We start from the raw sequence: 217,253 nt of genomic DNA on the forward strand, positions 1-217,253 counted from the left end.
AGGGCGTGCACAGGGAAGGGCATATCCACAGGAACAAAGGGAATCCCTAAACGATGAGCAAATGAACAGTCGATAAAATTCCCAGCTGCGCCTGAATGTACTAGCGCCTTATGCTGGGAATGCGGGGAAAACTCAGGAAATTAAATAAACACATACATATGAGCAACAGGGGGCTCTGGGTGAGCCTGGTGCCGACTCACCTGGGGTGACACGATAGCGCCCTGCCTGCTGCCTTGACTCCCTGAGGAACCCCCCCAGCCCCGACCAGCAGTGTGCCCTCTGTGGCCACAGATGGTGCAGTGAATGGCCCCTCCTCCGGTCGCCCTAATTGCAGCACCTCCCAGCTCCATGGGCGTCGGAGCGGAGATGCTGGGGGATGGAACTGACAGGTCCTGATCCGGACATCCGCGGGCAGATCATACAATGTGATTTTCTGGATTTTTGTTTTAGATTCCGTCTTTCACAGTTGAAGTGTACCTATGATAAAAATTACAGACCTCTACATGCTTTGTAAGTAGGACAACCTGCAAAATTGGCAGTGTATCAAATACTTGTTCTCCCCACTGTATATACATACACATACCTATATAGACATAGATACTTTTTTAAAGAATATACCTTAATTATTATTCCCCGCAAACACTACCACCGATCCCCCAATTGGAGTAAACTAATAAACACTTCGGCTTTTACCTTCAATTTATACATCTTATACACATTTTACAGACACAGTCTATTTTACAATAGTTGTTTTTTGTTTGTTTTTGTGATGTCCATCCAGTTAGATTTCTATTTGTAACTGTGCTATTTCACAAAAGTTCTGAACCTATATACATTTGACAGACCCCGTAGGTTTTACATGTTTTATTTTGCTATTAGTCCCACCCTTCAGCTCCATTCAACCTCTCCCATCTATCTCTCAACATCATCCATTTTGGATTTCTATTTGCCATATATTTTTCAACTGTGCTGTGATGCTTCACAAACAAATTGAACCTTTCTATTCTCATAGCTTCTACAGATTGTAAATTAAAAATAAACATTTTTGCTAAAATAATTATTATATTATTGATTAATTGACTATGGCTTTTCAAATCACCCAGTATTGCTATCTGCAGCGTTAGTTCTAGGCAAATGTTGCAATTCTTCAGCCATTCCTGGACCTGTTACCAAAAACGAGCTACATATGGACAATACCAAAATAAATGATCTAATGACTCTGCCTCCTCACAGCAGAATCTGCAGAGCTGTGAAGATTGTATCCCCCATATATATAACATTCTATTAGTTGCAAGAATTTTGTATAGTAATTTAAATAGAAAAATGTGAAGTTTTGCATCCGGTGTTGTTTTGTGTATCAATTCATAAACCATGTGCCATGGAATGGGTACATCGAAAATCTCTTCCCAACTATTTTGCAATTTATATGGCACAGCTGTCAGTTTTTTGGTCCTTATATGAAATTGGTATATGTTTATATTTATCACACTTTTTTTTAACCATTTATGTTCTTTAATACAGGGCCGACATACAAGTTCCTTACTTTTTTTCCCCTCTACTTGCCTCTTCCATTTTTGTGGTAATGCTGTAATTAATTGGTTGTAATTTTGGGTAGAGCAGACATTTCCATATGTCTGTGTTAGCTGCATGTGTGACATAACTCCACCAGTCCTATTTATGATATCATTCACAAAAATAATACCTTTTAAAAAAATGTATTTGAAAAATAATTGTTTTTTAATCAATTAGTATATTTGAATTTAACCACAATATTTGTTGTATTATTTGTTCTGTCTTTTCAGGTGGATTAAACTGAAATTGCAACCAACTTTCTAATTATTGTTTAAAAAATAAATATATTTTCGAGATTATTTCCTTTTCAAACAATCGAAAGTGGGCCGGTGTAATCTGAATAAAGGGAAAAAGGCCCTTCTTGAACATGAGATGAGACATTCATATCAATTGACTAGAGAACCAGTTTGGATTTAATTATAACTTGTGTATGACTGATGCCTTTAGTGAGAGGTCTAATGCTTTAATATTTCATAATTTCTGCCCTGCGAATTCATAGTCGTTATATAAATAGACCCTTTTAATTTCATCTGGCTTGCCGATCCAAATAAAATTTAATATTTTATGTTCATATAATTTAAAAAGCAGGTCACTCACTAGGTGTAGGCAAAACCATAAGCAAATAGGTAAACTGTGATATGACTAAAGAGTTAATCAGGGTGATTTTTCCACAAATAGACAGTATTTCCTTTCCATGGTTGCCTGGCCTGGTGTCCCCGATATTTCATAGTATTCTATTGTTCCCAGTACTTGTCTTCTATTATCTCCAATGTATCGTCCATGTAAAAAACCTGTCTGATTAGGATGAATAATATCTGACAATACTTTTTAAATTCTATGCGCCAAGCATTTTGCTAGGATTTTTGCATCACAACACTGAAGTATAAGAGGTCTCCAATTTTTGTAAATGTACTGGATCTTTTTTATACCACTTGGGTCCTGTTTCAGTAATAATAATATCAGACCTTGTTGCGTGTCTGATAATCTACCATTTATATAGGAGTGGTTAAAACATGCTAATAATGGTTCTTTGAGTATATATAAAAAAAGTTTTGTATACTTCCACTGGTATGCCATCCAGCCCTGGAGTTTTCCCAGCCTTAAAGGCCCCAATTGCATCAAGCAGTTCCTCCTCTGTAATTTGGCCTTCACATGAGTCTTTCTGTACAGATGTTAATTTTACAATATTATTAGGAAAAAAAAAGTTGGATTTTGTCGACAGCTTCGCGTGGGATCTGAAGTGCTGTAAGGAGGAACTCTCTAACTACAGATTCAGGGGCCTGTCACCTAGGCCGGTGGTGGCTTTCCAGTCCTGTGGGTACACTCCACCTCTATCTTCCTGTGGTCCATCTTAAAATTCTCAGTGATCATTTCCCTCACTTTGTCCTCAGACTCAGTCCAGGTCTCATGTGGAGATTCTGCAATTCTATCCACATCCATGTTATTCCACCTTGGTTGTCCCTCGAGATGTTATCATTCACACACAGAACTGATGTCCTCTTTCAATGACTTACAGATTGCTGTCATCTTTCCGTTCTCCTGTTTCAACTCATAAAGCTGACCCTGGGAAAACTGCAAGCTGTTCTTCAGGTCCTGGACCTCTCTGGTCAGGTCGTCCATTATTTTATTAGTTGAATCCACCAGTTTTTGGACAAAACACTTGAAGATAATTTATTGTTGTAACAACTGCTTGTAGAACTCTTTTTGTTATTTTATAAGATCCTTCACCTGTGATAGGGTGACACCACTGTCCCCAACAATACTCCCGCCAGCTTTGGTCTTTGTCATGGTAGCTAGCAACGTTGGTTACGCTGTTACTCCTTGTAGTTCCAGACAGGGCAGATCAAAGGGAGGATTGAAAACAAACAGCAGAGATCCGGCCACAATGGCTAATCACATCACAGGCTGTGTACAGGCCATCAAGAAACCACGCTAGCTTGATAGGCAGCTAGCTAGAAGCTAGGCTAGCTGCTACACCAAATAGCTCCCCAGACCCGGCCTCGGTCGGCAGGATCACTGGACAGAGAGTAGCAGTCCCAGCAACTGATGCCAACTGTGTCGCGGGATCCAAACTAAAAAGTTAAGAAACTTTCTAATACACTTTTAAAACAACAACCCAAGCTCTCCCTCGTTCCGTGTTCAACAGGAAGTGATCAAGTTCTGCTGATGTTTACTGGAAGCGTTAGCTGACTGTTTAATCTAGAGCTGGTTGCTTTAGCATATCTCAATATCAAATCATTTCTGAGTAATGATTAGGTACCTTAATGTAATAGTTTCCTATTAAAACGGAAAGAAACAAAAGCAAAAAACTATTTATATGGCAAGACTTTTGCTAGGATTGTCTTTGGGTGGGGAAGGGAAGGGCACCACAGCAGTGCATTAACCAGTTTGGATCAATCCACCAGAGCGGAAGGGCCTAATGAGAGGGATATATAACCTGAAAACTAGCTGTTATTGGCAGGTTTGGAATTCTGTTGTTGGTCTGTCAACATATACCACCTGGCGATGTCACCTGGAAAGCCAAAACTCCACCCATACAAAACCTGCTGATGAGAGGGTTCTGTGTAGATTGAATGTTCAACCAGCAATAATACGTATCACATTGTTTCACACTTTTACAGTGTTAGTTTCATCAGCTGTTGTACAATATCAGAAAAAGGCACAGGAAAAAGAGGAAGAGAAAAAATCTGAGGAAAAATCTGTCAAATGCATGTGAAAGACGTACAGTGCCTTCAGGAAGTATTCAGACCGCTTGACGGTTTCCTTTTTACATACAGCCTTATTCTAAAATCTATTAAATTGTCCCCCCAACCCCCATCAATCTACACACAATGCCAAATAATGACAAAGCAAAAACCGTTTTTTAGAAAATGTTGCTAATTTATTAAAAATAAAAAACAGATATCACATTTACATAAGTATTCAGACCCTTTACTCAGTACTTTGTTGAAGCACCTTAGGCAGCAACTACAGCCATGAGTCTTCTTTGGTATGACGCTACAAGTTTGGCACACCTGTATTTCCCATTCTTCTCAACAGATCCTCTCAAGCTCTGTCAGGTTGGATGGGGAGCGTTGCTGCACAGCTATTTTCAGGTCTCTAAAGAGATGTTCGATCTGGTTCAAGTCCGAGTTCCCGGGAGGGCCACTCAAGGACATTCAGAGACTTACCACTCCTGCATGGTCTTGGCTGTGTGCTTAGGGTCATTGTCCTGTTGGAAGGTGAACCTTCACCACAGTCTGAGGTCCTGAGCACTCTGGAGCAGGTTTTCATCAAGGATCTCTCTGTACTTTGCTCCGTTCATCTTTACCTCGAACCTGACTAGTCTCCCAGTCCCTGATGCTAAAAACACCACCACAGCTTGATGCTGCCACCACCATGCTTCACTATAGGGATGTTGCCAGGTTTTCTCCAAACATGACGCTTGGCATTCAGGCCAAAGAGTTCAATCTTGGTTTCATCAAACCAGAGAATCTTGTTTCTCATGGTCTGAGAGTCTTTAGTTATCTGTTGGAAAACTCCAAGCGGGCTGTCATATGCCTTTTACTGAGGAGTGGCTTCTGTCTGGCCACTACCATAAAGGCCTGATTGGTGGAGTGCTGCAGAGATGGTTGTCCGTCTGGAAGATTCTCCCATTTACACAGGGGAACTCTAGAGCTCTGTCAGAGTGACCATCGGGTCCTTGTTCACCTCCCTGACCAAGGCCTTTCTACCCTGATTGCCCACTTTGGCCGGGCAGCCAGCTCTAGGAAGTCTTGGTGGCTCCAAACTTCTTCCACTTAAGAATGATGGAGGCCACTGTGTTCTTGGGGACCTTCAATGCTGCAGAAATGTGTTGGTATCCTTCCCCAGATCTGTGCCTCAACACAATCCTGTCTCGCAGCTCTATGGACAATTCCTTCGACCTCATGGCTTGGTTTTTGCTCTTACATGCACTGTCAACTGTGGGACCTTATATAGACAGGTGTGTGCCTTTCCAAATCATGTCCAATCAATAGAATTTTCCACAGGCGGACTCCTATTAAGTTGTAGAAACATCTGAAGGATGATCAATGGGAAGAGGATGTACCTGAGCTCAATTTCGAGTCTCATAGCAAAGGGTCTGAATACTTCTGTAAATAAGGTATTTCTATTTTTTTATGATGAATAAATGTGCAAAAAAAGTCTCTAAACCTGTTTTCGCCTTGTCATTATAGGCTATTGTGTGTAGATTGCTGATGATTTTTCATTAATTTAATTCATTTTAGAATAAGGCACTAACCTAACAAAATGTGGAAAAAGTTGAAAGGTCTGAATACTTCCCGAAGGCACAGTACATGGAGATATCTTTGGTTAAATTCTATGACATTCAATGGCTGAGCAACGACCCTCTAAAGTCAAGGACTCAAATCTAACAGAATGTGTGACTGTCACCATCAACCGAGCTACAGTATTCACCTTCTGTAAATTGTTGATGGTTTTTATAATATAATGAGCTATATTATATATTTGGTAAAATTGTTTACCAAATGTATTTACCCTATACATATTATGATGAAATACAGGGAATTAGACTTCAAAACAACAAACGTTTTTGTGGTGTATTTTACATCTCTCAATAAACAATAATTAAAATAGGCCCAAATGTAGGCTCCGGTCAGCATTTTATTTGCCTCCAATATGGACCAACTCACATTTCCAGTTGTTCACTCTGACATAGCCTACCAAGCTAGAACTGGCTCTGGAGACAATAAATAGACACAAAATTTGCGTAAGGTGTATTTAAGCTATGCCATTTTGTCTTTAGGAGATTTTATCTGCTTAATGTATTTGGTATTTCGCAATAGTTGATGTAAGTCAGTGGTTAAAGGGTAGTTAGTGTGCTTGTGTTAGCAATAATTATTCCCCATGTATTATTTCACTTTTCCCAATGTACATTTTTTTAGGGAAAAAATGCACATTTTCAAACACCCAGCATTTGGGAAACATCGATCGTGGCGATGAACCCTCATTGCTGGAGTCCTGAAACAAATTTTATCATGCATATTTTGTGGCCACCAGATGGCGGTAATATGGCTTAAAGCCATTTAGAAACCATAGGCAACCCAATTTGAAGACATTGCTCTGATAATTGGCTGATCAATAGGAATCCCCACCCAGTTGAGTAAGTTAAAATGGTGGAATCCCTTTGTGGCAATGTCCATGCTAAAACGGGTTTATAAACTGGGTGATATGAGTCCTGAATGCTGACTGGCTGGCTGACAGCAGTGGTATATCAGACCATATACCATGACAAAACATGTATTGTTAGTGCTCTAATTACGTTGGTAACCAGTTTATAATAGCAATAAGGCACCTCGGGAGTTTGTGGTATGTGGCCAATATACCACGGCAAAGGCCTGTGTCCAGGCGCATTGCGCTGTGCCTAACAACAGCCCTTAGCTGTGGTATATTGGCCATATACCAAACCCCCTCAGGCCTTGTTGCTTAAGTATCCATATAGTCCTCTATTTATCTCTATGGTGTTTCCTTACCTTGAAAGCAGTCTACGGACAGGGAGAAACTGCAATCCATGCTTTAGTTATGATCTAAATGTACTGTTGTAAATGTTAATATGAGCATGCCTGTGGACCCCCCTAACCCTCCTTCAGCGAACATAGCATTCCCCTTGTTAACTTTGATCAATTCGTCCCATCTATAGTAGTCCCTTTGGGGATGGCAGACTTCCATTCAACAAAATCACAACACTCTGTAGGAAGGTTAGATACTGCACTGTAATTGACAGAACACACAAAGCACGTGGGAGGATAGAGATAAATCTATTTATTAGTTTGTTCACTTCTTTAAATCTCCAGAAATATAAACTTCACCCTTATTCACATAAAATCAACTGTTGTTGAATAATTAAGTAAATATCAATAAAATCATTGTAATAATAATAATAATTACAAGAATCATCAAAATAATTACAATAATCAATACTATCATGGGACTATTAACAATCATATCTTCATAAAATGTTGATAAATATGTTTTTCATTGATCTACAGCACGTGTCAAACTCATTCCACGGAGCGTTGAGTGTCTGCTGGTTTTCGCTCCTCCCTTGTACTTGATTGATGAATTAAGGTCAATGATTAGTAAGGAACTCTCACCTGGTTACCTAGGTCTTAATTGAAAGGAAAAACCAAAAACCATCAGACACTAGGCACTCCATGGAATGAGTTTTACACCCCTGATCTACAGTATGCACACATATTAATGTCTGCGTACAAATGCCTGTGACGTTCCCTAATGTCCATTAAAAGTTTGACAATAGGAGGGGGTGTCGAGGGGTTATGGCTTGTCAAGGGGCATGGCTAACTTTAAGGGAAGTAAAAAGGGGAAAGCCCCCATCATAAGGATAGCATCAAAGGGAAGGCAAAACACAGAAATCGTTTACAGGAATAGCTATGAGAAAAGGCATTATATCATATGTCAGTCATTGTAATTAATAGATAGGTAGTTTCAATATGATAGGTTTAGGGTTCAGTTGATTGGTGTGACAATCTACTTGTGTCTAGGAGTCATACACACGAGATGTTGTAGCACAGCAGCTGAGAATGATTTACATTTGAAACTTGAAAACATTTCTATATTGGCTAAATCAAAATATGGCAATTCATTCCTCGTGGCTACAGCAAACATTTCCATGCTATTCACTTGTATGTTGACCACTTGGTTATAGACGTGAGAAGATGTTGATCTGAGGCTTTTGTAGGTGAAAAGAGAAATGACCCCAAAGGGGTTGTGGCATTGTTTTAAAAAAAATCTGATATCCGAACAGAGGCACAGAATCACATCTCAATATATTGCACCTGTATCTATGAAAAGCATAATCTTAAGTGCAGTCTACCTAAATCCCTAACTATCTCAAAAACATACTACAAAATCAACTTACCATAAGGTCTACTCATAAAACCAACAAAATTCTGAAAGTAAATATATATTCACCTTAATAGAACTACAGCATGAGAAAAGAAAAATTGAAAGAAAAAACAAACGTTTCAAGCAAGATTTTGTAATATCTACTGTCCCAATTTATATACAGAAATTACCAACACATACAAGTATTTCAAAGTGCCATACAGTTAGACTAGAAGGGAAAGATAAAACACTCATTTAGTTAGATTCGGCATGTGTGTCTGTGTGAAAGAGTGTTCTTTCGTGTGTGTGAGGATTTAATTTTTGTTTCGTTTTTTTGTGCACAACAGGGTGATGTAAACATGCATGGGGGAAGAAAAAAATGTAGATTTGTTTTTCCTCAAGTGGGGGGAACCAAGAAAGGACAATACACAGCTCAAATGAGAAGACATGGACATGGGATGTGCTCCTGTGTGTACCCATGCTTGTGTACCGTACCCCCTCTTGTCATTTGCTGTTTTGAGGTGTATTTTTTAAATCCCTTTTCTGTCTCAGGAACAATTCTTCACACACACACACACACACACACACACACACACACACACACACACACACACACACACACACACACACACACACACACACACACACACACACACACACACACACACACACAATATACATGGAACCCTTTTCTTGTATATACACATTCAACTCAGTATATACACTACTGTTCAAAAGTTTGGGGTCACTTAGAAATGTCCTTGTTTTTTAAAAATCACGTGTTTTGTCCATTAAAATAACATCAAATTGATCAGAAATACAGTGTAGACATTGTTAATGTTGTAAATGACTCTTGCAGCTGGAAACTGTAGATTTTTAATGGAATATCTACATAGGCATGGAGAGGCCCATTATCAGAAACCACCAGGCTCACGATTACAGGCTCAAAATGGCCGGAAACAAAGAACTTTCTTCTGAAACTAGTCAGCCTATTCTTGTTCTGAGAAATTAAGGCTATTCCATGCGAGAAATTGCCAAGAAACTGAAGATCTCATACAACACTGTGTACTACTCCCTTCACAGAACAGCGCAAACTGGCCCTAACCTGAATAGAAAGAGTGGGAGGCCCAGGTGCACAACTGAGCAAGAGGACAAGTACATTAGAGTGTCTAGTTAGAGAAACAGACGCCTCACAAGTCCTCAACTGGCAGCTTCATTAAATAGTACCCGCAAAACACCAGTCTCATCGTCAACAGTGAAGAGGCGACTCCGAGATGCTGGCCTTCTAGGCAGAGTTGCAAAGGAAAAGCCATATCTCAGACTGGCCAATAAAAGTAAAATATTATGATGGGCAAATGAACACAGACACTGGGCAGAGGAACTCTACCTAGAAGGCCAGCATCCCAGTCGCTTCGTCACTCTTCAATCTCTACACTGTATTTCTGATAAATTGTATGTTATTTTAATGGACAAAATGTTTTGCTTTTCTTTCAAAAACAAGGACATTTGAGTGACCCCTAACTTTTGAACGGTAGTGTGTATATATATATATATATATACACACACACACACACACACACACACACAAAGAACAGATACACCCATTTAATAACTGAGACATTAAGTAATACCATCTGACGATTGTTCTGCCACACCCCTCTGTGGTGATAAGGGGAGGTGAGTACGACCTGAAGGTTAGAGTCCAGGCATCTGCACGAGTCCAAGGTGAGAGAGTGGAGTCAATTCAACTGGGACAGGTCGCTCATGGCAATTGTATCATTCCCGATCCCCAGCCAGACATCAGCTCTGTAGCTGAGCACCATTTGAGGAAACATCCTTCCTCCCCTACCTAGTGCAGATTGATACTATGGCCACAAGAGGGCAGTGCGTCCCAGACTTTGATGGAGACAAAGCAGGTAAAAACCTCTTTCCATCTCGAAGAGGAGAACCCATACGTACAAAAGTAAAGTGGTCCAGGGGAATTGTCCACAATGTAAATAAATCTAACTGGGATATAATTTCAAAGAAACAAACACCACACATGTCCAAGTGAGTAATTCATGTCATTAAAACACTTACGTAGGAAAAGTAAAACAATGTCCATTTATCCCAGCTCCCTAGGTTGTAATTGTATCCAGATGACATAGAAATCGAGACCTGTTGTCCTTATGTTGTGAAACATAGGGCTGTGCATATTTACTATTTCCTCTTGTGTAGAGATAGAGAAGAATAGAATAAGGAAAAAGGAGGAAACAATTAGGCCGTAGAGAAATACGTTCATGGCATTACAGAGGTATACAGTACCAGTCAAAATTTTGCACACCTACTCATTCAAGGGTTTTTCTTTATTTTTACTATTTTCTACATTGCAGAATAATAGTGAAGACATCAAAACTGTGAAATAACACATGGAATCATGTAGTAAACAAAAAAGTGTTAAACAAATCTAAATATATTTTATACATGAGATTCTTTAAAGTAGCCTTCTTTAATGACAGCTTTGCACACTCTTGGCATTCTCTTAACCAGCTTCAGGAGGTAGTCACCTGGAATGCATTTAAATTAACAGGTGTGCCGTGTTAAAAGTTAATTTGTGGAATTTCTTTCCTTCTTAATGCGTTTGAGCCAACCAGTTGTGTTGTGACAAGGTAGAGGTGGTATACAGAAGATAGATCTTTTTGGTAAAAGACCAAGTCCATATTATGGCAAAAACAGCTCAAGTAAGCAAAGAGAAACGACAGTCCATCATTACTTTAAGACATAAAGTCAATGTGGAACATTTCAAGAACTTTGAAAGTTTCTTCAAGTACAGTCGCAAAAACCATCAAGCTCTATGATGAAACTGGCTCTCATGAGGATCGTCACAGGAAATTAAGCCCTAGAATCACCACTGCTACAGAGGATAAGTTCACAAGAATTACCAGCCTCAGAAATTTCAGCCCAAATAAATGCTTCACTGAGTTCAAGTAACAGACACATCTCAACATCAACTGTTCAGAGGAGACTGCGTGAATCAGGCCTTAATGGTGTTATTGCTGCAAAGAAACCACTACTAAAAGACACCAATAAGAATAAGAGACCTACTTGGGCCAAGAAACACGAGCAATGGACATTAGACCGGTGGAAATCTGTGCTTTGGTCTGATAAATACAAATGAGAGATTTTTAGTTCCAACCGCCGTGTCTTTGTGAGATGCAGAGTAGGTGAACGGATGACCTCCGCCTATCTGGTTCCCACCGTGAAGCATGAAGGAGGAGGTATGATGGTGTGATGGTGCTTTGCTGGTGACACTTGTCTGTGATTCATTTAGAATTTAAGGCACACTTAACTAGCATGGCTACCACAGCATTTTGCAGCAATACACCATCCCATCTGGTTTGCACTTAAGTGGCACTATCATTTGTTTTTCAAGAGGACAATGACCCAACACACCTCCAGACTGTGTAAGGGTTTTTTGTCCATGAAGGAGAGTGATGGAGTGCTGCATCAGATGACCTGACCTCCACAATCACCTGACCTCAACCCAATTGAAATGGTTTGGGATGAGTTGGACCGCAGAGTGAAGGAAAAGCAGCCAACAAGTGCTCAACATATGTGGGAACTCCATCAAGACTGTTGGAAAAGCATTCTTCATGAAGCTGGTTAAGAGAACGCCAAGAGCATGCAAAGCTATCACCAAGGCAAAGGCTGGCTACTTTGAAGAATCTCAAATATGAAATATATTTTGATTTGTTTGACACTTATGTTTACTACATGATTCCATATGTGTTATTTCATAGTTGTGATGTCTTCACTATTATTCTACAATGTAGAAAATAGTACAAATAAAGAAAAACCCTGGAATGAGTAGGTCTGTCCAAACTTTTGACTGGTACTGTATATAGTCTGAGAACAGGGGCAGTATTGTGCATTATGCTTTAATTTCATTCACCATCTGGAATGAGAGGGTATCAGTTTAATACTAAGAACATATAAAACATTGGAGCCATGGTGGTTGACAGGATAACAGGCCTGCTACACTGGACGCACAACTTTTACCGGGTATGAGATGCTCCCATTGTTTTCAATAAAGCCTGGGAGTAAGCAGCATGTTTCCACGACAGGCACGCAGGCACTAGCTCTGTAATCAAAAATTCTACCCACTGGGTTACGCGTTCAGTGTAGCAGGTGTGTCACAGGGGAATTAATTAAGTGAAGTGAATATTTGAGGTGGGGGGGGTCTTTGGATCCCCCAAAGTCTCTCTTTCTCTTTCTCAGTATTGTGCTTTGTCATACCTATTAAAATTGAAACAACAGGTTCGATATTGCAATGTTTCATCACTCGTGAATGGGTCACTGCAAACGCGTAGATACTGTAAACAGCACCACTAATACTGGACTGATTGTCACCAGGGTCAAGACTTAGAGTGGTATTGCAGAGAGAAAGAGAAAGAGCAAATGCATGAGGGACTGGAGAAGGTGTGTTAGCATGTAAAGAACCCTCCCCCCTTTGAATTTTCCTAAAGCTCAGCTTGTTGTGGGGGAATCAAGATCTGGAGTAGCCGTGTACTGCAGACCTCTTCTATGTTTCAGCCAATAGGATTAAGTCTGGACCCATATCAGCTTCGCCCGCATTTGATCTGCCAGTCAGGTTCCAGGGTGTCCGCCGTAAAATGGTTGGATTGGCTGCAGGAAGGGAGGGAAAGATGAAAATGGTGAAAGGGGAATGGATTAAATAATAATAAGAATCTTTGAGTTATTATAGGCCGCAATTTGTTGGTCAGAGTACATTTCAAAATACAGAGTTGAACATTTAGCACACACACACACACACACACACACACACACACACACACACACACACACACACACACACACACACACACACACACACACACACACACACACACACACACACACACACACACACAGAGCATGGAAGTCCTAGTTGGATTTCAAAAAATTAGGCAAATAAAGAGGTACAAATAAGCTTTTCCAATCCACGTGTCATTAACTGCGATTATCAATTAGTAAATTAGCAAACCTTAACTGATATAAGCCCATTTGATTAAAAACGACATAACCGCCATTATTGGATCACCTGTTAAACATCGGAGGATGGCTCCTTTAGTCTTTAAAACGAATACGTCACTTTATTATTATCCCTTTATTCAACAAGGTTTCTTAATTGAGAACCAATTCTTATTATTTCAAAGCCCATCTAGTGACTAATGCTGGAAATTAGCGCAAGCTAAAGCAAGACGGTGCAATGCATCTGCCATCTGGGAAATTGATGTGTCAATGTTGTCACTGAATCTGTCCCTATCAAGTAAATGAATGATTATTTTGAAAAAAGGCCAAAAGGATAAACATATAGCCAAGAGGATGTTCTGGGTGTGAAAACTCTTCTCTCAACTTGACTCGTTTTAGTAATCACATTTCGTTATTAGACTGCTCTCCTCCCGGTTAAGCTTGGATCTGATGTTGCTGTTGCCGAGGTCCAAGATGCCGTGCTCCTGGCTGGCGTAGCCATGGTAGTAGTCGAGGGGTAGGCTCGGTTGCCACGGAGCTCCCCGTTGTGGCTGACGTGTAGGCGGGGAGGTGGGACGGGAGGGAGGGCTCCGTTCCAAGGGGTGCTGGCACAGGAGACGCCCGAAAAGGAGACCCCGGGCCTGGCAGTGGCGGTGGCCGTCCCTCCCCCCCCTCCGGGGAGACCATGGGGGTCTGCTGAACCCAGAGAGGAAGAGTCCTCTTCCTATCGATAGCAAGACAGAGGGAGGGAGGAAAAAAGGCGGAATGGTGGGTGGGAGGGAGTCAGAAGAGAACGCGTGGGGAGAGAACGTCACACAGGAGGGGATAGAAGAGGGGGTTGGGGGGGAGTTTTGCAGAAAGGGAGAGAAGAAATATGTTATAAAGTAAAGGAATGTGAAGTTCCAACAGAGATGAAATAAAAGAAAGACCCCACAAGAAAGCACAGGACAGAGACAGGGGGGGTGGGGGTTTAGGGTTGAGAAACAGGGTCCTGTTCATTAGGTACCCAATGGAAGAAGACGGACTGATATACCTGGACTTATCCAATAAGAAAATATTTTTTTCATTTTCCATTGCAAAACATTTTCTGATGTATGCCCTAATGAACACAACCCAGGTGTAGTCCAACCATTTGTCTGAAGCAATACAGAGGGACTTTAGCCTAAGGTGGCAGTAGCGACCTTTCCCCTCATGTAATGGGATTGATAAGAGTCAGTGTTTGTCATTTCAATTTGAGAAAATGTAGTTGTCAATGGGCTTCATATCAGTGACACCCTAACAGTGTTGGCTGCCTTAATTCACTGCGGACTGCGGCCTCATACACACTGAACAAGTAAAGCTAGAAATAGCCAAGTTACGAAAAGTGTCACGTGGTCCCGGAGTCTGGTTGAGTGGGTAACGCTCTCACATTTTAATCCATATACGTTCCCCCACGGCGGGGATCCCGGTTCAATCATGAGCGCTTCACATTTGTACTCCCTTTACTCTCCCTGCTTCTGCTCCTATCCTTTCTCAAATAATACAATGAACGTGTCATGATTAACCTCTGTTTGGGAACAGCAAAAACTCATGCTCATGACCAATCAAAACCACTGTTTCAGGCATCTGGCAGATGCCCCAAACTCATCCTCTACACAGGGATGCACAGAAAACTACCATTAGTCATGTACTCTGTAAGACTTAAAAAAGACATGTATGTTCAATTCATAATTTCCCGCAAAGATGTATCAATACACTCTCAGAAAACAAGATGCTAATTAGTACCAAATAGGGTTGTTCATGTGTTCACCCCACCACCTCAAAAGAACTGATGAACATAAACACAATATGGCAACACAGTTAGAATAAAACAACAAACTAAATCACAGGTACAACGGTATGGGAAATCATGCTACATGGAAACATAACCCACAACCCTCTAACAAGAAGAAAACCCTCTTTGCAACCATTCAGACAGTAAAGAACCCAACCCTACTCTTCCCCCCCAACCCTGTTCACCGTAAGTGTTGGTCTGACACTATCAGTGCAAACCGCAGCTTCTTTCTGATTCACACATTGAGCCTCTCGCTTTTGAAAGATGAAAACATTTCAAATGATTAAATACACGTTAATACAGTTGTACCATGGTAAGCTACTTAAGGCATTTCGTTTTCAGAAATGTAGGGGGTATATTTCATTAATGGAGTGTTGCATACCTTTACAAATAAACATATAGATGCCAGGGCTCTACTTTCCCTGGCCATACACACTATATAGTGTGTAAGAAATACCATGTAGCTGGATCAAGGGAAAGCTAGCCTGGAATCCAAACTGAATATCTCTCTGTTTCAATATTATTTCACTACACTGGTTCAGTCTGGCCATGCTTTCATTGAAACTGGTTGTGTCTACAAATAAGGGGCATTTGGCAAAACAAACTGGTCAGGGATTGGATCACCTTCAGCCAATCGAAGGTTGCCCAGTTGATAAAACTCCATGTTCTAGGACTCGAATATGCTGCAATGCATAGCAACACCCCTATACTTACCACACCATTCAACCTTATACTGCCAGTCCACTCCATCATAGATGCCATTTACACCAGCTTTGAGAAAGAAATGCCTCAATATGCAGTGGTTGAAAGGGTCTTTTGTCAGTGGTGGTAAAAATTCTATAATGTAGAGAGACATTGTGCCCAGACACACATTCAACAGCTTACATACTGTAGGACGGAATAGACATGGTGCAATATAGTATGTTGTCAAGTAACCAAATTAATCAATGTAAACAGCGTTTTACTTGTTTCGCATTGTTTTCTCAAAGGGGAAGCTGGTGTTGAGAAACTTGGCTGGGTCCATGAGTTATCAAGGCCCCTTATGGGGTTAACTATGTCACCGTTTCTTTGCCACAGGTATGTCATATATGGTTAAGCCCGTCATATCTGGGTAAGCACATTGCAGGTTTCCAAATGCATTCCACTAGCCACATACTACCACTACTAATGTAAAAATGGCACATATGACAGACTAGTGAATCCATATTAAACCATGTCAATGTACACACCATAGACTCATAGAGACTAGAATACACTCTCAGCCATACAGACCAACGGACAAACAGATCTGACCGATCTGATCTCTGAACATTCTGGGCTTCATTTCAGGAATGGCACTCACTCTCAACTCATCCTCCACAGCCATCAGCCTGTAAAAGAAGCAGAACATGTATATTTTAGAAAAAGCTACAGAACCACGATTAAGTTTCTTTCTGCCATTTGGCCTCCCATCATTAGCCTTTCTGTTTATGGAAACAGATATGATGTTCGGGGAATTGAAATTCCCACAAAAGTAAATGCATTCAACGTAAATGATATCTAGGCAAGTGAGCAAGCAGGCATAACCTTCTGTCTTGTCTTGTTTTGGTCGAGCTCACCTGTTGATAATGCCTTTGATTTGGCTGTCCTTCTCCAGCTGCTGCTGCCTCAGCATGCGCTCGCTGTCGTCCAGCCGGTTCTGGTACTGCGATAGGATCTTGCTGGTCTGCTGTTCCTGTGAAAGCATCCTGCGCTCATACTCCTCCAGCTTCCGATGGGACATTATCAGGCGCTCCTTCAGGGAATGGATCTCCTCCTCGTATTCCTTTACCTGGCAGACAGACGGCAGGGGAGGGAGATCAATGCTCTGGAATTCTAGCATCTATTAGGCAGACCCTGGCGCAAGTATAACGTGATTAAGGGGGAAGTTGTAATCGACGAGGGGGCAAACATTTTGGGGTCTTGCACTGGAATTATATTGAATTCTGCTTATATCACGCTGCATCACAATAAACACTAAGTTCAAATGCAGAGATTCTGAGATCTGAGTGCTTTTTAAGTGACAGGTTTGCGCGCAATCTGTCGCCCATTTCCACTGCACTGTATCAGCATTAAATATGGGACTTCTAGCAGTCTTAAGGACAAAGACTCAGCAGGAGGCAGGCAGGTAAAGGTGCAAATTAGTGTTGGATTTATTTACATATCGCTGGTGTTTCAAAGATGACAGTGGTATTTACAAATACACTGAGTGAACAAAACACCTTCCTAATACTGAGTTAAACATCCTTATTTAACCTGTCTCCTCCCCTTCGTCTACACGAATTGAAGTGGATTTAACAAGTGCCATCAATAAAGAACATAGCTTTCACCTGGATTCACCTTTTCAGTCTATGTCATGGAAAGAGGTGTTCTTAATGTTTTGTACATAATGTTCTGACTTCAAAATGTCCGTTTTCAAAAGAAAAAGCCTCTCTTTAGGCAAAACCAGTCTTAACCAATAAAGCACAGGTAGGGTCTACCAGGCTCAGATACAGCCTCCCCTTGAGTTACCCAAAAGTTAACTAACTACAGGGTTGTCAGGTCAAACAAAAAATTATAGCCCAATGACCACGAGTCTTGCCCAAAAGTCTTGAAAACTAGCCCAAATTTAAAAAAAAATTCACAGCAAGAGAGGAGTTGCCATATTTATACAATAGCCCCTTTTCCATAACGTTATCGAGCCAATTAAGAAGGAATGATTTAACTTGTAACAACGTTAGAAGCAAAATTCGGGGTTCCTCAAAATAAATATTATTGCAAGCTATGACATGACGCAATAAAGCAATTTGAAAATGTGGGAAGAGAAAAGATAATTTCCCCTTATTCATCTCACCAGATCGTTTGCAAAAGGAGTATGGTGTACTGCCAATATACCACGACTAAGGGCTGTTCTTAAGCATGACGCAACACAGAGTGTCTGGATACAGCCGTTAGCCCTGGTATATTGGCCATATATCACAAACCCTGGGGATGCCTTATTGCTATTATAAACTGGTTACCAACGTAATTAGAACAGTACAAAGTACTGTTTTGTCATACCCATGGTATATGGTCTGATTTGCATAGTCTTTTAGCCAATCAGCATTCAGGGCTCAAACCAGGTTTATAGTTGTAAAACAATCCCTTTTGCACATGTGCATAACTATAGATAAATCCGACAGGTAAGTTTGAGTGATGAAAGTTGGACAGAGGATCTCTAAATCTGTAAACAAGAAAAACTTGGATGAACATAAAAAATGTATATTAAGCCTATTCTCTGGCAATTGTGCTATTATTACGTGCCAAATGTTAAGACGACAAATGGCCCATTTGCGATACTGACTTGTCATTTCAATAGGCATAGGCTAGAAACTAGAATTCGGGTTCATGATTCAATTTTGCCATGGTTTGCTTAGATAAAGGCAGGTTGCCTATAGCCCCTGATAGGCCTAACATCTAATTTCAGATAGTGTACAGTAGCCAAGACAAGATGTAGGCAAGATGTAAACTGAACGATTTAGCAGTTTGCTTCGTACAAATTAACTGACTAATTTATTTGACATGAATAGCGAGGCGATTAAGAGGTAAGAAGTGCTTGTGTTTCAATACTAAAGTGCCTGTAAGAACATCCAATAGTCAAAGGTTAATGAAATACAAATGGTATAGAGGAAAATAGTCCTATAATTCCTATAATAACTACAACCTAAAACTTCTCACCTGGGAATATTGAATACTCATGTTAAAAGGAACCACCAGCTTTCATATGTTCTCATGTTCTGAGCATGGAACTGAAACGTTAGCTTTCTTACATAGCACATATTGCACTTTTACTTTCTTCTCCAACACTTTGTTTTTGCATTTTTTAAACCAAATTGAACATGTTTCATTATTTACTTGAGGCTAAATTGATATTATTGATGTATTATATTAAGTTAAAATAAGTGTTCATTCAGTATTGTTGTAATTGTCATTAGACCCTAAGCACACAATCATGACAACGCAGGAGTGGCTATGGGACAAGTCTCTGAATGTCCTTGAGTGGGCTAGCCAGAGCCCAGACTTGAACCAGATCGAACATCTCTGGAGAGACCTGAAAATAGCTGTGCAGCAACGCTCCCCATCCAACCTGACAATGCTGGAGAGGATCTGCAGAGAAGAATGGGAGAAACTCCACAAAGACAGCTGTGCCAAGCTTGTAGCGTCATTCCCAAGAAGACTCGAGGCTGTAATCGCTGCCAAAGGTGCTTCAACAAAATACAGAGTAAAGGGTCTGAATACTTATGTAAATGTGACTTCAGTTTATTTTATTTGATCAATTAGCCAATTTTTTTTTACTGTTTTTGCTTCATCATTATGGGATAGTGTGTAGATTGATGAGGGAATAAGAAATATATATACAGTGCCTTGCGAAAGTATTTGGCCCCCTTGAACTTTGCGACCTTTTGCCACATTTCAGGCTTCAAACATAGAGATATAAAACTGTATTTTTTTGTGAAGAATCAACAACAATTGGGACACAATCATGAAGTGGAACGACATTTATTGGATATTTCAAACTTTTTTAACATATCAAAAACTGAAAAATTGGGCGTGCAAAATTATTCAGCCCTACTTTCAGTGCAGCAAACTCTCTCCAGAAGTTCAGTGAGGATCTCTGAATGATCCAATGTTGACCTAAATGACTAATGATGATAAATACAATCCACCTGTGTGTAATCAAGTCTCCGTATAAATGCACCTGCACTGTGATAGTCTCAGAGGTCCGTTAAATGCGCAGAGAGCATCATGAAGAACAAGGAACACACCAGGCAGGTCCGAGATACTGTTGTGAAGAAGTTTAAAGCCGGATTTGGATACAAAAATATTTCCCAAGCTTTAAACATCCCAAGGAGCACTGTGCAAGCGATAGTATTGAAATGGAAGGAGTATCAGACCACTGCAAATCTACCAAGACCTGGCCGTCCCTCTAAACTTTCAGCTCATACAAGGAGAAGACGGATCAGAGATGCAGCCAAGAGGCCCATGATCACTCTGGATGAACTGCAGAGATCTACAGCTGAGGTGGGAGACTCTGTCCATAGGACAACAATCAGTCGTATATTGCACAAATCTGGCCTTTATGGAAGAGTGGCAAGAAGAAAGCCATTTCTTAAAGATATCCATAAAAAGTGTTGTTTAAAGTTTGCCACACGCCACCTGGGAGACACACCAAACATGTGGAAGAAGGTGCTCTGGTAAGATGAAACCCAAATTGAACTTTTTGGCAACAATGCAAAACGTTATGTTTGGCGTAAAAGCAACACAGCTCATCACCCTGAACACACCATCCCCACTGTCAAACATGGTGGTGGCAGCATCATGGTTTGGGCCTGCTTTTCTTCAGCAGGGACAGGGAAGATGGTTAAAATTGATGAGAAGATGGATGGAGCCAAATACAGGACCATTCTGGAAGAAAACCTGCTGGAGTCTGCAAAAGACCTGAGACTGGGACGGAGATTTGTCTTCCAACAAGACAATGATCCAAAACATAAAGCAAAATCTACAATGGAATGGTTAAAAAATAAACATATCCAGGTGTTAGAATGGCCAAGTCAAAGTCCAGACCTGAATCCAATCGAGAATCTGTGGAAAGAACTGAAAACTGCTGTTCACAAATGCTCTCCATCCAACCTCACTGAGCTCGAGCTGTTTTGCAAGGAGGAATGGGAAAAAATGTCAGTCTCTCGATGTGCAAAACTGATAGAGACATACCCCAAGCAACTTACAGCTGTAATCGCAGCAAAAGGTGGCGCTACAAAGTATTAACTTAAGGGGGCTGAATAATTTTGCACGCCCAATTTTTCAGCTTTTGATTTGTTAAAAAATTTGAAATATCCAATAAATGTCGTTCCACTTCATGATTGTGTCCCAGTTGTTGTTGATTCTTCACAAACAAATACAGTTTTATATCTTTATGTTTGAAGCCTGAAATGTGGCAAAAGGTCGCAAAGTTCAAGGGGGCCGAATACTTTCGCAAGGCACTGTATATTTTTAGAATAAAGCTGTAACGTAACATCATGTGGAAAAAGTCAGTAACCTCATAAATATTGTCAGGATGTAGCAGTGGTCACTTTTCTTTTCCATATTTACCAACATGGTATGTCCATTTGGTGAATGTAGATTGGCGGAGGAAATAAAGGAACATTATAGCAGTTGCTCAGAGGCAGATGAACACTTTGCCCAGGCCCTAAATACTGTCCTCTAACCTTTTGGTGATGCGGGGGCACAAACTTCCCCGCATTGGCCTTTGTTGAAGTAGGTAAGGGAGCATTCTCTCCCGAACGATGCACAGTGGACACTGGGGTTATCTCCAGACACCCCAGCAGTGAAATAACTTCAGTGACACACCGAGGAACATTTTGTGGTGCAGTCATTTTCTCTCCAAGCCCGGGTCAGAGCACACCCTCTCCTCTCCAGGCTCCTGAGAGAGTTCGGTCATAATCAATTCAGTGTCAGTCAGTGTCAGGATGAAAACCTCACACACCCCAACATAGGGCAGACACTCGTGCAGAGCGCCTTCCATAGGTACAGCAGAAGAGCAAGAAGGAGATAGTTTGGCCTCCGACACGGCATCCTCACCATGGCCTAACTGGTAAACTTGACCCCGCACTTATAAATCATAATAAAATATTACAGGCAGAGGCGTATTATGTTATTCACGTAGCCTACCACAGAGATGAGAAGCGCCCTCGTTGCTTTCCATAGCCCCCCTACACACACCGTGGTGCACTCTGTCCATTGTGCTGACAGCGCAGCATAGATTTTTTTTTTTAGCCAACCTGTCACTCACTCATTTGAACTTTTTTGTGCTATTTTTATATAGGGACATAAAACTAACGCTGAGGGGGCACACGTTTGAACTGAGGGGGCTAAGCCCCCTTTAGCCCCCTCGTGGAGCTGGGTACAGCATTAGGACTGACCGCAATGTTTCAGAGCTCCTACAATACACTTTATTCCCCAACTGTAGCACCATAGTCCCCCCTTTTACACAGTGTTAAAAGTATGAACCATCTGTTAGGTGAGGAATTACATTAATTAAAGGGGATGCCTAGTCAGTTGCACAACTGAATGCATTCAACTGAAATGTGTCTTCCACATTTAACCCAACCCCTCTGAATCAGAGAGCAAGGCAGTTAACCCCCAACAGCGTCGATTAAGACAGCCCCCCGCAGTTGGTGGGGGTTAACTGCCTTGTTCAAGGGCAGAACAGCAGCTCTTTCTACCTTGCAGATTCAAACCAGCGTCCTTTCGGTTTACTGGCCCAACACTCTTATTGGCCTCCGCTAGGCTACCTGCATTCCTTTCTTCAAGGAACATTTAATTAAAGGAACAGTCTAGCAATATTTTCAGGTCCCAATCCTGGAACATCAAATTATGACATGGAGTGAAAATGTTCCCTTGACCTTGTCATAAAATTCTTGGAACATCATGCTGGGGGTTAAATGTTACCCTACAACCAAATGAAAATCAGATAAAGACATTCCCTTATAATCTAGGAAATGTATTTAATTTACTAGAGAGGCTCTCATCCCCCCAAAATGGGCTCACCCTATCCATGCGAGACTCGTCCATGCTCTTGGAGTACTCCTTCAGCTTGAGGTCCTCAAGGTTTGATGAGCTACGCAATATTTCGATGTCGGCAGAGAGGTGTGGCATGTTGGACACCCAGGCCACAGTGCGCTCGTTGGGTGTCAGGGTGGAGGGGGACTGAGAAACCTGAAAGAAAAGAGGCAAGATGATACAGGAAGAGGCTCAGTAATTGCATGATCATGCTATCAAAATTCTTAAGACTAAAAGGTTCTCCTATCTATTTAGGAAAGCTTGTGATGTGTTCTAACCTGTTAAGAGTTGACGGTGGCTGGATTAAATTACTAGATAAAACAGCAACACTTTTCTGTGCTTTTTAGGAAGCTGTCCATCTTCAAGATGTATCTCTTTGGACTTGCCTTTGGACAAGTCCTTAGATTTTGACAATAGACAATAATGTTCAAACAATAGCCTTCATTACATAATCAGGTTGTATTTGATGTTACATTACATAATTTTACATAATGTGCAACATGTATAGAACTGGGACCAAATATAGATTTGGTTAAAATTGAACACCAATAACATGTTCATGACACTGAAGATGTGACAAAAGCTAAGCTTCCTCAGTGACCCCTCCCTCCTAAATCAGCTGAGATTCTGAGAATCACAGAAGTGTGATTAATAAATGTAGCCAAGGTGGTTTGTGACGTGTAACCTTGGCTGAGACCTCTAGACTCATTTTAGCTTCCAGAGCTGGACTAACACAGTCTCAAGGCCTAGGTGTCCCAACACAGAGCCCATGATGTTCCAGCAATATACCTGTTTATTGACTGTGGGCTTGAGCAGGTGCTGCTGTGGAGGCTGCTGTTGCTGCTGCTGGGACTGCTGCTGAGGTTGCTTGGTGCTCTTAGTCGGGGTGTCTGTGGTCTGAGGCTGCTTGGAGCTCTTAGTCGGGGTGTCTGTGGTCTCTCCGTTGCCCCCTTGTGGCGCCCCCTGGCTGTCCCTGGCAGAGCTCGACTGGCGCGGGAGACCAGGGGCTGGGCTGTCAGACTGTTTGACGGACAACTGCTGCTGCTGTTGTTGCTGTGGCGAGGGCTGCCTGCCACCAAAGCTGGACTCGGGCGACTGGAGAAGGAGGTTCCTGCTCTGGGGGCGGGCTTTGGGAGGGGTGGAGGTGGCCCCGGGGCTGATGGACAGCTGGGATTTGAGGCGCTGCGGGGGAGGCGGTGCTACGGAGCCATGACGGACAGGGTGCACGGTGGAAGGGGGAGTGGCCAAGGAGGTGGGGGTGCCCATGCCTGTTGCCGTCTGAGGGGTCATGCCCATAAGAATTTGCTGCTGGAGATTCTCCTGAGAGCGAGAGGGTGGGCGGGAAAAGGAAGAGAGGGAGACAGAGGGAGGGAGGGCAGGAAATATTTAGAAAAAGAAGATACAGTATTTGAGATCAAATACTATAGGAGAGGGAGAGTGAGGGAGAGGGTATAAGAAGAGAAATGAGGAATGAGACAATCCCTCTTTCGTTCATGCCTGTCTAACTTGTTTTTCAAGCATCTTCTCATACGAACAATTAGGGATGCACGATAAATCAGTGAACATAACGGAATCGATTACGTCATGTTCACAAATGATGTGTTTACGAAACCGTGTTGGTAATAAAGCATAATTTGTTTGACCGCAACTTCTGAGGTAGCTAGCTTTAGCTTGGCACCTAGCTCTAACACCAATACAACCAGCCTGAAAACAATGACCAGTAGAAACTGCAGTCATTTTCATTATTATCAGCAATGATTTGGGAATCCTTGTGAGTAAGTATTAGCTAGGTTGCCACTTGTTGTTTGTCTATTGAAATTGAACTTCAGTTCATGAAAATAAATAGCTAGCCAGATAATTAACCCTGTTGCCCAAAGCCAACGTTATAAGCAGTCAGCTAGCTTCATCTGGCTAGTGAGGCTCAAATGGACCGGGCTATGTGTTGTGAAGCTAGCCACAATAAAGATTAGGCACAATAGTGGATTTTGCGGTTTGCCTTCAAAATAAAATGTAATTGACAGTGATGCAAATTAAAACAAATAGTACAATTATGCCATACTTTTATTTTGAAGGCTAACCGCAAAGTCCACTTTGTGGTTAATTCTTATTGTGGCTAGCTTCACATAGATGGGTTCAACCATCATTAATTAAATAAGAACTGCCATATAAATTAGGGTTATTTTAGATGATGACACCTAGCTATGTCATCCCTAAATCTTCCTCAGATTATTACCAATCCCACAAGGTATGACTCCAAACACCCAGGAAAGGCTACTCTACTTGATATTATCCTCACAAATAATCCTGATAGGTATCAGTCTGGTGTTTTCTGTAATGACCTAAGTGATCACTGTTTAACAGCCTGTGTTCGTAATGGCTGCTCAGTGAAACGATCTGTCCGGCTTTGTCATAGACGATTGCTAAAAAACGTTAATGAGCAAGCCTTACTTCATGACCTGGCCTCTGTAAAATGGTATAGAATCAGCTTGATCCCCTCTTTTGATGACACTTGGACCTTCTTTTTTGATATTTTCACTGGTATTGTTAACAAACACGCCCCCATAAAGAAAATTAGAATTAAAAACAGGTTCAGCTCCTGGTTCGACCGTGATCTTGCAGAGTTACTCCACCTCAAGAATTGCATTTGACAAAATGCTCGACACATGCATACTCAGGCTGACTGGCTCTTGTTCAGGCAAATGAGAAATAAGTGCACTCAGGCTATCCGGAAGGCCAAAGTTAGTTACTTTAAGGAGCAGTGCTCTCTCTGTGGGTCTAACTCCAAGAAGTTCTGGAAAACTACTCAGATTATGGATGTGTCACTTGAAACATTAAAGGTCCTCAATGATGTCACCATTGCCCTTGATTCTAAGCAATGTTGTGCTGCTATTTTTACTTACTTGGCCAAAGCTTTTGATACGGTAGACCATTCCATTCTTGTGGGCCGGCTAAGGAGTATTGGTGTCTCTGAAGGGGTCTTTGGCCTGGTTTGCTAAGTACCACTCTCAAAAGTATAAAGTCAGAAAATCTGCTGTCTCAGCCACTGCCTGTCACCAAGGGAGTACCCCAAGGCTCAATCCTGGGCCCCACACTCTTCTCAATTTACATCAACAACATAGCTCAGGCAGTAGGAAGCTCTCTCATCCATTTACAGTGGGGGAAAAAAGTATTTAGTCAGCCACCAATTGTGCAAGTTCTCCCACTTAAAAGTTGAGAGGTACACTTCATAGGTACTATGACAGACAAAATTAGAAAACAAAATCCAGAAAATCACATTGTAGGATTTTTAATGAATTTATTTGCAAATGATGGTGGAAAATAAGTATTTGGTCACCTACAAACAAGCAAGATTTTTGGCTCTCACAGTAAGCAGCTTGGTTTGAAGAAATCAACTGTGGGAGCAATTATTAGGAAAGGGAAGACATACAAGACCACTGATAATCTCCCTCGATCTGGGGCTCCACGCAAGATCTCACCCCGGGGGGTCAAAATGATCACAAGAACGGTGAGCAAAAATCCCAGAACCACACGGGGGGGACCTAGTGAATGACCTGCAGAGAGCTGGGACCAAAGTAACAAAGCCTACCATCAGTAACACACTACGCCACCAGGGACTCAAATCCTGCAGTGCCAGACGTGTCCCCCTGCTTAAGCCAGTACATGTCCAGGCCCGTCTGAAGTTTGCTAGAGAGCATTTGGATGATCCAGAAGAAGATTGGGAGAATGTCATATGGTCAGATGAAACCAAAATAGAACTTTTTGGTAAAAACTCAACTCGTCGTGTTTGGAGGACAAAGAATGCTGAGTTGCATCCAAAGAACACCATACCTACTGTGAAGCATGGGGGTGGAAACATCATGCTTTGGGGCTGTTTTTCTGAAATGGACCAGGACGACTGATCTGTGTAAAGGAAAGAATGAATGGGGCCATGTATCGTGAGATTTTGAGTGAAAACCTCCTTCCATTGGCAAGGGCATTGAAGATGAAACATGGCTGGGTCTTTCAGCATGACAATAATCCCAAACACACCCCCCCGGGCAACGAAGGAGTGGCTTCGTAAGAAGTATTTCAAGGTCCTGGAGTGGCCTAGCCAGTCTCCAGATCTCAACCCCATAGAAAATCTTTGGAGGGAGTTGAAAGTCCGTGTTGCCCAGCAACAGCCCCAAAACATCAATGCTCTAGAGGATATCTGCATGGCGGAATGGGCCAAAATACCAGCAACAGTGTGTGAAAACCTTGTGAAAACGTTTGACCTCTGTCATTGCCAACAAAGGGTATATAACAAAGCATTGAGATAAACTTTTGTTATTGACCAAATACTTATTTTCCACCATAATTCATTAAAAATCCTACAATGTGATTTTCTGGATTTTTTTTCTTTTTTAATTTTGTCTGTCATAGTTGAAGTGTACCTATGATGAAAATTACAGGCCTCTCATCTTTTTAAGTGGGAGCAATTGGTGGCTGACTAAATACTTTTTTGCCCCACTGTATATGCAGATGATACAGTCTTATACTCAGCTGGCCCCACCCCGGATGTTGTGTTAAATGCTCCACAACAAAGCTTTCTTAGTGCCCAACAAGCTTTCTTTACCCGTAACCTTGTTCTGAACACCTCCAAAACAAAGATAATGTGGTTTGCTAAGAAGAATGCCCCTCTCCCCACAGGTGTGAATACTACCTCTGAGGGTTTAGAGCTTGATGTAATCACCTTATACAAGTACTTGGGAGTATGGCTAGACAGTAGACTGTCCTTCTCTCAGCACATATCAAAGCTGCAGGCTAAAGTTAAATCTAGACTTGGTTTCCTCTATCGTAATCGCTCCTCTTTCACCCCAGCTGCCAAACTAACCCTGATTCAGATGACCATCCTACCCATGCTAGATTATACTAGACATAATGTATAGATCAGCATGTAAGGGTGCTCTCAAGCGGCTAGACGTTCTTTACCATTCGGCCATCAGATTTGCCACAATATTCCTTATAGGACATATCATTGCACTCTATACTCCTCTGTAAACTGGTCATCTCGGTACACCCATCGCAATTCCACTGGTTGATGCTTATTTATAAAACGTATTTATAAAACCCTCAGTCACATTCTGTTAAAGGTCCCCAAAGCACACACATCCCTGGGTCGCTTGTCTTTTCAGTTAGCTGCAGCTAGCAACTGGAACGAGCTGCAACAAACACTCAAACTGGACAATTTTATCTCAATCTCTTCATTCAAAGACTCAATCATGGTCACTCTTCATGACAGTTGTGGCTGCTTTGCGTGATGCATTGTTGTCTCTACCTTCTTGCCCTTTGTGCTGTTCTCTGTGCCCAATAATATTTGTACCATGTTTTGTGCTGCCACCATGTTGTTTTGCTACCGTGTTGTTGTCATGGTGTGTTGCTGCCTTGCTATGTTGTTGTCTTAGGTCTCTCTTTATGTAGTGTTGTCTCTCTTGTTGTGATGTGTGTTTTGTCCTATATTTATATGTTATTTATTTTTAAACCCAGCCCCCGTCCCCGCAGGAGGTCTTTTGCCTTTGGTAGGCCGTCAATGTAAATAAGAATGTCACGACTTCTGCCGAAGTCGATGCCTCTCCTTGTTTGGGTGGTGCTGGTGGTCGACGTCACCGGTCTTCTAGCCATCATTGATCCATTTTTCATTTTCCATTGGTTTTGTCTTGTCTTCCTACACACCTGGTTCCAATCCCATTCATTACCTGTTGTGTATTTAACACTCTGTTTCCCCTCATGTCCTCGTCAGAGATTGTTTGTTGTTCATTTATCGTGTTTGTATTGGTGCGTGACGGGTCCTCGTACCCACTTTGTTTTGATTATTGTCATGGTTTTGGAGCTATGTTTTTAAGTTATTAAACTACTCCATTTTACCAAGTTTGATTCTCCTGTGCCTGACTTCCCTGCCATCTATGCACACGTTTATGACAAAGAATTTGTTCTTAACTGACTTGCCTAGTTAAATAAAGGTTACACACACACCACACTGACCAAAAAGTTATTTTGTTGGCATTTACATAAGTCCCCATTACCAGTAAAACATCATTAAAACCTATTTCTTTCACTTACTTGCTGTGTTGTTTCATTGTTCATTTGTTCAGTCGTTTCATTCTCAACCAGGATTTCTATGGAACGCCGTTTGGGTCTTTGCATGTCAAATAACTCTATTTGACGTGTCAGATAAGCTCCTGACCAATCAGGACCTGAATATGACTGCACGTTCATACATTTTTTACGTAATTATCACTTGTATTTCATTAGTCACAACGATTCATCGATACGTATGCTATGATGCTGGTAAAGTTGTCTCGCGCATCTACAGTGCTGGTCATAAAAAAAAGCTAGCTAGCTCATGGATGCAAACAATGGACTTCCCCAAAAACATAGCAAAATGACAATCTGTTTCAGTAATTATTTTTTATTTAACCTTTAGTTAACTAGGCAAGACAGTTAAGAGCAAATTCTTATTTACAACGACGGCCTGGACGACGCTGTGCCAATTGTGCGCCGCCCTATGGGACTCCCAATCACGGCCGGATGTGATGCAGCCTGGATTCGAACCAGGGACTGTAGTGACGGCTCTTGCACTGAGATACAGTGCCTTAGACCGCTGCTTCCATGTGTGTGTTAACTATTTACCTGTACTAGAATGCTTAAAAGCCCGCAAACATTTTAAATATCGGGTATCGGTATCAGGGTTTTTTGGGCAAGGAAAATATCGGATACCGGTATCGGACAGAAAATGTAATATCGGTGCATCACTACAAACAATAGGCAGATAAATTTCACTATCAATGTCTCTAAAAAGTGACTGCTGGGTGAATTCATTATTGTACATTTATTTAGAAATTCAATGAAATATCAATGTAAATCCATGATGGAGTTTATCAATGCAACAGACCTTTTGCCAAATGTAATGTCTGCATAAGGTGTTACATGCATTGTGTGGCGTATGTTTAGTATGTATTCTTGTTATCGTGCACTGACAGTGTCATCTGAAATGCTGCGACAGGAATGAATGAAGTCATTTTGAAGTTAAATGACGGATATCTTCCTGGAATACAGACCTGCACTTGCAGTGAAAGCTGGCGCCGGGCGTATTCAGCGTTCTGGTTCTGCCGCGTGTAGTCGTCACTGTAGCTGTGCGAGTGGACAATACTGGGCTGCACCAGACTGCTCTGTGGCCGCAGGGCCGACAGATCCTCGCTGCGCGAGAAGCCGCTGTGGCCGAACGCCCGCACGTAGCCCTGTTGGTGGTGGGCATTGTCAAGCTCTGGGGCCAGCAAGAGCGGAGGGGGAGGCGGCTGGGCTTGAGGACGACTGTGAGGCTGGCCCCGAGGGCCGTCGGCAGCCAGATGGAAGAGGGGGTTCTGGAAGGAGAGGGGAAAGTGCATGGCGGCCGCCGCATGCTGCTGCTGCTGGGAGAGAGAGTCGGTGGGACCCCCCATTTGGTGGAGGGGTCCCCCCATCTGGCTCAGCCTCAAACCAGAGCCCCCCGAGCCACCGGCGGACATGTGGCCTCCCATGCGAAGCGGGCCTCCCAGGTTCCCGAAACTGTGACCCAGGCCTGCTATGGAGGCCTGGGAGGAGTTGAGCATATCACCCACCGAATGGAGGTTGGAGATGCTGTTCATGCGTGAGTCCTGCAGGTCCATCATGGACACGCTTTTGTTCACACTGAGGACCTAAGAGAGAGAACATAACCTGTCAACTGGAATAACCTATTATCCCTTATGACCCACAAATGTTCACTATTTAGTGATTGGGATAATTCATAACTAAATTGTGAGGTATATTAGGAGTTGTAATATACTGTATGTGTCCAACTCAAAGTTATTGGTAGTCAATTCATTGATGGCTGCTAGTGTCAAATCAATGCATCGGAGTTTACCTTTGGGTCTGGCTCAGTGATGTCAGAACTGCTGGTGCAGTACGCAGGGCTGGACCGAGCCAAGGGGGGACGGGTCACGTAGAAAACGTCCTTTGAACCGCGGGGGTCTCGTTCCGCAAAGCTTCCCATGCTGACATGAGACGAGAGGACCCCACCCCCAGATAATGCCGAGGTTGGGGAGGGGAGACGGGAGATGTCTATTGAGCTGGGGGAGGATATTCACCATTATCTATCATTATTACCATTGTCAGGGGCTGTATTTGAAAGCTATAGTGTATATTTTAGACTCACACCTCACTCCTCTTTGCATCAACAATGTTTTTTTACAAAGACTCAAATGACAACAATGAAATTGTACAATCATAGCTGTTGGATTATGATAAGTGTGAAACAGTACTAAATGAACGAAGCATCAATTGAAATGGTATCAATTGATGGTATCAATCAATGGTATCAATTCAAGTATCAATTGAAATGGCCATTGAACCTCAAGAAATCTTACACAGATTGTGCCTATAAGCTCGGAGCAGTTACCTGTTGAGATCCCGCATCATGAGGCTCTGGAAATCGGATGATACCATGCGATTGAAGGAGGGCCGTGTGATGAGCCTGTCCTGCTGTCTGTCTGGCTGGTGGCTGGCCTGCCGGTGGAGCTGGGGGTTCCTCAAGGCTACACTGATGTCATTCAGCAGACGTGGCAAGGGGCCAAGCTTCAGAATAGCATCCTGGGAGACAAAGTACAATGAAAAGATTGGACAGTTTATCCCCAATTGTGTCCTTTCTCACGAAGTGTGCACTCATTCACTTCCATTCGTGGATTTAAAAGAAAAATACTGTTATAAGAAATGTGGTGTAACCTCTATCTGGCTGTTCATTTCCGGTCTTGGAGGGCCAAAACACCTGGTTTTTATTCTTTCCTTCTAATTGGGGACTGATTCAGACTTGGGACACCAGGTAGGTGTAATTAACTACCAGCCCTCCATAAACCTGATCTAGCCCATGCCTCCACCAATTTCAATGCTTATAAATGAGTGGGGAGGAGTGCATAAATGCACATCTCTGGAGAAAGAACAGAGAATTGGGATACAGGGGTCATGGAGAGACTGGCTACATCTCAATAGTCTGGAGCAGCTTCTTTTCCTCTCATTCATCTACACTGAGGTAAAGGAACTGAGCATGCAAAATCAGATGTCAACCATATTGATATCACCTGTTTTGTGTTCTCAGACAATTAATAGTGATTTCCCCTTCTCCTCATTCACACCCCTTTCAGTTTCACTTAAATTATATTTACCAGTGCTCCACATCATTTGCATTCTCTCTCTAAAATGGATTCTACCATTTTAAAGTGAACAGAGAGGAGGGAGCCAAAATATAAATGGAATTCAGCCAAGTGAACAGCAGTAGTGGAGAGAGTGAAAATACAAATGGATTTCAGCCAAGAGGTGGTGAGAGAAGAGGCGTAAAAGGGGTGGCGGAGGGAAACCAGTAGCAGGAGGTATATCAGCAGAAGAAAAGCGTTTTATATCTGTATTACAGCCACTTGATATTTATTTGTATACTTCAAAGATGCAAAAACAGCAGAAAATAGCTAAAACATTTTTTTTTATGTTAAAAGGCCTGCCTTATGCCTTGCTGCTGCCATGCTCCTCCTCATGCTGCCAGTGTAGTGGGCAGCATTGACAACAGCAGGAGTGTAATCAGTTGTGGCTCAAGCTGTGACATTTTTGGGGACCAGGTGTAGCATTGCTGTTACCTTGATCAGCTGGAGAAGGGAAAATATTCAGCAACTCTTGGAGGACAATGAAGTTTGTCCTAAAAAACGTTTTGTAATTACCAAAACCAATGCATTTAGGATGCAATATCCCAAGGAAGGGTACAGTATATGCCAAAACATGTTGTTTTAAAAAATAAATACGTATTTTCAAATCAACTTCCTTTTTCCTAATGTTCCTTTTGCTCTTTGGTTCATGTGCGTTTTTTGAAAAGTGATGGAGCGACAGTATTTTCTTTATGTAATGGCATGGGTGATGACTAGAGATGCAACGGTACACACACAGTAGGTTATCGAACCATTCGGTATGCCCCCTACGGTTCAATACTCACATGTGAACCGCGGAATTACGGTATGCCTGTCATTTTCCTATAATTTCCTAAATGTATTTATTGCACTGCAGACTACACCCACGTTGTACATTCAGATCCACAGAACCAGACGCCCAGGTTGTGGCTGTTAGGGGGCTCCTGAGGGCTAACAAACTTTACTCCACTGCAATGCCTCAAAATGTTCAAAATGTAGCGACCACAGCCCCTTCCCCCTTAAACAACTAAAGGACGATTTTCAATGACACCTCAGTAGGAAACCTGCCTAAAGGGGCCTCATCAAGATAGGGGAAACTGAAAACAAATATTCGCTCAGCTCCAACGTGACAATGGCGAGCGCTAGCGCGACAGAGAAGCAAATTTGAAGAGGCACCGACGTCTTTCAAATCCGCTGTGTGGAAACATTTTGGATTCAGCGTTCAATACGATGAAGAGGGTAAGAAGACCATAAACAAAGTACAGTCTGCAAGCATTGCTTTGCCACTGTCGGCTACTCGAGTGGAAACACATCTAACATGATGTGTCATTTATGTCGCCATCACCCAGCCGTATCCCTTGCAGGTGGAGCTGGAGCAAGGAGAGTCCACTCGTTAGCGAAAACACAATAATCTCTCGCTGCTGCCTTCCAACAACAATTTGCGACAAATTCATAAAAACAAACAAATAACGAAAGCAGTGGGAGTATTCATAGCCAAAGATTTGAGCCATATTAGGTTGGTTACTGACTCGGGATTTCGTCACCTCGTGAACAAAATTGAACCGCGTTACAATGTCCCCTCCGGCACACATTTCAGCATCAAAGTAATTCCCAAACTCTATGAAACATCACAGAGAGAAATTGAAAACGAATTGACACAGACACCCTATCTAGCTCTCTACACTGATAGTTGGACCTCCAGAGCAACTCAAAGATACCTCACTGTGACGGTTCACTATGTACTGGATTGGGAGAAGAAGAGCTACAGGTTGTCAAAGTTAAGAAGCACTTTTCATTTTAATGCGTTTCTCCCCTTGATTTCATACAGTAGAGACAGAAACCAGGCCTGGATTGAAAGTTTTATTTTTGTCTATAGGCAAAATAAAGAGTTCATTGTATTTTTTTCTTAAATATAAAGATACCTTAAACGCACCACTACCGTTGCATCCCTAGTGATGACTAACCTTGCCTGAGACCTGAAAACTATGACCAGGCTTCAGATTAGCGGGTGTGCAAAAGACCAGGGTTCGAACCTAGACGGTCACATTCCAAATAATCTCGTTCCCAGACACTTACACCCAAATGCACGAAGAGTCTGGTCGACCAATGTGTTAAACTTGGCCTTCGTTATCAAATTATAAAGAAAGAACGGGAGAAATGTAGGCCTCAACTTAATCAACCAGCCAATCATCTACCACAACACCTTCCCCCTACATGTCTTGTGCGCACCGCAAGTTCTTGCCCGGGTCCTGCCTCCATTTTGAACCACACTTCACAGTCGTGTGATTCACTCAAATTAAATGATGACAAATACTATACTTATTAAGGTCAATCTCATTAAGGCCAACTTTGAATCAACTTTGAATCGTTGATGTCCCAGGCTTATATGCATTGTGCACAATAGCCTGGGGACAAGGTTACATTCCACATTACCTTGCTCAGTTGGGCCATGACTTCCCACAGCAAGCTGTGGAGCACTGACAGCTCCCTGCCCAGGTCGATGTAGCCCTCGAAGCCACCGGCGTTGCTCCCCGTGTCCATGTTGGAGATCTCGTACAGGAATTGCTGCATGGAGCCCCACTCCATCTCCAAAAACTCATTCATGAAACACATGTGATCCTCTTTGCCACTAAACCTGAGGGGAGAAAAGACAGCAGTGTGGAGGGAGCATATAGAGAGAGTAGGGGGAAGGAAGAGAGACACGGGGACAGAGAGAAAGAAGTCCCCACAGACAGTGAAAGATTGAGGGAGAAAGGGACAAGATACAGTGCCTTCGGAAAGTATTCAGACCCCTTTGTTTTTTCCACATTTTGTTAGGCTACAGCCTTATTCTAAAATGGATTAAATAGTTGTTTTTCTTCATCACTCTACACACAATACCCCATAATGACAAAGCAAAAATGGGTTTTTAGAAATGTTTGCTAATTTATGAAGAAAACCCCCCTGGAAGTATCACATTTACATAAGTATTCAGACCCTTACACAGTACTTTGTTGGAGCACCTTTGGCATCAATTACAGCCTCGATTACGGCATCGATTACAGCCTCAAGACTCCTATGTTGTCTTGGATGCATGCTTAGGGTTGCTGTCCTGTTGGAAGGCCCAGTCTGAGGTCCTGAGTGTTCTGGAGCAGGTTTTCATCAAGGATGTCTCTGTACTTTGCTCCGTTCATCTTTGCCTCGATTCTGAGTAGTCCACTAGTCCCTACCTCTGAAAAACATCCCCACAACATGATGCTGCGACCACCATGCTTCCCGTGACAGCAGACGTGACACTTGGCATACAGGCCAAAGGGTTCAAACTTGGTTTCATCAGACCAGAGAATCTTGTTTCTCATTGTGTCTGAGAGTCTTTAGGGGGCTTTTGGCAAACTCCATGTGGGCTGAGGAGTGGCTTCCGTCTAGCCACTCTACCATAAATGCCTGAGTGGTGGAGTGCTGCAGAGATGGTTGTCCTTCTGGAAGGTTCTCCCATCTCCACAGAGTAACTGAAGAGCTCTATCAGAGTGACCATCGGGTTCTTGGTCACCTGCCTGACAAGGTCCTTCTTCCCCGAATTGCAATTTGGCCGGGCAACCAGCTATAGGAAGAGTCTTTGTGTTTCCAAACTTCTTCCATTTAAGAATGATGTGTGTACTTGGAGATCTTCAATGCTGCAGAAATATTTTGGTTCCTTCCCCAGACCTGTACCTCGACACAATCCTGTCTCTGAGCTCTATTGACAATTCCTTCGACCTCATGGCTTGGCTTTTGCTCTGACATGCACTGTTAACTGTGGGACCTTATATAGACCAGGTGTGTGCCTTTCCAAATCATGTCCAATCAATTTAATATACCACAGGTTGTAGAAACATCTCAAGGATGATCAACGGAAACAGGATGCACCTGACCTCAATTATGTGTCTCATAGCTAAGGGTCTGAATACTTATGTAAATAAGGTATGTCTGTTTTTTACTTTCAATACATTTGCAATTTTTTTCTTTTCTTTTTTGCTTTGTCATTATGGGGTATTGTGTGTAGATTTGCTGCCTTTTTAAAATATATTTTAGAATATGGCTGTAACGTAACAAAATATGGAAAAAGTCAAGGGGTCTGAATACTTTCCGAAGGCACTGTATATAGTATCGAGTACAGAGAAATAGAGATAAGGGGGTATGGAGGGATAACAAGAGAGGGGAGAGAGACAGTGTGAAAATGCAAAGAATGAAAGAGCAGGTGAGGAGATGGAAGGATACAGTACAAAACACAGGTGATGGTGAGGGGGAGAATTGATTTATTCATACTTTAACCTTGTCTACAATGTGACAAGAACATCACAAAAACAAATCATTTCTGTGCAGACAGACTTCTCCACCCTCTGAACATTTGTGCGATTAAAACCTGTTTCTGTCACTTTTGTGCACAATCATCTTGTTTGTGGACAATCATGTTGGATGAATTCTTCATTCCCCATCCCCAAAGGAAAAAAATATTTGGTAAAACTTTACTTCATGCTGACTGATATAATGTGTTATGATGCAGTTATAATGCATAGTAAGATTTAAGCAAGGCATAAGCATGTATGACCCCATTGTAATGTTGTGGAAATGAATGTATTGGTTCCTGGAAGAGTAACTGGTCGAGGACATAGATAATGACTTATCAAGGCTTGATTGGTAGTGGACATACTGAATAAATTGTGGAAAGGCAGATTATTTTGTACAGTACAGGTGAGGGGTGGCTAAATGTGAGTGAAGGCTAAAATAAAGGTTATGTTACTGGTAAATGTTAACGGCTTAATATATTTTTTTCTTAAATATAAAGATACCTTAAACGCATCACTACCGTTGCATCCCTAGTGATGACTAACCTTGCCTGAGACCTGAAAACTATGACCAGGCTTCATATTAGCGGGTGTGCTAATGTGAGGGAAGGCTAAAATAAACACAATGAATAAAATAGAGGGAAGGCTGCATGGGAGGGAAGGTAGTGACTGACTTGGAGAAGCTGGCCAGGTTCTGCACCACCTTGGCGATGAGGGTAAGAGTGCGGGATGTCCGCTCTCCGGGGTACTCCTGGGTGAGGTTAAAGAGAGAGGGCGACATGATGGCGGGACACAGGAAGCGTAGAAAGAGGGAGGAGCTGATGAGGCGGTCTGCGATGTCCTCCCTTCCCCGTTCGGCACACCTGACCCTCCAAGAGGCAAAGACATCCTTCAGCTCCCGTGGAAACACACTAGAATGAAAGGGTAGGACAGAATTGTACTTTATTTTCCATTGCAAATGTTTTTTTTTGGGGGGGGACAAACACCCCACCACACTTGAAAGGATGCTATGTCACTGACACATTTGTACAATGACATAGTTCATGTGGAAGAAGTTCTGACCAATGAGAGTTGACAATCTTGCAGAGTGCCAGCTCGCAGCACATGCGAAGGTTGGCTTGGTGGTCGGCGAGGACAGACGGTGGAGTGCGCATGGGATCCACTTCACAATTCTCCTCTGACTCGTATAATGCTCGAATGAATTCCCCTGTCAACGAAACAACGGTTCATTAATCCCCATCAGTATCTTCTTCTTCATCATAGTCTTCTGATCAACATCATTGTCACTCATCATTTCAAATACTTTAGCTGTGCTTGAGTGTGCTTGCCTGTTCAAAAGTCTTAAAAGTGCAAACCCCACTCACTTGGCACTCGAGTCAAGGTCAAGCAAACACTCAAAGTATTTGATCGATTTCAAATAATATTTGAAACCATTTCTGGATTTGATCATTTCAGGTAATTTTCCACAGGTATTGGTATACAATGAAATAATCTTTACCTATGGCATCCTTGAGGTACCGGTGCCCTATCAATTTGAGGTACTCCTCTATGGCTTTAGTAGCAAGGGTGTTCTCTCGAAAGATCAGATGCTCTCTGTCCATGAATCTATCCACCTCGCACATCGCCATGTCTGAAAGGAAGTCCTGAAAAAAGAACATGCTCCTCAAACAAACAACACAAACACATTTGACAGCAGACACATTTACAAAACATTTAGAAAGGGGTTTCTCTCCAACAGGAGTGCTTGGCCACACCTGCTGTAGTGCCTTCCTTCCTACCTTGGCCTTGCCTGTGCTCTGGAGAATGTGCACCAGCGCGAACGCCACCTCCTCTTTGCTTTTGACACTGAGCAGAGGCTCCAGCACGGCACACAGCGTACGGTAGTTATTGGTGATGTACTCAGCGAACTCCTTGTACAGCTCCATGGGCAGGATACTCATGGTCTGGTAACGGGACTTGAGGCGGATTGAGGCATTGATGACCTTGCCACCGCCTACACCGCCACCCTTAGCCAAAGCACTGGGCTGGATCACTGGGTACCACTGCTCCACAAACTGCCTGCCTGTGATGCTCGATATGGGGATAGTGACCAGGCCGAGGTACGTGCTCTTCTCCTAGGTTAGAGAACAGAATGGAGAATAGAATAGAAAGGAATATTTGAGTAACTCTGCAAACACAAAGATAGACAAAGAGAAATACAACCACCATAGAGAGAAACGCACACACCTTGCGTCTCTTTTTGTCTGTCTCCTTGTAAAGGTGCAGGCGTAGGCTGCGAACGGCAGGCAAGTTGTTGAACTCAAAGTGCTCGCCCCAGAAGACAGTGTCCGTGCGGGGCTTGCTAGTGGTGCGAGCGTACAGCATGTCATCCAGACACAGCTCACAATAGTATCGCTTCTTAGGCGGAAGGTCCCTGGCCTCAATGATCCACAGCTTAAGCACATTGTCCACCCTTCGACTGTTGTCCTAAAATGGCAGCATTGGAGACAGAGCGAGAGAGGTGAAGACTGCTGAAACTAATGGAGATGATCTTACAATTTTTATGCCAAAAAGGCATTTTGAGTGTGGACTGCAAGCAGGGTCCTCTCTATTTGCTTACCTTGTTTGGCTTGATAGCTCTCTGTAGATTCTCAATCCATTTGTCTCTCTCAGCGGCCGAGCGGCAGGCAAAGCATTTCGTCCCTGAATTGGTGGTCACCTGCAGTCAAACAGACCCATAGAAGTGAATTCATCAATTATATTGCTTGTTAGTGTGTGACAGTTGATCAATTGTTATGACCTTGACCCATCAACTGGGAAGACACAGCTGTAATAACTGTTTCCGATGTAATATTAGGAGAGATACTATCCTCTATTCTTCTGGCAGCAGTGCACACACCTCAAAGCAGTACTCCTGGCCCAATATGCTGGAGTGGACAGGTTTGATGACAGCATCTTCATCCAGCGTGAGGTCCAGTGCCTCCGCTGCACTGCTAGGGGAGAGCAGGGACTCGTGAGAGTGGGACTCCTTGAAGCTCTGCATTAGACGGGTCCTAAAAAGAGATAGAGAGAGAAGGTGTGTTTAGGGTAACAGTGCTTTGAAACAAGCACTACTAAATATTTGCCACAAGAAGTAACCACTGTTACAATATATTGTACATATTGGAAAACACCAGGCAAAAAAAAAAACAGAAAAGAAAGGGAGTATAAAATAAAACATTACAGAGTATAGAATAAGGACCACAAGTGTACGTCACACATGCAAACTTTTGGGAAAGTGTTAGCTACCTCTCCTGATCAGCACTACGGAAACGGGGTAGAATCATGTGGCGGAAGCTGCTGGTTCGATCCAGTTTGGGCTGGCTCTTTGCCCTCTTGATGGAGCCCTTCAACTTTCGACTGAGGAAGCTCTATTAGGGACAGCAGACGAGACACAGGTAGGGATGTCCATTCCATAAATAATGGAGTCATTAAACCCTTCTTCAAAATAGATGCTATCTGCAAAATCAGTGCTAGCACCTGTCCATGTTATTGTTGGTGGTGATGATGGTTATTATTTTTTTTATTTCAACTTTATTTAACCAGGTAGGCTAGTTGAGAACAAGTTCTCATTTGCAACTGCGACCTGGCCAAGATAAAGCGTAGCAATTCGACACATACAACAACACAGAGTTACACATGGAATAAAGTTACGGTACTGATGGCCACTGGAGGAGGCTATTGGGCTACAGATAAAGCAACAATGTCCATTCAATAATGTTGTTTCAGTGGGCTATGCTGATTCAGTCACTAAGATGGATGGTGTAAGCCTTTTTGAAGACTCGAAAACTCAATTGGTAGGAGTACTGTTCTAAGGTTGAACTGGTGTACTTTTCATTTGGAATCTGTAAATTAGTACCATTACTGTTAGCAAAGGTGTAAAGTACTTAAGTAAAAATACTTTCAAGTACTACTTAAGTCGTTTTTTGAGGTATCTGTACTTTACTTTACAACTTGTATTTTTGACAACTTTTACTTCACTACATTCCTAAAAAAAATAATCAACTTTTTACTCCATACATTTTCTCTGAAACCCAAAAGTACTTCTTACATGTTGAATGTTCAGCAGGACTGGAAAATTGTCAAGAGACCATCCCTGGTCGTCCTTACTGCCTCTGATCTGGCAGACTCACGGAACACAAATGCTTTGTTTGTAAATTATGTCTGAGTGTTGGAGTGTGTCCCTGGTTCTCAGTCAATTTTTTTAAAACAAGAAAATGCTGCCATCTGGATTGCTTAATATAAGGAATTTGATTTCATTTCTACTTTTACTTTTGATACTTAAGTATATTTTAGCAATTAGATGTACTTTTGATACATAAGAATACTTCAAACCAAATACTTTCAGACTTTTACTTTTACTTGAGTCATTTTCCATTAAGGTATCTTTACTTTAACTCAAGTATGACAATTGGGTACTTGTTCCACCACTGACTGTTAGCCTATTACCTATTACTATTATTGATTCTACTCTGTACAAAAGAGAACAGGGAGATGAGGGAGAATAATGCTAGAGAGCAGGAAGTGAAGCTAATATGGATGGGTAGAACTTTACTGTAAGGCCTGGATTAAGTGGAAATGACAGGTAATGTAGCATGTTCCAGTACTTACTTGTTGTCTGAAGGGTTGTGGGGGGGCAGTGGGAGGGGTTTCCATGCTTGGCTGTCTCGCAGTGGCAATGCTCTTCCTGCGAGCTCGAGTGTGCTCTGTGAGAGAGAGAAGGAACCCAAGAACCTTAAGTCCAGTCTGAAACTGTAAACTTAATATCTACTCTGACCATGGGAAAAATTGCAAGAATAGTCTAAACCAAAAAAATACAAACACAAACAAAACTTTTTGTTCTGAGAAGTTGAAAATACTGTAGCATGATTTTCACTACCATTTTATATCTCCAGGTGAGCCAGTGCATGGTAGTGCCCGTTTCTTTTGCTCATCAGTTGGGTGCATGTTTTGTCTGGGCCATGTTCAGCAGGCAAATGTTGTGGAATGTTGCAGATTTAACAGTCAAGAATTGAGCTGATGTTGCTACTAATTCTAAATGTCAGAGAGGCATGTTTGTTCTATGTACTATCTGAACATTTTCTGTGCTTATTTCGCACACATCACGCCTGTGGCCTGGCCCTCTCCTTCATTCCCTAGTCGTGCCAACGGTTTGAAGGGATGCGGTCAAGAGAAACAATGAAGAAATCACAAGTACAGTCAGCTACACAATGAAGAAATGCTAGCCATATGTCCACATCATATATGTCTACATGCAGAAGCAGATACGAAAGTAGGCCACCAGCAAAATTACGTGAAAATGGAAAATAACCACCAACTGGAGGGCAGACTATATGAAAGTACTCCTTGGCGTATGGGCAGATGAGAATTATCCCCTGCGTCAACACTTTTGTGCCCCCCTCTCCATCGAGCCAAGCGACTGAGGGAGCTTCAGTTGGCTAGCCAACTGGGGGGGATACCTATATAATCATATGATCAATTATATATGAATAGCACTCCCTCTACTCGACTTCTATACAACCTATAACATAAGGTCATCGACTTTGTTGTTTAAAGCATTGGTAAATTAAATATCTCAAACCACCCCAACAAGATGGTTGCCAGACTGTAAACAAACAGGCTATTTTCTACCAATTCAATTCCTATGGTTACACCCACACCCTCTTTATTTCCCCTTAATATCGGACAGTCAATATCTGACATTTTCCTCAGTTTCCCAGTAGAGCAATGGCAACCTTCTGAATACTTAAGGCACTATAAATACTCACTCTCCTTCTCATCTGTTCTTCTCTCCCACGCACTCTTTTACATAATTCCAGTGGTGTACTCCCCTCTCGTCTTTTTCTCTCTGTCATCCTCCCCTCTCCTCTGTACCCTCTCCTTTCTCTTCTTTTTCTTTTCATCCTGCTGCCTAACAAATGTCCCCTGCTAGTCATTTCTCTAAGAAGGGCTACGCATTTTAATGTGAGTTGATACATAGCAATCAATTAAGTAATAATAACAGACCCTAAAAGCAATCCCTTATTTAGGTTGTATACATACATAGATACATGCACGAACACACACACACACACACCAATACGCAACTGTAATTTTCATCTAAAAAAGCCTATGCTGTATTGGAAACATTGTGCAATATGAGGTAGAGGTAGATTATCACAAAAATATTATTGTCTCTGCTGGAATTTGAATCTGGATTGGCTATCCCCGGCCTCAGATCAATTTAAGATGGATGCATTGATTTTAATCTGACTTAATTGATATCAAAACCCACACAGTTAAATGTGAAAAACATTATTTGATTTAATTCTTACTAATAACCCCCATAAATACTTGTCTAGTGGAGTATTCTCATATGATCTCAGTGATTATTGTCCCATAGTATGCATTAGAGATACGAACTAGCAAAATCCTGTTTTCTGCTCAAGATGACATGTTCTACTCTGATTTATCCACTGTCTCCTGTATACCTGACCCTAAGTTGGCTCTAGAAAATGTCTCCTCGATATTTATTCCTCTGGCAGACAAACACGCACCGTTTAAACAATTCAGAGTCAAAGATAGATCAGATTTCTTCTGAGTGATCAGAGCTCATTCAGATGAGCTATCAGGCTTGGGCCAAAGCATGGAAAACTGACTGTGTAGTAGACTGGCAATCTTTCAGACGTTTAATAGATGTATTATCTCGATTAAGAAAGCTAAATCAAGCTACTGTTTAAGCTCCAACTCTGACTCTGCTGGTGATCCTTCAAAATTTTGGAAAACAGCAATGAAATGCACTGAAGCGTATAAATTCCTCTTCTTCACTGCCTAAGCAAGTTCTGTCTGACTTTGGCATCATAACTGAGAAGAATGGGATAAGTGATTATTTTAATTGTCATTCTATCTCGGCAGGCTTTTTATTTGAGAGAAAAGGTGGTGTAGTTGACCCTGGTCAGTAAATCAACTGCTCTTCCCTCTGCCAGCCTCTAGCTGACTCGACAGTTAACCTGTCAACTTCTAGTTAATCTTTGTTTTCATTTCAACAATTAACTATTTGTGATGTGCTACATGCCTTGCTTTAGATTGAGGGGGAAAAAATCCACTACAGCTGATGAGCTTGATCAATTTTGATGCAGCTCTCTGTCCCCCTGGCTGCGAAACCATTAACCCATATTGTTTACCTGACAATTATTGGTACTATCCCAAGGTTTGGAAGGTGGCCCATGTACTCCCACTTCACAAAGTTGGTGACCCTTGTCACCCTTGACCCTTGTGATTGTGATCTTTCTCATCTTTGAAATGTATTCTAAATGTACATCAGTCAGGTTTAATACCAGGTCAGATCAACATCAAAGCACTATCTCCAGTGCATAGTTGTAAATTATGTGCTTAACTGTATGGATAAAAGGCATCATTGTGCTGCCCTCTTCATTGACCTGTCAAAGGCTTTCGATACTGTTGATCACTCACTGCTAATTCCGAGGCTTTCATCAATTGGCCTAGACCAGGCTGCATGCAACTGGTTTAAAAATTACTTGACAGATAGAACTCAATGTATTGGGAAAGTATTCAGACCCTTTTACTTTTTTCATATTTTGTTACGTTATAGCCTTATTCTAAAATGTATTACATCATTTTTTCCCTCATCAATCTACACACAATACCCCATAATGACAAAGCAAAACGTTTTTTAAAGACATTTTTGCTAATGTCTCATTTAAAAAAAAACTTAAATATCACATTTAGTATGCAGACCCTTTACTCAGCACTTTGTTGAAGCACCTTTAACAAGTCTTATTGGGTATGAAGCACACCTGTATTTGGGGAGTTTCTCCCATTCTTCTCTACAGATCCTCTCAAGCTCTGTCAGGTAGGATGGGGAGCGTCGCTGCACAGCTATTTTCAGGTCTCTCCAGAGATGTTTGATCGGGTTCAAGTCAGGGCTCTGGCTGGGTCACTCAAGGACATTCAGAGACTTGTCCCGAAGCCACTCATGCGTTGTCTTGGCTGTGTGCTTAGGGTAGTTGTCCTGTTGGAAGTTGAACCTTCACCCGAGTCTGAGGTCCTGAGTGCTCTGGGAGCAGGTTTTCATCAAGGATCTCTCTGTACTTTGCTCTGTTCATCTTTGCCTTGATTCTGAATAGTCCACTAGTCCCTGCCGCTGAAAAACATCCCCACAGCATGCTGCCACCACCATGCTTCACCGTAGGGATGGTGCCAGGTTTCCTCCAGATGTGACGCTTCTCATGGTCTGTCCTTTAGGTGCCATTTGGCAAACACCAATGGCAAACACCAAGAAAGCTGTCATGTGCATGTTAATGTGGAATGGCTTCCGTCTGGCCAATCGACCATATAGGCCACACTGGTGGAGTGCTGCAGAGATGGGAAAACCTTCCAGGAAAACAACCATCTCCAAAAAGGAACTCTGGAGCTCGGGTTCTTGGTCACTCTGACTGGAGCCCTTCTCCCTCGATAGCTCAGTTTGGCCGGGCAGACAGAAATAGGAAGAGTCTTGGTGGTTCCAAACTTCTTCCATTTTTGTTTTTGTAACAGTATTTTTTATTGGAATTTCACAATGTTCACCTATATTAAGAGATACAACAACGGAGACAAAGCAACAACAAAAAACAGCACTCACTTACACATACCTGCGTATATATACAGTGGGGCAAAAAAGTATTTAGTCAGCTACCAATTGTGCAAGTTCTCCCCCTTAAAAAGATGAGAGGCCTGTAATTTTCATCATAGGTACATTTCAACTATGACAGACAAATTGAGGGAAAAAAAATCCAGAAATCACATTGTAGGATTTTTAATGAATTTATTTGCAAATTATGGTGGAAAATAAGTATTTGTTCACCTACAAACAAGCAAGATTTCTGGCTCTCACAGACCTGTCACTTCTTCTTTAAGAGGCTCCTTTGTCCTCCACTCGTTACCTGTATTAATGGCACCTGTTTGAACTTGTTATCAGTATAAAAGACACCTGTCCACAACCTCAAACAGTCACACTCCAAACTCCACTATGGCCAAGACCAAAGAGCTGTCAAAGGACACCAGAAACAAAATTGTAGACCTGCACCAGGCTGGGAAGACTGAATCTGCAATAGGTAAGCAGCTTGGTTTGAAGAAATCAACTGTGGGAGCAATTATTAGGAAAGGGAAGACATACAAGACCACTGATAATCTCCCTCGATCTGGGGCTCCACGCAAGATCTCACGCCGTGGGGTCAAAATGATCACAAGAACGGTGAGCAAAAATCCCAGAACCACACGGGGGGACCTAGTGAATGACCTGCAGAGAGCTGGGACCAAAGTAACAAAGCCTACCATCAGTAACACACTACGCCGCCAGGGACTCAAATCCCGAAGTGCCAGACGTGTCCCCCTGCTTAAGCCAGTACATGTCCAGGCCCGTCTGAGGTTTGCTAGAGAGCATTTGGATGATCCATAAGAAGATTGGGAGAATGTCATATGTTCAGATGAAACCAAAATATAACTTTTTGGTAAAAACTCAACTCGTTGTGTTTGGAGGACAAAGAATGCTGAGTTGCATCCAAAGAACACCATACCTACTGTGAAACATGGGGGTGGAAACATCATGCTTTGAGGCTGTTTTTCTGCAAAGGGACCAGGACGACTGATCCGTGTAAAGGAAAGAATGAATGGGGCCATGTATCGTGAGATTTTGAGTGAAAACCTCCTTCCATCAGCAAGGACATTGAAGATGAAACGTGGCTGGGTCTTTCAGCATGACAATGATCCCAAACACACACCCCCGGGCAACGATTGAGTGGCTTCCTAAGAAGTATTTCAAGGTCCTGGAGTGGCCTAGCCAGTCTCCAGATCTCAACCCCATAGAAAATCTTTGGAGGGAGTTGAAAGTCAGTGTTGCCCAGCAACAACCCCAAAACATCACTGCTCTAGAAGAGATCTGCATGGAGGAATGGACCAAAATACCAGCAACAGTGTGTGAAAACCTTGTGAAGACTTACAGAAAACGTTTGACCTCTGTTGGCAATGACAAAGGGTATATAACAAAGTATTGAGATAAACTTTTGTTATCAACAGTGTGTGAAAACCTTGTGAAGACTTACAGAAAACGTTTGACCTCTGTTGGCAATGACAAAGGGTATATAACAAAGTATTGAGATAAACTTTTGTTATTGACCAAATACTTATTTTGGACCAAAATACCAGCAACAGTGTGTGAAAACCTTGTGAAGACTTACAGAAAACGTTTGACCTCTGTTGGCAATGACAAAGGGTATATAACAAAGTATTGAGATAAACTTTTGTTATCAACAGTGTGTGAAAACCTTGTGAAGACTTACAGAAAACGTTTGACCTCTGTTGGCAATGACAAAGGGTATATAACAAAGTATTGAGATAAACTTTTGTTATTGACCAAATACTTATTTTCCACCATAATTTGCAAATAAATGCATTACAAATCCTACAATGTGATTTTCTGGATTTGTTTTTCTAATTTTGTCTGTCATAGTTGAAGTGTACCTATGATGAAAACTACAGGCCTCTCTCATCTTTTTAAGTGGGAGAACTTGCACAATTGGTGGCTGACTAAATACTTTTTTGCCCCACTGTGTGTGTGTATATATATACACACACACACACACACACACACACACACACACACACACACACACACACACACACACACACACACACACACACACACACACACACACACACACACACACATACACACATACATACATACATACATACATACATACATACATACATACACAGCCATACATACGTACACAATTTTCCACTTCCCGCAACCCATCCCCACCCCATCCCCTTCCTCACCTCATCCCCATCATTGCGTCTGAAACAGAAACAGAAATTAAACAAAAAAGCTCAGTTTAAACCAAGAATTTAGGTCCCACACATGAAACGTACAGTGTAATTCTGAAATACATAGATCACCACCATTCTAAGAGAATCCTTGCAGCATAATAGCTGATACCTCAGGTTCTAGGTAATTTAGATAAGGTTCCCATACTTTGTAGAACTGATCTGTTTTAGAATGCAATGTACATGTCAGATATTCCAGAGGCACCCATTCAAATAGTATCTTATGCCAATCTTTAATAGAAGGAACCTTATCACTAATCCACTGTAAAATTATGTTTTTCCTCGCTGCGAAGGTAAGGATGTTGTAAAGCCTCCTCTTACCCACAGAAGTAACCTGCCTACTAGGGAGACCCAACAGTAAAGAAACTGGGTCCAATTCTAGATCAACCCCTAGGATCTTTTCAATTTCTCGCAGAACACCAGACCAGCATGTTTGTATTTTGGTACATGACCATAAACAATGTGTTAGGGTGCCTGTATCAGTTTTACATTTAAGACACTGAGGAGAAGAGGAAGAGGGGCTAAAAGCATGTCTGCGATTTGGGGATATATGCAATCGGTGTATTATTCTTAATTGGATTGCTCTAGTACATGTAGAATTTTTTTTGCATATCTCCAAATGTCCTCCCACATCTCTTCGTCAATAGTAAGAGACAATTCTTTCTCCCACACTTGTTTCACCCTCTGTGTGTTGACAGCAGAAAAGGACCTTAAAGCATCATAAAACAGACTTACAGACATTTTCCTTTGTGGGGAAAAAAACATTATTTCAATGACAGACATATCAGGGTTACCAATTAAGGTGGTGCTCTTCAGAATATAATGTCTTACTTGTAGGAAGTGGAAAAAGTCCTGCTTTGGGAGTTGGTATTTCTCGACCATCTGCTCAAATGACAATAAAATCTTATCAGCAAATAAGTCATTTAGTCTGCGTATCCCCTTATTAAGCCAAAAGTTAAAGCCAGCATCCATACAATCCTGGACTCAAATCTGGGTTGTTAAGAATTGGGGTAAGAGCAGAGGTTAGCTTGGACCTTCCCAGGAAGCGTTGAACTGACCTCCATACTTTGAGTGTGTTAAGTGTAATAGGATTATTGCAGTGATCTTCTACAGACTTGAAACTTCTGAAAAATAAAAGATCCTGTAAGGGGTATTTTGAAAGAGAAGTCTCATTGTCTAACCAAATAGAGGAGTCATTGTTTGTGATCCATTCAGAAATATAACATAGGTGGGCACACCACTGATAGAACCTGATATTAAGTCTTGGCTTGCGTTTACTCCATATAAAAGGAACTTAGCCATCCATTTACATCCTTTATTACCTTATTGGAGAGTAATACTGGGATCATTTGGATTGGGTAAAGTAGTCTAGGTAAAATGTTCATTTTCAAGAGGGATATTCTACCCAACCAAGAAATCGGGAGAGAGTTCCAGCGCTCCAGATCCTGTCTTATTGTATCAAACAAGGGAACAAAATTGGCTTTGTACATTTGCTGGAATTTAGGAGTTACAAATATACCCAGATACATAAAACCCGAGGGAGACCATTTAAAAGGGAAGGGGGGAGAAGTATTAGGTACAGAGTGAAGGTTACCAAGTGGCATAGCCTCTGATTTAGTTAAGTTAATCTTGTAGCCTGAGAATTCGCAGAATAATTCAATAATATTAATAAGAGATGTAATTGAAGTCTCGGGACTAGAGATGAATATCAGGACATCATCAGCATACAAGCTTATTTTATGGTGAACATCACCAATGAGCAGCCCCTGTATAGCAGGCGTTACCCTGATGGCCTCGGCTAGAGGTTCCATATCGAGTGCAAATAGGAGAGGGGACAAAGGACAGCCATGTCTGGTACCTCTGTATAAAGAGAAGCTATTTGACCTTAGCCCATTAGTAAGGACAGCAGCCTGAGGATCATCATATAAAACTTTCACCCATTTTATAAAGTTGTCCCCTAGACCAAAATTATTTAGAGCAAAGAATAGGTAAGACCACTCCACATGATCAAATGCTTTCTCAGCGTCTAGGGAGAGCACAAGACCATCCATAGCACTTTGTTGGTAGGCTTGAATTACATTAAGAAGCCGCCTGACATTGTTGCATGACTTACGGCCCTTAATGAAGCCAGTTTGGTCTCCTTTCACAATTAGTGGCAGTGAGTCCTCTAATCTTGTGGTTCGAATTTTAGAAAGCAATTTTCTATCCACATTCAGAAGGGAAATTGGTCTGTACGAGGAACAAGACTCTGGATATTTTCCATTTTTGAGAATAAGTGATATGTTGGCTTCTCTCAGCGTTTGAGGGAGCTGGTCATTTGAAAATGAGTAGTTAAACATATCACGCAATGGCTCAAGGATCAGGCCATGTAACTCTTTATAGAACTCACTACAAAACCCGTCTGGTCCTGGGGCCTTACCATTTTGCAGATTCTTAATTGTGAACATTATTTCTTCCTCTGTAATAGGGGCATTAAGGAGATACCTCTGTTCTTCGGAGATAGTAGGGAGCTCAATCTTAGAAAATAAGTTCTCCATTAATTTGGGTGCATCATTTGGCAGTTCTGAGGCATAAAGGTTTGCATAAAATTTCTTAAATTAGTCATTTATCAATTTATTTTCATATAAATGATTGCCATCAGAATCAGTAATAGTAGCAATTGACTGAGAGTCAGCTCTCTTTTTAGCTAGGTATGCCAAGTACTTTCCTGGCCATGTTCATATAGCTTTTGCCTGACAAATCTCATTTTCTTTTCAGCGTCCTGTGTTAGGATAGAGTCCAACGTTGATCTAAGGACTGATATTTCCTTTAATAGGGCAGGAGTGGGAGTTTTAATGTAGTCCTTCTCTTTAGTTCCTAATTCACCCTCTAATGTTTTTTGCTTTTCACGCTATTTCCGTCTCTTAGTGGCTGTGTATGACATAATCAGACCCCTGGCGTACGCTTTACATGTTTCCCAAAGGAGCGAGGGGTTATATGTTGATTGAGAGTTAGAGAAAAATGCTTTAAACTCTGTAATAAAATATGATGTGAATGTATGGTCTTTAAGAATGGTTGTCTTCAACCTCCAATGAACGATTGAAGTATTATGTCCAGGATCACCTCTGCATGATCAGATATGACTATGCTTCCTATCCTAGAGGATCAAACAGACTGCAAAGACGTCCTGTGCATAAAACAGTAATCTATTCTAGTCTGACATCCATGAGGTGCAGAGAAAAAAGTGAACTCTCTGTTGGATGGATGAAAAGTTCTCCAAACATCAGCATACCCCAGATCATCACAAATAGCTTTAAGTGACTTAGCTTGAGGAGAGAGTGAAGCTATACCGCTGGGAAACTTATCAATAAGGTTTTCAACAAACAATTAAAATCTCCTCCAACCACTGCAGTGTCTGAGTTAAATTCTGAAAAGTCTAGAAATACCTTAGTGAGGAAATCAGGGGGATGGGCAGGGGGGGGGGGGAGTAAATATTCATTATGGAAATGTTCTGCCCTTGTAAAGTACCATTAATTATAACAAAGCGACCAATTTTTTCTTTCACACAATTCAAGACCTTAAGTGTTAAGTTATTTCACAAGAATTGGCACACCTCTACTTCTGGATGTAAATGATGAGAAAAACACTTGACCAAACCCCCCTTGTTGTAATTTCATATGCTCCTTATCATCCAAATGAGTTTCTTGCAACAGGGCAATATCAATATTTTCTTTTTTCAAAAAAGACAGTACCTTCTTCCTTTTAATGGGGTTATGGCTCCCTCTAATGTTCCATGTACATAAATGCAGTCTGTTACCTGCCATTGTATCTTGACCATTCAATATCCAGACTGGATCCCACTGTAAAAGTGGGGTGGTACCTTCTTCCATGTGTTGAACTCTCCTCTATCTCACCGGGCATAAACAAACGATATGAACCCTGAACTCGAACTATACTAAACCCAAAAATTAAACATGTAAAGATCCAAAAGGGGGTTTTCCCACTAGCTAACATGCAGGGGATTTCAACTTTCCAATGTAGACTCTTAAGTCCGCATTGCCACTCAATAGCCTCATCCTTTATATATATATATGGAAATGAAAATCAATAGAAGAAGATTGAGGCTCTTCCACCTAAAACCAAGCCTGGGCACCAATACAGATTCACACATATCTCAGCCTGAGCTATAGCAGCAGTAACTTTAGCAAGAAAAATAATAAAGATACAAATATTACTGAGCCGGAGCATGTGAGAACTCACATCACTGTTTCATGATCAGATTCAAATAAAAATAAAAAAGTTATCCAATGCTGCGGAGGTGCAGCTTAAAGTTATTTACCCGAGAGAGTCAATAAACGCAGTTGCCTCTTCAGGTGTGTAGAGTTTTTTAGGCGATCCGTTGACCATAACCTTCAATGTGGCCGGGTACAGCAGTGCGTAGTCCATCTTCATTCTCTTGAGTCGAGCCTTCGCCTCATCAAACACTTTGCGTCTTCGTACAACCGCTGTGGAATAATCATTGAAGAATGAGACCTTTGGACCTTTACGTTGACTACCGTCAGAGCCGATGTTTCTAGCCGCATCCATGACGCGCTGCTTGTCGGTGAAGTTGTGGAACTTCATAACCACTGGCCGTGGGCGCTGGTTGGGACCGGGTATCGGTGCTTGAGAGCGATGGGCTCTGTCCAGCTTCACACGACCAGCCTTAGTGTCCATTTGTAGGTAGCCAGGGATCCATTCCTCAAAATGTGTACTGAATGTGTCTCTTCAAAATCCCAGAGTCCCACAACACGAATATTGAATCTGCGTCCTCGATTATCCAAGTCGTCAATGTGCTCCGCCATTTCGCGCACCTGTTTCTCGTCCTTTTATCTTAGTGTCCATAGATGTAGTTGAAGTTTCCACTGTAGCCATTCTTCCTTCCGCCTCATCAACATCGATCACTTTAGTAATGTTATCCGTCATCAGTCAGTCATATTTTGAATCACCAGGTCCATTGTGCTTCGGCTAACGTTAGCTAGCTCCTCCTGCACATCTACAGGGATGGTGGTTTTATTAGAGTTCTTAGTAGTTCTGTTGGGCATGTTGTCGGAGATTTTGAGAAATAGCCGTCAAGACTCATTGTAGGACAACTTATTTAGCCAATTCTACCACTTTTTCAAGCTAGGAGATTAATGTAAAAATATACATTTACGAATGCCACGGGAGCTCGCTGAAACACAGTGTTCTCTCTACGGCGCCATTTTGTCCCCTCCAAACCTCTTCCATTTAAGAATGATGAAGGCCACTTTGTTCTTGGGGACCTTTTTTGTTACTTTCCCCAGATCTGTGCCTCAACACAATCCTGTCTCGGAGCTCTACGGACAATTCCTTCGACCTCATGGCTTGATTTTTGCTCTGACATGCACTATCATCTAATATAGACAGGTGTGTGCCTTTCCAAATCATGTCCAATCAATTGAATATACCACAGGTGGACTCCAATCAAGTTGTAGAAACAACTCAAGGATGATCAATGGAAACAGGATGCAACTGAGCTATATTTGGGGTCTAATAGCAAAGAGTAGGAATACTTATGTAAATAAGTTATTACTGTTTTTATTTGTAATAAATTAGCAAAAATGTATAAAATAACTGTTTTCGCTTTTTCATAATTTGGTATTCTGTGTCGATTGATGAGGAAAAAACAATTTAATACATTTTAGAATAAGGCTGTAATGTAACAACATTTTGAAAAAGGGAAGGGTTCTGAATACTTTCCAAATGCACTCTATATATATTTTAAATATTTTTACCCCAAAAAATATATGGAGGATTGGAAATTATGTAAAGAATTACATTGGTGGAAGCCACAATCTATATGCAATAGTAAAGCTGATCAACCCCCAAAAACTAAACAAATAAGTATAATACATTATATACGCAAAAGAATGTGGACACCTTCAAATTAGTGGATTCAGCTATTTCAGCCACACCCGTTGCTGACAGGTGTATACATTTGAGCACACAGCCCTGCAATCTCCTTAGAAAAGCATTGGCAGAAGACTGGTCTTACTTAGGAGCTCAGCCACTTTCAACGTGGCACTGTCCAACAAGTCAGTTCATTACATTTCTGCCCTGCTAGAGCTGCCCCGGTCAACTGTAAGTGCTGTTATTGTGAAGGGGGAATGTCTGGGAGCAACAAAGGCTCAGCAGCGAAGTGGTAGGCCACAAAAGCTCACAGAATGGGACAGCCAAGCGCTGAAGCACATATCATGTAAAAGTCATCTGTCCTCGGTTGCAACACTCACTAATGAGTGCCTCTGGAAGCAACGTCAGCACAATAACTTTTTGTCGGGAGCTTCATGAAATGGGTTTCCATGGCCGAGCAGCCGCACACAAGCCAAATATCACCATGTGCTATGCCAAGCTTGGGCTGGAGTGATGTAAAGCTCGCCACCATTGGACTCTTGAGCAGTGGAAACGTGTTCTCTGGAGTGATGAATCAAGCTTCACCATCTGGCAGTCCGACGGACGAATCTGGGTTTGGCGGAGTCCAGGAGAACGTTACCTGCCCCAATGCATAGTGGCAACTGTAAAGTTTGGTGGAGGAGGAATAATGGTCTGGGGCTGTTTTTCATGGTTCGGGCTAGGCCCCTTAGTTCCAGTGAAGGGGAATGTTAAAGCTACAGCATACAATGACATTCTAGACAACTCTGTGCTTCCAACTTGCGGCAACGGGAAGGCCCTTTCCTGTTTTAGCATGACAATTCCCTCATGTACAAAGCAAGGTCCATACAGAAATGGTTTGTCGAGATCTTTGTGGAAGAACTTGACTGGCCTGCACAGAGCCCTGACTTCAACCCAATTGAATACCTTTGGGAATAATTGGAATACCGACTGCGAGCCAGACCTAATCGTCCAACATCAGTGCCCGACTTTACTAATGCTCTTGTGGCTGAATGGAAGCAAGTCCCCACAGCAAGGTTCCAACATCTAGTGGAAAGCCTTCCCAGATTAGTGGAGGCTGTTATAGCAGCAAAGAATGGACCAACTCCATATTAATGCCCATGATTTGGTAATGAGATGTTCGACTTGCAGGTGTCCACATGTATGTAGTGTATCAGACTTGATGAACGGATGCTAAACTACTAATCTGAGTTTGAAGTTAATTGTTCTCTTTAAAAAAAAAAACTATTACTGATGCCCTTATACAACATTATTAATTTGAAATAGGCAAATTAATTAATTCATTACGTCACCAATTATTAGACCACTAAAGTTCATACACATTCAGCATGCATAATTAATCTTGCCGAGGGCAATCAGGTGTTGTGAAACAAGTGCCTAAGATTCTAAACTATTATATGGATTTATGTGTCCTTCAATATGAGTTGATAATATAAAAGGCATTCATGAGCACATTCTATGAGGGAGAAGAAAAAATCACCACATCATCCTAGAACATGATTAAACATGGAAAGAAGAAAAGTGTCACTGCAATTGTCAGCACTAAAACATTCTCATTGGCTTGCAGGTTTTTGTGGCTGCGTTGCAAAACTATGTATGAAAAAAGACGAGAGGTATACTTTAATGCAATCCAAGGTCGTGTGCCAAAGCAGTCTTGTTTGAATGTATCAAACTACACAGGCCCCGTTTAGAACTACCTTGAACGTCCCTGCCACAGTGTGACTCAAAGCAGACAAAATCCTAAGTACCATAGAGCCATAGACCATTATTTCCATATTATATTTGGACAACATTAGATTAAATCAGCATCACCAAAGATCCACCTTGTTCTCCATACATTTGTATCTAAAAATGTTAAGCATTCTCCTCAATCTCAATCTAACACAGCTGGAACGGTGGAAAATATATTTTCTACACTAAACGGTTAGCTGTTACAGACACATTTTTGAGATCGGAGACAAAATCCCCATGTCGTTGTCTACTCAGGGCAGCGGCCGTCACCGACACCCGTTTAATGTGAGCTGGTCAGAGACTCTGGTTGGTCAGAGCTCGCCGGAGAAGAAGGTCAGTGAGATGATGAGGTTGTTTCGCATCACCCAGAATTTGTAGACTCTTGAGCAGGAGTGATGACTACATGGTATGCATTTGTAATTGCCATTAAACAAAGCCAAAGTGTCAAATCATTAATCAGTCATAACATATGTGTCCTAAAGACTCAAACAGGCCAAAATATTGCAGGAATGTAGAGACTGAGTCACATAAAGCCAGTTCACATAAGGATTTATATTGGGAGAATATGAGTCATTTCAGAGCAACTATTTTAGAACTTAGTGTCACCTGGCTCTCGTAAATGCTTCATAACAGCTCATTGCCCTGAGTAGCATATCTTGGACAAAAATAACAAATTTCCAAAACAAGGACAAAAGTGCTATCCAATGCAACCAGCCAGAAAGTTATTTCAGGCTTTAAGTGCTTACTTTTAGTACCAAGATCTTAAAAGTTGATTATAGAAGACCTGCTCACAGGAACAAGTTATGCACGCACAAGTGAGCTGACTGAACAGCCTTAACTACCCAAACGTACCTGCTAATATTGCAGGGGATGGAGAACCAGAGATTTTAGAATTCTGTTTTACTGTACAGTTTAAGACCACTTGAAACCCAGGTCCAAAAAACATGAAAACTGCATACCAAAAATCTGTGATTCAATGCACAAAATACTGTACGTCATACACACATTCTCAGAAGGTGACCACGTTCTGTCCTGTCTGTTTTAGTACATTAGGAACAGTGGTAACCCATCATTCAGGGCAGGTGGGGAAGAGCCCAACCTGTTTTGAGCCCCACATGTTTAGCAAAAAAAAATCTCTATATATTTTTTTGTATGCCTGTTTTCCATATTATTTTAGCATGAATACGTGTCACATATCAATTTCCAACCAATGTAAAAAATAATAATAATAAAATGTGCATACAAACATGGTCTCTTTTTTGCTTAGTTGAGTAAGGCAGCTCCAAAATGCAAGTGTTTCAGCCTAGCTCGGTGCTTTCTGTAATGGTGGGGCAGCCAGCGGAAAATACGGAGGTTTGGTGATGTTCTCTAGTTGCGCTGTGATTGGCTCAGTGTTCTGTCCCTCATGGGGACACTACGTCACCGCAAAAAAATCTACAGGGAGATCTAGAAAATTCAAGCCCCTTGGGTGCTGCCCTGATCTCAGACTTCAGTGAGATCAAGACAACTGGGAACTCAGGGACAAAACGAGCTCCGACAGTGAAAATACGTTTTGAACGGTCAACCAACTTGGAAGTTGGGAACTCGGGCCTCTTTCTAGAGCTCCGACCTGAAATCAAATAAAATGAAATTGTATTTGTCACATGCGTCGAATACAATAAGTGTAGACCTTACCGTGAAATGCTTACTTACAAGCCCTTAACCAACAGTGCAGTTCAAGATGAGTTAAGAAAATATTTACCAAATAAACTAAAGTAAAAAATAATAAAGAGTAACACAATAAAATAACAATAACGAGTCTATATACAGGGGGTACCGGTACCGAGTCAATGTGCAGGGGTACAGGTTAGTTGAGGTAATTTATACATGTAGGTCGGGGTGAAGTGACTATGCATAGATAATAAACAGCAACTAGCAGCAGTGTACAAAACAAATGGAGGGAGGGGGGTCAATGTAAATAGTCCGGTGGCCATTTGATGAATTGTTTAGCAGTCTTATGGCTTGGGGGTAGAAGCTGTTAAGGAGCCTTTTGGTCCTAGACTTGGAGCTCCGGTACCAGTTGCTGTGCTGTAGCAGGGAAAACAGTCTATAACTTGGGTGACTGGAGTCTCTGACAATTTTATGGGCTTTCCTCTGACACCACCTATTATATAGGTCCTGGATGGCAGGAAGCTTGGCCCCAGTGAAATATAATAATTGAATATTGTAAGAACTTTCCTTGTCTGCTTATATGCCCCCTTTATTCATCCTACGGTTCTATCTTGGTGTACAGGGAGAATACTGAAAGAATGGCCCATTATCTGAATTCTGTCGCTGTACATTTCAAAAGCGCTGAACAAATAGTTATAATGACTATGTCCATCCTAGCTTGCTAATTAATGTCGCTCATTAGCGCGCTCATTAATGTCTCATTAACGTCGTCCCCCTTATGCCATAGGTTGTACATCTCAATTGTCAGTAGAAACCACATTTGGTTAAGCAAGTCAGCCATATCAGCTATGCGTTTTTAAAAGGCAGTAAATGAGGCTGAATGAACTATTTCGCTACAGACAAGGCTCCACTCATAGCCAGGTGTAGCAGTGGTAAGGATTCACTCCATGGGGCTGAAAAGAAAGGTCTGCTGTTGGGACAGCTTTATCTAGTCCCTAACAGTTTGTGGGAACCATTTGTCACCGTTAAAGTGCAACTAATGTATTTTTTAGTGTTGTGTTGTGTAAAGGCTTTGCTGGCATGCATCAAAAAAATGTTTTGTTTGTTTGTCCCACCAAGATTTACATGATGAAATTGCCACTGATTAGGAACATTATGTGCTGTCAGCCCGTCACTCAGTTTTCATTAGACCTTTCATTAGAGTTTGTTTGCCTGCAGGCTACGGAATTTCAATTTATTTTCCATTGAGAGTTAACTCTTCTTTTTAATGCATTGTTTAATGAGCAACACTACTAGTAATTATCTAAACACCTTTATAAAATGGATTGTACTGCCTGCTAGACTAATCTAACTGAGGATATTATTTTAGATGTTTCTATGCATACCTAAATAATGTTTATGGAGTGAAACAAAGCCAAATATAAAACTCCAGCCCACGATGGCACCAGTAGCCCAGTCGATGAGGGGATTGTCTTGATGGAGCCAGTAGAATCCCAATACCACGGAAATCTGAGGAGACTTGATGAGCAGGAATTGAATAGTCTCGCTGTGATTCCCTGACATCCGTAGGTTGATGGGAGTGGTAATATGAATGACCCGGCCTATAGGGCGCCCGTCCAGCTCTCTAACCTCCATGGGAGTGGAGAGGGGATGTTCAGCTCGGAAGCCAGGGTAGCATCCAAAAAAACTCTCATAGGCCCCAGAATCATTGAGGACCCGGAAGATTTAGACTGGCTACCACACAGCAGAATGGCAGGAACAGGGCTCCTACCAGTGAGCCTGATCTCTTATAAAGGACAAGAGGACTAAAAATTACCAAGAATCTCGCAATACAGACAACTCTTCGTGTTGATCCTGTATTGCCATTCCGCTGGCAATAGCCCAGCTTTACCTATTTGCATAGGCTCGGGAAGCGGTGACTCAGCCGACTCCGGCGACTATCGGGGCAGGTCGGGAGGCCTCGGGTTCTCTTGGCAACGGGACTTCCGGGATGACTCAAAGCCACAGTGGAATCCTAGGACTTTTGAGCAAAGTCTAATTTCCTCTCCCTCTGTCATTCCCGTAGTCACCCATCGATACAGATGGTCAAAGCGATGAGGGAATCGAGATCCGTAGGTAACTCCCGAGCAGCAAGCTCGTCCTTGACTTCCTCCAAGACGCTGTGCTGGAACATATCAAACAGTGCTTCTTGGTTCCAAGCACTCTACGCTGGAAATGTGCCGAAAACCACCGCATAGTCAGCCACACTGCAGGAGTCACGCAGCTGGCCCGGGTCTGCTGGGTCAGTCATGGCCAGTTTGCACTATTAGGATAAGGTAAGACCCAGATGCAGACCGTGTCGAAGTAACAATGTTTATTGTAACACCAGGGGCAGGCAAATTACAGGTCAAGGCAGGCAGGCTCAGGGACAGGCAGAGTTTAGTAACATAGAGGTGGAGCAAAGGTGCAGGACAGCAGGCAGACTCAGGGTCAGGGACAGGCAGAGTTCAGTAACCCAGAGGTCGAGAAAAGGTGCAGGACGGCAGGCAGGCTCAGGGTCAGGGACAGGCAGAGTTCAGTAACCCAGAGGTCGAGAAAAGGTGCAGGACGGCAGGCAGGCTCAGGGTCAGGGACAGGCAGAGTTCAGTAACCCAGAGGTGGAGCAAAGGTGCAGGACAGCAGGCAGTCTCAGGGTCAGGGACAGGCAGAGTTCAGTAACCCAGAGGTCGAGAAAAGGTGCAGGACGGCAGGCAGTCTCAGGGTCAGGGACAGGCTGTCCCTGACCCTGACGAAGAGGAGTAGTATGAAGGATCAGAGGACCATGTGTTCATGTTTTTTAATGAATAACGAACACTGAACAAAACAATAACCGCGAAGTAAATCAAACCGAAACAGTCCCGTGTGGCACAGACACTAACACGGAAAATAAACACCCACAACTCAAAAGTGAAACCAGGCTACCTAAGTATGATTCTCAATCAGGGACAACAATTGACAGCTGCTCCTGATTGAGAACCATACTAGGCCTAACTCAAAAACCAACATAGAAAAACAAACATAGACTGCCCACCCAACTCACGCCCTGACCATACTAAAACAAAAATATAATAACAGAACTAAGGTCAGAGCGTGACACAGGCAAGAGTCAAAAACCAGGAGGACGAGAAAAAGAGGCAGGGAAAAAGACAGGACCTGACAGGACGAACACTGGTAAGCTTGACAAACCAGATGACCTGGCAACAGACAAACACAGGGGATAATGGGGAAAATGGGCGACACCTGGAGGGGGGTGGAGACAAGCACAAAGACAGGTGAAACAGATCAGTGCTTGACAAGCTAAAACCCACATGGTAGCAACTAACCAGCAGAAATTGCTAACAAGTTAGAAATGATTTAAACACACTTTGCTGAAGGCTATCATTTACTAGTTAAAAAAAAAATCATGTATATCATATAAAATATATTCACCCCACCCAGTATTGTAATCTAAATTTACCAGAAAGTATGTAGTCCTTGGCTCAGACAGTCTAGTAGTGTGGGCTCAATAGCATCTCATTAGTATGCAAGATCTTGAGAATCAGCTGTACATGTGATGGAAGAATGCACTGTGCATGCAGAGGGTTGCAATTCCATTGAATTGGGGATAGTTTAACCAGAATATGTCACAAGACCTAGAATCGCCTTGTGTATCCCACCAAAAAAGGTTCACAGTTATAAGCCAACTTTTTTGATGAATTTAAGCAAAATTCCCAAACTTAATTTCCCATGGAAAATATCCAGACAAATTCTGGAAATTTACCAGAAAGTTTCCAACCCTTTGCAACCCTAATTGTAACATTATAATCCCAAATATGGGCTTAAAACGTGGCCTGACATGTACATCAAAGAAAGAGAAAATATAGGTTGTATCCTGTATATTTGGCACGTTTTGCAATATTCAACTCTCTCTCTATGTTCTATTCTACATCCCAGCTCATTGTTTGGTATCCATGGTAACAACACCAATAAATTCCACTTGAACCACAAGACATTGGCACAACTTATACATTTGGAGCAAGAGACTTGAGAGTTACAAACATGTTCATTTTCCAGGACAAAACAGCAGTAAATTCGCACCAACATACCACACACACACACGCAGACACAAAATGTGCAAATGAGAGTGCATTTCTCACACTTGTGTGTGAGGAACAAATCAAATAGCTTTGCACAGGGCCTTGTACCAGAGGCATGGAACAATAATAAAACACACAACTGGTATCCTAGTGAAAACACATGCCTTATGACTCTGCTGTGGCATTATTACATATCACACAACAAAATATTCAAACGCTGAAATAACTTCTGTGTCTGTGTGTGATTGCATTGTTGTGAACATCTGTGTGTGTGTGTGTGTGTGTGTGTGTGTGCATGCGTGTGTGCGTGCTTATATTCTGAATGTACATTTTATGTCAGGCCGGAGTGTGTGTGGGTGGTAACAGCTTCCAGCCAACTGATACACAGAGAAAGAGAGAGGGAGAGAGAGGGAGAGCGAGAAAGGGACAGAGATAAAAAGAGAGATAGGGGGAGAGCAAGGAAGATTGAGAGTGGGTGTTTGGGAAGTACACAATAGCTCTTTCGCATGTGTTTCTCTGTGCATGAGTTTGAGATATTGGTAACACTTTACCTGACACCCAGCATCATTACACCTGATGACACAGTCATAACCATGTCATAATATGTCATAAACTCTCAAAACCTTCCACACAAGGCCAGACATTCCATTACACCATAGCCTAAGTTTCAATAGTATGTTTATGTTATATAACATTTTATGAAATTGACCATCTTAAATTATCATTGTAAGTTGCACACATGCACCTATCTACCCCAATGCTCTGTTGCTGAAGACTGGGCTGAATGCAGGAGCAGATTTCAGGAGCAGGACAAGACATTCTCTTTTTGACTGATGACTGACATAAGGGCATGTACATGATAGACCCAACAACAACAAAGGATCTAAGAAACAAGCCTACGAATGAAAGGCCATTTCTTGGCAGGGAAAATTACTCATTTAAATAAATGTGGGTTTTGACACTCCTATGTAGGTGTCATAACCAGCCATAAATAAACGCAATATATGTCACAACAGGTGTAAATATATATGGGTCATGACAGTGTTATGACCATATTATGACAGGTTATGGCACGTTATGTCAGCTGTTATGACATATTATGACACTGGGTTTCAAGTAAAGTGTACCGAGACTAAATCTTTATTTTTAAGAAGTAATCGGAATGCGTGGCCATCAAAAATATTTACGGCTTTTGCTGACTAGCTTTGGGCCAGTATATGAAAGGATCTCTGGTTCGAATACCCACGTCGACAAGGTGAAAATCTGTCAATGTGCCCTTCAGCAAGGTACTTAACCCTAATTTGCTCCAGGGGCGCCGTACTACTATGGCTGACTCTGTAAAACAACACATTTCACTGCACCTATCCAGTGTGTGACAATAAAAATATGTTTGTAAAAAAAAATATATGTACTGAACAGGGGTATTTCTTTCCTGCGCTGCTTTTTAGGGTTTTGAGATTCTCATAAGGCTAAAACATGCTATTGTTGTGTGACAGCGGTCCCATTTATTTTGCTTGATATATTTACCCACGGATGTTTTGTGACACGAGGAAATATGATTTTCTGGCTGTTGCGCAAGAAACAATGGATGAAGGAAGCTACATCGGTGTTTGTAAGACCAGAAGACATCCATAAAACAGATCTTCTCACGAAAATCTCTGTAAAGTCAGAAGGATTTGAGCATGAAACTATTATATAACTATAACCTATTCTGAAAAGCCAAGACTCACAAATAGAAACATGTAGTCCATTCTGCTCTACGACGCCCACAAGCTTCAAAGGACTTGTCTAAAGTCGGTCCCGTCGAGGTGCCAACTCTGCACAAGTCTTCTCACAAAAACGTCTGTAAAGTCTGAATGGTTTGAGCCCAGGATTTGGAACGAACATGTCGTCCGTTTTGCTATACAATGCTCACAAGCTTCACAGCTCATCTGTGACTGTGCGGTAAAAATGAATGGCGCTGAATAGGCTTTTTTTGGAACCAGGGTTGCACATGTAACCTTTTCCCCCGTCTCTGATGCTTTCCTCTATCTCTCAGATGCATTTCAGACACTTCAAATCGTACTTCCTGTTGATTAATTTTTGGACTACATTTTTTCCCCCTGTACGAATGTGCTATTCAATGCTAATACGGGCTAACAGCAGTAATACCAAATTCAATGTTTCATCAAATAATTGTTTTATATTTCTTTTGGATATCTACAGGAGTCCTACAATTCTAAATCAAATAGCTGAATGATCCATCTTATGAGCGTCTTAAAAAAAGTTCAAATGTTAGTAGCTTAGTTGATATTGCCAGAGGCTTAGACTCTGGGGTTAATTAGCATCATCTGTAGCTAACTACACTCAGACATTCTTGATTAGTGTTTAATGAACAATTTGATGTGTGTGAAAAACAAAAATGATACTGCAGGAGTTTGCCACAGCATCTACGGTAGGTTTCTGTCTGCTTCAATGTTGTTCCCTATGCACCCCCTTTTCTATTGTTACCATGACAACTGTCCATTTGAAGTTTTCACAGCACACACTAACTTCGGTGTCCAATCTGTTAGGTACAGTACAAAGCCAATGCTATATGAGGGAGTAAACTGAGTCAGATAAGAGGAGCTTTACATTTGGAAACACGGCATCAATAGACATCTTGATGGCAAAAGTTCAAAGCAATTATTTGACTAGCAGCCAATAAGATGTGGAACTCATGTATTTGCCAGGTAGACTGAGCACAGAACAAAGGCTGAAACGCTATCATTGAGGTTGGAGGACTTTCCACAACTATGCTATCAGGAGTGCCTTTGATTTGCACAGCAGCAGCACATCCCAGACCTAGTGAGCTTAGAAATTGTCTGTCCCATGTTGTGACCTATTCAGTGCGGATGGCAAACCTGGCTGGAAAGTCATCCGGCTCATGAAATGGGACTGCTTATTGCTAAATCAAGTGTCAACTCCCTCCAATCAGGACACACTGTTGTGCAAGTCAAACACTTCTGAAAACGAGTTGTGGAAAATCCACCATCTGTAATTATTTAATTCTGGCCAAAATATGGAAACGATAAGGCTAGCGTTTTAATAGGAACAAACTAAGGACCTAAGTATACTGTATGTGTGTAGAATTACAAGCAGGGATGTAGAGGTAAAAAGGTGGGTATATAAAGGTGGCTGAGAAACAAAAGGCTAACACTAACAATGATTATTTAGCATAATAAGTGCATAAGGCTATTCACCAAATGAATAAAAAGATTCCACTACATCATTGGTTACAATACATTAACCGGGAAGAGATACTGGTAATAACAACATTGTGCGCCTCAGGTCCTCCAACAACAACTCAAGATGTGATGTGACTGTTCAGGTAGCCTCTGAACGGTACAACATGGCATGCATGGCCAAGGCCAAAACTATTGTTACAATAAATCTTTAGAGCAATCAGTAACATACATTCCACGTCCAAATTTCCAAGGGGACCAGCCCCATCCCTGGCCCCTTATTAGCTTGTATTAATCCAGATTTCTGTTCTCTATCCTCACCATTTCACAACAGCTCACGGCCCGGTCCAGAAACAATCCCTGGGTACTTCATGTAGATCTGAAGGAATTGGACAGGTAAAACCATTTGGTAGTAGCTCCATCTAGCATACCAGAGGGTGAAGGAGCTACTACCATATAATGTATACCTATTAACTTAATTCAGATCAACATGGCCACAGGGGTAGGAGCTAGGTGTTGTTTCTGGACAGGGCACTTGTCGAGCAATTGGAACTTCAGAGTTGTTACGGTTTAAAGTTACAAGTCAGTCTCAGTTAGAATGGACATGACACTTCTGACGTTCAACATTGGAGAGGATTACAAAGACAAAATTATCAAAGACGCTGATAGATTTACAGGCCTTACCCAAACGTCAGGTTGCGAGTCGTTGATTTCCAAGTACTGCAGCTCGATAACTGGGTGAGTTGGAGTCAGCAGAGTTAAGGTTGGTTTCCAAGTTGCTTAGGCAGGGGGGTTAGTTTTCCAGGTCGCTTCCGGCTAAGGTTGACTATATTAAAGAGGTTCCAGGTTTTGTTGGTCCACAACACAGGTTGAGGGTGTGGGCTGAGATGCGTCCAGTAATAGGGTATAGGGTCCTCTCCTTTTTAAGATAGCTTGTGCTTTACAGCAATCTATGTGAACACATTTGAGACACTTAAAGGTGCCTGATATGCATACTCCTTTATCACTACCAAAGTGGTACTCTTCACATCACATTGGACAGGAAAAGGAGTGTGTGCATCTTATCGTTTTAAGCCAAATTAGTATGCATTTGAAAATGTTCACCTTTTCTGTAGATGTGTGTGCAATTGCATTTATGATAATATACTTTGAATCAATTCTGATAGCTCTCTGTGAAGAAAGCATATGTCTTTTGCCAACATGTTGTTGAGGACAAGGAGTCATAAGGCTGATCATCTTTCTGGCAGTTCGTATCAGTGTGCAGATGTTAGAGAATAACACTAACAGGATACTGTTTTAAGTGTGTTTGTGTTGTTTGTGACATGGATTTAGCTTGTGTCTGTAGTAATGTATTTCTAAACGTCCCATTATTACAATGCTATATCGTCAGTGCAACTGAGAATACAAATCGATTATTACAGAGACTGGATTATTCAAATATACCTGCACACAGTCTTTAAATGATAAATATTAGTTATACAACATACATATTATAAATAGCCTTTGTTAAAATATGTTAATTTAGAAATGGCTGCTTGCCACACACCTCTTAACAAAAATCCAAAATATGGTATTATTCAAAAGATATCGTGATGTGTTTTGTTTTAATGATTGTTATGACGTCTCACGATTATTCGATTCTTTCTTCCACCAACCCCAAGCCACGCTTTCCAGTGCTGGCAGCGGTAGCTCCTTGTCGTGCAGTCCCACAGAATGCTCCTTGGCCGCGGCCTCTCCTTGGTCTTTTCCCCCGGCTCCTTCTCTTCCGACTGTCTTACAACCCCAAAGCTGAAATGCGATCCCTTTGCAGTTTCCTCGGTAACCTACAGAATCTCTTCTGAGGCTGATTTTTTTCATCTTTTTGTTGTGATTATGTTTGCAGCCTATTACTCTTTAATACCATAACTGGCGTTCTATTTAAACATAGGCCTAGTTGTACTCTCTGATAGCCTAATTATCAATCTAATGATCAATGATCAGGTAGGTTCACCTGTCAATTGTTTGTCAAATGCATTCAGTATTTCTGTGAAAGACACTGAAGATTATTGCATGCCATCACACATATGATTGAAATTCACAGAACGATGTGTCAATATTAAATGTGTATCATACATCACCCCTACTTTCATCGATATGACAAGGCCAGAGTTATCATACAAGCAGAAACGTGTGTAGAAATGTAGGGTGTATGCCAACAACTAGACTACGAATGCATCATCGTGCTCAGGCTATGCGCGTTTACACACCACGTCAGTCTAGCAATAAAGAAAATATAGCCTATAGACGTATTATACCTTTCCAATGCGCGTATATGCCCCACATCCAGAAAATGCGTAAAATATGGAATATTTTCCAATTCGTAGGCTACACATTGTTTGCTGATAGCAGCGGGGAAGAGTTGAGGACACGTCCGTAGTCTGTCACCCCCTCACTGAAGTCCAATAAACCGAAATGTAAGTGCATCACATTCCAAATGATCTGGTTCATTCAAAGGAGTTGCAGCTTTGATGCTCCCTCCGTTCTTCCGTCAAATCTATTTCTCCATGGTGCTGCATCATACTTTATTTTTGTAGCTTGGAGGAGATGGATTGATCGATGGTGTCCGCATAGGTTATGTTGTGTACATTGTCGCCAATCTGTTTTCTCGCGCTTCATCTAGCTCTGTCACTTGCAACGAGAAGATTGAGATGCAAATTGTCAGAAAGAGGCGCAGGTGATTGGTGAAATCGTTTTTTCTCAATTATATTCTCTCTTTCCCGCGCGCGCTCTCTCTCCCTCTATCGCTTGCAACGACGACCGGTAGCGCGCGCACACACACGAAACATAACAAGAAGAGGTTACGAGGGAGGGGGAAGTGTGTAGGAAGCATGGGCGCAAATGCGCTATAGGCTTACAGGATGCACGGTAAACGGTGGTAGCCTAAATGGTCACAAACGAACCAGACAACAGCCTACCAACTACACATTCATTTTTAGTAGAGTAAAACAGCTCTCCCAAGACTAAAGCATTCAATTATGTTTCAAATTATGTGCATGTGCCCAACATTTGGGAACATTGGGAGCTTTCTGGGACCCTGGGAACCCACATACGGTGATCGTTTGGCAGCTATGGCATACTGTCAGTTGACCTTATTTTATTACTCCTCAGTCATTTATATGTATTACGTCCTCTAAAGAAGACTGACATTTGCATTGAGCTTAGGACACCAACTAACAGTGTTGATAAATCATATCTGAATACATAGGAAATCTCTATCTGTTCAGAAGACACTCCTCCAGCTGCAGAATGTGTACTTTTTTTTATTACCCACAGACGTGTGTTGTTCAACCCCAGGCCTGGAGATCAACTGGATTTGCAGCCATTTTTTGAAGACCAATAATAACAAACCTGATTTAACCAATCAAAGGCTTGATCAGTTGCTGGAGGGTCTCAAGGACCAGGATTGAAGACCACTGCCACACAAATGTTACCTCTCTGAACCTAGTAGCTCTGTAGCAGCAGCACTTCACCCCACATGGTGCCATACCATGAAAATATAAATGCTAAGCATTTTCAGAGATAGAATTTTCCTAAAGGCTGATACGATGAAGTATGGAGTTGGAATGGTGAATGAATTGAAAGCAAACTCTGTGCCTTACATTTCTATCAACAATGGGTAGAGTAAGTCGAAATGTACAGCTCTTCATTCAACCACTGATGCAGATGGCATTTTGTTAAACAAAATACTCACTAAACTGAAGGATTCTTATTCCATGCATCTTTGAATGAACACATAACTACACCATTTGTATTCTGACCACCTGTTCTGTGTTCTACAGCAGTTTATTAAAGATGAGACTGTACTAGCCAATCATGGTTCCTGGATCCAACCAAGCCAGCCATGGGGGGATAAATCAGTATTCCCAGTTTCCATGACAACCATACTGTATGCCATTGATTATTTCCCTTTTATCTGCAGGCAGCACAAAAGGAGATTTTTACTTGAAGAGGAGGAAAATATAGAGGAAAATGGAGAGAGTGAGCGATCTTGGTGTAAAAAAATACATCTGAACAGTTTGGTCCTTGGTATTTTATTAGGATCCCCATTAGCTGATGCAAAAGCAGCAGCTACTCTTCCTGGGATCCACACAAAACATGAAACATAATACAGAATGACATATTGCAGAACATCAATAGAAAAGAACAGCTCAAAGACAGAACTACATACATTTTTTAAAAACGCACACGTAGCTTACATATCAATGCATACACACAAACTATCTAGGTAAAATTGGGGAGAGGCGTTGTGCTGTGAGGTGTTACATTATCTGTTTTTTTTTAAACCAGGTTTGCTGTTTATTTTAGCAATATGAGATGGAAGGAAGTTCCATGCAATTAGGGCTCCATATAATTCTTCACGCTTTCTTGAACTTGTTCTGGATTTGGGGACTGTGAAAAGACCCCTGGTGGCATGTCTGGAGGGATAAGTGTGTGTGTCCGAGCTGTGTGTTTGTTGACTATGTAAACAATTTGGGATTTTCAACACATTAATGTTTCTTATAAAAAGAAGAAGTGATGCAGTCAGTCTTTCCTCAACTCTTAGCCAAGAGAGACTGGCATGCATAGTATTTATATCAGCCCTCTGATTACAATTAAGAGCAAAACGTGCCGCTCTGTTTTGGGCCAGCTGCAGCTTAACCCAGGTCTTTCCTTGCAGCACTGGACCATACGATTGGACAATAATCAAGATTAGAGAAAACTAGCCTCAGAACTTGCATTTTGGAATGTGGTGTCAAAAAAAGCTGAGCATTCTTTATTACGGCCAGACCTCTCCCATCTTTACAACCATTGTATCTACAGTGCCTTGCGAAAGTATTCGGCCCCCTTTTGCCACATTTCAGGCTTCAAACATAAAGATATAAAACTGTATTTTTTTGTGAAGAATCAACAACAAGTGGGACACAATCATGAAGTGGAACGACATTTATTGGATATTTCAAACTTTTTTAACAAATCAAAAACTGAAAAATTGGGCGTGCAAAATGATTCAGCCCCGTTAAGTTAATACTTTGTAGCTCCACCTTTTGCTGCGATTACAGCTGTAAGTCGCTTGGGGTATGTCTCTATCAGTTTTGCACATCGAGAGACTGAAATTTTTTCCCATTCCTCCTTGCAAAACAGCTCGAGCTCAGTGAGGTTGGATGGAGAGCATTTGTGAACAGCAGTTTTCAGTTCTTTCCACAGATTCTCGATTGGATTCAGGTCTGGACTTTGACCATTCTAACACCTGGATATGTTTATTTTTTAACCATTCCATTGTAGATTTTGCTTTATGTTTTGGATCATTGTCTTGTTGGAAGACAAATCTCCGTCCCAGTCTCAGGTCTTTTGCAGACTCCATCAGGTTTTCTTCCAGAATGGTCCTGTATTTGGCTCCATCCATCTTCCCATCAATTTTAACCATCTTCCCTGTCCCTGCTGAAGAAAAGCAGGCCCAAACCATGATGCTGCCACCACCATGTTTGACAGTGGGGATGGTGTGTTCAGCTGTGTTGCTTTTACGCCAAAATTAACGTTTTGCATTGTTGCCAAAAAGTTCAATTTTGGTTTCATCTGACCAGAGCACCTTCTTCCACATGTTTGGTGTGTCTCCCAGGTGGCTTGTGGCAAACTTTAAACGACACTTTTTATGGATATCTTTAAGAAATGGCTTTCTTCTTGCCACTCTTCCATAAAGGCCAGATTTGTGCAATATACGACTGATTGTTGTCCTATGGACAGAGTCTCCCACCTCAGCTGTAGATCTCTGCAGTTCATCCAGAGTGATCATGGGCCTCTTGGCTGCATCTCTGATCAGTCTTCTCCTTGTATGAGCTGAAAGTTTAGAGGGACGGCCAGGTCTTGGTAGATTTGCAGTGGTCTGATACTCCTTCCATTTCAATATTATCGCTTGCACAGTGCTCCTTGGGATGTTTAAAGCTTGGGAAATATTTTTGTATCCAAATCCGGCTTTAAACTTCTTCACAACAGTATCTCGGACCTGCCTGGTGTGTTCCTTGTTCTTCATGATGCTCTCTGCGCTTTTAACGGACCTCTGAGTGCAGGTGCATTTATACGGAGACTTGATTACACACAGGTGGATTGTATTTATCATCATTAGTCATTTAGGTCAACATTGGATCATTCAGAGATCCTCACTGAACTTCTGGAGAGAGTTTGCTGCGCTGAAAGTAAAGGGGCTGAATAATTTTGCACGCCCAATTTTTCAGTTTTGATTTGTTAAAAAAGTTTGAAATATCCAATAAATGTCGTTCCACTTCATGATTGTGTCCCACTTGTTGTTGATTCTTCACAAAAAATACAGTTTTATATCTTTATGTTTGAAGCCTGAAATGTGGCAAAAGGTCGCAAAGTTCAAGGGGGCCGAATACTTTCGCAAGGCACTGTATAAGTTTTGACCATGATAGTTTACAGTCTAAAGTAACGGCAAGTAATTTAGTCTCCTCAACAGCCATACCATTCATTACCAGATTCAGCTGAAGTCTAGAACTTAAGGAATGATTTGTACCAAATACAATGCTCTTATTTTTAGAGATGTTCAGGACCAGTTTATTACTGGCCACCCATTCCAAAACAGACTACAACTCTTTGTTAAGAGTTTCAGTGACTTCATTAGCTGTGGTTGCTGATGCGTATATTGTTATGGTGAGTGAATGAGGACCCAAAAGCGAACTAACTTAAACAGAGCTTCTTTAATAACAAAACATAGGTAGGCTCAGATAGACCGGCAGATTCCGACAGGACAGGACAAGGTTACAGCAAACATGACGATAGTCTGGCTCAGGCATGAAACACAAACAAACAAACAAGAATCCGACAAGGACAGGAGCAGAAACAGAGAGAGATATAGGGACCTAATCAGAGGGAAAAAGGGAACAGGTGGGGAACGGGGTGAATGGGTAATTAGGAGGAGACAAGGCACAGCTGGGGAAAAAGAGGGGGAGAAAAGGTAACATAACAACGACCAGCAGAGGGAGACAGGGTGAAGGGAAAGGACAGAGACAAGACAACATGACAGTACCCCCCCACTCACCGAGCGCCTCCTGGCGCACTCGAGGAGGAAACCTGGCGGCCACGGAGGAAATCATCAATCAGCGCACGGTCCAGCACGTCCCGAGAGGGAACCCAACTCCTCTCCTCAGGACCGTACCCCTCCCAGTCAACTAGGTACTGATGACCACGGCCCCGAGGACGCATGTCCAAGATCTTACGGACCCTGTAGATAGGTGCGCCCTCGACAAGGATGGGGGGGGGGGGGGGGAAGACGAGCGGGGGCGCGAAGAACGGGCTTAACACAGGAGACATGGAAGACAGGGTGGACGCGACGAAGATATCGCGGAAGAAGAAGTCGCACTGCGACAGGATTAATGACCTGAGAGATACGGAATGGACCAATGAACCGCGGGGTCAACTTGCGAGAAGCCGTCTTAAGGGGAAGGTTCTGAGTGGAGAGCCAAACTCTCTGACCGCGACAATACCTAGGGCTCTTAGTTCTACGCTTATTAGCAGCTCTCACAGTCTGCGCCCTATAACGGCAAAGTGCAGACCTGACCCTCTTCCAGGTGCGCTCGCAACGTTGGACAAAAGCCTGAGCGGAGGGGACGCTGGACTCGGCGAACTGAGATGAGAACAACGGAGGCTGGTACCCGAGGCTACTCTGAAAAGGAGATAGCCCGGTCGCAGACGAAGGAAGCGAGTTGTGGGCGTATTCTGCCCAGGGGAGCTGTTCTGACCAAGACGCAGGGTTGCGAAAAGAAAGACTGCGTAAGATGCGACCAATAGTCTGATTGGCCCGTTCTGCTTGACCGTTAGACTGGGGGTGAAAGCCGGAAGAGAGACTGACGGAAGCCCCAATCAAACGGCAAAACTCCCTCCAAAATTGAGACGTGAATTGCGGACCTCTGTCCGAAACGACGTCTGACGGAAGGCCATGAATTCTGAAAACATTCTCGATGATGATTTGTGCCGTCTCTTTAGCAGAAGGAAGCTTAGCAAGGGGAATGAAATGAGCCGCCTTAGAGAACCTATCGACAACCGTAAGAATAACAGTCTTCCCCGCTGACGAAGGCAGTCCGGTGACAAAATCTAAGGCGATGTGAGACCACGGTCGAGAGGGAATAGGAAGCGGCCTGAGACGGCCGGCAGGAGGAGAGTTACCGGACTTAGTCTGCGCGCAGACCGAACAAGCAGCCACGAAACGACGCGTGTCATGCTCCCGGGTGGGCCACCAGAAACGCTGGCGAATGGAAGCAAGCGTACCCCGAACGCCAGGGTGGCCGGCTAACTTGGCAGAGTGAGCCCACTGAAGAACGGCCAGACGAGTAGGAACGGGAACGAAAAGAAGGTTCCTAGGACAAGCGCGCGGCGACGGAGTTTGAGTGAGTGCTTGCTTTACCTGCCTCTCAATTCCCCAGACAGTCAACCCGACAACACGCCCCTCAGGGAGAATCCCCTCGGGGTCAGTGGAGGCTACTGAAGAACTGAAGAGACGAGACAAAGCATCAGGCTTGGTGTTCTTAGAGCCCGGACGATAAGAAATCACGAACTCGAAACGAGCGAAAAACAGCGCCCAACGCGCCTGACGCGCATTAAGTCGTTTGGCAGAACGGATGTACTCAAGGTTCCTATGGTCAGTCCAAACGACAAAAGGAACGGTCGCCCCCTCCAACCACTGTCGCCATTCGCCTAGGGCTAACCGGATGGCGAGCAGTTCGCGGTTACCCACATCATAGTTACGTTCCGACGGCGACAGGCGATGAGAAAAATACGCGCATGGGTGGACCTTGTCGTCAGAGAGGGAGCGCTGAGAAAGGATGGCTCCCACTCCCACCTCTGACGCGTCAACCTCGACAACGAACTGTCTAGAGACGTCAGGTGTAACAAGGATAGGAGCGGATGTAAAACGATTCTTGAGGAGATCAAAAGCTCCCTGGGCGGAAACGGACCACTTAAAGCACGTCTTGACAGAAGTAAGGGCTGTGAGAGGAGCTGCCACCTGACCGAAATTACGGATGAAACGACGATAGAAGTTCGCGAAGCCGAGAAAGCGCTGCAGCTCGACGCGTGACTTAGGGACGGGCCAATCAATGACAGCTTGGACCTTAGCGGGATCCATCTTAATGCCTTCAGCGGAAATAACAGAACCGAGAAATGTGACGGAGGAGGCATGAAAAGTGCACTTCTCAGCCTTCACAAAAAGACAATTCTCTAAAAGGCGCTGGAGGACACGTCGAACGTGCTGAACATGAATCTGGAGTGACGGTGAAAAAATCAGGATATCGTCAAGGTAAACGAAAACAAAGATGTTCAGCATGTCTCTCAGGACATCATTGACTAATGCCTGAAAGACAGCTGGAGCGTTAGCGAGGCCGAAAGGAAGAACCCGGTATTCAAAGTGCCCTAACGGAGTGTTAAACGCCGTCTTCCACTCGTCCCCCTCCCTGATGCGCACGAGATGGTAAGCGTTACGAAGGTCCAACTTAGTGAAAAACCTGGCTCCCTGCAGGATCTCGAAGGCTGAAGACATAAGAGGAAGCGGATAACGATTCTTCACTGTTATGTCATTCAGCCCTCGATAATCTATGCAGGGGCGCAGAGACCCGTCCTTCTTCTTGACAAAAAAAAACCCCGCTCCGGCGGGAGAGGAGGAGGGGACTATGGTACCGGCGTCAAGAGCTACAGACAAATAATCTTCGAGAGCCTTACGTTCGGGAGCCGACAGAGAGTATAGTCTACCCCGGGGGGGGGTGGTTCCCGGAAGGAGATCAATACTACAATCATACGACCGGTGTGGAGGAAGAGAGGTGGCCCTGGACCGACTGAACACCGTGCGCAGATCGTGATATTCCTCCGGCACCCCTGTCAAATCACCAGGCTCCTCCTGTGAAGAAGAGACAGAGGAAACAGGAGGGATAGCAGCCATTAAACATTTCACATGACAAGAGACGTTCCAGGAGAGGATAGAATTACTAGACCAATTAATGGAAGGATTATGACAAACTAGCCAGGGATGGCCCAAAACAACAGGTGTAAAAGGTGAACGAAAAATTAAAAAAGAAATGGTTTCACTATGATTACCAGAAACAGTGAGGGTTAAAGGTAGCGTCTCACGCTGAATCCTGGGGAGAGGACTACCATCCAGGGCGAACAAGGCCGTGGGCTCCTTTAACTGTCTGAGAGGAATGTCATGTTCCCGAGCCCAGGTCTCGTCCATAAAACAGCCCTCCGCCCCAGAGTCTATTAAGGCACTGCAGGAAGCTGACGAACCGGTCCAGCGTAGATGGACCGACAAGGTAGTGCAGGATCTTGAAGGAGAGACAGGAGTAGTAGCGCTCACCAGTAGCCCTCCGCTTACTGACGAGCTCTGGCCTTTTACTGGACATGAAGTGACAAAATGACCAGCGGAACCGCAATAGAGACAGAGGCGGTTGGTGATTCTCCGTTCCCTCTCCTCAGTCGAGATGCGGATACCTCCCAGCTGCATGGGCTCAGCACCCGAGCCGGCAGAGGAAGATGGTAGTGATGCGGAGAGGGAGGCGACGGAGAGCGCGAGCTCCTTTCCACGAGCTCGGTGACGAAGATCAACCCGTCGCTCAATGCGAATAGCGAGTTCAATCAAGGAATCCACGCTGGAAGGAACCTCCCGGGAGAGAATCTCATCCTTTACCTCTGCGCGGAAACCCTCCAGAAGACGAGCGAGCAAGGCCGGCTCGTTCCAGCCACTGGAGACAGCAAGAGTGCGAAACTCAATAGAGTAGTCTGTTATGGATCGATTGCCTTGACATAGGGAAGACAGGGCCCTGGAAGCCTCCTCCCCAAAAACAGATCGATCAAAAACCCGTATCATCTCCTCCTTAAAGTCTTGATACTGGTTAGTACACTCAGCCCTTGCCTCCCAGATTGCCGTGCCCCACTCACGAGCCCGTCCAATAAGGAGAGATATGACGTAGGCGACACGAGCAGTGCTCCTGGAGTAAGTGTTGGGCTGGAGAGAAAACACAATATCACACTGGGTGAGGAACGAGCGGCATTCAGTGGGCTCCCCAGAGTAACACGGCGGGTTATTGATTCTGGGCTCCGGAGATTCGAAAGCCCTGGAAGTGGCCGGTGGATCGAGGCGGAGATGGTGAACCTGTTCTGTGAGGTTGGAGACTTGGGTGGCCAGGGTCTCAACGGCATGTCGAGCAGCAGACAATTCCTGCTTGTGTCTGCCTAGCATCGCTCCCTGGATCTCGACGGCTGAGTGGAGAGGATCCGAAGTCGCTGGGTCCATTCTTGGTCGGATTCTTCTGTTATGGTGAGTGAATGAGGACCCAAAAGCGAACTAACTTAAACAGAGCTTCTTTAATAACAAAACATAGGTAGGCTCAGATAGACCGGCAGATTCCGACAGGACAGGACAAGGTTACAGCAAACATGACGATAGTCTGGCTCAGGCATGAAACACAAACAAACAAACAAGAATCCGACAAGGACAGGAGCAGAAACAGAGAGAGATATAGGGACCTAATCAGAGGGAAAAAGGGAACAGGTGGGGAACGGGGTGAATGGGTAATTAGGAGGAGACAAGGCACAGCTGGGGAAAAAGAGGGGGAGAAAAGGTAACATAACAACGACCAGCAGAGGGAGACAGGGTGAAGGGAAAGGACAGAGACAAGACAACATGACATATATGGTTGAATCATCAGCATACATGGACACACATGCTTTGTTTAATGCCAGTGGCAGGTCATTGGTAAAAATAGAAAAGAGTAGAGGGCCTAGAGAGCTGCCCTGCTGTAGACCACGCTTTACATGTTTGACATTAGAGAAGCTTATATTAAAGAAAACCCTTTGAGTTCTATTAGATAGATTGCCATATTGTGGATTCAGAGCTCAGGTTGAAAAGCCATAACACATATGATTCTTCAACAACAGGTTATGGTCAATAATATTAAACACTGCACTGAAATCTAACAGTACAGCTCCCACAATCTTCTTATTATCAATTTCTTTCAACCAATCATCAGTCATGTGTGTCAGTGCAGTACATGTTGAGTGCCCTTCTCTATAAGCATGCTGAAAGTCTGTTGTTAATTTGTTCACAGAGAAATAGCATTGTATTTGGTCAAACACAATTTTTTCCAACAGTTTGCTAAGAGTTGGCAGCAAGCTTATAGGTCTACTGTTAGAACCAGTAAAGGCCGCTTTACCACTCTTGGGTAGTGGAATTACTTTGGCTTCCCTCCAGTCCTGAGGACAAAGACTTTCCTCTATGCTCAGATTAAAGATATGACAGATAGGAGTGGCTATAGAGTCAGCTACCATCCTCAGTAGCTTTCCATCTAAGTTGTCAATGCCAGGAAGTTTGTGATCGATTGATCGATAACAATAATTTTCCCACCTCTCCCACACTAACTTTACAAAATTCAAACTTGCAATGCTTTTCTTTCATTATTAGTTTTTTATGCATGAATATAATTGCTCACTGTTCGTTGCTGACATTTTCTGCCTAAGTATGCCCACTTTTCCAATGAAATAATAATTACAATAATTGCCAACATCAAATAGTTTCATAATGAATAAGCCATCTGATTCGACGAAAGATGGAGTTGAATTTGTCTTTCTGCCCATAATTTCATTTAAAAGTACTACAAAGTTTTTTTCCATCAATCTTTTTATCATTGATCTTGACTTCATGATACAGTTTCTTCTTCTTTTTGTTAAGTTTAGTCACATAATTTCCCAATTTTCAGCAAGTAAGCCAGTCAGATGTGCAGCCAGACTTATTAGCCACTCCTTTTGCCCCATCTCTTTCAACCATACAGTTTTTCAATTCCTAATCAATCCATGGAGCCTTAACAGTTCTAACAGTCAGTTTCTTAATTAACAGGTGCATGTTTATCAATAATTGGAAGAAGCAATTACATAAATTCATCAAGTGCAGTGTCTGGATGCTCCTCATTAATCACATCAGACCAACAAATATTTTTAACAGCATCCACAAGAGTCATAGAAAAATCTATTACTATTTAACATACTTCAGTCTGGTTATTACTATGGTTACCATCAGGAGAGAGATGAGATCTGACCTCGGTGATGTTGCAGTATGATTTTACTTTCTTCGACTGAACTCTTTTCCCCACTATATTATAATTCATTATTTTAAATGTGTCTCGCGCACACCCACACACACACACACGCATTGCCTATTTTCATATCAAGGCTTATCGGTGCTCATCTCCTGGACTATTCAAAGTGCCTGATTACGTAATTGCTACTAAAACAAGGACTGCTCTGGGTAGTTTCTAAGCTCAGTGGGACACAAGGACACTTGTCAGTGGATTAAGACAAAAGTCAATCAAGACAAAAAAACTCACATTTGTTTCGTGCATTACCCTATTTCATCAAAACTTGATTTCAGTGTAAAAGTATAAAAGCATTCATGCATTACGAGACAGAGAGCATGTTTGAACTCATGTACAGTTAAGTTTTGATTTGTATGTATTTCATACAATCTAGTTTCAAACGGGCAGTGTAATACTTTGTTTGGCACAAGAGCTGCTTTTTTTCCCCACAAATGGGGTCCAATTCATTGTATAATATTGTTAAAGTACAGATTCAAACCGATCACGGTACACTGTTGATGTGTAAAACTTGTGATGGCGTTCTTCTGAATTCAACTCCCAGTGTCTGGTGAAGAGCAGACTGAACCAGGTTTTCCTCTAGGGATTTTGCCTGTGCTTAGCTCCATTCCATACATTTTTTTATCCTGAAAAACTCCCAAGTCAGAAAAATGATTGCAAGCATTCCCATAACATGATGCAGCCACCAGAATGCTTGATATATGGAGAGTGGTACTCAGTAATGTTGCATTGGATTTGCCACAAAACAAACATAACACTTTGTATTCAGGACAAAAATTTAATTGATTTGCCAACTTTTTTGCAGTATTACTTTAGTGCCTTGTTGCAAACAGCAAGTATGTTTTGGAATATTTTAATTATGTACAGGCTACCTTGTTTTCACTCTGTCAATTAGGTTAGTATTGTGGAGTAACTACAATGTTGTTGTTCCATCCTCCGTTTTCTCCTATCACAGCCAATGCGAGACATTGGAAAACCTCCCTGGTCTATGTGGTTGAATCTGTGTTTGAAATTCACTGCTCGACTGAGGGACCTTACAGATAATTGCATGTGTGGTGTACAGAGATAAGGTAGTCACTCAAAAGTCATGTTACGCTCTATTATTGCACACAGAGTGAATCCATGCAACTTATTAAGACTCAGGGCTTTCTCCTATAGAGCTCCATTTTTATGGAACGGTCTGCCTACCCATGTCAGAGACGCAAACTCGGTCTCAACCTTTAAGTCTCTACTGAAGACTCATCTCTTCAGTGGGTCATATGATTGAGTGTAGTCTGGCCCAGGAGTGGGAGGTTGAACGGAAAGGCTCTGGAGCAACGAACCACCCTTGCTGTCTCTGCCTGGCCGGTTCCCCTCTTTCCACTGGGATTCTCTGCCTCTAACCCTATTACAGGGGCTGAGTCACTGGCTTTACTGGGGCTCTCTCATGCCGTCCCTGGAGGAGGTGCGTCACCTGAGTGGGTTGAGTCACTGATGTGGTCATCCTGTCTGGGTTGGCGCTCCCCCCCCCCCTTAAGTTGTGCCGTGGCGGAGGTCTTTGTGGGCTATACTCAGCCTTGTCTCAGGATGGTAAGTTGGTGGTTGAAGATATCCCTCTAGTGGTGTGGGGGCTGTGCTTTGGCAAAGTGGGTGGGGTTATATCCTTCCTGTTTGGCCCTGTCCGGGGGTGTCCTCGGAGTGGGCCACAGTGTCTCCTGACCCCTCCTGTCTCAGCCTCCAGTATTTATGCTGCAGTAGTTTATGTGTCGGGGGGCTAGGGTCAGTTTGTTATATCTGGAGTACTTCTCCTGTCCTATTCGGTGTCCTGTGTGAATCTAAGTGTGCGTTCTCTAATTCTCTCCTTCTCTCTTTCTCTCTCTCGGAGGACCTGAGCCCTAGGACCATGCCCCAGGACTACCTGACATGATGACTCCTTGCTGTCCCCAGTCCACCTGGCTGTGCTGCTGCTCCAGTTTCAACTGTTCTGCCTTATTATTATTCGACCATGCTGATCATTTATGAACATTTGAACATCTTGGCCATGTTCTGTTATAATCTCCACCCGGCACAGCCAGAAGAGGACTGGCCATCCCACATATGCTCTCTCTAATTCTCTCTTTCTTTCTCTCTCTCGGAGGACCTGAGCCCTAGGACCATGCCCCAGGACTACCTGACATGATGACTCCTTGCTGTCCCCAGTCCACCTGGCTGTGCTGCTGCTCCAGTTTCAACTGTTCTGCCTTATTATTATTCGACCATGCTGATCATTTATGAACATTTGAACATCTTGGCCATGTTCTGTTATAATCTCCACCCGGCACAGCCAGAAGAGGACTGGCCATCCCACATATGCTCTCTCTAATTCTCTCTTTCTTTCTCTCTCTCGGAGGACCTGAGCCCTAGGACCATGCCCCAGGACTACCTGACATGATGACTCCTTGCTGTCCCCAGTCCACCTGACTGTGCTGCTGCTCCAGTTTCAACTATTCTGCCTTATTATTATTCGACCATGCTGGTCATTTATGAACATTTGAACATCTTGACCATGTTTTGTTATAATCTCCACCCGGCACAGCCAGAAGAGGACTGGCCACCCCACATAGCCTGGTTCCTCTCTAGGTTTCTTCCTAGGTTTTGGCCTTTCTAGGGAGTTTTTCCTAGCCACCGTGCTTCTTCACCTGCATTGCTTGCTGTTTGGGGTTTTAGGCTGGGTTTCTGTACAGCACTTTGAGATATCAGCTGATGTACGAAGGGCTATATAAATAAATTTGATTTTGATTTGAATTTGATTTGATTTGACTTGTTAAGCACATTTGTACTCCAAAAAGTATTAAGGATTGCCATAACATAAAGGGTTAACTCAAGACATTTCAGCTTTTGATTTGTAATTCATTTGTAAAGAATTTGACAATGTGTAGGCCAGTGACAAACAATCTACATTTAATCAGTTGTAAATGCTCAACAAGTGCTTAACAAGTGTTGATACAAACGGGAAACTGTTGAGCATGTATAACCCAGCAGCGTTGCAGTTCTTGACACAAAGCGGTGCGCCTGACACCTTGTACTATACCTCATTCAAAGACACTTAAATCTTTTGTCTTGCCCATTCACCCTCTGGCTGGCACACATACACAGTCCATGTCTCAATTGTCTCAAGGCTTAAAAATCATTCTTTAACCTGTCCCCTCCCCTTCATCTAAACTGATTGAAGTGGATTTAACAAGAGACAGTTGAATTAATAAGGGATCATAGCTTTCACCTGTATTCACCTGGTCACTCTGTCATGTCATGACATTCACCTGGTCACTCTGTCATGGCTCTTCTTAATATTTTTTAAGGCAGAACTGAATGCTCTCCCACTGGGCACAGACCTCCGTCCAATGTTTAGTTTGTTGTTGGCGGACATCAATTCAATGTGAAATCAGCAAAACTTTAAACCATGTAATTGCGTTTTGGTTTAAAGTTGGGTAAGAATGAGACAGACTGTTGTCAAGTTGCAATAAGATGCATGGACGTGGTTCCCATGTCACATCTTTGTTTGTTTTTGACTTTTTCCCTGAGTATTGGGACTCTGGATTCAGATCGTGTAATATAATTTCAGAAGCTGTGTTTTTAACCAAACCCATTTAGCTGACAAGCAAAAACATTTCATCTACATAGAATAACAGGACATTTAAAGGTGAAGAATTTGTGAACCAATTTGTGAACCACTAATAAAATAGCCAGCATTAATTGTTGATGGGGGAAAATAACTTATTCGCTCCATCATTAATTACATGATTACATATTGCAGTCCCACTGTGAAACCCACTCACAAATACTGTTGAATTAGAAAAGGTTAATGTTCATAATTGCACATTACCACCACCAGCCTATCCCATGGGGTACTAGATAAATCGGAATACTTTGTTTTCTACAAATACAGTGTATCTCTAATTCAGAATATACAAATGTACCAGGGTCGTTCTTCCAATAAAATGCGTGCCTTTTGGGTCCATTTGATATCTTAAGTAGAAATTGTGAAGCAATATTGAATTTTAAAAGTCTGTTATAGTCAATGAATATTGACCACATGGACAAAGTAAAATATATTTATATATGTTTTCCTAATTTTAAGGTCAGCTCTTTCATGTGAACTGAACTCTCATTTTAACATAGTGAAACTACTCCTTATTTATTTGTATATTTGTTTAAAGAAACATTGAACATCTAATAGTCAAATCATAGCGTAAAAGCAGGTGATCTGGTTCTACTATTTTTGGCCATTTTCTAGTGTTTTGTGGTGGAAAACTGTGTGAGTCAAGCATGACTCATCAACCCTGTTACCCATAGATAGACAGCATAGATAGACAACATGAAACTGTTAAAACATTTCTAGACTTTTTAAATCTTGCTTAAACTGCCCCACCCTGTGGAATACAACAAGCTTCTATTTCCCCTGTCAGGGCATTCATGGCTGATTTAAGATTCAATTATTCATATTGTTACTTTATTTGGTACTTAAAGCTGCAATATGTAACTTTTGAAGTTACAAAATTCAAGTTATACATCTGTCATTCTCATAGAAAGCAAGTCTAAGTAGCGGTAGACCTGTTCTATTTGCGCTATTTCTATGCTTCCGGTTTTGAAGTTTTGTTTTTGTCTTTTACTCTCGATTTTGCATACCAGCTTCAAACAGCTGAAAATACAATATTTTTGTTAATGGAAAATATATTTCACAGCGGTTTACATTGCATTCGGAAAGTATTCAGACCCCTTGACTTTTTCTACATTTTCTTACATTACAGCCCTATTCTAAAATATATATTTTTAATATTTCAATGTACACACAATACCCCATGATGACAAAGTGAAAACAGGTTTTCAGAAATGTTTGCAAATTTATTCAAAGTAAAAAACAGTAATAACTTATTTACATAACTATTCAGACCCTTTGCTATGAGACTCGAAATTGAAATCAGGTGCATCCTGTTGTCACGCCCTGACCTGAGTATTCTTTGTTTTCTTTACATATTCTGGTTAGGTCAGGGTGTGACGAGGGTGGTATGTGTGTTTTTGTCTCATCTAGGGTTTTTTACTGTCTAGGGGTTTTGTAGATTTATGGGTTGTTTTCCATCTAGGTGTTTATGTAGGTCTATGGTTGCCTAGATTGGTTCTCCATTAGAGGCAGGTGTTTATCGTTGTCTCTGATTGGGAACCATATTTAGGCAGCCAACTTCTTGGGTATTTCATGGGTTATTGTCTATGTGATGTTGCATGTTTGCACTCAGTTTTGATAGCGGTCACGTTCGTCTTGTTATTTTGTTTGTTTGTTTGTTTGTTTAGTGTACTTCGTGTTTTTTTGTCTTTCATTAAAAAGATGTATTCACATCACGCTGCGCTTTGGTCTCCTCCATACGACAATCGTGACACCTGTTTCCACTGATCATCCTTTTTACAACTTGATTGGAATCCACCTGTAGTAAATTTAATTGATTAGACATCATTTGGAAAGGCACATACCTGTCTATATACACAGTTGACAGTGCATGTCAGAGAAAAAACCAAGCCACGAGATTGAAGGAATTATCTGTAGAGCTCAGAGAAAGGATTGTGTCAAGGCACAGATCTGGGGAAGGGTATCAACATATTTCTGCCTGATTGAAGGTGCCCAAGAACACAGTGGCCTTCATCATTCTTAAATGGAAGATGTTTGGAACCACCAAGATTCTTAATAGAGCTGGCCTCCCGCCCAAACTGAGCAGTCAGGGGAAAGGGGCCTTTGTCAGAGAGGTGACCAAGAACCCAATGGTCACTCTGATAGCGCTCTTCAGCTTCTCTGTGGAGATTGGAGAATCTTCCAGAAGGACAACCATCTCTGCAGCACTCAACCAATTAGGCCTTTAAGGTAGAGTGACCAGACGGAAGCCACTCCTCAGTAAAAGGCACATGACAGGCCGCTTGGAGTTTGTGAAAAGGCACCTAAAGACTCTCAGACCATGTGAAACAAGTTTCTCTGGTCTGATGAAACCAATATTGAACTCTTTTGCCTGAATGCCAAGTGTCACTTCTGGAAGAAACCTGGCAACATCCATACAGTGAAGCATGGTGGTGGCAGCATCATGCTGTGAGGAGATTTTTCAGTGACAGGGACTGGGAGACTAGTTAGGAACGAGGGAAATATGAACGAAGCAAAGTACAGAGAGATCCTTAATGAAAACCTGCTCCAGAGCACTGGGCCGAAGGTTCACCTTCCTACAGGACAACGACCCTAAGCACACAGCCAAGACAACGCATGAGTGGCTTCAGGAAAATTCTCTGAAGGTCCTTGAGTGGCCCAGCCAGAGCCCGGACTTGAACCCGATCGAACATCTCTGGAGAGAAAATAGCTGTGCAGTGAAGCTTCCCATCTAAGTAGACAGAGCTTGAGAGGATATGCAGATATTAATGGGAGAAACTCCCCATATACAGGAGTGCCAAGCTTGTAGAGTCTTACCCAAGAAGACTTGAGGCTATAATCTCTGCCAAAGGCTCTTCAACCAAATACATAAGCAAACATTTCTAAAAATTGTTGAGGGGGAAAACACATTTAATACATTTTTGAATAAGGCTGTAATGTGGAAAAAGTGAAGGGATCTGAATACTTCCCGAAAGCACTGTATATACTGTAAACGTTTTCAACTGATACCGGGGGACATTCAGACATGTACGTGTTCATGAGAGCCTCACCTTTCCACAGAGGGATATTAGTTTGTAGCCCAAACTGTTCAGACGCTACAGAAGTAGCAGACAGAATTACGCAGACAGAAGTAAGCAGATTGGCTGTAAGACTCTTGTGGGGGTCGTGCAGCAAAACGGGGAACACCGTGATCATGAAAAGTCTCATCAGAGGAGTAATAGTTTGTTCGGACGCTACAGATGGTTTTTCTGAGAAGACCGAGTATTGGGATGTCTCATGATCTGAACAACACCACTCTAGCTCTGTCACATTTCACAGCAGATGCGGAAGTGCAACATCGGTGGATGCGGGGGATTGAGTTGTATCCAATACAAAAAAACAAACAGATATCTCTAGCTTAGGCCTGATCACCGACAACGATGAGACACTCTATAGGGAGGAGGTCAGAGACCTGGCCGTGTGGTGCCAGGACAACAACCTCTCCCTCAACGTGATCAAGACAAAGGAGATGACTGTGGACTACAGGAAAAGGAGGACCGAGCACTCCCCCATTCTCATCGACGGTGCTGTAGTGTATCAGGTTGAGAGCTTGAAGTTCCTTGGTGTCCACCACCAACAAACTAACATGGTCCAAGCACACCATGACAGTCGTGAAGAGGGCACGACAAAGCCTATTCCCCTTCAGGAGACTGAAAATATTTGGCATGGATCCTCAGATCCTCAAAAGGATCTACAGCTGCACCATCGAGAGCATCCTGACTGGTTGCATCACAGCCTGGTATGGCAACTGCTCGACTTCTGTCCGAAAGGCACTACAGAGGGTAGTGCGTACAGCCAAGCTTCCTGCCACCCAGGACCTCTATACCAGGTGGTGTCAGAGGACTCCAGCCACCCTAATCATAGACTGTTCTCTCTGCTACCGCACAACATGTGGTGCCAGAGTGCCAAGTCTAGGCCCAAAAGGATTCTTAACAGCTTCTACCCCCAAGCTGTTTAATTCTTTGTTACTTTTATTTTCTATTTTTTACTTAACACTTACTTTTCTTAAATCTGAATTGTAAGTTATGGGCTTGTAAGTAAGGATTTCACTGTAAGGTGTTGTATTCGGCGCATTTGACAAATACAATTTGATTTGATTGGATTTGAACTGACACATTTTATATGGATTCTTTTGTTATGCTAATTAGATCAGCAGTATGATCTCTATCATTGAATCTCTTGATCCTCTCCCTGAGAATACCTTGTTAGTTACTTTTGATGTTGAGTCGTTATACACAAATATTCCACACGAGGGCGGTATTGAAGCTATGGAACATTTTCTTCTGCAACGTGACCCTAATGAACTACCTTCCAGTGCCTGCATTATAACATTGGCTGAAATAGTACTCACACATAACTATTTCATGTTTCTAAATGCTTTCTTTATTCAGACGAAGGGTAGTGCTATGGGATCCCCCATGGCTCCTAACTATGCTAATTTGTATGTGGGTTACATAGAGAAACAGTCTATTTTCAATCCTCTCAAAAATGTTTTCTTGCCTAACGTCATTATTTGGAAACGGTATATTGATGATATTTTTGTTCTATGGAGGGGTTATGCAAAACATCTACAGACATTCCATGCTTTTCTTAACTCCTGTTCTGATCATTTGAGATTTACTATGCAATTAGATACACGTCAAATCAGTTTTCTTGATCTTCTGATCTTGTGTGAAGATAATGTTCTATACACGGTTCTTTACAGGAAGCCTACTGATCGTAACAGTTTGTTGAGGGCTGATAGTTGTCACCCACTTCCCTTGAAAAATAGTTTGCCCTACAGCCAATTCTGTCGAATCAAAAGAATTTGCAAAAAACAATCAGATTTTGACAGAAATATTGAGAAAATTCAAAACAAAACGAGACATGACCTTTTTCAAGGTCAGTCTCGTAAAAATACTATTTCTTGTGTTCTAACTACCCGCTATTTAAAGTGTTCTGAACAAATTAAGGGAATTGTTCACAAACATTGGCACAATCTAAAATCTGATGATAGTCTCGGTAATGTGTTTTCAGACCTTCCCTTGGTCGTATTCTCGCTGGGCAGAAATCTCAGAGACCAATTGGTACACTCTGATTTACCACCCCAAGATATTCCTCAACAACGTCTATTTGCGCCCCTACTAGATGGAAATTACAAATGTAATGGCTGTGCTCAATGTAATGGCACTTATAAATGTAGATCCTTCAAACACCCACAAACAGGGAAATCGATCCCAATCAAAGGTGTTATTACGTGCTCCACTAAGGCAGTTATTTATCTTATAACTTGTCCTTGTGGTAAAAATTATGTGGGTAAAACAAAGTGCGAATTAAAAGTACGTATCTCAGAGCATCGTAGCACCATTAGGTGTAAAAACTTTACTTACCCAGTTGCGGCCCACTTCTTGGAGGCAGGCCACTCGATTTCGTCTCTGCATTATATTGGCATCGAGCATGTCACCCTCCCAGGAGAGGGGGTGACCTTGATAATTTATTGTTAAAACGAGAGGCTGCCTGGATCTTTAACTTAAAGACCCTTGCTCCCTTAGGTCTCAACGTAGACTTTGATCTGAAGCCATTCTTGTGATTATTGTGACTTTGCCATTGTAATTGTTTGTAAGCTTGTGTAGTCGAAAATGAATTTATGATCGTATGCTATCCATTTGTTGTTTGTATGCTGTTCTTTGTATGCCATTTTAATATTTGATAATTAACCAATGATATTAGGCCACTCTTGGCCATGATTACAGACACCTGTGTCTTTTGACACTATATAAACGAGTCATCCCGCAGTGTTTGTGATTATACCCTGATGAAGACAGCTTGGCTGTCGAAACGTTGGTAATTACATTTTTGCATCTGAGCTCCTAGAGTGTGCGGCTCTCTTTTATTTTCAAGTTTTCTACTCCGCTAGCCAGCACCTCGCCTAAATAGTTGTGCGTTTCTTTTTCTTCTAGATTATGCTAATTAGATTTATCAAAAGGCACCGAATTGGTGGAATGACCCACCAACTAATGTACAGGCTACAGAGTATTAACAATTGCATCAACAAAGCCAATAGATTTATTCTTAGAGGCACAATTATAGGCATTTAATTCCGAAATTCATTAAATTATTGTTTTCCATACGCATTTCTTCATCTCTGTTTTAGATTACGGCATACAGGTAACATGCTAACACTGACCATTGGAAAGGAGATTTTCTTTAAACCAGCAGTCAGGGAACGCTTAGCTTGTTTCATGGTGCAGTTTGATTACAAATCTATTTAAATAATTAAACTATTCTATGCTTCCAGCACAATAGTATAAAGAAACATTTTATAATATTTTGAACCTGACAAATACCAATACGGTCAAATTGTTGTTTGACATACTGTAGTGCATCATGTCAATGCATCACTTCAACGACAAAAGACTACAAACTGCAAGTGGGCACTTTATTTAAGGTATAAACATGAATGTGAGCTACTGATGGTTTATGATATATCATTTGATTTGATTGACACATAAAAAGGCACAGAGAAGGAATGCAAAGCCGAATGGTAAAATGACTCCTAACAAATACAATGGATAGGGAACTGCAAGCATGCATGTACTTAACGAGAGCTTGCAGATACCCAGAATTTTTTTAAATTGGTGCTATATAACTGCAATGTATTTATATACTTTTCACTTTGTAATCAAGTACAAATCTTTTCGGGATATATGTTCTACATACCTATCTCAGGGTGTTGATGTCTCCCCTCCACCGGCACACTGACTGTCCTTCGGAGCAGCTTGGTGCGCTCACTGCGCTGAGACCCTGAGCGACGCTCACGCATTAGTAAAGGGTGAACCTATGGTCGGAACAGAGGGTCAGAGAGGTCAAAGTAAATTGTTCAGATTGTACCTTGGTCACTCCACGCCCGTTCATCCCTCCTACTAGCACCTTCCCTACATACTGTAGAAATCACTGGTGTTGGGCACTAAAGTCTCACTTCTTTAGCTGTTGTCCTGCAATAAAAAAGTGATTGTACAGGATCTTAAATAATTTAATTTATGTTAAATGGATAATTTCATTTACGCTAAATGATCATATCAAACCAGAGCATATACTGTATAAGAAAAAGTTAGTTGTGTAACACTGCTACATGTTTTTATTATTTTATTTATGTCCATTTCATGGTGTAAAATGTTCAGTTACCTTCATATGACTTAATATATATACAGCATTTAACATAATAAAGCTCAAAGCTGAAAACCTCCCCTTCTGAAATCTAAACCTTTGAGAGTTGACTGTCTCAAGGACCAAGGGCATTTTCCACCCACACTTAAAGTAAAGGCTAGGACAACACATTCCCAATGTGGTTTCCAGAGGTGAAAGGTCAAGTTCCTTTTGAACACGCAAAGCCTTACCCAGAAGCACTTTGTCTCTGTGTGACACAAATAGTTAACAAAGTGAATAGAAGGTTGGGGTTAAAGCTACATTCAGGGATTTAATAAAACAAACTGCCATGTGTATCGGTATACAGCCTTTAGGATGGGGAGAGGGAAATGTAACCCTTCTCAAATTCATAGACAGCACAAACTCTTGACAGTCTGTGACATCCACATGATCGTTTAACACATTTAGAAAATGTACATTGTTCATGTTTTTGCTGCTTTTAAACAATAGAACCGTATGTCATTGTATACCTTATGTGGGTTATTATATGGAAAGAAGGTTGTGCTAAGCTCATGATGCATTTATAAGTAATATTCTTTAGGAATCAATCTGTAAATAAATATCCATTCATTTAAATGACCATTGAACAGATTTCCAAAATCCAGACCACAGCTTTAAAGTAATTCATTGTATTACTAACCATCAGTCTTGTGTCAATTTCATCATGAAATCGTGACAGCGGAGGCAACTCAAGTCTCTTTAGCAACTATGTACACTTCAGAGATACAAATATCCCTTTAATATCAGTACTACTGACCTTGTATCTGAAAATATGAATTTATCATATACTGTAATTTACTGCGACCTTCAAAACCATGCAGCACATACTGTATTAAATGTCATATTTCATTTGTGAGCCGTTCTTATGTCCCCTATCCTCTCTATAAACACTAGTAGCTTTGTTGATCCTGTAACTTTGAAACTGTGACATTTTCCCAGATATTGCATTGAGTTCATATATTACATCTGACATATTGCAGGGAGATCATTTTACTATACATAGTTGTTTGACATCATGAAATACCACAGAGAGAAAAGTAGATGGTTCAGCACAACCTCAATGAACTTGAAGAGCTATTGTACATTATGTTTAGTGGGTTCTGCTGTTAGCTGGGGCAAAGAGACCTTGGCTAAGGGACAGTGAAAGGACAAGCGAGTGGTCTGAAATACCTTCTCTCACAGGAATTTCCCCAGACAGGTGACGTGAGCCACCAGTGACATTGACATTGGAATACTGTGTCATAGTAACTAGCAGAAAACAACACAAAAAAAAAGTGTAGCAATGGTAACGTTAGCAATGACACATTTTCATCCCAATTGACTTATAAGATCTATTAAGTTGAATCTAAGTTAAATAGCTTTTTTCCTTTATTCACTGGTATAGTATTGCACAGATATTTCAAATGCACTACCCCAGTACGTGCAGCGACTAAAACATATTGGGGATGTTTTGTATGACTATAATTAATAATGAACTATAATCAATGTTTGTGCTATGTACTCAGATCAATAGATTCATGTCATCCCCCACCCCATCCACACTAAAGGAAGAGGGATTCCTCTCATTTTCATAGTAAACCCTAACCCTAAAACAATGATTACAATCATATAAGTTTAAATTTACAACAACAAAAAAGTGTCTCCTGGACACTCTTTGGAGGACTGGGGGGGGTCTTTGCAAGACTACTGTACTTTAAACAGTACAATACCTCATTGTATTGTTGAATAATGTCTCCCTCCAGTGGCTAGTTTTGGGACATCAGCTCTCACATGTGGACAGCCCCGTGTTGTATTATTAAGCTGCGTCTGCCCAGAGCGGAAATGTATTTATTTTTTCAATTAGTAACTTTTTTGATTAATTACTTCAATCCACAAATTTGTCCACTTCCACTGTCCTAATCGGAACTAATAAAACACTGATATATTGCATTGCATCATCAATGCTTTAGCTTGTACTAATTTCATCAGTCTGTATATGTATGAGATGTAAAATAGGAGTATTCAAATGGGGGGAAAGATAATACAAAAACAAATTTAAAAAATGGTATAATACAATAACATGCTTGCTGTTCTTTACAACAACAATTCCTTAAATATGTTCATATCCACTTGATGAGACACCGCTTATTAACTAAATAATTCAATAACCCCCACTTGGACCTAATGGAAACGTATAGAATTTAATAGAAATATAATTGAATAATTAAACAGAGCTAGGGATCTGATGTGGATCTCTATGGCTGTGTTTACCCAGGCAGCCCAATTCTGATATTTGTTTCACTAATTGGTATTTTGGTCAATCAGATCAGCTCTAAATGAGCTCTGATGTGAAAAGATTTGATACCTTGTTTCTCACCCCTGTCCCTCAATCCTAGACTGAAAAAGACCTAGGTATTCTGGTGTATGGACTCTCTCTAGTAGCGTTATCTTTTAAACACATCACCTTTAATAGGTAACAGAATAAAGTAGGACCTAGTCTGGATACTCAAATGATCTATATAAAACAAACTGTACCTTTATTGGTTAGGGACAACACTCCGATCCAAACAGGGGTTAGGTGCACCATACCCATATAGGTAAATACTTCAGAGCTCAATGTGGACTTTCTAGTCTAGTCAATCAAATAGATTCACTGACCAATTAAGAGCTTGGGAGAAATGAAAATCAGCAGGACTGTGGTTGTGTTCCATGTCCTGCATGTGCTTGTCTCTTGTGAACAAGATGGAGGTATTCATCCTACCTCCTCCTGGTCAAACATGTAGCGCTGACTCCCAGTTCTCATCGAGCGACATGGGTTCCAACCCGGGGGATCATAAGCCAGGCCATTGGAAGGGGTCTGGGGCCGCGAGGACAAGGGGGAGGTACAAATTCCATCTAAGAATGAGATAAGAGGAATTTGTTAATTGAAACATTTTAACAAAAACTGGGATCAATAGCACAATTAACAGTGGTAGAGTGGCAGTGGCAGAAAAACAAAACAATTATTTTCTCCAGGAGGTAGCAGCAGAGTTTGCCGTAAATAGAGTTGGCAATCAGGGTTACGGATTGTCCTAAAAATAAAATAGACCTATCCTCAATTCAGAAACTTCCATGAGATAGAAAGACAGTGGTGTCTTTTGACAAAGAAAGAGAGAGACCTCTATGCTATATCTATGTGCTGCCTCACGATAGAGAAACTGGCTCCTGAACCAATGGGCTTTTCTGGATTGGACAAGGCTCACCAAAAGTATTTAATTGATTATAAACTGGGTGGTTCAAGCCCTGAATGCTGATTGGTTGAAGGCTGTGGTATACAGTGCATTCAGAAAGAATTCAGACCCCTTCCCTTTTTCCACATTTTGTTACATTACAGCCTAATTCTTAATTGATTAAATACTTTTACTCATCAATCTACACACAATACCACATAATAACAAAGCAAAACCTTATTTTTCTTTTTTTTCCAGTAAAATGTAATATATATATATATATATCTTATTTACATAAGTATTCAGACCCTTTGCTAAAAGACTCGAAATTGAGCTCTGGTGCATCCTGTTTTCATTTATCATCCCTGAGATGTTGCTACAACTTGATTTGAGTCCACCTGTGGTAAATTACATTGATTGGACATGATTTGGAAAGGCACACACCTGTCTATATAAGATCCCACAGTTCACAATGCATGTCAGAGCAAAAACCAAGTCATGAGGTCGAAGGAATTGCCCGTAGAGCTCCGAGGCAGGATTGTGTTGAGGGACAGATCTGGGCAAGGGTACCAAAACATTTATGCAGCATTGAAGGTCCCCAAGAACACAATGGCCTCCATCATTCTTAGGTGGAAGAAGTTTGCAACCACCAAGACTCTTCCTAGAGCTGGCCGCTCAGTCAAACTGAGCAATCGGCGGAGAAGGTCCTTGGTCAGGGAGGTGACCAAGAACCCGATGGTCACTCTGACAGAGATCCAGAGTTCCTCTGTGTACAGCAGATGTGAGAACTTTCCAGAAGGACAACCATCTCTGCAGCACTCCACCAATCAGGCCTTTATGGCAGAGTGGCCAGACGGAAGCCACTCCTTAGTAAAAGGCACATGACAGCCCACTTGGAGTTTGTGAAAAGGCACCCAAAAGACCATGAGAAACAAGATTATCTGGTATGATGAAACCAAGAATGAACTTTTTGGCCTGAATGCCAAGCCTCACGTCTGGAGGAGACCTGGCACCATCCCTATGGTGAAGCGTGGTGTTGGCAGCATCATGCCGTGGGGATGTTTTTCAGCGGCAGGGATTGGGAGACAAGTCAGGATCGAGGGATGGATGTAAGTAAAGTAAAGTAAAGTAAAGTAAAGTACTGAGAGATCCTTGATGAAAACCTGCTCCAGAACGCTCAGGACCTCAGACTGGGTCAAAGGTTCACCTTCCAACAGGACAATGACCCTACAGTGGTTATTCCTGTAAAAGTTGCGTCATACAGCAGCACACTGCCGCAGAATTCGAAGGCACGTTATTTTAGTGTCAGCCAATTGTTGTCATTAATGCTAGCTGGTGCTAGTTTGACCGCCAGAGGGCATCTTTGAGAAGCATTTGACAGTCTTTAATATTGGCTGTACTAGACAATTTAAAACCTTTTTTTGTAAGAACATAGTATATGGGAATGATTTTAAGAAATTTAGATTAATTAATTTGATTAATATTATAGTGTTTCTATTACAAGAAAAACTAAACCCTCAGGGTTTCCGTTAGGAAAATATGACGCTGTACAACATGACCGGTCGGGAGTAGGCTACAGTACTAAGAGCAAAATAATCCAAACCTTCCCACACCCTAATTGTAGTTTAACCAATACCCAAACGGAGATTCAGTGAAAATAAAAATCTAATTGATTTATCAAGACCAGTCCACATGCTTGTCTAAGAGCAGCCCGAAACGGTGTTGAAATAGTTGACCACATGTGGGTAGGCTATTGCTTCAATCTTCAATATGCTTTAAATGCCACAATGTCACAAATAATTTAACACACACAATTCTTAAAACTCTGAGAAGGGTTATAGGAGGTGATCCATGATATTCCATGCGTATAACTTTTGTATGATGCCTTTAGTGAGAGGTCTCGTGCTTTAATATTTAATCATTTCTGCCCTCTGAATTCATATTCATTATATAAATAGGCCCATGTGCACCTCGATATTGGGGGTGCGCCATGCGGCGTGCCTAACGGGGAAAGAGGGTGCACCATGCGGCCGTGCCTAATGGGGAAAAGGGGCGCACCCCAGGCGACATGGAGATGCGGGGATCCGAGCTTGGGTGAGAGCTGAAGTCACCTTCCCGACCCTCCCTTCCCAGAACCTTGCGCCAAGGGAAGGGAGAAGCGGAGGGAGTGGGCCCCCTACCCTACCCAGTTCTCAGAGAGTTTACTGTTTACCCATGCTTCATTGGTTTGTTTCGATTGATGGCCCTCTGATCTGCACTTGTTAGATGGCCCTCCTACCTACAACCATTTTCTACGGTTATATATGTGTTCCCTTTCTTGTAGTGTATCTGGTTGCCCATTTTAATATTTTCCTGGGCTTAGAGATCAAGTCAATCCTTCATCAGATGAACCGCAACATTGCGGCTAAAGCGATTTAATTCATGAATGCATTTGAACATTTTTAATATTGTGAGAATTAACATTACAGTTACACCAACTGGTAGTCTAATCACACAATTGAACAAAATGGTAAGAGAACTGGTGAAGAATGTTACCTCTCTACACACACATTTCTTTACCGGAATCTCTAAATGAAAATACTGGCAGATCCATAAAATGTCCTTGTACAGTAGGAGATCTAATTAAATGTAGAGGATTCTAAATGAATATCTACGGGTCTTTTATACAATTATAATGCAGGTTTAATAAAAAAAATGTTTAAATATGTTTATGTTTATTAATTAAGAAGTCTTGCTTGTCTCAGAGCAGCGCGAAAAAGTGCTGAAATAGTTGACCACACGTGGGTAGACTATTGCTTGTTGGGGGGATCCCCATCACAGCCAAATGTGACACAGCCTGGATTCAAACCAGGGACTGTAGTGATGCCTTGCACTGAGATGCAGTGCCTTAGACCGCTGCGCCACTCGGGAGCCATAAGCAATATATATATATATATTTTTTCTTTCTTCAGAACATTAACCATGTGTTAATTCTCTTGTTTATTACTGTTCTCTAGTTTCGACCCAATGATTAATCTGACAAACAAAGACCTTTGGGCCCTGCAGGCGCAGATCAAAGCTGGCGAGAGTATATTAATCATTATTTTATTAACGAAATCATGAAGATCTTGATGAAGAAGCCTAATTTGCCTCGAGATTCATCCCAGTTGGTATTCTGTGGAACCATGTATTTTTTTCGGTGTGGCCTGTTGTCCAGACCTTTGTCCACTGATCTCCACGGATGGTTGTCGGCATGGTTGTATGCTCTGCAAAAACACATTCATGTTTTTAGTACACAATTATTGATTTTATTACACAGTATGCCTACACATTGATAGGCTATAAACATGTTTTTAAAAGAAAATGCACTGAAACCAAAATACCTTTACTTTTCTAAAATAATCATTACATGTTTGCCTGGCATGGATTGTGACTCCATCTCGTTCCTCGTCCTCTTCATCTCCGCCAATGCCGCATTACTTTTCACCAATAATTACATTTAGAGGATTGGAGGATTCTAAATTACTATCTAAGGGGCATTTTTCATTAGAGCAAATCTGATCTGTCAGAATATCTAAGGGGCGGCAGGTAGCCTAGTTATATAATTAATATGCAGGGTTAATAATAATAATAATAATAGCTTTGTTTAAAAAAAAACTATATTTTGGAGATTATTTCGTTTCAAATAACCAAAAGTGAACGATTTTAATCTGAATAAAGGAAAAATGCCCATTCTTGAACATGGGTTGAGACATTCTTACTAATTTGAAAATAAAGTCAGTTTGTTATTTAGAATGATTGAGGGAGAGAAACCAAAAGCCCACTGTGCCTATTTTGGGGAAAATCATCAGTCCACATGTCAAGTGAAATTCCCCCATTGTATTTACCCAAGTTCTCTCTTATCTCCAGGACCACCAACAGTTTTTGTTGTTGTTGCCTGATGCAGGACATTTAAGTTCAGACTACTGATAGATCAGCGTTCTAACTCCCCCTTGTGATAGTGTGGTGCAATGACTGATTGCCACCATCTACCACAAACAGTTGCAGTATAAGCTCGTAACTTTTAATTGAGGAACCACGGTAAGCACACAGCCAAGACAACGCAGGAGTGGCTTCAGGACAAGTCTCTGAATGTCCTTGAGTGGATCAGCCAGAGTCCGGACATGAACCTGATCAAACATCTTTGAATGAATGGGAGAAACTCCCCAAATACAGCCAAGCTTGTAGCGTCATGCCCAAGAACACTTGAGGCTGTAATCACTGCCAAAGGTGCTTCAACAAAGTACTGAGTAAAGGGTCTGAATACTTATGTAAATATATGTATATTTCTTATTTAAAAAATCTCAACACCTCTTGTTGCTTTGTCATTATGGGGTAGTGTGTGTAGATTTATGAGGGAAAAACATATTTTAGTTTAATACATTTTAGAGTAAGGCTTTAAAGTAACAAAATGTGGAAAAAGTCAAGGGGTCTGAATACTTTCACAATGCGCTGTATCAGACCATATACCACTGATATGACAATTGTTTTTACTGCTCTAATTACACCGATAACCAGTTTATAATAGCAAGAAGGCACCTTGTGTGTTTGTGGTATATTGCTACAAGAACTGTATGCAGCACTTAGCGTAAAGTTGTGCATAAGAACAGCCCTTAGCCCTGGTATATTGGCCATACCCATACCCCTTCATTCCTTATTGCTTAAATATTCGGAACAAAAATATAAACGCAACATGTAAAGTGTAAAGTTTCATGAGCTGAAATAAAAGATCCCAGAAATGTTCCATACGCACAAAAAGTGCTGCATAGCCTAGTGGCTAGAGCGTTGGACTAGTAACGAAAGGTTGCAAGTTCAAATCCCCAAGCTGACAAGGTACAAATCTGTTGTTCTGCCCCTGAGCAAGGCAGTTAACTCACTGTTCCTAGGCCGTCATTGAAAATAAGGATTTGTTGTTAACTGACTTGCATAGTAAAATAAAAATTTCTAGCAAGTTTTGTGCACAGATTTGTTTACATCCCTGTTAATGAGCATTTCTCCCTAGCCAAGATAAACCATCCACCTGACAGGTGTGGCATATCAATAAGCTGATTAAACAGCATGATCATTACACAGGTGCAACTTGTGATGGGGACTATAAAAGGACACTCTAAAATGCGCAGCTTTGTCACACAACACATTGCCACAAATTGTGTTTTGAGGGAGCGTGCAATTGGCATACTGACTGCAGGAATGTCCACCAGAGCTTTTGCCAGAGATTTGAATGAATGTTAATTTATTTCCCAAAAGCCCCCTCCAACATAATTTTAAAGAATTTGAGTCTGCAGACCACGTGAAACCCCGCCAGCCAAGGACCTCAACATCCAGCTTCTTCACCGACGAGATTGTCGGAGACCAGCCACCCAGACAGCTGATGAAACTGGGCTTGCACAACAAAATAATTTCTGCACAAACTGTCAGAAACCGTCTCAGGGAAGCTCATCTGCGTGCTCAACGTCCTCACCAGGGTCTTGACATGACTGCAGTTTGGCATCGTAACTGACTTCAGGGGGAAAATAATCACTTTGGATGGCCACTGGCACGCTGGAGAAGTGTGCTCTTCATGGATGAATCCCGGTTTCAACAGTGCCCGGCAGATGGCAGACAGTGTGTATGGTGTTGTGTGGGAAAGCGGTTTGTTGATGTCAACATTGTGAACAGAGTGCCCTATGGTGGCAGTGGGGTTATGGCATGGGAAGGCATAAGTTACAGACAACGAACATAATTGCGTTTTATCAATGGCAATTTGAATGCACAAAGATACCTTAACGAGATCCTGAGGCCGATTGTCATGCCATTCATCTGCCACCATAACCTCATGTTTCAGCATATTAATGCATTGCTCCATGTCGCAATTCCTGGAAACTGAAAATGTCCCAGTTCTTCTATGGCCTGCATACTCACCAGACATGTCACCCATTGAGCATGTTTGGGATGCTCTGGATCAATGTGTACAACAGCATGTTACAGTTCCCGCCAATAACCAGCAGCTTTGAACAGCCATTGTTGCATGATGCGTTTATATTTTTGTTCAGTGCATATAATAAGTTGAAAAGCAGTATTCCTCACATACCAATTTGTAAAAAGGCTAAATAGTGCACCTTTAATGTTAACCAATAGGCCTGTATGCACCTGAGCAGTGTGATGCTCGCGACATATCACATGGGCTTATGCCCAAATCTAGGAGACAGGGATGCACAAAGAAACTAACATTAACATTAATATAACATTAATAAAACAGACATACTCCTGCATATTGTACTTGGCAATATAGCAAACCTAATGATTTTTTATGGAAAGGTATGTGACATTTCATTTTAGTTTTAATTCTCCGTTGGTTGAATGACAATGATAAAAATAGAATAGAGAACCATTTCTATAATTTGCCCATGCATTCATTGTGCTGGGAGGACAGCCAAGCAACACAATTATTAGCCTCCTACTTGGAGGAAGGTGATTTACATTCCTAGTTCAACGAGAATGCAATACTGTATACAATTTGACTGTGTGTTATAATTTGTGCACTGTTAAAGTTGCACCTCCAGGAATAGAGAGAGAGTGCACAGGAAGCAAAAATTCAGCTCTAGCGATGTCACTTCCGCAACACCCACTCCCTCACTCTCTCTAACTCACACACACACACAAACGCCCCCAGCTCATCGCCATGGCAACTGAGTAAAGAATAGACCGTAAGGGACTGCTGGAGGGACAGATGATCTGCAAAGGATAGAGCGAGAGATTCCAAGCAGAATGGAAAGAAAAATGGAAAGAGGAAAATGCGTTAGGAGGATAGGACTAGCGTTCCACATGAGAAGAAGAGAAGAGAACATCTGATAGAACTAGCTACCTAAAGGGGAAATGGAGGTTTGTGAATCATTGACAATGCAGTGGAAAAGGTGGAAGAGAGATATAGTAGGGGTAGGAAATGAAGGAAAGGAAGGCACTATTTTTTTAAGAGAAGCCCACACTTTTTCTCCATGGTAACCCTGACACACGAGAAATAGTGACTAGTCTCCTCCCATTCTTGTCCTCTATAGTCTTTAAATGTACAATTTCACATGCACTATGTAGGAGGCCTTCCAGATCCAAAAAGTAGGAAGTAGATATTCCACCACTGTAGTTTTGTGTGGGCTTTTGATAACCTTGACCACTACACACAGGAAACGTTGGTCTGCTTCATAGTGACAATCATATTTTCACCTTATGGCTCACCCCTCCCCCTCTCTCTCTTACCCATCTGTCCCTATTTCCTTCCCTTTCCTCCCCTTCGCTCCCTGTATTTCACTGTCTCCCACACTCTCTATTTTCTCTGTCATGCAATGAGAATGCTGCCTGAGCCAGTATGACCTGAATTGAACAAGTTTACAGTGCATCCTTCTCTCTACCTTTCCTTTAAGTCTGTGTTTCTTAATACATTCAATACAGGGGCGTGCACAATTTCATTATACCGCAGCACTTAACATACCTGATTCAACTAAAGGTCAAATAAAAATGTACACACCGTGAGGTTCCCACAGGAATGGATTGAGAAAGCAAAGAGAGGAAATGATGCTCTGTCAAAAGCATTAAAACCAGGCAATAGACAACCTTTTTTAAGTGAGAAAAACTGCTTTAAGTAATCACTGATCTAATACGGTTGTATACGTGTATGCAAGGGTTCCATTGCTAAACTCTCATCTATTCAGTCATAACATATCGATTACTTCAAGGACAAATTTAGAAAGAGACAATTGTAAAGTAGCAGAATGGGTTGCACTGTATTCATAGGCCAGTAGGAGATACTACCTTTGGGCACACACACAATTCTCAGGGAATTTGGTAACACCAAATTAAGTTGCTTTTATACATGTGTAGTAACACTGTAATTACACTAGTAACAACATATTAACATTTTGTTACTTAGGTAAATTGCATAGCAATATATTGAGTAATTGCACAAGAGGAATAGGGACCGTTCCTTATTCCACTTTTGTGACAACCGAAACTGCTCAACTCCATTACTATCCAGATGAGGAACTATTAAGGAACACTGTTGTACAATGTTGTTACTGTAGTAGCTTCAGCATTGTATTTAGGGTAACTTAATATAAAGTGTTATCAAGAAGTCAGATTCCAATACACACTTTTGAATGCGTGTATCTATCTGTATGTCGAGTCTGTCATTTCAGCACCATTCCGCTGTCCTTAAGTGCTGCCCAGTGTCTACGGAATTCAAACCATTTCAGCACCACAGTGATGTCCTTAAGTGCTGCCCAGTGTCTAGGGAGTTTGAACTGTTTCAGCACCACAGCACTGTTCACACTGCTCTCACAGACTCACACCCACACCTGAGAATAATTGATCTAGTTCAAATAACGACCATGGTCAAATCCACTACTAACGCTAATTGGGTATGATGTAGAAGTCCTCCTTTACAGTCATCAATGGAAATTTATGCCAAAAAAGTCTTCATGTTCAATCTTAAACAGATCAACCGACCAAGGCTGGAATTCAAATCAAATTGTATTTGTCAAATGCGCCGAATACAACAGTGAAATGCTTACTTACAAGCACTTTAACTAACAATGCAGTTAAAAATACCAAAAATAAAAAATAAAAAATAAAAGTAACAAATAATTAAAGAGCAGCAGTAAAATAACAATAGCGAGGCAATATACAGGGGGTACCGGTACAGAGTCAATGTTCGGGGGCACTGGTTAGTCGAGGTAATTGAGGTAATATGTACACGTAGGTAGAGTTATCAAAGTGACTATGCATAGATAATAACAGAGAGTAGCAGCGCATAAAAGAGGGGGGCAATGTAAATAATCTAGGTAGCCATTTGATTAGATGTTCAGGAGTCTTATGGCTTGAGGGTAGAAGCTGTTTAGAAGCCTCTTGGACCTAGACTTGGCGCTCCGGTACTGCTTACCGTGCAGTAGCAGAGAGATCAGTCTATGACTGAGGTGGCTGGGGTCTTTGACAATTTTTAGGTCCTAGATGGCAGAAAGCTTGGCCCCCGTGATGTACTGGGCCATACGCACTACCCTCTGTAGTGCCTTACGGTCGGAGGCCAAGCAGTTGCCATACCAGGCAGTGATGTAACCCATCAGGTTGCTCTCGATGGTGCAGCTGTAGAACCTTTTGAGGATCTGAGGACCAATGCCAAATCTTTTCAGTCTCCTGAGGTGGAATAGGTTTTGTTGTGCTCTCTTCACGACTGAAATAAAAGCCATGTTACAACATATGTGTTGTTTGCTTTATAACCTGTTAGTTCATATGCCTTGCAACCTTTATATAAAGGCCTAAGGCCGAGACAATAAGAAATTCAATCACACCTTTGTTTCATCACAATACCGAAGAGCGACCTCTGTCCGGTGTAGTCCACAAAGATATTGCATGTAAAAAACTGTTACATGACCAACAGAATGATTTAATGTTTCTGACATTTTTGGACTACTTAACAATTTAGAACTACGGAGACTTACTGCAAGTCAAAAAGAAAACAGGAGCAGCATCCACTATTCCACCACCATTTCAACTTCAACATTTCAACATCATCAAATCACCTCTGCTAAGTCTAAAACAGTGAAAACTAAAAGATACCAAAAACAATTTAGGCTAAATATGATGTGGCTGTCCATGGTTCTGATGTGTGTGTGTGTGTGTTCGTTTGTGCAAAGTAGAAAAACATGTTGACTAACCCTACTTGTAGAGAAATTCTCTCTTTCATGTTTGCCACGCCCTGATCTGTTTCACCTGTCTTGTGCTTGTCTCCACCCCCCACCTGGTGTCTCCTATTTTTCCCCATTATCCCTTGTGTATTTATACCTGTGTTTTCTCTTTGTCTGTTGCCAGTTTGTCTTGTCAGGTCTTACCAGTGTGTTTTCCTGTTTTCCTGTTTCTCAAGTTTTTGCGTCCCTATTGAGTCCCCATTGAGCTGTGAATGTGCTATCAACCAGCTTACGCTTTCTACGTATTCCCCAAGGTGTCTACAGCATTGTGACGTAGTTTTACGCATTTATGTTGAATAATAGCCGTAGGTGGTCACCTGATGACTCCCAGGGTGACTCTCGCGTAAAATACAGAGGTAGCCATTCCTCCAATCGGTCCTACTGAAAAACTAATATTATGGAATAGATATTAGAAAAACACCTCTCAGCCAAACATGAAGAACAAACTGAGCTATTTCGCCTACAAAAATAATATTTTGGGAAAAAATGAACTTTGGCTATCTACCTGAGAGTCTCGTGAGTGAAAACATCCGAAACTCATCAAAGGTAAACGATTTAATTTGATTGCTTTTCTGATTTCCGTGACCAAGTTACCTGCTGCTAGCTGGACAAAATGCTATGCTAGGCTATCGATAAACTTACACTAATGCTTGTCTAGCTTTGGCTGTAAAGCATATTTAGAAAATCTGAGATGACAGGGTGATTAACAAAAGGCTAAGCTGTGTCTCAATATATGTCATTTGTGATTTTCATGAATAGGAATATTTTCTAGGGATATTTATGTCCGTTGCGTTATGCTAATTAGTTTCAGGCGATGATTACGCTCCCGCATGCGGGATGGGGAGTCAGTAGAGGTTTTAACCTGCGAGTGTCGGGTAACCACAGTGAGTCCGTACAGTTTCTACCAATTGAATTGAACAATGTTGTTGAGCTGTAGTCAATGACTTGGGTGACTGAAGTCTCCAGACAATTTTATGGGCTTTCCTCTTACATCTCCTATTATATAGGTCCTGGGGACCTGTTTGGCCCGCCTTTTCCGGTAGTCCACGATCAGCTCCTTTGTCTTGCTCACATTGAGGGAGAGGTTATTGTCCTGGCACCACACTGCAGGTTCTCTGACGTCCTCCCTATAGCGTGTCTCATCGTTGTCGGTGATCAGGCCTACCACTGTTGTGTTGTCAGAAAATGTAATAATAGTGTTGGAGTCGTGTTTGGCCACGCAGTCATGGGTGAACAGGGAGTACAGGAGGGGACTAAGTACACACCCCTGAGGGGCCCCAGTGTTGAGGATCAGAGTGGCAGACGTGTTGTTGCCTACCCTTACCACCTGGGGGCGGCCCGTCAGGAAGTCCAGGATCCAGAGGGAGGTGTTTAGTCCCAGGGTCCTTAGCTTAGTGATGAGCTTCACGAGCACGATGTTGTTGAGCTGTAGTCAATTAACAGCATTCTCGCATAGGTGTTCCTTTTGTCCAGGTGGGAAAGGGCAGTGTGGAGTGCGTTTGAGATTGCGTCATCTGTGGATCTGTTGGGGCGGTATGCAAATTGGAGTGGGTCTAGGGTATCTGGGAGGATTCTGTTGATGTGAGCCATGACCAGCCTTTCAAAGCACTTCATGGCTACTGACATGAGTGCTACGGGGCGGTAATCATTTAGACAGGTTACCTTTGCTTCCTTGGGCACAGGGACTATGGTGGTCTGCTTGAAACATGTAGGTATTACAGACTCTGTCAGGGAGAGGTTGAAAATGTCAGTTGCCAGTTGGTCCGCCCATGCTTTGAGTACACGTCCTGGTAATCCACCTGGCACCGGGGCTTTGTGAATGTTGACCTGTTTAAAGGTCTTGCTCACATCGGCTACCGAGAGCATTTTCACACAGTCATCCAGAACAGCTGGTGTTCTCGTGCATGCTTCAGTGTTGTTTGCCTGGAAGCGAGCATAAAAGACATTTAGCTCATCTGGTAGGCTCGCATCATTGGGTAGCTCACATCTGGCTTTCCCTTTCAAGTCCGTAATAGTTTTCAAGCTCCGTGACGTGCTCTGTGACATGTTGAACTGGTTTGTGTTTGTCTATCTTGATGACATCCTTGTCTTTTCCCGGTTAGCTCAAGAGCACGTTTTAGCTAGTTAGCCACCGGAGGACAACAACACAACAAGATGCAACAATTCAAATTGTTTCTATCCCTGATATATTGTCTGTGATAGGAGTGAAACCAAACAAAAAACGGGCTTCCCTTGACACTTTTTTGGGTGCGTCAGGACCATTCACAGTTGAGCTCGCTCAGTTTAGAGCAACGCTGATTTGCTATTATTTTATACTTTTTTAAATCAAGGCAGGTCAAATGCTCGCTGGCTTCCCATGCATTCAATGCTACGGGTGGTAACAACGTCATACTCTTTATGACCAGAACGAATCAGATACAGAGACAGAGGGCCGCTGTTTTGCTCGCTCGGATGCTTTCTTCAGTGAGATACACTCAGCTTCTTGCGAATTGAAGGAAAATTATGAGAGGTAAAAGATCAATTATTTTTGGGGGTACATTTTGTGGGGAAGCCTTGCTTCCCTTGGCATCGATGAATACATGCCACTGCCCAAGACCAATGGCCAGGGCACTTGAATCAGGTTTTATTGGGCAGCCGAACCACAGACCACTTAATTGTGACCACTTAGTTGTTAATGAATTCAGGGAGTTTAAATCAGAAGGCTATCTGTTATCTTTGGGGGTGGCAGGTAGCCTAGTGGTTAGAGCATTGGGCCAGTAACCGAAAGGTTGAATCCTCAAGCTGCCCCTGAACAAGGCAGTTAACCCACTCTTCCTAGGCCGTCATTGTAAATAAGAATTTGTTCTTAACTGACTTGCCTAGTTAAATAAATAAAAAATAAATACGTAAAATCTGTAACACATTCGCCTAAAAAGATCTACGTACAGTACATCTGATTGCATCCATTGCTCTACTAACCTCAGCAAAAAAAGGAACATCCATTTTTTAGGACCCTGTCTTTCAAAGATAATTTGTAAAAATCTGAATAACTTCACAGATCTTCATTGTAAAGGGTTTAAACAGTGTTTCCCATGCTTGTTCAATGAACCATAAATAATTAATGAACATGCACCTGTGGAACGGTTGTTAAGACACTAACAGCGTGTTCTAAGCGTGTTCTAAGTTATGAAAACTTAGAACACTAAAGAGGCCTTTATACTGACTCTGAAAAACACCAAAAGAAAGATGCCCAGGGTCCCTGCTCATCTGCGTGAACGTGCCTTAGACATGCTGCAAGTAGGCATGAGGACTGCAGATGTGGCCAGGGCAATTCATTGCAATGTCCGTACTGTGAGACGCCTAAGACAGCCCTACAGGGAGACAGGCCGGACAGCTGATCGTCCTCGCAGTGGCAGATCACGTGGAACAACACCTGCACAGGATCGGTACATCCGAACATCACATCTGCGGGACAGGTACAGGATGGCAACAACAACTGCCCGAGTTACACCAAGAACGCAGAATCCCTCTATCTGTGCTCAGACTGTCCGCAAGGCTGGACTGAGGGCTTGTAGGCCTGTTGTAAGGCAGGTCCTCACTAGACATCACCGGCAACAACGTTGCTTATGGGCACAAACCCACCGTCGCTGGACGAGACAGAACTGGCAAAAAGTGCTCTTTACTGACAAGTCACGATTTTGTTTCACCAGGGGTGATGGTCGGATTCGCGTTTATCGTCGAAGGAATGAGCGTTACACCGAGGCCTGTACTCTGGAGCGGGATCATTTTGGAGGTGGAGGGTCCGTCATGAGCTGGGGGGGGGGGGGGGGGGGGTCACAGCATCATTGGACTGTGCTTGTTGTCATCAAGACAGGAATTTCAGTGTTCTGCCATGGCCAGTGGAGAGCCCGGATCTCAATCCCATTGTGCACGTCTGGGACCTGTTGAATCGGAGGGTGAGGGCTAGGGCTATTCCCCCCAGAAATGTCTGCGAACTTGCAGGTGCCTTGGTGGAAGAGTGGGGTAACATCTCACAGCAAGAACTGGCAAATCTGGTGCAGTCCATGAGGAGGAGATGCACTGCAGTACTTAATGCAGCTGGTGGCCACACCAGATACTGACTGTTACTTTTGTTGAATGTTTTTTCTGTCCATACAAATATTTACACATGTTAAGTTTGCTGAAAATAAACGCAGTTGACAGTGAGAGGATGTTTACATGACTGCTTTGCAGAGGTGAAAGTAGGGTGGAACAGACGGACATAGGGTACTGTTTAAAAGGAGTGATCTGACATACTCAAAAAAGGTTATAAGAAAGTGGCCAGATTTGCAACAGGAAAGAGCTTGTGTGAAACAATAGAAGGCCATGACAAAAGCAACTCAACACTATGGAATTTGTTTTATTTAATTTCACCTTTATTAAACCAGAATGTTTCAATGTTTCACCTCTTTCCGATGGGTTGCATATTTGATCCATTCAAAACAACTTTAGTGCATAAAAACATAAATATAAATAAATACCCACCACCATAGTAAATACATGTAGGCCTTGTCATCCTGACCTGAAAAACTATGTCTTTAGCCTTATTTGAATATTTCTTAATACAGTATGTCACATAGTGGTTTACAATGTGATATCGAATCTCTATTGGAATCCAAATTGCAGGAAGATATCCAGCACTTCTACATTACCCACATATAGCATTTAGAATACCTGTCATAGTAGGGACGAAAATACAGCATTTGGAGACTACCTACACAGTGTAAACTGTAACAACTATGTCACTAACGGTGGTATAAATCCAACCACAATCCCAAAAGTGTCGATTTAACCCACATTTCTTTAACAATGTGATTTCAACTATCCATGATTTACTGTGTAGTTGGGATGATCTGAGGTTATAAGAACCATGGCTGGTCTGGGTCAAGGAACAGAGGTACAGTGGTACGTTTACTAGTTATAGCCTTATAAAATAAATAAAATACAATAACAAATTATGTGTGAGGAGCATCCAGTGACAAATCTCAACACTCCATATTGCAAGGTGTTCAAAATGTGCTATCAACTGATGCATGCATGTAGATTATATCACCAAAATCAATGTGGCAGACACTAACTAGTCTTTTCTGTTGCTGTTGGCCAGGCGTACTGTAAATCAAAAACATTGCCTTAAAAATAAGATGTAGGCTATGCAGAGCCATGGTTGGATCATCTTGGGTATATCAGCTGTAGTTACATAGACCACAGACCTGTGACAGTCAAACAGGACCCAAACTGGAGGGACGCATTTTATTTTACCCATTTGGATCCCGGGTCGGGTCAGTATTCAGGTTGAGGGACCAGTGAAGACCTCTACTGCATACTTTTTGTATGCAGGATGAATGACTGTGTGAGCTTTGGTGGTAACACTATTTGAAGGTTGTATACATAAGGAATTCACAACACCTTCATGACCAGGCATGACACGTTTGAGTGTTGCAGTATCATTCATAACAACATTCATAACACATTTAATTATTATTATTTTTTTTACCCCTTTTTCTCTCAATTTCGTGGTATCCAATTGGTAGTAGTTACTGTCTTGTCTCATCGCTGCAACTCCCATACAGACTCAGGAGAGGCGAAGGTCGAGAGCCACACGTCCTCCGAAACACAACAAAACCAAGCCGCACTGCTTCTTGACACAACCCACATCCAACCCGGAAGCCAGCCGCACCAATGTGTCGGACGAAACACTGTACACCTAGCGACCTGGTTAGCATGCACTGTGCCCGGCCCGCCACAGGAGTCGCTAGTGCGCGATGAGACAAGGATATCCCTGCGGCCAAACCCTCCCTAACCCGGACGACGCTGGGCCAATTGTACGTCGCCCATGAGCCTCCCAGTCGCGGCCAGCTGCGGCAGGGCCTGGGCTCGAACCCATAATCTCTGGTGGCACAGCCTTAGACCACTGCACCACCCAGGAGGCCCCTCAAAACACATATATCAGTGGAGAGCAGTTTATAAAATAAAAGTCTTAGGGAATATTTTCTACAAAAAAAACAGTCACTGTATCCAACCCCCTGACACACAACAGCTGGGGTCTCAGAGCACTACCCGTGTTGTAGTTAGGGGTTAAATGCTTTTCTCAAGGCCACAATCAATCAAATGCATTTATAAAGCCCTTCTTACATCAGCTGATGTCTCAAAGTGCTGTACAGAAACCCAGCCTAAAACCCCAAACAGCAAGCAATGCAGGTGTAGAAGCACGGTGGCTAGGAAAAACTCCCTAGAAAGGCCAGAACCTAGGACGAAACCTAGAGAGGAACCAGGCTATGAGGGGTGGCCAGTCCTCTTCTGGCTGTTCTGGGTGGAGATTATAACAGAACATGACCAAGATGTTCAAATGGTCATATATGACCAGCAGGGTCAAATAATAGTAATCACAGTGGTTGTCGAGGGTGCAACAGGTCAGCACCTCAGGAGTACAATTTTGTAGCCGATCATTCAGAGTATCAGTGCTGCACAATGGCAGTACTGGATGGCTGGCACCAGACCTGGATTCAAAGAGTAATTTAAATATTTCAAGTATTTGAAAGAAAACAGTAACAATTTGAATGCAGGTCTTGACAGCTCCTTAAGCAGTAAACACCAAGAATCAGATCATTCTTATCACAGTAGGAGGCCATTCCATCTCTTGCTAGAACAAAATATGTACCTGCTGCGTGCTGACGTGGTACAGACGAACCTGCTGTTTCTACATCACAATGCTCGAAAGTGGCTGACAACTTGACATTGAGCAAATCAGAGAGCATGAACCTCCACGTGGGGGAGCCAACAGGTGTGAGAAGAAGCCATTTTTTTCCGGTCTAATCCACCCCCTTTTCATCCGAAATGTTCAAACTAAAACAATAAAGCTGCATAATAGGGCCCTACATATTTTACATCTAGCTAAGGAGTTTTGTGCTTGAAGGATTTTTTTGAATAGGTTTGATTATGTGCCCTAGCTTCTTAGTTAGCTAGCTAGCTAGTTGGCTAAAGCCTTTCTTAACTGAGCAAGGCAGTCACACACACTCCAGATGAAACAAATGGGGTAGTAAATGCAGCACAATACACACAACACTAAATGCTTTATCAAGCTAGCTACCTGGCCACTGTAGCTACTAACATTATAATTCAATCAAAATGGACTGGTTTCCATGAAGCAGATGCCAATAGCTGGCTGCCGAGTGTCAATGCAGTGTCTTTACTTTACCTAGCTAGCACAACAGCTAGCTAGCAAATCATGCTAACCATTTAGCTAAAGTAAACCCACTACTGTGCCCCTACTGTAACTGTTTTACATCCTACAATGCTCAGAGGTTGACCACATACAGTTGAAGTTGGAAGTTTACATACACTAAGGTTGGAGTCATTAAAACTCATTTTTCAATCACTCCACACATTTATTGTTAACAAACTATAGTGTTGGCAAGTCGGTTAGGACATCTACTTTGTGCATGACACAAGTACATTTTCCAACATTTGTTTACTGACAGATTATTTCACTGTTTCACAATTCCAGTGGGTCAGAAGTTTACATGCACTAAATTGACTGTGCCTTTAAACAACTTGGAAAATTCCAGAAAATGATGTCATGGCTTTAGAAGCTTCTGATAGGCAAATTGACATAATTTGAGTCAATTTGAGGTGTAGCTGTGGATGTATTTTAAGGCCTACCTTCAAACACTTTTCTTGACATCTTGGGAAAATCAAAAGAAATCAGCCAAGACCTCATCAAAAAAATTATAGACCTCCACAAGTTTGGTTCATCCTTGGAAGCAATTTCCAAACACCTGAAGGTACCACCAAACAATAGTATGCAAGTATAAACACCATGGGACCACGCAGCCTTCATACAGCTCAGGAAAGAGACGCGTTCTGTCTCCTAGAGATGAACGTACTTTGGTGCGAAAAGTGCAAATCAATCCCAGAACAGCAGCAAAGGACCTTGTGAAGATGCTGAACGAAACAGGTACAAAAGTATCTATTTCCACAGTAAAACGAGTTCTATATCGACATAATCTGAAAGTCCGCTCAGCAAGGAAGAAGCGACTGCTCTAAAACTGCCATAAAAAAGCCAGATTACGGTTTGCAACAGCACATGGGGACAAAGATCATACTTTTTGGAGAAATGTCCTCTGGTCTGATGAAACAAAAATATAACTATTTGGCCATAATGACCTTTGTTATGTTTGGAGGAAAAGGGGGATGCTTGCAAGTCGAAGAACACCGTCCCAACTGTGAAGCACAGCTCCTGTCTCAGCCTCCAGTATTTATGCTGCAGTAGTTTATGTGTCGGGGGGCTAGGGTCAGTTTGTTATATCTGGAGTACTTCTCCTGTCCTATTCGGTGTCCTGTGTGAATCTAAGTGTGCGTTCTCTAATTCTCTCCTTCTCTCTTTCTTTCTCTCTCTCGGAGGACCTGAGCCCTAGGACCATGCCCCAGGACTACCTGACATGATGACTCCTTGCTGTCCCCAGTCCACCTGGCCGTGCTGCTGCTCCAGTTTCAACTGTTCTGCCTTATTATTATTCGACCATGCTGGTCATTTATGAACACTTGAACATCTTGGCCATGTTCTGTTATAATCTCCACCCGGCACAGCCAGAAGAGGACTGGCCCCCCCACATATGCTCTCTCTAATTCCCTCTTTCTCTCTCTCTCTCGGAGGACCTGAGCCCTAGGACCATGCCCCAGGAATACCTGACATGATGACTCCTTGCTGTCCCCAGTCCACCTGGCCGTGCTGCTGCTCCAGTTTCAACTGTTCTGCCTTATTATTATTCGACCATGCTGGTCATTTATGAACATTTGAACATCTTGACCATGATCTGTTATAATCTCCACCTGACACAGCCAGAAGAGGACTGGCCACCCCACATAGCCTGGTTCCTCTCTAGGTTTCTTCCTAGGTTTTGGCCTTTCTAGGGAGTTTTTCCTAGCCACCGTGCTTCTACACCTGCATTGCTTGCTGTTTGGGGTTTTAGGCTGGGTTTCTGTACAGCACTTTGAGATATCAGCTGATGTACGAAGGGCTATATAAAATAAATGTGATTTTGATTTGATTTGAAGCACGGGGATGGCAGCATCATGTTATGGGGGTGCTTTGCTGCAGAAGGGACTGGTGCACTTCACAAAATAGTTGGCATCATGAGGCAGGAAAATTAGGTGAATATATTGAAGCAACATCTCAAGTCATCAAGTTAAAGCTTGGTCGCAAATGGGTCTTCCAAAAGGACAATGACACACAGCATACTTCCAAAGTTGTGGCAAAATGGCTTAAGGACAACAAAGTCAAGGTATTGGAGTGGCCATCACAATGCCCTGACCTCAATCCTATAGAAAATTTGTGGGCAGAACTTAAAAAGCATGTGTGAACAAGGAGGCCTACAAACCTGACTCATTTACACCAGCTCTGTCAGGAGGAATGGGTCAAAATTCACCCAACTTATTGCGGGAAGCTTGTGGAAGGGTACCCAAAACATTTGACCCAAGTTAAACAATTTAAGGGCAATGCTACCAAATATGAATTGAGTGTATGTAAACTTCTGAACCACTGGGAATATGATGAAATAAATACAAGTTTAAATAAAGTATTCTGACATTTCACATTCTTAAAATAAAGTGGTGATCCTAACTGACCTAAGACAGGGAATTTTTACTAGGATTAAATATTTGGCTAAGGTGTATGTAAACTTCCAACTTCAACTGTATACTCAAAAATAACCAAATGAAGGAAATTGGCATACATGATCTTGTATTAGGAAAACGTATTATATTTGGACCGTACATATTACCTTTGGGCTTAATTCAGTATATACAGAAATAAAACTATTTAGAATTTAATGAAATGTAAAGCATATGACTCTTAATAAACCCAAAGTGTATGTTGTAAAACACTACAACTCAGAAACAAAAGCAATCCATATGGGATCATGCAAGAGAAAAGGCTTCAATCAGAAACAGAACCAATCAGTATGGTATCATGCAGAAGAACTGGAATTCATAAAGTCATAGTAAACTCAGTAATTCACCATCAGAAAAAAAACATTCAATGAAGTAAAACCGGTTGCAACCTTGAAAAACCTGGGGTACCCCTTATTACTATTGAGAGCTCTGAAATGTAAAAAGTATCTTGCTACGTTGCAGGCCTGGGCTTCGTTCCTCAATGAGACTAGATGAACAAGAACAAGAGTGGTCCTTGCTCTTCTCTGTGTCTGTGTGTGGGTGTGTGTGAGTTCTGGGAGTGGGAGTAACACATGCATGCGATAGCGGTTCATATTCAGTGCAGGGGTGGGAAACAGAAGGCTAGCTTTGCTAGTTAGCCAGATGACATTTCATCATAAGACCTAAACTACTCTGACACACAGTACTCACGATACAACTGTCTCACTAGCTACTCTGAACTAGGGCTGTTGCGATGACCGTATTACCGCCACACCAGCGGTCACGAGTCATGAAGGCAGTCAAATTCCACGTGACCGTTTAGTCATGGTAATTAGGCTTCTCCAAGCTCTGATTGTGCTGCTGGTCGTTAGTAGACTACCAAACTTGCTAACTGTCTGGTACTCAGCAATCTATTGTTCCTGTAATCACTCTGACATCAATGCAAATGTATTCGAAAATCGAATCAAACACTTTGTGAGAGCCCGTGAGAGCCCATGAGCTCATGTTGTGCAACTTTTCTATAGGCTATGCAATTGCGCTAGAAAACAGTGATGGCCTCTATTAAAAGGAGGTGGGTCCCATCAGCGTTCTATAGGCATGGCATACTATATGTATTTCTCAACTTTCCTAATATTAAGCACATAGTTTCTTTACAACCGGAGTATAGCCTACCTGGCTGGCATGAAAATGAACCACCGGAAAACCATCCTCCATTCGCTATTTAAGTGCATAGATGACATGTATTTTTTTCCCGCTACCCCTGTTTCGATACAGGTGCATGATAATGGTCCATTCCAAATCAAAACAAATTTCACACATATATTATTTAGTACATGTAAAAACAAGATTAAATCAAGAATAGTCTGATGGGTGACAATATTAGCCTATCACTTGTGAATTATATATTATGACTTGTGAATGATGCCTTTTTTTAAATTATAGTTGTATACCTCATGTAGCCTAGCCCATAGGCCTATACAGTGCATTCGGAAGATTTCAGACCCCTTGACTTTTTCAACATTTTGTTACATTAAAGCCTTATTCTAAAATGTCTGAAATAGTTTTTTTCCCTCGTCAAATCTACGCACAATACGCCACGATGACCAAGCAAAAACAGGTTTCTAGAAAATTTTGCAAACGTATTAAAAATAAAACATGGAAATATCACATTTTCATAAGTATTCAGAACCTTTACTCAGTACTTTGTTGAATCACCTTTGGCAGCGATTACAGACTTGAGTCTTATTGGGTATGACACGACAAACATGGCATACCTGTATTTGGGGAGTTTCTCCCATTCTTCTCTGCAGATCCTCTCAAGCTCTGTCAGTTTGGATGAAGAGTGCCGCTGCACAGCTATTTTCAGGTCTCTCCAGAGATGTTTGATCAGGTTCAAGTCTGGGCTCTAGCTGGGCCACTAAAGGACATTCAGAGACTTGTCCCATAGCCAGTCCTGCGTTGTCTTGGCTGTGTGCTTAGGGTTGTTGTCGTGTTGGAAGGTGAACCTTCGCCCCAGTCTGAGGTCCTGAGCACTCTGGAGTAAGTTTTCATCAATGATCTCTCTGTACTTTGCTCCGTTAATCTATCCCTTGGTCCTGACTAGTCTCCCACTCCTTGCCACTAAAAAATATCACCACAGATTGATGCTGCCAACACCATGCTTCACCGTAGGGATGGTGCCAGGTTTCCTCCAGATGTGATGCTTGGTTTCATCAGACCAGAGAATCTTGTTTCTCATGGTCTGAGAGTCTTTATGGGCCTTTTGGCAAACTCCAAGCGGGCTGTCATGTGTCTTTTACTGAAAAGTGGCTTCCACCTGGCCAGTCCTGATCGGTGGTGTGCTGCAGAGATGGTTGTCCTTCTGGAAGGATCTCCCATCTCCACAGAGGAACTCTGGAGCTCTGTCAGAGTGGCCATTGGGTTCTTGGTCACCTCCTTGACCCAGGCCGTTCTCCCCCGATTGCTCGGTTTGGACAGACGGACAGCTCTAGGAAGAGTCTTTGTGTTTCCAAACTTCTTCCATTTAAGAATGATGGAGGCCACTGTGTTCTTGGGGCTCTTCAACGCTGCAGAAATGTTTTGGTACACTTCCCCAGATCTGTGCCTTGACACAATCATGTCTTTGTGTTCTACAGACAATTCCTTCGATCTCATGGTTTGGTTTTTACTATTACATGAACTGTCAACTGTAGGACCTTAAATAGACAGGTGTGTGTCTTTCCAAATCAAGTCCAAATAAATGAATTTATCTCAGGTGGACTCCAATCACGTTGTAGAAACAACTCAAGCATGATCAATGGAAACAGGTTGCACCTGAGCTCAATTTTGTGTCACAGCAAAGGGTCTGGATATTTATGTAAAGAAGGTATTTCTGTTTTTTTATTTTTAATACATTTGCTAAATGCTTTGTTATTATGAGGTATTATTTTATGTAGATTGATGAGATTTATTTTAATATATAATCCAATTTAGAATAAGGCTGTAACGAAACAATATGTGGAAAAAGTCAAGGGGTCTGAATACTTTCTGAAAGCACGGTATGTTTTGAAGGTTTGTATCACAACTAAAATTGCCAAATAACTACTTAAAATTAAGCACATTAATCCGCTTTACAACTGGCATACATAAGCAGCGCGTGAGTTTCATGTTTGGGGAAGATCATTTTCACCATAAAAATGCACCTTCACAATAAAAGCATTACATGTATAATTGAATTTGTGATTATGATAATGGTGTTTTCTGCTAATGGAACATTTGCACTTATAGCCTACTGCCATGTGCTCATTAATGAGCTTATAATGTGAGGAAATAGTTTATCAACATTTTAAGCTAAATGTTCTGATCTGTTGCAGAGTAAATTGAGTAAAACGTTTTATGCTAGTGGTTGTATTATGGATATTTTGCATCCCACAACTGTCCCAGACTATGTTTGGAATTTTCATTTCTCACACAGAATAGAATAGGTAAACTACTATGGGGGATAGTAGATTGATATAGGCTAGTGGTTTTGCTGTTCGTTAGGCTTACTCATCTTGTGAGCTGACGAAAAGTAAATGTGGACAGTTCTTCCAATATCTTCAATATGCACCTCGTAAATTGATAAGGACGCGCACAGTTGCGTCCTGATGTGTCTGTCTTCACTTGTAGCCTGTGAGAAAGACCCGATCACATGATGGAGAGTTAGGAGCGCGGGGCACTCAGAGAGAAGGGCACAATGCAGCACTCCGAGGCAAGGGCACAGCAGCCACCGGCTGCAAGAGGCATGGATTTTTATAGGGTGCATTATGGCCATAAAGGGGATGCCGCCATGAAATTTGAGGCATTACCATGTGCTAGTCAAATTGTGAATGGGAAACTAATGAAGTGTGTACAGCCTGCGCAAAAAAAAACTAAGCAGAGCTCATGCCTTTCAAGCGATTTTTTCCAATCATCATTAGAATCACATCATGCAACCTTACAATGTATTAAAAATCAAAAGACATAGCCCAACATTTGTAGATCAACTAAGTTACATTAATAACTCTAAATTAAGCATATAGGAGTACCTATTTCTTTATTAACCGCTGAACACAGAATAGCCGCATGTGTGCATAAATATTCATATTTTATTCAGCATTGTTCAATTGTATTCTTCATACTATAAAATCATATAAAAAAATGCCACGGAATTCAAAGCAAATCTTGTCTGCTAAATGAACTAGTCCAGCCAACAACCAGTTGGCATAGCCAGACCAGGACCTAACATAAGGACAACTCGGAGTGATGAATCTGGGTTTGGCAGATTCCAGGAAAACACTACTTGCCCCAATGCATAGTGCCAACTGAAATGTTTGGTGGAAGAGGAATAATGGTCTGGCGCTGTTTTTTGTGGTTTGGGCTAGGCCCCTGAGATCCAGTGAAGGGAAATCTTTATTTTTTATTTTATTTTATTTCACCTTTATTTAACCAGGTAGGCTAGTTGAGAACAAGTTCTCATTTACAACAGTGACCTGGCCAAGATAAAGCAAAGCAGTTTGACACATACAAAAACACAGAGTTACACGGAATAAACAAACATACAATCAATAATGCAGTAGAAATAGTCTATATAATGCTACTGCATATAATGCAATTCAGGTAGCCTAGTGGTTAGCGTGCTTGGCCAATACCTAAAAGGTTGCTAGTTCAAACTAGTTAAAATTCTGTTGTTCTGCCCCTGAACAAGGTCGTTAACCCACCCTCCTGGATGAGGGCAAGGTTCTTTGCAGTCTGGCGAAGTACACTTCCAAGAAAGGGCTTTGGGATGGAGATGCAATATGGCAGTCGTGCCAACATATCTCATCAGCCACCTGGTGGAAGGGACCTTGTGGATCTGAGGTTCTTTCCCCTGTTGCCTCCATAATCCTCCAAATCTAACCAACATCAGCCACCTCAGAGTGCAACTGGCCCTTGTTTGGGAACACACACACCAAAGCACGCAACAGGCTGACCATTACAAGGGTTGAAAAATTGGTGGCCATCCGGGCAAATTTGAGGCTTTTTGAGCCTGACAACGAGCCATCCTCAACAAGGTTGGAAAGTGACAGTGAAGATCAGGCATCAGAGTCTGATGGTCCAGTGAGAAGACATGGAAGCCTAAGAGGAAGACAACCAAAGCTTTAGTTTCTAGACTTTCATTTTACAGATGTATGTTGAAAATGTTTTTGGGAGATGCGATGGATCACTGGGGATCATTCAATATTCCCTTTCTTTTTTTTGTTCAGTGAAATCATCCCATGTCAACTCATTTTAGTTACGAATTTTACTTTAATTAAATGTTTGTTTTTTAATTTCTATTGGGAGGATTTAATCATTTGCAATTATGTATACTTATGAAAAGGTAAAATATTTATGTTTCTGTCTCCATATATGGTAAATATATCCAATGCAAAAAACATCTACATTTATATGGTATTAATATTAATTTGCATATATTTCCGTTAATTCCCATATATTACTGTTAATTCCCACAAAATGTCCACCTCTGAATATTCCCCAAAATGTGCAGCCCTAGTTATGAGTAATAGGTTTTTGTCAGTGTCAAATCTTCATTTGCATAAAGGTAATTGGGCTCTAGCTGCTCACTCTCTCAGGTACAGATGAAAGACGTTCAGTCAACTTTTTGTTCTTCTGAGGTAAAATTAGCTAGCTAACTGCCTAGTTTCCCAAAAATTGAAAATCTACCACCTCTAATTTCACCAGACTGTTGCTCACGGACAGAAGAAATGGACTTCAAACATCAATAGCCAGGTAAGTTAATGTTAGCTAGCTAACTAGATGTTGAATGTGAGTGGTGTAACGTTAGCTACCTAACAACTTTACTGAGTGAGTTTGTCTAGCTAGTGCTAGCTATATCTGCCTGCCCTCGACATTAAACTGAAATCAAGATAGCTAGTTGTTCATGTTAAAGTTGTGGAAGCTATAAAACATCAACCACCTAGTTAGCTTGCTATAGTGCTGTCTGTATGAAGAACCAATTTATCAGCTAGTATGCTAGTAGTTAAAACTGCACCCCCTATCAATGCACAATTGTCATCAAAGGTCAGTCTCTGAGTCTCTGAGAGTTGGCACAACACTTTAGGGGTTATTACAGTGGTTCCTCCTTTAAACGCTGCAGTGTACTGCGGCGCATCTTGCATGGTGCCGAATAATTGTATGGCACGTTATTTAAGTGTGAACCACTGGTACCATTAATGCTAGTTAGCGCTAGTTTGACCACCAGAGGGCATCTTTGAGAAGCATTTGATAGCCTTCAATAATGGCTGTAGTAGAGAATGCGGGCACGCAGGAGACCGGCTTTAAATTCCCCGACAGGGAGGAAGGAGTAGGCTGTTCTTGTGAATAAGAATTTATTCTTAACTGATTCCATATGTGTTATTTAAAAGTTGTGATGTCTTCACTATTATTCTACAATGTGGAAAAGAAGTAAAAAATAAAGAAAAACTGGTACTTGCTTAATTCATTTGATTAATATTATGGTGTTTCTATGCCAAGGAAAATGAAAAATCCTCTTTGTTTCCGTTAGGATGGAACGGAAAATATGGCGCTGTACAACATGACGGTCAGGAGTACAGTACTGGGCTATTTAGATAAAGAATCCTGTGTCCTGCGGGCATGTGGGAGACCGGGGTTCAATTCCCAGACGGGGAGGAAGGAGTAGGATATCCTTGTAATTAAGAATTGGTTCTTAACTGACTTCCCTAGTTAAATAAAGGTTCAATAAAATAAAACATTCTAGATGGTTCTGTGCTTCCAACTTTGAGGCAACAGTTTGGGGAAGGCTGTTTCAGCATGACAATGCCCCCGTGCACAAAGTGAGGTCCATACAGAAATGGTTTATTGAGATCGGTGTGGAAGACCTTGACTGGCCTGCACAGAGCCCCGACCTCAACCCCATCAAACTACTTTGGATGAATTGGAAAGCCGACTGTGAGCCAGGCTAATCGCCAAACATCAGTGCCAGATCTCACTAATGCTATTGCTGCTGAATGGTAGCAAGGCACGCAGAAATGTTCCAACATCTAGTGAAAAGCCTTTCCAGAAGAGTGGAGGCTGTTATAGCAGCAAAGGGAGTACCAACTCCATATTAGTGTCCATGATTTTGGAATGAGATGTTCAACGAGCAGGTGTCCATATACTTTTGGTCATGTAGTGTATTCCCAGATTTTCATTCAACACATGCATCACAAAAGATGCAGCAATTTTTGCAAGACAAAAGAGTAAGCTAGGTGCGCTTCAATTAGCTCATTTGGTGCAGTGTGAGCAGGGGTGTAGTGCAGTGGAGGCTCCTCAGAGGAAGGGGAGGACCATCCTCCTCAGTAATTATTTTATTTTAAATTGTAAACCATTTAAAAAGTTATAATTAAAAATATATATATATACTAAATATATTCAAGTCACCAAATAATTGATTAACAACAGACTGTTTTGCAATGAATGTCTACAGTAGCCTCAACAGCACTCTGTAGGGTAGCACCATGGTGTAACCAGAGGACAGCAAGCTTCCTTCTTCCTCTGGGTACATTGACTTCCATACAAAACCTAGGAGGCTCAAGTTCTCACACCCTTCCAAAGACTTGCACAGTAATTATGACAACAAAATTATGACAAAGGACGTCCTCCAACCTATCAGTGCTCTTGCAGCATGAACTGTCATGTTGTCCACCCAATCAAAGGATCAGAGAATGAATCTAGTACTGAACCCATAAGCTACGGCTGGCTATTCAGCACTGCAGTGCATAAATTGTGAGAAATTGAGTCAACGAGAGAGAACGACAATGTTGAACAGTTTTGAACAAATTATTTCATTCCAAAATGAAGAAGCCAGAGAGAGAAAGAGAGAGCCATATTTTGTCATTCTTTACACTCTCACTTTCACTTACTTAGCTAGCAAATGCAGCTAGCTAACTAGTTTAGCCTACTCAAACACCCGGCTCAAACAGAGGGATATTATGTTAGCTAGCTGGCTACCTATCCAACACAACACTGGAACTGTTCCATTTCAAGGTACATTGTTCTCTCGACCTGTGTGCACCTATGTTGTAAACTTGAACTCATTTGTAGCAACCTCATGATGGGTATAGGGAAAATTTGAGTATCATGTAGTAGCCTAAACCTATTGATGTTACATTGAACAGGGTGAATGGAATGTGAATGACAGTCATCCAATAGGTTGTAATAGGAATAAGGCCATGCTCATGAGAAAAAAAATCGTCCTCCCTCATTAAACGGCATCGACTTCGACACTCCGGTGCTCTCCAGCAGCACAACAGTGGCTCTGCCACTTCTAACAATGGTGCTCGGAGAGCACCGGAGTGTCGCTCTGCCACTTCTAACAATGGTGCTCGTAAAGTTAGATCAAAGCGGAATCAGTGTCTTGGAATATCTCATCAGTATTTTACATAACATAAACAAATATAATACAATAGTATAACGTTACTGTTACATCAAAAACAACACCTAATATCTCATGAGATTTTAGGATGGTTAACTGAATAGTCACTTTTTTTTCGCCTGTGGCCAAAACAACCACGCGCCACACTAGACTTATGTGCTTGGATTTGAACAAAAAAGGAAGGCTGTAGGCTCTGTAGGCTAAGCTATAGTTTAACGCCATCTGCTCTAATTTGTTTATGAAACATTAAATCAAGATGATGTAAATGCATATTCCCATGAAACTGATTGAGATCAAATGACTGGCATGCAGATGAAGTTAGTTTGGACGTTTCACCGGTAAAATGTGATAATAATTATTGTTCACGATTGACAGGGATGATGGCCTATTTTGAAATTAGGTTTGCTTAACTTGATGTTTGAGGGTATTAAAAATAGAAAATGTTATTGAAACAATATGTGTGGGCATAGGCAGAGGTTGCAATTGGAAGATGCATGTTATACATATACATAATGAGATGGGTATTTTAAATGTGGTCACCCTACATGGGGACCCGTGTCTAAAACCAGTAACCTTCCGCCTCACACTTCAGATTCCCTCAGTCAGCCCTGGGTTTCAACTGAAAATCTTATATTTACTCCAGTCTAGTGTATGCATGAAACTGTTTCTTTGTGTGTGCACGATGCTGTATCAGTAAAGGGGTGGGTGTGTTGGGGTGTGTGCCAGGGAAGTGATGATGCATTTCCTAAGGGCTATTACATTCCTTTCAGTCTATCTATGAATCGAGGACAGGTTACTATTTTCTGCATCTCACAGGACCAAAACTACATTCCCTTTTCTCTCTAGCTAAAATGGAACACACTGGGTTTGTTTCACAGGGTGAGTAACTCATTAAGCGTAATTCAGAGTCCACAGACGCAGGGACGTTTGAGACCACACAGCCCGACTGCGCACCTCCCCAATATTACCAACCAACGCGGCTCCATTTACGCCTCTATTCATTTGAATGTGTGGAGAAATTGCTTGAGCAGCGACGAGAATTCAGAAAGTATGTAAGCTAATGGTCCAATATTCTAGAACTATGCTGTGCTTAAGCATACACATTTTGTACTCTGATAGGGTTTTACAAGTAGGCCTAACGGATTTTGGTAAATGGACGTTTACAAATAAATTTGTTGAGGCACAGTCAAGTTAAAAAACAATGCTACAACCTTAATCATTATGTTGTACAACGAATTTAGGAATAATTGTTTTATTGCAAATGTGTCTTAAAAATGGTCAGAGATGTTTTATTTCTAAGTATAAGGAAACAAATTCTGTAAGTAGTTTTGTCATTTGAGTGAAGTATCCCTCTAGGACAGTGGTATTCAAAGTCGTGATTGCGACCCCTACTGGGGTTTCTGAGAACTGCAGTAGGGTTGCCAACCCCACCCCGAACCAAAAATTACAAATAAAAATACAATTTTATTGAGTAAATGTATTTATGTTGATAAGAAATTAAAATGCCATGAGTTGAAGGTTATTTGTTGATGTAGAAATGTACATTTAACGATTTTAAGGTTGTGTCATAAGATTTTTGGTGAGGTCATGAGAAAGTCTTGTGAAGAAATGGGGTCCCGAAAAATTCAGGCAAAAAAAAAAAAAGGGTCCCAGTTGAAAAAGTTTGTATACCACTGCTTTAGGACATCTTATAATAAGCAACCTTCAAATAAAGTGTTAACCAAAATCTAAATATCACACCTAATGAACTATCCTAACAGTTTCATAACATAATTCAACACCCTAATCTAAATTAGGAGTGGTTTTAGTCCTAAAAACAATTGTATCAGGATTCTGAACATCTTTTCTGATACACTAATGAGAGGGTCAAAGTGAACTTCTCAAAGCTAAGCAAACTTGCAAGGAAGTACCTGTGCATTACAGCAACAAACTCAATGATTGGGTTACAGCACATACAGTAATGTTGATGTCTCGCCGTTATCTATAAAATCCAGATAATGTAAAAATATTTTGTGGCAAACATGTTTGACAATTAGGTAGATGAGCTGAGATCATTATATATTCAAATGAATGTCTACAGCATGACAAAACATGACAGAAAATCTGAGTGAAGTTGCATGTTTGCTCTTTCAAGTGTTAAGGAACCAAGCTATTATTTGTCAGTTTACAAATAACAAATGTTCTCCATTCTCAATCAAGTTAAAGTGGTAAATGTTTCTTCTGTTTTTTTTTTTTTTTTTTTGTGGAGGGGAGTACTCAGACTGAGATTGATATGGACTTTGAGATGATTAATGGTATATTTTATGAACTAAACAAATTAGTTCTTACTGATCAAGGCCTTTTGATTTCCTTATTGTGCTATGAATGAAAGTTTTTTTTTTATAACATAAGCCTTAAGACTGCATTTACACAGGCAGCCAAATTCTGATATGTTGCCCAATTTTGGCAAAAGATCTGATCTGATTGGTCAAGAGACCAATTAGTGAGATTTTTTTTCTTCTTTAAATTGTCTCAAACATATATTAATGGTCCTTGTGAGTATGGTTAACCACTGACTACATCACAGTATTAGGAAGAGCCTTAAAATGATTTATACAAGGTCTGTTAATTATGCCTAGGGTGATTAACCAATTAGTCCAGTGACAATAAGATCTCAATATATTTACAACAGGAAATTAATACAAATCAGATACACAGTTCCGATTAACAGTCCAACATTGTGACTACTAAATTCCAAAGCTATAACACAAACCTGTATCAGCTTGATCCTATGTATATCCATATTTAAGAAATATGAAATTATTTCATTTGTTTGGGCTATGCAAAACACGAACTTAAATGACCCTCAGCTTATTGGTGTAATACTATGACCCCGTGCTCCAAATATTCTCACCTCAATTCCACGACTTTTCACCGTTGGGCTATTTTGAAATCTAAAAATACACTATGTGTTCAGTGCAGTGCAGTGGCTGGCGTAGGCTTTAGTAAAATACTCAGGCCAACAGCTCCCCCATACAAATGAGAAGTGCACTATCGAAAGAGTCAGGTTGTGCATTGACAAAAAAACACATTTCGTATCAATAATTTAATAATGACCGGCTTATACACACTATTAGAACATCAAGTACATTTAATGCTGTATAATCATCTCGGAGTATTTCAGGACCAACTAGTCACGCATTCAGTGTTTCCATCAACTGAAATAGTTAAGAAGACATATCATTTAAAAAAAAATACTGTAACAATTCAGCTACAGTGCATACACGCACAACATTTGGCCATCACTATCAACAGCAAATCAAATAGTCCAGTTGACAAAAGCAACACGATGATTGTATACCTTACGAAATGATACAGAGAGAAACAATCTCGCAACCTGCACTGTACCACTTACTCATTCTCTGTGGGTTATGAGGCAACGAGAGGGAGCGTGATTGTAAGAGCTGTTAAATATCTGGGTATCTTACCTTGCGAAGAGACATAGGACATGGTCCAAAGACATCGGAGTCACCGAGAGCAAGCTCCCAGCACGTCCAATCTCGTCAGTATATAAATTCCATTATTAGACAGCTACATAATGATCCCGCAAAGCCTAGGAACCGTTAACTGACAAAATACAACAGCAATGTATTAAAATGACTCAGTCCATCTCCTTTGGAAACCATTTCCGACGATAGAGTAAAGGACATAAACATCAATGCATGTAAATTGTAGTCTACATGGAAATAGGGTATGTCACACGAGCCGAAGTGAGTGGGAGAGAGAAGCAAGAAGAGGTGGAGCGTTTGAGCGGTTGCGTGTGCAATGCATTAGGCTACCAAGTGCACGTTATAGGTTATCTTAATCGTTCTCTACCTAATTATCATCAGAACAAAGTCTATTCCCATTGAATTTAGTCCCATTGAATTCAACTATTTTCAGCGTTCTCGTAGAAGCACGCTCATACGCTTGGCACACACACGCACTTTCAAAATAGTGCCCGAGAGCTTGGTGGTAGTGTCAATGTGTAATACTAAACACTTTTATATTTTCGCGTCTCTTTTCTCTCAGTTCCTATTAAAGCGGCAATCAGCGGTTACAATAACAGTAGCAAAGCGGAGTGTCTCCCCGTTTCGGTAAAAAGCTGAGGGACAGGGCTGGAGAAGTGGATGTAACATACATGCTATCACAATTATAGTTTAAAACATGTTTTGAGTCTATATTGTGTTTGTTTATATTTACTTTGTTTACAAACATTTGAGTAAAACAAGCTCATATTTTGGGTTTTGATGGGGTATGACAGTGGAACTAAGCTCATGGTGGATTTAAATAAATTATATTCTTCACTAATCAATGGGTACATATCATTCATTTCTAAGTAAATGTACGTAGCAACTGCAGATTGTCCCTTTAAGCATGAAGGTAATTTATGTAATTAAATGCCTACTTCATTAATTTAAACGTTTAAATTATTTAAATAGCAACCACCAGTGAAAGTAGATTGCATGATTCCGGGGAGGGGTTAGAGGCTACTCAAACTCCCCTGTTTTTATGTTTTCCCCTCTCCTAATGTTGTGGTAGGCTACACATTTGTAGATATCCTACACTACAACTGTGGTATGTGAACTGTGCTGCACCATCCTCAAGTTGAATCGAGCTTGCCCACTTATTCTTCACAGCTCCAAAACACAAACGCACTATAGATCTAACACTGAATGGATGCTAGTTTAAAAGTAACATTATCATGTGATCAAGGAAGTCTGAAATGCAGCCATGGTTTGAAAAACTATGCGATCAAAGGAATCTTCAAACTCATAAAATACACACCCTCGTCCACTTACCCTCACCTTATGCCCTTGGGGGAATCCCCGCGGCAATATTGTCGGTGTCCGTAAGATTAGCCAAGTTAGGGAACACCCCCCTGAAATGTACAAAAATTAATGGGAACATATCGGCACTATACGAACGATATACACGGTGTCCAATACCACTCAATTGGGACGTCTTTTCATTCAAAGTTGATTGCAAATGCCATATGGCAAATGCCAAGTGTAACACTGCAAAAATCCAATAGATGGCGAGTGTGCTCCACTGTAATTGTTCATATTGCAAATGTAACACAGGTCAAGACCCAAGAGTAAAATTTAGAAAATTTGAAAAAAAAATCAAAAACTTATCACCCCCTTAAAAAAGTGCTTTCTGGACCGTTTTTCAAAATTCTTTAGATTGTTTAGTCAATTACACATGTATAAGAACTGTATGAATATACTTTTGTCAAATTTTATTATCATAATCTTTTTTTCCCTTGTCCATAAGGCCATTTTGTCCATTTGCAATATGATTTCATTGGAAGTCAAAAGTCGAAGTCAGAAGTCACTTTTTTTTTGTTGCCAAATGCCATAAGAAATGTCCAAATGCAATATGAAAGATTTGAAAGTGCCAAATCAGGATTTTATGTCCATTTGCCATGTACAATCAACTGTATTCGGTTAACAAACCCAAAAGTCTGTGAACCATGTCCAACAGGCATTTATACTGCCAAAATGATAGATAGCACTATGTTAAGCCATGCATCAACCTGGATGGTCTATTTGTCATGTATGATGAGGGAGAAGTGGGACTGTGTTTTTTAACAATAAAAAAAAAACAACTCCAAAATGACAAGGGATGGGCACGGGTGGGGGGTGCTCCCTACCAACCGTTGACCCCTTGTTACCCGGTAAAGGCATTCAAAACCATTTTAAAAATTGACTGGCCTGATGAACTCGTGGATGGCCAGGCAGTGATAGTGGTTCCTCTCCATCGCTCGTTGTGTGGATTTCATCATGTCCATTTGGTGATGTTTTTTCACATTGCAAATGCACTGTTTATTTGCAATATGTTTCAATGGGCATTTACCATGACAAATTTGTCATGCTCAAAAATACTGCAGAAATGCAAAATTGACTGGCCCGATGAACCAGAAACACTGCCCGGCCATCCCGAGTTCCTCTCCATGCCTTCTGTTCAAACCATAACAAAAACATAAAACACATAGTTATGTTCTAGCAGCGGATCCAGTTCTGACATAATGTGTAGGCCTATCTGAGGCTACCCCGAATCCCGAGTTTCAACTCGATAGATCATTTGGAGCCCGAGTAGCGACCTTAATTGGTGTTGCTACGGGGTCCTTGAATGAGCTATCGGACAGAAACGTTAGGGTCTCTGCGACTCTGGGACATTTCTAAATGTCGTAATTTTCGTGATGTCAAAATTAATTGAAGATATTGCAAATGTACGAGGCTGTTTCTCGGTTCGAGAACCTTCTAGAGCCACATAACTCACCATCGACCTGAGCTCTAGAACAGGTTTCTAAAGTTTCAGAACTCTCGGTCTGACGGTTCTTTAATAGTTAGAACAAAGCTAACTGTTGCATGATCTGTCTGTCTCTACGCACCACACTGTGTGTGTGTGTGTGTGTGTGAGTTTTTCTTGGAAATTTTATGGGAGACATGACTGATTTACAGTTCATGAGGGTTGCCTAATCGCACATATGAAGTTTTGGAAAGATCTGACTTTTTTAACCCTTCGAAACAGCCCCATATGACACCAATTTTGGCACTTCCGGTTGGCACAGGAAGCTATAACTAAACACATATCCTCCTTGGGGTAGGCACTTATATAATTTTGAGTTTTAAGTCTTTATGTTAAGAACTGACTTATTTACGGAGGGTTTAGCGAGTGTGTGTTATTTCAGAAAATCACAGAAATCTCTGAGCTCCTAAACACACTTTAAAAAGATTCAAATGAACACGCTGCAACTGGATCTGTAACTTAAAAAAATATTTTTTTGAACATCACCAATTGTACATTGTACGATTTCTCTTAAATTACGATGGGTAAATAAATGTCTGGTTCTTTTTTTCCTGACACCGTAGGTTCATTTACTTTGACATGAAGCGGTAAAATTATTGCTCTATTTTTGTTTTGGACCTTTAATCCCAGAAAAATGGCCATAACTCAAAAACCAATGAGGCCTCGACGCCATCTTGTTCGGGGCCAAATGCCCAATTATGCCAAACCTATGCTCACCAAGTTTCGTCTTTCTAAGTCTTTTCCATTTAGGAGAAAAGGCTTTGTCGTGATTGAAGATGTTTTGTACATTTGCAATATGATTCCATTCGCCCTCTTGTGGGATTTACCGGGACAGCGGAAAAATGACCAAAATTAGAAAATGTCATAAAATGGAAACCGAATGTCCGAGAGACTTCGTTTGATGACTTCCCGGAAGATCCGGCTCCCGTGCACGGACCGCCGCCGTCCGCAAATTTTAGAAATGTTGGTGGACGTCTAGTAAGGGACCGTACAATTCCCACGTAAAATTTCCACCTGTACAACCCTAGCTATGAGTAATAGGTTTTGTCAGTGTCAAATCTTCATTTGCATAAAGGTCATTGGGCTCTAGCTGCTCATTCTCTCAGTTACAGAGGAAAGACGTTCACTCAACCTTTTGTTCTTCTGAGGTAAAATTAGCTAGCTAGTTAACAATGACTGCCTAGTCTCTCAACCATCTCTTATTACACCAGACTGCTGCTCACGGACAGAAGAAATGGACTTCAAAATCAATAGCCAAGTAAGTTAATGTTAGCTAGCTAACTAGGTGTTGAGTGTGAGTGGTGTAACGTTAGCTAATGTTACAGCTGTAAAGAAAGTAGCTAGATAACGTAAACTCACCCAAATCCGTACAAATGTGCGCAACCGCAACATTCAAACGAGGCTACGAAGAAAACTAATGGGACTGTAGCGACTGTGTTGCCTTCAAAATCAGGGGTATGAACTAGGTTTCTATTCAAGTGTTGATCGACATGGTAATGGCTCTATAGTTTTGGAGAAAAGTAGAAAAAACTGACCCTCCGTTATATTGTGACATGCCGTAACGTACAGCACGCATAAAGCAATTATTTCTGTTTTACAATCTCTCTCCACCAGGTGTAGCCCTTCTCTCATCCTTTAAAAACAAGAAATGGACAGTGACAGAGGTAAGGTGGGGATACCTAGTCATTTTTTACGTCATCACTGCATGCGATCATCATTCTCAAAGCCGCTGTTTACTTCTAAGATCACTTTAGCACCGGCCTAAAAAGGGGATGTATTTGAGATGGGAGTACCTAGAATTGACAATTGATATATACCATTGGATGAGATAATGTTTTGGTCCTAAGTGGTACCAAGAATGAGATAAGAACTTCGTTTAGGAGACCTTACTGAACAATAATTCATAGCTAATGCTATCAAGCTATGGGATACTCCTCTTTCAAGTAAAAGGTTATTTTTGTAATGTTCCTAAGATCTGTTATTCGTCATGTGTGTTGAGATGGGTGTGTCTTGGCTATAAATTATACTAAGAACTGTTTTGTAAGCACTCTCAGAGAATTCATTTATAGACACTGAATTGATCTGAGAGTCACAGGGTGAAGCTCATATATAATAAAATATGGACTTTATAATATACTCTGACTTGTGTGTGGTTTGCTCTCTCAATGTTTAGTAATACAGGAAATTACCACGACAAGCTATAAAACATCAACCACCTAGCTAGCTTGCTATAGTGATGTCTGTATGAATAACCAATTTATCAGCTAGTATGCTAGTAGTTAAAACTGCACCCCTATCAATGCACAATTGTCATCATAGGTCAGAGTCTCTGAGAGTTGGCACAACACTTTAGGGGTTATTACAATGGTTCCTCCTTTAAACGTTGCAGCGTACTGCGGCGCAGCTTGCACGGTGCCGAATAATTCTATGGAACGTTATTTAAGTGTGAACCACTGGTACCATTAATGCTATTTAGTGCTAGTTTGACCACCAGAGTGCATCTTTGAGAAGCATTTGATAGCCTTCAATAATGGCTGTACTAGAGAATGCGGGCATACAGGAGACCGGGTTTAAATTCTCTGACAGGGAGGAAGGAGTAGGCTGTCCTTGTGAATTTGTTCTTAACTGATTCCATATGTGTTCTTAAAAAGTTGTGATGTCTTCACTATTATTCTACAATGTGGAAAATAAGTAAAAATAAAGAAAAACTGGTACTTGCTTAGTTAATTTTATTAATATTATGGTGTTTCTATTCCAAGCAAAATGAAAAGCCCTCTGTGTTTCCGTTAGGATGGAATGGAAAATATGGCACTGTACAACGTGACGGTCGGGAGTACAGTCCTGGGCTATTTAGCGAAAGAATCCAGTGTCCTGCGGGCATGCGGGAGACCGGGGTTCAATTCCCTGATGGGGAGGAAGGAGTAGGATATCCTTGTAAATAAAAAATTGCCTAGTTAAATAAATGTTACACTAAGAGCATAACATTTCTAAACCTAATTTTCTAAATGGAGATTCAGTGAAAATAAAAATCAAATTGATTTATCTAGACCAGTCCCCATGATTGTCTCAGAGCTGCGCGAAACGGTGCTAAAATAGTTGTAGGCTATCACTTCAAATCCTATTGCTTCTAACTTCAATATGCTCATTAAGTAAATAAGACCTACTCTACTTTTAACAGCACTTGACTCAACACTAGTGAGACTCATAATGTAGGCCTACAGTAGGCAACATATCTAAACATATGATGTGACTCTCTGCCAAGAATTACATATAGAGGATTGGAGGATATTTCTGTAATTCAGGGATATTTATTCCCATAGTAATTCATTATGGATCCATAACTAAATAAACATTGGCATTTTGAAGGAGTATTTTTATCATTATTTTATTAATGAAAGCATAAAGATTCCATTATTAGTTACATTTTTACACTAACAGCTTAACATTTCTAAACCCTAATTTTCTAATTCTAATCTAACTAATACCCAAATGGAGATTCAGTGAAAATAAATATAAAATTGATTAATCTCATGGGTCTCCCAGTTGAGCAAGCACAGGTATTGAACCTGCATTTTAAGCAACACCAAAGACCGTTGTACCACTTAGGCTCTGTGCAATGTGAACGGTTGGGAGAGGCCTACAGTACTACAATAAGAGCAACTGCAGTTGTTGTGGCAGGGGCTGTCGTAGTGCCGGCTGCAGTTTTGGTGGTAGCAGCTGCAGTTGAAGTCGGAAGTTTACATACACTAAGGTTGGAGTCATTAAAACTTGTTTTTCAACCAATCCACACATTTCTTGTAAACAAACTATAGTTTTGGCAAGTCGGTTAGGACATCTACTTTGTGCATGACGCAAGTAATTTTTCCAACAATTGTTTACAGATTATTTCACTTATAATTCACTGTATCACAATTCCAGTGGGTCAGACATTTACATACACTATGCTGACTGTGCCTTTAAACAGTTCCAGAAAAGATGTCATGGCTTTAGAAGCTTCTGATAGGCTAATTGCCATAATTTGAGTCAATAGGAGGTGTACCTGTGGATGTATTTCAAGGCCTACATTCAAACTCAGTGCCTCTTTGCTTGACATCATGGAAAAATCAAAAGAAATCAGCCAAGACCTCAGAAATAAAACCGGGATCATCTTTGGGAGCAATTTCCAAATGCCTGAAAGTACAGATGAACCAACAATAGTACGCAAGTATAAACACCATTGGACCACGCAGCCACCATATCGCTCAGGAAGGAGACGCGTTCTGTCTCCTAGAGATGAACGTACTTTGGTGCGAAAAGTGCAAATCAATCCCAGATCAACAGCACAGGAACTTGTGAAGATGATGCAGGAAACGGGTAAAGGTATCTATATCCACAGTAAAACGAGTCCTATATTGACATAACCTGAAAGGAAGAAGCCACTGCTCCAAAACCGCCATAAAAAAGCCAGACTACGGTTTGCAACAGCACATGGGGACAAAGATCTAGTTTGTTTCCTCAGACCAGAGGACATTTCTCCAAAAAATACAAACTGTTTGGCCATAATGACCATCGTTATTTTTGGAGGAAAAAGGGAGAAGCTTGCAAGCCGAAGAACACCATCCCGACCTTGAAGCATGGGGGTGGCAGCATCATGTTCTAGGGTTCCTTTGCTGCAGGAGGGACTGGTGCACTTCACAAAATAGATGGCATCATGAGGTAGAATAATTATGTGGATATATTGAAGCAACATCTCAAGTCATCAGTCAGGAAGTTAGAGCTTGTTTGCAAATGGGTCTTCCAAATGAACAATGACCGCAAGCATACTTCCAAAGTTGTGGCAAAATGGCTTAAGGACAACAAAGTCAATGGATTGGAGTGGCCATCACAAAGCCCTGACCTCAATCCTATAGAAAATTTGTGGGCAGAACTGAAAAAGCGTGTGCGAGCAAGGAGGCCTACAAACCTGACTCAGTTACACCAGCTCTGTCAGGAGTAATGGGACAAAATTGGTGATAAAGTGGTGATAATGTGGTGATCCTAACTGCCCTAAGACAGGGAATTTTTACTAGGATTAAATATCAGGAACTGTGAAAAACTGAGTTTAATGTATTGGGTTAAGGTGAATGTAAACTTCTGACTTCAACTGTATTTTCGTAGAGGCAGATGCAGTTGTGGTAGCAGCTGAAGTTGTGATGGCTGGGGCTGTTGTAGTGGAGAATGCAGTTGTGGTGGCTGTGGCTGTTGTCGTTGTGATAGCTGCAATTGTTGTTGAAGCTACGGTTGTGGTGGCAGCAGCTGTCATAGTAGTGGCTGCAGTTGTGGTGGCGGGGTCTGTCGTAGGGGTGTCTGCTGTTGTGGTGGTAGCTGCCGTTGTTGTGGCAGCTGCTTTTGTGGTGGAAGCTGAGGTTGTGGTGGTAGCGGCTGTCGTAGTCGCGATTGCAGTTGTGGTGGCAGTGGCTGTCATTGTAGTTGCACCTGCAGTTGTGGTTGCAGAAGCTGCTTAAATCATACTTAAGTAACATATTTTAACCATTTTAAATGCATTTAATTTCAATTTTTTTTGTATTTTGTTAACATTTAAGTATATTAAATACAATTTTAAATGACCTAAATTGGGCTGCTTTTTGTACTTAAGTATATTCTTACTATGATATATAATGATCAAAACAAATATACTTTGAATACAACATAAGTACATTTTATGTATATTTCACATGAATTAGAAAAATGAATCACTAAAATGGTATTTTTATTAGAATTGCTGTGTTTTCTTTACAAAACAGTGTTTTCTTATACATATACATTTTTACTTATTAACCACATTAGCCATTGTATTTTGCAATGTGAAGGTTTTCTTGATTGATTTTAACATGCTATTTACCAAGCAGTTTTGGCTGGTGCTTCACAGTCCATCAAATGATTGAGAGCTGTTCACATTTAGCATTTCACACTTTAATTGTTCATATTATGGTATTCAATTAATATTTTAAATAAAATCTGTAATATGTAATTAAAAGTACAAAATTATTCTGTTTGAAAATGAACATCAAAACATTTGAATAAGCTAAATATGAGGAACAATATATTATAAATCAAAACTTTAGCTGAAGAAAAGGATGCTGGGGGAATGTGCACAAGCGTTTTAGAAAATATACTTGAAATATATTTTGTGGACGTTTAAGTTAAATATACTTTTTTGAAAGTATACTTAAGTATATTTTCTTGAGGTATGAAAAAGTATACTTTCAGGAAGTATGTTCCTCAGTTGTACAATAAGCAATCGTTCTCATTGTCAACTTTCTCATTGCTCTTCTGAACAGGAATTCAGAAAGACCTTCAAAACTTACTAATGGCACTGAAACTCCAGTGTCTTGGATTTATCCACATTTTGTTCTTATAAAGTGGGATTAAAATGTATATAATTGTACATTTTTGTCAACAATCTAACTAAAAAACTCTGTCAAAGTGGAAGATTTATATAAATGAATTAAAATATAGTCATTGCATAAGTATTAAGTTCGCTGAGTCCATACATGCTAGAAACACCATTGGCAGCAGTGAGACAGCAGAATTCCTCTCCCAGTAACTGTTGTAAAACAGACTGAAGCAGGTTTTCCTCTAGGATTTTGCCCGTGCTTCGCAGCATCCCGTTTCATTTTATCCAGAAAAAAGTATTTGCCAATGTCAAGCATACCCATACCATGATGCAGCCACCACCATGCTTGAAAAGGCGGCAGTTACTCAGTGATATGTTTGGAGCAAATCCAACACAACACAAGGCTTTGCATTTAGGCCAAATCAACAAACAAAAAATGCAGTATTACTTTATTGCCCTGTTGCATACAAAATGTATGTTTTGGAATATATTTATTCGTAAATTTGTATTATCATTTTCACTCTTTATTGTGGAGTCACTACAATGTTGTTGATCCATCCTGTTTTTTTTTTTTTACCTTCACAGCTATTAAACTGCTTCATAATCACCAATGCCCTCAGGGTAACATCCATGAGAAGTTTAATTCCTGTCCTGCAGCTCTGTTCAGAAGGACGACTGTATCTTTGATGTGTCTGGGTAGTTCAATACATAATACACAGCATAATTATTCACTTGACCATGCTTAAAGAGATATTCAATGTCTGATTTGATATATTGTTTGATATATTGTTACCGATTTACCAATCACTGCCCTTTTATGAGGCTTTCGAAAGGCTCCCTGGTCTTTGTAGTTGAATCTGTGCTTGAAATTCAATACTTGACTGATGGACCTTACAGATGTTATATTTATGGGGAACAGAGGAAGGGTCATGAAACATATTCTGTAATTTGTTAAGCCAAATTTTACTCCTGAACTAATTTAGGCTTGCCTAAGCAAAGATAGCTAAAATATAGTAATTGCATAAATATTCTATCACATTTTTATTAATCTTGTACTTTTCCCACTTTGACATTACAGAGTAATTAGAGTTTCATAAAAAAAGCAATGTTTCAATTTAAAAACAACTTCAATTGTATTTTTATGAATATACTAAAATACAATAAAAGCATTTGAACTTAAACACAATCATAACTGTACTTCAATTTCAATGATAGTGAACATATTGTATGCTTAAAGACTGAAAACAATTCATTTAAATTACACTTTTAATAAGTGTATTGAAGTGTGATGATTGCATACAGTAAAAGGCTGAAAAAAAAAATGAATTTAAAGTACACTTTTAATAAGTGTGTTGAAGTGAAATTGTTATGTGTAGTATATACTTATTTCCGAAAAATACATATTGTATTTTCAGTATATTATTATCTTATTTTAATTTCATATATTTAAGTATAGATTAATATACTTTTTTCACTTGGGTGTTGTGGTAGCAGCTGCAGTTGTGGTGGCAGGGGCTGACGTAATGTAAAAATGCAGTTGTGATGGCAGTTGCTGTTGCCATTGTGGCAGATGCAGTTGTGGTGGAGGCAGATGCTGTTGATGCAGCAGTGGTGGCAGCAGCTGTCTTAGTGGTGACTGCAGTTGTGGTTGCAGCAGCTGCTTTTGTGGTAGAAGCTGCAGTTGTGGTGGCAGCGGCTGCTGTTGTAGTGGCAGCTACAGTTGTGGTGGTAGGGGCTGTTGTAGTGGCAGCTGCAGTTGTGGTGGCAAGGGCTGTGGTAACACTGTAACTCAGCTTCAGTTGTGGTGGGAGCGGCTGTCGCAATGGCAAATGCAGTTCTGGTGGCAGGGGCTGTTGTAATGGTGGCTAAAGTTGTGGTGCCAAAGACTAAAGTTGTGGTAGCAGATGCTGTTGTTGTCTGTCATAGTGGCGGCTACCGATGTGATAGCTGGTGCAGTTGTGGTGGTGGCGGCTACAGTTGTGGTGGTGGCGGCTACAGTTGTGGTGGTGGCGGCTACAGTTGTGGTGGTGGCGGCTGCAGTTGTGGTGGTGGCGGCTGCAGTTGTGGTGGTGGCGGCTGCAGTTGTGGTGGCGGCGGCTGCAGTTGTGGTGGCGGCGGCTGCAGTTGTGGTGGCGGCGGCTGCAGTTGTGGTGGCGGCTGCAGTTGTGGTGGAAGCTGCAGTTGTGGTGGAAGCTGCAGTTGTTGTGGCGGGGGCTGTCATAGTGGCAGCTACAATTATGGTTGCGGCTGCAGTTGTGGCGGCTACAGTTGTGGTAGCTGATGCAGTTGTGGTGGAGGCAGCAGTTGTGGTGGCAGGGACTGTTGTACTTGTGGCTGCAGTTCTGATGGCAGCAGTTGTGGTGGCGGCTGCAGTTGTGGTGGCGGGGGCTGTAGGAGTAGCGGCTACAGTTGTGGTGGCGGCTACAGTTGTGGTGGCGGCTACAGTTGTGGTGGCGGCTGCAGTTGTATTGGCGGGGTCTGTTGTAGTTGTGGCTGCAGTTCTGATGGCAGCAGTTGTGGTGGCGGCTGCAGTTGTTTTGGCGGGGGCTGTCATAGTGGCGGCTACAGTTGTGGTGGCGGCTGCAGTTGTGGTGGAAGCTGCAGTTGTGGTGGAAGCTGCAGTTGTGGTGGCGGGGGCTGTCATAGTGGCAGCTACAATTATGGTTGCGGCTGCATTTGTGGTGGCGGCTACAGTTGTGGTAGCTGATGCAGTTGTGGTGGAGGCAGCAGTTGTGGTGGCAGGGACTGTTGTACTTGTGGCTGCAGTTCTGATGGCAGCAGTTGTGGTGGCGGCTGCAGTTGTGGTGGCAGGGGCTGTAGGAGTAGCGGCTACAGTTGTGGTGGCGGCTACAGTTGTGGTGGCGGCTGCAGTTGTGGTGGCGGCTGCAGTTGTATTGGCGGGGTCTGTTGTAGTTGTGGCTGCAGTTCTGATGGCAGCAGTTGTGGTGGCGGCGGCTGTAGGAGTAGCGGCTACAGTTGTGGTGGCGGCTGCAGTTGTTTTGGCGGGGGCTGTCATAGTGTCGGCTACAGTTGTGGTGGCGTCTGCAGTTGTGGTGGAAGCTGCAGTTGTGGTGGAAGCTGCAGTTGTGGTGGCGGGGGCTGTCATAGTGGCAGCTACAATTATGGTTGCGGCTGCAGTTGTGGTGGCGGCTACAGTTGTGGTAGCTGATGCAGTTGTGGTGGAGGCAGCAGTTGTGGTGGCAGGGACTGTTGTAGTTGTGGCTGCAGTTCTGATGGCAGCAGTTGTGGTGGCGGCTGCAGTTGTGGTGGCGGGGGCTGTAGGAGTAGCGGCTACAGTTGTGGTGGCGGCTACAGTTGTGGTGGCGGCTGCAGTTGTTTTGGCGGGGTCTGTTGTAGTTGTGGCTGCAGTTCTGATGGCAGCAGTTGTGGTGGCGGCTGCAGTTGTGTTGGCGGGGGCTGTAGGAGTAGCGGCTACAGTTGTGGTGGCGGCTGCAGTTGTTTTGGCGGGGGCTGTCATAGTGGCGGCTACAGTTGGGGTTGCGGCTGCAGTTGTGGCTGCTGCAGTTGTGGTGGCCTCTGCAGTTGTGGTGGCGGATGCAATTGCGGTGGTGGGGACTGTCATAGTTGCGGCTGCAGTTCTGGTGGCAGCAGTTGTGGTAGCGGCTGCAATTGTGGTGGCGGGGGCTGTAGGAGTAACGGCCACAGTTGTGGTTGCGGCCTGAGTTGTGGTGGCAGATGGAGATGTGGTGGCGGCTGCAGTTGTGGTGGCTGGAGCTGTAGGAGTTGTGGCTGCAGTTTTGGTGGCAGGGGCTGTAGGAGTAGCAGCTGCAGTTTTGGTGGCAGGGGCTGTCGTACTTGCGGCTGCAGTTTTGGTGGCAGCAGTTGTGGTAGCGGGGACTGTCGTAGTTGCAGATGTAGTGGCATCTGCAGTTGTGGTTGTTGAACCTGCTGTTGTGGTAGCAGCGGGCCGGCGTAGTGATGGCTCCAGTTGTGGTGACCGTGGCTGTTATCGTAGTGGCTGCTGCAGTTGTGGTGGCAGGCGCTGTACTAGTGGTGGCTGCAGTTGTATTGGCAGTGGCTGTTGTAGTGGTGGGGGCTGTTGTAGTTGTGGCTACAGTTGTGATAGCGGATGCACTTTTGGTGGCAGGAGCTGTCATAGTGGTGGTTGCATTTGTTGTGGCAGGGTGTGTAGTAGTGGTGGCTTCAGTTCTGGTGATATCATCTGTAGTAGTTGCAGCTTCAGTGGCAGCTGTCGTATTGACAGCCGCAGTTCTGGTTGCGGCAGCTGTTCTTGTGGTAGAAGCAGCAGTTGTGGTTTCAGTAGCTGTCGTATAAGCAGCTGCAGTTGTGGAGACAAGGGCTTTTATAGTTCCAGCCACTGCCACAACAACTGGAGCAACCACTACGCGGGCCGGCGTAGTGGGGGCTTCAGTTGTGGTGTCAGTGTCTGTTATCATAGTTTTTGCTGCAGTTGTGGTGACAGGGGCTGATGTAGTTGTGGCTATAGTTGAGGTGAGAGGGGCTGTCATAATGGCGGTTGCAGTTGTGGAAGCAGCTGCATTTGTATTGGCAGGGGCTGTCATAGTAGCGACTGCAATTGTGGTGGCATGGGCTATCGTAGAAGAAGCTACAGTTGTGGTTTTGGGGGCTTTCATAGTGGCTGCTACAGTTGTTGTGACAGCGGCTGTCGTAGTGGGAGTGGCTATTATTGTAGTGGCAGCTGCAGTTTTGGTTGTGGTAGCTGCTGTAGTATTGTGGGCTGCAGTTGTGGTTACAGCGGATTTTGTTGTGGCGGATGCTGTTGTGGTGACAGCGGCTGTTGTCGTAATACCAAATGCTGTTGTGGTTGCGTTAGCTGCTGTTGTGGTAGCAGCTGCAGTTGTGGTGGCAGGTGCTGACGTAGTTGCGGCTACAGTTGTGGTGAGAGGGACTTTGGTAGTGGCAACTGCAGTTGTGGTGGCAGTGGCTGTCGTAGTGGTGATTGCAGTTATGGTGAATGGGACTGTTGTGGTGGCAGCTGCAGTTGTGGTGGCAGCGGGAGTTGTCGAAGTGGTAAATGCAGTTGAGGTGGTGGCAGATGCTGTTGTGGCAGCGGCTGTAATTGTGGTGGCAGAAGTTGTGGTGTCTGCAGCTGCTGTCGTAGTGGCATATGCACTTGTAGTGGCAAGAGCTGTCGTAGTAGTGACTGCATTTGTGGTTGCAGGGGCTATTGTAGTAGCAGCTGCTATTATAGTGGTGGGGGATGTTGTAGTGGTGACTACAGTTGTGATAGCGGATGCACTTGTGGTTGCAGGAGTTGTCATAGTGGTGGTTGCATTTGTTGTAGCAGCAGCAGCAGTTGTTGTTGTGGCGGTGGCTGTTTTTATTGTGGTGGCTGGAACTGTTGTTGTGGCTGCTGCAGTTGTTGTTGTCGCATTTGCAATTGTAATGGCATGGGCTGTTGTTGCGTCTGCAGTAGTGGTGGCTGGGACTGTTGTGGTATCGGCTGCAGTTCTGGTGGCAGGGACTGTCATAGTAGCAGCTGCAGTTGTGGCAGCTGGGGATGTTGTATTGGGGGCTGTAGGTGTGGTGGCAGCGGCTGTTGTAGTGGCGGTTGTGGTGGCAGCAGTTGTGGTGGCTGGGGATGTCGTAGTGGTTGCTGCAGTTGTGGTGGCAGGGGCTGTAATTGTTCGGGTTGCTTTTGCAGTGGCAGTTGAGGTGACAGTGACTGCAGTTGTAGTGGCATGGACTGTCGTAGTGCCGTCTGCAGTTGTTGTGACAGGGCCTTTTGTAGTGGTGGCTGCTGTTGTGGTGACAGCAGATGTTGTCATAGCAGCAAATGCAGTTGAGGTGGCTGGGACTGTTGTGGTTGCAGCTAAAGTTGTGGTAGCAGCGGGAGTTGTCGAAGTGGTCAATGCAGTTGTGGTGGTGGCAGATGCTGTTGTGGTAGTGGATGCAGTTGTGGTGGCAGAAGTAGTTTTGGCAGCGGCTGCTATCGTAGTGGCAGATGCAGTTGTGGTAGCAGCTGCAGTTGTGCTGGCTGGGAATGTAGTAGGTCGGGCTGCAATTATGGTGGCACCGGCTGTCGTAGTGGCAATTGATCTTGAAGTGTCACTGACTGTTGTGGTAGAAGCTGCAGTTGTAGTGGCAGCAGCTGTCGTATGAGCGGCTGCAGTTGTGGTGTCAGCAGCTGCTGTCATAGTGGCGGCCACAGTTGTGGTGGCAGTGTCTGCTGTTGTAATTGCAGCTGAAGTTGTGGAGGCACCGGCTGTCCTAGTGTGGGCTGCAGTTGTGGTGACAGTGGCTTTTGTAGTGGCGGCTGCTGTTTTGGTGACAGTGGAAGTTGTCTTAGCAGCAGATGCAGTTGTCTTTGTGCCAGCTGCTGTTGTGATGGCAGCGAGTGTTTTTGTGGCGGTTGTGGTGGCTGGTACTGTTGGGTTGGCGGCTGCAGTTGTGGTGGCTTTGGGAGTTGTCGAAGCCGAAAATGCAGTTGTGGTTTTGGAAGTTGAGGTGGCAGCGGGAGTTGTCGAAATGGTAAATGCATTTGTGGTGGCTGGGACGGTTGTGGTATCGGCTGAAGTTTTTGTGGCAGCATCTGTGGAAGCAGGGGCTACTGTTGTAGTGGCAGATGCAATTGTGTTGGCTGGGACTGTTGTGGTATCGGCTGCAGTTGTGGTGGCAGATGCTGTTTTGGCAGCGGCTACACTTGTGGTGGCTGCAGTTGTGGTGGCAGCGGATGCTGTTGTAGTGGCAGATGGAGTTGTGGTAGCATCTGCAATTGTAGTGGCATGAGCTCTAGATGTAGCGACTGCAATTGTGGTTACAGGGGAAGTTGTAGTAGGTGCTGCAGTTGTAGTGGTAGCAGCTGCAGTTGTGGTGACAGCAGTTGTGGTGGCAGCGGCTTTCGTAGTGTGGGCTGCAGTTGTCACTACAAAAGCCCCTGTCATCACATCTGCTGTTGTGGTTTTAGCTGCTGTTGTCGTAGTAGTGGTGGCTACAGTTGTGATAGCAGATGCACTTGTGGTGTTAGGGGCTGTCTTAGTGGTGGATGCAGTTGCAGTACCAGCTACAGTTGTGGTGGCAGGGCCTGACATAGATACAGGTACCACAACTGCGTCTTCCATTATAACAGCAGCCCCTACAGTTGTGGTGACAGCGGCTGTTGTAGTGTGGGCTACAGTTTTGGTGGCAGTGGCTATTATCTTAGGGGCAGCTGCAGTTGTGGTTACGACATCTGCTTTCGTAGGAGCGGCTGCAGTTATATTGGCAGCAGTTGCGTTGGCAAGGACTTTTGTAGTAGTGGCTGCTTTTGTGGTGAAAGCTGCTGTTGTCGTCGTAGCAGTTGTAGTTGCAGTGGATATTATGGTAGTGGCAGCTGCAGTTGCGGCAGCTGCTATCGTAGGAGAGGTTGCAGTTGATGTACCAGCTCCACTTGTGGTGGCAGGGGCTGACATAGATGCAGCTTCCACAACTGCATCTTCCATTGTAACAGCAGCCCCTGCAGTTGTGGTGGCTGCGGTTGTTGTCGTAGTGGCCACTGCAGTTGTGTTGGCAGCTGCTGTTGGGGTGGCGACTGCAGTTGCTGTGGCATCGGGAGTTGTCGAAGTCACAAATGCAGTTGTGGTGATGGCAGTTGTGTTGGCAGGGGCCGCTGTTATAATGGCAGATGCAGTTGTGGTAGCATCTGCAATTGTAGTGGCATGGACTGTCGTAGTAGCAACTTCAGTTGTGGTGGCTAGGGCTATTGTAGTAGCAAGTGCAGTTGTGGTGGTGGGGACTGTTGTGGTGGCGGATGCAGTTGTGGTGGTGGCAGATGCTGTTGTGGCTGCACTTTTGGTGTCAGCGGCTACTGTCGTAGTGGCAACTGCAGTTGTGGTGTCAGCGACTGTTCTTGCAGTAGTGGTGGCTTCAGTTGTCATAAGGGATGCACTTGTGGTGGCAGGGGCTGTCGTAGTGGTGGTTGCAGTTGCAGTACCAGCTATAGTTGTGGTGGCAGGGCCTGACATAGATACAGGTACCACAACTGCATCTTCCATTATAACAGCAGCCCCTGCAGTTGTGGTGACAGCGGCTGTTGTAGTGTGGGCTGCAGTTTTGGTGGCAGTGGCTATTATCTTAGTGGCAGTTGCAGTTGTAGTTACGGCATCTGCTTTCGTAGGTGCGGCTGTAGTTATATTTACAGCAATTGTGTTGGCAAGGACTTTTGTAGTGGTGGCTGCTTTTGTGGTGAAAGCTGCTGTTGTCGTCGTAGCAGTTGTAGTTGCAGTGGCTATTAAGGTAGTGGCAGCTGCAGTTGCGGCAGCTGCTGTCGTAGGAGATGTTGCAGTTGTTGTACCAGCTGCAGTTGTGGTGGCTGCGGTTGTTGTCGTAGTGGTAACTGCAGTTGTGTTTGCAGCTGCTGTTGTTGTGGCGGTTGTGGTGGCTGGTTCTGTTGGGGTGGAGGCTGCAGTTGCTGTGGCATTGGGAGTTGTCGAAGTCGCAAATGCAGTTGTGGTGATGGCAGTTGTGTTGGCAGGGGCTGCTGTTATAGTGGCAGATGCAGTTGTGGTAGCATCTGCAATTGTAGTGGAATGGACTGTTGCCGTGACGGCTACAGTTGTGGTGACAAGGGCTTTTGAAGTGGCGGCTGCAGTTGTGGTGACAGGGGCTTTTGGGGTGGCGGCTGCTGTTGTGTTGACAGCGGATGTTGTCATAGGAGCATAAGCAGTTGTGGGTGCGGCAGCTGCTGTTGTGGAAACAGCTGACATTTTGGTGGCAGGGGCTGATGTAGTTGTTGCTGGAGTTGTGGTGGAAGCATTTGTGGTGGCAGGGGCTACGGTTTTAGGGGCAGATGTGGTGGCTGGGACTGTTGTGGTATTGGCTGCAGTTGTGGTGGCACTAGTCGTGGTGGCGGCTGCTGTCGCAGTGGCAGCTGCAGTTGTGGTGGCTTTTGAAGTGGCGGCTGCTGTTGTGGTGAGAGCGGATGTTGTCATAGTACCATAAGTAGTTGTGGAAACGGCTGAAATTTTGGTGGCAGGGGCTGATGTAGTTCTTGCTACAATTGTGGTGAGAGGGGCTGTAGTAGTGGTGGGAGCACTTGTGGTGGCAGTGGCTGTTGTAGTGGTGATTGCAGTTGTGGTGGCTGGTACTGTTGTGCTGGCGGTTGTGGTTGTGGCAGCGGGAGTTGTCAAAGTAGTAAATGCAGTTGATGTGGTTGCAGATGCTGTTCTGGTAGCGGCTGAAATTGTGGTGGCAGTAGTGGCTATTTTCATAGTGTCAGATTTTCTTGTCGTTAACATCTGCAATTGCAGTGGGAGGAGCTGTCGTAGTAGTTCGACTATATTTGTGGTGGCAGTGGATGCCATAGTGGAGGCTGCAGTTTTGGTGACAGGGGCTGTCGTAGTTGCAGCTACAGTTGTGATAGCTGATGTAGTAGTTGTGGCAGCACTTGTGGTGGTATCGGCTTCTGTCATAGTGACAGATGCAGTTGAGGTAGCTCCTGCAGTTGTGGTAGCTGGGGATGCTGTAGTAGGGGCTGCAGTTGTGGTGGCAGGGGGTGTAATTGTTCGGGTTGCTTTTGCAGTGGCAGTTGACGTGACAGTGACTGCAGTTGTAGTGGCAGCTGCAGTTGTGGTGGCATGGACTGTCGTCACAACAACTGCAGACGGCACTACAAGGCCTTTTGTAGTGGTGGCTGCTGTTGTGGTGACAGCAGATGTTGTCATAGCAGCAAATGCAGTTGAGGTGGCTGGGACTGTTGTGGTTGCAGCTAAAGTTGTGGTAGCAGCGGGAGTTGTCGAAGTGGTCAATGCAGTTGTGGTGGTGGCAGATGCTGTTGTGGTAGTGGATGCAGTTGTGGTGGCAGAAGTAGTTTTGGTAGCGGCTGCTATCGTAGTGGCAGATGCAGTTGTGGTAGCAGTTGCAGTTGTGGTGGCTGGGAATGTAGTAGTGGCTGCAATTATGGTGGCACCAGCTGTCGTAGTGGCAATTGGTCTTGAAGTGTCACTGACTGTTGTGGTAGAAGCTGCAGTTGTAGTGGCAGCAGCTGTCGTTTGAGCGGCTGCAGTTGTGGTGTCAGCAGCTGCAGTTGTGATGGCAGTGGGAGTTGTTTTAGTGGTAAATTCAGTTGATGTGGTGGCAGATGCAGTTGTGGTAGCGGCCACAGTTGTGGTGGCAGTGTCTGCTGTTGTAATGGCAGCTGAAGTTGTGGAGGCACCGGCTGTCCTAGTGTGGGCTGCAGTTGTGGTGACAGTGGCTTTTGTAGTGGCGGCTGCTGTTTTGGTGACAGTGGAAGTTGTCTTAGCAGCAGATGCAGTTGTCTTTGTGACAGCTGCTGTTGTGATGGCAGCGAGTGTTTTTGTGGCGGTTGTGGTGGCTGGTACTGTTTGGTTGGCGGCTGCAGTTGTGGTGGCTTTGGGAGTTGTCGAAGCCGAAAATGCAGTTGTGGTTTTGGAAGTTGAGGTGGCAGCGGGAGTTGTCGAAATGGTAAATGCATTTGTATCGGCTGAAGTTGTGGTGGCAGCATCTGTGGAAGCAGGGGCTACTGTTGTAGTGGCAGATGCAATTGTGTTGGCTGGGACGGCTGCAGTTGTGGTGGCAGATGCTGTTTTGGCAGCGGCTACACTTGTGGTGGCTGCAGTTGTGGTGGCAGCGGCTGCTGTTGTAGTGGCAGATGGAGTTGTGGTAGCATCTGCAATTGTAGTGGCATGAGCTCTAGATGTAGCGACTGCAATTGTGGTTACAGGGGAAGTTGTAGTAGGTGCTGCAGTTGTAGTGGTAGCAGCTGCAGTTGTGGTGACAGCAGTTGTGGTGGCAGCGGCTTTCGTAGTGTGGGCTGCAGTTGTCACTACAAAAGCCCCTGTCATCACATCTGCTGTTGTGGTTTTAGCTGCTGTTGTCGTAGTAGTGGTGGCTACAGTTGTGATAGCAGATGCACTTGTGGTGTTAGGGGCTGTCTTAGTGGCAGATGAAGTTGTGGTAGCATCTGCAATTTTAGTGAATGGAACTGTCATAGTATCGACTGTTGTTGTGGTGTCAGGTGCTTTCCTAGTAGAGGCTGCAGTTGTGATGAAAGGGGCTGTCAAAGTGGCGGCTACAATTTTGGGAGATGATGTAGTAGTTGTGGCAGCACTTGTGGTGGTAGAGGCTATTGTTGTAGTGGCGGATGCAGTTGTGGTGACAGTGGCAGTCGTAGTGGCGGCTACAGTTGTGGTAGATGGGACTGTTGTGGTGGTAGCTGCAGTCATGGTTGCAGCAGCTGTGGTATTGTGGGCTGCAGTTGTTGTGACAGGGGAAGCTGTGGTAGCATCTGCAGTTGAAGTGGTCGCACCTATCATAGGAGCGGCTGTGGTGGTGGTGGGAGCAGTTGTGGTAGCAGCGGCTGTTGTCGTGTTGGCTGTAGTTGTGGCGACATGGTAAGTTTTAGTGGTGGCTGCTGTTGTGTTAGCATCTGTAATTGTAGTGGCTGCGTCTTTTGTCGTGTGGGCTGCAGTTGTGATGACAGGGGAAGTTGTAGTAGCAGCTGCAGTTGTAATGGCAGCAGCTGTATGAGGAACGTTTGCAGTTGTGGTGGCAATGGCAGTTGTAGAACCAGCTGCAGTTGTGGTGACAGGGGCATTCGTAGTGACGGCTACAGTTGTGGTAGCTGGGACTGCTGTAGTGGCGGCTGCAGTTGTGATGATAGCTGCAGTTGGGGTGGCAGTGGGTGTTGTACGGTGGGCTGCAGTTGTGATGACAGGGGAAGTTGTGGTGGAGACTGCTGTTGTAGTACCTTCTTTAGTTGTGGTGGCAGCGGCTGTTTTGGTGGCGGCTGCAGTTGTGGTGTTAGCTGCAGTTGTGGTTACAGGGGAAGCTATTGTGGCGGCTGCTGTTGTAGTAGCAGCTGCAGTAGTGGTGTCAGGTGCTTTTGTAGTGGCGGCTGCTGTTGTGGTGACAGCGGATGTTGTCGTAGTATCAGATGCAGTTGTGGTTGCGGCAGCTGCTGTTGTGGTAACAGCTGACATTTTGGTGGCAGGGGCTGAAGTAGTTGTGGCTCCAGTTGTGGTGAGAGGGGCTGTAGTAGTGGTGGGAGCACTTGTGGTGGCAGTGGCTGTTGTAGTGGTGATTGCAGTTGTAGTGGCTGGTACTGTTGTGCTGGCGGTTGTGGTAGCGGGAGTTGTCAAAGTAATAAATGCAGTTGATGTGGTTGCAGATGCTGTTCTGGTAGCGGCTGAAATTGTGGTGTTAGCAGTTGTGGTGGCAGAGGCTATTGTCATAGTGGCAGATTTTGTTGTCGTTAACATCTGTAATTGTAGTGGGAGGAGCTGTCGTAGTAGTTCGACTATATTTGTGGTGGCAGGGGCTGTCGTCGTAGAAGCTGCAGTTTTGGTGACAGGGGCTATTGCAGTTTCGACTGCTGTTTTGGTGACATCGGATGTTGTCGTAGTATCAGATGCAGTTGTGGTTGCGGCAGCTGCTGTTGTGGTAGCAGCTGAAGTTGGTGTGGCAGGGGCTGACGTTGTTGCGGCTACAGTTGTGGTGAGAAGGGCTGTAGTAGTAGTGGGAGCAGTTGTGGGGGCATTGGCTGTTGTGTCGATTGCAGTTGTGGTGGCGGCTGCAGTTGTGGTGGTGGCAGCGGGAGTTATCGAAGTGGTAAATGCAGTTGATGTGATGGCAGATGCTGTTCTTGTAGCGGCTGAAGTTGTGGTGGCAGGGGCTGACGTAGTTGCAGCTACAGTTGTGGTGAGAGGGGCTTTAGCAGTTGTGGCTGCAGTTGTGGTGGCAAGGGCTGTTGTAGTGGCGGCTGTGGTGGCTGATACTGTTGGTGTGGCATTGGGAGTTGTCGAAGTCGCAAATGCAGTTGTGGTGGTGGCAGTTGAGGTGGCAGGGGCTGCTGTTGTAGTGGCAGCTGCAGTTGTGGTAGCAGCTGCAGTTCTGTTGGCAGGGGCTGTCGTAGGAGTGGCTGCATTTGTGGTGGCAGCGGCTGTTGTGTTGGCTGGGGATGTTGTTGTAGAGGCTGCAGTTGTGGTGACAGGGGCTGTGGTAGTGCTGGCTACAGTTGTGGTAGGTGATGTTGTTGTGGAAGTACTTGTGGTTGTTGTGACTACTGTCATATTGGCAGATGCAGTTGTGGTAGCAGCTGCAGTTGTGGTGGCAGTGGCTTCTGAAGTGTGGGCTGCAGTTTTGCTGACAGGAGCTTTTGTTGTGGTGGATGCTGTTCTGGTGATTGTAATGGCTGCAGTAGTGGCAGGAGTTGTCGTAGGAAAGACTGTAGTTGTGGTGGCAGTAGTAGTGGCGGCTGCAGTTGTGGTAGCTGGGACTGTTGTATTGGCGGCTGAAGTTGTGATGACAGGGGAATTGGTAGTGGCGGCTACAGTTGTGGTAGCTGGGACTGTTGTAGTGGCGGCTGCAGTTGTGGTGACAGGGGAAGTTGTAGTAGCAGCTGCAGTTGTAGTAGCAGCAGCTGTATGAGGAGCTGCTGCAGTTGTGGTGGCAGCGGCAGTTGTAGAACCAGCTGCAGTTGTGGTGACAGGGGAATTGGTAGTGGCGGCTACAGTTGTGGTAGCTGGGACTGTTGTAGTGGCGGCTGCAGTTGTGGTGACAGGGGAAGTTGTAGTAGCAGCTGCAGTTGTAGTAGCAGCAGCTGTATGAGGAGCTGCTGCAGTTGTGGTGGCAGCGGCAGTTGTAGAACCAGCTGCAGTTGTGGTGACAGGGGAATTGGTAGTGGCGGCTACAGTTGTGGTAGCTGGGACTGTTGTAGTTGCGGCTGCAGTTGTGGTGACAGGGGAAGTTGTAGTAGCAGCTGCAGTTGTAGTAGCAGCAGCTGTATGAGGAGCTGCTGCAGTTGTGGTGGCAGCGGCAGTTGTAGAACCAGCTGCAGTTGTGGTGACAGGGGAATTGGTAGTGGCGGCTACAGTTGTGGTAGCTGGGACTGTTGTAGTGGCGGCTGCAGTTGTGGTGACAGGGGAAGTTGTAGGGGCGACTGCTGTTGAAGTATTTTCTTTAGTTGTGGTGGCAGCGGCTGTTTTGGAGGTGGCTGCAGTTGTGGTGTTAGCTGCAGTTGTGGTGTTAGCTGCAGTTGTGGTGTTAGCTGCAGTTGTGGTGTTAGCTGCAGTTGTGGTGTTAGCTGCAGTTGTGGTGTTAGCTGCAGTTGTGGTGTTAGCTGCAGTTGTGGTGTTAGCTGCAGTTGTGGTGTTAGCTGCAGTTGTGGTGTTAGCTGCAGGTGTGGTGTTAGCTGCAGGTGTGGTGTTAGCTGCAGGTGTGGTGTTAGATGCAGGTGTGGTGTTAGCTGCAGTTGTGGTGTTAGCTGCAGTTGTGGTGATAGGGGAAGTTGTTGTAGCAGCTGCAGTTGTGGTGTTAGCTGCAGTTGTGGTGACAGGGGAAGTTGTAGTAGCAGCTGCAGTTGTAGTGGCATTCTCTGTCGTAAGAGTGGCTGCAGTTGTGGTGGCAGAAGCTGTTGTAGTGTGGGCTGCAGTTGTGGTTATAGGGGAAGTTGTAGTGGCAACTGCTATTGTAGTACCAGCTGCAGTTGCCGTGGCATTGGCAGTTGTTGTGTGGGTTGCAGTTGTGGTGACAGGGGAATTTGTGGTTACAGGGGAAGTTGTAATGGCAACTGCTGTTGTAGTACCAGCTGCAGTTGTGGTGGCATTGGATGTTGTAGTGTGGGCTGCAGTTGTAGTGGCAGCCTCTGTCGTAAGAGCAGGCAGAAGCTGTGAGATGGCAGAAGCTGTTGTAGTGTGGGCTGCAGTTGTGGTTACAGGGGATGTTGCAGTGTCAACTGCTGTTGAGGTACCAGCTGCAGTTGTGGTGGCACTGGCTGTTGTAGTGTGGGCTGCAGTTGTGGTGACAGGGGAAGTTGTAGTAGCAGCTGCAGTTGTAGTGGCAGCTGCAGTTGTAGTGGCAGCCTCTGTCGTAGGAGCGGCTGCAGTTGTGGTGGCATTGGCTGTTGTAGTGTGGGCTGCAGTTGTGGTGACAGGGGAAGTTGTAGTGGCAACTGCTGTTGTAGTACCAGCTGCAGTTGTAGTGGCAGCCTCTGTCGTAGGAGCGGCTGCAGTTGTGGTGGCATTGGCTGTTGTAGTGTGGGCTGCAGTTGTGGTGACAGGGGATGTTGTAGTAGCAACTGCTGTTGAGGTACCAGCTGCAGTTGTGGTGGCATTGGCTGTTGTAGTGTGGGCTGCAGTTGTGGTGCCAGGTGAAGTTGTAGTTGCAGCTGCAGTTGTAGTGGCAGCTTCTGTCGAAAGAGTGGCTGCAGTTGTGTTTGCAGAAGCTTTTGTAATGTGGGATGCAGCTGTGGTGACAGGGGAAGTTGTAGTAGCAGCTGCAGTTGTATTGGCAGCCTCTGTCATAGGAACGGCTGCAGTTGTAGTGGCATTTGCTGTTGTAGTGTGGGCTGCAGTTGTTGTTAGAGGGGAAGTTGTAGTGGCAACTGCTGTTGCAGCACCAGCTGCAGTTGTAGTGGCATTGGGTGTTGTAGTGTGGGCTGCAGTTGTAGTGGCAGCCTCTGTCGTAGGAGCGGCTGCAGTTGTGGTGGCATTGGCTGTTGTAGTGTGGGCTGCAGTTGTGGTGACAGGGGAAGTTGTAGTGGCAACTGCTGTTGAGGTACCAGCTGCAGTTGTGGTGGCATTGGCTGTTGTAGTGTGGGCTGCAGTTGTGGTGCCAGGTGAAGTTGTAGTTGCAGCTGCAGTTGTAGTGGCAGCTTCTGTCGAAAGAGTGGCTGCAGTTGTGTTTGCAGAAGCTTTTGTAATGTGGGATGCAGCTGTGGTGACAGGGGAAGTTGTAGTTGCAACTGCTGTTTTAGTACCAGCTGCAGTTGTGGTGGCATTGGCTGTTGTAGTGTGGGCTGCAGTTGTGGTTGTAGGGGAAGTTGTAATGGCAACTGATGTTGAGGTACCAGCTGCAGTAGTGGTGACATTGGCTGTTGTAGTGTGTGCTGCAGTTGTGGTTATAGGGGAAGTTGTAGTATCAGCTGCAGTTGAGATGGCATTGGCTGTTTTAGTGTGGGCTGCAGTTGTGGTTACAGGGGATGTTGTAGTGTCAACTGCTGTTGAGGTACCAGCTGCAGTTGTGGTGGCACTGGCTGTTGTAGTGTGTGCTGCAGTTGTTCTTATAGGGGATGTTGTAGTGGCAACTAATGTTGAGGTACCAGCTGCAGTTGTGGTGACATTGGCTGTTGTAGTGTGGGCTGCAGTTGTGGTTGTAGGGGAAGTAGTAGTAGCAGCTGCAATTGTAGTGGCAGCCTCTGTCGTAGGAGCGGCTGCAGTTGTGGTGGCAGAAATTGTTGAAGTGTGGGCTGCAGTTGTGGTTGCAGGGGAAGTTGTAGTAGCAGCTGCAGTTGTAGTTGCAGCTTCTGTTGTTGGAGCGGCTGCAGTTGTGGTTGCAGGGGAAGTTGTAGTAGCAGCTGCAGTTGCAGCCTCTGTCGTAGGAGCCGCTGCAGTTGAGATGGCAGAAGATGTTGTAGTGTGGGCTGCAGTTGTGGTGGCATTGGCTGTTGTAGTGTTGGCTGCAGTTGTGGTGACAGGGGAAGTTGTAGTAGCAGCTGAGGTTGTAGTGACAGCCTCTGTTGTATCAGTGGCTGCAGTTGTGGTGGCATTGGCTGTTGTAGTGTGGGCTGCAGTTGTGGTTGCAGGGGAAGTTGTAGTAGCAGCTGCAGTTGTAGTGGCATTGGCTGTTGTAGTGTGGGCTGCAGTTGTGGTTACAGGGGAAGTTGTAGTAGCAGCTGCAGTTGTAGTGGCAGCCTCTGTCGTAGGAGCGGCTGCAGTTGTGGTTACAGGGGAAGTTGTAGGAGCGGCTGCAGTTGTGGTGGCATTGGCTGTTTTAGTGTGGGCTGCAGTTGTGATTATAGGGGAAGTTTTATTGGCAGCTGCTGGAGTAGTACCAGCTGCAGTTGTGGTGGCATTGGCTGTTGCAGTGTGGGCTGCAGTTGTGTTTACAGGGGATGTTGTAGTGTCAACTGATGTTGAGGTACCAGCTGCAATTGTGGTGACAGGTGAAGTTGTAGTAGCAGCTGCAGTTGTACTAGCAGCCTCTGTCGTAAGAGTGACTGCAGTTGTGGTGGCATTGGCTGTTGTAGTGTGGGCTGCAGTTGTGGTTACAGGGGATGTTGTAGTGGCAACTGCTGTTGATGTACCAGCTGCAGTTGTGGTGGCATTGGCCGTTGTAGTGTGGGCAGCAGTTGTGGTGACAGGTAGAGTTATAGTAGCAGCTGCAGTTGTAGTAGCAGCCCCTTTCGTAAGAGTGGCTGCAGTTGTGGTGGCATTGGCTGTTGTAGTGTGGGCTGCAGTTGTGGTTGCAGGGGAAGTTGTAGTAGCAGCTGCAGTTGTAGTGGCAGCCTCTGTCGTTAGAGTGGCTGCAGTTGTGGTGGCATTTGTTGTTGAAGTGTTGGCTGCAGTTGTAGTGACAGGGGAAGTTTTAGTAGCAGCTGCAGTTGTAGTAGCATCCTCTGTCGTAAGGGTGACAGCAGTTGTGGTGGCATTGGCTGTTGTAGTATGCGCTGCAGTTGTAGTAGCATTCTCTGTCGTAAGGGTGACTGCAGTTGTGGTGGCATTGGCTGTTGTAGTATGCGCTGCAGTTGTAGTGACAGGGGAAGTTTTAGTAGCAGCTGCAGTTGTAGTAGCAGCCTCTGTCGTAAGAGTGACTGCAGTTGTGGTGGCATTGGGTGTTGTAGTGTGGGCTGCAGTTGCGGTTGCAGGGGAAGTTGTAATAGCAGCTGCAGTTGTGGTGGCATTGGCCGTTGTAGTGTGGGCTGCAGTTGCGGTTGCAGGTGAAGTTGTAGTAGCAGCTGCAGTTGTAGTGGCAGCCTCTGTCGTAGGAGCTGCTGCAGTTGTGGTGGCATTGGCTGTTGTAGTGTGGGCTGCAGTTGTGTTAACAGGGGAAGTTGTAGTGGCAATTGCTGTTGTAGTACCAGCTGCAGTTGTGGTGGCATTGGCTGTTGTAGTATGGGCTGCAGTTGTAGTGACAGGGGAAGTGTTAGTAGCAGCTGCAGTTGTAGTGGCATTGGCTGTTGTAGTGTGGGCTGCAGTTGTGGTTACAGGGGAAGTTGTAGTAGCAGCTGCAGTTGTAGTGGCAGCCTCTGTCGTAGGAGCGGCTGCAGTTCTGGTGGCATTGGATGTGGTAGTGTGGGCTGCAGTTGTGGAGACAGGGGAAGTTGTAGTAGCAGCTGCAGTTGTAGTAGCAGCTGCAGTTGTAGGAGTGGCTGCAGTTGTTGTGGCATTGGCTGTTGTAGTCTGGGCTGCAGTTGTGGTGACAGGTGAAGTTGTAGTAGCAGCTGCAGTTGTAGTAGCAGCTGCAGTTGTAGTAGCAGCCTCTGTCGTAAGAGTGATTGCAGTTGTGGTGGCATTGGCTGTTTTAGTATGGGCTGCAGTTGTGGTTGCAGGGGAAGTTGTAGTGGCAACTGCTGTTGTAGTACCAGCTTCAGTTGTGGTGGCATTGGCTGTTGTAGTATGGGCTGCAGTTGTAGTGACAGGGGAAGTTGTAGTAGCAGCAGCAGTTGTAGTAGCAGCCTCTGTCGTAAGAGTGGCTGCAGTTGTGGTGGAAGAAGCTGTTGTAGTGTGGGCTGCAGTTGTGGTTATAGGGAATGTTGTAGTGGCAACTGCTGTTGTAGTACCAGCTTCAGTTGTGGTGGCATTGGCTGTTGTAGTGTGGGCTGCAGTTGTGGTGGCAGAAGCAGTTGTAGTGTGGGCTGCAGTTGTGGTTGCAGGGGATGTTGAAGTGGCAACTGCTGTTGAGGTACCAGCTGCAGTTGTGGTGGCATTGGCTGTTGTAGTGTGCGTTGCAGTTGTGGTGACAGGTGAAGTTGTAGTAGCAGCTGCAGTTGTAGTTGCTGCCTCTGTCGTAAGAGTGGCTGCAGTTGTGGTGGCAGAAGCTGTAGTAGTGTGGGCTGCAGTTGTGGTTGCAGGGGAAGTTGTAGTAGCAGCTGCAGTTGTAGTACCAGCTGCAGTTGTGGTGGCATTGGCTGTTGTAGTGTGGGCTGCAGTTGTGGTGACAGGGGAAGTTGTAGTATCAGCTGCAGTTGTAGTGGCAGCCTCTGTCGTAGGAACGGCTGCAGTTGTGGTGGCATTGGCTGTTGTACTGTGGGCTGCAGTTGTGTTGACAGGGGAAGTTGTAGTGGCAACTGCTGTTGCAGCACCAGCTGCAGTTGTAGTGGCATTGGGTGTTGTAGTGTGGGCTGCAGTTGTAGTGGCAGCCTCTGTCGTAGGAGCGGCTGCAGTTGTGGTTGCAGGGGAAGTTGTAGTAGCAGATGCAGTTGTAGTGGCAGCCTCTGCCATCACAACTGCAGCCACTCTTACGACAGAAGCCTTTTTAGTGTGGGCTGCAGTTGTGGTTATAGGGAAAGTTGTAGCGGCAACTGCTGTGGTAGTACCAGCTTCAGTTGTGGTGGCATCGGCTGTTGTAGTGTGGGCTGCAGTTGTGGTGACAGGGGAAGTTGTAGTAGCAGCTGCAGTTGTAGTGGCAGCCTCTGTCGTAGGAGCGGCTGCGGTTGTGGTGGCAGAAGCTGTTGTAGTGTGGGCTGCAGTTGTGTTGACAGGTAGAGTTGTAGTAGCAGCTGCAGTTGTAGTGGCCGCCTCTGTCGTAAGAGTTTCTGCAGTTGTGGTGGCAGAAGCTTTTGTAGTGTGGGGTGCAGTTGTGGTTGAAGGGGATGTTGTAGTGGCAGCTGCTGTTGAGGTACCAGCTGCAGTTGTGGTGGCATTGGCTGTTGTAGTGTGGTCTGCAGTTGTGGTGACAGGTAGAGTTGTAGTAGCAGCTGCAGTTGTAGTGGCAGCCTCTGTCGTAACAGTGGCTGCAGTTGTGGTGGCATTGGCTGTTTTAGTATGGGCTGCAGTTGTGGTTACAGGGGAAGTTGTAGTGGCAACTGCTGTTGTAGTACCAGCTGCAGTTGTGGTGGCATTGGCTGTTGTAGTGTGGGCTGCAGTTGTGTTGACAGGTGAAGTTGTAGTAGCAGCTGCAGTTGTAGTGGCAGCCTCCGTCGTAAGAGTGGCTGCAGTTGTGGTGTCAGAAGCTGTTGTAGTGTGGGCTGCAGTTGTGGTTACAGTGGATGTTGTAGTGGCAACTGCTGTTGAGGTACCAGCTGCAGTTGTGGTGTCATTGGCTGTTGTAGTGTGGGCTGCAGTTGTGGTTACAGTGGATGTTGTAGTGGCAACTGCTGTTGAGGTACCAGCTGCAGTTGTGGTGGCATTGGCTGTTGTAGTGTGGGCTGCAGTTGTGGTGACAGGGGTAGTTGTAGTAGCAGCTGCAGTTGCAGTAGCAGCCTCTGTCGTAAGAGTGACTGGAGTTGTGGCGGCACTGGCTGTTGTAGTGTGGGCTGTAGTTGTGGTTACAGGGGATGTTGTAGTGGTAACTGCTGTTGAGGTACCAGCTGCAGTTGTGGTGGCAGAAGCTGTTGTAGTGTGGGCTGCAGTTGTGGTTAAACGGAAAGATGTAGTGGCAACTGCTGTTGTAGTACCAGCTGCAGTTGTGGTGGCATTGGCTGTTGTAGTGTGGGCTGCAGTTGTTGTGACAGGGGAAGCTGTGGTAGCATCTGCAGTTGAACTGGTCGCACCTATCATAGGAGCGGCTGTGGTGGTGGTGGGAGCAGTTGTGGTAGCAGCGGCTGTTGTCGTGTTGGCTGTAGTTGTGGCGACATGGTAAGTTTTAGTGGTGGCTGCTGTTGTGTTAGCATCTGTAATTGTAGTGGCTGCGTCTTTTGTCGTGTGGGCTGCAGTTGTGATGACAGGGGAAGTTGTAGTAGCAGCTGCAGTTGTAATGGCAGCAGCTGTATGAGGAACGTTTGCAGTTGTGGTGGCAATGGCAGTTGTAGAACCAGCTGCAGTTGTGGTGACAGGGGCATTCGTAGTGACGGCTACAGTTGTGGTAGCTGGGACTGCTGTAGTGGCGGCTGCAGTTGTGATGATAGCTGCAGTTGGGGTGGCAGTGGGTGTTGTACGGTGGGCTGCAGTTGTGATGACAGGGGAAGTTGTGGTGGAGACTGCTGTTGTAGTACCTTCTTTAGTTGTGGTGGCAGCGGCTGTTTTGGTGGCGGCTGCAGTTGTGGTGTTAGCTGCAGTTGTGGTTACAGGGGAAGCTATTGTGGCGGCTGCTGTTGTAGTAGCAGCTGCAGTAGTGGTGTCAGGTGCTTTTGTAGTGGCGGCTGCTGTTGTGGTGACAGCGGATGTTGTCGTAGTATCAGATGCAGTTGTGGTTGCGGCAGCTGCTGTTGTGGTAACAGCTGACATTTTGGTGGCAGGGGCTGAAGTAGTTGTGGCTCCAGTTGTGGTGAGAGGGGCTGTAGTAGTGGTGGGAGCACTTGTGGTGGCAGTGGCTGTTGTAGTGGTGATTGCAGTTGTAGTGGCTGGTACTGTTGTGCTGGCGGTTGTGGTAGCGGGAGTTGTCAAAGTAATAAATGCAGTTGATGTGGTTGCAGATGCTGTTCTGGTAGCGGCTGAAATTGTGGTGTTAGCAGTTGTGGTGGCAGAGGCTATTGTCATAGTGGCAGATTTTGTTGTCGTTAACATCTGTAATTGTAGTGGGAGGAGCTGTCGTAGTAGTTCGACTATATTTGTGGTGGCAGGGGCTGTCGTCGTAGAAGCTGCAGTTTTGGTGACAGGGGCTATTGCAGTTTCGACTGCTGTTTTGGTGACATCGGATGTTGTCGTAGTATCAGATGCAGTTGTGGTTGCGGCAGCTGCTGTTGTGGTAGCAGCTGAAGTTGGTGTGGCAGGGGCTGACGTTGTTGCGGCTACAGTTGTGGTGAGAAGGGCTGTAGTAGTAGTGGGAGCAGTTGTGGGGGCATTGGCTGTTGTGTCGATTGCAGTTGTGGTGGCGGCTGCAGTTGTGGTGGTGGCAGCGGGAGTTATCGAAGTGGTAAATGCAGTTGATGTGATGGCAGATGCTGTTCTTGTAGCGGCTGAAGTTGTGGTGGCAGGGGCTGACGTAGTTGCAGCTACAGTTGTGGTGAGAGGGGCTTTAGCAGTTGTGGCTGCAGTTGTGGTGGCAAGGGCTGTTGTAGTGGCGGCTGTGGTGGCTGATACTGTTGGTGTGGCATTGGGAGTTGTCGAAGTCGCAAATGCAGTTGTGGTGGTGGCAGTTGAGGTGGCAGGGGCTGCTGTTGTAGTGGCAGCTGCAGTTGTGGTAGCAGCTGCAGTTCTGTTGGCAGGGGCTGTCGTAGGAGTGGCTGCATTTGTGGTGGCAGCGGCTGTTGTGTTGGCTGGGGATGTTGTTGTAGAGGCTGCAGTTGTGGTGACAGGGGCTGTGGTAGTGCTGGATACAGTTGTGGTAGGTGATGTTGTTGTGGAAGTACTTGTGGTTGTTGTGACTACTGTCATATTGGCAGATGCAGTTGTGGTAGCAGCTGCAGTTGTGGTGGCAGTGGCTTCTGAAGTGTGGGCTGCAGTTTTGCTGACAGGAGCTTTTGTTGTGGTGGATGCTGTTCTGGTGATTGTAATGGCTGCAGTAGTGGCAGGAGTTGTCGTAGGAAAGACTGTAGTTGTGGTGGCAGTAGTAGTGGCGGCTGCAGTTGTGGTAGCTGGGACTGTTGTATTGGCGGCTGAAGTTGTGATGACAGGGGAATTGGTAGTGGCGGCTACAGTTGTGGTAGCTGGGACTGTTGTAGTGGCGGCTGCAGTTGTGGTGACAGGGGAAGTTGTAGTAGCAGCTGCAGTTGTAGTAGCAGCAGCTGTATGAGGAGCTGCTGCAGTTGTGGTGGCAGCAGCAGGTGTAGAACCACCTGCAGTTGTGGTGACAGGGGAATTGGTAGTGGCGGCTACAGTTGTGGTAGCTGGGACTGTTGTAGTGGCGGCTGCAGTTGTGGTGACAGGGGAAGTTGTAGTAGCAGCTGCAGTTGTAGTAGCAGCAGCTGTATGAGGAGCTGCTGCAGTTGTGGTGGCAGCGGCAGTTGTAGAACCAGCTGCAGTTGTGGTGACAGGGGAATTGGTAGTGGCGGCTACAGTTGTGGTAGCTGGGACTGTTGTAGTGGCGGCTGCAGTTGTGGTGACAGGGGAAGTTGTAGGGGCGACTGCTGTTGAAGTATTTTCTTTAGTTGTGGTGGCAGCGGCTGTTTTGGAGGTGGCTGCAGTTGTGGTTTTAGCTGCAGTTGTGGTGTTAGCTGCAGTTGTGGTGTTAGCTGCAGTTGTGGTGTTAGCTGCAGTTGTGGTGTTAGCTGCAGTTGTGGTGTTAGCTGCAGTTGTGGTGTTAGCTGCAGTTGTGGTGTTAGCTGCAGTTGTGGTGTTAGCTGCAGTTGTGGTGTTAGCTGCAGGTGTGGTGTTAGCTGCAGGTGTGGTGTTAGCTGCAGGTGTGGTGTTAGATGCAGGTGTGGTGTTAGCTGCAGTTGTGGTGTTAGCTGCAGTTGTGGTGATAGGGGAAGTTGTTGTAGCAGCTGCAGTTGTGGTGTTAGCTGCAGTTGTGGTGACAGGGGAAGTTGTAGTAGCAGCTGCAGTTGTAGTGGCATTCTCTGTCGTAAGAGTGGCTGCAGTTGTGGTGGCAGAAGCTGTTGTAGTGTGGGCTGCAGTTGTGGTTATAGGGGAAGTTGTAGTGGCAACTGCTATTGTAGTACCAGCTGCAGTTGCCGTGGCATTGGCAGTTGTTGTGTGGGTTGCAGTTGTGGTGACAGGGGAATTTGTGGTTACAGGGGAAGTTGTAATGGCAACTGCTGTTGTAGTACCAGCTGCAGTTGTGGTGGCATTGGATGTTGTAGTGTGGGCTGCAGTTGTAGTGGCAGCCTCTGTCGTAAGAGCAGGCAGAAGCTGTGAGATGGCAGAAGCTGTTGTAGTGTGGGCTGCAGTTGTGGTTACAGGGGATGTTGCAGTGTCAACTGCTGTTGAGGTACCAGCTGCAGTTGTGGTGGCACTGGCTGTTGTAGTGTGGGCTGCAGTTGTGGTGACAGGGGAAGTTGTAGTAGCAGCTGCAGTTGTAGTGGCAGCTGCAGTTGTAGTGGCAGCCTCTGTCGTAGGAGCGGCTGCAGTTGTGGTGGCATTGGCTGTTGTAGTGTGGGCTGCAGTTGTGGTGACAGGGGAAGTTGTAGTGGCAACTGCTGTTGTAGTACCAGCTGCAGTTGTAGTGGCAGCCTCTGTCGTAGGAGCGGCTGCAGTTGTGGTGGCATTGGCTGTTGTAGTGTGGGCTGCAGTTGTGGTGACAGGGGATGTTGTAGTAGCAACTGCTGTTGAGGTACCAGCTGCAGTTGTGGTGGCATTGGCTGTTGTAGTGTGGGCTGCAGTTGTGGTTGCAGGGGAAGTTGTAGTAGCAGCTGCAGTTGTATTGGCAGCCTCTGTCATAGGAACGGCTGCAGTTGTAGTGGCATTGGCAGTTGTTGTGTGGGTTGCAGTTGTGGTGACAGGGGAATTTGTGGTTACAGGGGAAGTTGTAATGGCAACTGCTGTTGTAGTACCAGCTGCAGTTGTGGTGGCATTGGATGTTGTAGTGTGGGCTGCAGTTGTAGTGGCAGCCTCTGTCGTAAGAGCAGGCAGAAGCTGTGAGATGGCAGAAGCTGTTGTAGTGTGGGCTGCAGTTGTTGTTAGAGGGGAAGTTGTAGTGGCAACTGCTGTTGCAGCACCAGCTGCAGTTGTAGTGGCATTGGGTGTTGTAGTGTGGGCTGCAGTTGTAGTGGCAGCCTCTGTCGTAGGAGCGGCTGCAGTTGTGGTGGCATTGGCTGTTGTAGTGTGGGCTGCAGTTGTGGTGACAGGGGAAGTTGTAGTGGCAACTGCTGTTGAGGTACCAGCTGCAGTTGTGGTGGCATTGGCTGTTGTAGTGTGGGCTGCAGTTGTGGTGCCAGGTGAAGTTGTAGTTGCAGCTGCAGTTGTAGTGGCAGCTTCTGTCGAAAGAGTGGCTGCAGTTGTGTTTGCAGAAGCTTTTGTAATGTGGGATGCAGCTGTGGTGACAGGGGAAGTTGTAGTTGCAACTGCTTTTTTAGTACCAGCTGCAGTTGTGGTGGCATTGGCTGTTGTAGTGTGTGCTGCAGTTGTGGTTATAGGGGAAGTTGTAGTATCAGCTGCAGTTGAGATGGCATTGGCTGTTTTAGTGTGGGCTGCAGTTGTGGTTACAGGGGATGTTGTAGTGTCAACTGCTGTTGAGGTACCAGCTGCAGTTGTGGTGGCACTGGCTGTTGTAGTGTGTGCTGCAGTTGTTCTTATAGGGGATGTTGTAGTGGCAACTAATGTTGAGGTACCAGCTGCAGTTGTGGTGACATTGGCTGTTGTAGTGTGGGCTGCAGTTGTGGTTGTAGGGGAAGTAGTAGTAGCAGCTGCAATTGTAGTGGCAGCCTCTGTCGTAGGAGCGGCTGCAGTTGTGGTGGCAGAAATTGTTGAAGTGTGGGCTGCAGTTGTGGTTGCAGGGGAAGTTGTAGTAGCAGCTGCAGTTGTAGTTGCAGCTTCTGTTGTTGGAGCGGCTGCAGTTGTGGTTGCAGGGGAAGTTGTAGTAGCAGCTGCAGTTGCAGCCTCTGTCGTAGGAGCCGCTGCAGTTGAGATGGCAGAAGCTGTTGTAGTGTGGGCTGCAGTTGTGGTGGCATTGGCTGTTGTAGTGTTGGCTGCAGTTGTGGTGACAGGGGAAGTTGTAGTAGCAGCTGAGGTTGTAGTGACAGCCTCTGTTGTATCAGTGGCTGCAGTTGTGGTGGCATTGGCTGTTGTAGTGTGGGCTGCAGTTGTGGTTGCAGGGGAAGTTGTAGTAGCAGCTGCAGTTGTAGTGGCATTGGCTGTTGTAGTGTGGGCTGCAGTTGTGGTTACAGGGGAAGTTGTAGTAGCAGCTGCAGTTGTAGTGGCAGCCTCTGTCGTAGGAGCGGCTGCAGTTGTGGTTACAGGGGAAGTTGTAGGAGCGGCTGCAGTTGTGGTGGCATTGGCTGTTTTAGTGTGGGCTGCAGTTGTGATTATAGGGGAAGTTTTATTGGCAGCTGCTGGAGTAGTACCAGCTGCAGTTGTGGTGGCATTGGCTGTTGCAGTGTGGGCTGCAGTTGTGTTTACAGGGGATGTTGTAGTGTCAACTGATGTTGAGGTACCAGCTGCAATTGTGGTGACAGGTGAAGTTGTAGTAGCAGCTGCAGTTGTACTAGCAGCCTCTGTCGTAAGAGTGACTGCAGTTGTGGTGGCATTGGCTGTTGTAGTGTGGGCTGCAGTTGTGGTTACAGGGGATGTTGTAGTGGCAACTGCTGTTGTAGTACCAGCTTCAGTTGTGGTGGCATTGGCTGTTGTAGTGTGGGCTGCAGTTGTGGTGGCAGAAGCAGTTGTAGTGTGGGCTGCAGTTGTGGTTGCAGGGGATGTTGAATTGGCAACTGCTGTTGAGGTACCAGCTGCAGTTGTGGTGGCATTGGCTGTTGTAGTGTGCGTTGCAGTTGTGGTGACAGGTGAAGTTGTAGTAGCAGCTGCAGTTGTAGTTGCAGCCTCTGTCGTAAGAGTGGCTGCAGTTGTGGTGGCAGAAGCTGTAGTAGTGTGGGCTGCAGTTGTGGTTGCAGGGGAAGTTGTAGTAGCAGCTGCAGTTGTAGTACCAGCTGCAGTTGTGGTGGCATTGGCTGTTGTAGTGTGGGCTGCAGTTGTGGTGACAGGGGAAGTTGTAGTATCAGCTGCAGTTGTAGTGGCAGCCTCTGTCGTAGGAACGGCTGCAGTTGTGGTGGCATTGGCTGTTGTACTGTGGGCTGCAGTTGTGTTGACAGGGGAAGTTGTAGTGGCAACTGCTGTTGCAGCACCAGCTGCAGTTGTAGTGGCATTGGGTGTTGTAGTGTGGGCTGCAGTTGTAGTGGCAGCCTCTGTCGTAGGAGCGGCTGCAGTTGTGGTTGCAGGGGAAGTTGTAGTAGCAGATGCAGTTGTAGTGGCAGCCTCTGCCATCACAACTGCAGCCACTCTTACGACAGAAGCCTTTTTAGTGTGGGCTGCAGTTGTGGTTATAGGGAAAGTTGTAGCGGCAACTGCTGTGGTAGTACCAGCTTCAGTTGTGGTGGCATCGGCTGTTGTAGTGTGGGCTGCAGTTGTAGTGGCAGCCTCTGTCGTAGGAGCGGCTGCGGTTGTGGCAGCAGCTGTTGTAGTGTGGGCTGCAGTTGTGTTGACAGGTAGAGTTGTAGTAGCAGCTGCAGTTGTAGTGGCCGCCTCTGTCGTAAGAGTTTCTGCAGTTGTGGTGGCAGAAGCTTTTGTAGTGTGGGGTGCAGTTGTGGTTGAAGGGGATGTTGTAGTGGCAGCTGCTGTTGAGGTACCAGCTGCAGTTGTGGTGGCATTGGCTGTTGTAGTGTGGTCTGCAGTTGTGGTGACAGGTAGAGTTGTAGTAGCAGCTGCAGTTGTAGTGGCAGCCTCTGTCGTAACAGTGGCTGCAGTTGTGGTGGCATTGGCTGTTTTAGTATGGGCTGCAGTTGTGGTTACAGGGGAAGTTGTAGTGGCAACTGCTGTTGTAGTACCAGCTGCAGTTGTGGTGGCATTGGCTGTTGTAGTGTGGGCTGCAGTTGTGTTGACAGGTGAAGTTGTAGTAGCAGCTGCAGTTGTAGTGGCAGCCTCCGTCGTAAGAGTGGCTGCAGTTGTGGTGTCAGAAGCTGTTGTAGTGTGGGCTGCAGTTGTGGTTACAGTGGATGTTGTAGTGGCAACTGCTGTTGAGGTACCAGCTGCAGTTGTGGTGTCATTGGCTGTTCTAGTGTGGGCTGCAGTTGTGGTTACAGTGGATGTTGTAGTGGCAACTGCTGTTGAGGTACCAGCTGCAGTTGTGGTGGCATTGGCTGTTGTAGTGTGGGCTGCAGTTGTGGTGACAGGGGTAGTTGTAGTAGCAGCTGCAGTTGCAGTAGCAGCCTCTGTCGTAAGAGTGACTGGAGTTGTGGCGGCACTGGCTGTTGTAGTGTGGGCTGCAGTTGTGGTTACAGGGGATGTTGTAGTGGTAACTGCTGTTGAGGTACCAGCTGCAGTTGTGGTGGCAGAAGCTGTTGTAGTGTGGGCTGCAGTTGTGGTTAAACGGAAAGATGTAGTGGCAACTGCTGTTGTAGTACCAGCTGCAGTTGTGGTGGCATTGGCTGTTGTAGTGTGGGCTGCAATTGTGGTGACAGGTGAAGTTGTAGTAACAGCTGCAGTTGTAGTGGCAGCCTCTGTCGTACGAGTGGCTGCAGTTGTGGTGGCAGAAGCTGTTGTAGTGTGGGCTGCAGTTGTGGTTACAGGGGATGTTGTAGTGGTAACTGCTGTTGAGGTACTAGCTGCAGTTGTGGTGGCATTGGTTGTTGTAGTGTGGGCTGCAGTTGTGGTGACAGGTGAAGTTGTAGTAGCAGCTGCAGTTGTAGTGGCAGCCTCTGTCGTAAGAGTGGCTGCAGTTGTGGTGGCATTGGCTGTTCTAGTATGGGCTGCAGTTGTGGTTGCAGGGGAAGTTGTAGTGGCAGATGCAGTTGTAGTGACAGCCTCTGTCGTAGGAGCGGCTGCAGTTGTGGTGGCATTGGCTGTTCTAGTATGGGCTGCAGTTGTGGTTACAGGGGAAGTTGTAGTAGCAGCTGCAGTTGTAATGGCAGCCTCTGTCGTAAGAGTGGCTGCAGTTGTGGTGGCAGAAGCAGTTGTAGTGTGGGCTGCAGTTGTGGTGACAGGTGAAGTTGTAGTAGCAGCTGCAGTTGTAGTGGCAGCCTCTGTCGTAAGAGTGGCTGCAGTTGTGGTGGCACAAGCTGTTGAAGTGTGGACTGCAGTTGTGGTTGCAGGGGAAGTTGTAGTAGCAGCTGCAGTTGTAGTACCAGCTGCAGTTGTGGTGGCATTGGCTGTTGTAGTGTGGGCTGCAGTTGTGGTGACAGGTGAAGTTGTAGTAGCACCTGCAGTTGTAGTGGCAGCCTCTGTCGTAAGAGTGGCTGCAGTTGTGGTGGCAGAAGCTGTTGTAGTGTGGGCTGCAGTTGTGGTTACAGGAGATGTTGTAGTGGTAACTGCTGTTGAGGTACCAGCTGCAGTTGTGGTGGCATTGGCTGTTGTAGTGTGGGTTGCAGTTGTGGTGACAGGTGAAGTTGTGGTGACAGTTGAAGTTGTAGTAGCACCTGCAGTTGTAGTGGCAGCCTCTGTCGTAAGAGTGGCTGCAGTTGTGGTGGCAGAAGCTGTTGTAGTGTGGACTGCAGTTGTGGTTGCAGGGGAAGTTGTAGTAGCAGCTGCAGTTGTAGTACCAGCTGCAGTTGTAGTGGCATTGGCTGTTGTAGTGTGGGCTGCAGTTGTGGTGACAGGTAGAGTTGTAGTAGCAGATGCTGTTGTAGTGGCAGCCTCTGCCATCACAACTGCAGCCAATCTTACGACAGACGCCTTTGTAGTGTGGGCTGCAGTTGGTGTTATAGGGAAAGTTGTAGCGGCAACTGCTGTGGTAGTACCAGCTTCAGTTGTGGTGGCATTGGCTGTTGAAGTGTGGGCTGCAGTTGTGGTTACAGGGGATGTTGTAGTGGTAACTGCTGTTGAGGTAACAGTTGCAGTTGTGGTGGCATTGGCTGTTGTAGTGTGGGCTGCAGTTGTGGTGACAGGGGAAGTTGTAGTAGCAGCTGCAGTTGTAGTGGCAGCCTCTGTCGTAGGAGCGGCTGCAGTTGTGGTGGCAGAAGCTGTTGTAGTGTGGGCTGCAGTTGTGTTGACAGGTGAAGTTGTAGTAGCACCTGCAGTTGTAGTGGCAGCCTCTGCCATCACAACTGCAGCCAATCTTACGACAGAAGCCTTTGTAGTGTGGGCTGCAGTTGTGGTTGAAGGGGATGTTGTAGTGGCAGCTGCTGTTGAGGTACCAGCTGCAGTTGTGGTGGCATTGGCTGTTGTAGTGTGGACTGCAGTTGTGGTTGTAGGGGAAGTTGTAGTGGCAGACGCAGTTGTAGTACCAGCTGCAGTTGTGCTGGCATTGGCTGTTGTAGTGTGGGCTGCAGTTGTGGTGACAGGAAGAGTTGTAGTAGCAGCTGCAGTTGTAGTGGCAGCCTCTGTCGTAAGAGTGGCTGCAGTTGTGGTGGCAGAAGCTGTTGTAGTGTGGGCTGCAGTTGTGGTGACAGGTAGAGTTGTAGTAGCAGCTGCAGTTGTAGTGGCAGCCTCTGTCGTAAGAGTGGCTGCAGTTGTGGTGGCATTGGCTGTTGTAGTGTGGGCTGCATTTGTGGTTACAGGGGAAGTTGTAGTAGCACCTGCAGTTGTAGTGGCAGCCTCTGTCGTAAGAGTGGCTGCAGTTGTGGTGGCAGGGGATGTAGTAGCAACTGCTGTTGAGGTACCAGCTGCAGTTGTGGTGGCATTGGCTGTTGTAGTGTGGTCTGCAGTTGTGGTTACAGGGGAAGTTGTAGTAGCAGCTGCAGTTGTAGTGGCAGCCTCTGTCGTAAGAGTGACTGCAGTTGTGGTGGCAGAAATTGTTGAAGTGTGGGCTGCAGTTGTGGTTGCAGGGGAAGTTGTAGTAGCAGCTGCAGTTGTAGTTGCAGCTTCTGTCGTTGGAGCGGCTGCAGTTGAGATGGCAGAAGCTGTTGTCGTGTGGGCTGCAGTTGTGGTTACAGGGGATGTTGTAGTGGCAACTGTAGTTGAGGTACCAGCTGCAGTTGTGGTGGCATTGGCTGTTGTAGTGTGGGCTGTAGTTGTGGTGACAGGGGATGTTGTAGTAGCACCTGCAGTTGTAGTGGCAGCCTCTGCCATCACAACTGCAGCCAATGTTACGACAGAAGCCTTTGTAGTGTGGGCTGCAGTTGTGGTTGAAGGGGATGTTGTAGTGGCAGCTGCTGTTGAGGTACCAGCTGCAGTTGTGGTGGCATTGGCTGTTGTAGTGTGGACTGCAGTTGTGGTTGTAGGGGAAGTTGTAGTGGCAGACGCAGTTGTAGTACCAGCTGCAGTTGTGCTGGCATTGGCTGTTGTAGTGTGGGCTGCAGTTGTGGTGACAGGAAGAGTTGTAGTAGCAGCTGCAGTTGTAGTGGCAGCCTCTGTCGTAAGAGTGGCTGCAGTTGTGGTGGCAGAAGCTGTTGTAGTGTGGGCTGCAGTTGTGGTGACAGGTAGAGTTGTAGTAGCAGCTGCAGTTGTAGTGGCAGCCTCTGTCGTAAGAGTGGCTGCAGTTGTGGTGGCATTGGCTGTTGTAGTGTGGGCTGCATTTGTGGTTACAGGGGAAGTTGTAGTAGCACCTGCAGTTGTAGTGGCAGCCTCTGTCGTAAGAGTGACTGCAGTTGTGGTGGCAGAAATTGTTGAAGTGTGGGCTGCAGTTGTGGTTGCAGGGGAAGTTGTAGTAGCAGCTGCAGTTGTAGTTGCAGCTTCTGTCGTTGGAGCGGCTGCAGTTGAGATGGCAGAAGCTGTTGTCGTGTGGGCTGCAGATGTGGTTACAGGGGATGTTGTAGTGGCAACTGTAGTTGAGGTACCAGCTGCAGTTGTGGTGGCATTGGCTGTTGTAGTGTGGGCTGTAGTTGTGGTGACAGGGGATGTTGTAGTGGCAACTGCTGGAGTAGTACCAGCTGCAGTTGTGGTGGCATTGGCTGTTGTAGTGTGGGCTGCAGTTGTTGTGACAGGGGAAGTTGTAGGAGCGGCTGCAGTTGTGGTGGCATTGGCTGTTTTAGTGTGGGCTGCAGTTGTGGTTATAGGGGAAGTTGTAGTGGCAACTGCTGGAGTAGTACCAGCTGCAGTTGTGGTGGCATTGGTTGTTGTAGTACCAGCTGCAGTTGTGGTGACAGGGGAAGTTGTAGTATCAGCTGCAGTTGTTGTGGCATTGGCTGTTGTAGTGTGGGCTGCAGTTGTGGTGACAGGGGAAGTAGTAATAGCAGCTGCAGTTGTAGTAGCAGCCTCTATCATAGGAACGGCTGCAGTTGTGGTGTTATTGGCTGTTGTAGTGTGGGCTGCAGTTGTGGTTATAGGGGAAGTTGTAGTGGCAGCCTCTGTCGTAAGAGTGACTGCAGTTGTGGTGGCAGAAATTGTTGAAGTGTGGGCTGCAGTTGTGGTTGCAGGGGAAGTTGTAGTGGCAGATGCAGTTGTAGAGACAGCCTCTGTCGTAGGAGCGGCTGCAGTTGTGGTGGTATTGGCTATTGTAGTATGGGCTGCAGTTGTGGTTACAGGGGAAGTTGTAGTAGCAGCTGAAGTTGTAGTGGCAGCCTCTGTCTTAAGAGTGGCTGCAGTTGTGGTGGCAGAAGCTGTTGTATTGTGGGGTGCAGTTGTGGTTATAGGGAAAGTTGTAGTGGCAACTGCTGTTGTAGTACCAGCTGCAGTTGTGGTGGCATTGGCTGTTGTAGTGTGGGCTGCAGTTGTGGTGACAGGTGAAGTTGTAGTTGCAGCTGTAGTGGCAGCCTCTGTCGTAAGAGTTGCTGCAGTTGTGATGGCAGAAGCCTTTGTAGTGTGGGCTGCAGTTGTGGTTGCAGGGGATGTAGTGGCAACTGCTGTTGAGGTACCAGCTGCAGTTGTGGAGGCATTGGCTGTTGTAGTGATGTCTGCAGTTGTGGTAACAGGGGAAGTTGTAGTAGCAGCTGCAGTTGTGGTGGCATTGGCTGTTGTAGTGTGGGCTGCAGTTGTGGTTACAGGGGATGTTGTAGTGGCAACTGCTGTTGAGGTACCAGCTGCAGTTGTGGAGGCATTGGCTGTTGTAGTGTGGGCTGCAGTTGCGGTTGCAGGGGAAGTTGTAGTAGCAGCTGCAGTTGTAGTTGCAGCTTCTGTCGTTGGAGTGGCTGCAGTTGAGATGGCAGAAGCTGTTGTAGTGTGGGCTGCAGTTGTGGTGACAGGGGAAGTTGTAGTGGCAGATGCAGTTGTAGTGACAGCCTCTGTCGTAGGAGCGGCTGCAGTTGTGGTGGTATTGGCTGTTGTAGTGTGGGCTGCAGTTGTGGTTATAGGGGAAGTTGTAGTGGCAACTGCTGGAGTAGTACCAGCTGCAGTTGTGGTGGCATTGGCTGTTGTAGTGTGGGCTGCAGATGTGGTAACAGGGGAAGTTGTAGTACCAGCTGCAGTTGTGGTGGCATTGGCTGTTGTAGTGTGGGCTGCAGTTGTTGTGACAGGGGAAGTTGTAGTAGCAGCTGCAGTTGTAGTGGCAGCCTCTGTCGTAGGAGCGGCTGCAGTTGTGGTGGCATTGTTTTTTTTAGTGTGGGCTGCAGTTGTGGTTATAGGGGAAGTTGTAGTGGCAACTGCTGTTGTAGTATCAGCTGCAGTTGTGGTGGCATTGGCTGTTGTAGTGTGGGTTGCAGTTGTCGTTAGAGGGATTGTTGTAGTGGCAACTTCATTTGTAGTATCAGCTGCAGTTGTGGTGACATGGGAAGTTGTAGTAGCAGCTGCAGTTGTAGAATCAGCCTCTGTCGTAAGAGTGGCTGCTGTTGTGGTGGCAGAAGCTGTTGTAGTGTGGGCTGCAGTTGTGGTGACAGGGGAAGTTGTAGTAGCAGCCTCTGTCATAGGAACGGCTGCAGTTGTGGTGGTATTGGCTGTTGTAGTGTGGGCTGCAGTTGTGGTTATAAGGGAAGTTGTAGTGGCAACTGCTGGAGTTGTACCAGCTGCAGTTGTGGTGGCATTGGCTGTTGTAGTGTGAGCTGCAGTTGTGGTGACAAGTAGAGTTGTAGTAGCAGCTGCAGTTGTAGTGGCAGCCTCTGTCGTAAGAATGACTGCAGTTGTGGTGGCAGAAATTGTTGAAGTGTGGGCTGCAGTTGTGGTTGCAGGGGAAGTTGTAGTGGCAGATGCAGTTGTAGTGACAGCCTCTGTCGTAAGAGTGACTGCAGTTGTGGTGGCATTGGCTGTTCTAGTATGGGCTGCAGTTGTGGTTACAGGGGAAGTTGTAGTAGCAGCTGCAGTTGTAGTGGCAGCCTCTGTCGTAAGAGTGGCTGCTGTTGTGGTGGCAGAAGCTGTTGTATTGTGGGCTGCAGTTGTGGTTATAGGGAAAGTTGTAGTTGCAGCTGTAGTGTCAGCCTCTGTCGTAAGAGTGGCTGCAGTTGTGATGGCAGAAGCCTTTGTAGTGTGGGCTGCAGTTGTGGTTGCAGGGGTTGTAGTAGCAACTGCTGTTGAGGTACCAGCTGCAGTTGTGGTGGCATTGGCTGTTGTAGTGTGGGCTGCAGTTGTGGTGACAGGTAGAGTTGTAGTAGCAGCTGCAGTTGTAGTGGCAGCCTCTGTCGTAAGAGTGACTGCAGTTGTGGTGGCAGAAATTGTTGAAGTGTGGGCTGCAGTTGTGGTTGCAGGGGAAGTTGTAGTGGCAGATGCAGTTGTAGTGACAGCCTCTGTCGTAGGAGCGGCTGCAGTTGTGGTGGCATTGGCTGTTCTAGTATGGGCTGCAGTTGTGGTTACAGGGGAAGTCGTAGTAGCAGCTGCAGTTGTAGTAGCAGCTGCAGTTGTAGTGGCAGCCTCTGTCGTAAGAGTGGATGCAGTTGTGGTGGCAGAAGCTGTTGTATTGTGGGCTGCATTTGTGGTTATAGGGAAAGTTGTAGTGGCAACTGCTTTTGTAGTACCAGCTGCAGTTGTGGTGGCATTGGCTGTTGTAATGTGGGCTGCAGTTGTGATGACAGGTGAAGTTGTAGTTGCAGCTGTAGTGGCAGCCTCTGTCGTAAGAGTGGCTGCAGTTGTGATGGCAGAAGCTTTTGTAGTGTGGGCTGCAGTTGTGGTGACAGGTGAAGTTGTAGTAGCAGCTGCAGTTGTAGTGGCAGCCTCTGTCGTAAGAGTGGCTGCAGTCGTGGTGGCAGAATCTGTTGTAGTGTGGGCTGCAGTTGTGGTTGCAGGGGATGTTGTAGTGGCAACTGCTGTTGAGGTACCAGCTGCAGTTGTGGTGGCATTGGCTGTTGTAGTGTGGGCTGCAGTTGTGGTGGCAGAAGATGTTGTAGTGTGGGCTGCAGTTGTGGTTACAGTGGTTGTTGTAGTGGCAACTGCTGTTGAGGTACCAGCTGCAGTTGTAGTGGCATTGGCTGTTGTAGTGTGGGCTGCAGTTGTGGTCACAGGGGAAGTTGTAGTAGCAGCTGCAGTTGTAGTGGCAGCCTCTGTCGTAGGAGAGGCTGCAGTTGTGGTTACAGGGGAAGTTGTAGTGGCAACTGATGTTGTAGTACCAGCTGCAGTTGTAGTGGCATTGGCTGTTGTATTGTGGGCTGCAGTTGTGGTCACAGGGGAAGTTGTAGTAGCAGCTGCAGTTGTAGTGGCAGCCTCTGTCGTAAGAGTGGCTGCAGTTGTGGTGGCAGAAGCTGTTGTTGTGTGGCCTGCAGTTGTGGTCACAGGGGAAGTTGTAGTAGCAGCTGCAGTTGTAGTGGCAGCCTCTGTCGTAAGAGTGGCTGCAGTTGTGGTGGCATTGGCTGTTGTAGTGTGGGCTGCAGTTGTGGTTACAGGGGATGTTGTAGTGGCAACTGCTGTTGAGGTACCAGCTGCAGTTTTGGAGGCATTGGCTGTTGTAGTGTGGTCTGCAGTTGTGGTAACAGGGGAAGTTGTAGTAGCAGCTGCAGTTGTGGTGGCATTGGCAGTTGTAGTGTGGGCTGCAGTTGTGGTTACAGGGGATGTTGTAGTGTCAACTGCTGTTGATGTACCAGCTGCAGTTGTGGAGGCATTGGCTGTTGTAGTGTGGTCTGCAGTTGTGGTGACAGGTGAAGTTGTAGTAGCAGCTGCAGTTGTAGTGGCAGCCTCTGTCGTAGGAGCGGCTGCAGTTGTGGTGGCATAGGCTGTTGTAGTATGGGCTGCAGTTGTGGTGACAGGGGAAGTTGTAGTGGCAGCCTCTATCGTAGGAGAGGCTGCAGTTGTGGTGGCATTGGCTGTTGAACTGTAGGCTGCAGTTGTGGTGACAGGGGAAGTTGTAGTATCAACTGCAGTTGTAGTTGCAGAATCTGTCGTAAGAGTGGCTGCAGTTGTGGTGGCATTGGCTGTTGAACTGTAGGCTGCAGTTGTGGTGACAGGGGAAGTTGTAGTGGCAAATGCTGTTGTAGTACCAGCTGCAGTTGTGGTGGCATTGGCTGTTGTAGTGTGTGCTGCAGTTGTGGTGACAGGGGAAGTTGTAGTAGCAGCTGCAGTTGTAGTGTCAGCCTCTGTCGTAAGAGTGGCTGCAGTTGTGGTGGCAGAAGCTGTTGTAGTACCAGCTTTAGTTGTGGTGGCATTGGGTGTTGTAGTGTGGGCTGCATTTGTGGTGACAGGGGAAGTTGTAGTAGCAGCTGCAGTTGTAGTGGCAGCCTCTGTCGTAGGAGTGGCTGCAGTTGAGATGTCAGAAGATGTTGTAGTGTGGGCAGCAGTTGTGGTTGCAGGGGAAGTTGTAGTGGCATCTGCTGTTGTAGTAACAGCTGCAGTTGTGGTGGCATTGGCTATTGTAGTATGTGCTGCAGTTGTGGTGACAGGGGAAGTTGTGGTGACAGGGGAAGTTGTAGTATCAGCTGCAGTTGTAGTTGCAGCCTCTGTCGTAGGAGCGACTGCAGTTGAGATGGCAGAAGCTGTTGTAGTCTGGGCTGCAGTTGTGGTGACAGGGGAAGTTGTGGTGACAGGGGAAGTTGTAGTAGCAGCTGCAGTTGTAGTTGCAGCCTCTGTCGTAGGAGCGGCTGCAGTTGTGGTGGCATAGGCTGTTGTAGTGTGGGCTGCAGTTGTGGTGACAGGGGAATTTGTAGTGGCAACTGCTGTTGTAGTACCAGCTGCAGTTGTGGTGGCATTGGCTGTTATAGTGTGGGCTGCAGTTGTGGTTAGAGGGGAAGTTGTAGTGACAACTACTGTTGTAGTACCAGCTGCAGTTGTGGTGGCAGAAGCTTTTGTAGAATGGGCTGCAGTTGTGGTTAGAGGGGAAGTTGTAGTGACAACTGCTGTTGTATTACCAGCTGCAGTTGTGGTGGCATTGGCTGTTGTAGTTTGGGCAGCAGTTTTGGTTGCAGGGGAAGTTGTAGTGGCAACTGCTGTTGTAGTAACAGCTGCAGTTGTGGTGGCATTGGCTTTTGTAGTGTAGGCTGCAGTTGTGGTTGCAGGGGAGGTTGTAGTGGCAACTGCTGGTGTAGTGGCAGCCTCTATCGTAGGAGCGGCTGCAGTTATGGTGGCAGGGGAAGTTGTAGTGGCAGCTGCAGTTGTAGTGGCAGCCTCTATCGTAGGAGCGGCTGCAGTTGTGGTGGCATAGGCTGTTGTAGTATGGGCTGCAGTTGTGGTGACAGGGGAAGTTGTAGTGGCAGCCTCTATCGTAGGAGAGGCTGCAGTTGTGGTGGCATTGGCTGTTGAACTGTAGGCTGCAGTTGTGGTGACAGGGGAAGTTGTAGTATCAACTGCAGTTGTAGTTGCAGAATCTGTCGTAAGATTGGCTGCAGTTGTGGTGGCATTGGCTGTTGAACTGTAGGCTGCAGTTGTGGTGACAGGGGAAGTTGTAGTGGCAAATGCTGTTGTAGTACCAGCTGCAGTTGTGGTGGCATTGGCTGTTGTAGTGTGTGCTGCAGTTGTGGTGACAGGGGAAGTTGTAGTAGCAGCTGCAGTTGTAGTGTCAGCCTCTGTCGTAAGAGTGGCTGCAGTTGTGGTGGCAGAAGCTGTTGTAGTGTGGGCTGCAGTTGTGGTTAGAGGGGAAGATGTAGTGGCAACTGCTGTTGTAGTACCAGCTGCAGTTGTGGTGGCATTGGGTGTTGTAGTGTGGGCTGCATTTGTGGTGACAGGGGAAGTTGTAGTAGCAGCTGCAGTTGTAGTGGCAGCCTCTGTCGTAGGAGCGGCTGCAGTTGAGATGTCAGAAGATGTTGTAGTGTGGGATGCAGTTGTGGTTAAAGGGGAAGTTGTAGTGGCAACTGCTGTTGTATTACCAGCTGCAGTTGTGGTGGCATTGGCTGTTGTAGTGTGAGCAGCAGTTGTGGTTGCAGGGGAAGATGTAGTGTCATCTCCTGTTGTAGTAACAGCTGCAGTTGTGGTGGCATTGGCTGTTGTAGTATGTGCTGCAGTTGTGGTGACAGGGGAAGTTGTGGTGACAGGGGAAGTTGTAGTATCAGCTGCAGTTGTAGTTGCAGCCTCTGTCGTAGGAGCGACTGCAGTTGAGATGGCAGAAGCTGTTGTAGTCTGGGCTGCAGTTGTGGTGACAGGGGAAGTTGTAGTAGCAGCTGCAGTTGTAGTTGCAGCCTCTGTCGTAGGAGCGGCTGCAGTTGTGGTGGCATAGGCTGTTGTAGTGTGGGCTGCAGTTGTGGTGACAGGGGAATTTGTAGTGGCAACTGCTGTTGTAGTACCAGCTGCAGTTGTGGTGGCATTGGCTGTTGTAGTTTGGGCAGCAGTTGTGGTTGCAGGGGAAGTTGTAGTGGCAACTGCTGTTGTAGTAACAGCTGCAGTTGTGGTGGCATTGGCTGTTGTAGTATGTGCTGCAGTTGTTGTGACAGGGGAAGTTGTAGTAACAGCTGCAGTTGTGGTGGCATTGGCTGTTGTAGTATGGGCTGCAGTTGTGGTGACGGTGGAAGTTGTAGTAGCAGCTGCAGTTGTAGTGGCAGCCTCTGTAGTAGGAGCGGCTGCAGTTGAGATGGCAGAAGCTGTTGTAGTGTGGGCTGCAGTTGTGGTGACAGGGGAAGTTGTAGCTGTAGTTGTAGTACCAGCTGCAGTTGTGGTGGCAGCCTCTGTCTTAGGAGCGGCTGCAGTTGTGGTGGCATTGGCTGTTGTAGTGTGGGCTGCAGTTGTGGTGACAGGGGAAGTTGTGGTTACAGAGGAAGTTGTAGTGGCAACTGCTGTTGTAGTACCAGCTGCAGTTGTGGTGGCATTGGCTGTTGTAGTCTGGGCTGCAGTTGTGGTGACAGGGGAAGTTGTGGTTACAGAGGAAGTTGTAGTGGCAACTGCTGTTGTATTACCAGCTGCAGTTGTGGTGGCATTGGCTTTTGTAGTGTAGGCTGCAGTTGTGGTTGCAGGGGAGGTTGTAGTGGCAACTGCTGGTGTAGTACCAGCTGCAGTTGTGGTGGCATTGGCTGTTGTAGTGTGGGCTGCATTTGTGCTGACAGTGGAAGTTGTAGTGGAAACTGCTGTTGTAGTCCCAGCTGCAGTTGTGGTGGTATTGGCTGTTGTAGTATGTGCTGCAGTTGTGGTGGCATTGGCTGTTGAAGTATGGGCTACCGTTGTGGTGACAGGGGAAGTTGTAGTATCAGATGCAGTTGTAGTTGCAGCCTCTGTCGTAGGAGCGGCTGCAGTTGAGATGGCAGAAGCTGTTGTAGTGTGGGCTGCAGTTGTGGTTATAGGGGAAGTTGTAGTTGCAACTGCTGTTGTAGTACCAGCTGCAGTTGAGGTGGCATTGACTGTTGTAGTATGGGTTGCAGCTGTGGTTAGAGGGGAAGTTGTAGTGGCAGCTGATGTTGAGGTACCAGCTGCAGTTGTGCTGGCATTGGCTGTTGTAGTGTGGTCTGCAGTTGTGGTGACAGGTAGAGTTGTAGTAGCAGCTGCAGTTGCTGTGGCAGCCTCTGTGGAAGGATCCGCTGCAGTTGAGATGGCAGAAGCTGTTGTAGTGTGGGCTGCAGTTGTGGTTAAAGGGGAAGTTGTAGTGGCAACTGCAGTTGTGGTTGCATTGGCTGTTGTAGTGTGGGCTGCAGTTGTGGTTACAGGGGATGCTGTAGTGGTAACTGCTGTTGAGGTACCAGCTGCAGTTGTGGTGGCATTGGCTGTTGTAGTGTGGTCTGCAGTTGTGGTGACAGGTAGAGTTGTAGTAGCAGCTGCAGTTGCTGTGGCAGCCTCTGTGGAAGGAGCCGCTGCAGTTGAGATGGCAGAAGCTGTTGTAGTGTGTCCTGCAGTTGTGGTTATATGGGAAGTTGTAGTGGCAACTGATGTTGAGGTACCAGCTGCAGTTGTGGTGGCATTGGCTGTTGTAGTGTGGGCTGCAGTTGTGGTTACAGGGGATGCTGTAGTGGCAACTGCTGTTGTAGTAACAGCTGCACTTTTGGTGGCATTGGCTGTTGTTGTGTGGGCTGCAGTTGTGGTTATAGGGGAAGTTGTAGTAGCAGCTGCAGTTGCAGCCTCTGTCGTGGGAGCCGCTGCAGTTGAGATGGCAGAAGCTGTTGTAGTGTGGGCTGCAGTTGTGGTGACAGGGGTAGTTGTAGTAGCAGCTGCAGTTGTGGTGGCATTGGCTGTTGTAGTGTGGGCTGAAGTTGTGGTGACAGGGGAAGTTGTAGTAGCAGCTGCAGTTGTAGTGGCAGCCTCTGTCGGTGTAGTTGAGATGGCAGAAGCTGTTGTAGTGTGGGCTGCAGTTGTGGTTATAGGGGAAGTTGTAGTGGCAACTGCTGTTGAGGTACCAGCTGCAGTTGTGGAGGCATTGGCTGTTGTAGTGTGGGCTACAGTTGTGGTTACAGGGGATGCTGTAGTGGCAACTGCTGTTGAGGTACCAGCTGCAGTTGTGGAGGCATTGGCTGTTGTAGTGTGGGCTGCAGTTGTGGTTACAGGGGATGCTGTAGTGGCAACTGCTGTTGAGGTACCAGCTGTAGTTGTGGAGGCATTGGCTGTTGTAGTGTGGGCTACAGTTGTGTTTGCAGGGGAAGTTGTAGTTGCAACGGCTGTTGTAGTACCAGCTGCAGTTTTGGTGGCATTGGCTGTTGTAGTGTGGGCTGCAGTTGTGGTTATAGTGGAAGTTGTAGTAGCAGCTGCAGTTGTGGTGGCATTGGCTGTTGTAGTGTGGGCTGCAGTTGTGGTTACAGGGGATGCTGTAGTGGCAACTGATGTTGAGGTACCAGCTGCAGTTGTGGTGGCATTGCCTGTTGTAGTGTGTGCTGCAGTTGTGGTGACAGGTGAAGTTGTAGTAGCAGCTGCAGTTGTGGTGGCATTGGCTGTGGTAGTGTGGGCTGCAGTTGTGGTGACAGGGGAAGTTGTAGTGGCAACTGCTGTTGTAGTACCAGCTGCAGTTGTGGTGGCATTGGCTGTTGTAGTCTGGGCTGCAGTTGTGGTGACAGGGGAAGTTGTGGTTAAAGGGGAAGTTGTAGTGGCAACTGCTGTTGTGGTGGCATTGGCTGTTGTAGTATGGGCTACCGTTGTGGTGACCGGGGAAGTTGTAGTGGCAACTGCTGTTGTATTACCAGCTGCAGTTGTGTTGGCATTGGCTTTTGCATTGGCTTTTGTAGTGTAGGCTGCAGTTGTGGTGACAGGTGAAGTTGTAGTAGCAGCTGCAGTTGAGGTGGCAATGGCTGTTGTAGTGTGGGCTGCAGTTGTGGTTAGAGGGGAAGTTGTAGTGCCAACTGATGTTGAGGTACCAGCTGCAGTTGTGCTGGCATTGGCTGTTGTAGTTTGGTCTGCAGTTGTGGTGACAGGGGAAGTTGTAGTGGTTACTGCTGTTGTAGTACCAGCGGCAGTTGTGGTGGCATTGGCTGTCGTAGTGTGGGCAGCAGTTGTGGTGACAGGTAGAGTTGTAGCTGCAGTTGTAGTGGCAGCCTCTGTCGTAAGAGTGGCTGCAGTTGTGGTGGCAGAAGCTGTTGAAGTGTGGGCTACAGTTATGGTTGCAGGGGAAGTTGTAGTAGCAACTGCTGTTGTAGTACCAACTGCAGTTGTGGTGGCATTGGCTGTTGTAGTGTGGTCTGCAGTTGTGGTGACAGGGGAAGTTGTAGTAGCAGCTGCAGTTGTAGTGGCAGCCTCTGTCGTAAGAGTGGCTGCAGTTGTGGTGGCAGAAAATGTTGAAGTGTGGTCTGCAGTTGTGGTGACAGGTGAAGTTGTAGTAGTCGCTGCAGTTGAGATGGCAGAAGATGTTGTAGTGTGGGCAGCAGTTGTGGTTATAGGGGGAGTTGTAGTGGCAACTGCTGTTGTAGTACCAGCTGCAGTTGTGGTGGCATTGGCTGTTGTAGTGTGGGCTGTAGTTGTCGTGACAGGTGAAGTTGTAGTAGCCGCTGCAGTTGAGATGGCAGAAGATGTTGTAGTGTGGGCAGCAGTTGTGGTTAGAGGGGAAGTTGTAGTGGCAACTGCTGTTGTAGTACCAGCTGCAGTTGTGGTGGCATTGGCTGTTGTAGTGTGGTCTGCAGTTGTGGTGACAGGGGAAGTTGTAGTAGCAGCTGCAGTTGTAGTTGCAGCCTCTGTCGTAAGAGTGGCTGCAGTTTTGGTGGCAGAAAATGTTGAAGTGTGGGCTACAGTTGTGGTGACAGGGGAAGTTGTAGTAGCAGCTGCAGTTGAGATGGCAGAAGATGTTGTAGTGTGGGCAGCAGTTGTGGTTATAGGGGGAGTTGTAGTGGCAACTGCTGTTGTAGTACCAGCTGCAGTTGTGGTGGCATTGGCTGTTGTAGTGTGGGCTGTAGTTGTCGTGACAGGTGAAGTTGTAGTAGCCGCTGCAGTTGAGATGGCAGAAGATGTTGTAGTGTGGGCAGCAGTTGTGGTTAGAGGGGAAGTTGTAGTGGCAACTGCTGTTGTAGTACCAGCTGCAGTTGTGGTGGCATTGGCTGTTGTAGTGTGGTCTGCAGTTGTGGTGACAGGGGAAGTTGTAGTAGCAGCTGCAGTTGTAGTTGCAGCCTCTGTCGTAAGAGTGGCTGCAGTTTTGGTGGCAGAAAATGTTGAAGTGTGGGCTACAGTTGTGGTGACAGGGGAAGTTGTAGTAGCAGCTGCAGTTGTAGTGGCATTGTCTGTTGTAGTGTGGGCTACAGTTGTGGTGACAGGGGAAGTTGTAGTAGCAGCTGCAGTTGTGGTGGCATTGGCTGTTGTAGTGTGGGCTGTAGTTGTCGTGACAGGTGAAGTTGTAGTAGCCGCTGCAGTTGAGATGGCAGAAGATATTGTAGTGTGGGCAGCAGTTGTGGTTATAGGGGAAGTTGAAGTGGCATCTGCTGTTGTAGTACCAGCTGCAGTTGTGGTGCCAGCCTCTGTCGTAAGAGTGGCTACAGTTGTGGTGGCAGAAGCTGTTGAAGTGTGGGCTACAGTTGTGGTTGCAGGGGAAGTTGTAGTTGCAACTGCTGTTGTAGTAGCAGCTGCAGTTGCAGTGGCAACCGCTGCAGTTGAGATGGCAGAAGCTGTTGTAGTGTGGGCTGCAGTTGTGGTTAAAGGGGAAGTTGTAGTGGCAACTGCAGTTGTGGTTGCATTGGCTTTTGTAGTGTGGGCTGCAGTTGTGGTGACAGGGGAAGTTGTAGTAGCAGCTGCAGTTGCTGTGGCAGCGTCTGTGGAAGGAGCCGCTGCAGTTGAGATGGCAGAAGCTGTTGTAGTGTGTCCTGCAGTTGTGGTTATATGGGAAGTTGTAGTGGCAACTGATGTTGAGGTACCAGCTGCAGTTGTGGTGGCATTGGCTGTTGTAGTGTGGGCTGCAGTTGTGGTTACAGGGGATGCTGTAGTGGCAACTGCTGTTGAGGTACCAGCTGCAGTTGTGGTGGCATTGGCTGTTGTAGTGTGGGCTGCAGTTGTGGTGACAGGGGAAGTTGTAGTAGCAGCTGCAGTTGTAGTGGCAGCCTCTGTCGTAAGAGTGGCTGCAGTTGTGGTGACAGGGGAAGTTGTAGTGGCAACTGCTGTTGTAGTACCAGCTGCAGTTGTGGTGGCATTGGCTGTTGTAGTCTGGGCTGCAGTTGTGGTGACAGGGGAAGTTGTGGTTAAAGGGGAAGTTGTAGTGGCAACTGCTGTTGTGGTGGCATTGGCTGTTGTAGTATGGGCTACCGTTGTGGTGACCGGGGAAGTTGTAGTGGCAACTGCTGTTGTAGTACCAGCTGCAGTTGTGGTGGCATTGGCTGTTGTAGTCTGGGCTGCAGTTGTGGTGACAGGGGAAGTTGTGGTTAAAGGGGAAGTTGTAGTGGCAACTGCTGTTGTGGTGGCATTGGCTGTTGTAGTATGGGCTACCGTTGTGGTGACCGGGGAAGTTGTAGTGGCAACTGCTGTTGTATTACCAGCTGCAGTTGTGTTGGCATTGGCTTTTGCATTGGCTTTTGTAGTGTAGGCTGCAGTTGTGGTTGCAGGGGAGGTTGTAGTGGCAACTGCTGGTGTAGTACCAGCTGCAGTTGTGGTGGCATTGGCTGTTGTAGTATGGGCTACCGTTGTGGTGACCGGGGAAGTTGTAGTGGCAACTGCTGTTGTAGTACCAGCTGCAGTTGTGGTGGCAGCCTCTGTCTTAGTAACAGCTGCAGTTGTAGTGGCAGCCTCTGTCATAGTAGCAGTGGCATTTGAGATGACAGAAGCTGCTGTAGGGTGGGCTGCAGTTTTGGTTAGAGGGGAAGTTGTAGTGTCAACTGATTTTGCAGTACCAGCTGCAGTTGAGATGGCAGAAGATGTTGTAGTGTGGGCTGCAGTTGTGGTGACAGGTGAAGTTGTAGTAGCAGCTGCAGTTGTAGTGGCAGCTTCTGTCGTAAGAGTGGATGCAGTTGAGATGGCAGAAGATGTAGTGTGGGCTGCAGTTGTGGTTATAGGGTAAGTTGAAGAAGCAACTGCTGTTGTAGTAACAGCTGCAGTTGAGGTGGCATTGGCTGTTGTAGTATGGGCTGCAGTTGTGGTTAGAGGGGAAGTTGTAGTGCCAACTGATGTTGAGGTACCAGCTGCAGTTGTGCTGGCATTGGCTGTTGTAGTGTGGGCTGCAGTTGTGGTTATAGGGGAAGTTGTAGTGGCAACTGCAGTTGTAGTGGCAGCCTCTGTCGTAGGAGCGGCTGCAGTTGAGATGGCAGAAGCTGTTGTAGTGTGGGCTGCAGTTGTGGTGACAGGTAGAGTTGTAGTTGCAGCTGCAGTTGTAGTGGCAGCCTCTGTCGAAAGAGTGGCTGCAGTTGTGGTGGCATTGGCTTTTGCATTGGCTTTTGTAGTGTGGGCTGCAGTTGTGGTTATAGGGAAAGTTGTAGTGCCAACTGCTGTTGTAGTACCAGCTGCAGTTGAGGTGGCAATGGCTGTTGTAGTATGGGCTGCAGTTGTGGTTAGAGGGGAAGTTGTAGTGCCAACTGATGTTGAGGTACCAGCTGCAGTTGTGCTGGCATTGGCTGTTGTAGTGTGGTCTGCAGTTGTGGTGACAGGGGAAGTTGTAGTGGTTACTGCTGTTGTAGTACCAGCGGCAGTTGTGGTGGCATTGGCTGTCGTAGTGTGGGCAGCAGTTGTGGTGACAGGTAGAGTTGTAGCTGCAGTTGTAGTGGCAGCCTCTGTCGTAAGAGTGGCTGCAGTTGTGGTGGCAGAAGCTGTTGAAGTGTGGGCTACAGTTATGGTTGCAGGGGAAGTTGTAGTAGCAACTGCTGTTGTAGTACCAACTGCAGTTGTGGTGGCATTGGCTGTTGTAGTGTGGTCTGCAGTTGTGGTGACAGGGGAAGTTGTAGTAGCAGCTGCAGTTGTAGTGGCAGCCTCTGTCGTAAGAGTGGCTGCAGTTGTGGTGGCAGAAAATGTTGAAGTGTGGTCTGCAGTTGTGGTGACAGGTGAAGTTGTAGTAGTCGCTGCAGTTGAGATGGCAGAAGATGTTGTAGTGTGGGCAGCAGTTGTGGTTATAGGGGGAGTTGTAGTGGCAACTGCTGTTGTAGTACCAGCTGCAGTTGTGGTGGCATTGGCTGTTGTAGTGTGGGCTGTAGTTGTCGTGACAGGTGAAGTTGTAGTAGCCGCTGCAGTTGAGATGGCAGAAGATGTTGTAGTGTGGGCAGCAGTTGTGGTTAGAGGGGAAGTTGTAGTGGCAACTGCTGTTGTAGTAACAGCTGCAGTTGTAGTGCCAGCCTCTGTCGTAAGAGTGGCTACAGTTGTGGTGGCAGAAGCTGTTGAAGTGTGGGCTACAGTTGTGGTTGCAGGGGAAGTTGTAGTTGCAACTGCTGTTGTAGTACCAGCTGCAGTTGTGGTGGCATTGGCTGTTGTAGTGTGGTCTGCAGTTGTGGTGACAGGGGAAGTTGTAGTAGCAGCTGCAGTTGTAGTTGCAGCCTCTGTCGTAAGAGTGGCTGCAGTTTTGGTGGCAGAAAATGTTGAAGTGTGGGCTACAGTTGTGGTGACAGGGGAAGTTGTAGTAGCAGCTGCAGTTGTAGTGGCATTGTCTGTTGTAGTGTGGGCTACAGTTGTGGTGACAGGGGAAGTTGTAGTAGCAGCTGCAGTTGTGGTGGCATTGGCTGTTGTAGTGTGGGCTGTAGTTGTCGTGACAGGTGAAGTTGTAGTAGCCGCTGCAGTTGAGATGGCAGAAGATATTGTAGTGTGGGCAGCAGTTGTGGTTATAGGGGAAGTTGAAGTGGCATCTGCTGTTGTAGTACCAGCTGCAGTTGTGGTGCCAGCCTCTGTCGTAAGAGTGGCTACAGTTGTGGTGGCAGAAGCTGTTGATGTGTGGGCTACAGTTGTTGTTGCAGGGGAAGTTGTAGTTGCAACTGCTGTTGTAGTAGCAGCTGCAGTTGCAGTGGCAACCGCTGCAGTTGAGATGGCAGAAGCTGTTGTAGTGTGGGCTGCAGTTGTGGTGACAGGGGAAGTTGTAGTGGCAACTGCAGTTGTGGTTGCATTGGCTGTTGTAGTGTGGGCTGCAGTTGTGGTGACAGGGGAAGTTGTAGTAGCAGCTGCAGTTGCTGTGGCAGCGTCTGTGGAAGGAGCCGCTGCAGTTGAGATGGCAGAAGCTGTTGTAGTGTGTCCTGCAGTTGTGGTTATATGGGAAGTTGTAGTGGCAACTGATGTTGAGGTACCAGCTGCAGTTGTGGTGGCATTGGCTGTTGTAGTGTGGGCTGCAGTTGTGGTTACAGGGGATGCTGTAGTGGCAACTGCTGTTGAGGTACCAGCTGCAGTTGTGGTGGCATTGGCTGTTGTAGTGTGGGCTGCAGTTGTGGTGACAGGGGAAGTTGTAGTAGCAGCTGCAGTTGTAGTGGCAGCCTCTGTCGTAAGAGTGGCTGCAGTTGTGGGGGCAGAAGCTGTTGAAGTGTGGGCTACAGTTGTGGTTACAGGGGATGCTGTAGTGAAAACTGCTGTTGAGGTACCAGCTGCAGTTGTGGTGGCATTGGCTGTTGTAGTGTGGGGTGCAGTTGTGGTGACAGGGGAAGTTGTAGTGGCAACTGCTGTTGTAGTGGCATTGGCTGTTGTAGTGTGGGCTGCAGTTTTGGTGACAGGGGAAGTTGTAGTAGCAGCTGCAGTTGTAGTGGCAGCTTCTGTCGTAAGAGTGGCTGCAGTTGAGATGGCAGAAGCTGTTGTAGTGTGGGCTGCAGTTGTGGTGACAGGTAGAGTTGTAGTTGCAGCTGCAGTTGTAGTGGCAGCCTCTGTCGAAAGAGTGGCTGCAGTTGTGGTGGCATTGGCTTTTGCATTGGCTTTTGTAGTGTGGGCTGCAGTTGTGGTTATAGGGAAAGTTGTAGTGCCAACTGCTGTTGTAGTACCAGCTGCAGTTGAGGTGGCAATGGATGTTGTAGTATGGGCTGCAGTTGTGGTTAGAGGGGAAGTTGTAGTGCCAACTGATGTTGAGGTACCAGCTGCAGTTGTGCTGGCATTGGCTGTTGTAGTGTGGTCTGCAGTTGTGGTGACAGGGGAAGTTGTAGTGGTTACTGCTGTTGTAGTACCAGCGGCAGTTGTGGTGGCATTGGCTGTCGTAGTGTGGGCAGCAGTTGTGGTGACAGGTAGAGTTGTAGCTGCAGTTGTAGTGGCAGCCTCTGTCGTAAGAGTGGCTGCAGTTGTGGTGGCAGAAGCTGTTGAAGTGTGGGCTACAGTTATGGTTGCAGGGGAAGTTGTAGTAGCAACTGCTGTTGTAGTACCAACTGCAGTTGTGGTGGCATTGGCTGTTGTAGTGTGGTCTGCAGTTGTGGTGACAGGGGAAGTTGTAGTAGCAGCTGCAGTTGTAGTGGCAGCCTCTGTCGTAAGAGTGGCTGCAGTTGTGGTGGCAGAAAATGTTGAAGTGTGGTCTGCAGTTGTGGTGACAGGTGAAGTTGTAGTAGTCGCTGCAGTTGAGATGGCAGAAGATGTTGTAGTGTGGGCAGCAGTTGTGGTTATAGGGGGAGTTGTAGTGGCAACTGCTGTTGTAGTACCAGCTGCAGTTGTGGTGGCATTGGCTGTTGTAGTGTGGGCTGTAGTTGTCGTGACAGGTGAAGTTGTAGTAGCCGCTGCAGTTGAGATGGCAGAAGATGTTGTAGTGTGGGCAGCAGTTGTGGTTAGAGGGGAAGTTGTAGTGGCAACTGCTGTTGTAGTAACAGCTGCAGTTGTAGTGCCAGCCTCTGTCGTAAGAGTGGCTACAGTTGTGGTGGCAGAAGCTGTTGAAGTGTGGGCTACAGTTGTGGTTGCAGGGGAAGTTGTAGTTGCAACTGCTGTTGTAGTACCAGCTGCAGTTGTGGTGGCATTGGCTGTTGTAGTGTGGTCTGCAGTTGTGGTGACAGGGGAAGTTGTAGTAGCAGCTGCAGTTGTAGTTGCAGCCTCTGTCGTAAGAGTGGCTGCAGTTTTGGTGGCAGAAAATGTTGAAGTGTGGGCTACAGTTGTGGTGACAGGGGAAGTTGTAGTAGCAGCTGCAGTTGTAGTGGCATTGTCTGTTGTAGTGTGGGCTACAGTTGTGGTGACAGGGGAAGTTGTAGTAGCAGCTGCAGTTGTGGTGGCATTGGCTGTTGTAGTGTGGGCTGTAGTTGTCGTGACAGGTGAAGTTGTAGTAGCCGCTGCAGTTGAGATGGCAGAAGATATTGTAGTGTGGGCAGCAGTTGTGGTTATAGGGGAAGTTGAAGTGGCATCTGCTGTTGTAGTACCAGCTGCAGTTGTGGTGCCAGCCTCTGTCGTAAGAGTGGCTACAGTTGTGGTGGCAGAAGCTGTTGATGTGTGGGCTACAGTTGTTGTTGCAGGGGAAGTTGTAGTTGCAACTGCTGTTGTAGTAGCAGCTGCAGTTGCAGTGGCAACCGCTGCAGTTGAGATGGCAGAAGCTGTTGTAGTGTGGGCTGCAGTTGTGGTTAAAGGGGAAGTTGTAGTGGCAACTGCAGTTGTGGTTGCATTGGCTGTTGTAGTGTGGGCTGCAGTTGTGGTGACAGGGGAAGTTGTAGTAGCAGCTGCAGTTGCTGTGGCAGCGTCTGTGGAAGGAGCCGCTGCAGTTGAGATGGCAGAAGCTGTTGTAGTGTGTCCTGCAGTTGTGGTTATATGGGAAGTTGTAGTGGCAACTGATGTTGAGGTACCAGCTGCAGTTGTGGTGGCATTGGCTGTTGTAGTGTGGGCTGCAGTTGTGGTTACAGGGGATGCTGTAGTGGCAACTGCTGTTGAGGTACCAGCTGCAGTTGTGGTGGCATTGGCTGTTGTAGTGTGGGCTGCAGTTGTGGTGACAGGGGAAGTTGTAGTAGCAGCTGCAGTTGTAGTGGCAGCCTCTGTCGTAAGAGTGGCTGCAGTTGTGGGGGCAGAAGCTGTTGAAGTGTGGGCTACAGTTGTGGTTACAGGGGATGCTGTAGTGAAAACTGCTGTTGAGGTACCAGCTGCAGTTGTGGTGGCATTGGCTGTTGTAGTGTGGGGTGCAGTTGTGGTGACAGGGGAAGTTGTAGTGGCAACTGCTGTTGTAGTGGCATTGGCTGTTGTAGTGTGGGCTGCAGTTTTGGTGACAGGGGAAGTTGTAGTAGCAGCTGCAGTTGTAGTGGCAGCTTCTGTCGTAAGAGTGGCTGCAGTTGAGATGGCAGAAGCTGTTGTAATGTGGGCTGCAGTTGTGGTTATAGGGGAAGTTGTAGTGGCAACTGCAGATGTGGTGGCATTGGCTGTTGAAGTGTGGGCTGCAGTTGTAGTTACAAGGGATGCTGTAGTTGCAACTGCTGTTGAGGTACCAGCTGCAGTTGTGGTGGCATTGGCTGTTGTAGTGTGGGCTGCAGATGTGGTGACAGGGGAAGTTGTAGTAGCAGCTGCAGTTGTAGTGGCAGCCTCTGTCGTAAGAGTGGCTGCAGTCGAGATGGCAGAAGCTGTTGTAATGTGGGCTGCAGTTGTGGTTATAGGGGAAGTTGTAGTGGCAACTGCAGTTGTGGTGGCATTGGCTGTTGTAGTGTGGGTTGTAGTTGTGGTTAGAGGGGAAGTTGTAGTGGCAACTGATGTTGAGGTACCAGCTGCAGTTGTGGTGGCATTGGCTGTTGTAGTGTGGGCTGCAGTTGTGGTGACAGGTGAAGTTGTTGTAGCAGCTGCAGTTGTAGTGGCAGCCTCTGTCGTAAGAGTGGCTGAAGTTGTGGTGGCAGAAGCTGTTGAAGTGTGGGCTACAGTTGTGGTTGCAGGGGAAGTTGTAGTTGCAACTGCTGTTGTAGTAACAGCTGCAGTTGAGGTGGCATTGGCTGTTGTAGTATGGGCTGCAGTTGTGGTTATAGTGGAAGTTGTAGTGGCAACTGAGATGTCAGAAGCTGTTGTAGTGTTGGCTGCAGTTGTGGTTATAGGGGAAGTTGGAGTGGCAACTGCTGTTGTAGTACCAGATGCAGTTTTGGTGGCATTGGCTGTTGTAGTGTGGGCTGCAGTTGTGGTTACATGGGATGTTGTAGTGGTAACTGTTGTTGAGGTACCAGCTGCAGTTGTGGTGGCATTGGCTGTTGTAGTGTGGGCTGCATTTGTGGTTATAGGGGAAGTTGAAGAAGCAACTGCTGTTGTAGTAACAGCTGCAGTTGTGGTGGCATTGGCTGTTGTAGTATGGGCTGCATTTGAGGTTATAGGGGAAGTTGTAGTGGCAACTGCAGTTGTGGTGGCATTGGCTGTTGTAGTGTGGGCTGCAGTTGTGGTTATAGGGGAAGTTGTAGTGGCAACTGCAGTTGTGGTGGCATTGGCTGTTGTAGTGTGGGCTGCAGATGTGCTGACAGGGGAAGTTGTAGTAGCAGCTGCAGTTGTAGTGGCAGCTTCTGTCTTAAGAGTGGATGCAGTTGAGATGGCAGAAGATGTTGTAGTGTGGGCTGCAGTTGTGGTTATAGGGGAAGTTGAAGAAGCAACTGCTGTTGTAGTAACAGCTGCAGTTGTGGTGGCTTTGGCTGTTGTAGTGTGGGCTGCAGTTGTGGTTATAGGGGAAGTTGTAGTAGCAGCTGCAGTTGTAGTGGCAGCCTCTGTCGTAAGAGTGGCTGCAGTCGAGATGGCAGAAGCTGTTGTAATGTGGGCTGCAGTTGTGGTGACAGGGGAAGTTGTAGTAGCAGCTGCAGTTGTAGTGGCAGCCTCTGTCGTAAGAGTGGCTGCAGTCGAGATGGCAGAAGCTGTTGTAATGTGGGCTGCAGTTGTGGTTATAGGGGAAGTTGTAGTGGCAACTGCAGTTGTGGTGGCATTGGCTGTTGTAGTGTGGGCTGCAGTTGTGGTTACAGGGGATGGTGTAGTGGTAACTGCTGTTGAGGTACCAGCTGCAGTTGTGGTGGCATTGGCTGTTGTAGTGTGGCCTGCAGATGTGGTGACAGGGGAAGTTGTAGTAGCAGCTGCAGTTGTAGTAACAGCTGCAGTTGTGGTGGCATTGGCTGTTGTAGTGTGGGCTGCAGTTGTGGTGACAGGTGAAGTTGTAGTAGCAGCTGCAGTTGTAGTGGCAGCTTCTGTCGTAAGAGTGGCTGCAGTTGAGATGGCAGAAGCTGTTGTAATGTGGGCTGCAGTTGTGGTTATAGGGGAAGTTGTAGTGGCAACTGCAGATGTGGTGGCATTGGCTGTTGAAGTGTGGGCTGCAGTTGTAGTTACAAGGGATGCTGTAGTTGCAACTTCTGTTAAGGTACCAGCTGCAGTTGTGGTGGCATTGGCTGTTGTAGTGTGGGCTGCAGATGTGGTGACAGGGGAAGTTGTAGTAGCAGCTGCAGTTGTAGTGGCAGCCTCTGTCGTAAGAGTGGCTGCAGTCGAGATGGCAGAAGCTGTTGTAATGTGGGCTGCAGTTGTGGTTATAGGGGAAGTTGTAGTGGCAACTGCAGTTGTGGTGGCATTGGCTGTTGTAGTGTGGGTTGTAGTTGTGGTTAGAGGGGAAGTTGTAGTTGCAACTGCTGTTGTTGTAACAGCTGCAGTTGAGGTGGCATTGGCTGTTGTAGTATGGGCTGCAGTTGTGGTGACAGGGGAAGTTGTAGTAGCAGCTGCAGTTGTAGTGGCAGCCTCTGTCGTAAGAGTGGCTGCAGTCGAGATGGCAGAAGCTGTTGTAATGTGGGCTGCAGTTGTGGTTATAGGGGAAGTTGTAGTGGCAACTGCAGTTGTGGTGGCATTGGCTGTTGTAGTGTGGGCTGCAGTTGTGGTTACAGGGGATGGTGTAGTGGTAACTGCTGTTGAGGTACCAGCTGCAGTTGTGGTGGCATTGGCTGTTGTAGTGTGGCCTGCAGATGTGGTGACAGGGGAAGTTGTAGTAGCAGCTGCAGTTGTAGTAACAGCTGCAGTTGTGGTGGCATTGGCTGTTGTAGTGTGGGCTGCAGTTGTGGTGACAGGTGAAGTTGTAGTAGCAGCTGCAGTTGTAGTGGCAGCTTCTGTCGTAAGAGTGGCTGCAGTTGAGATGGCAGAAGCTGTTGTAATGTGGGCTGCAGTTGTGGTGACAGGGGAAGTTGCAGTAGCAGCTGCAGTTGTAGTGGCAGCCTCTGTCGTAAGAGTGGCTGCAGTCGAGATGGCAGAAGCTGTTGTAATGTGGGCTGCAGTTGTGGTTATAGGGGAAGTTGTAGTGGCAACTGCAGTTGTGGTGGCATTGGCTGTTGTAGTGTGGGCTGCAGTTGTGGTTACAGGGGATGGTGTAGTGGTAACTGCTGTTGAGGTACCAGCTGCAGTTGTGGTGGCATTGGCTGTTGTAGTGTGGCCTGCAGATGTGGTGACAGGGGAAGTTGTAGTAGCAGCTGCAGTTGTAGTAACAGCTGCAGTTGTGGTGGCATTGGCTGTTGTAGTGTGGGCTGCAGTTGTGGTGACAGGTGAAGTTGTAGTAGCAGCTGCAGTTGTAGTGGCAGCTTCTGTCGTAAGAGTGGCTGCAGTTGAGATGGCAGAAGCTGTTGTAATGTGGGCTGCAGTTGTGGTTATAGGGGAAGTTGTAGTGGCAACTGCAGATGTGGTGGCATTGGCTGTTGAAGTGTGGGCTGCAGTTGTAGTTACAAGGGATGCTGTAGTTGCAACTTCTGTTGAGGTACCAGCTGCAGTTGTGGTGGCATTGGCTGTTGTAGTGTGGGCTGCAGATGTGGTGACAGGGGAAGTTGTAGTAGCAGCTGCAGTTGTAGTGGCAGCCTCTGTCGTAAGAGTGGCTGCAGTCGAGATGGCAGAAGCTGTTGTAATGTGGGCTGCAGTTGTGGTTATAGGGGAAGTTGTAGTGGCAACTGCAGATGTGGTGGCATTGGCTGTTGAAGTGTGGGCTGCAGTTGTAGTTACAAGGGATGCTGTAGTTGCAACTTCTGTTGAGGTACCAGCTGCAGTTGAGGTGGCATTGGCAGTTGTAGTATGGGCTGCAGTTGTGGTTATAGTGGAAGTTGTAGTGGCAGCTGAGATGTCAGAAGCTGTTGTAATGTGGGCTGCAGTTGTGGTTATAGGGGAAGTTGTAGTGGCAACTGCAGTTGTGGTGGCATTGGCTGTTGTAGTGTGGGTTGTAGATGTGGTTAGAGGGGAAGTTGGAGTGGCAACTGCTGTTGTAGTACCAGATGCAGTTTTGGTGGCATTGGCTGTTGTAGTGTGGGCTGCAGTTGTGGTTACATGGGAAGTTGTAGTAGCAACTGCAGTTGTAGTGGCATTGGCTGGTGTAGTGTGGGCTGCAGTTGTGGTGATAGGGGAAGTTGTAGTGGCAACTGCAGTTGAGGTGGCATTGGCTGTTGTAGTATGGGCTGCAGTTGTTGTTAGCTGGGAAGTTGTAGTGGCAACTGATGTTGATGTACCAGCTGCAGTTGTGGTTGCATTGGCTGTTGTAGTGTGGGCTGCAGTTGTGGTGATAGGGGAAGTTGTAGTAGCAGCTGCAGTTGTAGTGGCAGCCTCTGTGGAAGGAGCCGCTGCAGTTGAGATGGCAGAAGCTGTTGTAATGTGGGCTGCAGTTGTGGTTATAGGGAAAGTTGTAGTGGCAACTGCAGTTGTGGTGGCATTGGCTGTTGTAGTGTGGGCTGCAGTTGTGGTTACACGGGATGCTATAGTTGAAACTGCTGTTGAGGTACCAGCTGCAGTTGTGGTGGCATTGGCTGTTGTAGTGTGGGCTGCAGTTGTGGTTACATGGGAAGTTGTAGTAGCAACTGCAGTTGTAGTGGCATTGGCTGGTGTAGTGTGGGCTGCAGTTGTGGTGATAGGGGAAGTTGTAGTGGCAACTGCAGTTGAGGTGGCATTGGCTGTTGTAGTATGGGCTGCAGTTGTTGTTAGCTGGGAAGTTGTAGTGGCAACTGATGTTGATGTACCAGCTGCAGTTGTGGTTGCATTGGCTGTTGTAGTGTGGGCTGCAGTTGTGGTGATAGGGGAAGTTGTAGTAGCAGCTGCAGTTGTAGTGGCAGCCTCTGTGGAAGGAGCCGCTGCAGTTGAGATGGCAGAAGCTGTTGTAATGTGGGCTGCAGTTGTGGTTATAGGGAAAGTTGTAGTGGCAACTGCAGTTGTGGTGGCATTGGCTGTTGTAGTGTGGGCTGCAGTTGTGGTTACACGGGATGCTATAGTTGAAACTGCTGTTGAGGTACCAGCTGCAGTTGTGGTGGCATTGGCTGTTGTAGTGTGGGCTGCAGATGTGCTGACAGGGGAAGTTGTAGTAGCAGCTGCAGTTGTAGTGGCAGCTTCTGTCTTAAGAGTGGATGCAGTTGAGATGGCAGAAGATGTTGTAGTGTGGGCTGCAGTTGTGGTTATAGGGGAAGTTGAAGAAGCAACTGCTGTTGTAGTAACAGCTGCAGTTGTGGTGGCTTTGGCTGTTGTAGTGTGGGCTGCAGTTGTGGTTATAGGGGAAGTTGTAGTGGCAACTGCAGTTGTGGTGGCATTGGCTGTTGTAGTGTGGGCTGCAGTTGTGGTTACAGGGGATGGTGTAGTGGTAACTGCTGTTGAGGTACCAGCTGCAGTTGTGGTGGCATTGGCTGTTGTAGTGTGGCCTGCAGATGTGGTGACAGGGGAAGTTGTAGTAGCAGCTGCAGTTGTAGTAACAGCTGCAGTTGTGGTGGCATTGGCTGTTGTAGTGTGGGCTGCAGTTGTGGTGACAGGTGAAGTTGTAGTAGCAGCTGCAGTTGTAGTGGCAGCTTCTGTCGTAAGAGTGGCTGCAGTTGAGATGGCAGAAGCTGTTGTATTGTGGGCTGCAGTTGTGGTTATAGGGGAAGTTGTAGTGGCAACTGCAGATGTGGTGGCATTGGCTGTTGAAGTGTGGGCTGCAGTTGTAGTTACAAGGGATGCTGTAGTTGCAACTTCTGTTGAGGTACCAGCTGCAGTTGTGGTGGCATTGGCTGTTGTAGTGTGGGCTGCAGATGTGGTGACAGGGGAAGTTGTAGTAGCAGCTGCAGTTGTAGTGGCAGCCTCTGTCGTAAGAGTGGCTGCAGTCGAGATGGCAGAAGCTGTTGTAATGTGGGCTGCAGTTGTGGTTATAGGGGAAGTTGTAGTGGCAACTGCAGTTGTGGTGGCATTGGCTGTTGTAGTGTGGGTTGTAGTTGTGGTTAGAGGGGAAGTTGTAGTTGCAACTGCTGTTGTTGTAACAGCTGCAGTTGAGGTGGCATTGGCTGTTGTAGTATGGGCTGCAGTTGTGGTGACAGGGGAAGTTGTAGTAGCAGCTGCAGTTGTAGTGGCATTGGCTGTTGTAGTGTGGCCTGCAGATGTGGTGACAGGGGAAGTTGTAGTAGCAGCTGCAGTTGTAGTAACAGCTGCAGTTGTGGTGGCATTGGCTGTTGTAGTGTGGGCTGCAGTTGTGGTGACAGGTGAAGTTGTAGTAGCAGCTGCAGTTGTAGTGGCAGCTTCTGTCGTAAGAGTGGCTGCAGTTGAGATGGCAGAAGCTGTTGTAATGTGGGCTGCAGTTGTGGTTATAGGGGAAGTTGTAGTGGCAACTGCAGATGTGGTGGCATTGGCTGTTGAAGTGTGGGCTGCAGTTGTAGTTACAAGGGATGCTGTAGTTGCAACTTCTGTTGAGGTACCAGCTGCAGTTGTGGTGGCATTGGCTGTTGTAGTGTGGGCTGCAGATGTGGTGACAGGGGAAGTTGTAGTAGCAGCTGCAGTTGTAGTGGCAGCCTCTGTCGTAAGAGTGGCTGCAGTCGAGATGGCAGAAGCTGTTGTAATGTGGGCTGCAGTTGTGGTTATAGGGGAAGTTGTAGTGGCAACTGCAGTTGTGGTGGCATTGGCTGTTGTAGTGTGGGTTGTAGTTGTGGTTAGAGGGGAAGTTGTAGTTGCAACTGCTGTTGTTGTAACAGCTGCAGTTGAGGTGGCATTGGCTGTTGTAGTATGGGCTGCAGTTGTGGTGACAGGGGAAGTTGTAGTAGCAGCTGCAGTTGTAGTGGCAGCCTCTGTCGTAAGAGTGGCTGCAGTCGAGATGGCAGAAGCTGTTGTAATGTGGGCTGCAGTTGTGGTTATAGGGGAAGTTGTAGTGGCAACTGCAGTTGTGGTGGCATTGGCTGTTGTAGTGTGGGCTGCAGTTGTGGTTACAGGGGATGGTGTAGTGGTAACTGCTGTTGAGGTACCAGCTGCAGTTGTGGTGGCATTGGCTGTTGTAGTGTGGCCTGCAGATGTGGTGACAGGGGAAGTTGTAGTAGCAGCTGCAGTTGTAGTAACAGCTGCAGTTGTGGTGGCATTGGCTGTTGTAGTGTGGGCTGCAGTTGTGGTGACAGGTGAAGTTGTAGTAGCAGCTGCAGTTGTAGTGGCAGCTTCTGTCGTAAGAGTGGCTGCAGTTGAGATGGCAGAAGCTGTTGTAATGTGGGCTGCAGTTGTGGTGACAGGGGAAGTTGGAGTAGCAGCTGCAGTTGTAGTGGCAGCCTCTGTCGTAAGAGTGGCTGCAGTCGAGATGGCAGAAGCTGTTGTAATGTGGGCTGCAGTTGTGGTTATAGGGGAAGTTGTAGTGGCAACTGCAGTTGTGGTGGCATTGGCTGTTGTAGTGTGGGCTGCAGTTGTGGTTACAGGGGATGGTGTAGTGGTAACTGCTGTTGAGGTACCAGCTGCAGTTGTGGTGGCATTGGCTGTTGTAGTGTGGCCTGCAGATGTGGTGACAGGGGAAGTTGTAGTAGCAGCTGCAGTTGTAGTAACAGCTGCAGTTGTGGTGGCATTGGCTGTTGTAGTGTGGGCTGCAGTTGTGGTGACAGGTGAAGTTGTAGTAGCAGCTGCAGTTGTAGTGGCAGCTTCTGTCGTAAGAGTGGCTGCAGTTGAGATGGCAGAAGCTGTTGTAATGTGGGCTGCAGTTGTGGTTATAGGGGAAGTTGTAGTGGCAACTGCAGATGTGGTGGCATTGGCTGTTGAAGTGTGGGCTGCAGTTGTAGTTACAAGGGATGCTGTAGTTGCAACTTCTGTTGAGGTACCAGCTGCAGTTGAGGTGGCATTGGCAGTTGTAGTATGGGCTGCAGTTGTGGTTATAGTGGAAGTTGTAGTGGCAACTGAGATGTCAGAAGCTGTTGTAATGTGGGCTGCAGTTGTGGTTATAGGGGAAGTTGTAGTGGCAACTGCAGTTGTGGTGGCATTGGCTGTTGTAGTGTGGGTTGTAGATGTGGTTAGAGGGGAAGTTGGAGTGGCAACTGCTGTTGTAGTACCAGATGCAGTTTTGGTGGCATTGGCTGTTGTAGTGTGGGCTGCAGTTGTGGTTACATGGGAAGTTGTAGTAGCAGCTGCAGTTGTAGTGGCATTGGCTGGTGTAGTGTGGGCTGCAGTTGTGGTGATAGGGGAAGTTGTAGTGGCAACTGCAGTTGAGGTGGCATTGGCTGTTGTAGTATGGGCTGCAGTTGTTGTTAGCTGGGAAGTTGTAGTGGCAACTGATGTTGATGTACCAGCTGCAGTTGTGGTTGCATTGGCTGTTGTAGTGTGGGCTGCAGTTGTGGTGATAGGGGAAGTTGTAGTAGCAGCTGCAGTTGTAGTGGCAGCCTCTGTGGAAGGAGCCGCTGCAGTTGAGATGGCAGAAGCTGTTGTAATGTGGGCTGCAGTTGTGGTTATAGGGAAAGTTGTAGTGGCAACTGCAGTTGTGGTGGCATTGGCTGTTGTAGTGTGGGCTGCAGTTGTGGTTACACGGGATGCTATAGTTGAAACTGCTGTTGAGGTACCAGCTGCAGTTGTGGTGGCATTGGCTGTTGTAGTATGGGCTGCATTTGAGGTTATAGGGGAAGTTGTAGTGGCAACTGCAGTTGTGGTGGCATTGGCTGTTGTAGTGTGGGCTGCAGTTGTGGTTATAGGGGAAGTTGTAGTGGCAACTGCAGTTGTGGTGGCATTGGCTGTTGTAGTGTGGGCTGCAGATGTGCTGACAGGGGAAGTTGTAGTAGCAGCTGCAGTTGTAGTGGCAGCTTCTGTCGTAAGAGTGGATGCAGTTGAGATGGCAGAAGATGTTGTAGTGTGGGCTGCAGCTGTGGTTATAGGGGAAGTTGAAGAAGCAACTGCTGTTGTAGTAACAGCTGCAGTTGTGGTGGCATTGGCTGTTGTAGTATGGGCTGCATTTGTGGTGACAGGTGAAGTTGTAGTAGCAGCTGCAGTTGTAGTGGCAGCTTCCGTCGTAAGAGTGGATGCAGTTGAGATGGCAGAAGATGTTGTAGTGTGGGCTGCAGTTGTGGTTATAGGGGAAGTTGAAGAAGCAACTGTTGTTGTAGTAACAGCTGCAGTTGTGGTGGCATTGGCCATTGTAGTATGGGCTGCATTTGTGGTTATAGGGGAAGTTGTAGTGGCAACTGATGTTGAGGTACCAGCTGCAGTTGTGGTGGCATTGGCTGTTGGAGTGTGGGCTGCAGTTGTGGTGACAGGGGAAGTTGTAGTAGCAGCTGCAGTTGTAGTGGCAGGTTCTGTCATAAGAGTGGCTGCAGTTGTGGTGGCAGAAGCTGTTGTAGTGTGGGCTAAAGTTGTGGTTGCAGGGGAATTTGAAGAAGCAACTGCTGTTGTAGTAACAGCTGCAGTTGTTGTGGCATTGGCTGTTGTAGTATGGGCTGCAGTTGTGGTGACAGGTGAAGTTGTAGTAGCAGCTGCAGTTGTAGTGCCAGCTTCTGTCGTAAGAGTGGATGGAGTTGAGATGGCAGAAGATGTAGTGTGGGCTGCAGTTGTGGTCATCGGGGAAGTTGAAGAAGCAACTGCTGTTGTAGTAACAGCTGCAGTTGAGGTGGCATTGGCTGTTGTAGTATGGGCTGCAGTTGTGGTGACAGGTGAAGTTGTAGAAGCAGTTGTAGTGGCAGACTCTGTCGTAAGAGTGGCTGCAGTTGTTGTGGCAGAAGCTGTTGAAGTGTGGGCTACAGTTGTGGTTGCAGGGGAAGTTGTAGTGGCAACTGCTGTTGTACTACCAGCTGCAGTTGAGGTGGCATTGGCTGTTGTAGTGTGGGCTGCAGTGGTGGTGACAGGGGAAGTTGTAGTAGCAGCTGCAGTTGTAGTGGCAGCCTCTGTCGTAGGAGCCGCTGCAGTTGAGATGGCAGAAGCTGTTGTAGTGTGGGCTGCAGTTGTGGTTATAGGGGAAGTTGTAGTGGCAACTGCAGTTGTGGTGGCATTGGCTGTTGTAGTGTGGGCTGCAGTTGTGGTTACAGGGGATGCTGCAGTGGCAACTGATGTTGAGGTACCAGCTGCAGTTGTGGTGGCATTGACTATTGTAGTGTGGTCTGCAGTTGTGGTGACAGGGGAAGTTGTAGTAGCAGCTGCAGTTGTAGTGGCAGCTTCTGTCGTAAGAGTGGCTGCAGTTGTGGTGGCAGAAGCTGTTGTAGTGTGGGCTGCAGTTGTGGTTACAGGGGATGCTGCAGTGGCAACTGATGTTGTGGTACCAGCTGCAGTTGTGGTGGCATTGACTATTGTAGTGTGGTCTGCAGTTGTGGTGGCATAAGCTGTTGTAGTGTGGGCTACAGTTGTGGTTGCAGGGGAAGTTGTAGTGGCAACTGCTGTTGTAGTACCAGCTGCAGTTGTGGTGGCATTGGCTGTTGTAGTATGGGCTGCAGTTGTAGTTACAGGGGATGCTGAAGTGGCAACTGCAATTGAGGTACCAGCTGCAGTTGTAGTGGCAGCCTCTGTCATAAGAGCCGCTGCAGTTGAGAAAGCAGAAGCTGTTGTAGTGTGGGCTGCATTTGTGGTTATAGGGGAAGTTGTAGTGGCACCTGCTGTCGTAGTACCAGCTGCAGTTGTGGTGGCATTGGCTGTTGTAGTGTGGGCTGCAGTTGTGGTGACAGTTGAAGTTGTCGTAACAGCTGCTGTTGTAGTGACAGCCTCTGTTGTAAGAGTGGCTGCAGTTGTGGTGGCAGAAGCTGTTGTAGTGTGGGCTGCAGTTGTGGTGACAAGGGAAGTTGTAGTGGCAACTGCTGTTGTAGTAACAGCTGCAGTTGTGGTGGCATTGGCTGTTGTAGTGTGGGCTGCAGTTGTGTTGACAAGGGAAGTTGTAGGAGCCGCTGCAGTTGAGATGGCAGAAGCTGTTGTACTGTGGGCTGCAGTTGTGTTTATAGGGGAAGTTGTATTGGCAACTGCAGTTGTGGTGGCAGCCTCTGTCGTAGAAGCCGCTGCAGTTGTGGTGGCATTGGCTGTTGTAGTGTGGGCTGCAGTTGTGGTTATAGGGGAAGTTGTATTGGCAACTGCAGTTGTGGTGGCATTGGCTGTTGTAGTGTGGGTTGCAGTTGTGGTGACAAGGGAAGTTGTAGTAGCAGCTGCAGTTGTAGTGGCAGCCTCTGTCGTAGAAGCCGCTGCAGGTGTGATGGCAGAAGCTGTTGTAGTGTGGGGTGCAGTTGTGGTTAAAGGGGAAGTTGTAGTGGCAACTGCTGTTGTAGTAACAGCTGCAGTTGTGGTGGCATTGGCTGTTGTAGTGTGGGCTGCAGTTGTGGTTACAGGGGATGCTGTAGTGGCAACTGCTGTTGAGCTACCAACTGCAGTTGTGGTGGCATTGGCTGTTGTAGTGTGGGCTGCAGTTTTGGTTACAGGGGATGCTGTAGTGGCAACTGCTGTTGTGGTGGCATTAGCTGTTGTAGTGTGGGCTGCAGTTGTGGTGACAGGGGAAGTTGAAGTAGCAGCTGCAGTTGTTGTGGCATTGGCTGTTGTAGTATGGGCTGCAGTTGTGGTGACAGGTGAAGTTGAAGTAGCAGCTACAGTTGTAGTGGCAGCCCCGGTCGTAAGAGTGGCTGCAGTTGAGATGGCAGAAGCTGTTGAAGTGTGGGCTACAGTTGTGGTTGCAGGGGAAGTTGTAGTGGCAACTGCTGTTGTGGTACCAGCTGCAGTTGTAGTGGCATTGGCTGTTGTAGTGTGGGCTGCAGTTGTGGTGACAGGTGAAGTTGTAGTAGCAGCTGCAGTTGTAGTGTTAGCCTCTGTCGTAAGAGTGGCTGCAGTTGTGGTTATAGGGGAAGTTGTAGTACCATCTGCAGTTGAGGTGGCATTGGCTGTTGTAGTGTGGGCTGCAGTTGTGGTTACAGGGGATGATGAAGTGGCAAGTGCTGTTGAGGTACCAGCTGCAGTTGTGGTGGCATTGGCTGTTGTAGTGTGGGCTGCAGTTGTGGTAACAGGTGAAGTTGTAGTAGCAGCTGCAGTTGTAGTGGCATTGGCTGTTGTAGTGTGGGCTGCAGTTGTGGTTATAGGGGAAGTTGTAGTAGCAGCTGATGTTGTAGTATGGGCTGCAGTTGTGGTTATAGGGGAAGTTGTAGTTGCAACTGCTGTTGTAGTATCAGCTGCAGTTGAGGTGGCATTGGCTGTTGTAGTGTGGGCTGCAGTTGTGGTTATAGGGGAAGTTGTAGTGGCAACTGATGTTGTAGTATGGGCTGCAGTTGTGGTTATAGGGGAAGTTGTAGTGTCAACTGATGTTGTAGTAGCAGCTGCAGTTGTAGTGGCAGCCTCTGACGTAGGAGCTGCTGCAGTTGAGATGGCAGAAGCTGTTGTAGTGTGGGCTTCAGTTGTGGTTATAGGGGAAGTTGTAGTGGCAACTGACGTTGAGGTACCAGCTGCAGTTGTGGTGGCATTGGCTGTTGTGGTGTGGGCTGCAGTTGTGGTGACAGGTGAAGTTGTAGTAGCAGTTGTAGTGGCAGCCTCTGTCGTGAGAGTCGCTGCAGTTGTGGTTATAGGAGAAGTTGTAGTAGCAGCTGCAGTTGTAGTGGCAGCCTCGGTCGTAAGAGTGGCTGACGTAGGAGCTGCTGCAGTTGAGATGGCAGAAGCTGTTGAAGTGTGGGCTACAGTTGTGGTTGCAGGGGAAGTTGTAGTGGCAACTGCTGTTGTAGTACCAGCTGCAGTTGAGGTGGCATTGGCTGTTGTAGTATGGGCTGCAGTTGTGGTTATAGGGGAAGTTGTAGTGGCAACTGCTGTTGTAGTACCAGCTGCAGTTGTAGTGGCATTGGCTGTTGTAGTGTGGGCTGCAGTTGTGGTGACAGGGGAAGTTGTAGTAGCAGCTGCAGTTGTAGTTGCAGCTGCAGTTGAGGTGGCATTGGCTGTTCTAGTATGGGCTGCAGTTGTGGATGCAGGGGATGTTGTAGTGGCAACTGCAGTTGTAGTGGCAGTGTCTGTCGTAAGAGTGGCTGCAGTTGTGGTGGCAGAAGCTGTTGTAGTGTGGGCTGCAGTTGTGGTTGCAGGGGAAGTTGTAGTAGCAGCTGCAGTTGTAGTGGCAGCCTCTGTCGTAGGAGCCACTGCAGTTGAGATGGCAGAAGCTGCTGTAGTGTGGGCTGCATTTGTGGTGACAGGTGAAGTTGTAGAAGCAGTTGTAGTGGCAGCCTCTGTCGTAAGAGTAGGTGTAGTTGTAGTGTCAACTGATGTTGTAGTACCAGCTGCAGTTGTAGTGGCAGCCTCTGACGTAGGAGCTGCTGCAGTTGAGATGGCAGAAGCTGTTGTAGTGTGGGCTTCAGTTGTGGTTATAGGGGAAGTTGTAGTGGCAACTGACGTTGAGGTACCAGCTGCAGTTGTGGTGGCATTGGCTGTTGTGGTGTGGGCTGCAGTTGTGGTGACAGGTGAAGTTGTAGTAGCAGTTGTAGTGGCAGCCTCTGTCGTGAGAGTCGCTGCAGTTGTGGTTATAGGAGAAGTTGTAGTAGCAGCTGCAGTTGTAGTGGCAGCCTCGGTCGTAAGAGTGGCTGACGTAGGAGCTGCTGCAGTTGAGATGGCAGAAGCTGTTGAAGTGTGGGCTACAGTTGTGGTTGCAGGGGAAGTTGTAGTGGCAACTGCTGTTGTAGTACCAGCTGCAGTTGAGGTGGCATTGGCTGTTGTAGTATGGGCTGCAGTTGTGGTTATAGGGGAAGTTGTAGTGGCAACTGCTGTTGTAGTACCAGCTGCAGTTGTAGTGGCATTGGCTGTTGTAGTGTGGGCTGCAGTTGTGGTGACAGGGGAAGTTGTAGTAGCAGCTGCAGTTGTAGTTGCAGCTGCAGTTGAGGTGGCATTGGCTGTTCTAGTATGGGCTGCAGTTGTGGATGCAGGGGATGTTGTAGTGGCAACTGCAGTTGTAGTGGCAGTGTCTGTCGTAAGAGTGGCTGCAGTTGTGGTGGCAGAAGCTGTTGTAGTGTGGGCTGCAGTTGTGGTTGCAGGGGAAGTTGTAGTAGCAGCTGCAGTTGTAGTGGCAGCCTCTGTCGTAGGAGCCACTGCAGTTGAGATGGCAGAAGCTGCTGTAGTGTGGGCTGCATTTGTGGTGACAGGTGAAGTTGTAGAAGCAGTTGTAGTGGCAGCCTCTGTCGTAAGAGTAGGTGTAGTTGTGGTGGCAGGAGCTGTTGTAGTACCAGCTGCAGTTGAGGTGGCATTGGCTGTTGTAGTATGGGCTGCAGTTGTGGTTATAGGGGAAGTTGTATTGGCAACTGCTGTTGTAGTACCAGCTGCAGTTGTAGTGGCATTGGCTGTTGTAGTGTGGGCTGCAGTTGTGGTGACAGGGGAAGTTGTAGTAGCAGCTGCAGTTGTAGTGGCAGCCTCGGTCGTAAGAGTGGCTGCAGTTGAGATGGCAGAAGCTGTTGAAGTGTGGCCTACAGTTGTGGTTGCAGGGGAAGTTGTAGTGGCAACTGCTGTTGTAGTACCAGCTGCAGTTGAGGTGGCATTGGCTGTTGTAGTATGGGCTGCAGTTGTGGTTATAGGGGAAGTTGTAGTGGCAACTGCTGTTGTAGTACCAGCTGCAGTTGTAGTGGCATTGACTGTTGTAGTGTGGGCTGCAGTTGTGGTGACAGGGGAAATTGTAGTAGCAGCTGCAGTTGTAGTGGCAGCCTCGGTCGTAAGAGTGGCTGCAGTTGAGATGGCAGAAGCTGTTGAAGTGTGGGCTACAGTTGTGGTTGCAGGGGAAGTTGTAGTAGCAGCTGATGTTGTAGTATGGGCTGCAGTTGTGGTTATAGGGGAAGTTGTAGTTGCAACTGCTGTTGTAGTATCAGCTGCAGTTGAGGTGGCATTGGCTGTTGTACTGTGGGCTGCAGTTGTGGTTATAGGGGAAGTTGAAGTAGCAACTGATGTTGTAGAATGGGCTGCAGTTGTGGTTATAGGGGAAGTTGTAGTTGCAACTGCTGTTGTAGTACCAGCTGCAGTTGATGTGGCATTGGCTGTTGTAGTGTGGGCTGCAGTTGTGTTAAAAGGGGATGCTGAAGTGGGAAGTGCTGTTGAGGTACCAGCTGCAGTTGTGGTGGCATTGGCTGTTGTAGTGTGGGCTGCAGTTGTGGTTACAGGGGATGTTGTACTGGCAACTGCTGTTGAGGTACCAGCTGCAGTTGTGGTGGCATTAGCTGTTGTAGTGTGGGCTGCAGTTGTGGTAACAGGTGAAGTTGTAGTAGCAGCTGAAGTTGTAGTGGCATTGGCTGTTGTAGTGTGGGCTGCAGTTGTGGTAACAGGGGAAGTTGTAGTAGCAGCTGCAGTTGTAGAGGCAGCCTCTGTCGTAGGAGCTGCTGCAGTTGAGGTGGCAGAAGCTGTTGTAGTGTGGGCTGCAGTTCTGGTTCTAGTGGAAGTTGTAGTGGCAACTGCAGTTGTGGTGACATTGGCTGTTGTAGTGTGGGCTGCAGTTGTGGTTATAGGGGAAGTTGTAGTGGCAACTGCTGTTGTAGTACCAGCTGCAGTTGTAGTGGCATTGGCTGTTGTAGTGTGGGCTGCAGTTGTGGTGACAGGGGAAGTTGTAGTAGCAGCTGCAGTTGTAGTGGCAGCCTCGGTCGTAAGAGTGGCTGCAGTTGAGATGGCAGAAGCTGTTGAAGTGTGGGCTACAGTTGTGGTTGCAGGGGAAGTTGTAGTGGCAACTGCTGTTGTAGTACCAGCTGCAGTTGAAGTGGCATTGGCTGTTGTAGTATGGGCTGCAGTTGTGGTTATAGGGGAAGTTGTAGTGGCAACTGCTGTTGTAGTACCAGCTGCAGTTGTAGTGGCATTGGCTGTTGTAGTGTGGGCTGCAGTTGTGGTGACAGGGGAAGTTGTAGTAGCAGCTGCAGTTGTAGTGGCAGCCCCTGTCGTAGGAGCCACTGCAGTTGAGATGGCAGAAGCTGTTGTAGTGTGGGCTGCAGTTGTGGTTATAGGGGAAGTTGTAGTGGCAAATGCTGTTGTAGTACCATCTGCAGTTGTGGTGGCATTGGCTGTTGTAGTGTGGGCTGCAGTTGTGGTTGCTGGGGAAGTTGTAGTTGCAACTGCTGTTGTAGTATCAGCTGCAGTTGAGGTGGCATTGGCTGTTATAGTGTGGGCTACAGTTGTGGTTACAGGGGATGCTGAAGTGGGAAGTGCTGTTGAGGTACCAGCTGCAGTTGTGGTGGCATTGGCTGTTGTAGTATGGGCTGCAGTTGTGGTTATAGGGGAAGTTGTAGTGTCAACTGATGTTGTAGTAGCAGCTGCAGTTGTAGTGGCAGCCTCTGACGTAGGAGCTGCTGCAGTTGAGATGGCAGAAGCTGTTGTAGTGTGGGCTTCAGTTGTGGTTATAGGGGAAGTTGTAGTGGCAACTGACGTTGAGGTACCAGCTGCAGTTGTGGTGGCATTGGCTGTTGTGGTGTGGGCTGCAGTTGTGGTGACAGGTGAAGTTGTAGTAGCAGTTGTAGTGGCAGCCTCTGTCGTAAGAGTCGCTGCAGTTGTGGTTATAGGAGAAGTTGTAGTAGCAGCTGCAGTTGTAGTGGCAGCCTCGGTCGTAAGAGTGGCTGACGTAGGAGCTGCTGCAGTTGAGATGGCAGAAGCTGTTGAAGTGTGGGCTACAGTTGTGGTTGCAGGGGAAGTTGTAGTGGCAACTGCTGTTGTAGTACCAGCTGCAGTTGAGGTGGCATTGGCTGTTGTAGTATGGGCTGCAGTTGTGGTTATAGGGGAAGTTGTAGTGGCAACTGCTGTTGTAGTACCAGCTGCAGTTGTAGTGGCATTGGCTGTTGTAGTGTGGGCTGCAGTTGTGGTGACAGGGGAAGTTGTAGTAGCAGCTGCAGTTGTAGTTGCAGCTGCAGTTGAGGTGGCATTGGCTGTTCTAGTATGGGCTGCAGTTGTGGATGCAGGGGATGTTGTAGTGGCAACTGCAGTTGTAGTGGCAGTGTCTGTCGTAAGAGTGGCTGCAGTTGTGGTGGCAGAAGCTGTTGTAGTGTGGGCTGCAGTTGTGGTTGCAGGGGAAGTTGTAGTAGCAGCTGCAGTTGTAGTGGCAGCCTCTGTCGTAGGAGCCACTGCAGTTGAGATGGCAGAAGCTGCTGTAGTGTGGGCTGCATTTGTGGTGACAGGTGAAGTTGTAGAAGCAGTTGTAGTGGCAGCCTCTGTCGTAAGAGTAGGTGTAGTTGTGGTGGCAGGAGCTGTTGTAGTACCAGCTGCAGTTGAGGTGGCATTGGCTGTTGTAGTATGGGCTGCAGTTGTGGTTATAGGGGAAGTTGTATTGGCAACTGCTGTTGTAGTACCAGCTGCAGTTGTAGTGGCATTGGCTGTTGTAGTGTGGGCTGCAGTTGTGGTGACAGGGGAAGTTGTAGTAGCAGCTGCAGTTGTAGTGGCAGCCTCGGTCGTACGAGTGGCTGCAGTTGAGATGGCAGAAGCTGTTGAAGTGTGGCCTACAGTTGTGGTTGCAGGGGAAGTTGTAGTGGCAACTGCTGTTGTAGTACCAGCTGCAGTTGAGGTGGCATTGGCTGTTGTAGTATGGGCTGCAGTTGTGGTTATAGGGGAAGTTGTAGTGGCAACTGCTGTTGTAGTACCAGCTGCAGTTGTAGTGGCATTGACTGTTGTAGTGTGGGCTGCAGTTGTGGTGACAGGGGAAATTGTAGTAGCAGCTGCAGTTGTAGTGGCAGCCTCGGTCGTAAGAGTGGCTGCAGTTGAGATGGCAGAAGCTGTTGAAGTGTGGGCTACAGTTGTGGTTGCAGGGGAAGTTGTAGTAGCAGCTGATGTTGTAGTATGGGCTGCAGTTGTGGTTATAGGGGAAGTTGTAGTTGCAACTGCTGTTGTAGTATCAGCTGCAGTTGAGGTGGCATTGGCTGTTGTACTGTGGGCTGCAGTTGTGGTTATAGGGGAAGTTGAAGTAGCAACTGATGTTGTAGAATGGGCTGCAGTTGTGGTTATAGGGGAAGTTGTAGTTGCAACTGCTGTTGTAGTACCAGCTGCAGTTGATGTGGCATTGGCTGTTGTAGTGTGGGCTGCAGTTGTGTTAAAAGGGGATGCTGAAGTGGGAAGTGCTGTTGAGGTACCAGCTGCAGTTGTGGTGGCATTGGCTGTTGTAGTGTGGGCTGCAGTTGTGGTAACAGGTGAAGTTGTAGTAGCAGCTGAAGTTGTAGTGGCATTGGCTGTTGTAGTGTGGGCTGCAGTTGTGGTAACAGGGGAAGTTGTAGTAGCAGCTGCAGTTGTAGAGGCAGCCTCTGTCGTAGGAGCTGCTGCAGTTGAGGTGGCAGAAGCTGTTGTAGTGTGGGCTGCAGTTCTGGTTCTAGTGGAAGTTGTAGTGGCAACTGCAGTTGTGGTGACATTGGCTGTTGTAGTATGGGCTGCAGTTGTGGTTATAGGGGAAGTTGTAGTGGCAACTGCTGTTGTAGTACCAGCTGCAGTTGTAGTGGCAGCCTCGGTCGTAAGAGTGGCTGCAGTTGAGATGGCAGAAGCTGTTGAAGTGTGGGCTACAGTTGTGGTTGCAGGGGAAGTTGTAGTGGCAACTGCTGTTGTAGTACCAGCTGCAGTTGTAGTGGCATTGGCTGTTGTAGTGTGGGCTGCAGTTGTGGTGACAGGGGAAGTTGTAGTAGCAGCTGCAGTTGTAGTGGCAGCCCCTGTCGTAGGAGCCACTGCAGTTGAGATGGCAGAAGCTGTTGTAGTGTGGGCTGCAGTTGTGGTTATAGGGGAAGTTGTAGTGGCAAATGCTGTTGTAGTACCATCTGCAGTTGTGGTGGCATTGGCTGTTGTAGTGTGGGCTGCAGTTGTGGTTGCTGGGGAAGTTGTAGTTGCAACTGCTGTTGTAGTATCAGCTGCAGTTGAGGTGGCATTGGCTGTTATAGTGTGGGCTACAGTTGTGGTTACAGGGGATGCTGAAGTGGGAAGTGCTGTTGAGGTACCAGCTGCAGTTGTGGTGGCATTGGCTGTTGTAGTGTGGGCTGCAGTTGTGGTTACAGGGGAGGTTGTACTGGCAACTGCTGTTGAGGTACCAGCTGCAGTTGTGGTGGCATTGGCTGTTGTAGTGTGGGCTGCAGTTGTGGTTGCAGGGGAAGTTGTAGTAGCAGCTGCAGTTGTAGTGGCAGCCTCTGTCGTAGGAGCCACTGCAGTTGAGATGGCAGAAGCTGCTGTAGTGTGGGCTGCAGTTGTGGTGACAGGTGAAGTTGTAGAAGCAGTTGTAGTGGCAGCCTCTGTCGTAAGAGTAGGTGTAGTTGTGGTGGCAGGAGCTGTTGTAGTACCAGCTGCAGTTGAGGTGGCATTGGCTGTTGTAGTATGGGCTGCAGTTGTGGTTATAGGGGAAGTTGTATTGGCAACTGCTGTTGTAGTACCAGCTGCAGTTGTAGTGGCATTGGCTGTTGTAGTGTGGGCTGCAGTTGTGGTGACAGGGGAAGTTGTAGTAGGAGCTGCAGTTGTAGTGGCAGCCTCGGTCGTAAGAGTGGCTGCAGTTGAGATGGCAGAAGCTGTTGAAGTGTGGCCTACAGTTGTGGTTGCAGGGGAAGTTGTAGTGGCAACTGCTGTTGTAGTACCAGCTGCAGTTGAGGTGGCATTGGCTGTTGTAGTATGGGCTGCAGTTGTGGTTATAGGGGAAGTTGTAGTGGCAACTGCTGTTGTAGTACCAGCTGCAGTTGTAGTGGCATTGACTGTTGTAGTGTGGGCTGCAGTTGTGGTGACAGGGGAAATTGTAGTAGCAGCTGCAGTTGTAGTGGCAGCCTCGGTCGTAAGAGTGGCTGCAGTTGAGATGGCAGAAGCTGTTGAAGTGTGGGCTACAGTTGTGGTTGCAGGGGAAGTTGTAGTGGCAACTGCTGTTGTAGTACCAGCTGCAGTTGAGGTGGCATTGGCTGTTGTAGTATGGGCTGCAGTTGTGGTTATAGGGGAAGTTGTAGTGGCAACTGCTGTTGTAGTACCAGCTGCAGTTGTAGTGGCATTGGCTGTTGTAGTGTGGGCTGCAGTTGTGGTGACAGGGGAAGTTGTAGTAGCAGCTGCAGTTGTAGTTGCAGCTGCAGTTGAGGTGGCATTGGCTGTTCTAGTATGGGCTGCAGTTGTTGATGCAGGGGATGTTGTAGTGGCAACTGCAGTTGTAGTGGCAGTGTCTGTCGTAAGAGTGGCTGCAGTTGTGGTGGCAGAAGCTGTTGTAGTGTGGGCTGCAGTTGTGGTTGCAGGGGAAGTTGTAGTAGCAGCTGCAGTTGTAGTGGCGGCCTCTGTCGTAGGAGCCACTGCAGTTGAGATGGCAGAAGCTGCTGTAGTGTGGGCTGCATTTGTGGTGACAGGTGAAGTTGTAGAAGCAGTTGTAGTGGCAGCCTCTGTCGTAAGAGTAGGTGTAGTTGTGGTGGCAGGAGCTGTTGTAGTACCAGCTGCAGTTGAGGTGGCATTGGCTGTTGTAGTATGGGCTGCAGTTGTGGTTATAGGGGAAGTTGTAGTGGCAACTGCTGTTGTAGTACCAGCTGCAGTTGTAGTGGCATTGACTGTTGTAGTGTGGGCTGCAGTTGTGGTGACAGGGGAAATTGTAGTAGCAGCTGCAGTTGTAGTGGCAGCCTCGGTCGTAAGAGTGGCTGCAGTTGAGATGGCAGAAGCTGTTGAAGTGTGGGCTACAGTTGTGGTTGCAGGGGAAGTTGTAGTAGCAGCTGATGTTGTAGTATGGGCTGCAGTTGTGGTTATAGGGGAAGTTGTAGTTGCAACTGCTGTTGTAGTATCAGCTGCAGTTGAGGTGGCATTGGCTGTTGTACTGTGGGCTGCAGTTGTGGTTATAGGGGAAGTTGAAGTAGCAACTGATGTTGTAGAATGGGCTGCAGTTGTGGTTATAGGGGAAGTTGTAGTGGCAACTGATGTGGATGTACCAGCTGCAGTTGTGGTGGCATTGGCTGTTGTAGTGTGGGCTGCAGTTGTGGTGACAGGGGAAGTTGTTGTAGCAGCTGCAGTTGTAGTGGCAGCCTCTGTCGTAGGAGCCCCTGCAGTTGAGATGGCAGAAGCTGTTGTACTGTGGGCTGCAGTTGTGGTTATAGGGGAAGTTGTAGTGGCAACTGATGTTGTATTATGGGCTGCAGTTGTGGTTATAGGGGAAGTTGTAGTGGCAACTGATGTGGATGTACCAGCTGCAGTTGTGGTGGCATTGGCTGTTGTAATGTGGGCTGCAGTTGTGGTTGCAGGGGAAGTTGTAGTAACAGCTGCAGTTGTAGTGGCAGCCTCTGTCGTAGGAGCCGCTGCAGTTGAGATGGCAGAAGCTGTTGTAGGTTGGGCTGCAGTTGTGGTGACAGGGGAAGTTGTAGTAGCAGCTGCAGTTGTAGTGGCAGACTCTGTCGTAGGAGCCGCTGCAGTTGAGAAGGCAGAAGCTGTTGTAGTGTGGGCTGCAGTTGTGGTTATAGGGGAAGTTGTAGTGGCAACTGCAGTTGTGGTGGCATTGGCTGTTGTAGTGTGGGCTGCAGTTGTGGTTACAGGGGATGCTGTACTGGCAACTGCTGTTGAGGTACCAGCTGCAGTTGTGGTGGCATTGGCTGTTGTAGTGTGGGCTGCAGTTGTGGTTATACGGGAAGTTGTAGTGGCAACTGATGTTGATGTACCAGCTGCAGTTGAGATGGCAGAGGATGTTGTAGTGTGGGCTGCAGTTGTGGTGACAGGTGAAGTTGTAGTAGCAGCCTCTGTCGTAAGAGTGGCTGCAGTTGTGGTTATAGGGGAAGTTGTAGTGGCAACTGCTGTTGTAGTACCATCTGCAGTTGAGGTGGCATTGGCTGTTGTAGTGTGGGCTGCAGTTGTGGTTGCAGGGGAAGTTGTAGTAGCAGTTGTAGTGGCAGCCTCTGTCGTAAGAGTAGGTGTAGTTGTGGTGGCAGAAGCTGTTGAAGTGTGGGCTGCAGTTGTGGTTGCAGGGGAAGTTGTAGTTGCAACTGCTGTTGTAGTACCAGCTGCAGTTGTGGTGGCACTGGCTGTTGTAGTGTGGGCTGCAGTTGTGGTAATAGGGGAAGTTGTAGTGGCAACTGCAGTTGTGGTGGCATTGGCTGTTGTAGTGTGGGCTGCAGTTGTGGTTACAGGGGATGCTGTACTGGCAACTGCTGTTGAGGTACCAGCTGCAGTTGTGGTGGCACTGGCTGTTGTAGTGTGGGCTGCAGTTGTGGTGACAGGGGAAGTTGTAGTAGCAGCTGCAGTTGTAGTGGCAGCTTCTGTCGTGAGAGTGGCTGCAGTTGTGGTGGCAGAAGCTGTTGTAGTGTGGGCTACAGTTGTGGTTGCAGGGGAAGTTGTAGTGGCAACTGCTGTTGTAGTACCAGCTGCAGTTGTGGTGGCATTGGCTGTTTTAGTATGGGCTGCAGTTGTGGTTAGAGGGGAAGTTGTAGTGGCAACTGCTGTTGTAGTACCAGCTGCAGTTGTAGTGGCATTGACTGTTGTAGTGTGGGCTGCAGTTGTGGTGACAGGGGAAATTGTAGTAGCAGCTGCAGTTGTAGTGTCAGCCTCGGTCGTAAGAGTGGCTGCAGTTGAGATGGCAGAAGCTGTTGAAGTGTGGGCTACAGTTGTGGTTGCAGGGGAAGTTGTAGTGGCAACTGCTGTTGTAGTACCAGCTGCAGTTGAGGTGGCATTGGCTGTTGTAGTATGGGCTGCAGTTGTGGTTATAGGGGAAGTTGTAGTGGCAACTGCTGTTGTAGTACCAGCTGCAGTTGTAGTGGCATTGGCTGTTGTAGTGTGGGCTGCAGTTGTGGTGACAGGGGAAGTTGTAGTAGCAGCTGCAGTTGTAGTTGCAGCTGCAGTTGAGGTGGCATTGGCTGTTCTAGTATGGGCTGCAGTTGTGGATGCAGGGGATGTTGTAGTGGCAACTGCAGTTGTAGTGGCAGTGTCTGTCGTAAGAGTGGCTGCAGTTGTGGTGGCAGAAGCTGTTGTAGTGTGGGCTGCAGTTGTGGTTGCAGGGGAAGTTGTAGTAGCAGCTGCAGTTGTAGTGGCAGCCTCTGTCGTAGGAGCCACTGCAGTTGAGATGGCAGAAGCTGCTGTAGTGTGGGCTGCATTTGTGGTGACAGGTGAAGTTGTAGAAGCAGTTGTAGTGGCAGCCTCTGTCGTAAGAGTAGGTGTAGTTGTGGTGGCAGGAGCTGTTGTAGTCCCAGCTGCAGTTGAGGTGGCATTGGCTGTTGTAGTATGGGCTGCAGTTGTGGTTATAGGGGAAGTTGTATTGGCAACTGCTGTTGTAGTACCAGCTGCAGTTGTAGTGGCATTGGCTGTTGTAGTGTGGGCTGCAGTTGTGGTGACAGGGGAAGTTGTAGTAGCAGCTGCAGTTGTAGTGGCAGCCTCGGTCGTAAGAGTGGCTGCAGTTGAGATGGCAGAAGCTGTTGAAGTGTGGCCTACAGTTGTGGTTGCAGGGGAAGTTGTAGTGGCAACTGCTGTTGTAGTACCAGCTGCCGTTGAGGTGGCATTGGCTGTTGTAGTATGGGCTGCAGTTGTGGTTATAGGGGAAGTTGTAGTGGCAACTGCTGTTGTAGTACCAGCTGCAGTTGTAGTGGCATTGACTGTTGTAGTGTGGGCTGCAGTTGTGGTGACAGGGGAAATTGTAGTAGCAGCTGCAGTTGTAGTGGCAGCCTCGGTCGTAAGAGTGGCTGCAGTTGAGATGGCAGAAGCTGTTGAAGTGTGGGCTACAGTTGTGGTTGCAGGGGAAGTTGTAGTAGCAGCTGATGTTGTAGTATGGGCTGCAGTTGTGGTTATAGGGGAAGTTGTAGTTGCAACTGCTGTTGTAGTATCAGCTGCAGTTGAGGTGGCATTGGCTGTTGTACTGTGGGCTGCAGTTGTGGTTATAGGGGAAGTTGAAGTAGCAACTGATGTTGTAGAATGGGCTGCAGTTGTGGTTATAGGGGAAGTTGTAGTGGCAACTGATGTGGATGTACCAGCTGCAGTTGTGGTGGCATTGGCTGTTGTAGTGTGGGCTGCAGTTGTGGTGACAGGGGAAGTTGTTGTAGCAGCTGCAGTTGTAGTGGCAGCCTCTGTCGTAGGAGCCCCTGCAGTTGAGATGGCAGAAGCTGTTGTACTGTGGGCTGCAGTTGTGGTTATAGGGGAAGTTGTAGTGGCAACTGATGTTGTATTATGGGCTGCAGTTGTGGTTATAGGGGAAGTTGTAGTGGCAACTGATGTGGATGTACCAGCTGCAGTTGAGGTGGCATTGGCTGTTGTAATGTGGGCTGCAGTTGTGGTTGCAGGGGAAGTTGTAGTAACAGCTGCAGTTGTAGTGGCAGCCTCTGTCGTAGGAGCCGCTGCAGTTGAGATGGCAGAAGCTGTTGTAGGTTGGGCTGCAGTTGTGGTGACAGGGGAAGTTGTAGTAGCAGCTGCAGTTGTAGTGGCAGACTCTGTCGTAGGAGCCGCTGCAGTTGAGAAGGCAGAAGCTGTTGTAGTGTGGGCTGCAGTTGTGGTTATAGGGGAAGTTGTAGTGGCAACTGCAGTTGTGGTGGCATTGGCTGTTGTAGTGTGGGCTGCAGTTGTGGTTACAGGGGATGCTGTACTGGCAACTGCTGTTGAGGTACCAGCTGCAGTTGTGGTGGCATTGGCTGTTGTAGTGTGGGCTGCAGTTGTGGTTATACGGGAAGTTGTAGTGGCAACTGATGTTGATGTACCAGCTGCAGTTGAGATGGCAGAGGATGTTGTAGTGTGGGCTGCAGTTGTGGTGACAGGTGAAGTTGTAGTAGCAGCCTCTGTCGTAAGAGTGGCTGCAGTTGTGGTTATAGGGGAAGTTGTAGTGGCAACTGCTGTTGTAGTACCATCTGCAGTTGAGGTGGCATTGGCTGTTGTAGTGTGGGCTGCAGTTGTGGTTGCAGGGGAAGTTGTAGTAGCAGTTGTAGTGGCAGCCTCTGTCGTAAGAGTAGGTGTAGTTGTGGTGGCAGAAGCTGTTGAAGTGTGGGCTGCAGTTGTGGTTGCAGGGGAAGTTGTAGTTGCAACTGCTGTTGTAGTACCAGCTGCAGTTGTGGTGGCACTGGCTGTTGTAGTGTGGGCTGCAGTTGTGGTAATAGGGGAAGTTGTAGTGGCAACTGCAGTTGTGGTGGCATTGGCTGTTGTAGTGTGGGCTGCAGTTGTGGTTACAGGGGATGCTGTACTGGCAACTGCTGTTGAGGTACCAGCTGCAGTTGTGGTGGCACTGGCTGTTGTAGTGTGGGCTGCAGTTGTGGTGACAGGGGAAGTTGTAGTAGCAGCTGCAGTTGTAGTGGCAGCTTCTGTCGTGAGAGTGGCTGCAGTTGTGGTGGCAGAAGCTGTTGTAGTGTGGGCTACAGTTGTGGTTGCAGGGGAAGTTGTAGTGGCAACTGCTGTTGTAGTACCAGCTGCAGTTGTGGTGGCATTGGCTGTTTTAGTATGGGCTGCAGTTGTGGTTAGAGGGGAAGTTGTAGTGGCAACTGCTGTTGAGGTACCAGCTGCAGTTGTGGTGGCACTGGCTGTTGTAGTGTGGGCTGCAGTTGTGGTGACAGGGGACGTTGTAGTTGCAGCTGCAGTTTTAGTGGCAGCCTCTGTCGTAGGAGCCGCTGCAGTTGAGATGGCAGAAGCTGTTGTAGTGGGGGCTGCATTTGTGGCTACAGGGTATGCTGTAGTGGCAACTGCTGTTGTAGTACCAGCTGCAGTTGTAGTGTGGGCTGCAGTTGTGGTGACAGGTGAAGTTGTAGTAGCAGCTGCAGTTGTAGTGGCAGCCTCTGTCGTAGGAGCCGCTTCAGTTGAGATGGCAGAAGCTGCTGTAGTGTGGGCTGCATTTGTGGTGACAGGTGAAGTTGTAGAAGCAGTTGTAGTGGCAGCCTCTGTCGTAAGAGTAGGTGTAGTTGTGGTGGCAGGAGCTGTTGTAGTACCAGCTGCAGTTGAGGTGGCATTGGCTGTTGTAGTATGGGCTGCAGTTGTGGTTATAGGGGAAGTTGTATTGGCAACTGCTGTTGTAGTACCAGCTGCAGTTGTAGTGGCATTGGCTGTTGTAGTGTGGGCTGCAGTTGTGGTGACAGGGGAAGTTGTAGTAGCAGCTGCAGTTGTAGTGGCAGCCTCGGTCGTAAGAGTGGCTGCAGTTGAGATGGCAGAAGCTGTTGAAGTGTGGCCTACAGTTGTGGTTGCAGGGGAAGTTGTAGTGGCAACTGCTGTTGTAGTACCAGCTGCCGTTGAGGTGGCATTGGCAGTTGTAGTATGGGCTGCAGTTGTGGTTATAGGGGAAGTTGTAGTGGCAACTGCTGTTGTAGTACCAGCTGCAGTTGTAGTGGCATTGACTGTTGTAGTGTGGGCTGCAGTTGTGGTGACAGGGGAAATTGTAGTAGCAGCTGCAGTTGTAGTGGCAGCCTCGGTCGTAAGAGTGGCTGCAGTTGAGATGGCAGAAGCTGTTGAAGTGTGGGCTACAGTTGTGGTTGCAGGGGAAGTTGTAGTAGCAGCTGATGTTGTAGTATGGGCTGCAGTTGTGGTTATAGGGGAAGTTGTAGTTGCAACTGCTGTTGTAGTATCAGCTGCAGTTGAGGTGGCATTGGCTGTTGTACTGTGGGCTGCAGTTGTGGTTATAGGGGAAGTTGAAGTAGCAACTGATGTTGTAGAATGGGCTGCAGTTGTGGTTATAGGGGAAGTTGTAGTGGCAACTGATGTGGATGTACCAGCTGCAGTTGTGGTGGCATTGGCTGTTGTAGTGTGGGCTGCAGTTGTGGTGACAGGGGAAGTTGTTGTAGCAGCTGCAGTTGTAGTGGCAGCCTCTGTCGTAGGAGCCCCTGCAGTTGAGATGGCAGAAGCTGTTGTACTGTGGGCTGCAGTTGTGGTTATAGGGGAAGTTGTAGTGGCAACTGATGTTGTATTATGGGCTGCAGTTGTGGTTATAGGGGAAGTTGTAGTGGCAACTGATGTGGATGTACCAGCTGCAGTTGAGGTGGCATTGGCTGTTGTAATGTGGGCTGCAGTTGTGGTTGCAGGGGAAGTTGTAGTAACAGCTGCAGTTGTAGTGGCAGCCTCTGTCGTAGGAGCCGCTGCAGTTGAGATGGCAGAAGCTGTTGTAGGTTGGGCTGCAGTTGTGGTGACAGGGGAAGTTGTAGTAGCAGCTGCAGTTGTAGTGGCAGACTCTGTCGTAGGAGCCGCTGCAGTTGAGAAGGCAGAAGCTGTTGTAGTGTGGGCTGCAGTTGTGGTTATAGGGGAAGTTGTAGTGGCAACTGCAGTTGTGGTGGCATTGGCTGTTGTAGTGTGGGCTGCAGTTGTGGTTACAGGGGATGCTGTACTGGCAACTGCTGTTGAGGTACCAGCTGCAGTTGTGGTGGCATTGGCTGTTGTAGTGTGGGCTGCAGTTGTGGTTATACGGGAAGTTGTAGTGGCAACTGATGTTGATGTACCAGCTGCAGTTGAGATGGCAGAGGATGTTGTAGTGTGGGCTGCAGTTGTGGTGACAGGTGAAGTTGTAGTAGCAGCCTCTGTCGTAAGAGTGGCTGCAGTTGTGGTTATAGGGGAAGTTGTAGTGGCAACTGCTGTTGTAGTACCATCTGCAGTTGAGGTGGCATTGGCTGTTGTAGTGTGGGCTGCAGTTGTGGTTGCAGGGGAAGTTGTAGTAGCAGTTGTAGTGGCAGCCTCTGTCGTAAGAGTAGGTGTAGTTGTGGTGGCAGAAGCTGTTGAAGTGTGGGCTGCAGTTGTGGTTGCAGGGGAAGTTGTAGTTGCAACTGCTGTTGTAGTACCAGCTGCAGTTGTGGTGGCACTGGCTGTTGTAGTGTGGGCTGCAGTTGTGGTAATAGGGGAAGTTGTAGTGGCAACTGCAGTTGTGGTGGCATTGGCTGTTGTAGTGTGGGCTGCAGTTGTGGTTACAGGGGATGCTGTACTGGCAACTGCTGTTGAGGTACCAGCTGCAGTTGTGGTGGCACTGGCTGTTGTAGTGTGGGCTGCAGTTGTGGTGACAGGGGAAGTTGTAGTAGCAGCTGCAGTTGTAGTGGCAGCTTCTGTCGTGAGAGTGGCTGCAGTTGTGGTGGCAGAAGCTGTTGTAGTGTGGGCTACAGTTGTGGTTGCAGGGGAAGTTGTAGTGGCAACTGCTGTTGTAGTACCAGCTGCAGTTGTGGTGGCATTGGCTGTTTTAGTATGGGCTGCAGTTGTGGTTAGAGGGGAAGTTGTAGTGGCAACTGCTGTTGAGGTACCAGCTGCAGTTGTGGTGGCACTGGCTGTTGTAGTGTGGGCTGCAGTTGTGGTGACAGGGGACGTTGTAGTTGCAGCTGCAGTTTTAGTGGCAGCCTCTGTCGTAGGAGCCGCTGCAGTTGAGATGGCAGAAGCTGTTGTAGTGGGGGCTGCATTTGTGGCTACAGGGTATGCTGTAGTGGCAACTGCTGTTGTAGTACCAGCTGCAGTTGTAGTGTGGGCTGCAGTTGTGGTGACAGGTGAAGTTGTAGTAGCAGCTGCAGTTGTAGTGGCAGCCTCTGTCGTAGGAGCCGCTTCAGTTGAGATGGCAGAAGCTGTTGTAGTGGGGGCTGCATTTGTGGTTACAGGGGATGCTGTAGTGGCAACTGCTGTTGTAGTACCAGCTGCAGTTGTAGTGTGGGCTGCAGTTGTGGTGACAGGTGAAGTTGTAGTAGCAGCTGCAGTTGTAGTGGCAGCCTCTGTCGTAGGAGCCGCTGCAGTTGAGATGGCAGAAGCTGTTGTAGTGTGGGCTGCATTTGTGGCTACAGGGTATGCTGTAGTGGCAACTGCTGTTGTAGTACCAGCTGCAGTTTTAGTGTGGGCTGCAGTTGTGGTGACAGGTGAAGTTGTAGTAGCAGCTGCAGTTGTAGTTGCAGCCTCTGTCGTAGGAGCCGCTGCAGTTGAGATGGCAGAAGCTGTTGTAGTGGGGGCTGCATTTGTGGTTATAGGGGAAGTTGTTGTGGCAACTGCTGTCGTAGTACCAGCTGCAGTTGTGGTGGCAGAAGCTGTTGTAGTATGGGCTGCAGTTGTGGTTAGAGGGGAAGTTGTAGTAGCAGCTGCAGTTGTAGAGGCAGCCTCTGTCGTAGGAGCTGCTGCAGTTGAGATGGCAGAAGCTGTTGTAGTGTGGGCTGCAGTTGTGGTTGCAGAAGCTGTTGAAGTGTGGGCTGCAGTTGTGGATGCAGCGGATGCTGTAGTGGCAACTGCTCTTGTAGTACCAGCTGCAGTTGTAGTGTGGGCTGCAGTTGTGGTGACAGGTGAAGTTGTAGTAGCAGCTGCAGTTGTAGTGGCAGCCTCTGTCGTAGGAGCCACTGCAGTTGAGATGGCAGAAGCTGTTGTAAGAGTGGCTGCAGTTGTGGTGGCAGAAGCAGTTGAAGTGTGGGCTGCAGTTGTGGTTGCAGGGGAAGTTGTCGTTGCAACTGCTGTTGTAGTACCAGCTGCTGTTGAGATGGCATTGGCTGTTGTAGTGTGGGCTGCAGTTGTGGTTACAGGGGGTGTTGTAGTGGCAACTGCTGTTGAGGTACCAGCTGCAGTTGTGGTGGCATTGGCTGTTGTAGTGTGGGCTGCAGTTGTGGTTACAGGGTATGCTGTAGGGGCAACTGCTGTTGTAGTACCAGCTGCAGTTGTAGTAGCAGCCTCTGTCGTAAGAGTGACTGCAGTTGTGGTGGCAGAAGCTGTTGTAGTGAGGGCTGCATTTGTGGTTACAGGCGATGTTGTAATGGCAACTGCTGTTGAGGTACCAGCTGCAGTTGTGGTGACATTGGCTGTTGTAGTGTGGGCTGCAGTTGTGGTTACAGGGGATGTTGTAGTGACAACTGCTGTTGAGGTACCAGCTGCAGTTGTAGTGTGGGCTGCAGTTGTGGTGACAGGTGAAGTTGTAGTAGCAGCTGCAGTTGTTGTGGCAGCCTCTGTCGTAGGAGCCACTGCAGTTGAGATGGCAGAAGCTGTTGTAGTGTGGGCTGCAGTTGTGGTTACAGGGGATGCTGTAGTGGCAACTGCTGTTGTAGTACCAGCTGCAGTTGTAGTGTGGGCTGCAGTTGTGGTGACAGGTGAAGTTGTAGTAGCAGCTGCCGTTTTAGTGGCAGCCTCTGTCGTAGGAGCCACTGCAGTTGAGATGGCAGAAGCTGTTGTAGTGTGGGCTGCAGTTGTGGTTACAGGGGATGTTGTAGTGTCAACTGCTGTTGAGGTACCAGCTGCAGTGGCATTGGCTGTTGTAGTGTGGGCTGCAGTTGTGTTTACAGGGTATGCTGTAGTGGCAACTGCTGTTGTAGTACCAGCTGCAGTTGTAGTGTGGGCTGCAGTTGTGGTTACAGGGGATGTTGTAGTGGCAACTGCAGTTGTAGTAGCAGCCTCTGTCGTAGGAACCACTGCAGTTGAGACTGCAGAAGCTGTTGTATTATGGGCTGCAGTTGTGGTTATAGGGGAAGTTGTAGTGGCAACTGACGTTGAGGTACCAGCTGCAGTTGTGGTGGCATTGGCTGTTGTGGTGTGGGCTGCAGTTGTGGTTATAGGGGATGTTTTACTGGCAACTGCTGTTGAGGTACCAGCTGCAGTTGTGGTGGCATTGGCTGTTGTAGTGTGGGCTGCAGTTGTGGTGACAGGTGAAGTTGTAGAAGCAGCTGCAGTTGTAGTGTTAGCCTCTGTCGTAAGAGTGGCTGCAGTTGTGGTTATAGGGGAAGTTGTAGTGCCAACTGATGTTGATGTCCCAACTGCAGTTGAGATGACATAAGATGTTGTAGTGTGGGCTGCAGTTGTGGTGACAGGTGAAGTTGTAGTAGCAGTTGTAGTGGCAGCCTCTGTCGTAAGAGTGGCTGCAGTTGTGGTTATAGGGGAAGTTGTAGTGGCAACTGCTGTTGTAGTACCATCTGCAGTTGAGGTGGCATTGGCTGTTGTAGTGTGGGCTGCAGTTGTGGTTGCAGGGAAAGTTGTAGTAGCAGCTGCAGTTGTAGTAGCAGCTGCAGTTGTAGTGTGGGCTGCAGTTGTGGTGACAGGTGAAGTTGTAGTAGCAGCTGCAGTTGTAGTGGCAGCCTCTGTCGTTGGAGCCACTGCAGTTGAGATGGCAGAAGCTGTTGTAAGAGTGGCTGCAGTTGTGGTGGCAGAAGCAGTTGAAGTGTGGGCTGCAGTTGTGGTTGCAGGGGAAGTTGTCGTTGCAACTGCTGTTGTAGTACCAGCTGCAGTTGAGGTGGCATTGGCTGTTGTAGTGTGGGCTGCAGTTGTGGTTACAGGGGATGTTGTAGTGGCAACTGCTGTTGAGGTACCAGCTGCAGTTGTGGTGGCATTGGCTGTTGTAGTGTGGGCTGCAGTTGTGGTTACAGGGTATGCTGTAGTGGCAACTGCTGTTGTAGTACCAGCTGCAGTTGTAGTGTGTGCTGCAGTTGTGGTTACAGGGTATGCTGTAGGGGCAACTGCTGTTGTAGTACCAGCTGCAGTTGTGGTGGCAGAAGCTGTTGTAGTGAGGGCTGCAGTTGTGGTTACAGGCGATGTTGTAATGGCAACTGCTGTTGAGGTACCAGCTGCAGTTGTGGTGACATTGGCTGTTGTAGTGTGGGCTGCAGTTGTGGTTACAGGGGATGTTGTAGTGACAACTGCTGTTGAGGTACCAGCTGCAGTTGTAGTTTGGGCTGCAGTTGTTGTGACAGGTGAAGTTGTAGTAGCAGCTGCAGTTGTTGTGGCAGCCTCTGTCGTAGGAGCCACTGCAGTTGAGATGGCAGAAGCTGTTGTAGTGTGGGCTGCAGTTGTGGTTACAGGGGATGTTGTAGTGTCAACTGCTGTTGAGGTACCAGCTGCAGTGGCATTGGCTGTTGTAGTGTGGGCTGCAGTTGTGTTTACAGGGTATGCTGTAGTGGCAACTGCTGTTGAAGTACCAGCTGCAGTTGTAGTGTGGGCTGCAGTTGTGGTTACAGGGGATGTTGTAGTGGCAACTGCAGTTGTAGTAGCAGCCTCTGTCGTAGGAACCACTGCAGTTGAGACTGCAGAAGCTGTTGTATTATGGGCTGCAGTTGTGGTTATAGGGGAAGTTGTAGTGGCAACTGACGTTGAGGTACCAGCTGCAGTTGTGGTGGCATTGGCTGTTGTGGTGTGGGCTGCAGTTGTGGTGACAGGTGAAGTTGTAGTAGCAGCTGCAGTTGTAGTGTTAGCCTCTGTCGTAAGAGTGGCTGCAGTTGTGGTTATAGGGGAAGTTGTAGTGGCAACTGATGTTGATGTACCAGCTGCAGTTAAGATGGCAGAAGATGTTGTAGTGTGGGCTGCAGTTGTGGTGACAGGTGAAGTTGTAGTAGCAGTTGTAGTGGCAGCCTCTGTCGTAAGAGTGGCTGCAGTTGTGGTTATAGGGGAAGTTGTAGTGGCAACTGCTGTTGTAGTACCATCTGCAGTTGAGGTGGCATTGGCTGTTGTAGTGTGGGCTGCAGTTGTGGTTGCAGGGGAAGTTGTAGTAGCAGCTGCAGTTGTAGTGGCAGCCTCTGTCATAGGAGCCGCTGCAGTTGAGATGGCAGAAGATGTTGTAGTGTGGGCTGCAGTTGTGGTGACAGGTGAAGTTGTAGTAGCAGTTGTAGTGGCAGCCTCTGTCGTAAGAGTGGCTGCAGTTGTGGTTATAGGGGAAGTTGTAGTGGCAACTGCTGTTGTAGTACCAGCTGCAGTTGTGGTGGCATTGGCTGTTGTAGTGTTGGCTGCAGTTGTGGTTACAGGGGATGCTGTAGTGGCAACTGCTGTTGTAGTGGCAGACTCTGTCGTAGGAGCCACTGCAGTTGAGATGGCAGAAGCTGTTGTAGTGTGGGCTGCAGTTGTGGTTATAGGGGAAGTTGTAGTGGCAACTGATGTTGAGGTATCAGTTGCAGTTGTGGTGGCATTGGCTGTTGTAGTGTGGGCTGCAGTTGTGGTGACAGGTGAAGTTGTAGTAGCAGTTGTAGTGGCAGCCTCTGTCGTAGGAACCACTGCAGTTGAGACTGCAGAAGCTGTTGTATTATGGGCTGCAGTTGTGGTTATAGGGGAAGTTGTAGTGGCAACTGACGTTGAGGTACCAGCTGCAGTTGTGGTGGCATTGGCTGTTGTGGTGTGGGCTGCAGTTGTGGTTATAGGGGATGTTTTACTGGCAACTGCTGTTGAGGTACCAGCTGCAGTTGTGGTGGCATTGGCTGTTGTAGTGTGGGCTGCAGCTGTGGTGACAGGTGAAGTTGTAGAAGCAGCTGCAGTTGTAGTGTTAGCCTCTGTCGTAAGAGTGGCTGCAGTTGTGGTTATAGGGGAAGTTGTAGTGGCAACTGATGTTGATGTACCAGCTGCAGTTGAGATGACAGAAGATGTTGTAGTGTGGGCTGCAGTTGTGGTGACAGGTGAAGTTGTCGTAGCAGTTGTAGTGTTAGCCTCTGTCGTAAGAGTGGCTGCAGTTGTGGTTATAGGGGAAGTTGTAGTGGCAACTGATGTTGATGTACCAGCTGCAGTTGAGATGGCAGAAGATGTTGTTTTGTGGGCTGCAGTTGTGGTTACAGGGGATGCTGTAGTGGCAACTGCTGTTGTAGTACCAGCTGCAGTTGTAGTGTGGGCTGCAGTTGTGGTGACAGGTGAAGTTGTAGTAGCAGCTGCCGTTTTAGTGGCAGCCTCTGTCGTAGGAGCCACTGCAGTTGAGATGGCAGAAGCTGTTGTAGTGTGGGCTGCAGTTGTGGTTATAGGGGACGTTGTAGTGGCAACTGCTGGTGTAGTACCATCTGCAGTTGAGGTGGCATTGGCTGTTGTAGTGTGGGCTGCAGTTGTGGTTGCAGGGGAAGTTGTAGTAGCAGCTGCAGTTGTAGTGGCAGCCTCTGTCATAGGAGCCGCTGCAGTTGAGATGGCAGAAGATGTTGTAGTGTGGGCTGCAGTTGTGGTGACAGGTGAAGTTGTAGTAGCAGTTGTAGTGGCAGCCTCTGTCGTAAGAGTGGCTGCAGTTGTGGTTATAGGGGAAGTTGTAGTGGCAACTGCTGTTGTAGTACCAGCTGCAGTTGTGGTGGCATTGGCTGTTGTAGTGTTGGCTGCAGTTGTGGTTACAGGGGATGCTGTAGTGGCAACTGCTGTTGAGGTACCAGCTGCAGTTGTGGTGGCATTGGCTGTTGTGGTGACAGGGGAAGTTGTAGTAGCAGCTGCTGTTGTAGTGGCAGACTCTGTCGTAGGAGCCACTGCAGTTGAGATGGCAGAAGCTGTTGTAGTGTGGGCTGCAGTTGTGGTTATAGGGGAAGTTGTAGTGGCAACTGATGTTGAGGTATCAGTTGCAGTTGTGGTGGCATTGGCTGTTGTAGTGTGGGCTGCAGTTGTGGTGACAGGTGAAGTTGTAGTAGCAGTTGTAGTGGCAGCCTCTGTCTTAAGAGTGGCTGCAGTTGTGGTTATAGTGGAAGTTGTAGTGGCAACTGCTGTTGTAGTACCAGCTGCAGTTGTGGTGGCATTGGCTGTTGTAGTGTTGGCTGCAGTTGTGGTTACAGGGGATGCTGTAGTGGCAACTGCTGTTGAGGTACCAGCTGCAGTTGTGGTGGCATTGGCTGTTGTGGTGACAGGGGAAGTTGTAATTGCAACTGCTGTTGTAGTGGCAGCCTCTGTCGTAGGAGCCGCTGCAGTTGAGATGGCAGAAGCTGTTGTAGTGGGGGCTGCATTTGTGGTTATAGGGGAAGTTGTAGTGGCAACTGCTGTCGTAGTACCAGCTGCAGTTGTGGTGGCAGAAGCTGTTGTAGTGTGGGCTACAGTTGTGGTTACAGGGGATGCTGTAGTTGTTGTTACAGGGGATGCTGTAGTGGCAACTGCTGTTGAGGTACCAGCTGCAGTTGTGGTGGCATTGGCTGTTGTAGTGTGGGGTGCAGTTGTGGTGACAGGGGAAGTTGTAGTAGCAGCTGCAGTTGAGATGGCAGAAGCTGTTGAAGTCTGGGCTGCAGTTGTGGCTACAGGGTATGCTGTAGTGGCAACTGCCGTTGTAGTACCAGCTGCAGTTGTAGTGTGGGCTGCAGTTGTGGTGACAGGGGAAGTTGTAGTAGCAGCTGCAGTTGAGATGGCAGAAGCTGTTGTAGTGTGGGCTGCAGTTGTGGTTAGAGGGGAAGTTGTAGTGGCAACTGATGTTGAGGTACCAGCTGCAGATGAGATGGCAGAAGCTGTTGTACTGTGGGCTGCAGTTGTGGTGACAGGTGAAGTTGTAGTAGAAGTTTTAGTGGCAGCCTCTGTCGTAAGAGTGTCTGCAGTTGTGGTGTCAGAAGCTATTGAAGTGTGGGCTACAGTTGTGGTTGCAGGGGAAGTTGTAGTTGCAACTGCTGTTGTAGTGGCAGCCTCTGTCGTAGGAGCCGCTGCAGTTGAGATGGCAGAAGCTGTTGTAGTGGGGGCTGCATTTGTGGTTATAGGGGAAGTTGTAGTGGCAACTGCTGTCGTAGTACCAGCTGCAGTTGTGGTGGCAGAAGCTGTTGTAGTATGGGCTGCAGTTGTGGTTAGAGGGGAAGTTGTACTGGCAACTGATGTTGAGGTACCAGCTGCAGTTGTGGTGGCATTGGATGTTGTAGTGTGGGCTACAGTTGTGGTTATAGGGGAAGTTGTAGTGGCAACTGCAGTTGTGGTGGCATTGGCTGTTGTAGTGTGGGCTGCAGTTGTGGTTACAGGGGATGCTTTAGTGGCAACTGCAGTTTTAGTGGCAGCCTCTGTTGTAAGAGTGGCTCCAGTTGTGGTGGCAGAAGCTGTTGAAGTGTGGGCTGCAGTTGTGGTTGCAGAAGCTGTTGAAGTGTGGGCTGCAGTTGTGGTTGCAGCGGATGCTGTAGTAGTACCAGCTGCAGTTGTAGTGTGGGCTGCAGTTGTGGTGACAGGTGAAGTTCTAGTAGCAGCTGCAGTTGTAGTGGCAGCCTCTGTCGTAGGAGCCACTGCAGTTGAGATGGCAGAAGCTGTTGTAAGAGTGGCTGCAGTTGTGGTGGCAGAAGCAGTTGAAGTGTGGGCTGCAGTTGTGGTTACAGAGGATGCTGTAGTGGCAACTGCAGTTTTAGTGGCAGCCTCTGTTGTAAGAGTGGCTCCAGTTGTGGTGGCAGTGGCTGTTGTATTGGTGATTGCAGTTGTGGTGGCAGTGGCTGTTGTATTGGCGGCTGCAGTTGTGGTGTCAGCTGCAGTTGTGGAAGTAGTGGCTGTTGTAGTGTGGTTTGCTGTTGTGGTGACAGGTGAAGTTGTAGTAGCAGCTGCAGTTGTAGTGGCAGCCTCTGTCGTAGGAGCCACTGCAGTTGAGATGGCAGAAGCTGTTGTAGTGTGAGCTGCAGTTGTGGTTGCAGGGGATGCTGTAGTGGCAACTGCTGTTGTAGTACCAGCTGCAGTTGTAGTGTGGGCTGCAGTTGTGGTTACAGGGGATGTTGTAGTGGCAACTGCAGTTGTAGTACCAGCTGCAGTTGTAGTGTGGGCTGCAGTTGTGGTTACAGGGGATGCTGTAGTGGCAACTGCTGTTGTAGTTCCAGCTGCAGTTGTAGTGTGGGCTGCAGTTGTGGTGACAGGTGAAGTTGTAGTATCAGCTGCAGTTGTAGTGGCAGCCTCTGTCTTAGGAGCCACTGCAGTTGAGATGGCAGAAGCTTTTGTAAGAGTGGCTGCAGTTGTGGTTGCAGAAGCTGTTGAAGTGTGGGCTGCAGTTGTGGTTGCAGCGGATGCTGTAGTGGCAACTGCTCTTGTAGTACCAGCTGCAGTTGTAGTGTGGGCTGCAGTTGTGCTGACAGGTGAAGTTCTAGTAGCAGCTGCAGTTGTAGTGGCAGCCTCTGTCGTAGGAGCCACTGCAGTTGAGACTGCAGAAGCTGTTGTAGTGTGGGCTGCAGTTGTGGTTACAGGGGATGCTGTAGTGGCAACTGCTGTTGTAGTACCAGCTGCAGTTGTAGTGTGGGCTGCAGTTGTGGTGACAGGTGAAGTTGTAGTAGCAGCTGCAGTTGTAGTGTGGGCTGCAGTTGTGGTGACAGGTGAAGTTGTAGTAGCAGCTGCAGTTGTAGTGGCAGCCTCTGTTGTAAGAGTGGCTGCAGTTGTGATGGCAGAAGCTGTTGAAGTGTGGGCTGCAGTTGT

General features: G+C 45.7%; 1 protein-coding gene across 3 annotated transcripts; it reads right to left on the reverse strand.

The window, feature by feature from the left end:
* Positions 1–12,254: 12,254 nt before the first annotated feature.
* LOC110488218 (ras/Rap GTPase-activating protein SynGAP) lies at positions 12,255–122,701 on the reverse strand. 3 transcript variants are annotated; one of them, XM_021560338.2, is made up of 22 exons: positions 122,357–122,701; positions 90,635–90,768; positions 87,409–87,526; positions 41,010–41,104; positions 39,648–39,769; positions 39,259–39,412; positions 38,980–39,078; positions 38,607–38,846; positions 38,159–38,494; positions 37,879–38,023; positions 37,443–37,587; positions 37,055–37,291; positions 34,510–34,711; positions 31,311–31,501; positions 30,777–30,981; positions 29,953–30,570; positions 23,666–24,196; positions 22,865–23,032; positions 16,879–17,090; positions 16,623–16,650; positions 13,874–14,191; positions 12,984–13,122 (listed from the first exon to the last, which is right to left on the reverse strand). In XM_021560338.2, the coding sequence occupies exons 1-21, from the start codon at positions 122,376–122,378 to the stop codon at positions 13,883–13,885; spliced, it is 4,311 nt and encodes a 1,436-aa protein (XP_021416013.2). In that variant the 5' UTR covers positions 122,379–122,701; the 3' UTR covers positions 12,984–13,122; positions 13,874–13,882. The 3 variants fall into 3 exon arrangements, with proteins under 3 accessions (XP_021416015.2, XP_021416013.2, XP_021416016.2); XM_021560340.2 differs by lacking the exon at positions 13,874–14,191 and having other exon boundaries at positions 12,255–13,122; XM_021560341.2 differs by lacking the exons at positions 87,409–87,526; positions 90,635–90,768; positions 122,357–122,701 and adding an exon at positions 64,555–66,683.
* Between the last annotated feature and the right edge of the window lie 94,552 nt (positions 122,702–217,253).

The sequence above is a fragment of the Oncorhynchus mykiss genome, chromosome 32 (genome assembly GCF_013265735.2).
Source record: "Oncorhynchus mykiss isolate Arlee chromosome 32, USDA_OmykA_1.1, whole genome shotgun sequence".
Classification (NCBI taxonomy): domain Eukaryota; kingdom Metazoa; phylum Chordata; class Actinopteri; order Salmoniformes; family Salmonidae; genus Oncorhynchus; species Oncorhynchus mykiss.

Excerpts from the sequence above, each read along its gene's own strand:
- LOC110488218 (XM_021560338.2), bottom strand. The coding sequence starts at position 122,378 with ATGTCCTATGTCTCTTCGCAAG. Across the intron at positions 37,588-37,878 it reads GTACCTCAAGGATGCCATAG|GGGAATTCATTCGAGCATTA; the intron begins GTAAAGATTATT and ends TTTCGTTGACAG. Across the intron at positions 14,192-16,622 it reads CTGTGGAGGATGAGTTGAGA|GAAGAGGACTCTTCCTCTCT; the intron begins GTGAGTGCCATT and ends TGCTATCGATAG.